The 234,207-nt window shown below is 45.6% G+C and overlaps 2 protein-coding genes across 2 annotated transcripts; both read right to left on the minus strand.

The window, feature by feature from the left end:
* Positions 1–32,502: 32,502 nt before the first annotated feature.
* LOC147096472 (cytochrome P450 2K4-like) lies at positions 32,503–159,701 on the minus strand. The gene is made up of 9 exons (XM_085975265.1): positions 159,448–159,701; positions 149,051–149,213; positions 146,711–146,860; positions 137,460–137,620; positions 67,529–67,702; positions 58,140–58,281; positions 55,759–55,943; positions 36,745–36,886; positions 32,503–33,292 (listed from the first exon to the last, which is right to left on the minus strand). The coding sequence occupies exons 1-9, from the start codon at positions 159,643–159,645 to the stop codon at positions 33,111–33,113; spliced, it is 1,497 nt and encodes a 498-aa protein (XP_085831391.1). The 5' UTR covers positions 159,646–159,701; the 3' UTR covers positions 32,503–33,110.
* A 7,412-nt stretch (positions 159,702–167,113) lies between these two features.
* On the minus strand, positions 167,114–218,121 carry LOC147096473 (tapasin-like). Its single transcript, XM_085975272.1, has 9 exons — positions 217,741–218,121; positions 209,549–209,773; positions 204,859–205,131; positions 200,556–200,897; positions 194,185–194,508; positions 187,202–187,303; positions 179,234–179,271; positions 171,448–171,502; positions 167,114–168,204 (listed from the first exon to the last, which is right to left on the minus strand). The coding sequence occupies exons 1-8, from the start codon at positions 217,799–217,801 to the stop codon at positions 171,488–171,490; spliced, it is 1,380 nt and encodes a 459-aa protein (XP_085831398.1). The 5' UTR covers positions 217,802–218,121; the 3' UTR covers positions 167,114–168,204; positions 171,448–171,487.
* Between the last annotated feature and the right edge of the window lie 16,086 nt (positions 218,122–234,207).

Consider the following 234,207-nt stretch of genomic DNA (forward strand, 5'->3'; position numbering starts at 1 on the left):
AGAAGAGGTCACGGGTTTGGGACGTGCTGCCGAAGAAGCCTTGGTGACTTGTTGCAGTGCATCTTGTAGATGGTACTGTGTGCTGGTGGTGGAGGGAGTGAACGTTTAAGCTGGTAGATGGTGTGCCAATTAAGCAGACTGCTTTGTCCTGGATGGTGTTGAGCTTCTTGAGTGTTGGAGCTGCACTCATCCAGGCAAGTGAAGAGTATTCCATCCCACGGCTGAATTGTGCCTTGTAGATGATGGTAAAGCTTAGGGGGTGACAGGAGGTGAGTCATTCACCACAGAATACTCAGCCCCTGACCTGCTCTTGTAGCCACAGAATTTATGTGGCTGGTCCAGTTAAGTTTCTGGTCAGTCGTGACTCCCAGGTGGGGGATTTGGCGATGGTAATGCCGTTGAATATCAAGGGGCGGTAGTTAGACTCTCTCTCATTGGAGATGGTCATTGTCTGGCACTGGTGTTACCTGCCACTTATCAGCCCAAGCCTGAATATTGTCCAGGTCTTGCTGCATGCAAGCACGGACTGCTTCATTATCTGAGGAGTTGCGAATGGAACTGAACACTGTGCAGTCAACTGCGAACGTCCCCACTTCTGACTTTATGATGGCAGGAAGGCCATTGATGAAGCAGCTGTAGGTGGTTGGGCCTAGGACACTGCCCTGAGGAACTCCTGTAGCGATGTCCTGGGGCTGAGATGATTGGCCTCCAACAACCACAACCATCTTCCTTTGTGCTAGGTATGACTCCAGATGGTGGAGAGCTTTTTGTTATTAGTGAGTAAGTGCCGCTCGATAGCATTGTCGACGACACCTGCCATCACTTTGCTGATGATTGAGAGTAAACTGATGGGGCGGTAATCGACCGGATTGGATTTGTCCTGCTTTTTGTGGATAGGACATACCTGGGTAATTTTTCACATTGTCAAGTAGGTCTTCTTAAGCAGTCCCTCGGAACCGAGGATGACTTGCTTCCACGTTAAAAATGAGTTCTCAGGTGACTGATGAGTCCAATGTGGGACCTACAGTCTCTGTCACAGGTGGGGCAGATGGTGGTTGAAAGGGCGGGTGTGTGGGGTGCTTGGGTTGATGTGCGCTCCTTGTGCTTGGCTTCCGCTTGCTCCCAGTGAAGAGACTCGAGGTAACAACAGAAAATGCTGGAAAAACTCAGCAGGCCAGGCAACATCCGTGGAAGAGACTCGAGCTGTTCGGCGCCTTCCCGGATGCTTCTCCTCCACTTTGTGCTGTTTTGGGCAAGGGATTCCCAGGTGTCGGTGGGGATGTTGCACTTTTTCAAGGAGGCTTTGAGGGTGTCCTTGAGGCGTTTCCTCTGCCCACCTGGGGCTCTCTTGCCGTGTCGGAGCTCCGATTAGAGCGCTTGTTTTGGGAGTCTCGTATCGGGCATGCGGACGATGTGACCTGTCCATCAGAGCTGATCGAGCGTGGTCTAAGCTTCGATGCTGGGGATGTTGGCCTGAGCAAGAACAATGATGTTGGTGCGCCTATCCTGCCAATGGATTTGCAGGATCTTGCGGAGGCAACGTTGGTGGTACCTCTCCAGTGCTTTGAGGTGCCTGCTGTACATGGTCCATATCTCTGAGGCATACAGCAGGGCGGTTATCACTGCTGCTCTGTAGACCATGAGCTTAGTGCCAGGTTTGAGGTCCTGCTCTTCTAACACTCTCTTCCTCAGACAACTGAAGGCTGCACTGGCACACTGAAGGCGGTGTTGGTCTTCGTCATCGACGTCTGCCCTTGTTGACAGTAGGCTCCCGAGGTATGGAAAGTGGTCCATGTTGTCCAAGGCCTTGTCGTGGATTTTGATAATTGGGGGGCAGTACTGTGTGGCAGGGGCAGGTTGGTAGAGGACCTTTGTCTTACGGATGTTTAGTGTAAGTCCCATGCTCTCGATACCAGTGTTGCAGCTGTACAGTAACATCTTAGCTAGAGGCACGGCTAGTTCTGGAGCACAAATCTTCAGCACAACAGCCGGGATGCTGTTGGGGGCCATAGCCTTTGTTATATCCAGTGCACTTAGCCGTTTCTTGGTATTACGTGGCGTGAATCGAATTGGTTGAAGACTGGCTTCCGTTGGTTGTGGGATCGCCTGGCCCTGTCTATAGCATGCCGCTTCCACTGTTTAGCATGTGTGTAGTCCTGTATTGTAGCTTCACTAAGTTGGCAGCTCATTTTTAGGTAGGCCTGGTGCTGCTCCTGGCATGCTCTTCTACGCTGCTCATTGAACCAGGGTTGGTCCCCTGGCTTGATGGTAATGGTAGAGTGAGGGATATGCTGGGTTACAGATTGTGGTGGAATACAATTCTGCTGCTGCTGATTTCCCACAGAGCCTCACGGATGCCCAGTTTTGAGCTGCTAGATCTGTTCTAAATCTGTCCCATTTAGCACGGGGATAGTGCCACACAGCACAATGGAGGGTGTTCTCAGTGTGAAGACGGGACTTCGTCTCCACAAGGACTGTGCGGTGGTCACTCCTACCAGTACTGTCATGGACGGATGCATCTGCGACAGGTAGATTGGTGAGGACGAGACCAAGTAGGTTTTTCCCTCATGTTGGTTCTCTCACATAGATACATAGATACATAGAAGATAGGAGCAGGAGTAGGCCATTCGGCCCTTCGAGCCTGCTCCGCCATTCAATGAGATCATGGCTGATCATCCAAATTCAGTACCCTGTCCCTGCTTTCTCCCCATATCCCTTGATCCCGTTAGCCTTAAGAAATATATCTAACTCCTTCTTGAATATACTTAATGAACTGGCCTCCACCACCCTCTGTGGCAGAGAATTCCACAGGTTCACCACTCTCTGGGTGAAGAAATTCCTCCTCATTTCAGTCCTAAATGGCTTACCCCTTATCCTTAGACTGTGAACCCTGGTTCTGGACTCCCCGGCCATCAGAAACATCCTTCCTGCATCTAGTCTGTCCAGGCCTGACAGAATTTTATAGGTTTCGATGAGATCCCCTCTCAATCTTCTAAACTCCAGTGAGTATAAGCCCAATCGACCCAATCTCTCCTCATACGTCATTCCTGCCATCCCAGGTATCAGCCTGGTGAATCTTCGCTGCACTCCCTCCATGGCAAGAACGTCCTTCCTCAGGTAAGGCGACCAAAACTGCACACAATACTCAAGGTATGGTCTCACCAAGGCCCTGTACAACTGTAGCAAGACATCCTTGTTCTTGTACTCGAACCCGCTGCATGCCCAGTCTGACAGCTATGCCCTTCAGGACTCGGCCAGCTCGGTCAGTAGTGACGCTACCGAGCCACTCTTGGTTATGTACATTGAAGTCCCCCACCCAGAGTACATTCTGTGCCCTTGCTACCCTCAGTGCTGCTTCCAAGTGATGTTCAACATGGAGAAGTACTGATTCATCAGCTGAGGGAGTGGTAGGTGGTCATCAGCAGGACATACCTGGACAAACCTCAGCAGGAGGTTTCCTTGCCCAGGTTTGACCTGATACCATGAGACTTAATGGGGACTGGAGTCAATGTTGCTGACTCCCAAGGCCACTGCCTCCCGACTGTATACCACTGTGCCACCAGGAGCTTGCATGGCTGCTGATGGATGGGGAACATTGAAGCTCATGGCACTTAATTGCAACATAAATGGCTGGGACAGGCTCGAGGGAAATTTTTCTGTCCATCTCTTTCATATGTTCATAAATTGAAGTCAGGCCTGAGCACTTGTCCACTGTCCAGCAATAGAATGGGGTTTGTGTGCACCAGTAGTAGGAACAGGCAATGGTTTCTGGGTTTGTTAAGGCATTATTATGGATGCAGCCACAAAATGGAGCTGTGCTTTCAGCTTTCAGCTGTCTAGGTGCTAAACTCTGGAATTCCCTCCCTAAACTTATCCCCAGTTCCTCCTTTAAGAAGCTGCTTAAACCCTATGGGGGAAAAATTCAGTTGCTTTGTGCCTCCTGTTAGCGCCCACTCATGAAATTGACCAGACATTTTGCAGCGGCGCTAAACACTACCGCCACGATCTCCTGCGCCCGCAGATCATGACGTCAGTCGAGCGTGCAATGCCCCGGCAGCGCCCTGGACCAGACACTGAGTGTTGCCCCCTGCCTTTCCGCCTGCCGCTCGCAAAGACAGGTAGAGGGGAACGTTTTGCAGTCAGGAAGGGACTGGGGGAGCGCTATTTAAAGGCGGCCGCTTCCTGCCTTTTTTTGTCGGCGACATTTTTTGCACCACGCATTCTGAGAGAGAGAGACCTCTGGAGAGAGTCAACGCTGTGTTGAGGAGTTTTGGGTACTGAGCAGCACTTTGCAGGTTCATTTTGATTTGACCTTCCTTGCATCGATTTAGAAGAGACTATGGGGGCTGCACTCTGAGCTCTTTCCCTGGGCCTCTCCATTGTTCTTTCCAGCAGATTTGATGTACAGGTCTCTCCAGGCCGAGATTAAAGGCTGCAATGAGCAAGGTGTGGATGGAGAGCAAGATCGACCCTCTCTTTTAAGAACTGGCCGGCACCAGTGTGTCTGTGTTCCATCGCTGACTGACATCACATGAGCTTCGCCAGCGCTCTGAGGTAGTGCCTCGCTCCTCGGCGTTAGCACCTTAGGAGAGGTGTGTCACGCCTGATTTAGTGCTCCAATCACCTCCAGGGATGATAGAAGCCATGTTTGCAGTCGAAGGCGATAATTAACGCCAGGCGCTAAACTTTGCACCCGGCCGATAATTGCACCCCAAATGGGGTGATACCGAATTTCTCCCCCATGTCTTCAGCCAAGCTTTTGGTCACCTGTCATAATGTCTCCTCTTTGGCTCTGTGTCACTTTTTCTCTGACGACGCACCTGTGAAGCACCTTGGGATGTTTCACTAGGTTAAAGACGCTAAATCAATGCAAGTTGTTGTTGTACTTTGACTTGATGTTTCCCAAAAATGGGGCTGTGTAGTGGGATATGAGGTAGGGGAACAGCTGAGGAATAGTGATCATGATGTCCTAGATAGGAGAGAAAGATATGGAAAGAAAGGAGTAGCAATGGGATAATATCATTAAACCTTGCAAAGGCAGTCTCACATTAGCAATCAATCGAGCTCCAGTTGGACTGCTTCTGGAGCATTGCATTCAGTCCTGGGCACCACACCTCAGGAAAGATATAGTGGCCTTGGATGGGGTGCAGCACAGATTCACCAGAATGATACCGAAGCTTAGATGGTTTAATTATGAGGCCAGGTTGCGTAGACTAGGTTAGTATTCCCTTGAGTATAGAATGGTAAAGCGTGATCTAATTGTGTTGTTTAATCTGATTAATTGATGTGATAAGGTAGATAGAAACTGTTATAAATCTCATCATCAAGAAACTACGTATGAAATAACGCTGGACGGCCAGCTGGTGGCGCCGTCCAAGGAGTATAAATACTCGGGCGTCGGCCCCAGCCTTCCAGGGACATTTTGTAAGACAAGGAACTAGTGAAGTACAACTAGACCTCCATGTTCTGAAACAAGTTGATTAAAGCCTTGCTTTATGCTCCAACCAAGTGCGTAGTGAGTTTTATTACGTCAGAAACTATTTGGTCTGATGGGAGAGTCCAGAACAAAAGGGCATAACATTAAAATTAGAGCTAGGCCGTTCAGGGTGATGTCAGGAAGCACTTCTTCACACAAAGTGTAGTGGAAATCTGGAACTCTCCGAAAAGCTGTTGAGGCTGGGTCAATTGAAAATTTAAAAACTGAGATTGATAGTTTTATTCGGTAAGGGTATTAAGGGCTATGGAACAAAGGTGGGTAAATGGAGTTAAAATACAAATCAGCCATGATCTAATTGAAAGGCAGAACAGGCTCGAGGGGTGGAATGGCCGACTCCCCTTCCTATGTTCCAATATTCCTATGATCAAAAGGGCAAGGTAGTGGAGTACTTAGAGAGATAATGGCCCAGAAATTCAGCCCGCCCCGGGTGAGTATGCACCCGTAGGCCGATGGAAGTGACGGTTTCCTGCGTGCACTGCGCATGTGCGGGAAACCGGCACTTCCGTTCCTCTGAACGAAGGGGCTCAGAGGTCGAAGGCGCATGCAGGGGAGTCTGCGCGTGCGCTTTGAACTTAGGTTTTTTTTACAGGTTTTCGCGCGAGGTTAAGTCTCCAGAAGTTACACATTTAAAAAGCAGGCGTAAGGCCTGCTTTTTGCAAGGTAAGTGGTCAATCAATTAAAATTAAAACATTTTTTCCACAGGTTTATTAGTTTTAAATACTTTAAAGCAAGGTAAGTTTATTTTTAGGCCCGTTATAATATAAAATTATTTTTTTCAAAAATTTAAATTATTGTTTAAAATAGTTATTTAATGTAATTTATAGTTTATTTAACAAGTGTGATGTTTTTAAAAAATGTATTTAAAGGTTTAATGCTATTCTGGGGCTGGTAGTATTCATAAGTGTGACAGGTCTTCCTGTCAGACTTATGAATGGAGCATTCCCTGCTCCGATTGGCTGCCCATGGCTCACGTGATCCCAGGGGACGCATCGCACTAACTACGCCCCTGGGACACGCAAGCACAGCGCGCCGGCACCTGGGCCAGGCCCTGGAGAGGAATTCCACAGGAGCCCAGAGCTCAACTGCCGGCGCGCAAGGTAAGTGTAGGTCGGGGGCTTGCACCCGCGGGAAGCCCCCGACCCCAATTTCTGGGCCATTACATGAATTAAAAATCTAAATCATGCCAGAACAATTTAATTAGAAATACCTGATAAAGCAACAAAAGATGTGGATAAGGGTGAGACTGTGGATGTGATATCGTTACATTTCACCAATCAAAGCATAATTCTGTTACACAAGCCACTTGTGAAGATATCTCTCAAGCACACAGTCAAGTCTTAGACTGTTGTAACTGTCAGGCGAGGGAGATTAAGCAAGATAGTACGTTACACTGATAACAGAGTGAAGAACTCTCATTACATAATTCCCTCAGCCCTACAACCTACTGGTCCCCAGTTCTTACCTAAGACTCAGTCATAAGACTTACCGGTACCTAATTCTTATCTAAACCTACAGCCATGTTGCTAATTCTTATCTAAGCCCTTAGTCATAAAACTTACTGCTTCCTTTTATCTTACCCAAACTTAAGGCTGCTTGACCCAAAGAACAAGTCTTTGGCCAACACCACCTGCTTCTACATGCAGTAAACAGCCACTTGATCCGAACGTTGAAATCACATACCTCTTTTATTGAGTCTGACGAGCTCATATCCAAGCACCACCACGCACCCACCTTCCCCCCACAGCTCACTCCAAAAAAAATCCTGCCTTGGACATTGTTCTTTTAAGAAAAGATATACTTGCTCTCGAGGCGGTTCAGAGAAGGTTCACTCAGTTGATTCCGGAGATGAGGGGGTTGACGTATGAGGAAAGGTTGAGTAGGTTGGGACTCTACTCATTGGAGTTCAGAAGAATGAGAGGCGATCTTATCGAAACATATAAGATTGTGAGGGGGCTTGACCGGGTGGATGCGGTGAGGATGTTTCCACTGATGGGTGAGACTAGAACTAGGGGGCATAATCTTAGAATAAGGGGCTGCCCTTTCAAAACTGAGATGAGGAGAAACTTCTTCACTCAGAGGGTAGTAAATCTATGGAATTTGCTACCCCAGAGAGCTGTGGAAGCTGCAACATTAAATAAATTTAAAACGGAGATAGACAGTTTCCTAGCAGATAAGGGAATTAGGGGTTACGGGGAGAGGGCAGGGAAGTGGACGTGAGTCTAGATTCGGATCAGCCATGATCCTATTGAATGGCGGAGCAGGCCCGAGGGGCCGTATGGCCTACTCCTGCTCCTACTTCTTATGTTCTTCTGTAATTCTTGGCAAGTAAAATCAAGGAAAACCCAAAGATGTTTTATAAATATATTAAGAGTAAGAGGATAACTAAAGAAAGGGTAGGGCCTATTAGAGATCACGAGGGTAATCTGTGTGTGGAGGCGGGAGATGTCGGTAGTGTTCTTAATGAATACTTTGCGTCTGTTTTCACAAAGGAGAGGGGCGAAGCAGACATTGCTATTGGGGAGGAGGAGTGTGAAATATTGGATGAAATAAACATAGTGAGAGAGGAAGTATTGAGGGGTTTAGCAGCTTTAGAAGTGGATAAATCCCTAGGCCTGGATGAAATGTACCCCAGGCTGTTAAGCGCAGCAAAAGAGGAAATAGCAGAGGCCCTGACGATCATTTTCCCATCCTCTCTGGCATCAGGTGTGGTGCCAGAGGACTGCTAATGTGGTACCCTTGTTTGGCTTTTATTACAAGGGGGCTGGAGTATAAAAGCAGGGAAGTCTTGCTGCAGTTATACAGGGTACTGGTGAGGCCACACCTGGAATATTGCGTACAGTTTTGGTTTCCATATTTGAGAAAAGATATACTTGCTCTCGAGGCAGTTCAGAGAAGGTTCACTCGGTTGATTGCGGAGATGAGGGGGTTGACTTATGAGGAAAGGTTGAGTAGGTTGGGACTCTACTCATTGGAATTCAGAAGAATGAGAGGCGATCTTATCGAAACATATAAGATTGTGAAGGGGCTTGATCGGGTGGATGCGGGGAGGATGTTTCCACTGATGGGTGAGACTAGAACTAGGGGGCATAATCTAAGAATAAGGGGCTGCCCTTTCAAAACTGAGATGAGGAGAAACTTCTTCACTCAGAGGGTAGTAAATCTATGGAATTTGCTACCTCAGAGAGCTGTGGAAGCTGCGACATTAAATAAATTTAAAACGGAGATAGACAGTTTCCTAGCTGATAAGGGAATTAGGGGTTACGGGGAGAGGGCAGGGAAGTGGACGTGAGTCTAGATTCGGATCAGCCATGATCCTATTGAATGGCGGAGCAGGCCCGAGGGGCGGTATGGCCAATCCTGCTCCTACTTCTTATGTTCTTATGTTCTTGCATCTGACCCGTTTGTTGCCTCCGTCACTTTCTTGCTATCTGATCTCTGCTGAGGGTGAGAATCCATCAAAGAGTCTTAGCAACTGGTTGCCTGCAGACTCTTCATCAGCACTGGAAGCTAGAAGATAATTAAGCCCCTTAATAAGACTGGGGAGAGGGAGGGGCACACACTGGAAAGAGTTACGTAAGCAAAAGGGTATACTAACTAAACATTTAATGGGTTTAGTGGCCGATGAAGAGACCTTTAAAAAAAGCTAGACTGAGACAACAAGTTGACGAACGGTTATGCAAAGACTGTTAGATCCGGGTATCTTAATGTTGTGTCCTTCAATAATCAGACAAAAGACTGCAGGGAACGATCAACAGGTGTTTACTGAATGAGGGTTCAAACTGCAACTGACTGTACAGAGCACTACTCAGGGTTTATATACAGGTGTGGTCACTGCCGGTACTACAGGATACAGGAGCTGTAAAAAGTAGTTCTCCCCCTTAAAGGTACATACATTACAATTCCTCCCCTTTTAGATTAACAGTACCATAACACTCATTTAACAATTAAATATCAAACTAATTACAATTAACACATTTAACATGCAACATTAACTGAAAATAGTCTATTTATAAATTCAGTCTTTGGGGAGGCTTCCTGATTCTTTCTGGATAACGCCTTTCCCGAGTGTCTCGCTCTTGGTGCGGAGGCGATTCTAACACCCTGTCGTCAGTTGATTCATCAGCTTCCAATGCTATTGTCTCTGAGGTAGATGCGACCTGTACGTCGGGTTCCTCACCAGGTACGTATGGCCGAGACATGGGGTTGACTCGTTCCTGTGATTCTAGGATCTAGTCAGCATGGCGTCTCACAATGTTCTCCCCAACATCCACTGTGTACATTATTGGCTCCTGCCGTGTGCATAGCGTTCCTGGTTGCCATTTCTCTGTTCGGTAGTCGCGGGCCAAGACTGGTTGCCCTACATTGAAGCTCCTTGTCGGCTTCTCATTGATGTGCTGGAATTGCTTATTCTCAACATCTCTTCGTACATTTGGTCTGAGCAAATCCAGACGAGATCTCAACCTTCGGTTAAAGAACATCATGGCCGGGGCCTGGTTGGTGACTGCATGTGTCGCATTTCTGTAGGTTAACAGGAAATTGTCCACCTTATGCTGCAGTGGAATGTCGTCATCGCACATGGCCTTTACTGCTTTTTTAAAGGTTTGTACGAACCTCTCAGCCAATCCATTTGTGGCTGGATGATACGGGGCGGATGTGTAATGCCTTACCCCATTCCTTTTCATAAATCTTCGAAACTCTTCGGACACAAACTATGGTCCGTTATCAGAGCAAATCTGCTCTGGCAAGCCGTTCCTGGCAAAAATGGTCCGTAGGACTGCAATAGTTTTCTCCATGGTGGTGGAGGACATTTTGATCACCTCAGGCCATTTCGAGTGCGCATCCACGGCTATTAAAAACATTGAGTCCATGAATGGACCAGCAAAATCAATATGCACCCGTTGCCATGGAGATGAGGGCCACTCCCATGGGTGTAGAGGGGCATGTGGTGGTGCATTTTGGACCTTCTGGCATCCTGAGCAGCTCTTTGTCAGGTCCTCGATTTGCTGATCGATCCCCGGCCACCACACATAAGCCCTAGCAAGGCTTTTCATTTTCACCCCTCCCAAATGACCTTCGTGAAGCTCATTGAGCACTCTCTCCCTTAACTTGGGTGGAATTACCACTCGGGATCCACACATCAAGGTCCCCTGGCATACTGACAACTGTTCTCTTCTGGATGAGAATGCTGGCAACAGTGAGTCGCCATGTGCTGGCCATCCCTTCACCGTCAAGTCATATACCCGAGACAGCGTCGGGTCATTTCGGGTCTCCTTCTCTATACCAGCGTTAGTTACTGGCAAGCATTCAATTAGAGTCGAATTAAATATTTCGACAGGATCCACTGCTGTTGCTTCCTCCGCAGTAGGCAGTGGCAGGCGTGATAGCCCATCAGCGTTTCCATGCTGTTTCGTGCCCTTATACTCGATTTCATATTGGTGCGCCCCTAGAAAAAGGGACCATCTCTGTAGCCGTTGCGCAGTCATCACCGGAACGCCCTTCTTTGGATTAAAGATGGAGACAAGTGGTTGGTGGTCAGTCAGCAAGGTGAACTTCTGCCCGTGCAGATAGTGATTGAACTTTTTCACTCCCCACACTAGGCTGAGGGCCTCCCTGTCAATCTGAGCGTAGTTATGCTCGGCTGAGGTTAGTGACCGAGACGCAAAGGCTATTGGCCTCTCCGAGCTGTCCGGGAATTTGTGCGACAGCACCGCACCAATGCCATAGGGTGATGCATCACACGCCAACCGAATTGGTAGTGCTGGGTTGAAATGAGCTAACACCTCTTTTGATGTGATCAATGCTTTGCTCTTCTGGAAAGCTCATTTACATTCGTCACTCCACTTCCATGGTACCCCCGTTTGCAGTAGGGTGTTCAGTGGGTGTAGTACGGGAGACAAATTCGGCAAGAACTTATGGTAGTAGTTCACCAGCCCGAGGAACGACCTCAGTTGTGACACATTTTCCGGTGCTGGAGCTTTTACTACTGCCTCAATCTTTTCAGGGGACTTATGTAACCCCTCTTTATCAATAACGTGGCCACAATACGAGATCTGCTTCTGGAAAAAATCGCATTTGTGGCGATTAGCTCGGAGCCCATATTCCTTCAATCTAGTGAGCACCTGCTCCAGGTTGGCGAGGTGATCACTGTCATTTTCGCCCGTGACCAGGATGTCGTCCAAATAACACTGGGTCCCTGGAATGCCTTGCAGGACTTGTTCCATTGCCCTTTGCCAAATAGCCGGAGCTGATGCTACCCCGAACACCAGCCGGTTGTATTGGTAGCGACCTTTATGAGTGTTGATCGTGAGGTACTGCTTTGAGGCTTCTTCTACCTCCATTTGCAGGTACGCCTGGGCCAGATCAATCTTAGTGAAGCATTTCCCTCCAGATAGCGAGGCAAAAATATTTTCAATCCGCGGAAGCGGATATAGTACAGTGTGAAGGACTGGGTTCACTGTCACCTTAAAGTCCCCACAGATGCGAACCTTCTTTGGTTCCCCAGGCGTATTACTCAACGACCTCTTCATTACAGGAACGATGGGTGTAGCCCACTCGCTCCAGTCCACTTTGGACAGTACTCCTGAATGTTCCAAACCTTCCAGCTCTGCTTCGACGGCTGGGCGGATCACATAAGGTACCGGTCTGGCCTTAAAAAGCTTTGGGCTTGCATTTTCCTCTATTTTGATCGTCGCTGTTATGCCTTTTAGTGTTCTGAGTCCCTGCTGGAACACTTCTTGTGCGTCAGTTAGCATTTTTGACAGTCGTCCAGGTGTGACGTCGTCATCCATTTTGGCATCTACAGTCAGTGCTTGTATGGAATGCCAATCTAGCTGTATCTTCCGGTTCCATTCACGTCCTAGTAGTGGTGGTCCTCCATCTGGCAATACATATAGGTCCATTTTTGGTGTTTCCTTGCCGTTATATATAACGTTCACCCTTATTTTTCCTTTGGGGTAGACTTTTTGCCCCGTGTACATCTTCAAGACAATCTTTGTATCTCTCAAGGGTATATGTGAGAATAGCCGCTTGTAGTCCCTTCGGTTTATGACTGTTAGTGCTGATCCTGTGTCCAATTCCATTTTCACTTGGACTCCGGCTATCTTGAGCGTGACCCAGATAGTTTGGTGATCCTCCGTTTTGATCACATTATGTAGTTTCAGACAACCCAGCTCCTTGCTTCCGGAGTCTGTATCACTCTTCTGTTCATCTGAACTACTCTCCATATATACCTTCTTGTACTTCTCCTGTGGAGATTTCTTGCTGCTGGTTTTCTTTCCCGACCTGCAGACTCTTGCTATGTGTCCTACTTTTCCACACTGTCTGCACACTTTGTCCTTGAACCAGCAATCATTATGGTCGTGTGTTGTTCTGCCGCAGCGATAGCACTTCACTGTTCCGTATGACATTTCATTTGTGCCATATTCTTGCAGTCTCCGTTGTATCTCTGCAGCGCCCTGTGCGGCTGCTTCGTGTGATACTGCAATGCTGAAAGCCTTGTCCAGCGTAAGATCCTTTTCTGATAGAAGCCGTTTCTGGGTTCCTTCACTTTGAAGCCCACACACAAACTTGTCCCTTAATGTATCTGCTAGTCCCGTTCCAAACTGGCAGTGTTTCGATAGCTTGCGCAGTTCCGTTAAATACTCAGCATTACTTTCATCTTTATGCTGGTTCCTTTTGTGAAACTTAAATCTTTCTGCTATCAGCAGCGGTGTGGGGTTTAAGTGGTCCTGTAGGATTGACACTATGTTTTCAAAATCCTTTTCTACTGGCTTCTCTGGGGTTACTAGGTTTCGTAGTAAGCCATACATTTTTGCACCCATTGAATTCAACAATACCAGCGCTTTCTTGTCATCTGGCACTTCATTCGCCTTGCAGTATACTTCTATGCGTTCGACATATGTCGTCCAATCTTCGACTTCATTGTCGAACGCTGTGATACTGCCACTCTTCGGCATTTTTAGGTGCGGTTAGACTGGCTTAAAATGGCGTCTCCTGCGCTTTCCTTTCTTCCCCGCTGCAGCTTAATATGGCGTCTCCCGCGCTTTCCTTTCTTCCCCGCTGCGGCTTAAAATGGCGTCTCCCGCGCTGCTGCCAACGCTGCTCTCGGCGGTCCTCGTGGCAAATGGCGACGCCCTGTGGGTTTCATGCGCTGCTCCTGTGCTGCTGCCAATGCCGCTCTCTGCGGTCCTCGTGGCAATGGCAGCGCCTCGCGTTTTCCTGCGCGCCTCTCTCCCCCGTTGATGCTGCTCGGCCCTTGAACACCGGCTGCGCTCTGCTCTCTCTCGCCTCTCTCCCCCATTGACGCTGCTCGGCCCTTGAACACCGGCTGTGCTCTGCTCTCTATCGCCTCTCTCCCCCGTTGACGCCGCTCGGTCCTGAACACCGGCTGCGCCCTGTGCGCTCTGCCCGCTCTCTCTCCCCCGTCGACGCTGCTCAGCCTTTTTCTGTGCCGCTCGGTCGGCTCTAGCCGCCGCTGTCCGGGAAGGGTCTGCGCAGTACCTGTTGCCAGCCCGTTTCGCTGGACCTCCGTGACTGTAAAGCCAAGCCTGGCTCTCGACAGCCTCCCCTGCGATGCTCAAATCTCCGCTTGATGACTGGGCGGTTGCCCATGGTCAACGCCCATGCTGCTGGACTCGACCTCCTTCCACTGTTCTCCAGGAGCGAATCCCTGGGAGGTGATGCAGAGTTGCAGGTAGGTTCGAATCTGCGTCGTCGCCAATGTTAGATCCGGGTATCTTAATGTTGTGTCCTTCAATAATCAGACAAAAGACTGCAGGGAACGATCAACAGGTGTTTACTGAATGAGGGTTCAAACTGCAACTGACTGTACAGAGCACCACTCAGGGTTTATATACAGGTGTGGTCACTGTGATGAAATATTCCATTCATCACTGCCTGTGACTGTGGTTGGTTTCAGGTTTCAGTTCCCTTACCTCAGTTCCGTCTCCTCACCATTGTATTGTATATTGTAATGTATTGTGTGTAGGGCTCCGCCCATACCTGGCCCCTATGTAAGCAAGCTCAGTCTGGCCTCATATCCAGTACTGCAGACCTCCAGATGGAAGATACCTCTCTCCACTGCGTGTTACCTTCTAAGTTAATAAAAGCCTTGTTTTGTTTCGCTAACATCGAGTCTCGGAATTATTGAGGCACATCAATTTTATTAACTTATTTTTCAACACAATGGATCAACTCCTAAAACCCGAACGTTTGGATTTGGACCAGCATGCTTCGGACGCATCGGCACGCTTCGGACACTGGTTTATGTGTATGGAATTCTTCCTGGACAATTCCGCAGCCGTCAAAGACGCTACGGACGCTGCAAGTATGAAACTCGGAATTCTGCGGAATTGGGTAAGCCACCGGGTTTACCCCCTCATCCAAGACGCCGACACGTACCTGGCCGCCTGCGACATCTTAAAGGCGCATTACCAGCAGCCTACGAATGAGGTGTATGCTAGGCATCTGCTCGCTACTTGCGCACAGCGACCCGGGGAATCGGTGGAGGAGTTCCTAGGCACCCTGAAAATGCTCGGCAAAGACTGCAAGTGCCAAGATGTAAAAGCCGCAGTGTACACTGACGAGCTTGTTCGCGATGCCTTTATCACAGGCCTCAGCTCCACTTACATCCGGCAGAGACTGCTGGAAAAAACGGGATTGGACCTGAAACAGGCTGCGGACACCGCGCGATCCCTGGATGTGGCCCAGAGAAACTCGGACGCCTACTCTTCAGCCCGCGCCGTCCACGCCGCCACGTGTGCACCAAGGGCGCTGCCATCTTGGAAGGCATCTTCCCCGCCTGGCAGCCCGACACCGTCGGGGCCCCGCTCTCCCCCCAGAAGCCCTACGACAGCCGCAACGCGTCGGAGACCCAACTGCTACTTCTGCGGGCAGCCAAAGCACACCAGAAACCTGTGCCCGGTGAAAGGCACCACCTGCTTTAAGTGCGGTAAGAAGGGGCACTTCGGGAAGGTGTGCAGAGGGAACCCCGCCGGAAAACCCGCCACCACCGCGTGTGCGCCGTGGGAGCGGCCATCTTGGATGCCATCTTGCCCGACCTCGTGGGGTCCGCCATCTCATGAGCAGACAGCGTGGACGCCATCCTGTCTCGATCAGGGCCCTACAGTGGCATCGGTCACAGTGGACCAGACCAGGCCGCACCCGCTATCCAAATCAATGGTGGACATCGAGGTAAACGGGTGCCGGGTTAAATGTTTAATTGACAGTGGAAGCACGGAGAGTTTTATCCACCCTGAACTGGCACAACAACTCTCCCTAAAGGTGGTCCCTACTCAGGGCACCATCTCTATGGCTGATAAAACCCAGACATCGACCATTCTGGGTTACTGCACGGTACAATTGTCCGTTAACGGAACTGTATACGATAATTTTAAAGTATTAATCATGAAGAATCTATGTGCGAGCGTGATCTTGGGCCTGGATTTCCAGTGCTACCACCAAAGCATCACGCTCAAGTACGGTGGGTCCCAGCCGCCCCTCACAGTGTGCGGCCTGGCTACCCTGAAGGTAAGGCCGCCTTCGCTATTCGCGAACCTTACCCCTAACTGCCGGCCAATAGCGACCAAAAGCAGGAGGTACAGCTGGGAGGACAGGCGGTTTATCGCGACCGAGGTAGACAGGCTCCTGAAAGAGCGCATTATTGAACGCAGCAACAGCCCGTGGCGCGCCCAAGTGGTAGTGGTAAGGGGTAGCGAGAAGAAACGGATGGTGATCGACTATAGCCAAACGATCAACAGGTACACCCAACTAGACGCCTACCCGCTACCCCGCATATCAGAAATGGTGAACCAAATCGCCCAATACCGGGTGTTCTCCACCATCGACCTCAAGTCAGCGTACCACCAGCTCCCTATCAGACCAGAGGACCGCCCATACACCGCCTTCGAGGCAAACGGACGCCTCTACCAATTCCTCAGAGTCCCCTTTGGGGTGACGAATGGGGTCTCGGTCTTCCAGAGGGAGATGGACCGCATGGTCGATGACCACCACTTGCAGGCAACCTTCCCCTACCTCGACAACGTCACCATCTATGGTCACAACCAGCAGGATCACGACTCGAACCTCGAGAGGTTCCTGAAAGCCGCACAAAAACTCAACCTCACCTACAACGAGGACAAGTGCGTTTTCAACACCACGCATCTCTGCATACTAGGCAGCGTGGTGGAGAATGGGGAAATCGGACCAGACCCCGACCGATTGCGCCCCCTACGGGAGCTGCCCCTGCCCAACACTCCCAAAGCCCTGAAAAGGTGCCTGGGGTTATTTTCTTATTATTCCCAATGGGTCCCCAACTACTCCGACAAAGCCCGCCCCCTCTTGAAAGCATCCTCTTTTCCGCTCTCTGCTGAGGCCCACGCCGCCTTCAAAAGCATTAAGCAGGATATTGAGCGGGCCACGCTACAGGCAGTGGACGAGAACACTCCCTTTCAAGTGGAAAGTGATGCGTCTGACTTTGCCTTGGCGGCCACCCTCAACCAGGCGGGGCGGCCCGTAGCTTTCTTCTCGAGGGCCCTCCAAGGGCCCGAGATCAGACACTCCTCCGTAGAAAAGGAGGCCCAAGCCATCGTGGAGGCAGTGCGCCACTGGCGCCACTACCTAGCCGGCAAACGCTTCACCCTACTTACCGACCAGCGGTCGGTAGCGTTTATGCTCAATAATAAACAGAGGGGGAAGATTAAAAATGATAAGATTCTTAGGTGGCGGATCGAGCTCTCCACCTTCGAGTATGACATCATTTACCGGCCAGGGGCCCTTAACGAATCCCCTGACACCCTCTCACGAGGGATGTGTGCCAGCGCCACCGGGGATCGGCTACAGACCCTCCACAACGACCTCTGCCACCCAGGGGTCACGCGGCTGTTCCACTTCATAAAGTCCCGTAACTTACCCTACTCGATTGAGGAAGTTCGGTCTCTGACCAGGAACTGCCGCACTTGCGCTGAGTGCAAGCCTCGGTTCTACCGCCCAGATAGAGCCCACTTAATCAAAGCTACACGGCCCTTTGAGCGGCTCAGCTTAGATTTCAAGGGCCCCCTCCCGTCAGCCGACCGCAATGTTTACTTCCTGAACATTGTGGACGAATACTCCCGTTTCCCATTCGCCTTCCCCTGCCCAGACATGACCAGCGCCACGGTCATTAAATGCCTCAACAGCCTGTTCTGCCTGTTCGGTATGCCGAGCTACATCCATACGGATAGGGGGGCGTCCTTCATGAGTGAAGAGCTACGCCAGTACATGCTGTCCAGGGGGATCGCCACGAGCCGTACCACCAGCTACAACCCCCAGGGTAACGGTCAAGTGGAGCGAGAGAACGAGACAGTATGGAAAGCAGTCACTCTAGCTCTAAGGACCAAGGGCCTCCCTATCTCCCGCTGGCAGGAAGTCCTCTCAGATGTGCTCCATTCGATACGGTCGCTATTGTGTACTGCCACTAATGCCACGCCTCATGAACGAATGTTTGTCTTTCCCCGGAAATCCACCTCAGGCGTATCCATGCCGTCATGGCTCTCCACCCCAGGTCCGGTATTCGTGCGAAGGCATGTGAGGGGCCACAAGACGGACCCTCTCGTGGAGCCAGTGCACCGACTCCACGCCAACCCCCAATACGCGTATGTCCGGCACGCCGACGGAAGGGAGCACACCGTGTCCATAAAAGACGTCGCCCCAGCCGGTAACGACAACAACCACGGCAATAGCAACAACAACGATCACAGCAACTCTTACCCACCCACTACTCTTTCATCACCCCCGGAAGAACATCGACCAATGGCACCCCCACCAACTACCCCTTCAACAACCCTGGCGGCACCCCCGGCAGAGACCCAGGAGGCCACCGGGGACACCCAGCCGACACCCGCGACACCACAGCAGCCACGTCGGTCGCAGAGGACTATCAAACCCCCGAGCAGACTAAATCTATAGAAGGGGTGAATGTGATGAAATATTCCATTCATCACTGCCTGTGACTGTGGTTGGTTTCAGGTTTCAGTTCCCTTACCTCAGTTCCGTCTCCTCACCATTGTATTGTATATTGTAATGTATTGTGTGTAGGGCTCCGCCCATACCTGGCCCCTATGTAAGCAAGCTCAGTCTGGCCTCATATCCAGTACTGCAGACCTCCAGATGGAAGATACCTCTCTCCACTGCGTGTTACCTTCTAAGTTAATAAAAGCCTTGTTTTGTTTCGCTAACATCGAGTCTCGGAATTATTGAGGCACATCAGTCACTGCCGGTACTACAGGATACAGGAGCTGTAAAAAGTAGTTCTCCCCTTAAAGGTACATACACTACAGACCACCTCAGCCAGGCTGTGGAAAGGTAAGAGAAAGACAGAAGAGGATTGAAATTAGCTCCAAAACAAAAGAAAATGAAATGGAAAGTCAATGGGAGAAAGAGGCAGGAATCTGAAGCAGATAGCTGAGATCTGAAGTGGCTGCTTTGAATGTTCAGCCCAGAGAGCTGCAGAGCCCTGAAGAAAGATGAGATATTGCTGGGGGGGCAATTTTAATCTAAGCCGCATATCGAGAAACATTGAGAGAGATAGAGAGTAATATTGGGCGGGGTGTAAAACTGGCATTCCACCCGACCCCATTGGTTTCCCACTTGCTGAGTTTGGTTAAAATGAAGTCACCAATGTCCCTGGACATTACGTTGAGAGTGGTTGGAACAGCATTGAAGGTCAGGAATAGGAAAGTCAGCAGATTAGTGAGTGACAGGCAACGCAGCATCATTCCAGCACACAGAACACACATGAGCAGCAATGCTGTCACTCATTCTATGCTTAGCCTCCCCTGTGCATTGTTACATTGTTAGTGTTAGGGGTCATTACGCTGTTACATTGCTAGTGAAGTGGCCGTTACACTGTTACATTGTTAGTGTAAGGGGCCGTTACACTGTTACACTGTTAGTGTATGGGGCCATTACACTGTTACATTGTTAGTGTAAGGAGCCGTTACACTGTCACATTGTTAGTGTAAGGGGCCGTTACACTGTTACACTGTTAGTGTATGGGGCCATTACACTGTTACATTGTTGGTGTAAGGAGCCGTTACACTGTCACATTGTTAGTGTAAGGGGCCGTTATACTGTTACATTGTTAGTGTAATGGGCGGTTACACTGTTACATTGTTAGTGTAATGGGCGGTTACACTGTTACATTGTTAGTGTAAGGAGCCGTTACACTGTTACATTGTTAGTGTAAGGAGCCGTTACACTGTCACATTGTTAGTGTAGTGGCCGTTACACTGTTACATTGTTAGTGTAATGGGCGGTTACACTGTTACATTGTTAGTGTAATGGGCCCTTTACACTGTCACATTGTTAGTGTAATGGCCCCTGTACACTGTTACATTGTTAGTGTAATGGCCCCTGTACACTGTTACATTGTTAGTGTAATGGGCCCTTTACACTGTCACATTGTTAGTGTAATGGCCCCTGTACACTGTTACATTGTTAGTGTAAGGGGCCGTTACACTGTTACATTGTTAGTGTAATGGGCCCTTTACACTGTCACATTGTTAGTGTAATGGCCCCTGTACACTGTTACATTGTTAGTGTAAGGGGCCGTTACACTGTCACATTGTTAGTGTAGTGGCCGTTACACTGTTACATTGTTAGTGTAAGGGGCCGTTACACTGATACATTGATAGTGTAAGGGGCCGTTACACTGATACATTGTTAGTGTAAGGGGCCGTTACACTGTTACATTGTTAGTGTAAGGGGCCGTTACACTGTTACATTGTTAGTGTAAGGGGCCGTTACACTGTTACATTGTTAGTGTAAGGGGCCGTTACACTGTTACATTGCTAGTGTAAGGGGCCGTTACACTGTTACATTGTTAGTGTAAGGGGCCGTTACACTGTTACATTGTTAGTGTAAGGGGCCGTTACACTGTTACATTGTTAGTGTAAGGGGCCGTTACACTGTTACATTGTTAGTGTAAGGGGCCGTTACACTGTTACACTGTTAGTGTAATGGGCCGTTACACTGTTACACTGTTAGTGTAAGGGGCCATTACACTGTTACATTGTTAGTGTAAGGGGCCGTTACACTGTTACAGTGTTAGTGTAATGGGCCGTTACACTGTTACAGTGTTAGTGTAATGGGGCCATTACAGTGTTGCACTGTTAGTGTAATGGGCCATTACACTGTTACACTGTTAGTGTAAGAGGCCGTTACACTGTTACATTGTTAGTGTAAGGGGTAGTTACACTGTTACATTGTTAGTGTAAGGGGCCGTTACACTGTTACATTGTTAGTGTAAGGGGTAGTTACACTGTTACATTGTTAGTGTAAGGGGCCATTACAATGTTACATTGTTTGTGTAAGGGGCCGTTACACTGTTACATTGTTAGTGTAAGGGGCCGTTACACTGTTACATTGTTAGTGTAAGGGGCCGTTACACTGTTACATTGTTAGTGTAAGGGGCCGTTACACTGTTACATTGTTAGTGTAAGGGGCCGTTACACTGTTACATTGTTAGTGTAAGGGGCCGTTACACTGTTACACTGTTAGTGTAATGGGCCGTTACACTGTTACACTGTTAGTGTAAGGGGCCATTACACTGTTACATTGTTAGTGTAAGGGGCCGTTACACTGTTACAGTGTTAGTGTAATGGGCCGTTACACTGTTACAGTGTTAGTGTAATGGGGCCATTGCAGTGTTGCACTGTTAGTGTAATGGGCCATTACACTGTTACACTGTTAGTGTAAGAGGCCGTTACACTGTTACATTGTTAGTGTAAGGGGTAGTTACACTGTTACATTGTTAGTGTAAGGGGCCGTTACACTGTTACATTGTTAGTGTAAGGGGTAGTTACACTGTTACATTGTTAGTGTAAGGGGCCATTACAATGTTACATTGTTTGTGTAAGGGGCCGTTACACTGTTACATTGTTAGTGTAAGGGGCCGTTACACTGTTACATTGTTTGTGTAAGGGGCCGTTACACTGTTACAGTGTTAGTGTAATGGGCCGTTACACTGTTACAGTGTTAGTGTAATGGGGCCATTACAGTGTTGCACTGTTAGTGTAATGGGCCATTACACTGTTACACTGTTAGTGTAAGAGGCCGTTACACTGTTACATTGTTAGTGTAAGGGGTAGTTACACTGTTACATTGTTAGTGTAAGGGGCCATTACAATGTTACATTGTTTGTGTAAGGGGCCGTTACACTGTTACATTGTTAGTGTAAGGGGCCGTTACACTGTTACATTGTTTGTGTAAGGGGCCGTTACACTGTTACATTGTTTGTGTAAGGGGCCGTTACACTGTTACACTGTTAGTGTAAGGGGCCATTACACTGTTACATTGTTAGTGTAAGGGGCCGTTACACTGTTACAGTGTTAGTGTAATGGGCCGTTACACTGTTACAGTGTTAGTGTAATGGGGCCATTACAGTGTTGCACTGTTAGTGTAATGGGCCATTACACTGTTACACTGTTAGTGTAAGAGGCCGTTACACTGTTACATTGTTAGTGTAAGGGGTAGTTACACTGTTACATTGTTAGTGTAAGGGGCCGTTACACTGTTACATTGTTAGTGTAAGGGGTAGTTACACTGTTACATTGTTAGTGTAAGGGGCCATTACAATGTTACATTGTTTGTGTAAGGGGCCGTTACACTGTTACATTGTTAGTGTAAGGGGCCGTTACACTGTTACATTGTTTGTGTAAGGGGCCGTTACACTGTTACATTGTTTGTGTAAGGGGCCGTTACACTGTTACATTGTTTGTGTAAGGGGCTGTTACACTGTTACATTGTTAGTGTAAGGGGCCGTTACACTGTTACACTGTTAGTGTAAGGGGCCGTTACACTGTTACATTGTTAGTGTAAGGGACCGTTACACTGTTACATTGTTAGTGTAAGGGGCCGTTACACTGTTACACTGTTAGTGTAATGGGCCGTTACACTGTTACACTGTTAGTGTAAGGGCCGTTACACTGTTACATTGTTAGTGCAGGGGCCGTTACATTGTTACACAGTTAGTGTAAGGGGCCGTTACACTGTTACATTGTTAGTGTAAGGGGCCGTTACACTGTTACACTGTTAGTGTAAGGGGCCGTTACACTGTTACATTGTTAGTGTAAGGGGCCGTTACACTGTTACATTGTTAGTGTAAGGGGCCGTTACACTGTTACATTGTTAGTGTAAGGGGCCGTTACACTGTTACATTGTTAGTGTAAGGGGCCGTTACACTGTTACATTGTTAGTGTAAGGGTCCGTTACACTGTTACACTGTTAGTGTAATGGGCCGTTACACTGTTACACTGTTAGTGTAAGGGCCATTACACTGTTACATTGTTAGTGTAAGGGGCCGTTACACTGTTACAGTGTTAGTGTAATGGGCCGTTACACTGTTACAGTGTTAGTGTAATGGGGCCATTACACTGTTACACTGTTAGTGTAATGGGCCATTACACTGTTACACTGTTAGTGTAAGAGGCCTTTACACTGTTACATTGTTAGTGTAATGGGCCATTACACTGTTACACTGTTAGTGTAAGAGGCCTTTACACTGTTACATTGTTAGTGTAAGGGGTAGTTACACTGTTACATTGTTAGTGTAAGGGGCCATTACAATGTTACATTGTTTGTGTAAGGGGCCGTTACACTGTTACATTGTTAGTGTAAGGGGCCGTTACACTGTTACATTGTTAGTGTAAGGGGCCATTACAACGTTACATTGTTTGTGTAAGGGGCCGTTACACTGTTACATTGTTAGTGTAAGGGGCCGTTACACTGTTACATTGTTAGTGTAAGGGGCCATTACACTGTTACATTGTTAGTGTAAGGGGCCATTACACTGTTACATTGTTAGTGTAAGGGGCCATTACACTGTTACATTGTTAGTGTAAGGGGCCATTACACTGTTACCTTGTTAGCGTAAGGGGCCATTACACTGTTACATTGTTAGTGTAAGGGGCCGTTACACTGTTACATTGTTCGTGTAATGGCCCATTACACTGTTACTGTGGTGTATGTGCCTTTAAGAGCCCCTGTGTACTGTAATGCCGGTAATGGCCACTTGGGCTATATAAACCTGTATAGTGTCTTGTATCTTTTAGTTCACCTCCAGACTTTGTTCAGTAAACACCTGTTAAACCAACTCCTGCATTCCGTGTCTCCATTAACACACGGATACAACAGTGGGGACGAATTGGAAATGGACTTACCTGCAATTCGGCAGCACCTCAAGGAGATCGATTCCTCAGGCGAAGGTCGAAGAAAAAAAAAGAAAAAACTGTGGTTTCACCAGCTAGCCGGGCTGGTGGCAGGTACTGCAATAATCCTTCCTGGGCGGCGGGCTGGGGCTCGATCGGCTGGCTCTGCAGCGGGGCCGAGCAGCGAAGGCGGAGACAAACAGAGACGGAGGGTGGAGCACTCGGGAGACGGCCAGCGCTGCAAAGCAGGTCGGCGTTCGGACCAAGCAGAGGGAGGGAAAAGTCCCAGAGAGTCCGGCGGGAACGAGTCTCCAACTATTAAAAATATCTGTATAAATAAAAACCGCGGAGAACAGCGTTGTCAGCAGCGGCAGCGGCGGGAAAGCGCGGGAGGTGCCATTTTTTCTCGGCAGGGAAGAAAGGAAAGCGCGGGAGGCGCCATTTTTTTTCAGGATGCCTGAGACTGGCAATATTACTGCTTTCGATAGTGATGTAGAGGATTGGACCACATATGTGGAAAGAGTGGAGGTATATTGCACAGCGAATGAAATAGAGGATGATAAAAAGGCATCGGTACTTCTAAATCTAATGGGCGCAAGGACATACGGGCTGTTACGAAACTTAATCACTCCAGCCAAACCGATGGACAAGAATTTTAAGGAGATTGTTGATACCCTACAGGAGCACTTAAACCCAACACCGCTGCTGATAGCGGAACGATTCAAATTCTTCAGGAGGAATCAGCACAAGAATGAAAGTAACGCTGATTACCTCACCGAATTACGAAAGCTGTCAAAGCACTGCCAATTCGGGGCAGGACTGGCAGATTCTCTTCGAGACAAATTCGTCTGCGGTCTCCTAAGTGAAGGAACACAGAAAAGGCTACTTTCTGAGAAAGATTTAACACTGGATGTTAAGTCTGTGTGTTCCAGTTGTATTAAGATTAATTACTGACACAGACTACAAGAATAAAGTTTCAACAGGTCTTTACTAGTTGGAGGTCAGGACTATACTAAATACAATATCACTACACAGTACTTATATACCGGTGGTCACCACCGGTATTACGTATACAGCAGCCAGAGAAAGTAGTACATCTCTTAAGGTGGAACAGGCTTAAGTTCTCTTAAGGTGGAACAGGTTACATACACCACACTGGACAAGGCTTTCAGCGTGGCTGTATCATACGAAGCAGCAGCAAGAGGAGCTGCAGAGATACAACAAAAGCCACAGGACTTCGGCACCCATGAAATGACACAGGGTTTCGAGAGATGTTATCGCTGCGGCAGATCCACCCATGACCAGAAGGACTGCTGGTTCAAGGACAAAGCATGCAGGCAATGCGGAAAGATGGGACACATTGCACGTGTTTGCCGATCTGGAAACAAAAAATCCACTGACAGAAAAAAAATCAATAAGGAAAAGTACAGAAAGGTACAAATGATGACGGACAGTGCTGAGGTGGTGCAGCCTACAGCCGGGCCTTCCAGGCCCAGAGCTGGTCGAGGGCCAACACTTCGTAGGAGCACTAGAGTAGGCAAAGGCACAGTAATGACAGGCACTAAGGGATTGCACAAGGGTGAACAGTTAATATTTTTGTTGTAAATATGTGTTCTCTGATTTTTGATAAAGTTAGTAATTCAGTTTGGATTCTTTTGTGATGTGTTTCATTTCAGATTTGCTCTGTGATATGGCCTGCGACAAGTATGGCGATGTGGCGAGCAACGGCGATCTAGGGCTTAATTCATTGGCACCACAGCTTGATGAGGCGGTCACAGACTGCCCTTCTGGAAGGCCGATTGAGAGGCTGCCTCCTCCCTGTTCCTCGTCCTTCTCATCTTCCTCTTCCCCCTTGTCCTTCTCTCCCTCTTCCTCCTCCTGAGGTGGTCCCGCAATCACTGGTGGCAAGGCTGGGCCCTCATGATGGCCAAGTTGTGGAGCATGCAGCAGACCATGACAAAACGGGACACCCACTCAGCCGAGTACTGGAGGGCTCCTCCCGAGTGGTCAAGGCAGTGGAACCATTGCTTCAGCAGGCCAATGGTCTGTTTGATGATGTTCTTATAAGAACATAAGAACATAAGAAGTAGGAGCAGGAGTAGGCCATACGGCCCCTCGGGCCTGCTCCGCCATTCAATAGGATCATGGCTGATCCGAACTTAGACTCACGTCCACTTCCCTGCCCGCTCCCCGTAACCCCTTATTCCCTTATCAGCTAGGAAACTGTCTATCTCCGTTTTAAATTTATTTTGTGTCGCAGCTTCCACAGCTCTCTGGGGTAGCAAATTCCATAGATTTACTACCCTCTGAATGAAGAAGTTTCTCCTCATCTCAGTTTTGAAAGGGCAGCCCCTTATTCTTAGATTATGCCCCCTAGTTCTAGTTTCACCCATCAGTGGAAACATCCTCCCCGCATCCACCCGATCAAGCCCCCTCACAATCTTATATGTTTCGATAAGATCGCCTCTCATTCTTCTGAATTCCAATGAGTAGAGGCCCAACCTACTCAACCTTTCCTCATAAGTCAACCCCCTCATCTCCGGAATCAACCGAGTGAACCTTCTCTGAACTGCCTCGAGAGCAAGTATATCTTTTCTTAAATATGGAAACCAAAACTGTACGCAGTATTCCAGATGTGGCCTCACCAGTACCCTGTATAACTGCAGCAAGACTTCCCTGTTTTTATACTCCATCCCCCTTGCAATAAAAGCCAAGATTCCATTGGCCTTCCTGATCACCTGCTGTACCTGCATACTAACCTTCTGTGCTTCATGCACCAGGACCCCCAGATCCCTTTGTCCTGTAGCACTTTGCAGTTTCTCTCCATTTAGATAATAACTTGCTCTTTGATTTTTTTTCTGCCAAAGTGCATAACCTCACACTTTCCAACATTATATTCCATCTGCCAAATTTCTGCCCACTCACTTAGCCTGCCTATGTCCTTTTGCAGGTTTTTTATGTCCTCCTCACTCACTGCTTTCCCTTCCATCTTTGTATCGTCAGCAAACTTAGATACGTTGCACTCGGTCCCTTCCTCCAAATCGTTAATATAGATTGTAAAGAGTTGGGGTCCCAGCACCGACCCCTGCGGAACACCACTAGTCACTGATTGCCAACCCAAGAATGAACCATTTATCCCAACTCTCTGTTTTCTGTTAGATAGCCAATCTTCCACCCTTGCCAGTATATTACCCCCAATCCCGTGATTTTTTATCTTGTGCAGTAACCTTTTGTGTGGCACCTTGTCAAATGCCTTTTGGAAGTCCAAATACACCACCTCCACTGGTTCCCCTTTATCCACCCTGTTTGTTACGTCCTCAAAGAATTCAAGCAAATTTGTCAAACATGACTTCCCCTTCATAAAACCATGTTGACTCCGTCCGATTAAATTATGTTTATCCAAATGTCCTGTTACTGCTTCCTTAATAATGGACTCCAACATTTTACCAACCACAGATGTTAGGCTAACTGGTCTATAGTTTCCAGCCTTTTGTCTACTTCCCTTTTTAAATAAGGGCGTTACATTAGCAGTTTTCCAATCTGCTGGGACCTTTCCTGAATCCAGGGAGTTTTGGAAAATTACCACTAATGCATCCACAATCCCTACCGCTACTTCTCTCAAGACCTTAGGATGTAAGCCATCAGGTCCAGGGGATTTATCCGCTTTTAGTCCCATTATCTTACCGAGTACCACCTCCTTAGTGATTTTAATCGTGTTTAACTCCTCCCCCCCTATAGCCCCCTGTTTGTCCAGTGTTGGGATATTTTTAGTGTCCTCTACTGTAAAGACTGATACAAAATATTTGTTCAGCGTTTTTGCCATCTCCATGTTCCCCACCACTAATTTCCCGGTCTCGTCCTCTAAGGGACCAACATTCACTTTAGCCACCCTTTTTCTTTTTATATAACTGTAGAAACTCTTGCGATCTGTTTTTATATTTTTTGCTAGTTTACTTTCATAATCTATCTTCCCTTTCTTAATTAATCTTTTAGTTATTCTTTGCTGGCTTTTAAATGCTTCCCAATCTTCTATCCTCCCACTAGATTTGTCTACTTTATATGCCCTTGTTTTCAGTCGGATACTATCCTTTATTACTTTACTTAGCCACGGATGGCTGTCTTTTCTTTTATGCCCCTTTTTCCTCAGTGGAATATATTTTTCTTGAAAGTTGTGAAATATCTCCTTGAATGTACACCGCTGTTCATGTACCATCTTACACTTTAATCTATTTTCCCAGTCCATTTTAGTCAAGTCTGCTCTCATACCTTCATAGTCTCCTTTATTTAAGCTTAGTACGCTGGTTTGAGATCCAACTCTCTCACCCTCCAACTGAATTTGGAATTCAACCATGTTATGGTCACTCATTCCAAGGGGATCCTTTACCAGGACACTTTTTATTAATCCTGTCTCATTACACAGGACCAGATCTAAGATTGCCTGCCCCCTGGTTGGTTCAGTAACATACTGCTCAAGGTGGCAGCATGGCTCTCATTATATGAGTGCTGGGCAGGAAAGGGGAGTCATGAGCCAGGTGGAGAGTAGATAGCCCTTGTCTCCAGCCAGCCGTGAGCTTGACGTGGTGGCTGGAAGAGTGCTGGCACATCAGTCTGGCACAGGACGAGGCATCGTGGCTGCTGCCAGGATAGCGGGCATTGACATTGAGGATTAACTGTCTGTGGTCGCACACCAACTGCACATTAAGTGAGTGGTAGCCTTTGCGGTTACGGAAGATTTCAGGATTGTTATGCGGTGCCCGCAAAGCCATGTGGGTGCAGTCAGTGGTGCGCTGCACCATGAGGAATTGCGCTATCCTGGCAAAGCCACATGCATGCTAGTCTTGCTTCTCTCTGGTGATGGGGAAGGAAATGTAGTCCCTTCTCCTACTGTAGAGAGCCTCTGTGACCTACCCGATGCAGTGATGGATGGCGAACTGCGAGATGTTAGCTATGTCTCCTGTTGCAGAATGGAAGGATCTGATGGCGAAGAAATTGAGGACAACGGTGACCTTGACTACCAGTGAGAGAGCCGTGGTCACCCTGATCTGAGGCCGGAGCTCTGGTTGCAGGAGGCGGCAGTGTTCTGTGACCACCTCCTTGGTGAAGCAAAGCCTTCTAATACACTGCTCCTTGCTTAATTGGAGGTAGGAGAAGTGCTCTTCGAATACCCTCAGAAGTTAAAGCCTCCTGTTGAGAGCCCTGATGGCCCTCCTCCTCCCTCTGGCCACATGTTCCAGTCTTTTTTGATGGCTCTGCTCCCTCGGCCATACATCATGTAGGGCGAGGTCAACTGTCAGTACAGCGCCCATTAACGTAACCAAGTGTAGCAGTTTGACTTTTATAAGAATAAATGTAGCTACATTTTAGTTGCCACAACACTCCTGATACTAAATAACGTTGAAATTACAGAATGAGACTGTTGCACTATGTGAAACTGACAAGAAAGCACTGAAACTCCACTAACCTACTCATCACACAGCAACTCATTACTGACGATCCCTTTAAATAACATCCCTGGAGCCAGCTTCCTGCTGCTTCATGCCAGCTCTCCCTGTCACTGTTTCCTCCAGGCGCTAAGGTTGGTGGCGACAATCAATTTTACATTTCGGGTGGTCAGCGAGCGTTGCACACTCACTGACATCATGATCCACCTGGCGTTGAGGCTCCCAGTGATAACTGTTAGTGGTGGCACTGCTGGGGGGGGGGCGGGAATTGGTGCGTGGTGTTGGATTCACCTCGCCCCAGCAATAATGCTCTAGCGCCCCATTAGCACCAATTGCTGGCACTACCAGGAGGCGCTCAGGTACTGAATTTTTCCACCCTTGTGTCTGAAAGGAGTTAATGATTTATTACTGTGTGTATCCGGTAAAATATAAATAAAGTGGAGCAGACAGATGAGTGTTTAATTAAAAACCTGTGGGAGAAATGGATCAGGGTTGATGCTTGTATCTGGAGGCTTGATGTGAGCCCTAATATTTGACTGTTTCATTGTCCTAGTCCTTGTTTAAGAAGTCTGTTAATCAGACTCCAGAAATAAACACACTCACAGCGAAGTTTAATTCAACAGAATTTATTTGGAACAGGTCAAGGTCGAGATAACCTGACCTGGAGAACATGTGATGCGTAGGGTCTTCCTCTTCCCTAGACCCTGTTCTAATACACAGTGCCCAGCTCAGGCCATTTAATACTCAACACTTGCCAATTTCATTACCGGTTATCTCTTTCTCAAGGATAAACCAGGAGCCATTCCTGCGTTCCTCTGCTATCACCAATCGGCTACAGTTCAGCTGCCCTTCAACCGAAAACAATCTTGTTTCCACACCCGGATTAACAAGCTGGTGTTTGCACATATCCTGAGTGAGCTACTTAGCTCACATAAAGCCGATCTAATTAAAGGATGCTGGTGTCTGCAGTCGGAGTAAAGTTCCGTAGTTCAATGATCTTTCGTCATGGACAGGCCTATATAACAGTCTCACACTTGATCAGGTATTATTAAACTCATACCTCACCTCAGATCTATCGAGGACTGACATAGTTTTACTACTTTATCTCACTAGTTCTTCAGAGGCAATAATAATATATTTGTAACATGATTATCAAAAACAGAACAGCTTGATTTCAGAACCAACATAGCACAGGCTTTGTGTCAAATTTCTATCTACATGAGAGTCTAAGAGTGGCTAACTAGTTTAATTAAACTAGTTGAAAAATACTTTTAAACAGAGCTGCTGGACAGTTATGCAAACTCATTAACTGGATTACTTAAAACAGCACAGAGAGAAAAGCAGAGCGTAAAATTTCTAGATAGCAGCGTTGTGAGGGTTCCCTTATCTGAGATTCCACCTCATATCGGCTCCATCATGAAGACCATCAGCTTCCCCACCCCCAGTTCATGCTGGCACTCTCCCCCCCAGTTCATGCTGACACTCTCCCCCCCAGTACATGCTGACACTCCCCCCCAGTTCATGCTGACACTCCCCCCCAATTCATGCTGACACACTCTCCCCCAGTTCATGCTGACACTCTCCCCCCAGTTCATGCTGACACTCTCCCCCAGTTCATGCTGACACTCTCCCCCCAGTTCATGCTGACACTCCCCCCCAGTTCATGCTGACACTCTCCCCCCAGTTCATGCTGACACTCTCTCCCCCAGTTCATGCTGACACTCTCCCCCAGTTCATGCTGACACTCCCCCCCAATTCATGCTGACACTCTCTCCCCAAGTTCATGCTGACACTCTCCCCCACAATTCATGCTGACACTCTCTCCCCCAGTTCATGCTGACTCTCCCCCAGTTCATGCTGACACTCCCCCCCCAATTCATGCTGACACTCTCTCCCCCAGTTCATGCTGACTCTCCCCCCAGTTCATGCTGACACTCTCCCCCCAGTTCATGCTGACACTCTCCCCCCAGTTCATGCTGACTCTCCCCCCAGTTCATGCTGACACTCTCTCCCCAAGTTCATGCTGACACTCTCTCCCCCAGTTCATGCTGACACTCTCTCCCCCAGTTCATGCTGACACTCTCCCCCCAGTTCATGCTGACTCTCCCCCCAGTTCATGCTGACACTCTCCCCCCAGTTCATGCTGACTCTCCCCCCAGTTCATGCTGACACTCCCCCCCCAGTTCATGCTGACACTCTCTCCCCCAGTTCATGCTGACACTCTCTCCCCCAGTTCATGCTGACACTCTCCCCCCCAGTTCATGCTGACACTCTCTCCCCCAGTTCATGCTGGCACTCTCCCCCCCAGTTCATGCTGACTCTCCCCCCAGTTCATGCTGACACTCTCTCCCCCAGTTCATGCTGACACTCTCTCCCCCAGTTCATGCTGACACTCTCCCCCAGTTCATGCTGACACTCCCCCAGTTCATGCTGACACTCTCTCCCCCAGTTCATGCTGACACTCCCCCCCCAGTTCATGCTGACACTCCCCCCCCAGTTCATGCTGACACTCTCTCCCCCAGTTCATGCTGACACTCTCTCCCCCAGTTCATGCTGACACTCCCCCCCAGTTCATGCTGACACTCTCTCCCCCAGTTCATGCTGACACTCTCTACCCCAGTTCATGCTGACACTCTCTACCCCAGTTCATGCTGACACTCTCTCCCCCCCAGTTCATGCTGACACTCTCTCCCCCAGCTCATGCTGACACTCTCTACCCCAGTTCATGCTGACACTCTCTACCCCAGTTCATGCTGACACTCTCCCCCAGTTCATGCTGACACTCCCCCCCAGTTCATGCTGACACTCTCTCCCCCAGTTCATGCTGACACTCTCTCCCCCCCAGTTCATGCTGACACTCCCCCCCAGTTCATGCTGACACTCCCCCCCAGTTCATGCTGACACTCTCTCCCCCCCAGTTCATGCTGACACTCCCCCCCAGTTCATGCTGACACTCCCCCCCAGTTCATGCTGACACTCCCCCCCAGTTCATGCTGACACTCTCTCCCCCCCAGTTCATGCTGACACTCTCTACCCCAGTTCATGCTGACACTCTCTCCCCCCCAGTTCATGCTGACACTCTCCCCCAGTTCATGCTGACACTCTCTCCCCCCCAGTTCATGCTGACACTCTCTCCCCCCCAGTTCATGCTGACACTCTCTCCCCCCCAGTTCATGCTGACACTCTCTCCCCCAGTTCATGCTGACACTCTCTCCCCCCCAGTTCATGCTGACACTCTCTCCCCCCCAGTTCATGCTGACACTCTCTCCCCCCCAGTTCATGCTGACACTCTCTCCCCCCCAGTTCATGCTGACACTCTCTACCCCAGTTCATGCTGACACTCTCTCCCCCCCAGTTCATGCTGACACTCCCCCCCAGTTCATGCTGACACTCTCTCCCCCAGTTCATGCTGACACTCTCTCCCCCCCAGTTCATGCTGACACTCTCTCCCCCCAGTTCATGCTGAGACAGACACGAGTGGTTAAATGGCCTACTCCTGTTCCCAAGGAGAAATTTTGTAAATTGGTTAATTAGTTCGACATTTCTAGTGAATGCGGAAGTAAGAACACGTTTACAATTTGGCTGCAGTCATTGACTCGGGGAAATCCCCTTGCTACATTTATAATGTGACTAGAGCAATTCTTCCCTCTTCTGAGCGAAAATCGCAATGTACAATTACAGTAACACACGTTCAGTTGGAATTCCTTGCTCAGCTGATCTAACCAAGGTATTTTCCCATTTATTTAAATGCACAGCATGACTGCTGCACGTTAGTTCAATGTGAATCTCCCTGACTGGCACGAGATCAGGATTCACAGTATCAGGAGGGACATGAGATGGGCATTTCCTCAACATTTATTTTTGCAAATGACTGAAGCGTTTACAAGCAGCTACTTCTCTTCGCACTAAATGAGCTGATATATCAAAGCAAGTGTCTTCAGTGGGTCTGGCCCCGAGCAGCAAAATATCGGGATTGTTCCACCAGGCTTCCTATCCCCGGGGTACAGCACACAGCTTATAGGGTTTGGGCATCAATAATCTTCCAGTGACAGGCGTGATGTCCGGATCAGTCACATTGGCTGGTGCCTGGAACTTAAACTTCTGCAGTAAAACTGTAAAAAACACGAAGAGCTCCATCTTGGCCAGATTCTCCCCAGCACAAACCCTACGACCTGGGAAATAAAAAAAAAAACAAAGCTTTTAAGTGATGGCGTAAATGTTCAGTATTACAAAACAAAATTAAAAAGAGAAAATGCTGGAAATACTCAGCAGGTCAGGCAGCATCTGTGGAGAGAGAAACAGAGTTAACGTTTCAGGTCGATGACCCTTTGTCAGAACTGGAAAAAGTTGGCGATGGAACAGGTTTTTTAGCAAGTGTAGAGGCAGGGAAAGGGGGGAGGGGAGGAAAGAACAAAAGGGAAGGTCTGTGATCATAATCATAATCAACTTTATTGTCATTGTTCGTGCACAAGTGCAGTACAACGAAATGTAGGCTTGCGGCTCCCGAGAGTGTACATTTAGATTAAGACATTTAAACATTCAACATACATTTGGCTTGTAATATATTAACATAAACATAACCATAATAAAGTGCATTGGCAGATGTGCAGGCTTTAGAGTTTATTTGTGGAGTTCAGTAGGATGACAGCCCTGGGAAAGAAGCTGTTCCTAAATCTGGTCGTACGGGTGCGAATGCATCTGTAGCGTCTCCCAGATGGCAGGAGGGCGAACAGACTGTGGCTGGGGTGGGTAGGGTCTTTGATGATGGACCGTGACCTCCGTAGACAGCGTTTCTGGTATATGTGCTCTATGGTCGGTAGCCGGGTGCCGGTAATGCGTTGGGCAGTTTTGACTACCCGCTGCAGGGCAGAAGGCAGGAGAGATTAAGAGACAAACAGGATGAAGGTGCGAGGCAAAAGGAGGTGGTAATGGGAGAAGTTTTAGAAAGCTGTGAATTGAGGACAGAATTCAGGGTGCCTGGAGTATGAAGCAGGATTCTTTGTGGCTTCGCTGAGTGTCTGAAACACATTGAAACCCATTATTCTGTTTCTCAGAGATCTTGTGTTACCTCTATTACCTCTGGAGTCCCCCTAAGATCTATGCTTGGCCCCTCCTATTTCTCATCTATATGCTGCTCCTCGGGGACATCATCCAAAAGCACGTCAGGTTCCACATGTATGACAACACCCAGCTCTACCTCACCACCACCTATCTTGACCCTTCCACTGCATCTGTTGTTGTCACGCTGCTTGTCCGACATCCAGTACTGAATCGAGCAGAAATTTGCTCCAGTTAATCATTGGGAAGACCGAAGCCATTGTCTTCGGTCCATGCCGCAAACTCCATTCCCTAGTCACCGACTCCATCCCTCTCCCTAGCCACTGTCTGAGGCTGAACCAGATTCTTCATCAGCTTGGCATCCTATTTGATTCTGAGTTACCAACTCCATGTCCTCTCCATCACCAAGGCTTCTTCAACAACACCTCCTAAACCCGCGACCTCCAGGTGCATGGGAACACCACCACCTCCAAATTCCCCTCCAAGTCACACACCATGCTGATTGGAAATATTTCGGCATTCCTTCATCGTCGCTGGGGCAAAATCCTGGAATTCCCTACCAAACAGCACTGTCGGAGTACCTTTATCAAACGGACATTATCTGAATGGCAATACATTGGGAGAAGGGGAAGTGCAACGAGACCTGGATGTCCTTGTGCACCAGTCGCTGAAGGTAAGCATGCAGGTGCAGCAAGCGGTTAAGAAGGCAAATGGTATGTTGGCCTTCGTAGCGAGAGGGTTTGAGTACAGGAACAAGGATGTCTTGTTGCAGTTGTACAGGGCCTTGGTGAGACCACATCTTGAGTATTGTGTGCAGTTTTGGTCACCTTATCTGAGGAAGGATGTTCTTGCCATGGAAGGAGTTCAGTGAAGATTCACCAGGCTGATACCTGGGATGGCAGGAATGACGTATGAGGAGAGATTGGGTCGACTGGGCTTGTACTCGCTGGAGTTTAGAAGAATGAGAGGGGATCTCATTGAAACTTATAAAATTCTGACTGGACTGGACAGACTAGATGCAGGAAGGATGTTCCCGATGGTCGGGGAGTCCAGAACCAGGGGTCACAGTCTAAGGATAAGGGGTAAGCCATTTAGGACAGAAATGAGGAGGAATTTCTTCACCCAGAGAGTGGTGAACGTGTGGAATTCTCTACCACAGAAGGCAGTAGAGGCCAATACATTAAATATATTCAAGAAGGAGTTGGATATATTTCTTAAGGCTAAAGGGATCAAGGGGTATGGGGAGAAAGCAGGGACAGGGTACTGATTTTGGATGATCAGCCATGATCACATTGAATGGCGGAGCAGGCTCGAGGGGCCGAATGGCCTACCCCTGCTCCTACCTTCTATGTTTCTATGTTTCTATGTAGCGGTTCAAAGAGAAGGCGGCTCACCACTACCACCTTCTTAAGGGCAATTAGAGAGGGGCAATAAATGCAGGCCTTGACAGTGACACCCATATCTCGTGAATTAATAAATAAAATGTTAAAAGTTGGCCCATTGTGCCTGCGCTGCCTCTTTGAAAGAGGTATCCAATTAATCCCACTGCCCGACTCTTTCCCCACGAGTGGGACATATCTCAGCTGCCAGTTACAGAATGACCTGTACCGACTGAGATTGGTTGGTCAATAACAAACAGTGACCTGGAGTATTTTTTAAAAATTCATTGATGGGATGTGGGCGTCGCTGGCTGGCTAGGCCTGCATTTAGTGCCCATCCCTAATTGCCCTTGAGAAGATGGTGGTGAGCCGCCTTCTTGAACCGCTGCAGTCCATATGGTGTAGGTACACCCACAATGCTGTTAGGAAGGGAGTTCCAGGATTTTGGCCCAGCGACAGTGAAGGAACGGCGATACAGGTCCAAGTCAGGATGGTGTGTGGCTTGGAGGGGAACTTGTAGGTGGTGATGTTCCCATGCGTCTGCTGCCCTTGTCCTTCTAAGTGGTAGAGGTCGCGGGTTTGGAAGGTGCTGTTGAAGGAGCTTTGGCGAGTTGCTGCAGTGCATCTTGTAGATGGTACACACTGCAGCCACAGTGCGCCGGTGGTGGAGGGAGTGAATGTTGAAGGTGGTGGATGGGGGTGCCAATCAAGCGGGTTGCTTTGTCTTGGCTGGTGTCGAGCTTCTTGAGTGTTGTTGGAGCTGCACTCATCCAGGCAAGTGGAGAGTATTCCATCACACTCCTGACTTGTGCCTTGTAGATGGTGGAAAGGCTTTGGGGAGTCAGGAGGTGAGACACTCGCCGCAGAATTCCCAGCCTCTGGCCTGCTCTTGTAGCCACAGTATTTATATGGCTGGTCCAGTTCAGTTTCTGATCAATGGTAACCCCCAGGATGTTGATAGTGGGGGATTCAGCGATGGTAATGCCATTGAGTATCACAGATCTCCTCAGCTCAGGTAATTGTGGAGGATTGACTCTGTTCCAATGTCCCATCACCAGGCATGGTTGGAGGAGAAGACTCTAACCCACGGCCACTACAAGTAACACTACAGAAGTGTTGGTCTGTCTAATCAACGATATCTCTCTACAGTAAGAACACAATAACACATTTCCAGGGCTGTTTAGTACCTGCACCGAACGGCAGGAAGGCCTCTTTCTTAACAAATCTCCCTTCAGAGTTCAGAAAGTTAGACGGGTCGAACTCATCCGGCTTCTTCCACTGAGTTTTATCCCGCAGCACCGACCAAAGTAGAGCTGCAACCTGTGTTCCCTGTAACAGAATGACAAACTGGATCAGCAACACTTCACATGTAGTTCAATTTTCCATCCAGTTGTGCCTGCTACCGAGCCAAGTCATTCAGTCTTGTCACCCTGGTGGATCAGAAACCTTTTAAATTCACTAATTTCGCAAAGTTCAGCTTTGTCCCAAAAGCTGGTGTTTTCTGTTGATGAAATTTGCTTATTATATCCTCATGTATGGGATTTCAACTTCATTTATCTTCAGAAACATTAGCATCATTCCACACCCACAAGAGTTCTGTGTCTTTTGTATCCATCTCTCTCTCTCTCTCTACTTCTCTTTCCCTGTCTCTACCTGTCTATCGCTCTGTCTGTCTCTTTCTCTGTCTCTCTGCCTCTATCTGTCTATGTCAGTCTCTCTCTGCCTGTCTTTCTCTCTATCTTTCTATGTCTCTATCTGTCTTTCTCTATTTCTCTCTCTGTTCCTCCTCTGTCTGTCGCTGTCTCTCTGTCTGTCTACCTTTATCTCTCCCTCTGTCTGTCTGTCCATCCCTTTCTCTGTCTCTCTGACTTTCTCTCTGTCGCTCTCTCCTTCTGTCTGTCTCGATCACTCTCACTCTGTGCCTCCATCTCTGTCTCTCTGTCTATTTCTGTCTTTCTATATCTCTATCTGTCTGTCTCTCTCTGTCTATCTATATCTCTGTCTCTCTGTCTATTTCTGTCTTTCTATATCTCTGTCTCTCTGTCTATTTCTGTCTTTCTATATCTCTATCTGTCTGTCTCTCTCTGTCTATCTATATCTCTGTCTCTCTGTCTATTTCTGTCTTTCTATATCTCTGTCTGTCTGTCTCTCTCTGTCTATCTATATCTCTGTCTCTCTGTCTATTTCTGTCTTTCTATATCTCTGTCTGTCTGTCTCTCTCTGTCTATCTTTCTCTGCCTTTCTCTCCGTCCCTCCTCTGTCTCTCTCTGTCCCTCCTCTGTCTCTCTCTGTCCCTCCACTGTCTGTCACCATCATTCTGCCTCTATCTCCTCTGTCTCTTTTTATCTCCCTCTCTGTCTCTCAATTTTCAATTCAATTCAATTCAAATTGCTTTATTGGCATGACAAGGTACATCTTATGTTGCCAAAGCACAGAAAAACATGTATGATTGAACACGTAAACGCAGATCTAGACATACAGTGTATAGACAGATATATCTCTGTTGGTCTGTCTAGATCTCTCCTGTCTCTCTCTCTCTCTCTCACACACTCTCTCTCACACTCTCTCGCTCTCTCTCACACTCTCTCTCCCTCTCACACACGCTCTCTGTCTCTCTCTCTCTCTGTCTCACTCTGTCTCTCTTTCTCTCTGTCTGTCTCTCTGTCTCTCTCACACTCTCTCACTTGCTCTCTCTCTCACACTCTCTCGCTCTCTCACACGCTCTCTCTATCACATGCTCTCTCTGCCTCTCTCTCTGTCATTCTCTCTCACTCTGTGTCTCTGTCCCTGTCCCTCTGTCTCTCTCTTTCTGTCTCTCTCTGTCTCTCTCTCTCTCTCTCTCTGTCATTCTCTCTCTGTGTCTCTCTCTCTGTCTCGCTCTCTGTCTCTCCCTCTCGCTCTGTCTCTCTCTCTCTGTCATTCTCTCTCTCTGTCTGTCTCTCTGTCTCTCTCTGTCTCTCTCTCTGTCTCTCCCTCGCTGTCTCTCTGTCTCTCTGTCTCTCTCTGTATCTGTATCTGTCTCTCTCTCTGAACTAGATAGGCTGGGGAAAACGAGCGGTCATGAGTATAAGCTGTGCAAGCACAGGGCTAGGATAGATGTTGGAGATTTGTCTTTATGACGAGGGGTTATGAGTAACCGGCTCATGCAGATTTGCAGCAACTGTTCAAAATAGGAGCTGGATGAGACCCTGTGTAGGCGGGGTGTTCCACACAGACACTGTCATCCCCAGAACTCAATTTGATCGACATAGGGGATCGGAGAGAGACTTCCCAGATTTTATTACCCCTGAATTGGCCTATTTTAAAATCTGTTTTTTGATGTCTCCCAGGAGACTCCGAGTGCTGGGGTACACCAGGAGCTTAGTAGTGACATGACTGTTTGGGACAGACTCAATGGACCAGCTGGTCATTTCTTGTCTGTAATTTTATATCTTCCATACACTTTAAATTACAAGCTGAAAACTTCCATTAATTGATACAAATTCTCACACAGACATAGAAATTCTCACAGACATACAAACACACAGACACACACACGCACACACACAAATACACTTACATACACACACACACACACACAAATACACTTACATACAGAGACACACTTACACAAACACACAAATACACTTACATACAGACACACACTTACACAAACACACAACTACACTTACATACAGACACACACTTACACAAACACACAAATACACTTACATACAGACACACACTTACACAAACACACAAATACACTTACATACAGACACACACTTACACACACACACAAATACACTTACATACAGACACACACTTACACAAACACACAACTACACTTACATACAGACACACACTTACACAAACACACAACTACACTTACATACAGACACACACTTACACAAACACACAAATACACTTACATACAGACGCACACTTACACAAACACACAACTACACTTACATACAGACGCACACTTACACAAACACACTACACTTACATACAGACACACACTTACACAAACACACAACTACACTTACATACAGACACACACTTACACAAACACACAAATACACTTACATACAGACGCACACTTACACAAACACACAACTACACTTACATACAGACGCACACTTACACAAACACACAACTACACTTACATACAGACACACACTTACACAAACACACAACTACACTTACATACAGACACACACTTACACAAACACACAACTACACTTACATACAGACACACACTTACACAAACACACAACTACACTTACATACAGACACACACTTACACAAACACACAAATACACTTACATACAGACACACACTTACACAAACACACAACTACACTTACATACAGACACACACTTACACAAGCACACAAATACACTTACATACAGACACACACTTACACAAACACACAACTACACTTACATACAGACGCACACTTACACAAACACACAACTACACTTACATACAGACACACACTTACACAAACACACAAATACACTTACATACAGACACACACTTACACAAACACACAACTACACTTACATACAGACGCACACTTACACAAACACACAACTACACTTACATACAGACACACACTTACACAAACACACAACTACACTTACATACAGACGCACACTTACACAAACACACAAATACACTTACATACAGACACACACTTACACAAACACACAAATACACTTACATACAGACGCACACTTACACAAACACACAAATACACTTACATACAGACGCACACTTACACAAACACACAACTACACTTACATACAGACACACACTTACACAAACACACAACTACACTTACATACAGACACACACACAAACACACAAATACACTTACATACAGACGCACACTTACACAAACACACAAATACACTTACATACAGACGCACACTTACACAAACACACAACTACACTTACATACAGACACACACTTACACAAACACACAAATACACTTACATAGAGACACACAAACACACAAATACACTTACATAGAGACACACAAACACACAACTACACTTACAGACACACACTTACACAAACACACAACTACACTTACATACAGACACACACTTACACAAACACACAACTACACTTACATACAGACACACAAACACACAACTACACTCACATACAGACACACAAACACACAACTACACTTACATACAGACACACAAACACACAACTACACTTACATACAGACACACAAACACACAACTACACTTACATACAGACACACAAACACACAACTACACTTACATACAGACACACAACTACACTTACATACAGACATACACTTACACAAACACACAAATACACTTACATACAGACATACAAACAGACACAAACAGACACACATACTTACACTGACACAAAAATGTGACAGGAAGTAAAGTTTTGTAGACAGAAAGTGCATGATGCTGGAAGAGCTTTAATATGTTATAGATAGATGAGTTAAGTGTCAGTCATTTGATAATTGTTACCAATTTTACCCTCATAAGTGTAATGTATCATCACATGGTTTGGTATGAGCATGCTCATTTCGCTCTGACCTAGCAAAGCAAGCACATTGGCTAGCAACTCGTCTCTCTGTCCTTCATTTGTTCTACCCACATATATTACGTTTTTGGTGACAAGAATGGGCTCCCAAAACCATTCTTAGGGATCATGGAAGGGCACAGTGTTCAACCTTCGAGTGGAAAAGTTGAAGGTGAATTTGTGACACCTAAATTGAATTTTTTGCGATGTTTTGCTGTTAATGCTGATGCAGAATTGTCTGTGCTTCACCTTCACGTGTATGTATACACAGCAACAGCGGCGTAGATTCTCACAGGGAGTGTGCTGAGTCACTGTTCAACGGGATCGGGACAATCATGGCTGCGCCTACAGGATACATCAGAAGCCTCGGCATGTATGACTGAGCTCGCGAACCATTCAGTTCTTACATTGAGTGGATAGAGATGTTGTTTAAGACATTATTGAGACTGAAGGTACAGATGAGAATGTTCAAGCTCAAAAGGAAGTAATTCGTGAATGTAAAAAAGCAATTTTTCTAACGGAGATTGGGCCAGATGTCTACGGAACGTTGACAAACCTACTCGCACCGGGGAAAGCGAAGGATGCGTCATTTGAAGACTTTGTTGAGAAACTCGAGGACCATTTAGGCCCAAAGCCATTAGAAATAGCAGAGAGCTATAAGTTTGGTACCAGAAACCAAAAACAAAGTGAAACCATCAGTGAGTACATTGTAGCTCTTAATAACCTGACTTTGCATTGTAACTTCGGCATATTTTTGGATCGTGTGTTGCGAGATAAGTTTGTATGTGGACTAGCGGATGAACTCGCACAGTCCAAGTTACTGAACACTCCGAACCTAATGTTTGACATTACGTGTAAAATTGCTCTATCTGTGGAGGTGGCATCTAAGAATGCTAGGGGGCTCTGTCCAACTCAAGTGACTAGTGCAGCTGAGGTCTACAGTCACAAAGCCACCGCCAAACCTAAAGTTGTCAGACCGAGTCAAAAGCATGTCGGTGAGAGCATTTCAGTGAATTGTTATCACTGCAATGGAAATCACTCACCACAGACCTGCCAATACAGTGATTTCACTGTCAGAAGCAGGCCATATTTCAACAGCTTGCAGAGCTAGATCTAAAGCAGGAAGTAAGAACTATTCTAGTGGCAATGCAAAGCAGTCACAACAAAAGGGAGGAGTTCACAATATTGAAGTGAACACACCTGATGTTGAAGAACTGGGCATCTACAGTATCTATGCCACTAGCGGCAACACCATCAGTCGTGAGAAAGACTTCCGTACAAAACTTTTGATCAATGAGCAATATGTGTATCGACACAGTTTAAGGTCTATCATGAGTAAGGACACCTGTGAGAGTAAGTTTAATCAAGTACCACTTACAAAGAGTACCGTAGAGTTAAAAACCTACTCCAGAGAAATCCTAGAGACATGTGGACAAATGGAATGTACAGTTCAGCACAATGGCCAGTCAGTAAAGCTGCCTATTATTATAGCGAGTTACAACAACAGGCCAACCCTCATGGGCAAAGACTGGTTGAGAAAGTTAAAACTAGACGGGAAAAACATCTTCGGTGTAGATGCTTCAAAGAAGCGACTTGACACAATGCTGAACAAGTATAAAAGCATGTTCTCAGACAGTTATGAAGGCATCACTGGGTATGACGCACATATCTGCATCAAGTCCAATGCGAAGCCTGTCTATTGTAAGGCAAGGCCAGTCCCCTATGCATTGAAAAGTCAGGTGGAGGAAGAGCTAGTGAAACTGAGAGAGAACGGAGTGCTAGTAAAAACTGACAAAAGTGAATGGGCTACCCTGATTGTGGTAGTGCCCAAAGCAGACAAAACTGTCCGCTTGTGCGGTGACTACAAAGTTACTATCAACCAAGCAGTTGACGATGAGCAGTACCCGTTACCTACATCACAAGATGTGTGTGCAGCACTCTCGGGGTCAAACATTTTCTCCAAGGTTGACCTGTCATATGCTCACGCTCAGCTGAATGTTGACAAAGAGAGTCAACAGTATCTCACTATCAACACACACAAGGGACTGTACTCCTACACCAAGCTGCCATATGGTGTAAAGTCCTCCCCCAAAATCTTCCAAGCTACGATGGATAAGATTTTGCAAGGAATTCCAAATTGCTTATGCAATCAAGATGATGTGCTGATCGCAACAAATGGCGAGGAAGAAAATCGAGAAGTGTTAAATTTAGTGCTTCAAAGCTTGAATTGTCACCATGTCAAATTGAAAAGGAGCAAATGTGCTTTTGTGCAGCCCGAGGTTGTGTACCTTGGTCTGAAAGTTGATGCAAATGGCTTGCAACCAGTTAAGGGGTTGGAATAAATGGGTCTTTTTCCGAGTGGCAGGCAGTGATTAGTGGGGTACCGCAGGGATCGGTCCTTGGACCCCAGCTATTCACAATATATATTAATGATCTAGACAAGGGAACTAGATGTAATATCTCCAAGTTTGCAGATGACACAAAGCTGGGTGGGCGTGTGTGCTGTGAGGAGGATGCCGAGAAACTCCAGGATGATTTGGACAGGTTGGGTGATTGGGCAGAAGCATGGCAGATGCAATATAACGTGGATAAATGCGAGGTTATCCACTTTGGTGTCAAAAACAGGAAGGCAGATTATTATCTGAATGGCAATAGATTGGGAGAAGGGGAAGTGCAACGAGACCTGGGTGTCCTTGTGCACCAGTCGCTGAAGGTAAGCATGCAGGTGCAGCAGGCGGTTAAGAAGGCAAATGCTATGTTGACCTTCGTAGCGAGAGGGTTTGAGTACAGGAACAAGGATGTCTTGCTGCAGTTGTACAGGGCCTTGGTGAGACCACATCTTGAGTATTGTGTGCAGTTTTGGTCCCCTTATCTGAGGAAGGACGTTCTTGCCATGGAGGGAGTTCAGCAAAGATTCACCAGGCTAATACCTGGGATGGCAGGAATGACGTATGAGGAGAGATTGGGTCGATTGGGCTTATACTTGCTAGAGGTTAGAAGAATGAGAGGGGATCTCATTGAAACTTACAAAATTCTGACAGGAGTGGACAGACTAGATGCAGGAAGGATGTTCCGGATGGTCGGGGAGTCCAGAACCAGGGGTCACAGTCTAAGGATAAGGGGTAAGCCATTTAGGACAGAGATGAGGAGGAATTTCTTCACCCAGAGAGTGGTGAACCTGTGGAATTCTCTACCACAGAAGGCAGTGGAGGCCAATTCATTAAATATATTCAAGAAGGAGTTGGATATATTTCTTAAGGCTAAAGGGATCAAGGGATATGGGGAGAAGGCAGGGACAGGGTACTGAATTTGGATGATCAGCCATGATCGCATTGAATGGCGGAGCAGGCTCGAGGGGCCGAATGGCCTAATCTTGCTCCTATCTTCTATCTATGAAAAGGTTGATGCCATCATCAATGCGCCAAAGCCACAGCACGTCTGAGTTAAGATGTTTCCTTGGAATGGTCCAGTACTACACACGTTTCTTACCGGAGTTAGCGACCATGTTAACTCCATTGCACGAGCTCCTCAAGAAGCAAGTCCAGTGGAAGTGGACAAAAACGCAACAAGAATCTTACGACGCTTGTAAGAGAATTCTCTCAAATCAAATCAAATCAAATCAACTTTTATTGTCATTGTTAGTGCACAAGTGCAGTACAACGAAATGTAGGCTTGCGGCTCCCGAGAGTGTACAATTTGGATTAGGACACTTAAACATTTCAACATACATTTGTACATATATATTAGCATAAATATAACCATAATAAAGTGCATTGGCAGATGTGCAGGCTTTAGTGTTTATTTGTGGAGTTCAGTAGGATGACAGCCCTGGGAAAGAAGCTGTTCCTAAATCTGGTCGTACGGGTGCGAATGCATCTGTAGCGTCTTCCAGATGGCAGGAGGGTGAACAGACTGTGGCTGGGGTGGGTAGGGTCTTTGATGATGGACCGTGCCCTCCGTAGGCAGTGTTTCTGGTATATGTGCTCTATGGTCAGTAGCCGGGTGCCGGTAATGCGTTGGGCAGTTTTGACTACCCGCTGCAGGGCTTTCCGGTCATAGTAGCTACAGCTGCCATACCATACTGTGATACAGTTTGTCAGGATGCTCTCTATAGTGCAGCGGTAGAAGTTAGAGAGGATCGGGGGTGACAGATTACATCCCTTCAGCCTCCTCAAGAAATATAGGCGCTGCTGGGCCTTCTTCACCAGAGAGGAGGTGTTGAGGGACCAGGAGAGGTCTTCCGTGATGTGGACTCCGAGGAACTTAAAGCTGGCCACCCTTTCCACCTCCGCCCCATTGATGTGGATGGGGGTGTGACTTCCGCCTTTGGACTTCCTGAAGTCCACGATTATTTCCTTTGTTTTCTTGGTGTTAAGGGCCAGGTTGTTGTCGGCGCACCACTTCACGAGATGCTGGACCTCCTCCCTATAGGCTGACTCATCGTTGTTGGTGATCTGGCCTACTACCGTGGTGTCATCTGCAAACTTGATGATGGTGTTGGAACCATTAACAGCCACACAGTCGTGGGTGAAGAGGGAGTAGAGGAGGGGGCTCAGCACACATCCTTGTGGGGCCCCCGTGTTCAGGGTCAGGGGGGGGAGGTGTGGTTGCCTAATTTGACAGACTGGGGTCTGTTTGTTAGGAAGTCCAGGGTCCAGTTGCAGAGGGAAGTGTTCAGGCCAAGAGTTTGGAGTTTGGTGGCCAGCTTGTTGGGGACGATAGTGTTGAATGCTGAGCTGTAGTCTATAAACAACATTCTGATGGCCTACTTGTGCACTACGACAGAGAGCATGAGCTGAAGTTAGCGTGTGATGCTTCTAGTTACGGTGTGGGAGCTGACATAAGCCATGTAATGGATGACGGCCAAGAGATACCAATTGCATTTGCATCGTGAACCCTCACAAAAAGCAAAAGAAACTACGTGAAAATTGAAAAGGAAGCACTCGCCATAGTCTTTGGAATCAAGAAATTCCAACAGTTCCTGATCGGCAAAAGGTTTACCCTGATAACTGATCACAAACCGCTCCTAGCAATATTGGGGCCCAAATCTGCCATCCCTGCAATGGCCGCATCAAGAATGCAACATTGGGCCGTGTTGTTGTCACAATATGACTACACAATTGAATATCGCACTTCAAAGCAAAACACAATCGTAGATGCCTTGTCCAGGTTGCCACATGAAGACTCGTGTTGGAAGTGAAGGTGAGATTTTCACGCTAGGTGCAGTTGACAAAGACTTTCCCGTGAATGCAACTGAGATTGCAGATGAGACTCAAAAGGACTCAGTACTGAAAAGAGTGCACGAAAACACCAAGAATGGTGGACTAATCAGTGTCTGGGCACAGAGTTGAAACCATTCCATAACCGTCGTACTGAATTGCCTTGTGAACAAGGTTGTATCAAATGGGGAAACAGAGTGGTGGTACCTACATCGTTGAGAGACAGAATTCTGTCCGAGCTTCATACTGAACATCCAGGAATCATCAGTAAGAAATCAATTGCAAGAACCTTTGTTTACTGGCCTGGATTGGACAGTGATCTTGAATCACCGGAGAAATGATGAAGGGAATGCAATGGATGTTGTCTACATGGATTTTAGGAAGGTGTTTGACAAAGTACGACATAGAAGGCTGGTTAACAAAATTGAGGCTCATGGAATAGGTGGATCAGTGGCAGCTTGGATAAGGAATTGGCTTAAGGACAGAAAATAGCGAGTTGTGGTAAATGGCTGTTTTTCAGACTGGAGGATGGTAAACAATGGTGTTCCCCAAGGGTCAGTGCTGGGGCCACTGTTTTTTTTGATATATATAAATAACCTGGATATTGGAATACAAAGTAGAATTTCTAAAATTGCCGATAATTCCAAACTTGGGGGTGTGGCAAACAGTGAGGATGATACCAAGTGACTACAACAGGACATAGAAAGGCTAGCAGAATGGGCAGGCAAGTGGCAGATGGAGTTTAATACAGAGAAGTGAGAGGTGGTGCATTTTGGCAAAAGGAACAGGGAGAGGCAATATACACTTAATGACACAGTTTTAAAGAGTGTACAGGGACAGAGGGACCTGGGAATTAATGTGCATAGGTCCCTGAAGGTGGCAGGACATATTGAGAGAGTGGTTAGCAAAGCATATGGGATCTTGGGTTTCATAAATAGAGGTATTGAGTACAAAAGTAGGGAAGTTCCACAGGGTAATATATTAGCATGGATAGAGAATTGGCTAACTAACAGAAAGCAGAGAGTCGGGATAAATGGATCATTTTCCGGTTGGCAAAAGGTAACTAGTGGGGTGCCACAGGGATCGGTGCTCGGGCCTCAACTATTTACAATCTACATTAATGACTTGGATGAAGGGACCGAGTGTAATGTAGCCAAGTTTACAGATGATACAAAGATGGGTGGGAAAGCATGTTGTGCAGAGGACTCCAAGAGCCTGAAATGGGATATAGACAGGCTAAATGAGTGGGCAAACATTTGGCTGATGGAGTATAATGTGGGAAAGTGCGAGGTTATACACTTTGGCAGGAAAAATAAAAAAGCAAATTATTATTTAAATGGAGAGAGATTACAAAATGCTACAGTTCAGAGGGGCCTGGGGGTCCTTGTGCATGAAACACAAAAAGTTAGCATGCAGGTACAGCAAGTAATCAAAAAGGCAAATGGAATGTTGGCCTTTATTCCAAAGGGGTTGGAGTATAAAAGCAGGGAAGTCCTGCTACAACTGTACAGGGTATTGGTGAGACCGCACCTGGAGTACTGTGTACAGTTTTGGTCTCCTTATTTAAGGAAGGATATACTTGCATTGGAGGCAGTTCAGAGACGATTCACTAGGTTAATTCCAGAGATGAGGGGGCTGACTTATGAGGAAAGATTGAGCAGGCTGGGCCTATACTCATTGGAATTTAGAAGAATGAGAGGTGATCTTATTGAAACATATAAGATTCTGAGGGGGCACGACAAGGTAAACATAGAAACATAGAAGATAGGAGCAGGAGTAGGCCATTCGGCCCCTCGAGCCTGCTCCGCCATTCAATGAGATCATGGCTGATCGTCCAAATTCAGTACCCTGTCCCTGCCTTCTCTCCATATCCCTTGATCCCTTTAGCCTTAAGAAATATATCCAACTCCTTCTTGAATATATTTAATGAATTGGCCTCTACTGCCTTCCTTGGTAGAGAATTCCACAGGTTCACCACTCTCTGGGTGAAGGAATTCCTCCTCATCTCTGTCCTAAATGGCTTACCCCTTATGTTTAGATTGTGACCCCTGGTTCTGGACTCCCCGACCATCGGGAACATCCTTCCAGCATCTAGTCTGTCTAGTCCTGTTAGAATTTTGTAAGTTTGAATGAGATCCCCTCTCATTCTTCTAAACTCCAGCGAGTACAAGCCCAGTCGACTCAATCTCTCCTCATACGTCATTCCTGCCATCCCAGGTATCAGCCTGGTGAATCTTCGCTGCACTCCTTCCATGGCAAGAACGTCCTTCCTCATATAAGGCGACCAAAACTACACACAATACTCAAGATGTGGTCTCACCAAGGCCCTGTACAACTGCAGCAAGACATCCTTGTTCCTGTACTCAAACCCTCTCGCTACGAAGGCCAACATACCATTTGCCTTCTTAACTGCCTGCTGCATCTGCATGCTTACTTTCAGCGACTGGTGCACAAGGATGCCCAGGACTCGTTGCACTTCCCCTTCTACCAATCTATTGCCATTCAAATAATAATCTGCCTTCCTGTTTTTGACACCAAAGTGGATAACCTCGTATTTATCCACGTTATATTGCATCTGCCATGCTTCTGCCCAATCACCCAACCTGTCCAAATCATACTGGAGTTTCTCAGTATCCTCCTCACAGCACACATGCCCACCCAGCTTTGTGTCGTCTGCAAATTTGGAGATATTACATCTAGTTCCCTCATCCAGATCATTAATATATATTGTGAATAGCTGGGGTCCAAGGACCGATCCCTGCAGTACCCCACTAGTCACTGCCTGCCACTCGGAAAAAGACCCGTTTATTCCAACTCTTTGCTTTCTGTCTGCCAACCAGTTCTCTGTCCAAGTCAATACCTTGCCCCCAATCCCATGTGCCTTAATTTTACACGCTAATCTCTTATGCGGGACCTTATCGAAAGCCTTTTGAAAATCCAAATATACCACATCCACTGGTTCCATCTTATCTATTTTACCAGTTACATCCTCAAAAAATTCCAGTAGATTAGTCAAGTACGATTTACCTTTTGTAAATCCATGTTGATTTTGTCCGATCCGGTCACTTTTTTCCAAGTGCTCTGTTATTACATCCTTTATAATGGACTCTAGCATTTTCCCCACTACCGATATCAGGCTTTCCGGTCTGTAATTCCCCGTTTTCTCTCTACCACCCTTTTTGAATAGTGGGGTAACATTAGCTACCCTCCAATCCATGGGTACTGTTCCAGAGTCTATCGAATTTTGGAAGATGACCAGCAATGCATCTACTATTTCTAGGGCCACTTCCTTAAGTACCCTAGGATGTAGATTATCAGGCCCTGGGGATTTATAGGCCTTCAATCCCATCAATTTCCCGAACACCATTTCCCTACAAATACTAATTTCTTTCAGTTCCTCCCTGTCATTAGACCCTATGTACCCCGACATCCTTGGGAGGTTATTTGTGTCCTCCTTTGTGAAGACAGAACCAAAGTATGTATTTAATTGGTCTGCCATTTCTTTGTTCCCCATTATAAATTCCCCTGATTCTGACTGCAAGGGACCTACGCTTGACTTCACCAATCTTTTTCTCTTCACATATCTATAAAAGCTTTTACAAGCAGTTTTTATGTTCCCTGCAAGCTTACTCTCGTACTCTATTTTCCCCCTCTTAATTAATCCCTTTGTCCTCCTTTGTTGAATCCTAAACTGCTCCCAATCCTCAGGTTTACTGCTTTTTCTGGCCAATTTATATGTCCTCTCCTTGGATCTTATGCTATCCCTAATTTCCCTTGTTAGCCACGGTTGAGTCACCTTTTTTGTTTTATTTTTATGCCAAACTGGGATGAACAAATTCTGTAGTTCATCCATGCGGTCTTTGAATGTTTGCCATTGCCCATCCACCGTCAACCCTTTGAGTAACATTCCCCAATCAATCCTACCCAATTCGCACCTCAAACCATCATAGTCCCCTTTATTTAAATTCAGGACCCTAGTCTCTGAGTCAACTATTTCACTCTCCATCTTAATGAAGAATTCTATCATATTATGATTGCTCTGATCCAAGGGGCCTCGCACAACAAGATTGCTAATTAATCCTTTCTGATTACATAATACCCAGTCTAAGATGGCCTGATCTCCAGTTGGTTCCTCGACATATTGGTCCAGGAAACCATCCCGTATACACTCCAGGAATTCCTCCTCCACAGTATTGTTACTAATTTGGTTAGCCCAATCTATATGTAGATTAAAGTCACCCATGATAACTGCTGTGCCCTTATTGCATGCTTCTCTAATTTCCCGTTTAATGCCATCCCCGACCTCCGCATTACTGTTTGGAGGTCTATATACCACTCCCACTAACGTTTTCTGCCCCTTGGTATTTTTCAGTTCTACCCATACAGATTCTACATCATCAGAGCTAATATCCTTCCTTTCAATTGTGTTAATCCCCTCTTTAACCAGCAATGCTACCCCACCTCCTTTTCCTTTTTGCCTATCTTTCCTGAATATTGAATACCCCTGGATGTTGAGTTCCCAGCCTTGGCCACCCTGGAGCCATGTTTCCATAATCCCAATCATATCATATTCGTTTACCTCTATTTGCGCAGCTAATTCATCCACCTTATTACGAATGCTTCTTGCATTAAGACACAAAGCCTTCAGGCTTGTTTTTTTAACACTCTTAGATCTTTTAGAATTATTATTTACTGTGGCCATGTTTGATTTAAACCCTTGGTTTCTCTGCCTGCCACTTTTGTTTTTCTCCTTCCTGTCTTTTGCTTTTATCCTTGTTTCCCTTTCCTCTGTCACTCTGCTCAGGTTCCCAACCCCCTGCCATTTTAGTTTAAACCCTCCTCCAGAGCATTAGCAACCACTCCCCCTAGGACATCGGTCCCGGCCCTGCCCAGTTGCAAACTGTCCATTTTGTACTGGTCCCATCTCCCCCAGAATCGGTTCCAATGTCCCAGGAATTTGAATCCCTCCCACTTGCACCATTCCTCTAGCCATGTATTCATCTGAAATATCTTTCTATTTCTAATCTGACTAGCACGTGGCACTGGTAGCAATCCTGAGATTACTACCTTTGAGGTCCTATTTTTTAATTTACCTCCTAACTCCCTATATTGAGCTTTTAGACCTCATCCCGGTTTTTACCTATATCGTTGGTACCGATATGCACCACGACAACTGGCTGTTCACCCTCCCCTTCCAAAATGTTCTGCAGCTGCTCTGAGACATCCTTGACCCTTGCACCAGGGAGGCAACACACCATCCTGGAGTCTTGTTTGCGGCCGCAGAAACGCCTATCTATTCCCCTTACAATAGAATCCCCTATCACTATAGCTCTCCCAATCTTTTTCCTCCCGTCCTGTGCAGCAGAACCACCCCTGGTGCCAGGAAGTTGGCTGCTGCTGCCTTCCCCTGGGAAGCCATCCCCCCCATCAGTATCCAAAGCGGTATATCTGTTTGAGAGGGGGATGGCCACAGGGGACCCCTGCACTACCTGCCTGCGCCTACTACTCTGCCTGTTGGTCACCCGTTCCCTTTCTGCCTGTCCAACCTTTACCTGCGGTGTGACCAACTGATTAAATGTGCTATTCACGACGTCCTCAGCATCGCGAATGGTCCAGTATGTATCCAATCACTGCTCCAGCACCGTAATGCGGTCTGCCAGTAGCTGCAGCTGGACACACTTCCTGCACACATGGTTGTCAGGGACACAGGAAGTGTCCCTGAGTTCCCACATAGCGCAGGAGGAGCATACCACGGCACCGGGCTGTCCTGCCATGACTTACCCTTTAATTAATTCAAATTAAATTAACAAATGAATCCCACCAATTTCACTACAGTTAAATGATATATTTAAGGGCCCTGGTTTACAAACTGTCCCCGCTACACCACAGAGACCCTAGAAACTATAAACCACAGAGTTAAAGTTTTAAAAGGAGAGAAATACTCACCAACCAATCACTTACCTGCTTTGTGGTGATGTCACACCTCAATTACTTTTTACTTCTTTCCCTCTGAGATTGGAGATTAGTATGCACTGAGGCCTACCCGCGCCTCAGGCTTACCTTTTATAGGTCGCTGCCGTTCAGATTCCCGCCGCTGCCGCACTGAGGCCTACCCGTGCCTCGGGCTTACCTTTTATAGGTCGCTGCCGTTCAGATTCCCGCCGCTGCCGCTCTGAGGCCTACCCGTGCCTCGGGCTTACCTTTTTATACTGCCGCCGCTCGGATTCCTGCCGCTGCCGCACTGAGGCCTACCCGTGCCTCGGGCTTACCTTTTTATACTGCCGCCGCTCGGATTCCCGCCGCTGCCGCACTGAGGCCTACCCGCACCTCGGGCTTACCTTTTTATACTGCCGCTGCTCGGATTCCCGCCGCTGCTGCAGTGAGGCCTACCCGCGCCTCGGGCTTACCTTTTTATACTGCTGCCGCTCGGATTCCCACCGCTGCCGCACTGAGGCCTACCCGCGCCTCGGGCTTACCTTTTTATACTGCCGCCACTCGGATTCCGGCCGCTGCCACACTGAGGCTTATCTGCGTAGGTAGATGCAGAGAGGATGTTTTCCCTCGTGGGGAAATCTAGAACGCGGGGGCACAGTTTTAGAATATGGGGTCACCCTTTTAGAACTGAGATGAGGAGGAATTTCTTCTCAGAGGGTTGTAAATCTGTGGAATTCTTTGCCCCAGAGAGCCGTGGAGGCTGGGTCATTAAATACATTTAAGGTGGAGATAGACAGATATTTGCAAGATAAGGGAGTGAAGGGTTATGGGGAGCGGACAGGGAAGTGGCTTTGAGCCCAAGATCTGCCATGATCTTATTGAATGGCGGAGCAGGCTCGAGGGGCCAAGTGGCCTATTCCTGCTCCTATTTCTTATGTTCTAACCTTTATAAAGCGCTGGTTAGGCTACAACTGGAGTATTGCATCCAGTTCTGGTCACCACACTTTAGGAAGGATGTGAAGGCCCTTGAGAGGGTGCAGAGGAGATTTACCAGAATGGTTCTGGGGATGGGGGGGATCTTAGCTACAAGGACAGGTTGGAGAAGCTGGATTTGTTTTCATTAGAGCAAAGGAGGTTGAGGGGTGATTTGATAGAGGTGTACAGGATTATGACGGGTTTGGACAGGCTAAACGGGGAAAGGCTGTTCCTACTAGTTGATGGGTACAAGGACCAGGGGACACAGATTTAAGGTTTTGGGCAAGAGATACAGGGGGGACGTGAGGAAAACATTTTTATGCAGCGAGTGGTGAGGACCTGGAACTCGCTGCCGACGGAAGTGGTGGAAGCGGAGACACTCAATGTTTTCAAGGGGAGACTGGATAGGCACTTGAGGGAAATAAATTTGCAGGGCTACGGGGATAGAGTGGGGAAATGAGACTGACTCGATTGCTCTGCAGAGAGCTGGCACGGACTCGATGGACTGAATGGTCTTTTTATGTGCCGTTATGACTCTATGGCCTAGAAATTGGGTTGGGGCGCCAAAGTGGCGCAAAAGTTGCCTGAGCGCAGGATTTAGCGCGGCGATCTGAGTGATACCGATCGCCAGAAATTCAGTTTCAGTGCCCCTCGAGGGAGACGGGGCGAGGCTCGAGGCGCTCCACGTCCCTCTTAGGGCGCTGAAACTGATTATCGCAGCGCAACGTGCCGCAGCGCCACACGCTGCGGCACGGCACGCTGCGGTACTGCAGGCCTTCCTCCCACAGTTAAGGGGGAGGTGCCTGCAACAGCGCGATCCCCGCTCGCGCGTGCCGGCAAATGAGCCCGGCACCAAGGAGAAGTGCCGGGCTCTCGGGAAACAGCCGGCAATGCCGCGGTGGGGGGGGTTGTAGGAGGCCGGGGACGGAGGTGCTGGCAGGCGGCCGCCGAAAAAGCGGCCGCCCCGCACCTCCACCTTAACTTGCGCCGCTGCCGGCACAGTAAGGCCCCGTGAACCGGGCGCGGGTAGCGTACGGCGCAACTGCGGCGTTCGCTACCAAATATCGCGAACGGGGCACGAATGGGGCGCTGCGCACACCGATGACGTCATCGGTGGCGGCGCAGCGCAAATGCCTAACGCCACCATTAGCGCCCCTACTGAATATCGCCGGAGACGCAGCCAGTGGCGCTACAGCCACTGACTGCCTCTTTAGGCGCTAACAGGTGGCGCTACTCACCCAATTTCTCCCCCTATGACTCAGCATGAAGCAACGTTTGGCAAATTTCTTGCTGAAGTACAGAACTACTCCGCACACTGCAACTAGATATACCCCAGCAAAATCCTTGATGAAGAGGAGATTGAGAACACGATTGAGTCTTGTTCAACCAAGTTTGGCCTCAAGAGTGGAACAGGAACAGTCGAGTCAGGAACATTAATCCCCCTGGCAAGTCGAGTTCACACAAGTGGGATATCGGAACCATAGTAGAGGTTGGTGGAACCAAGAGATATTTGGTTGAAATTGGTGACAACATCCTAAGTGTTCATGTAGATCAAATGATCTCTGCTAGAGATGAAATAAGATGTGATCTTGAACCACTTGATCATGAACACATACATGAGTTTGACTCCGTTCAGACTTCAGAAACTGAAGTACCAGCTTCAAACGAGTCTGAGATAGAAACAGGATCATCTTTGAGTTCGGAACCAGAACAAAACAGCCCGAAAATTGGTTCAACACCAAAACCTTTGGTAAGGAGATCAAGAAGGCTCCGCAATAGCTCATCTGTAGTTGATTTAAAAGGAATGTGATAGATGTAATGCTGGGAAAGGTGGGACCATAGCTTTGTTGTAGTCGAGAGGGGAATATTCCTGTTCCTGGGACTAGGGACAGGGTCACTGGCAAGGCTTGAAGAAGCTAAGCTAGAGCCAGGCCTGGTTAGTACCTGGAGGGGTGACCATCAGGGAAGACCAGGTGCAGAAGGTCACTGGAAGGAGCCCCGAGGAGGGGCGGTTGGTGAGCAGGCCCGGGCGTTGGGCTGAAGATTGTCGGAATGGTGGAAATGGAATGGCGGCGCGCACAGACGCAGCGGCTTTGCTTCTCCCAGGCTGGTGCTATTTACGTTTAATGTTAATGTTATTTGTACTGGACTCATGGGAGCTTGCAAGATCACATTTCGTTGTGCATTGTACAATGACAATAAAGTTGAATTATTATTAATTATATATACATTTTTTTAAGGGAAAGCAGTGTAATGTATTATCACATGGTTTATCACATGGTTTAGTATGAGCATGCTCAGTTTGCTCTGGCCTAGTAAAGCCAGCACATTGACTAACAACTCCTGTCTCTGTCCTTCATTTGTTCTAACCACATATATTACAATAACTAAGGGTTTATCACAGCGGGATAGAACGATAATTAAACTGAAAACCCCCTTAAGAGCAGAGAGTTACAAACTTTTAAAAAACATCCATCCCACCCTTTCACTCTCGCAACCTGCAATTTTACCTTGGGAATGAAATATCCTCTGAGGTGTGTTTCGGCACTATTTATACGGCTAACCGCTGGAACGACACAAGCAAACCTCATGATCTCATGTATAACAGCGTTGGTATAGGGCAGGTTCTGGCGATTTTCCATTCTCGGAGAGCGGTCAGATCCCAGCACCTGATCGATTTCTTCCTGAGCTCTCTCTAAAAGGCAAAACAGCAGCACTAAAGTGTCATATTACAACCAAAACAATAGCAAAAGAAATGCGGCTTTCACCCCAGGAGCCTGGTTCCTTCCCACTGCGACATAGGAATAGGAGGAGGACATTCAGCCCCTCTAGCCTGATCCTTCATTCAATTAGATCATGGCTAATCTGTACTCCAACTTAATTTACCCGCCTTTGTTCCATATCCCTTGATAGCCTTACCCAACAAAAATCTATCGCTCTCAGACTTGAACATTTCAACTGGCCCCCAGCATCCTCTGCATTTTGGGGGAGCTGGGCCAGCCTTCAGATAGGGTGGGGGAAAACACAACATCAGTGGGGCACGAATTGGGCATTACCAAGAGATGGGGGCAAAGGGAAGGGGGGGCGACCAGAAGAGAGAACGGACAAGAGGGGGATCAGAAGGTGGGGGGATCAGGCAATCCTGCATACTCGTAAAACCCGCTCCCTAGAAAATGACCTGAGTCATAGAATCATAGGCCTAGAAATTCAGTGGCCTGCGCCACCAGTTAGCGCCCAAAGAGGGCACTCAGTGGCTTTTGCGCCACTGGCCACACCTACCGCGATATTTAGCGGGGCGCTAATGGCGGCGTTAGCCTGTAGCGCTGCGCCGCCACCGATGACGTCATCGGTGTGCGCAGCGCCCCGCTATCGCCCCGATGGCCATATTTGGTCACGCCCGCCTCTTCAGCGCCGGCCGCAAATAGCGACCGGTACACAGGGGCCTACCTGTGGCGGTAGTGACGCCAGTTAAGGTGGAGGTGCGGGGCGGCCGCTTTTTCGGTGCTCGCCTGCCCGCACCTCCGTCCCCGGCCTCCTACAACCCCCCCCCCCCCCCCCCCGCGGCATTGCCGGCTGTTTCCCGAGAGCCCGGCACTTCTCCGTGGTGCCGGGCTCATTTGCCGGCACTCGCGAGCGGGGATCGCGCTGTTGCAGGCACCTCCCCCTTAACAGTGGGAGGAAGGCCTGCAGTACCGCAGCCTGCCGTGCCGCAGCGTGTGGCGCTGCGGCCTTTAGCGCGCCGATATTCAGTTTCAGTGCCCCAAGCAGGGCGCGGGAAGCCTCGTTTAGCGGCCCTCTTCCATTTGGGGCGCAGAAACTGAATATCCGGATGGCGCAAGTGGCTCCGCGCGCAGCGGTAATTCCGGCGCCCAGGCGAGCTTGGCGCCCCAAACTGAATTTTTAGCCCATAGAGTTATACAGCACAGAAAGAGGCCCTTCGGCCCATCGCGTCCGTGCCGGCCATCAAGCCCTGTCTAATCTAATCCCATTTTTCAGCACTTGGTCCGTAGCCTTGTATGCTATGGCATTTCAAGTGCTCATCTAAATGCTTCTTGAATGTTGTGAGGGTTCCTGCCTCTACCACCCTTTCAGGCAGTGAGTTCCAGATTCCAACCACCCTCTGGGTGAAAAAGTTTTTCCTCAAATCCCCTCTAAACCTCCTGCCCCTTACCTTGAAAGTATTCCCCCTGGTTATTGACCCCTCTACTAAGGGGAAAAGTTCCTTTCTATCTACCCTATCTATGCCCCGCATAATTTTATACACCTCAATCAGGTCCCCCCTCAGCCTTCTCTGCTCTAAGGAAAACAACCCCAGCCTGTCCAGTCGCTCTTCATAGCTGAAACGCTCCAGCCCAGGTAACATCCTGGTGAATCTCCTCTGCACCCTCTCCAATGCAATCACATCCTTCCTATATAGTGTGGCAACCAGAACTGCACACAGTATTCCAGCTGTGGCCTAACTAGCGTTTTGTACAGCTCCATCATAACCTCCCTGCTCTTATATTCTATGCCTCGGCTAATGAAGGCAAGTATCCCATATGCCTTTTTAACCACCTTATCTACCTGTCCTGCTGCCTTCAGGGATCTACGTACATGCACACCAGGGTTCCTCTGATCCTCTGTCCTTCCTAGGGTCCTACCATTCATTCGGTCCAGTCGGTTCTGGGCTGCCTCCAGACGCATGTTTCGGGAGGACTGCTGGCTGATTTGGTGCACCAAACACCCCCTCGTCCCACCCGCTCGTCCAAACACCTTGTCCCACCACACCACCCGCTCGGGTGTTAACATTCCCCCCCCCCCTAAGGAATTTGTTCAAATCAATAACTTTTCTCCTCGATTTTGAAGTGAGTGCTTGAATAATTAAATGAATAGAAATTTGTTGAATACTTACTCTGAACCTCTGGGTATTTCACCATGAGGAGGAGACCCCAGCAAAGGCTGGTAGAAGTGGTGTGTACTCCAGCACCAAACAGTTCTAATAGCGCCATTGACAAATTTTTGTCATGGAAATAAGATCCCGGATTTCCTGCTTCCTGCAGACGAGAATGGAAAGGCGAATAATTACATTTCAACAGAACTGTCCTTTTATGCAGCTGGGATCAGTTAAAGTGACACTGAAAATATTGGGTTGTCCTAAAAACCCAACTGGTTCACTAATGTCCTTTGGGGGAGGAAACCTGGTCTGGCCTACGTGCGACTCCAATGCCACATCAAAATGGTTGACCCTTAACTGCCCTCTGAAGCAGCCTAGCAGGGTAACTGGGGATGGGTAATAAATGCCGGCCTTGCCCGCAACGTCCACATCCTGGGAATCGATTTTTTTTTTAAACAACTAAGGAAGGAGAAGGTAGCATTAGTTAGGAAAGAAACTGCAAAGTGCTACAGTACAAAGGGATCTGGGGGTCCTGGTGCATGAAACACAGAAGGTTAGTATGCAGGTGCAGCAGGTGATCAGGAAGGCCAATGGAATCTTGGCTTTTATTGCAAGGGGGATGGAGTATAAAAGCAGGGAAGTCTTGCTGCAGTTATACAGGGTACTGGTGAGGCCACACCTGGAATACTACGTAGAGTTTTGGTTTCCATATTTAAGAAAAGATATACTTGCTCTCGAGGCAGTTCAGAGAAGGTTCACTCGGTTGATTCCGGAGATGAGGAGGTTGACTTATGAGGAAAGGTTGAGTAGGTTGGGCCTCTACTCATTGGAGTTCAGAAGAATGAGAGGCGATCTTATCAAAACATATAAGATTGTGAGGGGGCTTGATCGGGTGGATGCGGGGAGGATGTTTCCACTGATGGGTGAGACTAGAACTAGGGGGCATAATCTTAGAATAAGCGGCTGCCGTTTCAAAACTGAGATGAGGAGAAACTTCTTCACTCAGAAGGTAGTAAATCTATGGAATTTGCTACCTCAGAGAGCTGTGGAAGCTGCAACATTAAATAAATTTAAAACGGAGATAGACAGTTTCCTAGCTGATAAGGGAATTAGGGGTTACGGGGAGTGGGCAGGGAAGTGGACGTGAGTCTAGGTTCGGATCAGCCATGATCCTATTGAATGGCGGAGCAGGCCCGAGGGGCCGTATGGCCTACTCCTGCTTCTACTTCTTATGTTCTTATGTAGTTCACACGTCTTATGATGCACTTGCTTGTATTAATAGATATCTGTGGAATGGTGCCGAGCAGCGGACCTGCGAAAGGCACAGAGTCGGCAAGTGGAGGATAAAAAGAGCGCGGAGAGAAGGCCTGGGACTGGAGCTGAGCGGCCGTCCTGCGAGAGGCACAGAGTCGGTGAGAGGAACTCAACACAGGAGTGACGTCAGAATTCAGAAGTGACGTCGGCACAAGGGAGCTGATTGGTGAGTAGCTGGTGGGTATTTTTTTGTTAGGTTTTTAAGTTTATTTCTGTCAAGGTAGTTCATAGTATGGCGTGGCAGGACAGCTCAGTCCCGTGAATTGCACATCCTGTGCCATGTGGGAAATCCCGGACACTTCTTGTGGCCAGGACGACCACTTGTGCGGGAAGTGTCGCCAACTGCAGCAGCTCGAGCTCCGGGTTTCGGAGCTTCAGTGGCGGCTGGAGTCACTGCAGTGCATCCGCGAGGCTGAGAGTTACGTGGATAGCACGTTTCTGGAGGTGGTCACCCCACAGCTTAAGAGTGTGCAGGCAGAGAGGGAATGGGTGACTGCCAGACAGAAGAGGAGGACCAGCCAGGTAATGCAGGAGTCCCCTGAGTGCATCGGGCTCGCTAACCAGTACTCAGTTCTGGATACTGGTAAAGGTGAAGGTTCCTCTGGGGAGTGCAGCCAGAGCCATGTCCATGGCACCATGGGTGGCTCAGCCGCACAGGTGGGGAAGAAGAAGAGTGGAAGAGCAATAGTGGTAGGGAATTCGATAGTTAGGGGAATAGATAGGCGTTTCTGCGGCCGCAGACGTGACTCCAGAATCGGGGTTTCAGACCCCATTTCCATCCTGCCTCCAAGAGGTGGGATAGGCCTTTAAGGCCCTTAACAACCAGTTAATTGCCTCTATAACCCAATGTTGAGAGGCCTTTCTGATTTTAACACATTTCCCCCGTCCTGCACGTCTCCTCTGGAACACGCCAGTTAATCCTGGCGGCCTCACAAGTGGATTGCTTACTAACAGCTGCAGCTCCACCATTAAAAAGGAGTTTTCACCAATGATCATTTGCAGGTGGCAGAACTTTGTTGTCTCAGGTCTGGGGGAACTTTTAGCAGGCCTACTCATTGTTGTGGAAGTTTGGAGCCTGACACCCATCTCCAGTGCGACCTCCTGGGAAACCCCTCTCCCCACCTTGACTGAGCGCTTCCTCAACTGAGGCATATACCAGAAGCATGGGAACCATTTATTTCCTTTCCTCCTGGACATCAGATTCGGACGAAGACCAGCCGCGGCAGCAGCAGAACCATGAACAACAGCAGCAACAACAGCAGCCGCAACAACAGGAGCGCCAAACTGCTGCTCACCCACCTGAAGCTGCACAGGCCAGAAGGCACCAGCGCGCGACCACATTGCTGCCTGGGATGCAAGGGATGCATTCATGTTGCCCAGATTTGCTTAGCCTGCACAATCAAACACTTTTTCCTTACACCTTCTTACCAGAGCATCGACAATGGGCAAGAAGCTGCGGATTCCTAACACTCTGACCACCATACTGACAATTGCAAGTCACCCTAAGCCCTCAATGTGGAAGTCCCATTTGCGAGTTGACACAGGCCACAACTTCAACAGTTTGCCATCAAATCTGTTTATCATCACATTACAAGGATGGCTTGTCAAAAAACAATACAACAGAACACCCAAGTGACTACCCTTGTGACTACTTGTGCTTTATCTTCCTCTTAAGCGTGCTCCTACGTGGTGCTTCCCCTGTGGCTTCAGCAGATGTGGAGACCCCATGGTCATTTTCTTGCTGCTCCTGTCTCGACACCTTTGGCGGGCGTCCTCTGGGGTTGCGAGCCTGTGAGGGCTCGCCAACAGTCTGCTGCTCCTGCGGCTGTGCAGGGACTGAGACGCCCATCTCAGTTGGGTGAGGACTCTGGTGGGGCTCTGACCGAGGGCTTTGCGGTGGCATGGTTGTGTGAGCGCTTGGAGAGGAGCCCCCACTTCCTCCTTGTCTGCCACCAACATCCCTCTCATGGGTCAGCCCCACTTCAGATCTAGCAAGTGGCTTGACAGCACCTTGCTGCACTTCAGGGGGACCATGAGGACCCATTTCTGCAGTGGAAGTTCTACTCCAGAGGACTCCCATGAAGGTCTGGTTTCTATGCTCAATAGCTGACCATCGCTCCTCAAGAGATGTCAGTCTATTCTGAACAATGACCATGTTTTCAACACTCTGGCGACTTAGCTCCTCCATGGCCGTAGCCATCCTCCCCTCTACCGTAGCCATCCTATCCACGGAGGTTGCCATCCTTTCCGTGGTGATGCGTTCATGCGCCAATGCCTCCACAAAGGCTCTGCTCATGTTCGCGATGGGCTCCTCCGTTCGCGATGGACTCCTCCATTCGCTCCACACTTGCAGCGACCCTGGAGACAAACCTGCCAGATATTCCTGCACCTGCTCCTGGAGTTCCAGCACTGCTGTTCTTCTGGATGGACCCAGAGGCAGAGGGTCGACATGTAGCTGAGCCAAGCTAGAAGAGTCCTGCGCCCTCCGATGAGGACTCTCCACTGCTGTCCCTGTCTCCACCATCTGCTGATGCTCAATTGTGAGCTGTGATACACCAGGTGACAACACTACTCTATCTCGCGAAGGTCCCACCGAGGTGTGAGTGTCTGCGCTGGTGCTGGGTGCGCTTACTTCTGCTGATGCTGCGCCCTCAGAGGTTGCAGCTTCCTCTGAGGAGTCTTGAGGTTCAGCCTGTTCCTCCTGGCCAGTGGGGACGGGGGCTGTTGATGGTCCTGTGGGGGAGTAAAGGAAAGAGTTAGAGATGTGAGGTAAAGGTTGCATGCACATTGAATTGTGCAGATGATCATAAGTCAATCTGTAAGAGCATTATAATCATTATCAGTCAATGTCAATGAGATGCCAAACTATTCTGTCACCAGCTTGCTGTGGTGCGCCCATCTGTCTGTCCCCCACTTGCGAATCTTCCTCGACACCGGCGATTTCCAGGGCTGCCTCCTGGTGAGCTGGGCTACTGAGGGTGGCCCTCCTCCTGTCCTCGCTCTTTCCCTCTTATTGTGGGCTCTCTTTTCCTGCAATGAGGGACACAAGTGGAGCTTGAGTGAGAATGAAGGAGTGAGTGTAGAGAATCCACAGCATAGATGCTTAGAAGGAGACAAAAATGGAGTGAGTTGGCAAGACCAAGGGCCCTCCCTGTGTGTTGTAAGTTGTTGTAATTGCATCACAGTGATTGGGAGTGTGAAGGCTGCATGGTCGAATAGTTAAGTGAATGTGACCATAGAGAGAGAGGGAATGGGTAAGGGTGCAGGGATGTGGAGGAAGAGGTTGGCAAAGCAGAGTGCTGGTGAGGAGAGGCGATGGGGATCAGATTGAGGGTGATGGGAAAGTCATACTCACTTTTCCTGTGCGGAAAAGGTCATGAAACCTCTTCATGCACTGCAGCCAGATTCTGTGGCACATAGAGATTGAGTTCACCTCCTGGGCCACTTGCATCTACACAGCTTTAGTCTGCTGGGGAGGTGTTTTCCTCCCTGAGGAAGGGAAGAGCACCTCCTTATTTGATCTTGCTCCCACCACCAGAGCTTGGAGGGAGGTGTAAGATCCGCAAAATTAAACATTGTATTATAAGGGTCCTTTGGCAGAAGAGGCCCTGTGTTAAAGACTGTTTTAAAAGCCCAGGAAAAAGGGGCATATAAAATGGCCGCCAGACCCCGTGACTAGCTTTTTGGACACTTTAAAATGGTTCCTGCAGTCCCCAGACAGCCTTTGTGGATTCAACCCACAGTAAGTTCTGGAAGCCGTTTCGGAGAAAACGAAACCAGACACAAACACATACATATAGATTGGATGCAGATCCAGTCAGATCGGCCTGTAAATAAAGGCCATCCAAATATTTACCTAGACAAAGGGAAACAGTTTCATATTCATAAGGGGAGCATCAAAGACCCATTAAAGACACCAAGAAGACATTCGAAACAATGCAGGGTCATTTCCAGACCAGAGATGGCCACTACCGGCCATCCCGAAAGCAGTTTAAGTATAATAACTACCCCGCTGTGCAACAAGTCCGCCAAAAGTTAAACAAAGACTAACCTGATCTGGCGGGAGATAAAGGCCTCATCTGAGAAGTATAATTGGAGTCCCGGGGTAGCCATTAGAGGCAGCGATTAACCATTGAGAAAGAAGCGATCAGCCAGACACACTTTTGAGCTGGCCCTTGTGAGGGCCATGGAGAAACGTCAACCAAGAAGGTGATTTGAGTCTGCGTCCCGCCCCGGGGTAACCATCGGGAGATCATCGACAAACCCCGGGCCATTGACAAGACGAAAGGGCAGGAGCCCTGCAGAAGAAACCCATATGAAAATGATAACCAGCTAGAGACCCCTCTAACCGTGGTCTCCGTCCCCGCCGACGTCCAGGCCTGCCAGTGTCCAGCCTGCCCGTGACCTTCACCTCGAGAGAGAGAGAGAGAGAGAGAGAGAGAGAGAGAAGTGTGGCGCAGCTCGCTGTGGCTCCACTGACCACGCGGAAACAGGACGCCTGAGGGGATCAAAACGCAGACTTGTTTCAAAACTCTATACTTTTCCAACTGGATTGGTGAGCATGTTTCTGGCCCTTCATAATCGGATCTAGATAGGTTTAAGGGGGTGGGCATTTTGGGTATAATTAACATGAGTTGTCGTCCCTCGATGTTCCGTGTGTTTCCCCATTTCATGATGACTTTTGTAAAGTATAATATGCCTGTATCTATTTTAGTTAGTACTGTATTTTGATTTGTTTTTCCCTCCCATGTACCCTCTTATTTGCTTGCATTTGATTTGTTTTTCCTTATGCAATAAAATTTCTTTTCGTTTCATTAAACTTGGTCTATAAGAGTATTCTCTGCATTGTAGTTCCTGCATCTAAGTCCAGTGTCTAGAACCTAAGGGGTGAGTGGGTCGAACCACTCAAGGTTTCACTGTGCAAAAGAGAGAGAGAGGCCTCTGGCGAGAGAAACCTCTGCGACCTCGGAGAGAAAACTCCTTACAGAGGCCTCATCGAACCTTGGAGCACACTTTGGCCTACTGCTGGACATAGTTGCTGAATGAAGCGATCACAACAATGGGCATAAAGTTTAAAATCTCCAGAAGAAGCAAGGCTGCTTGCAGGCCTTAAATCCAGCAGCATTGATGATGTCATCGGAGGCGACTTTCTGTATGAAGAGACTCATTGGGCCAGGGGTTTCCACACGCTGGAAATCAAGTGCCCAATTAGGGCAAAATCGCACTTTTTTCCCCATTTCACATCGGAGTCGGGGTCCTGACACGAAAACGACCTGACACGCCCCAGCCCGCCCCCAATGGCAAAATCGAGCCCTTTGCAAAACAGAGGGATGATGCAGACATTGTACTCAGGGAGGAGGAGTGTGAAATATTAGATGAAATAAACATAGTGAAAGAGGAAGTATTAAGGGGTTTAGCATCTTTGAAAGTGGATAAATCCCCAGGCCCAGATGAAATGTATCCCAGACTGTTAAGAGAAGTAAGAGAGGAAATAGCAGAGGCTCTGACCATCATTTTAAATCCTCTCTGGCTACAGGTGTGGTGCCAGAGGACTGGAGGACTGCTAAGGTGGTACCATTGTTTAAAAAGAGAGAAAGGGATAGACCGAGTAATTACAGGCCAGTCAGCCTAACCTCAGTGGTGGGAAAATTATTGGAAAAAATTCTGAGGGACAGGAAAAAATCTTCATTTAGAAAGACACGGATTAATCAGGGACAGTCAGTATGGATTTGTTAAGGGAAGGTCATGTCTGACTAACTTGATTGAATTTTTTGAGAAGGTAACAAGAAGGGTCGATGAGAGCAGTGTATTTGATGTAGTGTATATGGATTTTAGCAAGGCTTTTTGATAAGGTTCCGCATGGCAGACTGGTCACAAAAGTAAAAGCCCATGGGATCCAAGGCAAAGTGGCAAGTTGGATCCAAAATTGGCTCAGAGGCAAGAAACAAAGGGTAATGGTCGAAGGGTGTTTTTGTGACTGGAAGGCTGTTTCCAGTGGGGTTCCGCTGGGCTCAGTACTGGGTCCTCTGCTTTTTGTGGTATACATCAATGATTTGGACTTGAATGTAGGAAGTATGATTAAGAAATTTGCAGATGACACATGTGGTTGATAATGAAGAAGAAAGCTGTAGACTGCAGGAAGATATCAATGGACTGGTCAGGTGGGCAGAACAGTGACAAATGGAATTCAATCTGGAGAAGTGTGAGGTAATACATTTGGGGAGGGCTAACAAGGCAAGGGAATATATTATAAATGGTAGGACACTGAGAAGTGCAGAGGATCAGAGGGACCTTGGAGTGCATGTCCACAGATCCCTGAAGGTAGCAGGACAGGTAGATAAGGTGGTTCAGAAGGCATACGGGATACTTGCCTTTATTAGCCGAGGTATACAATATAAGAGCAGGGAGGTTATGCTTGAACTGTATAGAACACTAGCTGGAATACTGCGTGCAGTTCTGGTCACCACATTACAGGAAGGTGTGATTGCACTAGAGGGGTTGCAGAGGAGATTTCCGAGGATGTTGCCTGGGCTGGGGAATTTTAGCTATGAGGAAAGATTGGATAGGCTGGGGTTGTTTTCTTTGGAACAGAGGAGGCTGAACGGAGACCAAATTGAGGTGTATAAAATTATGAGGGGCCCAGATAGAGTGGATAGGAAGGACCTATTTCCCTTGGCAGAAGGGTCAATAACCAGGGGGCATAGATTTAAAGTAATTGGTCGGAAATTTGGAGCGGATATGAGGAGACATTTTTTCACCCAGTGTGGTGGGGGTCTGGAACTCACTGCCTGAAAGGGTAGTAGTGGCAGAGACCCTCATCACATTTAAAAAGTACTTGGATATGCACTTGAAGTGCCGTAACCTACAAGGCTCCGGACCAAGAGCTGGAAAGTGGGATTAGGGTGGATAGCTCTTTGTCGGCTGGCATGGAAAAGATGGGCTGAATGGCCTCCTTCTGTGCTGTAAATTTCTATGATCCTATGACTAACCAATGTATATCAGCTTGAGAAAGATGTGGCTTTGACTAAATAGAGTGCACAGTCTGGCAGTTGGAGCAACATCAAAGCCCCGATTTTAACTCACGGCTGGAGAGATCTAAACTTTCTCCGTGGGGCGCAGCGAGGTTCTCCTGCTCCCAAAGGGAAAGTCAAAACACGTCATTTTGGGCCTTTTCTGGCCCTGATTCATCTTCCCGCGAGGTTGTTCTGGCAGGAAAACCACTTCCCCGCTCAGGCCACTGGTTACAGTAGCAATTAATATAGTAGTGTGGCGGTACTACCGGTTGTCCCTTACATTGAGATACATAATTCCCTTTAACTTACCTTACTGTATGTGTCTGTTACTATGCTCAGGCTTCCCTCCTGTACTCTGCGTCATGACGTCAGAGCTCGGAACCTTCCAACAGTAGAGCTCGGAACCTGCTAGCAGTTGAGCTCGGAACCTGCTAGCAGTTGAGCTCGGAAACTTCTAGTTAGTCCACGTGGCGTCCCCGCTGGGGAAAGACCTACACCACGGTGCTCCTACAGTCAGCCATCTTACCTGCTACCTTACCTGTTGTATTTAACCAGTTCCTGTAAATAAACAACTTATTTATAGTTCGTCGAAGTCGAACTCGATTATTTAGTGCCGATGCACACGAATCGCTACAGTATCCTGCAGGATTGGTGTCGGACATCGACAGGTGAATCTCACGGGCAATTTAAAACGTTTCCACTGAACGGGTGGAGTTAAAATCGCCCTTTACATGTTACCTAAAAATATTGGTAGATCATCCATGGTGTCTGCACAGGAGACAAAGTGAGATGATTGTATAGGATAGGAGCATTTTATGGTCTCCAGGTGGGTATATTATTGTAGTATAAGATCAATCCAAGTATTGGGAAAAATTTATTATTAACAGTTTTTATATAATGGGAGAGGTTTAGGAAATGGGTAAACAATTTGAGCAACGGTTTCACGTTTCTTAGGGAAGTGAGTGCACAAAGGGCTGCCGATTCCAGTTACAGACACTCACACATGTGCAATGTAAAGGGATCCCATAAATCATTCGGTACTGTTTTACGTACAAAGGAGGGTCTGAATAACTATGGTACCTCTTGCTGTTTGGCCAGATAAGCCTCAACATAGTTCCTCGTGTCACTTTCAGTCCTCTGTTCACGAATCTTTGCAACTACAGTCGTCAAAAATGACTTCAGTTCATTTGACTGTTCAACGACGTCCTTGTGGTATCCAGGTAGAAATTTCAGAAACGGAAGTGCATTAGTTATCTGCAAAATGCAACCAAGTATTTCAATTAGTAAACCAGCCGCACTATTTCACGGTCATTCACAATTCTATGTTTCGGTTGCTAAAGTCAAACTTGATGTTGCTTCTCAAAGGAATGAGTTGGTGCAGAGTTTCCCACAGCATTCAGAGAAACTCCAAATCAAACTCCAGAATTATTTAAAGGTAAAAATTAATGATCTCTTATAGACAAAAATTGTCGAAAATTCAACCATAATTTCTGTGCTCCCTCTACTGAACCCAAACAGTAACTGTTTCTTTTTTTCTGCTGTGCTTTTGTACTACATGAGGAAACTACGGAGTAAAAATTTGCCTTGGGCGATAGCGTAAAGCGGGTGGTATTGCACTTGTTATATGCCCCAACTTCAAGGAACTGAATATTGGGCAGTCTGGTGTGAAACTGCTTGCTTTGCTCTACCACCCGAGATGAATTTCTAGCCCATATCCCTTCAGATGGCTGAACTGCTGATAGAGGCTCTATTTTATCATATTGCTGTATTGAAATAAGTTGCTCATTTAGTACCTGAGCTATGCCCTCTGCTTCCACAAGAATATCACTATCCTTTTACTGTTTATCTCATTGCATTAGAATAAGGTCCTGAACCCCATTATATTATCCTCTTAGAATAAGGTCCTAATCTCCATCCTAGGGTACTTAAGGAAGTGGCCCTAGAAATAGTAGATGCATTGCTGATCATTTTCCAACATTCAATGGAATCTGGAACAGTACCCATGGATTGGAGGGTAGCTAATGTTACCCCACTATTCAAAAAAGGTGGTAGAGAGAAAACGGGGAATTACAGACCGGTAAGCCTGACATCGGTAGTGGGAAAAATGCTAGAGTCCATTATAAAAGATGTAATAGCAGAGCACTTGGAAAAAAGTGACCGGATCGGACAAAGTCAACATGGATTTACAAAAGGTAAATCGTGCTTGACTAATCTACTGGAATCTTTGAGGATGTAACTAGTAAAATAGATAAGGGAGAACCAGTGGATGTGGTGTATTTGGACTTTCAGAAGGCTTTCGATAAGGTCCCGCATAAGAGATTAGCGTGTAAAGTTAAGGCACATGGGATTGGGGGCAAGGTATTGACTTGGATAGAGAACTGGTTGGCAGACAGAAAGCAAAGAGTTGGAATAAACGGGTCTTTTTCTGAGTGGCAGGCAGTGACGAGTGGGGTACCGCAGGGATCGGTCCTTGGACCCCAGCTATTCACAATATATATTAATGATCTAGACAAGGGAACTAGATGTAATATCTCCAAATTTGCAGATGACACAAAGCTGGGTGGGCGTGTGTTCTGTGAGGAGGATGCCGAGAAACTCCAGGATGATTTGGACAGGTTGGGTGATTGGGCAGAAGCATGCCAGACACAATATAACATGGATAAATGTGAGGTTATCCACTTTGGTGGCAAAAACAGGAAGGCAGATTATTGTCTGAATGGCAATAGATTGGGAGAAGGGGAAGTACAACGAGACCTGGGCATCCTTGTGCACCAGTCCTTGAAGGTAAGCATGCAGGTGCAGCAGGCGGTTAAGAAGGCAAATGGTATGTTGGCCTTCGTAGCGAGAGGGTTTGAGTACAGGAACAAGGATGTCTTGCTGCAGTTGTACAGGGCCTTGGTGAGACCACATCTTGAGTATTGTGTGCAGTTTTGGTCGCCTTGTCTGAGGAAGGATGTTCTTGCCATGGAAGGAGTTCAGCGAAGATTCACCAGGCTGATACCTGGGATGGCAGGAATGACGTATGAGGAGAGATTGGGTCGATTGGGCTTGTACTCGCTGGAGTTTAGAAGAATGAGAGGGGATCTCATTGAAACTTATAAAATTCTGACAGGACTGGACAGACTAGATGCAGGAAGGATGTTCCCGATGGTTGGGGAGTCCAGAACCAGGGGTCACAGTCTAAGGATAAGGGGTAAGCCATTTAGGACAGAGATGAGGAGGAATTTCTTCACCCAGAGAGTGGTGAACCTGTGGAATTCTCTGCCACAGAAGGCAGTTGAGGCCAATTCATTAAATATATTCAAGAAGGAGTTGGGTATATTTCTTAAGGCTAAAGGGATCAAGGGATATGGGGAGAAGGCAGGGACAGGGTACTGAACTTGGATGATCAGCCATGATCGCATTGAATGGCGGAGCAGGCTCGAAGGGCCGAATGGCCTACTCCTGCTCCTATCTTCTATGTTTCTATGTAAGGTCCTGAACCCCATTGTATTATCCAATTTGAATAAGGTCCTGAACCCCATTCTATTATCCTATTAGAATATGTTCCTGAACCCCATTGTATTATCCTATTAGAATAAGGTCCTGAACCCCATTGTATTATCCGATTTGAATAAGGTCCTGAATTCCATTGTATTATCCAATTTGAATAAGGTCCTGAACCCCATTCTATTATCCTATTTGAATAGGGTCCTGAACCCCATTGTATTATCCGATTTGAATAAGGTCCTGAACCCCATTGTATTATCCAATTTGAATAAGGTCCTGATCTGAAGTAGGGAAAGAGTTAAAATAACACGGCAGCTCACAGAATGGTGTAACAGAGACAGGTGCTAACATGAAAGGCCACATCCATAAGGTGTGGTCAAGATAACTGACCTTTGAAGACTGAAATACAACTCAGTGGAGACCTGATGTCTAGCACTTCAGATGCCCTGAGGTTTTTATTATCTGGGTCACAATCTTTTAATCAGCGTTTAGCAGTTTGGGCTAATTATTGAGTGTGCAGCTTACACCTGTTTACCGTAGGACATGTAATCCAATCTGTGAAGATGCATGCGGGCCAAGATCCAATCAGGTTGCGGGAATGAATTGTGCATGAGGTTGCCATGCTTATTTGAAGGTATAGAAATGTAGTGCTTGCTTTAACAATTTGGAGAAGTCTGGTTAAGACAAAGCAGACTGTCTTCCCACTGATGTAATAAAAACAACTTGACTATCGATCTGAAAACCTTGTGTTGAGTGTTGGTTTAAAATTCTCCACAACATGAACCCCATTGTATGATCCTATTAGAATAAGGTCCTCAATCCCATTATATTATACGATTACAATATGGTCCTGAATCCTGACGTATTATCATATTTGAATAAGGTCCTAAATTCCACTCTATTATCCTATTAGAATACGGCCCTGAATCCAATTGTATTATCCTATTAGAATAGGGTCCTGAATCCCATTGTATTATCCTATTAGAATAAGGTCCTGAGCCCCATTGTATTATCCTATTAGAATAAGGTCCTGAATCCCATTGTATTATCCTACTAGAATAGTGTCCTGAACCCCATTGTATTATCCTATTAGAATAAGGTCCTGAATCCCATTGTATTATCCTATTAGAATAAGGTCCTGAACCCCATTGTATTATCCTATTAGAATAGTGTCCTGAACCCCATTGTATTATCCTATTAGAATAAGGTCCTGAATCCCATTGTATTATCCTATTAGAATAAGGTCCTGAATCCCATTGTAGGATAATGTCCTGAATCCCATTGTGTTATCCTATTAGGATAAGGTCCTGATCCGGATGTATTATCCTATTTAAATAAGGTCCTGAATCCCATTGTATTATCCTATTAGGATAAGGTTCTGAATCCTGATGCATTATCCTATTTAAATAAGGTCCTGAACCCCATTGTAGTGTCCTATTAGAATAAGTTCTTAATCCCATTGTATTATCATATTTAAATAAAGTCCTGAACCCCATTATATTATCATATTCGAATAAGGTCCTGAACCCCATTGTATTATCATATTTGAATAAGGTTCTGAATCCCACTGTATTGTCCTATTAGAATAAGGTCCTGAACCCCATTGTATTATCTTACTTGAATAAGGTGCTGAATCCCATTGTATTATCCTATTAGAATAAGGTCCTGAACCCCATTGTATTATCCTATTAGAATAAGGTCCTGAATACCATTGTATTATCCGATAAGAATAAGTTCCTGAATCCCATTGTATTATCCTATTAGAATAAGGTCCTGAATCCCATTGTATTATCCTATTAGAATAAGGTCCTGAACCCCATTGTATTATCCTATTGAATAAGGTCCTGAACCCCATTGAATTATTCTATTTGAATAAGGCCCTGAATCCCATTGTATTATCCTATTTGAATAAGGTCCTGAATCCCATTGTATTATCCTATTAGAATAAGGTCCTGAATCCCATTGTATTATCCTCTTAGAATAAGGTCCTGAATCCCATTGTATTATCCTATTAGAATAAGGTCCTGAATCCCATTGTATTATCCTATTAGAATAAGGTCCTGAATCCCATTGTATTATCCGATTAGAATAAGGTCCTGAATCCCATTGTATTATCCTATTAGAATAAGGTCCTGAATACCATTGTATTATCCTATAAGAATAAGGTCCTGAATCCCATTTTATTATCCTATTAGAATAAGGTCCTGAACCCCATTGTATTATCCTATTAGAATAAGGTGCTGAATCCCATTGTATTATCCGATTAGAATAAGGTCCTGAATCCCATTGTATTATCCGATTAGAATAAGGTCCTGAATCCCATTGTATTATCCTATAAGAATAAGGTCCTGAATCCCATTTTATTATCCTATTAGAATAAGGTCCTGAACCCCATTTTATTATCCTATTAGAATAAGGTCCTGAACCCCATTGTATTATCCTATTAGAATAAGGTCCTGAATCCCATTGTATTATCCGATTAGAATAAGGTCCTGAATCCCATTGTATTATCCTATAAGAATAAGGTCCTGAATCCCATTTTATTATCCTATTAGAATAAGGTCCTGAACCCCATTTTATTATCCTATTAGAATAAGGTCCTGAACCCCATTGTATTATCCTATTAGAATAAGGTCCTGAATCCCATTGTATTATCCGATTAGAATAAGGTCCTGAATCCCATTGTATTATCCTATTAGAATAAGGTCCTGAATACCATTGTATTATCCTATAAGAATAAGGTCCTGAATCCCATTTTATTATCCTATTAGAATAAGGTCCTGAACCCCATTTTATTATCCTATTAGAATAAGGTGCTGAATACCATTGTATTATCCGACTAGAATAAGGTCCTGAATCCCATTGTATTATCCTATTAGAATAAGGTCCTGGACCCCACTGTATTATCCTATTTGAATAGGGTCCTGAACCCCATTGTATGATCCTATTTGAATAAGGTCCTGAATCCCATTGTATTATCCTATTAGAATAAGGTCCTGAATCCCATTGTATTATCCTATTTGAATAGGGTCCTGAACCCCATTGGATTATCCTATTTGAATAGGGTCCTGAACCCCATTATATTATCCTACTTGAATAGGGTCCTGAACCCCATTATATTATCCTATTTGAATAGGGTCCTGAACCCCATTAAATTATCCTATTTGAATAGGATCCTGAACACCAATGTATTATCCTATTAGAATAAGGTCCTGAATCCCATTGTATTATCCTATTAGAATATGGTCCTGAACCCCATTGTATTATCCTATTAGAATAAGGTCCTGAATCCCATTGTATTATCCTATTAGAATAAGGTCCTGAACCGCATTGTATTATCCTATTACAATATGGTCCTGAACCGCATTGTATTATCCTATTACAATATGGTCCTGAATCCCATTTTATTATCCTATTAGAATAAGGTCCTGAATCCCATTGTTTTATCCTATTAGAATAAGGTCCTGAATCCCATTGTATTATCCTATTGAATAAGGTCCTGAACCCCATTCTATTATCCTACTTGAATAGGGTCCTGAATCCCATTGTATTATCCTATTTGAATAGGGTCCTGAACCCCATTATATTATCCTACTTGAATAGGGTCCTGAATCCCATTGTTTTATCCTATTAGAATAAGGTCCTGAATCCCATTGTATTATCCTATTGAATAAGGTCCTGAACCCCATTCTATTATCCTACTTGAATAGGGTCCTGAACCCCATTAAATTATCCTATTTGAATAGGATCCTGAACACCAATGTATTATCCTATTAGAATAAGGTCCTGAATCCCATTGTATTATCCTATTAGAATATGGTCCTGAACCCCATTGTATTATCCTATTAGAATAAGGTCCTGAATCCCATTGTATGATCCTATTAGAATAAGGTCCTCAATCCCATTCTTTCATCCTATTTGAATAGGGTCCTGAATCCCATTGTATTATCCGATTAGAATAAGGTCCTGAATACCATTGCATTATCCTATTAGAATAAGGTCCTCAATCCCATTGTATTATCCTATTAGAATAAGGTCCTGAACCCCATTGTATTATCCTATTAGAGTAAGGTCCTCAATCCCATTGTATTATCCTATTAGAATAAGGTCCTCAATCCCATTGTATTATCCTACTGGAGTAAGGTCCTCAATCCCATTGTATTATCCTATTAGAATAGGGTACTGAACCCCATTGTATTATCCTGTTTGAATAGGGTCCAAAACCCCACTGTATTATCCTATTAGAATAGGGTCCTGAATCCCATTGTATTATTCTATTTGACTAGGGACCTGAACCCCATTGTATTAGCCTATTAGAATAAGGTCCTGAATCCCAGTATATTATCCTATTAGAATAGGGTCCTCAATCCCATTGTATTATCCTATTTGAATAAGGTCCTGAACCCCATTGTATTATCCTATTAGAATTGGGTCCTGAATCCCCTGGTATTATCCGATTAGAATAGGGTCCTGAATCCCATGGTATTATCCAATTAGAATAAGGTCCTCAATCCCAATGTATTATCCTATTTGAATAAGGTCCTGAATCCCATTGTATTATCCTATTAGAATAAGGTCCTGAATCCCATTTCATTATCCTATTAGAATAAGGTCCTCAATCCCATTGTATTATCCTATTTGAATAGGATCCTGAATCCCATTGTATTATCCTATTAGAATAAGGTCCTGAATCCCATTTCATTATCCTATTAGAATAAGGTCCTGAATCCCATTGTATTATACTATTAGAATAAGGTCCTGAATCCCATTGTATTATCCTATTAGAATAAGGTCCTGAACCCCATTGTATTATCCTATTAGAATAAGGTCCTGAATCTCATTGTATTATCCTATTAGAATAAGGTCCTGAATCTCATTGTATTATCCTATTAGAATAAGGTCCTGAACCCCATTGTATTATCCTATTAGAATAAGGCCCTGAATCCCATTGTATTATCCTATTAGAATAAGGTCCTGAATCCCATTGTATTATCCTATTAGAATAAGGTCCTGAATCCCATTGTATTATCCTATTAGAATAAGGCCCTGAATCCCATTGTATTATCCTATTAGAATAAGGTCCTGAATCCCATTGTATTATCCTATTTGAATAAGGTCCTGAACCCCATTGTATTATCCTATTAGAATAAGGTCCTGAATCCCATTGTATTATCCTATTAGAATAAGGTCCTGAACCCCATTGTATTATCCTATTAGAATAAGGTCCTGAACCCCATTGTATTATCCTATTAGAATAAGGTCCTGAATCCCATTGTATTATCCTATTGGAATAAGGTCCTGAACCCCATTGTATTATCCTATTTGAATAGGGTCCTGAACCCCATTGTATTATCCTATTAGAATAAGGTCCTGAATCCCATTTTATTATCCGATTTGAATAAGGTCCTGAATCCCATTGTATTATCCTATTAGAATAAGGTCCTAAATCCCATTGTATTATCCTATTTGAATAGGGTCCTGAACCCCATTGTATTATCCTATTAGAATAGGGTCCTGAATCCCATTGTATTATCCTATTAGAATAGGGTCCTGAATCCCAGTATATTATCCTAATAGAATAAGGTCCTGAACCCCATTGTATTATCCTATTAGAATAGGGTCCTGAATCCCATTGTATTATCCTATTAGAATAAGGTCCTGAACCCCATTGTATTATCCTATTAGAATAGGGTCCTGAATCCCATTGTATTATCCTATTAGAATAGGGTCCTGAATCCCATTGTATTATCCTATTAGAATAAGGTCCTGAACCGCATTGTATTATCCTATTAGAATAAGGTCCTGAATCCCATTGTATTATCCTATTAGAATAAGGTCCTGAACCCCATTGTATTATCCTATTAGAATAGGGTCCTGAACCCCATTGTATTATCCTATTAGAATAAGGTCCTGAACCCCATTGTATTATCCTATTAGAATAGGGTCCTGAATCCCATTGTATTATCCTATTAGAATAGGGTCCTGAATCCCATTGTATTATCCTATTAGAATAGGGTCCTGAACCCCATTGTATTATCCTATTAGAATAAGGTCCTGAACCCCATTGTATTATCCTATTAGAATAAGGTCCTGAATCCCATTGTATTATCCTATTAGAATAAGGTCCTGAAACCTATTGTATTATCCAATTAGAATAGGGTCCTGAATCCCATTGTATTATCCTATTAGAATAAGGTCCTCAATCCCATTGTATTATCCTATTAGAATAAGGTCCTGAACCCCATTGTATTATCCTATTTGAATAAGGTCCTCAATCCTATTGTATTATCTTATTAGAATAAGGTCCTGAATCCCATTGTATTATCCTATTAGAATAGGGTCCTGAAACCTATTGTATTATCCAATTAGAATAAGATCCTGAACCCCATTGTATTATCCTATTAGAATAAGATCCTGAACCCCATTGTATTATCCTATTTGAATAGGGTCCTGAACCCCATTGTATTATCCTATTAGAATAAGATCCTGAATCCCATTGTATTATCCTATTAGAATAAGGTCCTGAACCCCATTGTATTATCCTATTAGAATAAGGTCCTGAACCCCATTGTATTATCCTATTTGAATAGGGTCCTGAACCCCATTGTATTATCCTATTTGAATAGGGTGCTGAACCCCATTGTATTATCCTATTAGAATAAGATCCTGAATCCCATTGTATTATCCTATTAGAATAAGGTCCTGAACCCCATTGTATTATCCTATTAGAATAAGGTCCTGAACCCCATTGTATTATCCTATTAGAATAAGGTCCTGAACCCCATTGTATTATCCTATTTGAATAGGGTCCTGAACCCCATTGTATTATCCTATTAGAATAAGATCCTGAACCCCATTGTATTATCCTATTAGAATAAGGTCCTGAATCCCATTGTATTATCCTATTAGAATAAGGTCCTGAACCCCATTGTATTATCCTATTAGAATAAGGTCCTGAACCCCATTGTATTATCCTATTAGAATAAGGTCCTGAATCCCATTGTATTATCCTATTTGAATAGGGTCCTGAACCCCATTGTATTATCCTATTAGAATAAGATCCTGAACCCCATTGTATTATCCTATTTGAATAGGGTCCTGAATCCCATTGTATTATCCTATTAGAATAAGGTCCTGAACCCCATTGTATTATCCTATTAGAATAAGGTCCTGAATCCCATTGTATTATCCTATTAGAATAAGGTCCTGAACCCCATTGTATTATCCTATTAGAATAAGGTCCTGAACCCCATTGTATGATCCTTTTAGAATAAGGTCCTGAACCCCATTGTATTATCCTATTAGAATAAGGTCCTGAACCCCATTGTATTATCCTATTAGAATAAGGTCCTGAATCCCATTGTATTATCCTATTAGAATAAGGTCCTGAACCCCATTGTATTATCCTATTAGAATAAGGTCCTGAACCCCATTGTATTATCCTATTAGAATAAGGTCCTGAACCCCATTGTATTATCCTATTAGAATAAGGTCCTGAACCCCATTGTATTATCCTATTAGAATAAGGTCCTGAATCCCATTGTATTATCCTATTAGAATAAGGTCCTGAACCCCATTGTATTATCCTATTAGAATAAGGTCCTGAACCCCATTGTATTATCCTATTAGAATAAGGTCCTGAACCCCATTGTATTATCCTATTAGAATAAGATCCTGAACCCCATTGTATTATCCTATTTGAATAGGGTCCTGAATCCCATTGTATTATCCTATTAGAATAAGGTCCTGAACCCCATTGTATTATCCTATTTGAATAGGGTCCTGAATCCCATTGTATTATCCTATTAGAATAAGGTCCTGAACCCCATTGTATTATCCTATTTGAATAGGGTCCTGAACCCCATTGTATTATCCTATTAGAATAAGATCCTGAACCCCATTGTATTATCCTATTTGAATAGGGTCCTGAATCCCATTGTATTATCCTATTAGAATAAGGTCCTGAACCCCATTGTATTATCCTATTAGAATAAGGTCCTGAACCCCATTGTATTATCCTATTAGAATAAGGTCCTGAACCCCATTGTATTATCCTATTAGAATAAGGTCCTGAATCCCATTGTATTATCCTATTAGAATAAGGTCCTGAACCCCATTGTATTATCCTATTAGAATAAGGTCCTGAACCCCATTGTATTATCCTATTAGAATAAGGTCCTGAACCCCATTGTATTATCCTATTAGAATAAGATCCTGAACCCCATTGTATTATCCTATTAGAATAAGGTCCTGAATCCCATTGTATTATCCTATTAGAATAAGGTCCTGAACCCCATTGTATTATCCTATTAGAATAAGGTCCTGAACCCCATTGTATTATCCTATTAGAATAAGGTCCTGAATCCCATTGTATTATCCTATTTGAATAGGGTCCTGAACCCCATTGTATTATCCTATTAGAATAAGATCCTGAACCCCATTGTATTATCCTATTTGAATAAGGTCCTGAATCCCATTGTATTATCCTATTAGAATAAGGTCCTGAATCCCATTTCATTATCCTATTAGAATAAGGTCCTCAATCCCATTGTATTATCCTATTTGAATAGGATCCTGAATCCCATTGTATTATCCTATTAGAATAAGGTCCTGAATCCCATTTCATTATCCTATTAGAATAAGGTCCTGAATCCCATTGTATTATACTATTAGAATAAGGTCCTGAATCCCATTGTATTATCCTATTAGAATAAGGTCCTGAACCCCATTGTATTATCCTATTAGAATAAGGTCCTGAATCTCATTGTATTATCCTATTAGAATAAGGTCCTGAATCTCATTGTATTATCCTATTAGAATAAGGTCCTGAACCCCATTGTATTATCCTATTAGAATAAGGCCCTGAATCCCATTGTATTATCCTATTAGAATAAGGTCCTGAATCCCATTGTATTATCCTATTAGAATAAGGTCCTGAATCCCATTGTATTATCCTATTAGAATAAGGCCCTGAATCCCATTGTATTATCCTATTAGAATAAGGTCCTGAATCCCATTGTATTATCCTATTTGAATAAGGTCCTGAACCCCATTGTATTATCCTATTAGAATAAGGTCCTGAATCCCATTGTATTATCCTATTAGAATAAGGTCCTGAACCCCATTGTATTATCCTATTAGAATAAGGTCCTGAACCCCATTGTATTATCCTATTAGAATAAGGTCCTGAATCCCATTGTATTATCCTATTGGAATAAGGTCCTGAACCCCATTGTATTATCCTATTTGAATAGGGTCCTGAACCCCATTGTATTATCCTATTAGAATAAGGTCCTGAATCCCATTTTATTATCCGATTTGAATAAGGTCCTGAATCCCATTGTATTATCCTATTAGAATAAGGTCCTAAATCCCATTGTATTATCCTATTTGAATAGGGTCCTGAACCCCATTGTATTATCCTATTAGAATAGGGTCCTGAATCCCATTGTATTATCCTATTAGAATAGGGTCCTGAATCCCAGTATATTATCCTAATAGAATAAGGTCCTGAACCCCATTGTATTATCCTATTAGAATAGGGTCCTGAATCCCATTGTATTATCCTATTAGAATAAGGTCCTGAACCCCATTGTATTATCCTATTAGAATAGGGTCCTGAATCCCATTGTATTATCCTATTAGAATAGGGTCCTGAATCCCATTGTATTATCCTATTAGAATAAGGTCCTGAACCGCATTGTATTATCCTATTAGAATAAGGTCCTGAATCCCATTGTATTATCCTATTAGAATAAGGTCCTGAACCCCATTGTATTATCCTATTAGAATAGGGTCCTGAACCCCATTGTATTATCCTATTAGAATAAGGTCCTGAACCCCATTGTATTATCCTATTAGAATAGGGTCCTGAATCCCATTGTATTATCCTATTAGAATAGGGTCCTGAATCCCATTGTATTATCCTATTAGAATAGGGTCCTGAACCCCATTGTATTATCCTATTAGAATAAGGTCCTGAACCCCATTGTATTATCCTATTAGAATAAGGTCCTGAATCCCATTGTATTATCCTATTAGAATAAGGTCCTGAAACCTATTGTATTATCCAATTAGAATAGGGTCCTGAATCCCATTGTATTATCCTATTAGAATAAGGTCCTCAATCCCATTGTATTATCCTATTAGAATAAGGTCCTGAACCCCATTGTATTATCCTATTTGAATAAGGTCCTCAATCCTATTGTATTATCTTATTAGAATAAGGTCCTGAATCCCATTGTATTATCCTATTAGAATAGGGTCCTGAAACCTATTGTATTATCCAATTAGAATAAGATCCTGAACCCCATTGTATTATCCTATTAGAATAAGATCCTGAACCCCATTGTATTATCCTATTTGAATAGGGTCCTGAACCCCATTGTATTATCCTATTAGAATAAGATCCTGAATCCCATTGTATTATCCTATTAGAATAAGGTCCTGAACCCCATTGTATTATCCTATTAGAATAAGGTCCTGAACCCCATTGTATTATCCTATTTGAATAGGGTCCTGAACCCCATTGTATTATCCTATTTGAATAGGGTGCTGAACCCCATTGTATTATCCTATTAGAATAAGATCCTGAATCCCATTGTATTATCCTATTAGAATAAGGTCCTGAACCCCATTGTATTATCCTATTAGAATAAGGTCCTGAACCCCATTGTATTATCCTATTAGAATAAGGTCCTGAACCCCATTGTATTATCCTATTTGAATAGGGTCCTGAACCCCATTGTATTATCCTATTAGAATAAGATCCTGAACCCCATTGTATTATCCTATTAGAATAAGGTCCTGAATCCCATTGTATTATCCTATTAGAATAAGGTCCTGAACCCCATTGTATTATCCTATTAGAATAAGGTCCTGAACCCCATTGTATTATCCTATTAGAATAAGGTCCTGAATCCCATTGTATTATCCTATTTGAATAGGGTCCTGAACCCCATTGTATTATCCTATTAGAATAAGATCCTGAACCCCATTGTATTATCCTATTTGAATAGGGTCCTGAATCCCATTGTATTATCCTATTAGAATAAGGTCCTGAACCCCATTGTATTATCCTATTAGAATAAGGTCCTGAATCCCATTGTATTATCCTATTAGAATAAGGTCCTGAACCCCATTGTATTATCCTATTAGAATAAGGTCCTGAACCCCATTGTATGATCCTTTTAGAATAAGGTCCTGAACCCCATTGTATTATCCTATTAGAATAAGGTCCTGAACCCCATTGTATTATCCTATTAGAATAAGGTCCTGAATCCCATTGTATTATCCTATTAGAATAAGGTCCTGAACCCCATTGTATTATCCTATTAGAATAAGGTCCTGAACCCCATTGTATTATCCTATTAGAATAAGGTCCTGAACCCCATTGTATTATCCTATTAGAATAAGGTCCTGAACCCCATTGTATTATCCTATTAGAATAAGGTCCTGAATCCCATTGTATTATCCTATTAGAATAAGGTCCTGAACCCCATTGTATTATCCTATTAGAATAAGGTCCTGAACCCCATTGTATTATCCTATTAGAATAAGGTCCTGAACCCCATTGTATTATCCTATTAGAATAAGATCCTGAACCCCATTGTATTATCCTATTTGAATAGGGTCCTGAATCCCATTGTATTATCCTATTAGAATAAGGTCCTGAACCCCATTGTATTATCCTATTTGAATAGGGTCCTGAATCCCATTGTATTATCCTATTAGAATAAGGTCCTGAACCCCATTGTATTATCCTATTTGAATAGGGTCCTGAACCCCATTGTATTATCCTATTAGAATAAGATCCTGAACCCCATTGTATTATCCTATTTGAATAGGGTCCTGAATCCCATTGTATTATCCTATTAGAATAAGGTCCTGAACCCCATTGTATTATCCTATTAGAATAAGGTCCTGAACCCCATTGTATTATCCTATTAGAATAAGGTCCTGAACCCCATTGTATTATCCTATTAGAATAAGGTCCTGAATCCCATTGTATTATCCTATTAGAATAAGGTCCTGAACCCCATTGTATTATCCTATTAGAATAAGGTCCTGAACCCCATTGTATTATCCTATTAGAATAAGGTCCTGAACCCCATTGTATTATCCTATTAGAATAAGATCCTGAACCCCATTGTATTATCCTATTAGAATAAGGTCCTGAATCCCATTGTATTATCCTATTAGAATAAGGTCCTGAACCCCATTGTATTATCCTATTAGAATAAGGTCCTGAACCCCATTGTATTATCCTATTAGAATAAGGTCCTGAATCCCATTGTATTATCCTATTTGAATAGGGTCCTGAACCCCATTGTATTATCCTATTAGAATAAGATCCTGAACCCCATTGTATTATCCTATTTGAATAGGGTCCTGAATCCCATTGTATTATCCTATTAGAATAAGGTCCTGAACCCCATTGTATTATCCTATTAGAATAGGGTCCTGAACCCCATTGTATTATCCTATTAGAATAAGATCCTGAACCCCATTGTATTATCCTATTAGAATAAGGTCCTGAATCCCATTGTATTATCCTATTAGAATAAGGTCCTGAACCCCATTGTATTATCCTATTAGAATAAGGTCCTGAACCCCATTGTATTATCCTATTAGAATAAGGTCCTGAATCCCATTGTATTATCCTATTTGAATAGGGTCCTGAACCCCATTGTATTATCCTATTAGAATAAGATCCTGAACCCCATTGTATTATCCTATTTGAATAGGGTCCTGAATCCCATTGTATTATCCTATTAGAATAAGGTCCTGAACCCCATTGTATTATCCTATTAGAATAAGGTCCTGAATCCCATTGTATTATCCTATTAGAATAAGGTCCTGAACCCCATTGTATTATCCTATTAGAATAAGGTCCTGAACCCCATTGTATGATCCTATTAGAATAAGGTCCTGAACCCCATTGTATTATCCTATTAGAATAAGGTCCTGAACCCCATTGTATTATCCTATTAGAATAAGGTCCTGAATCCCATTGTATTATCCTATTAGAATAAGGTCCTGAACCCCATTGTATTATCCTATTAGAATAAGGTCCTGAACCCCATTGTATTATCCTATTAGAATAAGGTCCTGAACCCCATTGTATTATCCTATTAGAATAAGGTCCTGAACCCCATTGTATTATCCTATTAGAATAAGGTCCTGAATCCCATTGTATTATCCTATTAGAATAGGGTCCTGAACCCCATTGTATTATCCTATTAGAATAAGATCCTGAACCCCATTGTATTATCCTATTAGAATAAGGTCCTGAATCCCATTGTATTATCCTATTAGAATAAGGTCCTGAACCCCATTGTATTATCCTATTAGAATAAGGTCCTGAACCCCATTGTATTATCCTATTTGAATAGGGTCCTGAATCCCATTGTATTATCCTATTAGAATAAGGTCCTGAACCCCATTGTATTATCCTATTAGAATAAGGTCCTGAATCCCATTGTATTATCCTATTAGAATAAGGTCCTGAACCCCATTGTATTATCCTATTAGAATAAGGTCCTGAACCCCATTGTATGATCCTATTAGAATAAGGTCCTGAACCCCATTGTATTATCCTATTAGAATAAGGTCCTGAACCCCATTGTATTATCCTATTAGAATAAGGTCCTGAATCCCATTGTATTATCCTATTAGAATAAGGTCCTGAACCCCATTGTATTATCCTATTAGAATAAGGTCCTGAACCCCATTGTATTATCCTATTAGAATAAGGTCCTGAACCCCATTGTATTATCCTATTAGAATAAGGTCCTGAACCCCATTGTATTATCCTATTAGAATAAGGTCCTGAATCCCATTGTATTATCCTATTAGAATAAGGTCCTGAACCCCATTGTATTATCCTATTAGAATAAGGTCCTGAACCCCATTGTATTATCCTATTAGAATAAGGTCCTGAACCCCATTGTATTATCCTATTAGAATAAGATCCTGAACCCCATTGTATTATCCTATTTGAATAGGGTCCTGAATCCCATTGTATTATCCTATTAGAATAAGGTCCTGAACCCCATTGTATTATCCTATTTGAATAGGGTCCTGAATCCCATTGTATTATCCTATTAGAATAAGGTCCTGAACCCCATTGTATTATCCTATTTGAATAGGGTCCTGAACCCCATTGTATTATCCTATTAGAATAAGATCCTGAACCCCATTGTATTATCCTATTTGAATAGGGTCCTGAATCCCATTGTATTATCCTATTAGAATAAGGTCCTGAACCCCATTGTATGATCCTATTAGAATAAGGTCCTGAACCCCATTGTATTATCCTATTAGAATAAGGTCCTGAACCCCATTGTATTATCCTATTAGAATAAGGTCCTGAATCCCATTGTATTATCCTATTAGAATAAGGTCCTGAACCCCATTGTATTATCCTATTAGAATAAGGTCCTGAACCCCATTGTATTATCCTATTAGAATAAGGTCCTGAACCCCATTGTATTATCCTATTAGAATAAGATCCTGAACCCCATTGTATTATCCTATTAGAATAAGGTCCTGAATCCCATTGTATTATCCTATTAGAATAAGGTCCTGAACCCCATTGTATTATCCTATTAGAATAAGGTCCTGAACCCCATTGTATTATCCTATTAGAATAAGGTCCTGAATCCCATTGTATTATCCTATTTGAATAGGGTCCTGAACCCCATTGTATTATCCTATTAGAATAAGATCCTGAACCCCATTGTATTATCCTATTTGAATAGGGTCCTGAATCCCATTGTATTATCCTATTAGAATAAGGTCCTGAACCCCATTGTATTATCCTATTAGAATAAGGTCCTGAATCCCATTGTATTATCCTATTAGAATAAGGTCCTGAACCCCATTGTATTATCCTATTAGAATAAGGTCCTGAACCCCATTGTATGATCCTATTAGAATAAGGTCCTGAACCCCATTGTATTATCCTATTAGAATAAGGTCCTGAACCCCATTGTATTATCCTATTAGAATAAGGTCCTGAATCCCATTGTATTATCCTATTAGAATAAGGTCCTGAACCCCATTGTATTATCCTATTAGAATAAGGTCCTGAACCCCATTGTATTATCCTATTAGAATAAGGTCCTGAACCCCATTGTATTATCCTATTAGAATAAGGTCCTGAACCCCATTGTATTATCCTATTAGAATAAGGTCCTGAATCCCATTGTATTATCCTATTAGAATAAGGTCCTGAACCCCATTGTATTATCCTATTAGAATAAGGTCCTGAACCCCATTGTATTATCCTATTAGAATAAGGTCCTGAACCCCATTGTATTATCCTATTAGAATAAGATCCTGAACCCCATTGTATTATCCTATTTGAATAGGGTCCTGAATCCCATTGTATTATCCTATTAGAATAAGGTCCTGAACCCCATTGTATTATCCTATTTGAATAGGGTCCTGAATCCCATTGTATTATCCTATTAGAATAAGGTCCTGAACCCCATTGTATTATCCTATTTGAATAGGGTCCTGAACCCCATTGTATTATCCTATTAGAATAAGATCCTGAACCCCATTGTATTATCCTATTTGAATAGGGTCCTGAATCCCATTGTATTATCCTATTAGAATAAGGTCCTGAACCCCATTGTATTATCCTATTAGAATAAGGTCCTGAACCCCATTGTATTATCCTATTAGAATAAGGTCCTGAACCCCATTGTATTATCCTATTAGAATAAGGTCCTGAATCCCATTGTATTATCCTATTAGAATAAGGTCCTGAACCCCATTGTATTATCCTATTAGAATAAGGTCCTGAACCCCATTGTATTATCCTATTAGAATAAGGTCCTGAACCCCATTGTATTATCCTATTAGAATAAGATCCTGAACCCCATTGTATTATCCTATTTGAATAGGGTCCTGAATCCCATTGTATTATCCTATTAGAATAAGGTCCTGAACCCCATTGTATTATCCTATTTGAATAGGGTCCTGAATCCCATTGTATTATCCTATTAGAATAAGGTCCTGAACCCCATTGTATTATCCTATTTGAATAGGGTCCTGAACCCCATTGTATTATCCTATTTGAATAGGGTCCTGAATCCCATTGTATTATCCTATTAGAATAAGGTCCTGAACCCCATTGTATTATCCTATTAGAATAAGGTCCTGAATCCCATTGTATTATCCTATTAGAATAAGGTCCTGAACCCCATTGTATTATCCTATTAGAATAAGGTCCTGAACCCCATTGTATGATCCTATTAGAATAAGGTCCTGAACCCCATTGTATTATCCTATTAGAATAAGGTCCTGAACCCCATTGTATTATCCTATTAGAATAAGGTCCTGAATCCCATTGTATTATCCTATTAGAATAAGGTCCTGAACCCCATTGTATGATCCTATTAGAATAAGGTCCTGAACCCCATTGTATTATCCTATTAGAATAAGGTCCTGAATCCCATTGTATTATCCTATTAGAATAAGGTCCTGAACCCCATTGTATTATCCTATTAGAATAGGGTCCTGAACCCCATTGTATTATCCTATTAGAATAGGGTCCTGAATCCCATTGTATTATCCTATTAGAATAGGGTCCTGAATCCCATTGTATTATCCTATTAGAATAAGGTCCTGAACCCCATTGTATTATCCTATTAGAATAAGGTCCTGAACCCCATTGTATTATCCTATTAGAATAAGGTCCTGAATCCCATTGTATTATCCAATTTGAATAAGGTCCTGAACCCCATTGTATTATCCTATTAGAATAAGGTCCTGAATCCCATTGTATTATCCAATTAGAATAAGGTCCTGAACCCCATTGTATTATCCTATTAGAATAAGGTCCTGAACCCCATTGTATTATCCTATTAGAATAAGGTCCTGAATCCCATTGTATTATCCTATTAGAATAAGGTCCTGAACCCCATTTCATTATCCTATTAGAATAAGGTCCTGAACCCCATTGTATTATCCTATTAGAATAAGGTCCTGAATCCCATTGTATTATCCAATTAGAATAAGGTCCTGAACCCCATTGTATTATCCAATTTGAATAAGGTCCTGAATCCCATTGTATTATCCAATTTGAATAAGGTCCTGAATCCCATTGTATTATCCTATTAGAATAAGGTCCTGAATCCCATTGTATTATCCTATTAGAATAGGGTCCTGAACCCCATTGTATTATCCTATTAGAATAAGGTCCTGAACCCCATTGTATTATCCTATTAGAATAAGGTCCTGAATCCCATTGTATTATCCAATTAGAATAAGGTCCTGAACCCCATTGTATTATCCAATTTGAATAAGGTCCTGAACCCCATTGTATTATCCTATTAGAATAAGGTCCTGAACCCCATTGTATTATCCAATTAGAATAGGGTCCTGAACCCCATTGTATTATCCTATTAGAATAAGGTCCTGAACCCCATTGTATTATCCTATTTGAATAAGGTCCTGAATCCCATTGTATTATCCAATTAGAATAAGGTCCTGAACCCCATTGTATTATCCTATTAGAATAAGGTCCTGAATCCCATTGTATTATCCAATTTGAATAAGGTCCTGAATCCCATTGTATTATCCTATTAGAATAAGGTCCTGAATCCCATTGTATTATCCTATTAGAATAAGGTCCTGAATCCCATTGTATTATCCTATTAGAATAAGGTCCTGAATCCCATTGTATTATCCTATTAGAATAAGGTCCTGAATCCCATTGTATTATCCTATTAGAATAGGGTCCTGAACCCCATTGTATTATCCTATTAGAATAGGGTCCTGAACCCCATTGTATTATCCTATTAGAATAAGGTCCTGAATCCCATTGTATTATCCTATTAGAATAAGGTCCTGAACCCCATTGTATTATCCTATTGAATAGGGTCCTGAACCCCATTGTATTATCTTATTAGAATAGGGTCCTGAATCCCATTGTATTATCCTATTAGAATAAGGTCCTGAACCCCATTGTATTATCCTATTAGAATAAGGTCCTGAATCCCATTGTATTATCCTATTAGAATAAGGTCCTGAATCCCATTGTATTATCCTATTAGAATAGGGTCCTGAACCCCATTGTATTATCCTATTAGAATAAGGTCCTGAATCCCATTGTATTATCCTATTAGAATAGGGTCCTGAACCCCATTGTATTATCCTATTAGAATAGGGTCCTGAATCCCATTGTATTATCCTATTAGAATAAGGTCCTGAACCCCATTGTATTATCCTATTAGAATAGGGTCCTGAACCCCATTATATTATCCTATTTGATTAGGGTCCTGAACCCCATTGTATTATCCTATTAGAATAAGGTCCTGAATCCCATTGTATTATCCTATTAGAATAGGGTCCTGAACCCCATTGTATTATCCTATTAGAATAAGGTCCTGAATCCCATTGTATTATCCTATTAGAATAGGGTCCTGAACCCCATTGTATTATCCTATTAGAATAGGGTCCTGAACCCCATTGTATTATCCTATTAGAATAAGGTCCTGAACCCCATTGTATTATCCTATTAGAATAAGGTCCTGAATCCCATTGTATTATCCTATTAGAATAGGGTCCTGAACCCCATTGTATTATCCTATTAGAATAAGGTCCTGAATCCCATTGTATTATCCTATTAGAATAGGGTCCTGAACCCCATTGTATTATCCTATTAGAATAGGGTCCTGAATCCCATTGTATTATCCTATTAGAATAAGGTCCTGAACCCCATTGTATTATCCTATTAGAATAGGGTCCTGAACCCCATTATATTATCCTATTTGATTAGGGTCCTGAACCCCATTGTATTATCCTATTAGAATAGGGTCCTGAATCCCATTGTATTATCCTATTAGAATAAGGTCCTGAATCCCATTATATTATCCTATTTGATTAGGGTCCTGAACCCCATTGTATTATCCTATTAGAATAGGGTCCTGAACCCCATTGTATTATCCTATTAGAATAAGGTCCTGAACCCCATTGTATTATCCTATTAGAATAAGGTCCTGAATCCCATTATATTATCCTATTTGATTAGGGTCCTGAACCCCATTGTATTATCCTATTAGAATAAGGTCCTGAATCCCATTGTATTATCCTATTAGAATAAGGTCCTCAATCCCATTTCATTATCCTATTAGAATAAGGTCCTCAATCCCATTGTATTATCCTTTTTGAATAGGATCCTGCATCCCATTGTATTATCCTATTAGAATAAGGTCCTGAATCCCATTGTATTATCCTATTTGAATAAGGTCCTCAATCCTATTGTATTATCCTATTAGAATAAGGTCCTGAATCCCATTGTATTATCCTATTAGAATAAGGTCCTGAACCCCATTGTATTATCCTATTAGAATAAGGTCCTGAATCCCATTGTATTATCCTATTAGAATAAGGTCCTGAACCCCATTGTATTATCCTATTAGAATACGGTCCTGAAACCCATTGTATTATCCAATTAGAATAAGGTCCTGAATCCCATTGTATTATCCTATTAGAATAAGGTCCTGAACCCCATTGTATTATCCTATTTGAATAAGGTCCTCAATCCTATTGTATTATCCTATTAGAATAAGATCCTGAATCCCATTGTATTATCCTATTTGAATAAGGTCCTGAATCCCATTGTATTATACTATTAGAATAGGGTCCTGAAACCCATTGTATTATCCAATTAGAATAAGGTCCTGAATCCCATTGTATTATCCTATTAGAATAAGGTCCTGAACCCCATTGTATTATCCTATTTGAATAGGGTCCTGAACCCCATTGTATTATCCTATTTGAATAAGGTCCTGAATCCCATTGTATTATCCTATTAGAATAAGGTCCTGAACCCCATTGTATTATCCTATTAGAATAAGGTCCTGAATCCCATTGTATTATCCTATTAGAATAAGGTCCTCAATCCTATTGTATTATCCTATTAGAATAAGGTCCTGAACCCCATTGTATTATCCTATTTGAATAGGGTCCTGAACCCCATTGTATTATCCTATTTGAATAAGGTCCTGAATCCCATTGTATTATCCTATTAGAATAAGATCCTGAACCCCATTGTATTATCCTATTTGAATAGGGTCCTGAATCCCATTTTATTATCCTATTACAAAAAGATCCTGAACCCCATTGTATTATCCTATTTGAATAGGGTCCTCAACCCCATTGTATTATCCTATTAGAATAAGATCCTGAACCCCATTGTATTATCCTATTAGAATATAGATCCTGAACCCCATTGTATTATCCTATTAGAATAGGGTCCTGAATCCCATTGTATTATCCTATTAGAATAAGGTCCTGAATCCCATTGTATTATCCTATTAGAATAAGGTCCTGAATCCCATTGTATTATCCTATTTGAATAGGGTCCTGAACCCCATTGTATTATCCTATTTGAATAAGGTCCTGAATCCCATTGTATTATCCTATTAGAATAAGGTCCTGAATCCCATTGTATTATCCTATTTGAATAAGGTCCTCAATCCTATTGTATTATCCTATTAGAATAAGATCCTGAACCCCATTGTATTATCCTATTTGAATAAGGTCCTCAATCCTATTGTATTATCCTATTAGAATAAGATCCTGAACCCCATTGTATTATCCTATTTGAATAAGGTCCTCAATCCCATTGTATTATCCTATTAGAATAAGGTCCTGAACCCCATTGTATTATCCTATTTGAATAAGGTCCTCAATCCTATTGTATTATCCTATTAGAATAAGATCCTGAACCCCATTGTATTATCCTATTTGAATAAGGTCCTGAACCCCATTGTATTATCCTATTTGAATAAGGTCCTCAATCCTATTGTATTATCCTATTAGAATAAGATCCTGAACCCCATTGTATTATCCTATTTGAATAAGGTCCTCAATCCCATTGTATTATCCTATTCGAAGAAGGTCCTGAACCCCATTGTATTATCCTATAAGAATAAGGTCCTAAACCCCATTGTATTATCCAATTAGAATAAGGTCCTCAATCCTATTGTATTATCCTATTAGAATAGGGTCCTGAACCCCATTGTATGATCCTATTAGAATAAGGTCCTGAACCCCATTGTATGATCCTATTAGAATAAGGTCCTGAATCCCATTGTATTATCCTATTGAATAAGGTCCTGAATCCCATTGTATTATCCTATTAGAATAAGGTCCTGAATCCCATTCTATTATCCTACTTGAATAGGGTCCTGAATCCCATTGTATTATCCTATTAGAATAAGATCCTGAACCCCATTGTATTATCCTATTTGAATAAGGTCCTCAATCCCATTGTATTATCCTATTCGAAGAAGGTCCTGAATCCCATTGTATGATTCTATTAGAATAAGGTCCTAAATCCCATTGTATTATCTTTTAGAATAAGGTCCTCAATCCCATTGTATTATCCTATTTGAATAAGGTCCTCAATCCCGTTGTATTATCCTATTTGAATAAGGTCCTGAATCCCATTGTATTATCCTATTAGAATAGGGTCCTGAACCCCATTGTATTATCCTATTAGAATAAGGTCCTGAATCCCATTGTATGATCCTATTGGAATAAGGTCCTGAATCCCATTGTATTATCTTTTAGAATAAGGTCCTCAATCCCATTGTATTATCCTATTTGAATAAGGTCCTGAATCCCATTGTATTATCCTATTAGAATAAGGTCCTGAATCCCATTGTATTATCCTATTAGAATAAGGTCCTCAATCCCATTGTATTATCCTCTTAGAATAAGGTCCTCAATCCCATTGTATTATCCTATTAGAATAGGGTCCTGAACCCCATTGTATTATCCAATTAGAATAGGGTCCTGAATCCCATTGTATTATCCTAATAGAATAAGGTCCTGAACCCCACTGTATTATCCTATTAGAATAAGGTCCTGAATCCTATTGTATTATCCAATTAGAATAAGGTCCTGAATCCCGTTGTATTATCCTAATAGAATAGGGTCCTGAACCCCATTGTATTATCCAATTAGAATAGGGTCCTGAATCCCATTGTATTATCCTAATAGAATAGGGTCCTGAACCCCATTGTATTATCCAATTAGAATAGGGTCCTGAATCCCATTGTATTATCCTAATAGAATAGGGTCCTGAACCCCATTGTATTATCCTATTAGAATAAGGTCCTGAATCCCATTGTATTATTCTATTGGAATAAGGTCCTGAATCCCATTGTATTATCCTATTAGAATAAGGTCCTGAATCCCATTATATTATCCTATTAGAATAAGGTCCTGAATCCCATTGTATTATCCTATTAGAATAGGATCCTGAATCCCATTGTATTATCTTATTAGAATAAGGTCCTGAACCCCATTGTATTATCCTATTAGAATAGGGTCCTCAATCCCAATGTATTATCCTATTTGAATAAGGTCCTGAATCCCATTGTATTATCCTATTAGAATAAGGTCCTGAATCCCATTTCATTATCCTATTAGAATAAGGTCCTCAATCCCATTGTATTATCCTTTTTGAATAGGATCCTGCATCCCATTGTATTATCCTATTAGAATAAGGTCCTGAACCCCATTGTATTATCCTATTTGAATAAGGTCCTCAATCCTATTGTATTATCCTATTAGAATAAGGTCCTGAATCCCATTGTATTATCCTATTAGAATAGGGTCCTGAAACCCATTGTATTATCCAATTAGAATAGGGTCCTGAACCCCATTTTATTATCCTATTAGAATAAGGTCCTGAATCCCATTGTATTATCCTAATAGAATAAGGTCCTGAATCCCATTGTATTATCCTATTGAATAAGGTCCTGAATCCCATTGTATTATCCAATTTGAATAGGGTCCTGAACCCCATTGTATTATCCTATTAGAATAAGGTCCTGAATCCCATTGTATTATCCTATTAGAATAAGGTCCTGAATCCCATTTTATTATCCTATTTGAATAAGGTCCTCAATCCTATTGTATTATCCTATTAGAATAAGGTCCTGAACCCCATTGTATTATCCTATTAGAATAAGGTCCTGAACCCCATTGTATTATCCTATTGGAATAAGGTCCTCAATCCCATTGTATTATCCTATTAGAATAAGGTCCTGAATCCCATTGTATTATCCTATTAGAATAAGGTCCTGAACCCCATTGTATTATCCAATTAGAATAAGGTCCTGAACCCCATTGTATTATCCTATTAGAATAAGGTCCTGAACCCCATTGTATTATCCAATTAGAATAGGGTCCTGAATCCCATTGTATTATCCTATTGGAATAAGATCCTGAATCCCATTGTATTATCCAATTAGAATAAGGTCCTGAACCCCATTGTATTATCCAATTAGAATAAGGTCCTGAACCCCATTGTATTATCCAATTAGAATAAGGTCCTAAACCCCATTGTATTATCCAATTAGAATATGGTCCTGAACCCCATTGTATTATCCAATTAGAATAGGGTCCTGAATCCCATTGTATTATCCAATTAGAATAGGGTCCTGAACCCCATTGTATTATCCTATTAGAATAGGGTCCTGAATCCCATTGTATTATCCTATTAGAATAAGGTCCTGAACCCCATTGTATTATCCTATTAGAATAAGGTCCTGAATCCCATTGTATTATCCTATTAGAATAAGGTCCTGAACCCCATTGTATTATCCTATTAGAATAGGGTCCTGAACCCCATTGTATTATCCTATTTGAATAAGGTCCTCAATCCCATTGTATTATCCTATTAGAATAGGGTCCTGAACCCCATTGTATTATCCTATTAGAATAAGTTCCTGAATCCCATTGTATTATCCTATTAGAATAAGGTCCTGAATCCCATTGTATTATCCTATTTGAATAGGGTCCTGAACCCCATTGTATTATCCTATTAGAATAAGTTCCTGAATCCCATTGTATTATCCTATTAGAATAAGGTCCTGAATCCCGATGTATTATCCTATTAGAATAAGGTCCTGAATCCCATTGTATTATCTTATTAGAATAAGGTCCTGAATTCCATTGAATTATCCTATTAGAATAAGGTCCTGAACCCCATTGTATTATCTTATTAGAATAAGGTCCTGAACCCCATTGTATTATCCTATTTGAATAGGGTCCTGAACCCCATTGTATTATCTTATTAGAATAAGGTCCTGAACCCCATTGTATTATCCTATTTGAATAAGGTCCTGAATCCCATTGTATTATCCTATTAGAATAAGGTCCTGAATCCCATTGTATTATCCTATTAGAATAAGGTCCTGAATCCCATTGTATTATCCTATTTGAATAGGGTCCTGAACCCCATTGTATTATCCTGTTAGAATAAGGTTCTGAACCCCATTGTATTATCCTGTTAGAATAAGGTCCTGAACCCCATTGTATTATCCTATTAGAATAAGGTCCTGAATCCCATTGTATTATCCTATTAGAATAAGGTCCTGAATCCCATTGTATTACCCTATTAGAATAAGATCCTGAATCCCATTGTATTATCCTATTAGAATAAGATCCTGAACCCCATTGTATTATCGTATTTGAATAGGGTCCTGAAACCTATTGTATTATCCTATTAGAATAAGGTCCTGAACCCCATTGTATTATCCTATTAGAATAAGGTCCTGAATCACATTGTATTATCCTATTAGAATAAGGTCCTGAATCCCATTGTATTACCCTATTAGAATAAGATCCTGAATCCCATTGTATTATCCTATTAGAATAAGATCCTGAACCCCATTGTATTATCGTATTTGAATAGGGTCCTGAAACCTATTGTATTATCCTATTAGAATAAGATCCTGAATCCCATTGTATTATCCTATTTGAATAAGGTCCTGAACCCCATTGTATTATCCTATTAGAATAAGGTCCTGAACCCCTTTGTATTATCCTATTAGAATAAGGTCCTGAATCCCATTGTATTATCCTATTAGAATAAGGTCCTGAATCCCATTGTATTACCCTATTAGAATAAGATCCTGAACCCCATTGTATTATCCTATTAGAATAAGGTCCTGAATCCCATTGTATTACCCTATTAGAATAAGATCCTGAACCCCACTGTATTATCCTATTAGAATAAGGTCCTGAATCCCATTGTATTGTTCTATTAGAATAAGATCCTGAACCCCATTGTATTATCCTATTTGAATAGGGTCCTGAACCCCATTGTATTATCCTATTAGAATAAGGTCCTGAATCCCATTGTATTATCCTATTAGAATAAGGTCCTGAATCCCATTGTATTATCCTATTAGAATAAGTTCCTGAACCCCATTGTATTATCCTATTAGAATAAGGTCCTAAACCCCATTGTATTATCCTATTAGAATAGGGTCCTGAACCCCATTGTATTATCCTATTAGAATAGGGTCCTGAACCCCATTGTATTATCCTATTAGAATAAGATCCTGAACCCCATTGTATTATCCTATTAGAATAAGGTCCTGAACCCCATTGTATTATCCTATTAGAATAGGGTCCTGAACCCCATTGTATTATCCTATTTGAATAAGGTCCTGAACCCATTGTATTATCCTATTAGAATAAGGTCCTGAACCCCATTGTATTATCCTGTTTGAATAGGGTCGTGAACCCCATTGTATTATCCAATTAGAATAAGGTCCTGAACCCCATTGTATTATCCTATTAGAATAGGGTCCTGAACCCCAATGTATTATCCTGTTTGAATAGGGTCCTGAACCCCATTGTATTATCCAATTAGAATAAGGTCCTGAACCCCATTATATTACCCTGTTTGAATAGGGTCCTGAACCCCATTATATTATCCTATTAGAATAGGGTCCTGAACCCCATTATATTACCCTGTTTGAATAGGGTCCTGAATCCCATTGTATTATCCTATTAGAATAGGGTCCTGAACCCCATTATATTATCCTGTTTCAATAGGGTCCTGAACCACATTGTATTATCCTATTAGAATATGTCCTGAACCCCATTGTATTATTCTATTTGAATAAGGTCCTCAATCCGATTGTATTATCCTATTTGAATAGGGTCCTGAACCACATTGTATTATCCTATTAGAATATGTCCTGAACCCCATTGTATTATTCTATTTGAATAAGGTCCTCAATCCGATTGTATTATCCTATTTGAATAAGGTCCTGAATCTCATTGTATTATCCTATTTGAATAGGGTCCTGAATCCCATTGTATTATCCTATGAGAATAAGGTCCTGAATCCCATTGTATTATCCTATTAGAATAAGGTCCTGAATCCCATTGTATTATCCTGTTAGAATAAGGTCCTGAATCCCATTGTATTATCCTATTAGAATAAGGTCCTGAACCCCATTGTATTATCCTATTAGAATAAGATCCTGAACACCATTGTATTATCCTATTTGAATAGGGTCCTGAATCCCATTGTATTATCCTATTAGAATAAGATCCCGAACCCCATTGTATTATCCTATTTGAATAGGGTCGTGAATCCCATTGTATTATCCTATGAGAATAAGGTCCTGAATCCCATTGTATTATCCTATTAGAATAAGGTCCTGAATCCCATTGTATTATCCTATTAGAATAAGGTCCTGAACCCCATTGTATTATCCTATTTGAATACGGTCCTGAATCCCATTGTATTATCCTATTAGAATACGGTCCTGAATCCCATTGTATTATCCTATTAGAATAAGGTCCTGAACCCCATTGTATTATCCTATTTGAATACGGTCCTGAATCCCATTGTATTATCCTATTAGAATAAGGTCCTGAACCCCATTGTATTATCCTATTAGAATAAGGTCCTGAACCCCATTGTATTATCCTATTTGAATAAGGTCCTCAATCCTATTGTATTATCCTATTAGAATAAGGTCCTGAACCCCATTGTATTATCCTATTTGAATAAGGTCCTCAATCCTATTGTATTATCCTATTAGAATAAGGTCCTGAATCCCATTGTATTATCCTATTAGAATAGGGTCCTAAACCCCATTGAATTATCCTATTTGAATAGGGTCCTGAACCCCATTGTATTATCCTATTAGAATAAGGTCCTGAATCCCATTGTATTATCCTATTAGAATAAGGTCCTGAACCCCATTGTATTATCCTATTAGAATAAGGTCCTGAACCCCATTGTATTATCCTATTAGAATAAGGTCCTGAACCCCATTGTATTATCCTATTAGAATAAGGTCCTGAATCCCATTGTATTATCCTATTTGAATAGGGTCCTGAACCCCATTGTATTATCCTATTAGAATAAGGTCCTGAATCCCATTGTATTATCCTATTAGAATAAGGTCCTGAATCCCATTGTATTATCCTATTAGAATAGGGTCCTAAACCCCATTGAATTATCCTATTTGAATAAGGTCCTGAACCCCATTGTATTATCCTATTAGAATAAGGTCCTGAACCCCATTGTATTATCCTATTAGAATAAGGTCCTGAACCCCATTGTATTATCCTATTAGAATAAGTTCCTGAACCCCATTGTATTATCCTATTAGAATAAGGTCCTGAACCCCATTGTATTATCCTATTAGAATAAGTTCCTGAACCCCATTGTATTATCCTATTTGAATAGTGTCCTGAATCCCATTGTATTATCCTGTTTGAATAAGGTCCTGAATCCCATTGTATTATCCTATTAGAATAAGGTCCTGAATCCCATTGTATTATCCTATTAGAATAAGGTCCTGAATCCCATTGTATTATCCTATTAGAATAAGGTCCTGAATCCCATTGTATTATCCTATTAGAATAAGGTCCTGAATCCCATTGTATTATCCTATTAGAATAAGGTCCTGAACCCCATTGTATTATCGTATTTGAATAGGGTCCTGAATCCCATTGTATTATCCTATTAGAATAGGGTCCTGAACCCCATTGTATTATCGTATTTGAATAGGGTCCTGAATCCCATTGTATTATCCTATTAGAATAGTGTCCTGAACCCCATTGTATTATCCTATTTGAATAGGGTCCTGAACCCCATTGTATTATCCTATTTGAATAGTGTCCTGAATCCCATTGTATTATCCTATTTGAATAGGGTCCTGAACCCCATTGTATTATCCTATTTGAATAGGGTCCTGAACCCCATTGTATTATCCTATTTGAATAGTGTCCTGAATCCCATTGTATTATCCTATTAGAATAGGGTCCTGAATCCCATTGTATTATCCTATTTGAATAGTGTCCTGAATCCCATTGTATTATCCTATTTGAATAGGGCCCTGAATCCCATTGTATTATCCTATTTGAATAGTGTCCTGAACCCCATTGTATTATCCTATTTGAATAGGGTCCTGAACCCCATTGTATTATCCTATTTTGAATAGTGTCCTGAATCCCATTGTATTATCCTATTAGAATAGGGTCCTGAACCCCATTGTATTATCCTATTTGAATAGTGTCCTGAATCCCATTGTATTATCCTATTAGAATAGGGTCCTGAACCCCATTGTATTATCCTATTTGAATAGGGTCCTGAACCCCATTGTATTATTCTATTAGAATAAGGTCCTGAACCCCATTGTATTATCCTATTTGAAGAGGGTCCTGAATCCCATTGTATTATCCTATTTGAAGAGGGTCCTGAATCCCATTGTATTATCCTATTAGAATAAGGTCCTGAACCCCATTGTATTATCCGATTAGAATAAGGTCCTGAATCCCATTGTATTATCCTGTTTGAATAGGGTCCTGAACCCCATTGTATTATCCTATTTGAATAAGGTCCTGAACCCCATTGTATTATCCTATTAGAATAAGGTCCTGAATCCCATTGTATTATCCTATTAGAATAAGGTCCTGAATCACATTGTATTATCCTATTAGAATAAGGTCCTGAATCCCATTGTATTATCCGATTAGAATAGGGTCCTGAATCCCATTGTATTATCCTATTAGAATAAGGTCCTGAATCCCATGGTATTATCCGATTAGAATAAGGTCCTGAATCCCATTGTATTATCCTATTTGAATAAGGTCCTGAACCCCATTGTATTATCCTATTAGAATAAGGTCCTGAATCCCATTGTATTATCCGATTAGAATAGGGTCCTGAATCCCATTGTATTATCCTATTAGAATAAGGTCCTGAATCCCATTGTATTATCCTATTAGAATAAGGTCCTGAATCCCATTGTATTATCCTATTTGAAGAGGGTCCTGAATCCCATTGTATTATCCTATTAGAATAAGGTCCTGAACCCCATTGTATTATCCGATTAGAATAAGGTCCTGAATCCCATTGTATTATCCTGTTTGAATAGGGTCCTGAACCCCATTGTATTATCCTATTTGAATAAGGTCCTGAACCCCATTGTATTATCCTATTAGAATAAGGTCCTGAACCCCATTGTATTATCCTATTAGAATAGGGTCCTGAACCCCATTGTATTATCCGATTAGAATAAGGTCCTGAATCCCATTGTATTATCCGATTAGAATAGGGTCCTGAATCCCATTGTATTATCCTATTAGAATAGGGTCCTGAACCCCATTGTATTATCCTATTAGAATAAGGTCCTGAATCCCATTGTATTATCCTATTAGAATAAGGTCCTGAATCCCATTGTATTATCCGATTAGAATAAGGTCCTGAATCCCATTGTATTATCCTATTAGAATAAGGTCCTGAATCCCATTGTATTATCCGATTAGAATAGGGTCCTGAATCCCATTGTATTATCCGATTAGAATAAGGTCCTGAATCCCATTGTATTATCCTATTAGTATAAGGTCCTGAATCCCATTGTATTATCCGATTAGAATAAGGTCCTGAATCCCATTCTATTATCCTATTAGAATATGGTCCTAAACCCCATTGTATTATCCTATTAGAATAAGGTCCTGAACCCCATTGTATTATCCTATTTGAATAAGGTCCTGAACCCCATTGTATTATCCTATTAGAATAAGGTCCTGAATCCCATTGTATTATCCTATTAGAATAAGGTCCTGAATCACATTGTATTATCCTATTAGAATAAGGTCCTGAATCCCATTGTATTATCCTATTTGAATAAGGTCCTGAACCCCATTGTATTATCCTATTAGAATAAGGTCCTGAATCCCATTGTATTATCCGATTAGAATAGGGTCCTGAATCCCATTGTATTATCCTATTAGAATAAGGTCCTGAATCCCATTGTATTATCCTATTAGAATAAGGTCCTGAATCCCATTGTATTATCCTATTTGAAGAGGGTCCTGAATCCCATTGTATTATCCTATTAGAATAAGGTCCTGAACCCCATTGTATTATCCGATTAGAATAAGGTCCTGAATCCCATTGTATTATCCTGTTTGAATAGGGTCTTGAACCCCATTGTATTATCCTATTTGAATAAGGTCCTGAACCCCATTGTATTATCCTATTAGAATAAGGTCCTGAACCCCATTGTATTATCCTATTAGAATAGGGTCCTGAACCCCATTGTATTATCCGATTAGAATAAGGTCCTGAATCCCATTGTATTATCCGATTAGAATAGGGTCCTGAATCCCATTGTATTATCCTATTAGAATAGGGTCCTGAACCCCATTGTATTATCCTATTAGAATAAGGTCCTGAATCCCATTGTATTATCCTATTAGAATAGGGTCCTGAATCCCATTGTATTATCCGATTAGAATAAGGTCCTGAATCCCATTGTATTATCCTATTAGAATAAGGTCCTGAATCCCATTGTATTATCCGATTAGAATAGGGTCCTGAATCCCATTGTATTATCCGATTAGAATAAGGTCCTGAATCCCATTGTATTATCCTATTAGAATAAGGTCCTGAATCCCATTGTATTATCCGATTAGAATAAGGTCCTGAATCCCATTCTATTATCCTATTAGAATATGGTCCTAAACCCCATTGTATTATCCTATTAGAATAAGGTCCTGAACCCCATTGTATTATCCTATTTGAATAGGGTCCTGAACCCCATTGTATTATCCTATTAGAATAAGGTCCTGAATCCCATTGTATTATCCTATTAGAATAAGGTCCTGAACCCCATTGTATTATCCTATTAGAATAGGGTCCTGAACCCCATTGTATTATCCTATTTGAATAGGGTCCTGAACCCCATTGTATTATCCTATTAGAATAGGGTCCTGAATCCCATTGTATTATCCTATTAGAATAGGGTCCTGAACCCCATTGTATTATCCTATTAGAATAAGGTCCTGAACCCCATTGTATTATCCGATTAGAATAAGGTCCTGAATCCCATTGTATTATCCTATTAGAATAAGGTCCTGAATCCCATTGTATTATCCTATTAGAATAAGGTCCTGATCCCACTCTAATATCTGATTTGAATAAGGTCCTGAATCCCGATGTATTATTCTATTAGAATAAGGTCCTGAATCCCATTGTATTATCCTATTAGAATAAGGTCCTGAACCCTATTTTATTATCCTGTTAGAATAAGGTCCTCAATCCCATTGTATTATCCTATTAGAATAGGGTCCTGAATCCCAGTGTATTATCCTATTAGAATAAGGTCCTGAACCCTATTGAATTATCCTATTAAAATAAGGTCATGAATCCCGATGTATTATCCTATTTGAATAGGGTCCTGAACCCCACTGTATTATCCTATTAGAATAAGGTCCTGAACCCCATTGTATTATCCTATTAGAATAAGGTCCTGAATCCCATTGTATTATCCTATTAGAATAAGGTCCTGAACCCCATTGTATTATCCTATTAGAATAAGGTCCTGAATCCCATTGTATTATCCTATTAGAATAGGGTCCTGAATCCCATTGTATTATCCTATTAGAATAAGGTCCTGAATCCCATTGTATTATCCTATTAGAATAAGGTCCTGAATCCCATTGTATTATCCTATTAGAATAAGGTCCTGAACCCCATTTTTATTATCCTATTAGAATAGGGTCCTGAATCCCATTGTAATTATCCTATTAGAATAAGGTCCTGAATCCCATTGTATTATCCTATTAGAATAAGGTCCTTAATCCCATTGTATTATCCAATTTGAATAGGGTCCTGAACCCCACTGTATTATCCTATTAGAATAAGGTCCTGAACCCCATTGTATTATCCTATTAGAATAAGGTCCTGAACCCCATTGTATTATCCTATTAGAATAAGGTCCTGAATCCCATTGTATTATCCTATTAGAATAGGGTCCTGAACCCCACTGTATTATCCTATTAGAATAAGGTCCTGAACCCCATTGTATTATCCTATTAGAATAAGGTGCTGAATCCCATTGTATTATCTTATTAGAATAAGGTCCTGAACCCCATTGTATTATCCTATTAGAATAAGGTCCTGAATCCCATTGTATTATCCTATTAGAATAAGGTCCTGAATCCCATTGTATTATCCTATTGAATAAGGCCCTGAATCCCATTGTATTATCCTATTAGAATAAGGTCCTGAACCCCATTGTATTATCCTATTAGAATAAGGTGCTGAATCCCATTGTATTATCTTATTAGAATAAGGTCCTGAACCCCATTGTATTATCCTATTAGAATAAGGTCCTGAACCCCATTGTATTATCCTATTAGAATAAGGTCCTGAACTCCATTGTATTATCCTATTAGAATAAGGTCCTGAATCCCATTGTATTATCCTATTAGAATAAGGTCCTGAATCCCATTGTATTATCCTATTTGAATAAGGTCCTGAATCCCATTGAATTATCCTATTAGAATAAGGTCCTGAATCCCATTGTATTATCCTATTAGAATAGGATCCTGAATCCCATTGAATTATCCTATTAGAATAAGGTCCTGAATCCCATTGTATTATCCTATTAGAATAAGGTCCTGAATCCCATTGTATTATCCTATTAGAATAAGGTCCTGAATCCCGATGTATTATCCTATTAGAATAAGGTCCTGAATCCCATTGTATTATCCTATTAGAATAAGGTCCTGAATCCCATTGTATTATCCTTTTTGAATAGGGTCCTGAACCCCATTGTATTATCCTATTAGAATAAGGTCCTGAACCCCATTGTATTATCCTATTAGAATAAGGTCCTGAATCCCATTGTATTATCCTATTAGAATAAGGTCCTGAATCCCATTGTATTATCCTGTTTGAATAGGGTCCTAAACCCCATTGTATTATCCTATTAGAATAAGGTCCTGAACCCCATTGTATTATCCTGTTTGAATAGGGTCCTAAACCCCATTGTATTATCCTATTAGAATAAGGTCCTGAACCCCATTGTATTATCCTATTAGAATAGGGTCCTGAACCCCATTGTATTATCCTATTAGAATAAGGTCCTGAACCCCATTGTATTATCCTGTTTGAATAGGGTCCTGAACCCCATTGTATTATCCTATTAGAATAAGGTCCTGAACCCCATTGTATTATCCTATTAGAATAGGGTCCTGAACCCCATTGTATTATCCTATTAGAATAAGGTCCTGAACCCCATTGTATTATCCTGTTTGAATAGGGTCCTGAACCCCATTGTATTATCCTGTTTGAATAGGGTCCTGAACCCCATTATATTATCCTATTAGAATAGGGTCCTGAATCCCATTGTAATATCCTATTAGAATAAGGTCCTGAATCCCATTGTATTATCCTATTAGAATAAGGTCCTCAATCCCATTGTATTATCCTATTAGAATAAGGTCCTGAATCCCATTGTATTATCCTATTAGAATAGGGTCCTGAACCCCATTGTATTATCCTATTAGAATAAGGTCCTGAACCCCATTGTATTATCCTATTAGAATAAGGTCCTGAACCCCATTGTATTATCCTATTTGAATAGGGTCCTGAATCCCATTGTATTATCCTATTTGAATAGGGTCCTGAATCCCATTGTATTATCCTATTTGAATAGGGTCCTGAACCCCATTGTATTATCCTATTTGAATAGGGTCCTGAATCCCATTGTATTATCCTATTAGAATAAGGTCCTGAACCCCATTGTATTATCCTATTAGAATAAGGTCCTGAACCCCATTGTATTATCCTATTTGAATAGGGTCCTGAATCCCATTGTATTATCCTATTTGAATAGGGTCCTGAATCCCATTGTATTATCCTATTAGAATAAGGTCCTGAACCCCATTGTATTATCCTATTTGAATAGGGTCCTGAATCCCATTGTATTATCCTATTTGAATAGGGTCCTGAACCCCATTGTATTATCCTATTAGAATAAGGTCCTGAACCCCATTGTATTATCCTATTAGAATAGGGTCCTGAACCCCATTGTATTATCCTATTAGAATAAGGTCCTGAATCCCATTGTATTATCCTATTAGAATAAGGTCCTGAATCCCATTGTATTATCCTGTTTGAATAGGGTCCTGAACCCCATTGTATTATCCTATTAGAATAAGGTCCTGAATCCTATTGTATTATCCTATTAGAATAAGGTCCTGAACCCCATTGTATTATCCTATTAGAATAAGGCCCTGAACCCCATTGTATTATCCTATTAGAATAAGGCCCTGAATCCCATTGTATTATCCTATTAGAATAGGGTCCTGAACCCCATTGTATTATCCTATTAGAATAAGGTCCTGAATCCCATTGTATTATCCTATTAGAATAAGGTCCTGCATCCCATTGTATTATCCTATTAGAATAAGGTCCTGAACCCCATTGTATTATCCTATTAGAATAAGGTCCTGAATCCCATTGTATTATCCTATTAGAATAAGGTCCTGAATCCCATTGTATTATCCTATTAGAATAAGGTCCTGAACCCCATTGTATTATCCTATTAGAATAAGGTCCTGAACCCCATTCTATTATCCTGTTTGAATAAGGTCCTGAACCCCATTGTATTATCCTATTTGAATAGGGTCCTGAACCCCATTGTATTATCCTATTAGAATAAGGTCCTGAACCCCATTGTATTATCCTGTTTGAATAGGGTCCTGAACCCCATTGTATTATCCTGTTTGAATAGGGTCCTGAACCCCATTATATTATCCTATTAGAATAGGGTCCTGAATCCCATTGTATTATCCTATTAGAATAAGGTCCTCAAACACCATTGTATTATCCTATTAGAATAAGGTCCTGAATCCCATTGTATTATCCTATTTGAATAGGGTCCTGAACCCCATTGTATTATCCTATTAGAATAAGGTCCTGAACCCCATTGTATTATCCTATTAGAATAGGGTCCTGAATCCCATTGTATTATCCTATTAGAATAGGGTCCTGAATCCCATTGTATTATCCTATTAGAATAGGGTCCTGAACCCCATTGTATTATCCTATTAGAATAAGGTCCTGAACCCCATTGTATTATCCTATTAGAATAAGGTCCTGAACCCCATTGTATTATCCTATTAGAATAGGGTCCTGAACCCCATTGTATTATCCTGTTTGAATAGGGTCCTGAACCCCATTGTATTATCCGATTAGAATAAGGTCCTGAACCCCATTGTATTATCCGATTAGAATAAGGTCCTGAATCCCATTGTATTATCCTATTAGAATAGGGTCCTGAACCCCATTGTATTATCCTGTTTGAATAGGGTCCTGAACCCCATTGTATTATCCTATTAGAATAAGGTCCTGAACCCCATTGTATTATCCGATTAGAATAAGGTCCTGAATCCCATTGTATTATCCTATTAGAATAGGGTCCTGAACCCCATTGTATTATCCGATTAGAATAAGGTCCTGAATCCCATTGTATTATCCTATTAGAATAAGGTCCTGAACCCCATTGTATTATCCTATTAGAATAAGGTCCTGAACCCCATTGTATTATCCTATTTGAATAGGGTCCTGAATCCCATTGTATTATCCGATTAGAATAAGGTCCTGAATCCCATTGTATTATCCTATTTGAATAGGATCCTGAACCCCATTGTATTATCCTATTAGAATAATGTCCTGAATCTCATTGTATTATCCTATTAGAATAATGTCCTGAATCCCATTGTATTATCCTGTTTGAATAGGGTCCTGAACCCCATTGTATTATCCTATTAGAATAGGGTCCTGAACCCCATTGTATTATCCTATTAGAATAAGGTCCTGAATCCCATTGTATTATCCTATTAGAATAAGGTCCTGAACCCCATTGTATTATCCGATTAGAATAAGGTCCTGAATCCCATTGTATTATCCTATTAGAATAAGGTCCTGAATCCCATTCTATTATCCTGTTTGAATAAGGTCCTGAACCCCATTGTATTATCCTATTAGAATAAGGTCCTGAACCCCATTGTATTATCCTATTAGAATAGGGTCCTGAACCCCATTGTATTATCCTATTTGAATAGGGTCCTGAACCCCATTGTATTATCCTATTTGAATAGGGTCCTGAACCCCATTGTATTATCCTATTAGAATAAGGTCCTGAATCCCATTGTATTATCCTATTAGAATAAGGTCCTGAACCCCATTGTATTATCCTATTTGAATAGGGTCCTGAACCCCATTGTATTATCCTATTAGAATAAGGTCCTGAATCCCATTGTATTATCCTATTAGAATAAGGTCCTGAATCCCATTGTATTATCCTATTTGAATAGGGTCCTGAACCCCATTGTATTATCCTGTTTGAATAAGGTCCTGAACCCCATTGTATTATCCTATTAGAATAAGGTCCTGATCCCACTCTAATATCTGATTTGAATAAGGTCCTGAATCCCGATGTATTATCCTATTAGAATAAGGTCCTGAATCCCATTGTATTATCCTATTAGAATAAGGTCCTGAACCCTATTTTATTATCCTGTTAGAATAAGGTCCTCAATCCCATTGTATTATCCTATTAGAATAAGGTCCTGAATCCCATTGTATTATCCTATTAGAATAAGGTCCTGAACCCTATTGAATTATCCTATTAAAATAAGGTCATGAATCCCGATGTATTATCCTATTTGAATAGGGTCCTGAACCCCATTGTATTATCCTATTAGAATAAGGTCCTGAACCCCATTGTATTATCCTATTAGAATAAGGTCCTGAATCCCATTGTATTATCCTATTAGAATAAGGTCCTGAATCCCATTGTATTATCCTATTAGAATAAGGTCCTGAATCCCATTGTATTATCCTATTAGAATAAGGTCCTGAATCCCATTGTATTATCCTATTAGAATAAGGTCCTGAATCCCATTGTATTATCCTATTAGAATAAGGTCCTGAATCCCATTGTATTATCCTATTAGAATAAGGTCCTGAACCCCATTGTATTATCCTATTAGAATAAGGTCCTGAATCCCATTGTATTATCCTATTAGAATAAGGTCCTGAATCCCATTGTATTATCCTATTAGAATAAGGTCCTGAATCCCATTGTATTATCCTATTAGAATAAGGTCCTGAATCCCATTGTATTATCCTATTAGAATAAGGTCCTGAACCCCATTGTATTATCCTATTTGAATAAGGTCCTGAATCCCATTGTATTATCCTATTAGAATAAGGTCCTGAACTCCATTGTATTATCCTATTAGAATAAGGTCCTGAACCCCGTTATATTATCCTGTTTGAATAGGGTCCTGAACCCCATTGTATTATCCTATTAGAATAAGGTCCTGAATCCCATTGTATTATCCTATTAGAATAAGGTCCTGAATCCCATTGTATTATCCTATTAGAATAAGGTCCTGAATCCCATTGTATTATCCTATTAGAATAAGGTCCTGAATCCCATTGTATTATCCTATTAGAATAAGGTCCTGAACCCCATTGTATTATCCTATTAGAATAAGGTCCTGAATCCCGATGTATTATCCTATTAGAATAAGGTCCTGAATCCCATTGTATTATCCTATTAGAATAGGGTCCTGAACCCCACTGTATTATCCTATTAGAATAAGGTCCTGAACCCCATTGTATTATCCAATTAGAATAAGGTCCTGAATCCCATTGTATTATCCTATTAGAATAAGGTGCTGAACCCCATTGTATTATCCTTTTTGAATAGGGTCCTGAACCCCATTGTATTATCCTATTAGAATAAGGTCCTGAACCCCATTGTATTATCCTATTAGAATAAGGTCCTGAACCCCATTGTATTATACTATTAGAATAAGGTCCTGAACCCCATTGTATTATCCTATTTGAATAGGGTCCTGAACCCCATTGTATTATCCTATTAGAATAAGGTCCTGAACCCCATTGTATTATCCTGTTTGAATAGGGTCCTGAATCCCATTGTATTATCCTATTAGAATAAGGTCCTGAACCCCATTGTATTATCCTGTTTGAATAGGGTCCTGAATCCCATTGTATTATCCTATTAGAATAAGGTCCTGAATCCCATTGTATTATCCTGTTTGAATAGGGTCCTGAATCCCATTGTATTATCCTATTAGAATAAGGTCCTGAATCCCATTGTATTATCCTATTAGAATAGGGTCCTGAACCCCATTGTATTATCCTATTAGAATAAGGTCCTGAACCCCATTGTATTATCCTATTAGAATAAGGTCCTGAATCCCATTGTATTATCCTATTAGAATAAGGTCCTCAATCCCATTGTATTATCCTATTAGAATAAGGTCCTGAACCCCATTGTATTATCCTATTAGAATAAGGTCCTGAATCCCATTGTATTATCCTATTAGAATAAGGTCCTGAATCCCATTGTATTATCCTATTTGAATAGGGTCCTGAACCCCATTGTATTATCCTATTAGAATAGGGTCCAGAACCCCATTGTATTATCCTATTAGAATAGGGTGCTGAACCCCATTGTATTATCCTATTAGAATAGGGTCCTGAACCTCATTTTATTATCCTATTAGAATAGGGTCCTGAACCCCATTGTATTATCCTATTAGAATAAGGTCCTGAATCCCATTGTATTATCCTATTAGAATAAGGTCCTGAATCCCATTGTATTATCCTATTAGAATAAGGTCCTGAACCCCATTGTATTATCCTATTAGAATAGGGTCCTGAACCCCATTGTATTATCCTGTTTGAATAGGGTCCTGAACCCCATTGTATTATCCTATTAGAATAGGGTCCTGAACCCCATTGTATTATCCTGTTTGAATAGGGTCCTGAACCCCATTGTATTATCCTATTAGAATAAGGTCATGAACCCCATTGTATTATCCTATTTGAATTGGGTCCTGAACCCCATTGTATTATCCGATTTGAATTGGGTCCTGAACCCCATTGTATTATCCTATTAGAATAGGGTCCTGAACCCCATTGTATTATCCTATAAGAATAAGGTCCTGAACCCCATTGTATTATCATATTTGAATTGGGTCCTGAATCCCATTGTATTATCCTATTAGAATAAGGTCCTGAACCCCATTGTATTATCCTATTAGAATAGGGTCCTGAACCCCATTGTATTATCCAATTAGAATAAGGTCATGAACCCCATTGTATTATCCTATTTGAATTGGGTCCTGAACCCCATTGTATTATCCTATTAGAATAGGGTCCTGAACCCCATTGTATTATCCTGTTTGAATAGGGTCCTGAACCCCATTGTATTATCCTGTTTGAATAGGGTCCTGAACCCCATTGTATTATCCTATAAGAATAAGGTCCTGAACCCCATTGTATTATCCTATTAGAATAAGGTCATGAACCCCATTGTATTATCCTATTAGAATAAGGTCCTGAACCCCATTGTATTATCCTATTAGAATAAGGTCCTGAACCCCATTGTATTATCCAATTAGAATAAGGTCCTGAATCCCATTGTATTATCCTATTAGAATAAGGTGCTGAACCCCATTGTATTATCCTTTTTGAATAGGGTCCTGAACCCCATTGTATTATCCTATTAGAATAAGGTCCTGAACCCCATTGTATTATCCTATTAGAATAAGGTCCTGAACCCCATTGTATTATACTATTAGAATAAGGTCCTGAACCCCATTGTATTATCCTATTTGAATAGGGTCCTGAACCCCATTGTATTATCCTATTAGAATAAGGTCCTGAACCCCATTGTATTATCCTGTTTGAATAGGGTCCTGAATCCCATTGTATTATCCTATTAGAATAAGGTCCTGAACCCCATTGTATTATCCTGTTTGAATAGGGTCCTGAATCCCATTGTATTATCCTATTAGAATAAGGTCCTGAATCCCATTGTATTATCCTGTTTGAATAGGGTCCTGAATCCCATTGTATTATCCTATTAGAATAAGGTCCTGAATCCCATTGTATTATCCTATTAGAATAGGGTCCTGAACCCCATTGTATTATCCTATTAGAATAAGGTCCTGAACCCCATTGTATTATCCTATTAGAATAAGGTCCTGAATCCCATTGTATTATCCTATTAGAATAAGGTCCTCAATCCCATTGTATTATCCTATTAGAATAAGGTCCTGAACCCCATTGTATTATCCTATTAGAATAAGGTCCTGAATCCCATTGTATTATCCTATTAGAATAAGGTCCTGAATCCCATTGTATTATCCTATTTGAATAGGGTCCTGAACCCCATTGTATTATCCTATTAGAATAGGGTCCAGAACCCCATTGTATTATCCTATTAGAATAGGGTGCTGAACCCCATTGTATTATCCTATTAGAATAGGGTCCTGAACCTCATTTTATTATCCTATTAGAATAGGGTCCTGAACCCCATTGTATTATCCTATTAGAATAAGGTCCTGAATCCCATTGTATTATCCTATTAGAATAAGGTCCTGAATCCCATTGTATTATCCTATTAGAATAAGGTCCTGAATCCCATTGTATTATCCTATTAGAATAAGGTCCTGAACCCCATTGTATTATCCTATTAGAATAGGGTCCTGAACCCCATTGTATTATCCTGTTTGAATAGGGTCCTGAACCCCATTGTATTATCCTATTAGAATAGGGTCCTGAACCCCATTGTATTATCCTGTTTGAATAGGGTCCTGAACCCCATTGTATTATCCTATTAGAATAAGGTCATGAACCCTATTGTATTATCCTATTTGAATTGGGTCCTGAACCCCATTGTATTATCCTATTTGAATTGGGTCCTGAACCCCATTGTATTATCCTATTAGAATAGGGTCCTGAACCCCATTGTATTATCCTATAAGAATAAGGTCCTGAATCCCATTGTATTATCCTATTTGAATTGGGTCCTGAACCCCATTGTATTATCCTATTTGAATTGGGTCCTGAACCCCATTGTATTATCCTATTAGAATAGGGTCCTGAACCCCATTGTATTATCCTATAAGAATAAGGTCCTGAACCCCATTGTATTATCCTATTAGAATAGGGTCCTGAACCCCATTGTATTATCCTATTTGAATTGGGTCCTGAATCCCATTGTATTATCCTATTAGAATAAGGTCCTGAACCCCATTGTATTATCCTATTAGAATAGGGTCCTGAACCCCATTGTATTATCCTATTAGAATAAGGTCATGAACCCCATTGTATTATCCTATTTGAATTGGGTCCTGAACCCCATTGTATTATCCTATTAGAATAGGGTCCTGAACCCCATTGTATTATCCTGTTTGAATAGGGTCCTGAACCCCATTGTATTATCCTGTTTGAATAGGGTCCTGAACCCCATTGTATTATCCTATAAGAATAAGGTCCTGAACCCCATTGTATTATCCTATTAGAATAAGGTCATGAACCCCATTGTATTATCCTATTAGAATAAGGTCCTGAACCCCATTGTATTATCCTATTAGAATAAGGTCCTGAATCCCATTGTATTATCCTATTAGAATAAGGTCCTGAACCCCATTGTATTATCCTATTAGAATAAGGTCCTGAACCCCATTGTATTATCCTATTAGAATAAGGTCATGAACCCCATTGTATTATCCTATTAGAATAAGGTCATGAACCCCATTGTATTATCCTATTAGAATAAGGTCATGAACCCCATTGTATTATCCTATAAGAATAAGGTCCTGAACCCCATTGTATTATCCTATTAGAATAAGGTCATGAACCCCATTGTATTATCCTATTAGAATAAGGTCATGAACCCCATTGTATTATCCTATAAGAATAAGGTCCTGAATCCCATTGTATTATCCTATTAGAATAGGGTCCTGAACCCCATTGTATTATCCTATTAGAATAAGGTCCTGAACCCCATTGTATTATCCTATTAGAATAAGGTCCTGAATCCCATTGTATTATCCTATTAGAATAAGGTCCTGAACTCCATTGTATTATCCTATTTGAATAGGGTCCTGAACCCCATTGTATTATCCTATTTGAATAGGGTCCTGAATCCCATTGTATTATCCTATAAGAATAAGGTCCTGAATCCCATTGTATTATCCTATTAGAATAGGGTCCTGAACCCCATTGTATTATCCTATTAGAATAAGGTCCTGAACCCCATTGTATTATCCTATTAGAATAAGGTCCTGAACCCCATTGTATTATCCTATTAGAATAAGGTCCTGAATCCCATTTTATTATCCTATTAGAATAAGGTCCTGAACCCCATTGTATTATCCTATTAGAATAAGGTCCTGAATCCCATTTTATTATCCTATTAGAATAAGGTCCTGAACTCCATTGTATTATCCTATTAGAATAGGGTCCTGAACCCCATTGTATTATCCTATTAGAATAAGGTCCTGAACCCCATTGTATTATCCTATTAGAATAGGGTCCTGAACCCCATTGTATTATCCTATTAGAATAAGGTCCTGAACCCCATTTTATTATCCTATTAGAATAAGGTCCTGAATCCCATTGTATTATCCTATTAGAATAAGGTCCTGAACCCCATTGTATTATCCTATTTGAATAGGGTCCTGAACCCCATTGTATTATCCTATTAGAATAAGGTCCTGAACCCCATTGTATTATCCTATTAGAATAAGGTCCTGAATCCCATTTTATTATCCTATTAGAATAAGGTCCTGAACTCCATTGTATTATCCTATTAGAATAAGGTCCTGAATCCCATTGTATTATCCTATTAGAATAAGGTCCTGAATCCCATTGTATTATCCAATTAGAATAAGGTCCTGAACCCCATTGTATTATACTATTAGAATAAGGTCCTGAACCCCATTGTATTATCCTATTAGAATAAGGTCCTGAACCCCATTGTATTATACTATTAGAATAAGGTCCTGAACCCCATTGTATTATCCTATTTGAATAGGGTCCTGAATCCCATTGTATTATCCTATTTGAATAGGGTCCTGAATCCCATTGTATTATCCTATTAGAATAGGGTCCTGAATCCCATTGTATTATCCTATTAGAATAAGGTCCTGAACCCCAGTGTATTATCCTATTAGAATAAGGTCCTGAACCCCATTGTATTATCCTGTTTGAATAGGGTCCTGAACCCCATTGTATTATCCTATTAGAATAAGGTCCTGAATCCCATTGTATTATCCTATTAGAATAAGGTCCTCAATCCCATTGTATTATCCTATTAGAATAAGGTCCTGAACCCCATTGTATTATCCTATTAGAATAAGGTCCTGAACCCCATTGTATTATCCTATTTGAATAAGGTCCTGAATCCCATTGTATTATCTTATTAGTATAAGGTCCTCAATCCCATTGTATTATCCTATTAGAATAAGGTCCTGAACCCCATTGTATTATCCTATTTGAATAAGGTCCTGAACCCCATTGTATTATCTTATTAGAATAAGGTCCTCAATCCCATTGTATTATCCTATTAGAATAAGGTCCTGAACCCCATTGTATTATCCTATTAGAATAAGGTCCTGAACCCCATTGTATTATCCTATTTGAATAAGGTCCTGAATCCCATTGTATTATCTTATTAGAATAAGGTCCTCAATCCCATTGTATTATCCAATTAGAATAAGGTCCTGAACCCCATTGTATTATCCTATTTGAATAAGGTCCTGAATCCCATTGTATTATCCTATTAGAATAAGGTCCTCAATCCCATTGTATTATCCTATTAGAATAAGGTCCTGAACCCCATTGTATTATCCTATTAGAATAGGGTCCTGAACCCCATTGTATTATCCTATTAGAATACGGTCCTGAACCCCATTGTATTATCCTATTAGAATAAGGTCCTGAACCCCATTGTATTATCCTATTTGAATAAGGTCCTGAATCCCATTGTATTATCCTATTAGAATAGGGTCCTGAACCCCATTTTATTATCCTATTAGAATACGGTCCTGAACCCCATTGTATTATCCTATTAGAATAAGGTCCTGAACCCCATTGTATTATCCTATTAGAATAGGGTCCTGAACCCCGTTATATTATCCTGTTTGAATAGGGTCCTGAACCCCATTGTATTATCCTATTAGAATAAGGTCCTGAACCCCATTGTATTATCCTGTTTGAATAGGGTCCTGAACCCCATTGTATTATCCTATTAGAATAAGGTCCTGAACCCCATTGTATTGTCCTATTAGAATAAGGTCCTGAACCCCATTGTATTATACTATTAGAATAAGGTCCTGAACCCCATTGTATTATCCTATTTGAATAGGGTCCTGAACCCCATTGTATTATCCTATTAGAATAAGGTCCTGAACCCCATTGTATTATCCTGTTTGAATAGGGTCCTGAACCCCATTGTATTATCCTATTAGAATAAGGTCCTGAATCCCATTGTATTATCCTATTAGAATAAGGTCCTGAATCCTATTGTATTATCCTATTAGAATAAGGTCCTCAATCCCATTGTATTATCCTATTAGAATAAGGTCCTGAACCCCATTGTATTATCCTATTAGAATAGGGTGCTGAACCCCATTGTATTATCCTATTAGAATAGGGTCCTGAACCCCGTTATATTATCCTGTTTGAATAGGGTCCTGAACCCCATTGTATTATCCTATTAGAATAGGGTCCTGAACCCCATTGTATTATCCTATTTGAATAGGGTCCTGAACCCCATTGTATTATCCTGTTTGAATAGGGTCCTGAACCCCATTGTATTATCCTATTAGAATAAGGTCCTGAACCCCATTGTATTATCCTATTAGAATAGGGTCCTGAACCCCATTGTATTATCCTATTAGAATAAGGTCCTGAATCCCATTGTATTATCCTATTAGAATAGGGTCCTGAATCCCATTGTATTATCCTATTAGAATAAGGTCCTGAACCGCATTGTATTATCCTATTTGAATAGGGTCCTGAACCCCATTGTATTATCCTATTAGAATAAGGTCCTGAATCCCATTGTATTATCCTATTAGAATAGGGTCCTGAACCCCATTGTATTATCCTATTAGAATAGGGTCCTGAACCCCATTGTATTATCCTGTTTGAATAGGGTCCTGAACCCCATTGTATTATCCTATTAGAATAGGGTCCTGAACCCCATTGTATTATCCTGTTTGAATAGGGTCCTGAACCCCATTGTATTATCCTATTAGAATAAGGTCATGAACCCCATTGTATTATCCTATTTGAATTGGGTCCTGAACCCCATTGTATTATCCTATTAGAATAGGGTCCTGAACCTCATTGTATTATCCTGTTTGAATAGGGTCCTGAACCCCATTGTATTATCCTATAAGAATAAGGTCCTGAACCCCATTGTATTATCCTATTTGAATTGGGTCCTGAATCCCATTGTATTATCCTATTAGAATAAGGTCCTGAATCCCATTGTATTATCCTATTTGAATTGGGTCCTGAATCCCATTGTATTATCCTATTAGAATAAGGTCCTGAACCCCATTGTATTATCCTATTAGAATAGGGTCCTGAATCCCATTGTATTATCCTATTAGAATAAGGTCCTGAACCCCATTGTATTATCCTATTAGAATAGGGTCCTGAATCCCATTGTATTATCCTATTAGAATAAGGTCCTGAACCCCATTGTATTATCCTATTTGAATTGGGTCCTGAATCCCATTGTATTATCCTATTAGAATAGGGTCCTGAACCCCATTGTATTATCCTATTAGAATAAGGTCATGAACCCCATTGTATTATCCTATTTGAATTGGGTCCTGAACCCCATTGTATTATCCTATTTGAATAGGGTCCTGAACCCCATTGTATTATCCTGTTTGAATAGGGTCCTGAACCCCATTGTATTATCCTGTTTGAATTGGGTCCTGAATCCCATTGTATTATCCTATTAGAATAAGGTCCTGAATCCCATTGTATTATCCTATTAGAATAAGGTCCTGAATCCCATTGTATTATCCTATTAGAATAAGGTCCTGAACCCCATTGTATTATCCTATTAGAATAAGGTCATGAACCCCATTGTATTATCCTATTAGAATAAGGTCATGAACCCCATTGTATTATCCTATAAGAATAAGGTCCTGAATCCCATTGTATTATCCTATTAGAATAGGGTCCTGAACCCCATTGTATTATCCTATTAGAATAAGGTCCTGAACCCCATTGTATTATCCTATTAGAATAGGGTCCTGAACCCCATTGTATTATCCTATTAGAATAAGGTCCTGAATCCCATTGTATTATCCTGTTTGAATTGGGTCCTGAACCCCATTGTATTATCCTATTAGAATAAGATCCTGAACCCCATTGTATTATCCTATTAGAATAGGGTCCTGAACCCCATTGTATTATCCTGTTTGAATAGGGTCCTGAACCCCATTGTATTATCCTATTAGAATAAGGTCCTGAATCCCATTGTATTATCCTATTAGAATAAGGTCCTGAACCCCATTGTATTATCCTGTTTGAATAGGGTCCTGAACCCCATTGTATTATCCTATAAGAATAAGGTCCTGAACCCCATTGTATTATCCTATTTGAATTGGGTCCTGAACCCCATTGTATTATCCTATTAGAATAAGGTCCTGAACCCCATTGTATTATCCTATTAGAATAAGGTCATGAACCCCATTGTATTATCCTATTAGAATAAGGTCATGAACCCCATTGTATTATCCTATAAGAATAAGGTCCTGAACCCCATTGTATTATCCTATTAGAATAAGGTCCTGAATCCCATTGTATTATCCGATTAGAATAAGGTCCTGAATCCCAGTATATTATCCTATTAGAATAAGGTCCTGAACCCCATTGTATTATCCTGTTTGAATAGGGTCCTGAACCCCATTGTATTGTCCTATTAGAATAAGGTCATGAACCCCATTGTATTATCCTATTAGAATAAGGTCATGAACCCCATTGTATTATCCTATTTGAATAGGGTCCTGAACCCCATTGTATTATCCTATTAGAATAAGGTCATGAACCCCATTGTATTATCCTATTAGAATAAGGTCATGAACCCCATTGTATTATCCTATAAGAATAAGGTCATGAACCCCATTGTATTATCCTATAAGAATAAGGTCCTGAACCCCATTGTATTATCCTATTTGAATTGGGTCCTGAATCCCATTGTATTATCCTATTAGAATAAGGCCCTGACCCCCATTGTATTATCCTATTAGAATAAGGTCCTGAACCCCATTGTATTATCCTATTAGAATAGGGTCCTGAACCCCATTGTATTATCCTATTAGAATAAGGTCCTGAACCCCATTGTTTTATCCTATTAGAATAAGGTCCTGAACCCCATTGTATTATCCTATTAGAATAAGGTCCTGAACCCCACTGTATTATCCTATTAGAATAAGGTCCTGAATCCCATTGTATTATCCTATCAGAATAAGGTCCTGAACCCCATTGTTTTATCCTATTAGAATAAGGTCCTGAACCCCATTGTATTATCCTATTAGAATAAGGTCCTGAATCCCATTGTATTATCCTATTAGAATAAGGTCATGAACCCCATTGTTTTATCCTATTAGAATAAGGTCCTGAACCCCATTGTATTATCCTATTAGAATAAGGTCCTGAACCCCATTGTATTATCCTATTTCATATGGTCCTGAACCCCATTGTATTATCCTATTAGAATAGGGTCCTGAACCCCATTGTATTATCCTAGTAGAATAATGTCCTGAACCCCATTGTATTATCCTATTAGAATAAGGTCCTGAACCCCATTGTATTATCCTATTTCATATGGTCCTGAACCCCATTGTATTATCCTGTTTGAATACGGTCCTGAACCCCATTGTTTTATCCTGTTTGAATAGGGTCCTGAATCCCAATGTATTATCCTATTAGAATAGGGTCCTGAATCCCATTGTATTATCCTATTAGGATAGGGTCCTGAACCCCATTATATTATCCTTTTTTGAATAGGGTCCTGAACCCCATTGTATTATCCTGTTTGAATAGGGTCCTGAATCCCATTGTATTATCCTATTAGAATTGTGTCCTGAACCCCATTTTATTATCCTATTTGAATATGGTCCTGAACCCCATTGTATTATCCTATTTGAATAGGGTCCTGAATCCCATTGTATTATCGTGTTTGAATAGGGTCCTGAACCCCATTGTATTATCCTATTTGAATAGGGTCCTGAACCCCATTGTATTATCCTGTTTGAATAGGGTCCTGAACCCCATTGTATTATCCTATTAGAATAAGGTCCTGAATCCCATTGTATTATCCTATTAGAATTGGGTCCTGAACCCCATTTTATTATCCTATTTGAATATGGTCCTGAACCCCATTGTATTATCCTATTTGAATAGGGTCCTGAATCCCATTGTATTATCGTGTTTGAATAGGGTCCTGAACCCCATTGTATTATCCTATTTGAATAGGGTCCTGAACCCCATTGTATTATCCTGTTTGAATAGGGTCCTGAACCCCATTGTATTATCCTATTTGAATAGGGTCCTGAACCCCATTGTATTATCCTATTTGAATAAGGTCCTGAACCCCATTGTATTATCGTGTTTGAATAGGGTACTGAATCCCATTGTATTATCCTATTAGAATAAGGTCCTGAATCCCATTGTATTATCCTATTAGAATAGGGTCCTGAATCCCATTGTATTATCCTATTAGAATAAGGTCCTGAATCCCATTGTATTATCCTAATAGAATAGGGTCCTGAATCCCAATGTATTATCCTATTAGAATAAGGTCCTGAATCCCATTGTATTATCCTATTAGAATAGGGTCCTGAATCCCATTGTGTTATCCTATTAGAATAAGGTCCTGAATCCCATTGTATTATCCTATTTGAATAAGGTCCTGAATCCCAGTGTATTATCCTATTAGAATAAGGTCCTGAATCCCATTGCATTATCCTATTAGAATAGGGTCCTGAATCCCATTGTATTATCCTATTAGAATAAGGTCCTGAACCCCATTGTATTATCCTATTAGAATAAGGTCCTGAATCTCATTGCATTATCCTATTAGAATAGGGTCCTGAATCCCATTGTATTATCCTATTAGAATAAGGTCCTGAACCCCATTGTATTATCCTATTTGAATAGGGTCCTGAACCCCATTGTATTATCCTATTAGAATAGGGTCCTGAACCCCATTGTATTATCCTATTAGAATAAGGTCCTGAATCCCATTGTATTATCCTATTAGAATAAGGTCCTGAACCCCATTGTATTATCCTATTAGAATAAGGTCCTGAACCCCATTGTATTATCCTGTTTGAATAGGATCCTGAACCCCATTGTATTATCCTATTAGAATAGGGTCCTGAACCCCATTGTATTATCCTATTAGAATAGGGTCCTGAACCCCATTGTATTATCCTATTAGAATAAGGTCCTGAACCCCATTGTATTATCCTATTAGAATAGGGTCCTGAACCCCATTGTATTATCCTATAAGAATAAGGTCCTGAATCCCATTGTATTATCCTATTTGAATAAGGTCCTGAATCCCATTGTATTATCCTATAAGAATAAGGTCCTGAATCCCATTGTATTATCCTATTAGAATAGGGTCCTGAACCCCATTGTATTATCCTATTAGAATAGGGTCCTGAACCCCATTGTATTATCCTATTAGAATAAGGTCCTGAAACCCATTGTATTATCCTATTAGAATAAGGTCCTGAATCCTATTGTATTATCCTATTAGAATAAGGTCCTGAACCCCATTGTATTATCCTATAAGAATAAGGTCCTGAACCCCATTGTATTATCCTATTAGAATAAGGTCCTGAATCCCATTGTATTATCCTATTTGAATAAGGTCCTGAATCCCAATGTAATATCCTATTAGAATAAGGTCCTGAACCCCATTGTATTATCCTATTAGAATAGGGTCCTGAACCCCATTGTATTATCCTATTAGAATAGGGTCCTGAACCCCATTGTATTATCCTATTAGAATAAGTTCCTGAACCCCATTATATTATCCTATTAGAATAAGGTCCTGAATCCCATTGTATTATCCTATTAGAATAAGTTCCTGAATCCCATTGTATTATCCTATTAGAATAAGGTCCTGAACCCCATTGTATTATCCTATTAGAATAGGGTCCTGAACCCCATTGTATTATCCTATTAGAATAAGTTCCTGAACCCCATTATATTATCCTATTAGAATAAGGTCCTGAATCCCATTGTATTATCCTATTAGAATAAGGTCCTGAACCCCATTGTATTATCCTATTAGAATAGGGTCCTGAACCCCATTGTATTATCCTATTAGAATAAGTTCCTGAACCCCATTATATTATCCTATTAGAATAAGGTCCTGAATCCCATTGTATTATCCTATTAGAATAAGGTCCTGAACCCCATTGTATTATCCTATTAGAATAAGGTCCTGAACCCCATTGTATTATCCTGTTTGAATAGGATCCTGAACCCCATTGTATTATCCTATTAGAATAAGGTCCTGAATCCCATTGTATTATCCTATTAGAATAGGGTCCTGAACCCCATTGTATTATCCTGTTTGAATAGGATCCTGAACCCCATTGTATTATCCTATTAGAATAAGGTCCTGAATCCCAATGTATTATCCTATTAGAATAGGGTCCTGAACCCCATTGTATTATCCTATTAGAATAAGGTCCTGAATCCCATTGTATTATCCTATTAGAATAAGGTCCTGAATCCCATTGTATTATCCTATTAGAATAGGGTCCTGAACCCCATTGTATTATCCTATTAGAATAAGGTCCTGAACCCCATTGTATTATCCTATTAGAATAAGGTCCTGAATCCCATTGTATTATCCTATTAGAATAGGGTCCTGAACCCCATTGTATTATCCTATTTGAATAAGGTCCTGAACCCCATTGTATTATCCTATTAGAATAGGGTCCTGAACCCCATTGAATTATCCTATTTGAATAAGGTCCTGAATCCCATTGTATTATCCTATTAGAATAAGGTCCTGAACCCCATTGTATTATCCTATTGAATAGGGTCCTGAACCCCATTGTATTATCCTATTAGAATAAGGTCCTGAATCCCATTGTATTATCCTATTAGAATAAGGTCCTGAATCCCATTCTATTATCCTATTAGAATAAGGTCCTGAACCCCATTGTATTATCCTATTAGAATAAGGTCCTGAACCCCATTGTATTATCCTATTAGAATAGGGTCCTGAACCCCATTGTATTATCCTATTTGAATAAGGTCCTGAACCCCATTGTATTATCCTATTAGAATAGGGTCCTGAACCCCATTGTATTATCCTATTAGAATAAGGTCCTGAATCCCATTGTATTATCCTATTAGAATAAGGTCCTGAATCCCATTGTATTATCCTATTAGAATAAGGTCCTGAACCCCATTGTATTATCCTATTAGAATAAGGTCCTGAACCCCATTGTATTATCCTATTAGAATAGGGTCCTGAACCCCATTGTATTATCCTATTTGAATAAGGTCCTGAATCCCATTGTATTATCCTATTAGAATAAGGTCCTGAACCCCATTGTATTATCCTATTTGAATAGGGTCCTGAACCCCATTGTATTATCCTATTAGAATAAGGTCCTGAACCCCATTGTATTATCCTATTAGAATAAGGTCCTGAACCCCATTGTATTATCCTGTTTGAATAAGGTCCTGAACCCCATTTTATTATCCTATTAGAATAAGGTCCTGAATCCCATTGTATTATCCTATTAGAATAAGGTCCTGAACCCCATTGTATTATCCTATTGAATAGGGTCCTGAACCCCATTGTATTATCCTATTAGAATAAGGTCCTGAACCCCATTGTATTATCCTGTTTGAATAGGATCCTGAATCCCATTGTATTATCCTATTAGAATAAGGTCCTGAACCCCATTGTATTATCCAATTGAATAGGGTCCTGAACCCCATTGTATTATCCTATTAGAATAAGGTCCTGAACCCCATTGTATTATCCTGTTTGAATAGGATCCTGAATCCCATTGTATTATCCTATTAGAATAAGGTCCTGAACCCCATTGTATTATCCTGTTTGAATAGGATCCTGAACCCCTTTGTATTATCCTATTAGAATAAGGTCCTGAACCCCATTGTATTATCCTATTAGAATAGGGTCCTGAACCCCATTGTATTATCCTATTAGAATAGGGTCCTGAACCCCATTGAATTATCCTATTTGAATAGGGTCCTGAATCCCATTGTATTATCCTATTTGAATAGGGTCCTGAACCCCATTGTATTATCCTATTGAATAAGGTCCTGAATCCCATTGTATTATCCTATTAGATTAAGGTCCTGAATCCCATTGTATTATCCTATTAGAATAAGGTCCTGAACCCCATTGTATTATCCTATTAGAATAAGGTCCTGAACCCCATTGTATTATCCTATTAGAATAGGGTCCTGAACCCCATTGTATTATCCTATTTGAATAAGGTCCTGAATCCCATTGTATTATCCTATTAGAATAAGGTCCTGAACCCCATTGTATTATCCTATTTGAATAGGGTCCTGAACCCCATTGTATTATCCTATTAGAATAAGGTCCTGAACCCCATTGTATTATCCTATTAGAATAAGGTCCTGAACCCCATTGTATTATCCTGTTTGAATAAGGTCCTGAACCCCATTGTATTATCCTATTAGAATAAGGTCCTGAATCCCATTGTATTATCCTATTAGAATAAGGTCCTGAACCCCATTGTATTATCCTATTGAATAGGGTCCTGAACCCCATTGTATTATCCTATTAGAATAAGGTCCTGAACCCCATTGTATTATCCTGTTTGAATAGGATCCTGAATCCCATTGTATTATCCTATTAGAATAAGGTCCTGAACCCCATTGTATTATCCAATTGAATAGGGTCCTGAACCCCATTGTATTATCCTATTAGAATAAGGTCCTGAACCCCATTGTATTATCCTGTTTGAATAGGATCCTGAATCCCATTGTATTATCCTATTAGAATAAGGTCCTGAACCCCATTGTATTATCCTGTTTGAATAGGATCCTGAACCCCTTTGTATTATCCTATTAGAATAAGGTCCTGAACCCCATTGTATTATCCTATTAGAATAGGGTCCTGAACCCCATTGTATTATCCTATTAGAATAGGGTCCTGAACCCCATTGAATTATCCTATTTGAATAGGGTCCTGAATGCCATTGTATTATCCTATTTGAATAGGGTCCTGAACCCCATTGTATTATCCTATTGAATAAGGTCCTGAATCCCATTGTATTATCCTATTAGATTAAGGTCCTGAATCCCATTGTATTATCCTATTTGAATAGGGTCCTGAATCCCATTGTATTATCCTATTAGAATAGGGTCCTGAATCCCATTGTATTATCCTATTGAATAAGGTCCTGAATCCCATTGTATTATCCTATTAGATTAAGGTCCTGAATCCCATTGTATTATCCTATTTGAATAGGGTCCTGAATCCCATTGTATTATCCTATTAGATTAAGGTCCTGAATCCCATTGTATTATCCTATTTGAATAGGGTCCTGAATCCCATTGTATTATCCTATTAGAATAGGGTCCTGAATCCCATTGTATTATCCTATTGAATAAGGTCCTGAATCCCATTGTATTATCCTATTAGATTAAGGTCCTGAACCCCATTGTATTATCCTATTAGAATAAGGTCCTGAACCCCATTGTATTATCCTATTTGAATAGGGTCCTGAATCCCATTGTATTATCTTATTAGATTAAGGTCCTGAATCCCATTGTATTATCCTTTTTGAATAGGGTCCTGAATCCCATTGTATTATCCTATTAGAATAGGGTCCTGAATCCCATTGTATTATCCTATTGAATAAGGTCCTGAATCCCATTGTATTATCCTATTAGATTAAGGTCCTGAATCCCATTGTATTATCCTATTAGAATAAGGTCCTGAACCCCATTGTATTATCCTATTAGAATAGGGTCCTGAATCCCATTGTATTATCCTATTTGAATAGGGTCCTGAACCCCATTGTATTATCCTATTAGAATAGGGTCCTGGATCCCATTGTATTATCCTATTTGAATAGGGTCCTGAATCCCATTGTATTATCCTATTGAATAGGGTCCTGAATCCCATTGTATTATCCTATTAGAATAAGGTCCTGAATCCCATTGTATTATCCTATTTGAATAGGGTCCTGAATCCCACTGTGTTATCCTATTAGAATAGGGTCCTGAATCCCATTGTATTATCCTATTAGAATAGGGTCCTGAATCCCATTGTATTATCCTATTTGAATAGGTCCTGAATCCCATTGTATTATCCTATTTGAATAGGGTCCTGAATCCCACGGTATTATCCTATTAGAATAGGGTCCTGAATCCCATTGTATTATCCTATTTGAATAGGGTCCTGAATCCCATTGTATTATCCTATTAGAATAAGGTCCTGAATCCCATTGTATTATCCTATTGAATAAGGTCCTGAATCCCATTGTATTATCCTATTAGATTAAGGTCCTGAATCCCATTGTATTATCCTATTGAATAAGGTCCTGAATCCCATTGTATTATCCTATTAGAATAGGGTCCTGAATCCCATTGTATTATCCTATTAGAATAGGGTCCTGAATCCCATTGTATTATCCTATTGAATAAGGTCCTGAATGCCATTGTATTATCCTATTAGATTAAGGTCCTGAATCCCATTGTATTATCCTATTTGAATAGGGTCCTGAATCCCATTGTATTATCCTATTAGAATAGGGTCCTGAATCCCATTGTATTATCCTATTGAATAAGGTCCTGAATCCCATTGTATTATCCTATTAGATTAAGGTCCTGAATCCCATTGTATTATCCTATTTGAATAGGGTCCTGAATCCCATTGTATTATCCTATTAGAATAGGGTCCTGAATCCCATTGTATTATCCTATTGAATAAGGTCCTGAATCCCATTGTATTATCCTATTAGATTAAGGTCCTGAACCCCATTGTATTATCCTATTGAATAAGGTCCTGAATCCCATTGTATTATCCTATTAGATTAAGGTCCTGAACCCCATTGTATTATCCTATTTGAATAGGGTCCTGAATCCCATTGTATTATCCTATTTGAATAGGGTCCTGAACCCCATTGTATTATCCTATTAGAATAAGGTCCTGAATCCCATTGTATTATCCTATTAGAATAGAGTCCTGAATCCCATTGTATTATCCTATTAGATTAAGGTCCTGAATCCCATTGTATTATCCTATTTGAATAGAGTCCTGAATCCCATTGTATTATCCTATTAGAATAAGGTCCTGAATCCCATTGTATTATCCTATTAGATTAAGGTCCTGAATCCCATTGTATTATCCTATTTGAATAGAGTCCTGAATCCCATTGTATTATCCTATTAGATTAAGGTCCTGAATCCCATTGTATTATCCTATTTGAATAGGGTCCTGAACCCCATTGTATTATCCTATTAGAATAAGGTCCTGAATCCCATTGTATTATCCTATTAGATTAAGGTCCTGAATCCCATTGTATTATCCTATTTGAATAGAGTCCTGAATCCCATTGTATTATCCTATTAGATTAAGGTCCTGAATCCCATTGTATTATCCTATTTGAATAGAGTCCTGAATCCCATTGTATTATCCTATTTGAATAAGGTCCTGAACCCCATTCTATTATCCTATTGAATAGGGTCCTGAATCCCATTGTATTATCCTATTAGATTAAGGTCCTGAATCCCATTGTATTATCCTATTAGAATAAGGTCCTGAATCCCATTGTATTATCCTGTTGAATAGGGTCCTGAATCCCAATGTATTATCCTATTTGAATAGGGTCCTGAATCCTATTGTATTATCCTATTAGAATAAGATCCTGAACCCCATTGTATTATCCTATTAGAATAAGGTCCTGAACCCCATTGTATTATCCTATTAGAATAGGGTCCTGAATCCCATTGTATTATCCTATTAGAATAAGGTCCTGAATCCCATTGTATTATCCTATTACAATAAGGTCCTGAATCCCATTGTATTATCCTATTAGAATAGGGTCCTGAATCCTATTGTATTATCCTATTAGAATAAGGTCCTGAATCCCATTGTATTATCCTATTAGAATAAGGTCCTGAACCCCAATGTATTATCCTATTAGAATAGGGTCCTGAATCCCATTGTATTATCCTATTAGAATAAGGTCCTGAATCCCAATGTATTATCCTATTAGAATAGGGTTCTGAATCCCATTGTATTATCCTATTAGAATAGGGTCCTGAATCCCATTGTATTATCCTATTAGAATAAGGTCCTGAACCCCATTCTATTATCCTATTGAATAGGGTCCTGAACCCCATTGTATTATCCTATTGAATAAGGTCCTGAATCCCATTCTATTATCCTATTGAATAGGGTCCTGAATCCCAATGTATTATCCTATTTGAATAGGGTCCTGAATCCCATTGTATTATCCTATTTGAATAGGGTCCTGAATCCTATTGTATTATCCTATTAGAATAAGGTCCTGAACCCCATTGTATTATCCTATTAGAATAAGGTCCTGAACCCCATTGTATTATCCTATTTGAATAGGGTCCTGAATCCTATTGTATTATCCTATTGAATAGGGTCCTGAACCCCATTGTATTATCCTATTAGAATAAGGTCCTGAACCCCATTGTATTATCCTATTAGAATAAGGTCCTGAACCCCATTGTATTATCCTATTTGAATAGGATCCTGAATCCCATTGTATTATCCTATTTGAATAGGGTCCTGAATCCCATTGTATCATCCTATTAGAATAGGGTCCTGAATCCCATTGTATTATCCTATTTGAATAGGGTCCTGAATCCCATTGTATCATCCTATTTGAATAAGGTCCTGAATCCCATTGTATTATCCTATTTGAATAAGGTCCTGAACCCCATTGTATTATCCTATTAGAATAGGGTCTTGAACCCCATTGTATTATCCTATTAGAATAAGGTCCTGAACCCCATTGTATCATCCTATTAGAATAGGGTCCTGAACCCCATTGTATTATCCTATTTGAATAGGGTCCTGAATCCCATTGTATTATCCTATTAGAATAGGGTCCTGAATCCCATTGTATTATCCTGTTTGAATAAGGTCCTGAATCCCATTGTATTATCCTATTAGAATAAGGTCCTGAACCCCATTGTATTATCCTATTAGAATAGGGTCTTGAACCCCATTGTATTATCCTATTAGAATAAGGTCCTGAACCCCATTGTATCATCCTATTAGAATAGGGTCCTGAATCCCATTGTATTATCCTATTAGAATAGGGTCTTGAACCCCATTGTATTATCCTATTAGAATAAGGTCCTGAACCCCATTGTATCATCCTATTAGAATAAGGTCCTGAACCCCATTGTATCATCCTATTAGAATAGGGTCCTGAATCCCATTGTATTATCCTATTAGAATAGGGTCCTGAACCCCATTGTATTATCCTATTAGAATAAGGTCCTGAACCCCATTGTATTATCCTATTAGAATAGGGTCCTGAACCCCATTGTATTATCCTATTAGAATAAGGTCCTGAATCCCATTGTATTATCCTATTAGAATAAGGTCCTGAATCCCATTGTATTATCCTATTAGAATAGGGTCCTGAATCCCATTGTATTATCCTATTAGAATAGGGTCCTGAATCCCATTGTATCATCCTATTAGAATAAGGTCCTGAATCCCATTGTATTATCCTATTAGAATAAGGTCCTGAATCCCATTGTATTATCCTATTAGAATAGGGTCCTGAATCCCATTGTATTATCCTATTAGAATAGGGTCCTGAATCCCATTGTATCATCCTATTAGAATAAGGTCCTGAACCCCATTGTATTATCCTATTAGAATAGGGTCCTGAACCCCATTGTATTATCCTATTAGAATAGGGTCCTGAACCCCATTGTATTATCCTATTAGAATAAGGTCCTGAATCCCATTGTATTATCCTATTAGAATAAGGTCCTGAACCCCATTGTATTATCCTATTAGAATAAGGTCCTGAACCCCATTGTATTATCCTATTAGAATAAGGTCCTGAACCCCATTGTATTATCCTATTAGAATAAGGTCCTGAACCCCATTGTATTATCCTATTAGAATAGGGTCCTGAACCCCATTGTATTATCCTATTAGAATAGGGTCCTGAACCCCATTGTATTATCCTATTAGAATAGGGTCCTGAACCCTATTGTATTATCCTATTAGAATAAGGTCCTGAACCCCATTGTATTATCCTATTTGAATAGGGTCCTGAACCCTATTGTATTATCCTATTAGAATAAGGTCCTGAACCCTATTGTATTATCCTATTAGAATAAGGTCCTGAACCCCATTGTATTATCCTATTTGAATAGGGTCCTGAATCCCATTGTATCATCCTATTAGAATAGGGTCCTGAATCCCATTGTATTATCCTATTTGAATAAGGTCCTGAATCCCATTGTATTATCCTATTAGAATAGGGTCCTGAACCCCATTGTATTATCCTCTGAGAATAAGATCCTGAACCCTTTTTTATGATCCTATTTAAATAAGGTCCTGAATCCCACTGTTTTATCCTATTTGAATAAGTTCCTGAACCCCATTGTATTATCCTATTAGAATAAGGTCCTGAACCCCATTGTATTATCCTATTAGAATAAGGTCCTGAACCCCATTGTATTATCCTATTAGAATAGGGTCCTGAACCCCATTGTATTATCCTATTAGAATAGGGTCCTGAACCCCATTGTATTATCCTATTAGAATAGGGTCCTGAACCCTATTGTATTATCCTATTAGAATAAGGTCCTGAACCCCATTGTATTATCCTATTTGAATAGGGTCCTGAACCCTATTGTATTATCCTATTAGAATAAGGTCCTGAACCCTATTGTATTATCCTATTAGAATAAGGTCCTGAACCCCATTGTATTATCCTATTTGAATAGGGTCCTGAATCCCATTGTATCATCCTATTAGAATAGGGTCCTGAATCCCATTGTATTATCCTATTTGAATAAGGTCCTGAATCCCATTGTATTATCCTATTAGAATAGGGTCCTGAACCCCATTGTATTATCCTCTGAGAATAAGATCCTGAACCCTTTTTTATGATCCTATTTAAATAAGGTCCTGAATCCCACTGTTTTATCCTATTTGAATAAGTTCCTGAACCCCATTGTATTGTCCTATGAAAATAAGGTCCTGAATCCCATTGTATTATCCTATTAAAATACAGTCCTGAATTCTATTATATTATGCTGTTAGAATAAGGTCCTGAACCCCGATGTAATATCATTTTAGAATAAGGTCCTGAAACCCATTGTATTATCCTAATTTAATAAGATCCTGAACCCCGTTTAATTATCCTATTTGAATAAGGTCCTGAATCCCACTGTATTATCGTATTTGAATAGGGTCCTGAGCGTATTGTATTATCCTATTAGAATAATGTCCTCAATCCCATTGTATTCTGTCTATCTCCACCTTAAATATATTCAATGACCCAGCCTCCACAGCTCTCTGTGGAAGAGAATTCCAAAGGTTCACGACCCTCTGAGGGAAGAAATTCCTCCTCATTTCCATCTTAAATGGGTGCCCCCTTATTCTGAAATTATGCCCCCCTAGTTCTAGATTCCCCCAGGAGGGGAAACATCCTCTCTGCATCTACTCTATCAAGCCCCTTCAAAATCTTATATGTTTCAATAAGATCCCCTCTCATTCTTCTAAACTCCAATGAGTATAGGCCCAACCTGCTCAACCTTTCCTCATAAGACAACCCCTTCATCTCAGGAATCAACCTCGTGAACCTTCTCTGAATTGCCTCCAATGCAAGTATATCCTTCCTTAAATAAGGAGACCAAAACTGTACGCAGTACTCCAGGTGTGGTCTCACCAACTGTACAGTTGTAACAGGACTTCCTTACTTTTATACTCCATTCCCTTTGCAATAAAGGCCAACATTCCAGTTGCCTTCCTAATTACTTGCTGTACCTGCATGCTAACTTTTTGTGATTCATGTACAAGGACCCCCAGATCCCTCTGTACCTCAGCATTTTGAAATCTCTCCCCATTTAAATAATAATTTGCTCTTTTATTTTTCCTACCAAAGTGAATAACCTCACATTTTCCCACATTATACTCCATCTGCCAGATTTTTGCCCACTCGCTTAGCCTATCTATATCGCTTTGGTGATTCTTTGCATCCTCCGCACAATTTGCTTTCCCACCTATCTTTGTATCATCAGCAAAGTTGGCTACATTACACTCGGTCCCTTATTTCATTAATTTAACAAGCTAAACAAGGTAAATAATTTGATTAACACTAAACTAATTTATTGCCCAGAAATTTGGGTCTCCACGGGTGTGTTCGCACGGGGTACTCACGCGTGGGCCCGATGGAAGTGCCGGTTTCTTGCATGCACTGCGCATGCACGGGGAACCGGCACTTCCGTTCCTCTGAACAAAGGGGTTCAGAGGTCGAACGCATGCACGCGGGAGTCTGCGCGTGCGCTTTGAACTTACGTTTTTTTTACAGGTTTTTCCGTGAGGGTAAGTCTTTAGATTTTAGAAATGTAAAAACCAGGCATAAGGCCTGCATTTTAAAAGGTAAGTGGGCAATTAATTAAAATTAAAACATTTTTTCCACAGGTTTATTATTTTTAAATACTTTAAAGCAAGGTAAGTTTAGTTTTAGCCCCGTTTGAATATAAAATTATTTTTTCAAAAATTTAAATTATTGTTTAAAATAGTTATTTAATGTAATTTATAGTTTGTCTAAAAAGTGTGATGATTTTAAAAAAATTATTTGAAGTTTTACTACTATTTTGGGGCCGTAGTATTTATAAGTTTTGACAGGTCTTCCTGTCACTACTTATGAATGGGCTTTTCCCTCCTCCGATTGGCTGCCCATGGCTCACGTGATCCATGGGGACGCATCGCACTAACTACGCCCCTGGGACACGCAAGCACAGCGCGCCGGCAGCTGGGCCAGGCCCCGGAGTGGAATTCCACGGGGCCCTACAGCTCAACTGCCAGCGCACAAGGTAAGTGCAGGTTGGGGGCTTACACTCGCGGGAAGCCCCCGACCCGAATTTCTGGGCCAATAAATAAATGAAATAATGGGAGAACAGGAGATTTGTTGCTGCTGCAATATGTGGGAGCTTGTGGACATTTTTGTCCAGGGTGACTACATCTGCGGTAAGTGTCTATGACTCGAAGAACTTCGGCTCCGAGTTGAGGAGCTGGAGTCTGAGACGCAGACATTGCGAGACATCAGGGAGGGAGAAAGTTACCTGGACCATTTGCTCCAGGAGGCAGCCACACCCCTTAGATGAAATACTTTAGAATTGACACGTGGTCAGGGACAGGAGGGTGTGACTGCGAGTGAGGCAGGTACTGGGATCCAGGAGGTAGTATTGCAGGAGCCTCAGTCCCTGCACTTGTCCAATAGATTCGAGGTTCTTGCAATCCTTGTGGACAAGTGCGGGGACTGTGGGGAGGACGCGCGAACTGACCACGGCACCGTGGTACAGGAAGCTGCTCAAGTCGGGGGAGTAAAAAGGAAAGTCATTGTAGTAGGTGACAGTATAGTTAGGGGGGTAGACACTGTTCCCTGCAGCCAGGAGCGTGAGTCCCGAAGGCTATGTTGCCTACCCGGTTAAAGGGCATCTCCTCCGGGCTGGAGAAGAACTTGGAGTGGGAGGGGAGGATCCAGTTGTTGTGGTACCTATAATTAATAATCTTGTTGTGCGGCGTCCTTTAGGGAAGAGTGACCATAACATGATAGAATTCTTCATTAAGATAGAAAGTGAAGTAGTCCAATCCGAAACTAGGGTCCTAAATCTAAACAAAGGAAACTATGAAGGTACAGTCAGAGCAGAAGAATTTATAATGGGGAACAAGGAAAAGGCAGAGCAATAAAACAAATACAGGAAACTCTCGTTTAAACGGCACCTAAATATCCGGAATTCTCTATTTACCGGCAAAATTCTCACTCCGAAAACAACACCTCAATAACCGGCAATGTTGTCGAGTCTGAGTCTCCCACGGTGGCCAAGTTAGTCAGTGGGGGTAGTTCTCCAAACTGCCACTACTCGGCTTTTTGGCGCTGTCGGAAGTCGGAACACCTCAATACCCCTGTAACAGGAGTCTGACTCTCCCGCACTGCCGGTAGTCTCTTCTGATCCATCATTTTACAGGGGTACTGTGTGTCTCCCACGCTGCTGGTAGTCTCTTCTGATCCACCATTTTACAGGGGTACTGTGTGTCTCCCACGCTGCTGGTAGTCATTGCATTGCATTACCCTCAACTGGCACTACTGTACTTAATCAAGCATCTTCCACCATCCATTTAACACAACATTCTGTAGGTGAGCACCCAATTACATTTCTTGATTTTTTAATTTTTCTTTGTTAAAAATAGCCTTGGTAAATAACCCTCTCCGTCATCCAGAATTTTTGATCAACCGGCAACACGCTGGTCCCGTCGGTGCCGGATACCAAAGAGTTTCCTGTACTTTGATTCTGTCTTCACGGAAGAGGACACAAATAACTTCCTAGAAATGCGAAGGAACCAAGGGTCTAGTGAGAAGGAGGAATTAAAGGAAGTTAGTATTAGTAAAAAAATAGTGCTGGAGAAATGAATGGGACTGAAAGCTGATAAATCCCCAGGGCCTGATAATCTGCATCCCAGAGTACTAAAAGAGGTAGCCATGGAAATAGTGGATGCATTGGTTGTCATCTTCCAAAATTCTATAGATTATGGAACAGTTCCAGCAGATTGGAGGGTGGCAAATGTAGCCCCACTATTTAAAAAAGGAGGGAAAGAGAAAACCGGGAACTACAGACCGGTTAGTCTAACATCAGTAATAGGGAAAATGCTACAGTCTATTATAAAGGATGTGATAACAGGACACTTAGAAAATATCAACGGGATTAGACAAAGTCAACATGGATTTATGAAAGGGAAATTGTGTTTGATAAACTTACTGGAGTTTTTTGAGGATGTAACTGATAGAATAGAACAGGGAGAAGCAGTGGATGTGGTGTATTTGGATTTTCAGAAGGCCTTTGATAAAGTCCCACTTTGATAAGAGGTTAGTGTGCAAAGTTAAAGCACATGGGATTGGAGGTAATATACTGGCATGGATTGAAAATTGGTTAACAGACAGGAAACAGAGAGTAGGAATAAATGGGTCTTTTTCGGGGTGGCAGGCAGTGACTAGTGGGGTATCGCAGGGATCAGTGCTTGGGCCCCAGCTATTCACAATATATATCAATGATTTGGATGAGGGAACCAAATGTAATATTTCCAAGTTTGCTGACGACACAAAACTATTGTGAGTTGTGAGGAGGATGCAAAGAGGTTTCAAGGCGATTTAGACAAGTTGAGTGAGTGGGCAAATACATGGCAGATGCAGCATAATGTGGATAAATGTGAAGTTATCCACTTCGGTAGGAAAAACAGAAAGGTAGAGTATTATTTAAATGGTGCTAGATTGGGAAATGCTGATGTGCAAAGGGACCTGGGTGTCCTTGTACACCAGTCACTGAAAGCAAGCATGCAGGTGCAGCAAGCAGTTAGGAAGGCAAATGCTATGTTGGCCTTCATTTGAAGAGGATTTGAGTACAGGAGCAAGGATGTCTTACTACAGTTATACAGGGCCTTGCTGAGACCACACCTGGAGTACTGTGTGCAGTTTTGGTCTCCTTACCAAAGGATATACTTACCATAGAGGGAGTGCAGCGAAGATTCACCAGATTGATTCCTGGGATGGCAGGACTGTCGTATGAGGAGAGATTGGGTCAACTCAGCCTTTATTCACTAGAGTTTTGAAGAATGAGAGGGGATCTCATTGAAACGTATAAAATTCTGACAGGGCTAGACAGACTGGATGCAGGGAGGATGTTTCCCCTGGCTGGGGGGGTCTAGAACGAGGGTCACAGGATACGGGGTAGGACATTTAGGACTGAGATGAGGAGAAATTTCTTCACTCGAAGGGTGGTGAACCCATGGAATTCTCTACCAAAGAAAGCTGTGGAGGCCAAGTCACTGAATATATTTAAGAAGGAGATAGATAGATTTCTAGACACAAAAGGCATCAAGGGGTGTGGGGAGAGAATGGGAATATGGCATTGAGATAGAGGATCAGCCATGATCATATTGAATGGCGGAGCAGGCTCGAAGGGCCGAATGGCCTACTCCTGCTCCTATTTTTCTATGTTTCTATTAATATAGATTGTAAATAGTTGAGGCCCCAGCACTAATCCCTGTGGCACCCCACTAGTTACAGTTTGCCAACCTGAAAATGACCCATTTATCCCGACTCTCTGTTTTCTGTTAGTTAGCCAATCCTCTATCCATGCTAATATATTACCCCCAACCCCATGAGCTCTTATCTTGTGCAGTAACCTTTTATGTGGCACCTTATCAAATGCCTTCTGGAAATCCAAATACACGACATCTGCTGGTTCCCCTTTATCCACCCTGCTCGTTACATCCTCAAAGAACTCCAGCAAATTTGTCAAACATGATTTCCCTTTCATAAAACCATGCTGACTCTGCTTGACTATATTATGGTTTTCTAAATGTCCTGCTACCACTTCCTTAATGATGGACTCCAGCATTTTCCCAATGACAGATGTTAGGCTAACTGGTCGATAGTTGCCTGCTTTCTGTCTCCCTCCTTTCTTAAATAGAGGCGTTACATTTGCGGTCTTCCAGTCCACTGGGACCTCTCTAGAATCCAGGGCATTTTGGTAGATTACAGCCAATGCATCCACTATCTCTGCAGCCACCTCTTTTAAGACCCTAGAATGCAGGCCATCGGGTCCAGGAGACTTGTCCACCTTTAGTCCCATTAGTTTGCCTCGTACTTTCTCTCTAGTGATAGTGATTGTTTTAAGCCCCACCCCACCCCACCCCAATAACCCCTTGATTGTCCATTATTGGGATGCTTTTAGTGTCTTCTACCATGAAGACCGATACAAAATATTTGTTCAAAGTCTCTGCTATTTCCCTGTTTCCCATGATTAATTCCACAGACTCATCCTCTAGGGGACCAACGTTTACTTTTGCTACTCTTTTCCTTTTTATTTACCTGTAGAAGCTCTTACTGTCTGTTTTTATATTTCTTGCTAGCTTACTCTCATAAACAATTTTCTCTCTCTTTATCACTTTTTTTAGTCGTCCTTTGCTGGTTTTTAAAAATTTCCCAATCCTCTGGCCTTACACTATTCTTCGCAACATAGTATGCCTTTGTTTTCGATTTGATACCATCCTTTACTTCCTCAGTTATCCACGGATGGTTCATCCTTCCCTTAGTCCTTCTTTCTCACTGGAATATATCTTTGCTGAGAGTTATGAAATATCTCCTTAAATGTTTGCCACTGCTTTTCTACAGTCTTACCCTGTAATATATTTTCCCAGTCAACTTTAACCAAGTCTGCTTTCATATCTTTGTAATTACCTTTGTTTAAGTTCAGGACACTAGTTTGAGACCTAGTTTTCTCACCCTCAAACTGAATTTGAAATTCTACCATGCTATGATCACTTTTCCCAAGAAGATCCTTCACTTCGAGATCATTAATTAATCCAGCCTCGTTACACATTACCAGATCTAAAATAGTCTGCTCCCTGGTTGGTTCCACAATGTATTGTTTCAAGAAACCATCCCGCATACACTCGAAGAACTCTTCCTCAAGTCTACCTTTGCCAATTTGCTTTGTCCAATCAATATGAAGATTAAAATCTCCCGTGATTATAGCCGTATCCTATTTGAATAAGGTACAGAATTCCATTGTATTATCCTGTTAGAACAAGGTCCTGAATCCCATTGTATTATCCTATTTGAATAAGGTGCTGAATCTCATTGTATTATCCTATTTGAATAAGGTCCTGAACTCCACTGAATTATCCTATTAGAATAAGGTCCTGAATCCCATTGTATTATCCTATTTGAATAAGGTGCTGAATCCCATTGCATTATCCTATTTGAATAAGGTCCTGAACCCCATTGAATTATCCTATTAGAATAAGGTCCTGAATCCCATTGAAGTGGGGTTTTCAAGCTCTACTATAATTAAAGGGTTAAGAATGGGAATCGAATGAGCTAAAAGGCCTTTGCAGTAGTAAGCTTTTTCTAAGTTGCTGAACTGGCAGTTGAGATAACCTAAGAATGACATGTTGATTTTGCAGTAGTGTTAGAATGATTAACGACTGCAAGCTGTGTCACTTGGAGACAATTGCAAATAGCCGGATGTTGAACCATAAGAGGCCTAAGAGGATGTAAGTTCTGTTCTGGCAGGAAAGTAAAACAATGAGTTGGAAGTAAAAAGGCTTAGAGGGGCAGGAAAGGAGGACAATGACTCAGAAGTACAATGTTGGTGGAACCCCATCTGGCATGAACAAAGGTCATAGGTGCAACAACAGCTTGCGGTGATAATGGACATATACTTTTCCGGTAATAAAGGCGGTACTTTAATGTAACGCGGCATAGGCAACCAATCAGTGAATGTGCACACGGGGCGAAACCCAATCAAATTGTTAAGATGGATTGTGCACGAGGCTAATTATGTACCTATATTTTGTATAAAAGACTTCATAACATTTTGTATCATTGGAGAGAAGTCTGGCTAGACAGATAGCAGGTTGTCTCCCCACCGGTGCGAATAAAGACTGCTTGAAGCTTCGAACGCAGACCTGGTGTCGAGTGTTTATTTTAAATACTCCACTTCACCATTGTATTATCCTATTTGAATAAGATGCTGAACCCCATTGTATTGTCTGATTTGAATAAGGTCCTGAATCCCATTGTATTATCCTCTTTAAATAAGGTTGTAGGAACGGAAGTTCCTATCCGAATAACGAAGTCCAACGCAAGGAAACGAAATAATTAAACTTTAATAAACAAAATACTTTAACTGATAACTACAAGAGCAGAGGTCAGCAGGTCTGTCCAGGTACTCAGCCTTTCTCAGACTGCCCTTAAATACTGGAAACCGACGTCATGACGTCATCACGTTTTCCGCGCCAACTGGGGGTCATGTGATCGGCGTCATGACGTCATCACGTGGAAATACAAGAACCTACACACAGCTTAAAGGTGCAGTCCACAACTGCACTACAGAGCGGTTAAAGGAATGATTATAGATTGTTCAGTGTCTCTTGGTGGCTCCGCCACAAGGTCCTGAATCCCATTGTATTATACTATTAGAATAAGGTCCTGAATCCCATGGTATTATTGTATTTGAATAAGATCCTGAACCCTATTTTATAAGAATATAAGACCCTGAATGCTGTGGGACCAGAGTTGGACTGAATTCCTTTGTCTTTTCTTTGACTGTGAAGTAAACATCATTGTTAAATTTCCAGAGTTTCAATTAGTTTCAGTTTGGAACAATTAGTTGTTCACGAGGGCACGCTTGTGACCTGGAAAATGATGACACAATCAGACATACCTGAACCATTTGGCTTCCACCAGCCTCGTTAACTTGATGCACGAGTTCTATAAATCTCTTGAATGATTCATCTTCAGAATCAAATCGTTTCTGAAACAGCATAATGGCTATGACATTACCAGCGGCCGTGTCCATGTGAAGTTTTGTGTCGAAAGGCTGACCTGGAAACAAGAGAAGCTATTGGAATAAATGATGCTGAGTTTCAATCAGCTCAGGGGCAGATAGATTATACAACCTGCTGCCATATGGAGATTTTAATGTTTTATGCCTCATGGATAGAAATGTTTCTCTGTAACTTGTACAATATATGCAGGGGTTAGTTGTTTGGCAAAAAGTTTTAAAGAAAAATTCTTTCATTTACCATTGGCAAACAGCCAATCTCAGGCAGTCCCTCGGAACCGAGGATGACTTGTTCCCACACTAAAAATGAGTTCGCAGGTGACTGATGAGTCCAATGCGGGACCTACAGGGCTGGATTTTGCCAGGCCCGAGGAGGCGGGAATGGAAGCGTGTGGGGTGTTAAAATTGCAAAAAGTGGCAAGCGGGCCCGACCCCGCCTCCAAACAATTTTCCCAAATGCGTGGTTTCTGATCCCGTCTCCATCCCGCCTCCAAGAGGCAGGATAAGCCCTTAAAGCCCTTAACAACCACTAAATTGCCTCTATAATCCCATTTTGAGAGGCCTTTCCGATTTTAACATGTTTCCCACGTGCTTCACGTCTCCTCTGAAACACGACGGTGAAACCTGATGGGAGCACAATTGGATTGCTGACTATCAGTTGCAGCTTCACCATTAAATAGGAGATTTGATCAGTCATCATGTGCAGGTGGCAGGACTTTGTTGTCTCAGGTCTGGGGGAATATTAGCAGGCATAACCACAGCTGTGGAAGTTTGGAGCCTGACACCCATCTCCAGTGTGGCCTCCTGGGAAACCCCTCTCACCACCTTGACTGAGCGCTTCCTCAACTGAGGCATCTACCAGAAGCATGGGGAACATTTATTTCGTTTCCTCCTGGACATCAGATTCGGACAAAGACCAGCTGCGGCAGCAGCAGAACCATGAACAACAGCAGCACCAACAGCAGCGGCAACAACAGGAGCGCCAAGCTGCTGCTCACCCACCTGAAGCTGCACAGGCCAGAAGGCGCCAGCCCATGGAAGCCCGTCGGCGCAGGAGATACCCCCCAAACAGGGTCTACAGACAGAGGATCAGCTACCTCAACATGAGTGAGCAGCAGTGCCAAAGGCGGCTCCGACTTTCGCGCGAGGTAGTGGGAGACATCTGTGCAATGGTGCAGCAAGGCCTGGAGCCCAGAGGAGTGGGTGGACACCCCTTACCAGTGGCCGTCAAAGTCACCACCGCACTCAACTTTTTTGCTTCAGGCTCATTCCAGGGATCAGCAGCAGACATCAGCGGCATCTCCCAGGCGGCCGCACACACTTGCATCATGCAGGTAACTGCTGCCCTCTTTGCCATCACGCACAATCACATCCATTTCTCCAAGGATCAAGCAAGTGTCACGGCGCGTGCGGTTGGATTAGCTAATCTGGCAGGCTTTCCAGGGGTGCAGGGCGTCGTTGACTGCCCACATGTGGCCCTTAAGGCACCCCATCGTAATCCAGGTATTTTTGTCAACTGTATGGGCTTCCACTCCCTCAACGTGCAGTTGGTGTGTGACCACAAGAAGGAAATTTTGCATGTTTGTGCCAAGTACCCTGGCAGTTGCCATGGCTCCTTCATACTGCACCAGTCTAGTGTCCCTCCGCTCTTCAGTCCACCAGGCCAACTTAACGGATGGCTACTTGGAGACAAGGTCTATCCCCTGAAGACGTGGCTAATGACACCGTTGAAGAGTCCATCCAACGAAGCTGAGGCGAGCTACAACTACAGCCATATTTCCACCGGATCCATAATCGAGCAAACCATCGGCATGCTGAAGATGCACTTCAGATGCCTGGATAGATCAGGTGGAGCCCTACAGTACTCAGCAGCCAGGGTCTCCAGAATCGTCGTGGTTTGCTGTGCACTTCACAACATGGCACAGCATCGTGCCTTGCAGATGCCTGAGGACCAAGTGGCTCCTCACATTTCCTCCTCAGATGATGAAGAGGAGGAGGAGGAGAGCGAAAACGAACATCTTGCAGAGGCCCATCAACCAGCGGCAGCAGTACACGAGAACATTGCTGCCCGGGATGCAAGGAACGCACTAATCTTGGCCAGATTTGCTTAGCCTAGCCAATCAAGCACTTTTGCCTCGCAGCTTCTTACCAGAGCATCGACAATGGCCAAGGACCAGCAGATTCCTAGCAATCTGACCACCAGACTGACAACTGCAAGTAATCCTAAGCCCTCAATGTGGAAGTCCCATTTGCGAAATGACACACGCCACAACTGCAACAGTTGCCATCAGAATTTTTATTTACAATAACCAACTGATGGCATTTTAAAAATAAACACAGTTCACCCAAGTGACTACCCTTGTGACTATTTGTGCAGTATCTTTCTCTTACGCATGCTCCTACGTTGTGCTTCCCCTGTGGCTTCAGCAGATGTGGAGGCCCCTTGCTCACTTTCTTGCTGCTCTTGTCTCGGCACCTTTGGCGGACATCCTCTGGGGTTGCGAACCTGTGAGGGCTCGGCAACAGTCTGCTGCTCCTGCAGCTGTGCAGGGATTGAGACGCTGATCTCAGTTGGGTAGGGACTCTGGTGGGGCTCTGACCGAGGACTTGGCAGTGGCATGGAAGTGTGAGCGCTTGGAGAGGAGCACCCACTTCCTTGTTCTCTGCCACCAACATCCCTCTCATGGGTCAGGTCCACCTCAGCGCTTGCAAGTGGCTTGAGAGCTCCTTGCTGCACATCAGGGGGGCCATGGGGACCCGTATCTGCACTGGCAGTCCTACTCAGAAGTACTTCCATGAAGGTCTCGTTTTTCTGTTCAATAGCTGACCATCGCTCCTCCAGAGGTGTCAGTCTATTCTGAACACTCACCATGTTTTCTACACTCTGGCGACTTAGCTCCTCCATGGCCATAGCCATCCTCTCGTCTACTGTAGCCATCCTTTCCACGGAGGTTGCCATCCTCTCCGTGGTGCTGCGTTCATGCGCCAATGACTCCACAAAGGCTCTGCTCATGTTCGCGATGGACTCCTCCATTCGCTCCACACTCACAGCGACCCTGGAGACAAAACCTGCCAGAGACTCCTGCACCTGTTCCTGGAGTTCCAGCACCGCTGTTCTTCTGGATGGACCCAGAGGCAGAGGGTCGACATGCAGATGAGCTGAGCTGGGAGAGTCCTGCGCCCTCCGACTAGGACTCTCCACTGCTGTCCCTGTCTCCACAATCTGCTGATGCTCACTTGTGAGCTGTGATGCACCCGGTGAAAACACTACTCTATCTCGCGAAGGTCCCACCGAGGTGTGAGTGTCTGCGCTGGTGCTGGGTGTGCTGAATTCTGCTGGCGCTGCGCCCTCAGAGGTTCCAGCTTCCTCTGAGGAGCCTGGATGCTCAGACTGTTCCTCCTGGATAGTGGGGATGGGTGCTTGCGATGGTCCTGTGGGGGAGTAAAGGAAAGAGTCAGAGATGTGAGACCAAGGTTACATGCACATTGCATGTTGCAGATGATCATAAGTCCATCTGTTAGAGCTTCAGAATCATTAACAGCGACTCATGCAATGTCAATGAGAGAGATGAAAAACTATCCTGTCACCAGCTTTCTCTGATGCACCCATCTGTCCGTCCCCCACTTGCGCATCGTCCTCGAGTCCCACGATCTCCAGGACCACCTCCTCCCAGGGGGTGAGCTGGGCTACTGAGGGTGGCCCTCCTCCTGTCCTCGCTCGTTCACTTTTATTGGGAGCTCTCTTTTCCTGCAATGAGGGAGACAAGTGGAGTTTAAGTGAGAATGAAGGAGTGAGTGTAGAGAATCCATAGCATAGATGCTTAGAAGGAGACAAAGATGGAGTGAGTTGGCAAGACCAAGGGCCCTCCCTGTGTTTTGTAAGTTGTTTTCATAGCATCACAGTGATAGGGAGTGTGAGGGCTGCATAGTCGAATAGTTAGGTGAATGTGACCATGGAGAGAGAGGGAATGGGTAAGGGTACAGGGATGTCAGTGTCAAGTGGTATGTGGAGGAAGAGGTTGCTAAAGCTGAGTGCTGGTGAGGAGAGGCAATGGGGATCAGATTGAGGGTGATGGCAAAGTCATACTCACTTTTCCAGTGCACAGAAGGTCATGAAACCTCTTCCTGCACTGAAGCCAGGTTCTGCAGATCATCGACAACGAGTTGACCTCCTGGGCCACCTGGATCCACACAGCCTTCGTCTGCTGGGGAGGCTTCTTCCTCCCTGAAGAAGGGAAGAGCACCTCCTTACTAGCTCTTGCTCCCTCCACCAAAGCTTGCAGTGCGACGTCATCAAATCTGGGAGCAGACTTAGGTCTCCCACTACTCATTCTGCCTCCAGGTCCCTCTCACTGCAAAGGCCAAAAGGTTGGCAGTCTGCAGAAGAAGCAAGGCTTCTTGCAGACCTTAAATGCAGCAGCAATGATGACATCATCGGAGGCGAGTTTCAGACTGAAAACACTAATTGGGCCATGGGTTCCCACACGCTGGAACTCAATTGCCCAATTAGGTGAAAATCGCATCAATCTCCCACATCGATTTGGAATCGGGTGGATAACATGACCCCAGCCCGCCCCAATGACAAAATCCAGCCCACAGTCTCTGTCACAGGTGGGGCAGGCGGTGGTTGAAGGGGTGGGTGGGTGAGGTGCTTGGGTTGACGTGCGCTCCTTCCGCAGCCAATGCGCCCACAATATTAATCAGAGAACGTGCTGGAACGGCCAGAAATTGCTGTCCCAAACTGTACTATTCGCCAGGTAATCTGTTGCTCAGATTCTCATACAGATACCACAGCCCAGTGCGCCAAGTGTCACCGTTATAAATACTCATACCGGAAAACGTACAGAGCGAGAATGAAACTCATACAAAATCGTTGGCGCCTGGTTTCGAGCGTGAAGGCGACGCGTGCCTGAACCGGGAGACCCGATATTGGGTCTCGGGAGTCTTCTATATAATGCGGGCGAGCTGTCGGCGCCTCTGTGGGATTGGCAGTTTTAAAGTGAGAGTTGAGAAGTTTGATTTTTTTTACACCACAGTTGAGCTGGTTAATAGGTGAGCAATAAAGGCCAATAGACCAATCAGGACAAAGGATTATGATAAAGTGCATGGTAATAGATAATGTCCACTATTCAGTGAGAAGGTAATGAGAGACATTAAGATAATCACAATAATAGAAGTTACAAAAGTTCTTTCCATCGAGGGTGCTTGGAATGTGAACTTTTCTGCTGCAAACGTTTGTTAAAGCAGAGTCCATAATTATTTTTTGAAGGAATTCGTTCCTTGAAAAGAGGAATTTAAAGAGTATAGAGAGCAAGGTGAGAGTGGTGTTTCATTCGTTGGGGGGTGAAATACAACTTCAGCAGGGCGCAAAACGGGTGTTAGCGGATCAGCTGCCCATTATACACCCATTGCCATCAATGCAAAGGTAAACCGGACCGTGTGTATAACCAGCAGCTGATCCGCTGACGCTCTTTTTGCGCCCCCGCTGATGTTGAGTTTCACCCCCACTGGCTCATGACGAGAATCACTGGCTACGCAACCTGATTCTGGACTGTAACGTTATGGGATCCTTTGGACGCAGCCCGTGTGCAGGGTCAGAGATTCTGGGAGCAGGTCTTGTGGCTACCCAGTCCCCGAGTTCGCCATGTGGTCACTCGGCTGCCATTCCAAGCTCTACGCGGAGGAGTTTTGCAATCTTATTGATGATCAGCCATTGAATGGTGTAGCAGGCTCGAGGGGCCGTATGGTCAACTCCTGCTCCAATTTCTTCTTATGTTCTTATTAGGAGCTCTGATATGCTTGTTATTTGAAACATATAAAATTCTGACAGGACTGGACAGGAAGGATGTTCCCGATGGCCGGGGAGTCGAGAACCAGGGGTCACAGTCTAAGGATAAGGGGTGGGCCATTTAGGACAGAAATGAGGAGGAATTTCTTCACCTAGAGAGTGGTGAACCTGTGGAATTCTCTACCACAGAAGGCAGTAGAGGCCAATTCATTAAATATATTCAAGAAGGAGTTGGATATATTTCTTAAGGCTAAAGGGATCAAGGGATATGGGGAGAATGCGGGGACAGGGTACTGAATTTGGATGATCAGCCATGATCGCATTGAATGGCGGAGCAGGCTCGAGGGGCCGAATGGCCTACTCCTGCTCCTATCTTCTATGTTTCTATGATGTAAGTGAGGGGCTGGGTTTCCCTTCTCCTCATTCTGTGCTACTTGCCCCAGAGAAGTGATGTCCTCCTTTTAAACAAGTTGAATGCCGTGCATTTCTGCACTTTCACTGCTAAGGTCATTTCCTACCTTCTGACCTGTTGGGAAATCCAACTGAGCAGTGGTTAGAATGTGAAATTCTCAACCGCAAACCCAAGCAGAATCCATCAATTAATTTCAAAAGAATTCAGAGTTTATGGCATTGGAGTTAATCTCCACTAACATTTGAGGAGATGGGTACGAGGCCCCTTGGGTCGGAGCGATCATAATATGATCGAATTCTTCATTAAGATGGAGAATGAAGTAGTTGGCTCAGAAACAAAGGTCCTCAATTTAAATAAAGGAAACTACGATGGTCTGAGGAGCGAGTTGGGTAGGATTGATTGGGGAATGGCACTCAAAGGGGTGACGGTGGATAGGCAATGGCAAACATTCAAAGACCGAATGGATGAACTACAGAAGTTGTTCATCCCAGTTTGGCATAAAAATAAAACAAAAAAGGTGACTCAACCGTGGGTAACAAGGGAAATTAGGGATAGCATAAGATCCAAGGAGAGGACATACAAATTGGCCAGAAAAAGCATTAATCCTGAGGATTGGGAGCAGTTCAGGATTCAACAAAGGAGGACAAAGGGATTAATTAAGAAAGGGAAAATAGAATATGAGAGTAAGCTTTCAGGGAACATAAAAACTGACTGTAAAAGCTTTTATAGATATGTGAAGAGAAAAAGATTGGTGAAGTCAATCGTAGGTCCCTTGCAGTCAGAATCAGGAGAATTTATAATGGGGAACAAAGAAATGGCAGACCAACTAAATACATGTTTTGGTTCTGTCTTCACAAAGGAGGACACAAATAACCTCCCGGAAATACCGGGGAACATAGGGTCTGATGAAAGGGTGGAACTGAAAGAAATCAGTATTTGTAGGGAAATGGTGTTAGGAAAATTGATGGGACTGAAGGCCGATAAATCCCCAGGGCCTGATAATCTACATCCCAGGGTACTTAAGGAAGTGGCCCTAGAAATAGTAGATGCATTGCTGGTCATCTTCCAGAACTCGATAGACTCTGGAACAGTACCCATGGATTGGAGGGTAGCTAATGTTACCCCACTGTTCAAAAAAGGTGGTAGAGAAAAAGCGGGGAATTATAGACCGGTAAGCCTGACATCGATAGTGGGGAAAATGCTAGAGTCTATTATAAAAGATGTAATAGCAGAGCACTTGGAAAGCAGTGAGTTCATCATTCATGAGTCATCCTACTCTGACCTCTAACATTTCCAGGTGGCAGGAATTGCACTCTGAATGGAAGTGAGCTCTGTGCTGGGGAAGCGCAGAGGGATTTGGGGTACCGTATCACGGGACTTTAAAGGCAGCACCTCCAGTTGGTAAGGCTGTAAAAAAAACGAATACAATTCTAGGCTTTATCTTGAGAGGTATAGATTTTTAGCAGCCCAGAGGTAATGATGAAACATAAAACTTTCATAAACGTCAGAATATTATTTTCAGTATTCGGCTCCACATTACAGGAAGGATAATGAGACTATAGTGAGGGTACAATGCAATTTCACGAGGATGCTTTATTCTTTTTTTCTCTCTCACAGGGCAGCTGTTGACGATTCTGCCATTGCCATTTACACCTCATCCAGAGTCATCTTTTGTTTCTTAACTTGTCCCATTACCATCTCCTTTTGCCTTGCACCATCATCACTTTTGTCTTTTAATCTCTCCTGCCTTCCACCCTGTCACAGACCTTCCCTTTTGTTGTTTCCTCCCCTCCCCGCTTTCCCTGCTCCTACACTTGCTTAAAAATCTGTTACACCTCTAACTTTTGCCAGTTCTGACGAAGGGTCATCGACCTGAAACGTTAACTCTGTTTCTCTCTCCACAGATGTGGCCTGACCTACTGAATATTTCCAGCATTTTCTGTTTTTATTTCAGATTTCCAGCATCCGCAGTACTTTGCTTTTGTTTCACTAGGATGCTGCTTGGTATGCGGGGAGGCGGTGGCGTAGTGGTTATGTCACTAGACTAGTAAGCCAGGGGCTTAGTCAAATGCTCTGAAGCATATGGGTTCAAATCCCACCACAGCAGCTGGTGGAATTTAAATTCAATTCAATTTAATTCTGGAATTAAATGTTAGTCTTAATAATGGTGACTATGATACCATTGCCAATTGTTGCAAAAACCCACCTGGTTCACTAATGTCCTTTAGAGTGAAGGAAATCTGCTGGCCTACATGTGACTCCAGACCCACAGCAATGTGGTTGACTCTTAATACCCTCTGAAATGGCCTAGCAAGCCACTCAGTTGTGAACAACTGCTACGAAAAACAATCCTGCAGCGGTTCAAGAAGGTGGCTCACCACCATCTTTTCAAGGGCAATTAGGGATGGGCACTAAATGCAGGCCTAGCCAGCCAGCGACGCCCACATCCCATCAAGGAATAAAAAAAAATGAGCAAATACAAAGAAAGATTTGGAAAAAATGGGTATTTTTAATTAGATTAACACATTTTATGGGGCAATATAATAAAAATGTTTACAGTTATGAAAAATTATGCCCTGTCTGATATTCAGTTCCTTTGATTTCAATAGAACAGAATATCGGGCGTGTGGTACAATGGGCGGCAAAAGCGATTCCACCTGATTTTCCTGTCCCTCCCATGTCCAATTTCATCTTTCCCAAGGGCCTTAAAACTTTGAATTCTTGGTCTTCTGTAGTCTTTTCCCCCTCCTGGTCTTTAAAGCCCAGTTTGCACCACCTAACCTCTACTTCGTGCTTCATCTCACCTTCTCTCCTGGCCCTTTGTAATATTCCTGGTAATGTAAATCAAACAAAGCACAACCCTGATGAGTGAGATTTGAAACATGTGGATGTGTAAATTGCGATGCAACCAATTAAAGAGATTAAACTCACAATTGTAAGATTTAAATGTATTGACCAGGAATCCTGCTTCCTCGATTATTTTCTCTTCAATTGATTTCTTGCCCATTCCGAAATCACGAAGAGTTGATAATGTGAATCTGCGCAGTTGTTTCCACATTTCACCCTCAGAGAAAGCCATACCTACAATTGTACCAAAAATAATGGTTAATCTGGTTGCTCTGGCAACAACCGACACGTTAGAGATCAAACAACAAACCTATTTGGTGATTATCAGAAACTAACATCTCAGTCCACCATATATTAAGGAATGTTATTCCAGTATGTTAAGGAATTTCATCCCAGTATATTAAGGAATGACATTCCTGCATCTACGGAACACTTTCATAGCTTGTTAAGGAATGCCATCCCGGCATACTATCCAAGCACATTAAGGAATGCTATATCAGCATATTAGGGAATTCTATCCCAGCATGTTAAGAAATGCTATCCTAGCAAATTCAGGAATGCTATCCCGGCATATTCGGGAATGACATTCCAGCATGTTTAGGAATGCTATCCTATCGCATTAAGGAATGCCATCATAGAACGTTATGAAATTCCGTGTTAGCATATTTGGGAATGTCATTCCAGCATGTTTAGGAATGCCATAGTGCTTCAAGGAATGCCATCCTAGCATATTAGCAAATGCCATCAGAACATTACAAATCATTACCTGAGCACATTAAGTACTGTCGTCTGTCGGCCATAAGAAATGTCATCCCTCAGTATTTAAGAATGTATTCTGAGTTTTAGTGAGTTATGCAAAATATATTAATAAACACCATGTGAGTGTGTTTAAGGAATGCCAGATGATCATGTTAAGGAATATCATTTAAAGAAAGCCTTGAAAGACTTGCATTTCTATAGCGCCTTTCACGACCACCGGACATCCCAAAGCGCTTTACAGCCAATGAAGTACTTTTGAAGTGTAGTCACTGTTGTAATGTAGGAAACGTGGCAGCCAATCTGTGCACAGCAAGCTCCCACAAACAGCAACATGATAATGACCAGATAATCTGTTTTTTGGTGATGTTGATTGAGGGATAAACATTGGCCAGGACACTGGGGATAACTCCCCTGCTCTTCTTCGAAATAGTGCCCTGGGATCTTTTACGTCCATCTGAGAGAGCACACATGGCTTCAGTTTAACGTCTCATCTGATAGACGGCACCTCCGACAGTGCAGCACTCCCTTAGTACTGCACTGCAGTGTCAGCCTAAGTGTCTCTGGAGTGGGACTTGAGCCCACAATCTTCTGACTCAGAGGCGAGAGAGAGCGCTACCTGTTGTGTATGTAATAGGTATGTTACTTTAAACCTATGGCCAGGGCAGCACTACTTTGTAGGGCGTAGTGATACCGTTGATGTGCCTCAATAAATCCGAGACTCAATGTTAACTGAACAAAGCAAGGCTTTTATTAACTTAGAAGGTAACACACAGTGGAGAAGTGTCTCCCATCCAGAGGTCGGCTGTACTGGATGTGAGACACGCTGGGCCTGCTTAAGTAGGGGCCAGGTATGGGCGGAGCCCTACACAATAAAATACAGGTGAGGAAATGGAACTGAGGTAAGGGAAATGAAACTGAAACTAAACCACAGTCACAGGCACAATCACACACAGAGAATACAGATGAGTGATGAATGGCATATTTCATCACAACCGTAGTACCACTCCTGGCCATAGGGGTATAAATAGTACTGTGGGTACTGATCTCCCCTCAGTTTCCCGCCTGTTGGTATTAAGTAAAGACTTACGTTGAATCTTCCAAGCTGTCTCGTCATTATTGCATTAAGTATAGACACATACTTTATACCACCCACTGAGCCAAAGCTGCCCATAACCTTATTATGGGATATCGTACAAGCACATGAAGGAATATCATCTGAATATGTTATGGAAAGTCAGTCCAGCATGTGTAAGTTATCAGAAACAATCACAAAAAGGCTACAAATGTTTGACTAATGTTATTCTGTGCAAATAGTGATTATAGACAAGGCCTTAATGCAATGGGCTCCTGGTTCAGTGGTGATACATTTACTGTTTAAAAATCATGAAATAAGAGCATTGGCCATGAAATTACTGTGGGATATTCGCATAGTATTGCTGAATGTGTTTCTCTGACATTATTCTGTCCCTTATTTTAGAGGACATGTTAATCAATATAAACTAAATGGACATTAAATGGCTGCATCAGAATGGAAGTTAGGATTACCACTGTGCAGAGTCCAGGGACAGGGAAATTGAAAATAAGCATGAGTAGAATGATGGCAAGTTAGGGTAAGACACAATAAAATACAAATAGAATAGTGAACCAAAAATATCATGAACCTACCCATTTTTTCACTGACTGTTGCATTGAGTTGTGTAGTGTATCTTGCATCAAATATATCACCCTTGTTAATCAATGCATCCTTCACCGTCTCATAATCCGCCAGTATCACGAGTTTGCGCGAACCGAAACGCGTCATAGATATGCTGCCATATTTGTCTGCTAGCTAAACACAAAGTGGAAAAATGGAATACATTTTTAATATTCTTTGTACATTGGGAGATTTCCTAGTTAATTTATATGGAGGATGCACATCAGGTGGGAATGCAAAATATTCTGTGTTAATTGTGCGGGCAACATAAAATGAAAGAACTGGCTTTCAGAACAAAATGAAACTGATGCTGTGCTGGTTCATTGTACCGACAGAGAGAAAACTAATCTTTGATCATTGCACTGTTGTTCGCTGAGCAATGCAACGGAGCCCATGTTCTCACCCGTGCTAAATCACGCCCCTCCCCATCTGCCCTTACCCTTACCAAGCTTCTACTGGTTCCCTCTACCCGAGAGAATCAGATTTAACATTCTTGTCCTGATCTTCATATCCCACCCTGGCCCTCAGATTCCCAGCAATCTTCAGTGAATATTATGGGTTATATATTTACACTGTTACTCAGACTCCCAGCAATCTTCAGTGAATATTATGGGTTATATATTTACTCTGTTACTCAGACTCACACCAATCTTCAGTGAATATTATGGGTTATATATTTACTCTGTTACTCAGACTCACACCAATCTTCAGTGAATATTATGGGTTATATATTTACTCTGTTACTCAGACTCCCAGCAATCTTCAGTGAATATTATGGGTTATATATTTACTCTGTTACTCAGACTCACACCAATCTTCAGTGAATATTATGGGTTATATATTTACACTGTTACTCAGACTCACACCAATCTTCAGTGAATATTATGGGTTATATATTTACACTGTTACTCAGACTCCCAGCAATCTTCAGTGAATATTATGGGTTATATATTTACACTGTTACTCAGACTCACACCAATCTTCAGTGAATATTATGGGTTATATATTTACTCTGTTACTCAGACTCCCAGCAATCTTCAGTGAATATTATGGGTTATATATTTACTCTGTTACTCAGACTCACACCAATCTTCAGTGAATATTATGGGTTATATATTTACTCTGTTACTCAGACTCACACCAATCTTCAGTGAATATTATGGGTTATATATTTACACTGTTACTCAGACTCACACCAATCTTCAGTGAATATTATGGGTTATATATTTACACTGTTACTCAGACTCACACCAATCTTCAGTGAATATTATGGGTTATATATTTACACTGTTACTCAGACTCCCAGCAATCTTCAGTGAATATTATGGGTTATATATTTACACTGTTACTCAGACTCCCAGCAATCTTCAGTGAATATTATGGGTTATATATTTACACTGTTACTCAGACTCACACCAATCTTCAGGGAATATTATGGGTTATATATTTACACTGTTACTCAGACTCACAGCAATCTTCAGTGAATATTATGGGTTATATATTTACACTGTTACTCAGACTCCCAGCAATCTTCAGTGAATATTATGGGTTATATATTTACACTGTTACTCAGACTCACACCAATCTTCAGTGAATATTATGGGTTATATATTTACACTGTTACTCAGACTCCCAGCAATCTTCAGTGAATATTATGGGTTATATATTTACACTGTTACTCAGACTCCCAGCAATCTTCAGTGAATATTATGGGTTATATATTTACACTGTTACTCAGACTCCCACCAATCTTCAGTGAATATTATGGGTTATATATTTACACTGTTACTCAGACTCCCACCAATCTTCAGTGAATATTATGGGTTATATATTTACACTGTTACTCAGACTCCCAGCAAGGCTTTGAAGTGCGATTTTGCACTGAGTGCAATTTCAACAGAGTGCTGAGAGTTGGGTGAGTCAGGGAGTCTTAACTGGTTGCTGAAATCAAACTTTTGTTTGTTTCACATTTACTGTGTACTGTTTACTGTTTAAAATCTAAATTTCCCAGCTTTAAGCAGGGTTAAAAAGGGATAAACAAGTCCTACAACTCAGAGCAGCTGAAGGCAGTTAACAAGGGAAACTGGAGTAATCTGGTTAACCTGGTTCTCCTGTAGCTGGGCTCAGCTCAGCAAGTCTTTGTTTCAGGGCCTATAAAAACGGGCTTTGAAGTGCGATTTTGCACTGAGTGCTGAGAGTTGGGTGAGTCAGGGAGTTGGTGAGGCAAGGCCTCAGAGCTTCGGCGGGTGCTTCAGCGGTAGAGCGGGCCTACAGAGGGCTCCAGAGACCAGGTAAGGCTTACTTTACTGGTGGTATTGAATTAATTTAATTTAAGTTGATTAAAGGAGTAGGTCATGCCAGGAGAGCCCAGCCCCGTGATATGCTCCTCTTGCTCTATGTGGGAATTCAGGGACGCTGCCAGTGTCCCTGACCAACACGTGTGCCAGAAATGCATCCAGCTGCAGCTACTAACGGGCCGTCTTGGGGCGCTGGAGCTGTGGGTGGATGGGTTGTGGATCATTCACGATGCTGAGAGGGTTGCGAATTACTCGTACAGTGAGTTGGTCACACCGCAGGGTAGGGCTGCACAGGCAGAAGGGAAATGGGTGACCACCAGGCGGAACAATAGAAGCAGGCAGGTAGTGCAGGGGACCCCTGTGGCCATCCCCCTTTCAACCAGGTATACCGCTTTGGATACTGTTGGGGGGGATGACTTACTAGGGGAAGGCAGCAGCAGCCAGCTTCCTGGCACTGGGGGTGCTCCTGCTGCCCAGGAAGGGAGGAAAAAGAGTGGGAGAGCATTAGTGGTAGGGGATTCTATAGTAAGGGGAACAGATAGGCGTTTCTGTGGCCGTAGACGTGAATCCAGGATGGTTTGTTGCCTCCCTGGTGCCAGGGTCAAGGATGTCACTGAGCGGCTGCAGGGCATTCTGGAGGGGGAGGGCGAACAGCCAGAGGTCGTGGTCCACATTGGTACCAACGACATAGGTAAAAAGAGGGATGCGGTCCTGCAGCAAGAATTTAGGGAGCTAGGTAGAAGATTAAAGAGCAGGACCTCAAAGGTTGTAATCTCTGGATTACTCCCGGTGCCACGTGCTAGTGAGTATAGGAATAAGAAGATAGAACAGATGAATGCGTGGCTAAAGGGATGGTGCAGGAGGGAGGGCTTTAGTTTCCTGGATCACTGGGTCTGCTTCTGGGAAAGGTGGGACTTGTACAAGTCGGACGGTTTACACCTGAACCAGAGGGGGACCAATATCCTTGCGGGGAGGTTTGCTAGCACTGTTGGGGGGGGGTTTAAACTAACTTGGCAGGGGGATGGGATACAGAGTGGAGCTATAGTAGGGGGTGATTTACAGCCAAATACGGAGGAAAAAACAAGTCAGCTGGGAAGGCAGAGCAAATATGTGAAGGCAAAAGGGAATATGGCAAGGCTGGAAGGCATTTATTTTAATGCAAGGAGTCTTGCAAATAAGGTGGATGAACTGAAGTTGTTGTTGAACACATGGGAGTACGATATTGTTGCTATCACGGAGACTTGGTTGAGGGAGGGTCAGGACTGGCAGCTCAATATTCTGGGGTATGGAGTCTTCAGGCGAGACAGAGGGGGGTGTAAAAGGGGAGGGGGTGTTGCAATATTAATTAAGGAGTCCATTACTGCTGTAAGGAGGGATGATATATTAGCGGGTTCCTCTAATGAGGCCATATGGGTAGAACTTAAAAACAAAAAGGGGGCAAGCACTTTGCTGGGAGTGTACTATAGGCCCCCAAACAGTCAGGGGGAGATAGAGGAACAGATATGTAGGCAAATCTCAGAGAAGTGTGAAAATAATAGGGTAATAATAGTGGGGGATTTCAACTTCCCCAATATTAATTGGGATAGTCAGAGTGTGAAAGGCTTAGAGGGTGCAGAATTCTTAAAGTGCATCCAGGAGAGCTTTTTGAGCCAACATGTAGAAAGTCCTACAAGAGAGGGGGCGGTACTGGACCTAATTCTAGGGAATGTAGCCGGGCAAGTGGTGGAAGTGTCAGTAGGAGAGCATTTTGGCGGCAGTGACCATAATTCGGTGAGATTTAAGGTGGTCATGGAAAAAGACAAAGACGGCCCGGAAATAAGGGTTCTAAATTGGGGGAAGGCCGATTTTAATATGATAAGGCAGGATCTGGCCAAAGTGGACTGGGAGCAGCTACTTATAGGAAAATCCACATCAAAGCAGTGGGAGACTTTCAGAAGGGAAATAGAGAGAGTACAACGCCAACATGTTCCCGTAAAGGTCAAGGGTGGGACCAACAAGCAAAGGGAACCTTGGATGACAAGGGATATACAAAAATGCATTAGGAAAAAAAGGGGGGCTTTTGGCAGTTACAAAAGACTAAAGACAGAGGAAGCCCTAGAGGAGTATAAAAAGTGCAGGGGCATACTTAAAAAAGAAATTAGGAGAGCGAGGAGGGGCCATGAAATAACACTGGCGAGCAAAATAAAGGAAAATCCTAAGATGTTTTATAAGTATATTAAGGGCAAGAGGATAACCAGGGAAAGGGTAGGGCCCATTAGGGACCAAAGTGGCAATCTGTGTGTAGAGCCAGATGATGTAGGCGGGGTTTTAAATGAATTTTTTGCATCTGTGTTCACTATGGAGAAAGACGATGTAGACATAGAAATCGAGCAAGGGGACTGTGATATACTTGAACATATTAGCATCGAGAGGGAGGAGGTGCTAGCGGTTTTAGCAGGCCAAAAAGTGGATAAATCCCCAGGCCCGGACGAGATATATCCCAGGCTGCTGTGTGAGGCAAAGGAGGAGATTGCAGGGGCTCTGACACAAATTTCAGCACCTCTCTGGCCACAGGGGATGTACCAGAGGACTGGAGAACAGCTAACGTAGTACCATTATTCAAGAAGGGTAGCAGAGATAAACCAGGGAATTACAGGCCAGTGAGCCTAACATCTGTGGTAGGGAAATTATTGGAAAAAATTCTGAGGGACAAAATTAGTCTCCACTTGGAGAGGCAAGGATTAATCGGGAATAGTCAGCATGGCTTTGTCAAGGGTAAATCATGTCTGACCAATCTGATTGAATTTTTCGAGGGGGTGACTAGGTGTGTGGATGAGGGAAATGCTGTGGATGTGGTATACATGGACTTCAGTAAGGCTTTTGACAAAGTCCCGCATAGGAGACTGGTCAAGAAGGTAAGAGCCCATGGGATCCAGGGTGCCTTGGCACGTTGGATCCTAAACTGGCTGAGTGGCAGGAGGCAGAGGGTGATGGTCGAAGGTTGCTTTTGTGACTGGAAGCCTGTGTCCAGTGGGGTACCTCAGGGATCGGTGCTGGGTCCCTTGCTGTTTGTGATCTACATAAATGATTTGGATGAGAATGTAAAAGGTATGATCAGTAAGTTCGCAGATGACACGAAAATTGGTGGGGTGGTAAATTGCGAGGAGGAAAGCCTCAGGCTACAGGACGATATAAACGGGTTGGTCAGATGGGCGGAAAAGTGGCAAATGGAATTTAACCCTGAAAAGTGTGAGGTGATGCATTTTGGACGGACAAATAAGGCAAGGGAATACACAATGAGTGGTAGGACCCTAGGAAGTACAGAGGGTCAGAGGGACCTTGGTGTACATGTACATAGATCCCTGAAGGCAGCGGAACAGGTATATAAGTTGGTTAAAAAGGCATATGGGATACTTGCCTTCATTAGCCGAGGCATAGAATATAAGAGCAGGGAGGTTATGATGGGGCTGTACAAAACGCTGGTGAGGCCACAGCTGGAGTACTGTGTGCAGTTCTGGTCGCCTCACTATAGGAAGGATGTGATTGCTTTGGAGAGGGTGCAGAGAAGATTCACCAGGATGTTACCTGGGATGGAACGCTTCAGCTATGAAGAAAGACTAAACAGGCTGGGGTTGTTTTCCTTGGAGCAAAGAAGGCTGAGGGGGGACCTGATTGAGGTGTACAAAATGATGAGGGGCATAGATAGGGTAGATAAAGAGGAACTTTTCCCCTTAGTAGGGGGTCAATAACAAGGGGGCATAGATTCAAGGTAAGGGGCAGGAGGTTTAGAGGGGATTTGAGGAGGAACTTTTTCACCCAGAGGGTGGTTGGAGTCTGGAACTCACTGCCTGAAAGGGTGGTAGAGGCAGGAACCCTCACAACATTCAAGAAGCATTTGGATGAGCACTTGAAATGCCATTGCATACAAGGCTATGGACCAAATGCTGGAAAATGGGATTAGATTGGACAGGGATGGATGGGCGGCGCAGACATGATGGGCCGAAGGGCCTCTTTCTGTGCTGTATAACTCTATGACTCTATGACTGTTACTCAGACTCCCAGCAATCTTCAGTGAATATTATGGGTTTTTTATTTACTCAATGTCAGTTCTCAACTCGGTGTCCGTGGCCCTTAGGGGTCCGCAAGAGCTTTTCGGGGGTCCATCATAAATAAACTCCGGGATTTAAAAAAAGAAAAATACACCGTCGCGTAAAGGTGGGATCAAGCTGAGCAAACTAGTGGCTCCGGCCCCGACACAGACCTCTGTTTTCCCCCCTCCCTGTGCACTGACAGCAGCAGCTGCCATTGAGCCCAGGCCCCCCGCTCACTGAGAAGGGAGAGAGACAGTGGTCGCTGGTCGCTGAGCGCAGATCCCCCAGCTCCTGCTCGCTATCCTCCGCACTCCTCTCGCCAGGTCCCGCCGTATATACGGGCAGACTGGCCTGCTGGCCAAACAAATCAAATCAAATCAAATCAACTTTTATTGTCATTGTTAGTGCACAAGTGCAGTACAACGAAATGTAGGCTTGCGGCTCCCGAGAGTGTACAATTTGGATTAGGACACTTAAACATTCAACATACATTTATACATTTGGCTTGCAGTATATTAGCATAAATATGACCATAATAAAGTGCATTGGCAGATGTGCAGGCTTTAGTGTTTATTTGTGGAGTTCAGTAGGATGACAGCCCTGGGAAAGAAGCTGTTCCTAAATCTGGTCGTACGGGTGCGAATGCATCTGTAGCGTCTTCCAGATGGTAGGAGGGCGAACAGACTGTGGCTGGGGTGGGTAGGGTCTTTGATGATGGACCGTGCCCTCCGTAGGCAGCGTTTCTGATATATATGCTCTATGGTCGGTAGCCGGGTGCCGGTAATGCGTTGGGCAGTTTTGACTACCCGCTGCAGGGCTTTCTGGTCATGGGAGCTACAGCTGCCATACCATACCGTGATACAGTTTGTCAGGATGCTCTCAAAAGTGCAGCGGTCGAAGTTAGAGAGGATCAGGGGTGACAGATTACATCCCTTCAGCCTCCTCAAGAAATATAGGCGCTGCTGGGCCTTCTTCACCAGTTGCAGTACAACTGGCAAAGTGCCTCCGGAACCACCTTCTTACCGATTCGACATCTAGATTCGCAAACAAAGGCACCCTACTGCACCCTTAACTTATTCTGCGCAATATTGCAAACTCCCGGTTAGCCGATAGATTTTAGCAAGAGTGTTGACTCACACTGTAGTATAGTTACAAGGGGACAATAACAAAATACTGCAGATGCTGGAAATCCGAAATAACAACAGAAAATGCTGGAAAAAGTCAGCAGGCCAGGCAACATCCGTGGAGAGAAAAAAGATTCAACGTTTCGGGTCAAACCCTTTGTCAAGCATAGTTACAAGGGTGCTGGTGGCCCCCTGGTGCCTAACCTCATTCATTCTTCACCTGCGAGCTTATTCCTTGAGTGTTAGCAGTCTTGCTCTACCAAGGAGGGTATCACAGGCAGACCTGATTGTTCTCACCCAGTGTTGGCCTCCAGCTAGGATTTTGACCTTCCAGGATTGTCCCGGAGTCGCCAGGAATAAAACATAAATCTGGACACTGCTGCGAGCAATTTGGGCAAAAATCATACGGGCCTTAAAAAAATTGTTTTTTTTTCATTTTCATTGCACACTTTTGTTTATTAGTTGTGAAAATATTAGACAGGGGGGGAAAAGGCCGTTTGACAGACAATCAAGCAGTGAACCGGGACCGGCTGATGTGCACCGATCGTGAGATCTTATGCAGGCCGCTCACCATTACTGTCACTGGAAGAGAAATGGCGCAGAAAGGGCCCGCGCAGGGAAACAAGTTAGAGGGAACATTGCGTGGGAGCCAGTATTCTCTGCAGTTCCAGAATGGCAGCAGCAGCAGTAACATAGTGAGTGGGAGCGGCGCCGAGAGAATCTTTATACAGAAAACATACTAGTGTAACAGAGGGTCCGTGGAATTTTTATAACATGGGAGGGGGGCCTCTGAAGTAAAAAGGTTGAGAACCCCTGCTCAATGGTACTCAGACTCTCACACCAATCTTCAGTGAATATTATGGGTTATATATTTATTCTGTGTTACTCAGACCAATCTTGAGTGAACATTATGGATTATATATTTATTCTGTGTTACTCAGACATAGAAACATAGAAGATAGGAGCAGGAGTCGGCCATTTGGCCCCTCGAGCCTGCTCCGCCATTCAATGCGATCATGGTTGATCATCCAAATTCAGTACCCTGTCCCTGCCTTCTCCCCATACCCCTTGATCCCTTTAGCCTTAAGAAATATATCCAACTCCTTCTTGAATATATTTAATGTATTGGCCTCTACTGCCTTCTGTGGTAGAGAATTCCACAGGTTCACCACTCTCTGGGTGAAGAAATTCCTTCTCATTTCTGTCCTAAATGGCTTACCCCTTATCCATAGACTGTGACAACAGAAAATGCTGGAAAAACTCAGCAGGTCAGGCAACATCCGTGGAGAGAAATTTGAGTTGACGTTTCGGGTCGAACCCTTCTTCAAAACTGGAAAGAAAAGAAAATAGATCGAAGGCAGGGCTGCGACCGGACAAAAGAAGTGAAAGAAACAAAAGAAGTAAAAAAGAGACAATAAAAGGTATTAGAAGCTAGACGAGATGGTAATAGGCTGAGATAGGGTGTAAAGTGTACTGGCAGGGCAAAAGATAGCTGCCAGGTGTGAGAGAGAAACAAAAGGAAAGGCGGGGGGGGGGGTGGAGAAAAGGAGTGGATAAATTACAAGAAAAAATGTAATAGGGGCCGAGGTTATGATCTGAAATTGTTGAACTCGATATTGAGTCTGGAAGGCTGTAAAGTGCCTAATCGGAAGATGAGGTGCTGTTCCTCGAGTTTACGTTGAGCTTCCGTGGAACAATGCAAGAGGCCAAGGACGGTGAGGTCCGAGTGGGAATGGAGCGGTGAATTAAAATGACAGGCGGCCGGAAGCTCGGGATCACCCTTATGGACTGAACAGAGGTGTTCCGCAAAGCGGTCACCCAAGCTGCGTTTGGTCTCCCCAATGTAGAGGAGACTGCATCGTGAGCAGCGAATACAGTATACTAGATTGCAAGAAGTACAAGTAAATCGCTGTTTCACCTGGAAGGGGTGTTTGGGGCCCTGGACTCTGGACTCCCCGACCATCGGGAACATCTTCCCTGCATCTAGTCTGTCCAGTCCTGTCAGAATTTTATGAGTTTCAATGAGATCCCCTCTCATTCTTCTGAACTCCAGCGAGTACAAGCCCAATCGACCCAATCTCTCCTCATACGTCATTCCTGCCATCCCAGGTATCAGCCTGGTGAATCTTCGCTGAACTCCTTCCATGGAAAGAACATCCTTCCTCAGATAAGGTGACCAAAACTGCACACAATACTCAAGATGTGGTCTCACCAAGGCCCTGTATAACTGCAGCAAGACATCCTTGTTCCTGTACTCAAACCCTCTCGCTACGAAGGCCAACATGCCATTTGCCTTCTTAACCGCCTGCTGCACCTGCATGCTTACCTTCAGCGACTGGTGCACAAGGACACCCAGGTCTCGTTGCACTTCCCCTTCTCCCAATCTATTGCCATTCAGATAATAATCTGCCTTCCTATTTTTGACACCAAAGTGGATAACCTCGCATTTATCCACGTTATATTGCATCTGCCATGCTTTTACCCAATCACCCAACCTGTCCAAATCATCCTGGAGTTTCTCGGCATCCTCCTCACAGCACACACGCCCACCCAGCTTTGAGTCGTCTGCAAATTTGGAGATATTACATCTAGTTCCCTCGTCCAGATCATTAATATGTATTGTGAATAGCTGGGGTCCAAGGACCGATCCCTGCGGTACCCCACTAGTCACTGCCTGCCACTCGGAAAAAGACCCGTTTATTCCAACTCTTTGCTTTCTGTCTGCCAACCAGTTCTCTATCCAAGTCAATACCTTGCCCCCAATCCCATGTGCCTTAACTTTACCAATCTTCAGTGAATATTATGGGTTATATATTTATTCTGTGTTACTCAGACACTTGCACCAATCTTCGGTGAATGATAATCCTTTCAATCTTACCTTCAACAGATATTTGTAAATATTCTTCAGGTCCATTTGGTGCAGGTTGCCGATCAACGGAAGAGGAGTTGGAGAAGGAGGCAAGTTCAATGAAGATTTTGTGTTCGACCCATTGATGAAGACAATCACAAGGAAAGCCAGAACGATTAGCAGTAGCAGTGAGGTGGAGCCCAAAGGGAATATGTTCAAAAGATTCATTGTGAACAGACTAACCTGCGACTTCAACAAACCCTGCAACTACCCTTTAGCTCTTTGCCAGCTCAGTTCAGTGGTCACAACTATTTGAAGAGCAGGATCCGCCTCCTTCTCCTGCACTGCTCACTTGTTAACTCTTTCACTCACACCTCGCTGTACAACTGACAACAAGACTGAACAATAATTATAGGGCCAATTCTACGAGTCCATGTGGCCGGTGGAAAGCTATTCCCACATGTCGGGAATTTGATTGCGCACTTGATGGTTGGAAAATCACAGGACGTATATGCCAAATTTTCTGAAATTCACAGCTGAGACTCTCAGTGGCAAAGTAGACTGTTGAAATGACCCCTTCTGTTTGCTGTTGACCAGCAGACGATTTCTGTAGACACATCACTAAATTCAGAAACAGGCAATGTTGTCATTGTTTGTATGTGTGTGTGCGTGTAGGATGGTCGGAAGATCCCGGGAGTGGGATTTGCACTTTTTCCTCATCATGATCACAGTATTTTTTACACAGTGAGATAGCACTGTTGCTGCTCCAGACTTCAATGGAACCTAAAATCGGAGTGTAAATCAGCGTCCCAACCGAACCTTCTGAATTAGGTTACAATCAGGGGTACGATCTTAAACAACAACAACAACAACTTGTATTTATATAGCACCGTTAATGTAGTAAAACATTCCAAGGCGCTTCACAGGGTTACTATCAGACATAACATTTGACACCGAGCCACATGAGGTATTCGGGCAGATGACCAAAAGCTTGGTCAAAGAGATAGGCTTTAAGGAGCATCTTAAAGGAGGATAGAGAGGCGGAGAGGTTTAGGCAGGGAATTCCAGAGCTTAGGGCCTAGGCAGCTGAAGGCACGGCCACCAGTGGTGGAGCGATTATAATCAGGGATGCTCAAAAGGGCAGAATTAGAGGAGCACAGATATCTCGGGGGTTGTGGGGCTGAAGGAGATTGTAGAGATAGGGAGGGGCGAGGCCATGGAGGGATTTGAAAACAAGGATGAGAATTTTGAAATCGAGGCGTTGCTTAACCGGGAGCCAGTGTAGGTCAGCGAGCACAGGAGTGATGGGCGAACAGGGCTTGGTGCGAGTCGGGACACGGGCAGCCGAGTTTTAGATGATCTTAAGTTTACGTAGGGTAGAATGTGAGAGGCCAGCCAGGAGTGCATTGGAATAGTCAAGTCTAGAGGTAACAAAGGCCCGGATGAGGGTTTCAGCAGCGGATGAGCTGAGGCAAGGGCGGAGACAGGTGACGTTACAGAGATGGAAATAGGCGGTCTTAGTTATGCTGAGGATATGTGCTCGGAAGCTTATTTCAGGGTCAAATATGACACCAAGGTTGTGAACAGTGTGGTTCAGCCTCAGATGTTAGGGAGAGGGACAGAGTCAGTGGCTAGAGAATGGAGTTTGTGGCGGGATCTGAAAACAATGGCTTTGATTTCCCAATATTTAATTGGAGAAAATTTTTGCTCATCCAGAACTGGATGTCGGAAAAGCAGTCTGACAATTTAGAGACTATGGAGGGGTCGAGAGAAGTGGTGGTGAGGTAGAGCTGGATGTTGTCAGCATACATGTGGAAACTGACACTGTGGCCGCGAATTTAATTCTGGAGGCGGGATAGGGGCGGGTCAGCTGGTTTCCGGGTTCCGGTCCCGCCCCCAGCTGCCTCCGCTCTGCAGATGTGATTTTCCCTTGTTAAACCCGCCCTGCGGGCTTACTGGCCAATTAACAGGAAGTGTGTCTGATGAGGCCATTTGATGACGCGTCATCTGCCGGTTCCTTAAAGGGGCCATGCACAATTTTATTTTGACAGTTGATCTGTCGGTGTTTGACAGCATTGAGGTGCTGCAGACAATCACTGCAGAAAGGTGAACACTTGCACCCAGGCTCTCCATTGACTCCCTCAATATGCTTATGGGGGGGGGGGGGGGGAGCCACAGCATGCAGAGAGGTTCTCTTCCCTTCCAAGGGTGGAAGAGACCTCCCCAGGACACCAACTTACCTTGAACCTCCACCCAACACTATCTACATTATCACTTCATCATCTCACTAGCCACCCCTCACACTCACCCTCAACCTACTGCAAGCCTACCAACTAACAACACACAAGGGTAGGCACTTGAGAGGTTTAGCCAATGTCCATGTGAAGTTTCTGGTAATGTGATGTCATACAGTGTAATATCTTTTTCCAAAAGTGCCCCTTATTGGACAGATCTGAGCGCACATTGAGAAGTGTCTTACTGAGTTCCAGTGATTGTTCAGTCATAACTCCACCCCCCACTATAGTGGTGTGTGTGCATGGAATGGCTTGGACATTAAAGGGATGCTTCACGGTGCTGGTGTGGGATGGTGTCAACCTGATGCATCATGTGGCAGCCAGGGTTTACAGCAGCCTGTGAAGAAAATCTGGCCATGGTGATGCTATCGCTAGCCTCCCGGCCAGCAATTTTGTCAGGGGCTGATGCCCTGTCTCCAGTACAGCTTCAGGTGGGTGAGGGGGAGGTTGGCGCTCCTGGTGCTGGTGCGGCTGTTGTGGCTGGTTGTGGTGCTGCAGCGGTTGCTCTTCCTCTGAATCTGATGACCAGGATGCGAGGCTGTAAATGGTTCCTATCCGGTTGCTTTTGATTTCAGTTGGAGGCAAGAAGCTTATAAGCGCACACTCAAAGTGGCCTGAAATTATTCCAATCAGGTAACACTGCAGATGGGTGTCAGTTTGAACAGTCACAAGGTCAGTAGATTTGCAAAATCTTATCCCAAACCTCCAACAACAAAGTTAGTTGCATTTGAATGTCAGCCATGTTACAGGAGCGCTTTTAAAGTGCTGCACCAATGACGACAAATCATGTCCGCGAGAAACTCGTCTCCTTGCAGCTGACGTGTTTCTGACAAGACGGGAAACAAGAGCCAGAAGCACGAAAATGGGAAACCACTATAAAAATAGGATTAGCAAGGCAGTTAACAGGCTCTTAACTGCCTTAACTACCCCGTCGGGTCAGTTTGGGAGCAGCTAACCCGACACTCACGAAAATCACGTGGGGGCGGGATGGAGGCGGGTTCGCTGTCTGAAGCCATTTTTCCCGATTTTCGCTGCTGACCCACCTCCTCAGTGCTATTAAAATCGAGCCCTGTGTTTTTGGATGATGTCACCAAGGGGCAGCATGTAGATGAGAAATAGGAGGGGGCCAAGGATAGATCCTTGGGGGACACCAGAGGTAACGATGTGGGAGCGGGAAGAGAAGCCATTGCAAGTGGTTCTCTGGCTACAATTTGATAGATAAGAATGGAACCAGGCGAATGTAGTCCCACCCAGCTGGACGATGGTGGAGAGGCGTTAGAGAAGGCTGCAGACAAGTCATAAAGGATGAGGACTAGACAGACTAGATGCAGGAAGGATGTTCCCGATGGCGGGGGAGTCCAGAACCAGGGGTCACAGTCTAAGGATAAGGGGTAAGCCATTTAGGACTGAGATGAGGAGGAATTTCTTCACCCAGAGAGTGGTGAACCTGTGAAATTCTCTACCACAGAAGACAGTTGAGGCCAATTCATTAAATGTATTCAAGAAGGAGTTGGATATATTTCTTAAGGCTAAAGGGATCAAGGGATATGGGGAGAAAGCAGGGACAGGGTACTGAGTTTGGATGATCAGCCATGATCTCATTGAATGGCGGAGCAGGCTCAAGGGGCTGAATGGCCTACTCCTGCTCCTATCTTCTATGTTAAAGATGAGGAGGGATAGTTTACCTTTGTCACAGTCACAAAGGATGTCATTTGTGACTTTGATGAGAGCCGTTTCGGTACTGTGGCAGGGGCGGAAACCTGATTGGAGGGATTCAAACATGGCGTTGCGGGAAAGATGGGCACGGATTTGGGAGGCGACAACACGTTTGAAGGACTTTGGCGAGGAAAGGGAGGATGGAGATGGGGCAAGGACGGAGGGGGGTCAAGGGTTGGTTTTTTGAAGAGAGGGGTACAGTTCATGAGAGAGAACCGCTAACAATGTCAGCTAACACGGGAGCCAGAAAAGGAAGTTGGGTGGTCAGCAGCTTGGTGGGACTAGGGTCAAGAGAGCAGGAAGTGGCTCTCATGGACAAAATGAGCGAGTAGAGGCCATGAGGGGAGATCAGTGAGAAACTAGAGAAAAATGTGAGTTGAGGGCTAGCACAGGAGAGAACCTTAGAGAAAGTTTAGCCCGATGGGCTAGGGGAAGGAAGGGAAGTGGCAGAGGCAGCTGGACGGATGGTCTCAATCTTAGAGACAAAGAAGTCCATGTGCTCCTCACACTTGTCAGAGGTGAGGGTGGAGGAGACGGGAGAGGGGTTTAAGAAGACAGTTAGCAGTGGAGAATAGAGCCGGGGCTTCTATGAAAAAAACCAAGGAGGCAGGAGCTTGCATGGGTGCTGGTGGGTGGGGAACATTGAAGCTTATGGCATTTAATTGCAACATAACTGAATAGAACAGACTCGAGGGACCCTTTTCTTTCCATCTCTTTCATATGTCCATAAATTGAAGTCAGTTCTGAGCACTTGTCCACTGTCCAGCGATAGAATGGGGTTTGTGTGCACCAGTAGTAGGAACAGGCAATGGTTTCTGGGTGTGTTAAGTCATTATTATGGATGCAGCCACAAAATGGAGCTGTACTCTCAGCTGTCTAGTCTCTGAACTCTGGAATTCCCTCCCTAAACTTATCCTCTCTCACCTCCTTCAAGAAGTTCCTTAAACTCTACCTCTTTGACCAAGCTTTTCATCATAACCCTATCTTTGGTTGGTGTCAATTTTTGTCCGCTAACGCTCCTGTGAAGCGCCTTGGGATGTTTTACTATGTTAAAGAGGCTATATCAATGCAAGTTGCTGTTGTTGTACTTTGACCTGATGGTACCCAACAATGGGGCTGTATAGTGGGATGTGAGGTGGGGGGAGAGCTGAGGAATAGTGATCATGGGTCATAGATTTGGAATAAAGATAGGGAAAGAAAGGACTTACAATAGGAGCGAGATTTCAGCAGAGTGTGACGTGGGCAGAGTGTGGAGGTCTTTATCTGGGAGTTGTGACTTAGGGAGTTAGGACTAGGGGGAGTAAATTGTATTCCTACTTGTTCTGTCTATGTCTTTTTTCCCCTTTCTTCTGAACAGATTTTCAGTACATAAGGATGGTGAACCCTTTGCCTCTCCCAGGAGATCCCCTGGTATCCACTTTGGTGTCAAAAACAGGAAGGCAGATTATTATCTGAATGGCAATAGATTGGGAAAAGGGGAAGTGCAACGAGACCTGGGTGTCCTTGTGCACCAGTCGCTGAAGGTCGGCATGCAGGTGAAGCAGGCGGTTAAGAAGGTAAATGGTATGTTGGCCTTCGTAGCGAGAGGATTCGAGTACAGGAACAAGGATGTCTTGCTGCAGTTGTACAGGGCCTTGGTGAGACCACATCTTGAGTATTGTGTGCAGTTTTGGTCACCTTATCTGAGGAAGGATGTTCTTGCCATGGAGGGAGTGCAGCGAAGATTCACCAGACTGGTACCTGGGATGGCAGGAATGACGTATGAGGAGAGATTGGGTCGATTGGGCTTGTACTTCGCTGGAGTTTAGAAGAATGAGAGGGGATCTCATTGAAACTTATAAAATTCTAACAGGACTGGACAGACTAGATGCAGGAAGGATGTTCCCGATGGTCGGGGAGTCCAGCACCAGGGGTCACAGTCTAAGGATAAGGGGTAAGCCATTTAGGACTGAGATGAGGAGGAATTTCTTCACCCAGAGAGTGGTGAACCTGTGGAATTCTCTACCACAGAGGGCAGTGCAGGCCAGTTCATTAAATATATTCAAGAAAGAGTTGGATATATTTCTTAAGGCTAAAGGGATATGGGGAGAAGGCAGGGACAGGGGACTGAATTTGGATGATCAGCCATGATCTCATTGAATGGCGGAGCAGGCTCGAGGGGCCGAATGGCCTACTCCTGCTCCAATCTTCTATGTTTCTATTGGGTTGGGTGGGGAGTGTACGTATTGTGATACACAAGGTATCAGTGTGGGACAGGCTCGATGGACCAGAGGGTCTTTACCTGTCCATCATTATTCTTATTTTCATAATAGAACATTAAACCTTGGGCAGGCAGTCTCACATGAGTAATCGATAGAGCTCTGGCTGGACCGCGTCTCTTGTGCTGTGTTCAGTTCTGGGACTGGCACCACTGGAACGGTATATTGGCCTTGAACGGGGCGCAATGCAGATTCACTAGAATGATCCCGAAGGTTAGAGGGTTGAATTATGAGGACAGGTTGCATAGACTAGGCTTGTATTCCCTTGAGTATAGAACATTAAGGGGTGATCTAATTGAGCTGTTTAATATGATGAAAGATGTTGATCGGGTAGTTAGAGAGAGAAACTATTTCCTCTGGTGGGGGGAGTCCAGAACAAGGGGCCATAACCTTAAAATTAGAGTTAGGCCGTTCAGAGTGATGTCAAGAAGCACTTCTTCACACAAAGGGTAGTGGAAATCTGGAAATTTCTCTCCCAGAAAGCTGGGGTCTCAATTGAAAATTTTAAAACTGAGATTGATAGTTTTATTAGGTAAGGGTATTAAGGGTTCCAGAACAAAGGCGGGTAAATGGAGTTAAGATACAGATTAGCTATGATCTAATTGCATGGCAGAACAGGCTCGAGGGGCGGAATGGCCTCCTCCCCTTCCTATGTTCCAATATTCCTATTATCAAAAGGGCAAGGTAGTGGAGTACTTAGAGATAGTACATGAATTAAAAATGAAAGTAATTCCAGAACAACTTAATTAGAAATACTTGATAAAGCACTAAAGATGTGGGTAAGGGCGAGACTGTGGATAAAAATCATTATACTGTATTTCACCAATCTAAAGAGAATTTTGTTACACAAGCTACTTGTGAAGATATCTCTCAAGCACACAGTCATGTCTTAGACTGTTGTAACTGTCAGGTGAGGGAGATTGAGCAAGATAGTATAACAGAGTGAAGAACTTTCATTACATAATTCCCTCAGCCCTACAACCTACTGGTCCCCAGTTCTTACCCAAGCTTCAGGCGTAAGACTTAACGATTCCTCGTTCTTATCTAAGCCCTCAGTCATAAGATAGTGGTTGCTCGTTCTTATCTAAGCCCTCATACTTCCTTTTAGCTTACTCAAGCCCGAGGTTGCTTGACCCAAAGAACAAGTCTTTCTTTGGCCAACATCACTGGCTTCTAGATACAGTGAACTGCCACCTGATCCGAACACTGAAATCACAAAGGGAATGAACTTCTCTTGTCTGGTGTGAAAAGGTCATATTCAAACACCCACCACCCCCCACCCAAAATAATCCTGCCTTGGACACTGTTCTTACAACTGAGCCGTTCACTGCCGTCATCATTTCTCCTTATCTAATCTTTGCGGATGGTGAGAATCCTTCAAAGTGTCTTAGCAACTGGTTGCCTGCAGATCATGAGCAGAAACAGGTGGAGGGAAAAGTAGACTTTTATTTTTTTTTTAAAGATTCTTGTTGCCTGATTTACTTGTTTGAAATTTCTCAACAGCTGACTTAAAAACCGCCAGAGGGACAGAACAAAAAATAATTGCAAAGGCTGGGCATCTGAAATAAAAAGAAAACGACGTCAACTTCGTTCTCCTGGACTCTCTCCGACCTCGGATCTGAGCATTGGCTTTAGTACCTTGAAACTTGACCTATTTCACCCTCCCCTGGCCTGCCGGCCTTCTCCACATAATGTGGGTAATCCGTATCCCTTGATATACATACCTAAAAAAAAATCCATCTATCTCAGTCTTCAAAGCTTCAACTGACCCCCAGCATTGACAGCCTCTTGGAGGAGAAAGCGCGTTGGAATGCAAGCTAGATCCATGTCGACTACTTGCTCGCCCACTCTCAGCTTCAGGGTGCTTCATCGGTGCTGGTGCAAGATCTGATGGGGGGTGGGGGAGGAGAGGATTGTCTCTGGTCACCATAGGTTACTGATGTTAAAGCCAGTAGCCAACAAGTATCTTGTGATTGGCACCTCCAGCAAAATCAGAATAGTGAAAGAGAGAGCCAGTACTTACATTATCATGGCCTCTGGACATCCCAACCAATGGATTACTAATAATGCAGTGCTCCAAATAAAACTATCCTTGATTGCACTCGAAAGAAAGACTTGACAAAATCTCCCTGCTGTGTTTACAGTGACACTAACGCACACACACAGACCAGAGGGAATCACCCCACTGTGTTTACAGTGACACTAACACACAGAGACTGGGGGAATTGCCTTCAGAACATTTTGAATTTTCAACAAAAAAGCCTAAAACAGTACAGAGCAATGAGGGCCAGAGCAGTTCGAGTCACAATTATTTTCAGTCTTTAACACAAACTTCAGAGAAGTATTTACATGATCCGATCAGAAGGCATTTGCATCAATGTACCTGTCCTATAAATGCAAGCCACACATAAGCAAGTGGAAAAAACAAAACAGAGATACACGAGTCTTCTTTCTGTACAGAAAATCATCTGGCCAGGACTGAGAGGATTTGAGTGGACCCATTGCTGCTCCAGGTAGACCTGTAACAGGAAAAAAGACTTCTTACCAGCGGTTCAAGAAGAAAGCCCATCATCACCTTCTCAAGGGCAAATAGACATTGCAATAAATGTGGCCTTCTGAGCGATGCCCTGATCTTCTTGCTGAATATATAACAGTGCCGGTGCATTTACATCACTGCTGTGACACTGACCACAGAGAACACTGCTTGGAGGCGAGAAGTACACAGACCTGCATTTCTCAGTCTACCTCGCAACGTCCTGCATGCCCACAGTCAGCCTGGTCTAGTATAGAGTTCACAGTAAGGCCGGGCTACTATAGTGTCCAGTCCACAGTGAGCCCGGTCTGGTATAGAGTCCAGTCCACAGTGAGCCCGGTCTAGTATAGAGTCCACAGTAAGGCCGGGCTACTATAGTGTCCAGTCCACAGTGAGCCCGGTCTGGTATAGAGTCCAGTCCACAGTCAGCCTGGTCTAGTATAGAGTCCACAGTAAGGCCGGGCTACTATAGTGTCCAGTCCACAGTGAGCCCGGTCTAGTATAGAGTCCAGTCCACAGTGAGCCCGGTCTAGTATAGAGTCCACAGTAAGGCCGGGCTACTATAGTGTCCAGCCCACAGTGAGCCCGGTCTAGTATAGAGTCCAGTCCACAGTGAGCCCAGTCTAGTATAGAGTCCACAGTAAGGCCGGGCTACTATAGTGTCCAGCCCACAGTGAGCCCGGTCTAGTATAGAGTCCACAGTAAGGCCGGGCTACTATAGTGTCCAGTCCACAGTGAGCCCGGGCTACTATAGTGTCCAGTCCACAGTGAGCCGGGTCTAGTATAGAGTCCAGTCCACAGTGAGCCCGGTCTAGTATAGAGTCCAGTCCACAGTGAGCCCGGTCTAGTATAGAGTCCAGTCCACAGTGAGCCCGGTCTAGTATAGAGTCCAGTCCACAGTGAGCCTGGTCTAGTATAGAGTCCAGTCCACAGTGAGCCCGGTCTAGTATAGAGTCCAGTCCACAGTCAGCCTGGTCTAGTATAGAGTCCACAGTAAGGCCGGGCTACTATAGTGTCCAGTCCACAGTGAGCCCGGTCTAGTATAGAGTCCAGTCCACAGTGAGCCCGGTCTAGTATAGAGTCCAGTCCACAGTGAGCCCGGTCTAGTATAGAGTCCAGTCCACAGTGAGCCCGGTCTAGTATAGAGTCCAGTCCACAGTGAGCCCGGTCTAGTATAGAGTCCAGTCCACAGTGAGCCCGGTCTAGTATAGAGTCCAGTCCACAGTGAGCCCGGTCTAGTATAGAGTCCACAGTAAGGCCGGGCTACTATAGTGTCCAGTCCACAGTGAGCCCGGTCTAGTATAGAGTCCAGTCCACAGTGAGCCCGGTCTAGTATAGAGTCCAGTCCACAGTGAGCCCGGTCTAGTGTAGAGTCCAGTCCACAGTGAGCCCGGTCTAGTATAGAGTCCAGTCCACAGTAAGGCCGGGCTACTATAGTGTCCAGTCCACAGTGAGCCCGGTCTAGTATAGAGTCCAGTCCACAGTGAGCCCGGTCTAGTATAGAGTCCAGTCCACAGTGAGCCCGGTCTAGTATAGAGTCCAGTCCACAGTGAGCCCGGTCTAGTATAGAGTCCAGTCCACAGTGAGCCCGGTCTAGTGTAGAGTCCAGTCCACAGTGAGCCCGGTCTAGTATAGAGTCCAGTCCACAGTAAGGCCGGGCTACTATAGTGTCCAGTCCACAGTGAGCCCGGTCTAGTATAGAGTCCAGTCCACAGTAAGGCCGGGCTACTATAGTGTCCAGTCCACAGTGAGCCCGGTCTAGTATAGAGTCCAGTCCACAGTGAGCCCGGTCTAGTATAGAGTCCAGTCCACAGTGAGCCCGGTCTAGTATAGAGTCCAGTCCACAGTGAGCCCGGTCTAGTATAGAGTCCAGTCCACAGTGAGCCCGGTCTAGTATAGAGTCCGGTCCACAGTGAGCCCGGTCTAGTCTAGAGTCCGGTCCACAGTGAGCCCGGTCTAGTATAGAGTCCGGTCCACAGTGAGCCCGGTCTAGTATAGAGTCCAGTCCACAGTGAGCCCGGTCTAGTATAGAGTCCAGTCCACAGTGAGCCCGGTCTAGTATAGAGTCCAGTCCACAGTGAGCCCGGTCTAGTATAGAGTCCAGTCCACAGTGAGCCCGGTCTAGTATAGAGACCGGTCCACAGTGAGCCCAATCTAGTATAGAGTCCAGTCCCCAGTGAGCCCGGTCTAGTATAGAGTCCAGTCCACAGTGAGCCCGGTCCAGTATAGAGTCCAGTCCACAGTGAGCCCGGTCCAGTATAGAGTCCAGTTCACAGTGAGCCCGGTCCAGTATAGAGTCCAGTCCACAGTGAGCCCGGTCCAGTATAGAGTCCAGTCCACAGTGAGCCCGGTCTAGTATAGAGTCCAGTCCACAGTGAGCCCGGTCTAGTATAGAGTCCAGTCCACAGTGAGACCGGTCTAGTATAGAGTCCAGTCCACAGTGAGCCCGGTCTAGGATAGAGTTCTGCTTGTGCGCTGCCTCTTTCTCTGCCTCGCTCTCTCTCTCTCTTACACTCTATGCTTCTGCCTCTCTCTCTGCGCCCTCTCTCTCTCTCTGTGCCCTCTCTCTCTGCGCCCTGGAGTGGGACTTGAGCACATAAAGCTAGGCTGACACTCCAGTGCAGTGCTGAGGGAGTGCTGCACTGTCAGAGGTGCCATCTTTTGGATGAGGCGTTAAACTCTCTCAGGTGGACATAAAAGTTTGCATGGCACTATTTCGAAGAAGAGCAGGGCGGGGGGGGGAGTTCTCCCCGGTGTCCCGGGGCCAATACTTATCCCTCAACCAACATAACAAAAACAGATGATCTGGTCATTATCACATTGCTGTTTGTGGGAGCTTGCTGTGCACAAATTGGCTGCTGCGTTTCCTACATTACAACAGTGACTACACTTCAAAAATACTTCATTGGGTGTAAAGCACTTTGGGACGTCTGATGGTCATGAAAGGTACTATATAAATGCAAGTCTTTCTTTCTTTCGGTCTCAGTCTCTCTCTCTGCCCCCCTCTCAGTCTCAGCCTCTTTCTCCAAAAATTGGATGTGGAAATCTAGGTAATGGCAGCGCAGTTTGTCGAGTGACGGTACTCCCACGGCGCTGGTGTCCTGGTGAAGACGGGTGGGCTCCTCAAGAGTAGTGCCTGCGGTTTGCTGAATGCGAAACGGAGCGGCGATTGGCAACAGGGGCTCGCGTCAGGCACTGGAGACGGGAAGGAGTCCCAGTTTATACGTACCACCAATGCTTCAGCTTCTGACTGACTGGAGTCCACAGGATTAATCACCTTTCTCCTGAAATAGAGAGGGACGAAAAGACCAGAATGTAACGACAAGTAACAGACAGTGTTTGGTCTCACTGCCACTAAGAATCCATTTCCATTTGTTGTACCTTGACCAGAGAGTAAAGCAGACCCACCAGTCTTTTGCTAACCCAATTTCTCCTGAAAGCGACGATTTCATTGTGGGCGCCACAGACACCCTCGACCCCTTACTCAAATGGGCACTATTTATGTGGGCGCCTTGACAGTGACTGGCTATCCAACCATTGGGGGGGGGGGGGGATCGTCACAAACGATTCTGGCCCAGTCCTCAGTCCAGATCCAGCGGAGGAGGGGCACTGCGTAATGATCAGGGGCAGGAACCTGATCTCCCTGCCCAAAACAGGCATTTAGACCAATCGTAGCACAGGTCAGAACAGGTACCAGGTACCTTCCCAGTCTGAGATGGTGTGGAGATGCCGGTGTTGGACTGGGGTGGACAAATGTAAGAAGTCACACAACACCAGGTTATAGTCCAACAGTTTTATTTGAAATCACAAGCTTTCGGAGCGCTGCTCCTTCGTCTGAGATGGGATTGGATGTGGTGGGAGAGAAAGGAGAGGGGAGGAGGAGAAGAAAGGGTAGAAGAAGGATGGATGGGGTAGGATGGGAGAGAAAAGGAAGAATCGGAAGGTACCGCAGGGATCGGTGCTCGGACCCCAGCTATTCACAATATATATTAATGATCTAGACGAGGGAACTGGATGCAATATCTCCAAGTTTGCAGACGACACAAAGCTGGGTAGGCGTGTGTGCTGTGAGGAGGATGCCGAGAAACTCCAGTGTGATTTGGACAGGTTGGGTGATTGGGCAGAAGCATGGCAGATGCAGTATAATGTGGATAATTGCGAGGTTACCCATTTTGGTGGCAAAAACAGGAAGGCAGATTATTATCTGAACGGCAATAGATTGGGAGAAGGGGAAGTGCAACGAGACCTGGGTGTCCTTGTGCACCAGTCGCTGAAGGTAAGCATGCAGGTGCAGCAGGCGGTTAAGAAGGCAAATGGTATGTTGGCCTTCGTAGCGAGAGGGTTTGAGTACAGGAACAAGGATGTCTTGCTACAGTTGTACAGGGCCTTGGTGAGACCACACCTTGAGTATTGTGTGCAGTTTTGGTCACCTTATCTGAGGAAGGACATTCTTGCCATGGAGGGAGTGCAGCGAAGATTCACCAGGCTGATACCTGGGATGGCAGGAATGACGTATGAGGAGAGTTTGGGTCGATTGGGCTTATACTCGCTGGAGTTTAGAAGAATGAGAGGGGATCTCATTGAAACTTATAAAATTCTAACAGGACTAGACAGGCTAGATGCAGGAAGGATGTCCCCGATGGCGGGGGAGTCCAGAACCAGGGGTCACAGTCTAAGGATAAGGGGTAAGCCATTTAGGACTGAGATGAGGAGGAATTTCTTCACCCAGAGAGTGGTGAACCTGTGGAATTCTCTACCACAGAAGGCAGTTGAGGCCAATTCATTAAATATATTCAAGAAAGAGTTAGATATATTTCTTAAGGCTAAAGGGATCAAGGGATATGGGGAGAAGACAGGGACAGGGTACTGAATTTGGATGATCAGCTATGATCTCATTGAATGGTGGAGCAGGCTCGAGGGGCCGAATGGCCTACTCCTGCTCCTATCTTCTATGTTTCTATGTAATCATAGAATCATAGAAATTTACTGCATAGAAGGAGGCCATTCGGCCCATCTTGTCCGTGCCGGCCGACCAAGAGCGATCCACCCGATTCCTACTTTTCGGCACTTGGTCCGTAGCCCTGCAGGTTACGGCACTTCAAGTGCATATCCAAGTACAGGAAACTTTGTGCTATCCGGAAGTTGAATGTCCGGCAACTTTGATCTAACGGCAGAAATCAGCAGCCGTTTTGGTTAGGTGTTTTTTTTTTCCTCCTAGCATGCTTTTCACAGGCAGGCTCTGGAAAGCGTCTTTGTCGCTTAGCAACAGCTTCAGAGACGCTTCCAAGCTACTGGGCCGAGTGTTTACAAGCTGTTGCTGAGCAACAGTGTTTGTGGTCAGATACTGCGATGAAAAGCTCCTATCTGATAACATTGACGCTGGTCTATCCGGAGCTTTTAAAAAAACGGCAGTAGCTCGGTCCCATGGGTGCCGGATAGCACAAAGTTTCCTGTACTTTTTAAAGGTGATGAGGGTCTCGGCCTCTCCCACCCTTTCAGGCAGAGAGTTCCAGACCCCCACCACCCTCTGGGTGAAAAAATTTCCCCTCTAATCCCCTTTAAACCTCCAACCAATTACTTGAAATCTATGCCCCCTGGTTATTGACCCCTCTGCTAAGGGAAATAGATCCATCCTAGCCACTCTATCGAGGCCCCTCATAATTTTATACACCTCAATAAGGTCTCCCCTCAGCCTCCTCTGTTCCAAAGAAAACAACCCCAGCCTATCCAATCTTGCCTCATATCTAAAATTCCCCAGCCCAGGCAACATCCTCGTAAATCTCCTCTGTACCCTCTCCAGTGCAATCACATCCTTCCTGTGATGTGGTGACGAGAACTGCACGCAGTATTCTAGCTGCGGCCTAACTAGTTGATATACCTATCAATTCCTCCAATAAAAGGCGAAGAGTTACGAAGGTGACTAAAGGTTTTTATTGACTAAATAACAGAGCCCACTCTCGTGGGTGATCCGATCCAAGCAGGAGGAATACCAGCCAGTCGCTCACCTTTATACCTGGCCTGGTGGGTGGAGCCAAGGCGGAGTCGGCAGTGGTCATCCCAGGTATAGCAGTGTGGCAAGAGGCGACCTCGTACCGTGATACAATAGTGGTCAGTGATACAGTTATAACGAACAGTGGTGAACAGTGCTAACTACTAACAGTGATACAATAGTGAACGTGGTTTACCACATTCACCCCTTGTTTAGAATTAAGTCCGGCGGGGTGAAGTGTACTACCAATTCTGGTAGGTCAGTCTGTCCGGAGGCTTCGTAAGCCTCTCCGATCGCCGCAGCGGTGGTGTTGCCTTATCCGGTGCTGGTGCCTTATCCGGTGTTGATGCTGGTGTTTGCGTGGTCGGCGAGGGCTCGTGGGGTTCCGGCATGCCGTCTACCTGGACTGAGGTTGGGGGGGGTGGTGGCGGTGTTTCCGGATCGGCTGAGGGTGCGAGGTCTCGTAGGGAGACAGTGTCCTCCCGCCCGTCTGGGTACGCCACGTAGGCGTACTGGGGGTTGGCGTGCAGGAGGTTCACCCTCTCGACCAGGGGGTCCGTTTTATGGGTCCTCACGTGTTTCCGCAGCCAGACCGGCCCCGGGGCGGTCAGCCAGGTTGGTAGAGTGGTTCCCGTAGTCGACTTCCTGGGGAAAACGAACATTCGTTCATGGGGGGTGGTGTTAGTGGCCGTGCAAAGTAATGACCGGATGGAGTGCAGCGCTGTCGGGAGGACTTCTTGCCAGCGGGAGGTTGGGAGGCCCTTAGACTTTAAGGCTAAGAGGACGGCCTTCCATACCGTCGCGTTCTCTCTTTCCACCTGACCGTTACCTCTGGGGTTGTAGCTGGTGGTCCTGCTTGCTGCAATACCTCTCTCTAGGAGGAATTGCCGGAGTTCCTCGCTCATGAAGGAGGAGCCCCGGTCGCTGTGTATATAGTTCGGGAACCCGAACAAGGCGAAGAGGGCATTCAGGCACTTAATGACCGTGCTACTGGTCATGTCGGGGCAGGGGAAGGCAAAGGGGAAACGGGAGTACTCATCAACGATGTTGAGGAAGTACACATTACGGTCAGAGGACGGGAGGGGCCCCTTAAAGTCGATGCTCAGGCGCTCGAAGGGGCGGGTGGCCTTGATCAGGCTTGCTCGGTCCGGCCTATAGAAGTGCGGTTTGCACTCCGCACAGGTCTGGCAGTTCCTGGTCATGGTCCTGACCTCCTCGATGGAGTAGGTCAGGTTGCGGGCCTTAATGAAATGGTAGAGTCTGGTGACTCCGGGGTGGCAGAGCTGGTCGTGGAGGGTCTGAAGCCTATCGATATGCGCGCTGGCGCATGTCATTCGTGAAAGGGCATCAGGGGATTCGTTCAGCTTGCCTGGCCGGTACAAGATCTCATAATCGTAGGTGGAGAGCTCGATTCTCCATCTCAAAATCTTGTCATTCTTGATTTTGCCCTTCAGCTTGTTATTAAACATGAAAGCCACCGAACGCTGGTCGGTGAGGAGGGTAAATCGTTTGCCTGCCAGGTAGTGCCTCCAGCGCCGTACTGCCTCCACGATCGCCTGGGCCTCTTTCTCGACCGACGAATGTCGGATCTCGGGGCCCTGTAGGGTCCTTGAGAAGAAGGCCACTGGCCTCCCCTCCTGGTTTAGGGTGGCGGCTAAGGCGAAGTCGGATGCGTCGCTCTCCACCTGAAAGGGGATGGACTCGTCCACTGCGTGCATCGTGGCCTTGGCTATGTCTCCCTTAATGAGGGAGAAGGCCGCGCACGCCTCCTCCGTGAGGGGGAAGGAAGTGGCTTTCAGGAGGGGTCTGGCTTTGTCCGCGTAATTGGGTACCCATTGGGCATAGTAGGCGAAAAGCCCCAGGGTTCTCCTAAGTGCTTTAGGGCAGTGGGGGAGGGGTAGCTCCATGAGGGGGCGCATTCTTTCTGGGTCGGGGCCGATGATTCCGTTCTCCACTACGCAGCCGAGGATGGCAAGGCGCGTGGTGTTAAACACGCATTTCTCCTTATTGTAGGTGAGGTTCAGCCGTTGGGCCGTACGGAGGAATTTCTCCAGATTCGCGTCATGTTCCTGCCGGTCGCGGCCGCAGATAGTGACGTTATCTAGGTAGGGGAATGTAGCCTGCAGTTCGTTCTGGTCAACCATCTGGTCCATCTCCCTTTGGAAGACCGAGACCCCATTAGTGACACCGAAGGGGACCCTAAGGAAGTGGTATAGGCGCCCATTCGCCTCGAAGGCGGTATACTGGCGGTCCTCAGGGTGGATAGGGAGTTGGTGGTAGGCCGACTTCAGGTCGATGGTCGAGAATACTTTATACTGTGCAATCTGATTGACCATGTCAGATATGCGGGGGAGGGGGTATGCGTCCAGCTGGGTATATCTGTTTATGGTCTGGCTGTAGTCGATGACCAGGCGGTTTTTATCGCCGGTCTTTACGACTACGACCTGGGCACGCCAGGGGCTGCTGCTCCCCTCGATAATGCCCTCTTTCAGGAGGCGCCGCACCTCAGAGCTAATGAAGGCTCTGTCCCCGGCGCTATACCGCCTGCTTTTGGTAGCGACGGGTTTGCAGTCAGGGGTAAGGTTAGCAAACAGAGAGGGTGGCGGGACCTTGAGGGTGGAGAGGCTGCAGGTGTTACGCGGTGGGCGGTTTAACGTTTGCTGGTTGTTGACTGTGAGTGGGGGGAGGGGTCCACCGTATGCTAGGGTTACGCTTTGGAGGTGGGATTGGAAGTCCAGCCCTAGTAGGACGGCAGCGCAGAGATGGGGGAGGACGAGGAGTTTAAAGTTTTTATACTCCGTGCCCTTAACCGACAGGGTCACGACACAGTAGCCGCTGATGTCCGTGGCGTGGGACCTCGATGCCATCGAGATTCGGCTGCGCGTTGGTAGGACAGAGAGGGAGTAGTGGCTCACCGTGTCTGGGTGGATGAAGCTCTCCGTGCTTCCGCTGTCGAACAGGCAGGTCGTGGCGTGGCCGTTCACTTTGATGTCCATCATTGACTTGGACAGATGGTGCGGGCGGGCTTGGTCCAGGGTGACGGAAGCTAGTGTGTAGCCGAGCGAGTCGTTGTCATCTGCGGGCGAGGCGGTCGGGCGTGGTGAGTAAAATGGCGTCTCCCACGAGGTAGGGCCCCATGAGGCACTATTGGGGTCGGTTGCCTTAATCAAAGATGGCCGCCCCCATGACTCATGTGTGGGGATGCTGGCCTCAGTTGCCCTAAACAAAGATGGCCGCCCCCATGACTCATGTGTGGGGATGCTGGCCTCAGTTGCCCTAAACGAAGATGGCCGCCCCCATAGTTCGCATGCGGCACTGCTGGCCTCTGAGGATCCGCTCCTGCAGGCCTTGGAGAAGTGGCCTTTCTTCAGGCAGGTTTTACATATGGAGTTCTTGGCTGGGCAGCGCGACCTCGGGTGCTTCTCCTGGCCACAAAAAAAACAGCCGGCGGCCCGATCGCGGATGCCCGATGTCGGGGCCGGTGCCGGGGGTGGCGGGGCCGGTCGGGTCCGGGACGCCGACGCAGAGGTAGGTCCCGGGGGCGGCGCTGGGAAGGGTGCTGTGGTAGGGGTCGGGCCCGAGTCCCAGGGTCGCGAGCAGTACCTGGTGAATGCTTCCTGATCTTGGTGGGCCACTTCCAGGGAGATAGCGAGGGCTTCAGCTTTTTCCATGCTGAGGTCTTTAGCTTCCAGCAGTCTTTGCCGTGAGTACTCGGACCGTAGGCCTTTCAGGAATGCGTCGCGGATATTATCTTCAGTATTTTCGGCTGCCGACACCGATTTAAACTCACAGTTCCTGGCGAGTGCATATAGCGCCTGTGAGAATTCGGCTACTGATTCTCCTGGCTGTTGCGGCCGTGATCTTAGGAGGTGCCTAGCGTACATGTAGTTTACCGGGGTCCGGTACTTCTGTTTCAGCAGGTTGATGGCGGTCTCGTAGGTAGTCATGTCCTCGATGAGAGTGTATACTCTCGGGCTCAGTTGTGCCTGCAGGACACTTAGTTTGGATGCCTGAGGGACGCTGGATTCTCTCAGGTATGATTCGAAGCAGACCAGCCAGTGTTTAAAGTCTGCGGCTGAGTTTGTTATTTAGTCAATAAAATTGATATACCTATCAATTCCTCCAATAAAAGGCGAAGAGTTACGAAGGTGACTAAAGGTTTTTATTGACTAAATAACAGAGCCCACTCTCGTGGGTGATCCGATCCAAGCAGGAGGAATACCAGCCAGTCGCTCACCTTTATACCTGGCCTGGTGGGTGGAGCCAAGGCGGAGTCGGCAGTGGTCATCCCAGGTATAGCAGTGTGGCAAGAGGCGACCTCGTACCGTGATACAATAGTGGTCAGTGATACAGTTATAACGAACAGTGGTGAACAGTGCTAACTACTAACAGTGATACAATAGTGAACGTGGTTTACCACACTAGTGTTTTATACAGTTCAAGCATAACCCCCCTGCTCTTATATTCTATGCCTCGGCTAATATGCCTTCTTGACCACCTTATCTACCTGTCCTGCTACCTTCAGGGATCTGTGGACATGCACTCCAAGGTCCCTCTGATCCTCTGCACTTCTCAGTGTCCTACCATTCATTGTGTAGGGAGAGGAGAGGATGGGCAGCGCTCCCTCATTACTGCACCGCACTGAAGTGTCAGCCTAGATATTGTGCTCAAGTCTCCAGAGTGGGACTTGAAGCCATGACCTACTGATGAAAGAAGCGAGAGTGCGACCCACTGTACAGGGCCGACACCACTGAACACCAGTGTGCTCCACTCTCCCCCCCTCGGGTCCTGGCTCTGGGGCTTGCCAGCATCAGGGCTGAGGGCTGGAAGCAGGCGTTTTAACCCGTGAGCCCTGCCGCGAAGGGGCCATCACCTTCAGGGCTGCCCCAGCCAGGAGAAACGCCCCATTAACAGCTCGGCCCACTTCCCTCCAAACGGCACGATGGAAGAAGCTACGATTAGCCGAGACACTGCGACTTGCGGCCTCTGTTAATGTAACTATTTGGAATTCATGTTGACCTTTTACCTTGGTTTCCTCCATTGAGCCGAACACAAGAGGATAAACTGAAAGAGAAAAAAAACAGACCCGTGATTTTCATATGTGATCGTTGCTCACTTCTTGCAACAACAACTTGTATTTATACAGATGTGAGAAGTCACACAACACCAGGTTATAGTCCAACAGCTTTATTTGAAATCACAAGCTTTTGGTGCACTGCTCCTTCGTCATGGTACATCGGCGAGACCATGCAGACACTGCGACAACGGATGAACGGACACCGTGCAACAATCGCCAGGCAGGAGTGTTCCCTCCCAGTCGGGGAACACTTCAGCAGTCAAGGACATTCAGCCTCCGATCTTCGGGTAAGCACTCTCCAAGGCGGCCTTCGAGACACACGACAACGCAAAATCGTCGAGCAGAAACTGATAGCAAAGTTCCGCACTCATGAGAACGGCCTCAACCGGGATCCTGGGTTCATGTCACGCTACATGTAACCCCACCTGACGTAGAGTCATCCAGACTCGAGTCGTCGTTGGCTTGTTCCCTCTATACAGATGCGGCCGGGCCTGCTGTGATTTCCAGCAAAAAAATTTTTTTTTTTTTTTATATTGTATTTTGCTTGTTCTGTTTTTCATACAGACCCCAGCATCTGCAACATTTGACCCCTTGTGACCCCACCTCATTGTTCTTTGATGAAATGTTTTCCTGACTGACCTGTTTGGACACCATTCACACCTTTGATTGCTGTGATTATCTCTCTGCCTAGGTGTGATAAAGGGCAGTTAGAAAGATTACCTGTAATCATCTGGCATTATTCTCTGACTATATATGCAGTGTCTATATGCATCTCTCCACTTCACCTGACGAAGGAGCAGCGCTCCGAAAGCTTGTGATTTCAAATAAAGCTGTTGGACTATAACCTGGTGTTGTGTGACTTCTCACATTTGTCCACCCCAGTCCAACACCGGCATCTCCACATCATGTATTTATACAGCGCCTTGAACCAAGTAAAACATCCCAAGGGGCTTCACAGGAGCATAACTCAGACAAACATTGACACTGAGCCACATAAGGAGATTTGGGGACAGGTAGCCAAAAGCTTGGTCAGAGAGGGAGGTTTCAAGGAGCATCTTCAAGGAGGAAAGAGAGGTAGAGCGGCTCGGAGGGAAATCCAGAGCTCATTGCATCGCCAGCTGAAGGCACAGCCGCCAATGGTGGAGCGATAAAAATCGGGGATGCTCAAGATGCCAGAATTGGAGGAGCGCAGAGATCTCGGAGGGTTGTAGGGCTGGAGGAGGTTACAGAGACAGGGAGGGTAGTAGGGCTGGAGGAGGTTACAGAGATAGGTAGGGTTGTGGGGCTGGAGGAGATTACAGAGATAGGGAGGGTTGTAGGGCTGGAGGAGGTTACAGAGATAGGGAGGGTTGTAGGGGCTGGGGGAGGTTACAGAGATAGGGAGGGTTGTAGGGGCTGGGGGAGGTTACAGAGATAGGGAGGGTTGTAGGGCTGGAGGAGGTTACAGAGATAGGGAGGGTTGTAGGGCTGGAGGAGGTTACAGAGATTGGGAGGGTTGTAGGGCTGGAGGAGATTACAGAGACAGGGAGGGTTGTAGAGCTGGAGGAGGTTACACAGATAGGGAGCATTGTGGGGCTGGAGGAGGTTACAGAGATAGGGAGGGTTGTAGGGCTGGAGGAGGTTACAGAGATAGGGAGGGTTGTAGGGCTGGAGGAGGTTACAGCGATAGGGAGGGTTGTAGGGCTGGAGATTACAGAGATAGGGAGGGTTGTAGGGCTGGAGGAGGTTACAGAGATAGGGAGGGTTGTAGGGCTGGAGGAGGTTACACAGATAGGGAGGGTTGTAGGGTTGGAGGAGGTTACAGAGATGGGGAGGGTTGTAGAGCTGGAGGAGGTTACAGAGATAACGAGGGTTGTAGGGCTGGAGGAGGTTACACAGATAGGGAGGGTTGTAGGAGATTACAGAGACAGGGAGGGTTGTAGAGCTGGAGGAGATTAGAGATAGGGAGGGTTGTAGGGCTGGAGGAGGTTACAGAGATAGGGAGGGTTGTAGGGCTGGAGGAGGTTACACAGATAGGGAGGGTTGTGGGGCTGGAGGAGGTTACAGAGATAGGGAGGGCTGTGGGGCTGGAGGAGGTGACAGAGATAGGGAGGGTTGTAGGGCTGGAGGAGGTTACACAGATAGGGAGGGTTGTAGGGCTGGAGGTGGTTACAGAGATAGGGAGGGTTGTAGGGCCGGAGGAGGTTACAGAGATAGGGAGGGTTGTGGGGCTGGAGGAGGTTACAGAGATAGGGAGGGTTGTAGAGCTGGAGGAGGTTACAGAGATAAGGAGGGTTGTAGGGCTGGAGGAGGTACAGAGATAGGGAGGGTTGTAGGGCTGGAGGAGTTACAGAGATAGGGAGGGTTGTGGGGCTGGAGGAGGTTACAGAGATAGTGAGGGTTGTAGGGCCGGAGGAGGTTATAGAGATAGGGAGGGTTGTAGGGCTGGAGGAAGTTACAGAGATAGGGAGGGTTGTAGGAGATTACAGAGACAGGGAGGGTTGTAGAGCTGGAGGAGATTAGAGATAGGGAGGGTTGTAGGGCTGGAGGAGGTTACAGAGATAGGGAGGGTTGTAGGGCTGGAGGAGGTTACACAGATAGGGAGGGTTGTGGGGTTGGAGGAGGTTACAGAGATAGGGAGGGTTGTGGGGCTGGAGGAGGTTACAGAGATGGGGAGGGTTGTAGGGCTGGAGGAGGTTACACAGATAGGGAGGGTTGTAGGGCTGGAGGAGGTTATAGAGATAGGGAGGGTTGTAGGGCTGGAGGAGGTTACAGAGATAGTGAGGGTTGTTGGGCTGGAGGAGGTTACAGAGATAGGGAGGGTTGTAGGGCTGGAGGAGGTTAAAGTGATAGGGAGGGTTGTAGGGCTGGAGGAGTTTATAGAAATAGGGAGGGTTGTAGGGCTGGAGGAGGGTACAGAGATAGGGAGGGTTGTAGGGCTGGAGGAGGTTACATAGATACATAGAGATAGGAACAGGAGTAGGCCATTCGGCCCTTCGAGCCTGCTCCGCCATTCAATGAGATCATAGCTGATCTTACCAGTTCAGTACCCCGTCCCCGCCTTTTCTCCGTAACCCTTAATCCCCTTAGCCTTCAGAAATATATCCAATTCTCTCTTGAAAATATTTATTGAATTAGCCTTCACAGCCCTCTGTGGCAGGGAATTCCACAGGCTCACCACTCTTTGAGTGAAGAAATTCTTCCTCATCTCTGTTTTAAATGATTTGCCCGCTATTTTTAGACTGTGGCCCCTGGTTCTGTGCTCCCCGGCCATTGGAAACATTCTCTCTGAATTCAGCCTGTCCAGGCCTGCCATAATTTTATATGTTTCGATGAGATCCCCTCTCAATCTTCTAAACTCCAGTGAGTACAAGCCCAAACTATTTAATCTCTCTTCGTAGGTCATTCCCGCCATTCCAGGTATCAGCCTGGTGAATCGCCGTTGCACTCTTTCCATGGCAAGAACATCCTTCCGCAGATGGGGCGACCAAAACTGTACACAATACTCCAGATGCGGTCTCACCAGCACCTTGTACAGCTGTAGTAAGGTATCCCTATTCCTATACTCAAACCCCCTTGATATGAAGGCCAACATACCATTTGCCTTCTTAATCGCCTGTTGCACCTGCATGCTCTCCTTCAGTGACTGGTGCACAAGAACACCCAGGTCCCTCTGCACTTCCCCATCTCCCAATCGATTGCCATTTAGATAATAATCTACCCTCCTGTTTTTACCCCCAAAGTGGATAACCTCGCATTTATCCACATTATAGTGCATCTGCCACGTATCCGCCCATTCCCCCAACCTGTCCAAATCGCACTGTAGCCTCCTGACATCCTCATCAGAGCCCACCCCTCCTCCTAGTTTAGTGTCGTCAGCGAATTTGGAAATATTGCATCCAATTCCCTGATCCAGATCATTTATATATATTGTGAACAGCTGGGGTCCCAGGACAGATCCTTGCGGCACCCCGCTGGTCACTGCCTGCCACTCCGAAAACGAGCCGTTTATTCCAACTCTCTGTTTTCTATCCGCCAGCCAGTTCTCTATCCACGTTAATACTTTGCCCCCAATCCCATGAGCCTTAATTTTGCATGATAATCTTTTGTGTGGAACCTTATCGAAGGCTTTCTGGAAGTCAAGGTACACCACATCCACTGGCTCTCCCCCATCTATTCTACCAGTTACCTCCTCAAAAAATTCCAGCAGATTGGTCAAACACGATTTACCCTTTGTAAATCCATGTTGACTCTGCCCGATCCTTTCCCCATTTGTCAAGTGCTCCGCTATTTTATCCTTAATAATGGACTCTAGCATTTTGCCCACAACCGATGTAAGGCTTACTGGTCTATAATTCCCTGCTTTCTCTCTACCCCCCTTTTTAAATATTGGGGTAACATTAGCTACCCTCCAATCCACGGGTACTGTTCCCGAGTCAATGGAGTTCCGGAAGATGATCCTTAGAGCATCTGCTATCTCCAGGGCCACCTCCTTAAGTACCCTAGGATGTAGTTTATCAGGCCCCGGGGATTTGTCGGCCTTCAGTCCCCTCAACTTACCCAACACCATATCCCTAGAGATACTAATTTCTGTCAGCTCCTCCCTCTCATTAGTCCCTATGTTTGCCGATATTCCTGGGAGGTTATTTGTGTCCTCCTTTGTGAATACAGAACCAAAGTATGAGTTTAATTGGTCTGCCATTTCCTTATTCTCCATTATATATTCTCCCGAATCGGACTGCAAGGGACCGACTTGGGATTTTACCAGTCTTTTCCTCCTGATATACCGATAAAAGCTTTTGCAGTCTGTCTTTATGTTTGCTGCAAGTTTACTTTCGTATTCTATTTTCCCCTTCCTGATTAATCCCTTTGTCCTCTTTTGCTGTATCCTGTACTGCCCCCAATCTTCCGGTCTGGTGCTTTTTTTTGCCAGTTGATATGCCCTTTTTTTTGATTTTATGCTGTCCCTAATTTCCCTCGTTATCCACGGTTGAGTCACCTTTTTAGGTTTACTTTTATGCCAAACCGGTATAAACATGTTCTGGAATTCTTCCATTCTATCTTTGAATGCTTGCCATTGTCTATCCACTGTCAATCCCCCCAGAAACACCACCCAATCAATCTTACCCAATTCCCGTCTCATACCCTCGTAATTCCCTTTATTTAAGTTCTGGACCTTAGTCTCTGATTCAATTTCCTCACTCTCCATCTCGACTGAGAGCTCGATCATATTATGATCGCTCTGACCCAAGGGGCCTCGTACAAGAAGATTGCTGATAAGTCCCTTCTCATTGCACAATACCCAGTCTAAAATGGCCTGATCTCGAGTCGGCTCCTCGACATATTGGTCCAGATAACCGTCCCGAAAACATTCCAGGAATTCCTCCTCCTCAGAATTTTTACTAATTTGGGTAGTCCAATCAATATGTAAATTAAAGTCACCCATGATGACAGCTGTGCTCTTATCGCACGCTTCTCTAATTTCCCTTTTTATGCCTTCCCTCACCTCCATATTACTATTTGGAGGCCTATATATCACACCCACTAACGTTTTCCTCCCCTTGCTATTTCTCATTTCTACCCATACAGATTCCGTTTCATCCGAGTTAATATCCTTCCTTTCCATTGCATTAATCCCCTCCTTTACCAGCAATGCTACCCCACCTCCCCTACCTTTTTGCCGATCCTTCCTAAATATTGTATATCCCTGGATGTTAAGTTCCCAGCCTTGCCCACCCTGCAGCCACGTTTCTGTAATCCCAATCAAATCATACTTGTTTACCTCTATTTCCACAACTAATTCATCCACCTTGTTCCTAATGCTTCTAGCATTAAGATACAAAGCCTTCAGGCTTGCTTTTTTCACACTCTCATTATGAATTAGTTTGGCCCTTTGTGTTTCTCTCCTTTGCTTATTGCTTCTCACCTTTCTACCATCTATTTCTGACTTCATATGACTTCCCTCTTTTCCACTACCTAGGTTCCCATCCCCCTGCCAAATTAGTTTAAATCCTCCCGAACCGCCCTAGAAAATATTACCCCGAGGACATCGGCTCCCTCACAGTTCAGGTGTAGACCGTCCCCTTGGTACAGGTCACTCCTCCCCAAGAACTGGTTCCAATGCCTCAGGAATTTAAATCCCTCTCCCTTGCACCACTGCTCAAGCCACGTATTTAGCTTATCTATCTTTCTCTAAACTTGTTAGCTCGTGGCACTGGTAGCAATCCAGAGATTACTACCTTTGAGGTCCTACTTTTCAATTTAGCTCCTAACTCCCTAAATTCAGCTTGTAGGACCTCCTCCCTCTTTTTACCTACATCGTTGGTACCTACATGTACCACGACAACTGGCTGATCCCCCTCCCCCTTCAGAATGCTCTGCACCCGCTCCGAGACATCCTTGACCCTTGCACCAGGGAGGCAACATACCATCTTGGAGTCTCGGTCTCGGCCACAGAAACTCCTATCTATCCCCCTTACAATTGAATCCCCTATCACTATAGCCCTATCCCTCTTTTTTCCGCCCTTCTGTGCAGCAGAGCCAGTCATGGTGCCCTGAACCTGGCTGCTGGTGCCTTCCCCTGATAAGGGATAGTGAGGGTTGTGGGGCTGGAGGAGGTTACAAAGATAGGGAGGGTTGTAGGTCTTGAGGAAGTTACACAGATAGGGAGGGTTGTAGGGCTGGAGGAGGTTATAGAGACGGAGAGGGTTGTAGGGCTGGAGGAGGTTACAGAGATAGGGAGGGTTGTAGGGGCTGGAGGAGGTTACAGAGATAGGGAGGGTTGTAGGGGTTGGAGGAGGTTACACAGATAGGGAGGGTTGTAGGACCAGAGGAGGTTACAGAGATAGGGAGGGTAGTGGGGCTGGAGGAGGTTACAGAGATAGGGAGGGTTGTAGGGCCGGAGGAGGTTACAGAGATGGGGAGGGTTGTGGGACTGGAGGAGGTTACAGAGATAGTGAGGGTAGTGGGGCTGGAGGAGGTTACAGAGATGGGGAGGGTTGTAGGGCTGGAGGAGGTTACAGAGATGGGGAGGGTTGTAGGGCTGGAAGGATTGACCAATCCCCAGCATGTTCTCTGCTCTCGGACGGGGGAGCAATGTAACCATCCGTGCAGCCATCGTCTCCCTGTCCATTCTGCGACCACCCAGTCAAAACGGGGGGGCTCGTGTGCTGCGGTGTCCCAATGAAAAAGCGTGCAGCAAAGCAGTGTGGAGCTGTGAGCCCACCCACCCCAGGCAGTGACAGTCCAGTTTCCACCAGGCCGTGTGGACAACGGGCTGATTGAAAACTCAGTCCCTTACCAGAGAGAAACGGAGGCGCTGTTGCGATTTTCTACCCGTCTCTCCGACTCCGCTCATTTCTGAGGTGTTGGGCTGAATGGCCTCTTTATATAATCTCAGTGTCAATGGAGACAGACTAGTAAAAGGAAAAAAGACCTGCACTTGTATAGCGCCTTTCACGACCTCAGGGCATCCCAAACAGCCAATGATGTACTTTTGGAGTGTAGTCACTGTTGTAATGTAGGAAACACGGCAGCCAATTTGCGCACAGCAAGCTCCCACACACAGCAATGTGATAATTACCAGATCATCTCTTTGTTCAGTGACGTTAATTGAGGGATAAACATTGGCCCAGGACGCCGGGGATAACTCCCCTGATCTTCTTCGAAATAGTGCCGTGGGATCTTTTACATCCACCCGAGAGGGCAGACCGGACCTCGGTTTAACGTCTTATCCGAAAGACGGCACCTCCGATAGGGCAGCACTGGAATGTCAGCCTAGATTTTTGTGCTCAAGTCTCTGGAGTGGGACTTGAACCCACGACCTTCTGACCCAGTGACCCAGAGGCCAGAGTGCTGCCCACTCAGCCACAGCAGAATAGATGGCACTTATGGTCTGATCAGCAAAGCAGGTTAAAGTGCGGGCATTGAGGCAATTACCTTTCGCGCTAAATAACCAGTAGAACAGTTTCAATGTTCCGTACAGGACAAAAGCACAAATGAACATCCCAATCGCATCTTCGATGGAAGGACCAGCAGCTCCTGCAAGGAGAACGAGAAACCCTGTTAATTACCTTTAGGTACCGTCGAATCCTCTTAAACGTCAGATCCTAATCTTGTACCTTTTCAGCATGAATCCTCCTGGGTCTAGAACACTACTTAGAGAGTCTCACCATCAGGATCAGGATCCCCTTTAAAGGTCAGTCACCGAGGACTTTTGTTCGGAAGCGCAACTCCTGATCTCCGCTGCGCGAGGGGATTGGCCTCAAAATCAGCAAGATGCCCATTTGTTGCAAAGCTGTATGCCCAGCCTGCGACTGTCTGCCTTTTAAAGCTAACGGACAGAGAAACTTAGGCTTGCAATCAAGTCGAATCAACATGGTTTTATGAAAGGGAAATCGTGTTTGACAAATTTGCTGGAGTTCTTTGAGGATGTAATGAGCAGGGCGGATAAAGGGGAACCAGTAGATGTGGTGTATTTGGATTTCCAGAAGGCATTCGATAAGGTGCCAGATAAATGGTTACTACACAAGATAAGAGCTCACGGGGTTGGGGGTAATATATTAGCATGGATAGAGGATTGGCTAACTAACAGAAAACAGAGAGTCAGGATAAATGGGACATTTTCAGGTTGGCAAACTGTAACTAGTGGGGTGCCGCAGGGATCAGTGCTGGGGCCTCAACTATTTACAATCTATATTAATGACTTGGATGAAGGGACCGAGTGTACTGTAGCCAAATTTGCTGATGACACAAAGGTAGGTGGGTTAGCAAGTTGTGAGGAGGACACAAGGAGTCTGCAAAGGGATATAGAGAGGTTAAGTGAGTGGGCAAAAATTTGGCAGATGGAGTATAATGTGGGAAAATGTGAGGTTATCCACTTTGGTAGGAAGAATGAAAAAGCAAATTATTATTTAAATGGAGAGAGATTACATAATGCTGCAGTACCGAGGGATCTGGGTGTCCTCGTACATGAAACACAAAAAGTTAGCATGCAGGTACAGCAAGTAATTAAGAAGGCAATTGGACTATTGGCATTTATTTCAAAGGGGTTGGAGTATAAAAGTAGGAAAGTCCTGCTACAACTGTACAGGGCGCTGGTGAGACCGCACCTGGAGTACTGCGTATAGTTTTGGTCTCCTTATTTAAGCAAGGATATACTGTTCCTAGGACTAGGGACAGGGTCACTGGCAAGGCTTGGAAGCTAAGCAGAGCCAGGCCTGGTTAGTACCTGGAGGAGTGACCATCAGGGAAGACCAGGTGCAGAAGGTCACGGAAGGAGCCCCGGGAGGGGTGGCTGGTGAGCAGGCCCGGGCGTTGGGCTGAAGATTGTCGGACAGGAGGAATGGTGGAAATGGAATGGCGGCGCGCACAGACGCAGCGGCTTTGCTTCTCCCAGGACGGTGCGATTTACGTTTAATGTTAATGTTATTTGTACTGGACTCATGGGAGCTTGCAAGATCACATTTCGTTGTTCATGTACTTGTACAATGACAATAAAGTTGAATTATTATTATTGCATTGGAGGCAGTTCAGAGAAGGTTCCCGAGTTGAAGGGGTTGTCTTATGAGTTTGAGCAAGTTTTTAAAAAAAAATTTATTCATTGATGGGATGTGGGCGTCGCTGGCTGGCTAGGCCTGCATTTAGTGCCCATCCCTAATTGCCCTTGAGAAGATGGTGGCGAGCCGCCGCCTTGAACCGCTGCAGTCCATATGGTGTAGGTACACCCACAATGCTGTTAGGAAGGGAGTTCCAGGATTTTGGCCCAGCGACAGTGAAGGAACGGCGATACAGGTCCAAGTCAGGATGGTGTGTGGCTTGGAGGGGAACTTGTAGGTGGTGATGTTCTCATGCGTCTGCTGCCCTTGTCCTTCTAAGTGGTAGAGGTCGCGGGTTTGGAAGGTGCTGTTGAAGGAGCTTTGGCGAGTTGCTGCAGTGCATCTTGTAGATGGTACACACTGCAGCCACAGTGCGCCGGTGGTGGAGGGAGTGAATGTTGAAGGTGGTGGATGGGGGTGCCAATCAAGCGGGCTGCTTTGTCTTGGCTGGTGTCGAGCTTCTTGAGTGTTGTTGGAGCTGCACTCATCCAGGCAAGTGGAGAGTATTCCATCACACTCCTGACTTGTGCCTTGTAGATGGTGGAAAGACTTTGGGGAGTCAGGAGGTGAGACACTCGCCGCAGAATTCCCAGCCTCTGGCCTGCTCTTGTAGCCACAGTATTTATGTGGCTGGTCCAGTTCAGTTTCTGATCAATGGTAACCCCCAGGATGTTGATAGTGGGGGATTCAGCGATGGTAATGCCATTGAATGTCAAGGGGAGATGGTTAGAGTCTCGCTTGTTGGAGATGGTCATTGCCTGGCACTTGTGTGGTGCGAATGTTACTTGGGGCCTATACACATTGGAGTTTCGAAGAATGAGAGGTGATCTTATTGAAACATAAAAGATTCTGAGGGGGCTTGACAGGGTAGATGCTGAGAGGATGTTTCCCCTCGAGGGGAAATCTAGAACGAGGGGGCATAGTCTCAGAATAAGGGGTCGCCCATTTAAAATGGAGAGGAGGAGGAATTTCTTCTCTCAGAGGATCGGGAATCTTTGGGATTCTCTACCCTAGAGAGCTGTGGAGACGGAGTCATTGAATATATTCAAGGCGGAGATGGACAGATTTCTAAAAACAGGGGAATCAAGGGTTATGTGGAGCGGGCAGGGAAGTGGAGTTGAGGCCAGGATCAGATCAGCCATGATCTTATTGAATGGCGGAGCAGGCTCGAGGGGCCGAATGGCCGACTCCTGCTATTTCTTATGTTCTTATGAGTGGGGAAATTGCCGATACCTGTGCTCATCAAGAGCACTGAGGTGGTCTTGGCACCCCGATAATTACAGCTGTTCAGCCATATATTCATAAAATAGATAAGGGAGAACCAGTGGATGTGGTGTATTTGGACTTTCCGAAGGCTTTCGATAAGGTCCCACACAAGAGATTAGCGTGCAAAGTTAAGGCACATGGGATTGAGGGCAAGGTACTGACTTGGATAGAGAACTGGTTGGCGGACAGAAAGCAAAGAGTTGGAATAAACGGGTCGTTTTCCGAGTGGCAGGCAGTGACTAGTGGGTTCCGCAAGGATCGGTCCTAGGACCCCAGCTGTTCACAATATACATTAATGATCTGGACGAGGGAATTGGATGTAATAATGGCCTAGAAATTCAGTGGGCCTTGCGCCCACTTAGCGCCTAAAGAGGTCTTTTGTGCCGGCGGGGGTGGTAGCGCGGAAATTGAGTGCAGCGGTATTGGCGGCGGTAGCCGTTAGCGCTGCGCCGGGACCGATGACGTCGTCGGTGTGTGCGGTGGCCCGTAACGCCCCGAAACCGCGCCGATCCCCATATTTATTTGCGGCCGCCTCCTCCGAAGCGGGCGCAAACAGAAAACGGGGCCGTCCTGCTGCCATAGTGGGGCGCTTTAAAGCGGAAGGTGCGGCCGGCCGCTTTTTCGGCAGCCGCCTGCCCGCACCTCCTTCCCCGGCCTCCTCCACCCCCCCCCGCGGCATTGCCGGCTGGTTTCCGTGGAGCCCGGCACTTCTCCGTTGTGCCGGGCTCTTTTGCCGGCACTCGCGATCGGGGCTCCGGCCGTTGCAGGCACCTCCCCCTTAAGAGAAGGAGGAGGCCTGCAGTACCGCAGCCTGCCGCACCGCATCGGGTGGCGCTGCGGCAACTAGCGCGCCGATATTCAGTTGCAGCGCCCCAAACGGAGGCGGGCACACCCTGGTATAGCGCCCGCTTCCGAATTGGGGCGCAGAAGACGAATATACGGCGTGCGCTAATGCCTCCCCGCCCAGCGCTAACTTTTGGGCGCGAGCGAGCTGCCCGCGCCCAAGTGAATTTCTAGGCCAATATCTCCAAATTTGCAGACGACACAAAGCTGGGTGGGAGGGTAAGCTGTGAGGAGGATGTCGTGAAACTCCAGTATGATTTGGACAGGTTGGGTGATTGGGCAGAAACATGGCAAATGCACTATAATGTGGATAAATGTGAGGTTATCCACTTTGGTGGCAAAAACAGGAAGGCGGATTATTATTTGAATGGCAATAGATTGGGAGAAGGGGAAGTGCAAAGAGACCTGGGTGTTCTTGTGCACCAGTCGCTGAAGGTAAGCATGCAGGTGCAGCAGGCGGTTAAGAAGGCAAATGGTATGTTGGCCTTCGTAGCGAGAGGGTTCGAGTACAGGAACAAGGATGTCTTGCTACAGTTGTACAGGGCCTTGGTGAGACCGCACCTTGAGTATTGTGTGCAGTTTTGGTCACCTTATCTGAGGAAGGACGTTCTTGCCATGGAGGGAGTGCAGCGAAGATTCACCAGGCTGATACCTGGGATGGCAGGAATGACGTATGAGGAGAGATTGTGTCGATTGGGCTTATACTCACTGGAGTTTAGAAGATTGAGAGGGGATCTCATCGAAAACTATAAAATTCTGTCAGGTCTGGACAGACTAGATGCAGGAAGGATGTTTCTGATGGCCAGGGAGTCCAGAACCAGGGGTCATAGTCTAAGGATAAGGGGTAAGCCATTTAGGACTGAAATGAGGAGGAATTTCTTCACCCAGAGAGTGGTGAACCTGTGGAATTCTCTGCCACAGAGGGCGGTGGAGGCCAGTTCATTAAATATATTCAAGAAAGAGCTGGATATATTTCTTGAGGCCAATCGTATCAAGGGGTATGGGGAGAAGGCAGGGACAGGGTACTGAGTTTGGATGATCAGCCATGATCACATTGAATGGCGGAGCGGGCTCGAGGGGCCGAATGGCCTACTCCTGCTCCTATCTTCTATGTTTCTATCCCGTGATGCCAGGTTTTGGGTCTTTCCCCACCTGGGAGCTAACCTGATGGTCATCTGCTCCTTACCTTAAGCAGCTGCTTCTCAAAGGACTGCAAATCGAGCAGCTCATCCACTCCATCAGATTACTGTCGAGCCCATAATCTGAGCTGCCAATCAGCTCCCACCGACTGTCCTGCGGACCGAGGCAGGAGCGAGCCATTGGGAACAGCTCAAGGTGCAGCAACCTGTCCCACACTAGACAAAAGGCAGCTTAAGGGAGCGTCCACAACTGAGCGTCAATATTAAACACCTTGCGAGTCTGCTTCTAACAGGACTATGATTCGAAGAAGGAAGCTCTCAGATTGACCAGTACATGGCCTTGATGCAGAATATTCCTTTCAAACCAAAGTGTTCAAAAATAACCACAAATTACACAACATGTAATTCTCCTGATGCTGAGATTCTCTCTTTAAAAGTGGTCTCTTTCCATTGGGGACTGCACAGCAGCAACACCTTGCATTTATACTGCACCATTAACGTAGCAGAACCTCCGAAGGCACCTTGCAAAAGTGTGACCAGACAAAAATTGACATTGAGCCAACGGAGGAGGTATTAGGAGGATGAACACAAGCTTGGTCAACGAGGTAGGTTTTGAAAAGGGTCTAGCGGGAGGAGAGAGGGGTTCAGGGAGAGAATTCCAGAGCTTAGGGCCTCGGCAGATGAAGGGACTGCCGCCCATGTGGGGTGAAGCGAGTGGAAGATGTACAAGAGGCCAGAATGGAGGAACACAGATAGGGAGGGTTGTAGGGCTGGAGGAGGTTGCAGAGATAGGGAGGGTTGCAGGGCTGGAGGAGGTTACAGAGATAGGGAGGGTTGTGGGGCTGGAGGAGATTACAGAGATAGGGAGGGTTGTAGGGCTGGAGGAGATTACAGAGATAGGGAGGGTTGTAGGGCTGGAGGAGGTTACAGAGATAGGGAGGGTTGTAGGGCTGGAGGAGGTTACAGAGATAGGGAGGGTTGTAGGGCTGGAGGAGGTTACAGAGATAGGGAGGGTTGTAGGGCTGGAGGAGGTTACAGAGATAGGGAGGGTTGTAGGGCTGGAGGAGGGTACAGAGATAGGGAGGGTTGTAGGGCTGGAGGAGGTTACAGAGATAGGGAGGGTTGTAGGGCTGGAGGAGGTTACAGAGATAGGGAGGGTTGTAGGGGCTGGAGGAGGTTACAGAGATCTCAGAGGGTTGTAGGGCTGGAGGAGGTTACAGAGATAGGGAGGGTTGTAGGGCTGGAGGAGGTTACAGAGATAGGGAGGGTTGTAGGGCTGGAGGAGGGTACAGAGATAGGGAGGGTTGTAGGGCTGGAGGAGGTTACAGAGATAGGGAGGGTTGTAGGGCTGGAGGAGGTTACAGAGATAGGGAGGGTTGTAGGGCTGGAGGAGGTTACAGAGATAGGGAGGGTTGTAGGGCTGGAGGAGGTTACAGAGATCTCGGAGGGTTGTAGGGCTGGAGGAGGTTACAGAGATAGGGAGGGTTGTAGGGGCTGGAGGAGGTTACAGAGATCTTGGAGGGTTGTAGGGCTGGAGGAGGTTACAGAGATCTCGGAGGGTTGTAGGGCTGGAGGAGGTTACAGAGATAGTGAGGAGGCAGTGCAATTGGAATACTCATATGCAGCCAGAATGCACACAGCCACAGCTGATAATATTGTAAACATGGCAAAGAGGTCCTGATCAAATCACAGAATCATAGAAGTTTACTGCACAGGAGGCCAGTCAGCCCATTGTATCGGTGCTGGATATTGCGACTCCCTTTAAAAGGGGCGTTGGGAGCAAGGCAAGGCTCCCTCTTTAAAGTGATGCAGGTGAAGAATGTTGGTCACTCGAGTGGGTCAACAAGCTGGAGAGATGGCAGGAGGATCACCCTACGAGCTTGCGTTCCCGGTGCAGAGACTCTCAGGCCAGGCGCACACTGCAATATCGAAGCGTGAAGGCCAGCGCTGATCTGCACACAAACTCCTAAGGTTGGTCCTCGTGCCTTGACCTCGGACTCTGGGGCTTGAATCGAGTCGAGGTCTGACACTCATTCAAGCACCAACTGCGTTACCTCCTGGTTTACGTTGTCTTTACCTGCCACCTTCAGCGCGATGCTCTTCCTGACCGCTGACTTCACAGACACGTGGTCAACATAACAGGTGTAGACCGTGTCGTGATCGCCCACGCTGGCTTTGATGGTGATGTAACTTGTCATGTTGTACGTGCCGTCAGGGTTTCTGCGGTGGCCACTCAGCCAGCTGTCGGTGATGAGGTCGGCGCTGCCGTTACCAGATTTCTTTCCCATCCACGTCACGCTCACATCCAAGGGGTAGTAGGAGCTGATCTCGCACAACACCTGCTGTTCCTGGCCAGGTATCAGGTACAAGGGATCTGGGCTCAGCGTCAATCTTGGGGGCTCTGTCAACGTAAATTCAAATAACTATTAACTAGCACTTTCTGTGCATGTAATGTGCACATGGATGTCTATCACCCAACAGCTGTCAGCCGTGGCTCATACAAACATAGAAACATAGGAGCAGGAGTAGGCCATTCGGCCCCTCGAGCCTGCTCCGCCATTCAATGCGATCATGGCTGATCATCCAAATTCAATACCCGGTCCCGGCTTAAGGAATATATCCAACTCCTTCTTGAATATATTTAATGAATTGGCCTCTACTGCCTTCTGTGGTAGAGAAGTCCACAGGTTCACCACTCTCTGGGTGAAGAAATTCCTCCTCATTTCTGTCCTAAATGGCTTACCCCTTATCCTTAGACTGTGACCCCTGGTTCTGGACTCCCCGGCCATCGGGAACATCCTTCCTGCATCTAGTCTGTCCAGTCCTGTCAGAATTTTATAAGTTTCAATGAGATCCCCTCTCATTCTTCTAAACTCCAGCGAGTATAAGCCCAATCGACCCAATCTCTCCTCATACGTCATTCCTGCCATCCCAGGCATCAGTCTGGTGAATCTTCGCCGAACTCCTTCCATGGCAAGAACATCCTTCCTCAGGTAAGGCGACCAAAACTGCACACAATACCCAAGATGTGGTCTCACCAAGGCCCTGTACAACTGCAGCAAGACATCCTTGCTCCTGTACTCAAACCCTCTCACTACGAAGGCCAACATACCATTTGCCTTCTTAACCGCCTGCTGCACCTGCATGCTTACCTTCAGCGACTGGTGCACAAGGACGCCCAGGTCTCGTTGCACTTCCCCTTCTCCCAATCTATTGCCATTCAGATAATAATCTGCCTTCCTGTTATTGACACCAAAGTGGATAACCTCACATTTATCCACATTATACTGCATCTGCCATGCATCTGCCCAATCACCCAACCTGTCCAAATCATCCTGGAGTTTCTCGGCATCCACCGAGTAGTACCCTCGTCTCGGAGTCTGAAAGTTGATGGTTCAAGCTCCTCTAGGGACTTGAGCACAATGGCCCAGAAATTCGGGTCCCCATGGGTGAGTACATGCTGTGTACTCACCTGTTGGGCCAACGGAAGTGCCGGTTTCGCGCATGCACTGAAAACCGGAACTTCCGTTCCCTTGAAGGAAGGGGTTCGAAGGTCAAACGCGTGCGCCGGAGAGGCAGCGCGTAGACCTGGAACTTCCGCTTTTTTCACAGGTTTCTCAGTGCGGGTAAGTCCCTAGCCGCTGCGTGTGGAAAAAGCAGGCGCAAGGCCTGCTTTTATCAAGGTAAGAGGTGAAGTAAAATTAAAACATTTTTTCCCCCACAGGTTTATCATTTTAAAATAATTTAAAGAAAGGTATGTTTATTTTTAGCCCCGTTAATTCATATTTTCAAAAATTTAAAAAATTTTTTAAATAGTTAATTTATAGTTATTTTAAAAATGTGATTTTTAAAAAAAAATTTATTTGAAGTTCTACTTAGGTTTTGGGGCCGATCTCTATTCATAGATTTGACAGGTCTTCCTGTCAAATCTATGAATGGAGATTCCCTGCTACCATTGGCTCCCCATGGGCCACGTGATACCAGGGATGCTGCGAACTAAATGCGCCCCTGGGATACGCAAGCACTGCGCGCCAGCAGTTGGAGCAGGCCCAGGCTCGGAATTCCATGCGGGCCCACAGCTCAACGGCCGGCGCGCTAGGTAAGTGCAGGTCGGGGGGCTTGCGCCTGCGGGAAGCCCCCCGACCCGAATTTCTGGGCCAATGTAACTGGACACCGCAGCGCATTGCTGAGCACACGAATGATCTGCACCCAGGGTTTTGAAGATATGCACATTGTGGAGCAGGGCATACCTCCGAGTCTGGGAACTGGCTGGCCCGTTCTCCACACCTCATCCAAAGGTTAGGGATAGACTGGCAATCATCGGAGCTAAATTTCATAGAATCAGAGAATAGTAAAGCACAGAAGGAGGCCATTCGGCCCATCGAGTCTGCGCTGGCTCTTTCGAAGAGCAATCTAGTTAGTCCCACTCCCCCGCTCTTTCCCCATATCCCTGCAATTGTTTCTCCTTCAACATAGAAACATAGAAGATAGGAGCAGGAGTAGGCCATTCGGCCCCTCGAGCCTGCTCCGCCATTCAATGCGATCATGGTTGATCATCCAAACTCAGTACCCCGTACCTGCCTTCTCCCCATACCCATTGATCCCTTTAGCCTTAAGAAATATATCCAACTCCTTCTTGAATATATTTAATGAATTGGTCTCTACCGCCTTCTGTGGTAGAGAATTCCACAGGTTCACCACTCTCTGGGTGAAGAAATTCCTCCTCATTTCTGTCCTAAATGGCTTACCCCTTATCCTTAGACTGTGACCCCTGGTTCTGGACTCCCCGACCATCGGGAACATCCTTCCTGTATCTAGTCTGTCCAGTCCTGTTAGAATTTTATAAGTTTCCATGAGATCCCCTCTCATTCTTCTAAACTCCAGCGAGTACAAGCCCAATCGACCCAATCTCTACTCATACGTCATTCCTGCCATCCCAGGTATCAGCCTGGTGAATCTTCGCTGCACTCCCTCCATGGCAAGAACATCCTTCCTCAGATAAGGCGACCAAAACTGCACATAATACTCAAGGTGTGGTCTCACCAAGGCCCTGTACAACTGCAGCAAGACATCCTTGCTCCTGTACTCAAACCCTCTCGCTACGAAGGCCAACATACCATTTGCCGCCTTAACCGCCTGCTGCACCTGCATGCTTACCTTCAGCGACTGGTGCACAAGGACACCCAGGTCTCGTTGCACTTCCCCTTCTCCCAATCTATTGCCATTCAGATAATAATCTGCCTTCCTGTTTTTGCCACCAAAGTGGATAACCTCGCATTTATCCACGTTATATTGCATCTGCCATGCTTCTGCCCAATCACCCAACCTATCCAAATCATACTGGAGTTTCTCGGCATCCTCCTCACAGCACACACGCCCACCCAGCTTTGTTTCATCTGCAAGATTGGAGATATTACATCTAGTTCCCTTGTCTAGATCATTAATACATATTCAAGTATTTATCCAAGTCCCTTTTGAAGGCTACTATTGAACCTGTATCCACCGCCTGATCAGACAGTGCATTCCAAATCCGAACCACTCGCTGCGTAAAAAAGATTTTCCTGTCAATTTCCTTAAATCTGTTCTCCCCCTGGTTAGCGACCCTTCAGCCAATGGAAATGGCTTTAGTTCTGAGGCGGGATCAGAGAAACTGGGACGCCTTGCACTGGAAGAGAGTACGTCAAGAGGAGGAGATCCGACTGGGGGGGCTTCAGAATTCTGAGGTTTCGGGAAAAACAAATTCACTGGCCTGCGAGTCGGTAACCACGAGGATAAATTTATCAGCACCAAAAACAGTGTGGACCCAGAATCCATAACATCTTTCAAAAGGGAAGTGGATAAACACCTGAAAAAGAAACGGTTAAAAGAGTATGGGGAATGGGGCTGAGGGGAGAGCTGTATCAGAGAGAGGGCACGGGGGGGGGCGATGGGGGAATGGGACTCAGGGGAGAGCTGTATCAGAGAGTCAGCACGGCGGGGTGATGGGACTGAGGGGAGAGCTGTATCAGAGAGAGGGCACGGGGGGGCGATGGGGGAACGGGACTCAGGGGAGAGCTGTATCAGAGAGTCGGCACGGCGGGGTGATGGGACTGAGGGAGAGCTGTATCAGAGAGTCGGCACGGCGGGGTGATGGGACTGAGGGAGAGCTGTATCAGAGAGTCGGCACGGGGGGGGGAATGGGACTGAGGGGAGAGCTGTATCAGAGAGTCGGCACGGGGGGGGGGCAATGGGGCTGAGGGGAGAGCTGTATCAGAGAGTGGACACGGGGGGGGGGGAATGGGACTGAGGGGAGAGCTGTATCAGAGAGTCGGCACGGCGGGGTGATGGGACTGAGGGAGAGCTGTATCAGAGAGTGGACACGGCGGGGTGATGGGACTGAGGGGAGAGCTGTATCAGAGAGTGGACACGGGGGGGGGGGAATGGGACTGAGGGGAGAGCTGTATCAGAGAGTGGACACGGGGGGCGACTGAGGGGAGAGCTGTATCAGAGAGTGGACACGGGGGGGGGGGGAATGGGACTGAGGGGAGAGCTGTATCAGAGAGTGGACACGGGGGGGGGGGGGAATGGGACTGGGGGAGAGCTGTATCAGAGAGTGGACACGGGGGGGGGGGAATGGGACTGAGGGGAGAGCTGTATCAGAGAGTCGGCACGGCGGGGTGATGGGACTGAGGGAGAGCTGTATCAGAGAGTGGACACGGGGGGGGGGGGGAGAGCTGTATCAGAGAGTGGACACGGGGGGGGGGAATGGGACTGAGGGGAGAGCTGTATCAGAGAGTGGACACGGGGGGGGGGTGGGGGGAATGGGACTGAGGGGAGAGCTGTATCAGAGAGTCGGCACGGCGGGGTGATGGGACTGAGGGAGAGCTGTATCAGAGAGTCGGCACGGCGGGGTGATGGGACTGAGGGAGAGCTGTATCAGAGAGTGGACACCGGGGGGGGGGGGGGCGGCGATGGGGGAATGGGACTGAGGTCAGAGCTGTATCAGAGAGCGGGGCAAATGGGGAAAGGGCCGGGGATTGGGTGTAGTTGGATACTCTTGCAGAGAGCCAGCGCGGACACAATGTGTCGAATGGTATCCTTTTGTGCTGCATGAATCTATGGACTGTGATGCCCTCACTGTGAAATAGCAAGTCAATGCCTTGTTCCTAGGCTGATGAATGAAGAATCACAACTAGGCTCAGGTACTGGAAGGTGTCCAGCACCTACGGCGCTGTACCCCAGCAGAGGGGAACATATTCAGGAGAGACTGGGGCCACCGGACAGAACAAAACATCAGAATTACTGCACCCATGATATCTAGAATATATTGAAACTCTTGCAAGAGTGTTGCAGAAATTTTGAACTGTCACGCTTATCTGTGACTAGCTTCTGTTTATCACACTTGGTTCCTGGCCCAAAAACAGGCAGCAACATTTCGTAAATGTCTGTTTCGATATTTCAGTTGCTCTTACACAGACATGATAGGCTGATAAATGAAGGCTGAATGGCCTCCTTCTGTGCTGCGCACATCTTTAGTTCTGCTCCCTGTGACGCATTCCCTGTCACACTTTGTTATCAAAGGCCTATCCTCACTAGGAGCAATGGCACGGGAGGTCTAGCAGTATCAAAAAGAACTCGCGGTTAATAAGAAGCAGGAGTAGGCCATACGGCCCCTCGGGCCCGCTCCGCCATTCAATAGGATCATGGCTGATCCGAATCTAGACTCACGTCCGCTTCCCTGCCCTCTCCCCGTAACCCCTAATTCCCTTATCTGCTAGGAAGCTGTCTATCTCCATTTTAAATTTATTTAATGTCGCAGCTTCCACAGCTCTCTGGGGTAGCAAATTCCATAGATTTTCTACCCTCCGAGTGAAGAAGTTTCTCCTCATCTCAGTTTTGAAAGGGCAGCCCCTTATTCTTAGATTATGCCCCCTAGTTCTAGTCTCACCCATCAGTGGAAACATCCTCCCCGCATCCACCCGATCAAGCCCCCTCACAATCTTATATGTTTCGATGAGATCGCCTCTCATTCTTCTGAACTGCAATGAGTAGAGTCCCAACCTACTCAACCTTTCCTCATACGTCAACCCCCTCATCTCCGGAATCAACCGCCTCGAGAGCAAGTATATCTTTTCTTAAATGTGGAAACCAAAACTGCACGCAGTATTCCAGATGTGGCCTCACCAATACCCTGTATAACTGGAGCAAGACTTCCCTGTTTTTATATTCCGTCCCCCTTGCAATAAAAGCCAAGATTCCATTGGCCTTCCTGATCACCTGCTGTACCTGCATACTAACTTTTTGTGTTTCATGCACCAGGACCCCCAGATCCCTTTGTACTGTAGCACTTTGCAGTTTCTCTCCATTTAGATAATAACTTGCTCTTTGATTTTTTCTGCCAAAGTGCATAACCTCACACTTTCCAACATTATATTCCATCTGCCTCTTCGCAATGGGAATGTTGATTACCTGAGACCTCAAGGTCAACAGACTGTTGGGCGTGCAGGTTGGGCATGTAGATGGTACAGATGTAGGTTCCTTCGTGCCTCATGCCAACGTTGCGAATCAGCAGCGAGGCGTTTCCCCGACTGTGGAGCTCGTAGAAGAACATCTCGGTCCCCTCCGCCGCCACCTCCACCCGGTCTAGCGCCCCGTTGTAGGCGTACACCAGGTGCCCGCTGCCCTTGAACTGGTAGCGCCACTCCACCGCGAAGCCGGTCTTCCTGTCCATGGCGAAGCCGCAGTCCAGCAGGATGTCCTGCTGCAGTTTCGACCGCAGAGACGGCGTACGGGTGAAAACGTTCAGGACAACTGCCAAAGAAATGATCAGACATAGAAGTGTAGAATTATAGAAAGACAGGTTTCCCATTTCTACAGCGCCCGTCACAACCTCACAACGTCCCAAGGCGCTTCACAGCCAATAAAGTACTTTTGAAGTGTGTTCACTGCTGTAATGTAGGAAACGCGGCTGCCAATTTGCAAACAGCAAGATCCCACAAACAGCAATGTGATAATGACCAGATAGTCTGCTATTAGTGGTGTTGGTTGAGGGACAAATATTATCCCGAACACCGGGGAGAACTCCTCTGCTCTTCTTCAAATAGTGTAATGGGATCTTTTACGTCCACCTGAGAGGGAAGACGGTTTAATGTCACATCCAAAGAACGACACCTCCGATAGTGCAGCACTCCCTCAGTACTGCCCCTCCGAAAATGCAGCACTCCCTCAGTATTGCCCCTCCGACAGTACAGCGCTCCCTCAGTACTGCCCCTCTGACAGTGCAGCGCTCCCTCAGTACTGTCCCTCCGACAGTGCAGCACTCCCTCAGTACTGCCCCTCCGACAGTGTGGCGCTCCTTCAGTACTGCCTCTCCGACAGTGCGGCGCTCCCTCAGTACTGTCCCTCCGACAGCGCGGCGCTCCCTCAGTACTGCCCCTCTGAAAGTGCAGTGCTCCCTCAGTACTGCCCCTCCAACAGTGCGGCGCTCCCTCAGTACTGCCTCTCCGACAGTGCATTGCTCCCTCAGTACTGCCTCTCCGACAGTGCATTGCTCCCTCAGTACTGCCCCTCCGACAGTGCAGCATTCCCTCAGTACTGTCCCTCCGACAGTGCAGTGCTCCCTCAGTACTGCCCCTCCGACAGTGCGGCGCTCCCTCAGTACTGCCCCTCCGACAGTCCAGTGCTCCCTCAGTACTGCCCCTCCGACAGTGCAGCACTCCCTCAGTACTGACCCTCCGACAGCGCAGCACTCCCTCAGTACTGCCCCTCTGACAGTGCAGCGCTTCCTCAGTACTGCCCCTCCAACAGTGCAGCGCTCCCTCAGTACTGCCCCTCCGACAGTGCGGCGCTCCCTCAGTACTGCCCCTCCGACAGTGTAGCGCTCCCTCAGTACTGCCCCTCCGACAGTGCAGCGCTCCCTCAGTACTGCCCCTCCGACAGTGCAGCGCTCCCTCAATACTGCCCCTCCGACAGTGCAGCGCTCCCTCAGTACTGGCCCTCCGACAGTGCAACGCTCCCTCAGTACTGCCTCTCCGACAGTGCAGCATTCCCTCAGTACTGCCCCTCCGACAGTGCAATACTGGAGTGTCAGTCTAGATTTTGTGCACAAGCCTGGAGTAGTATCACACTACATAAGGAGACCATGTGGCCCATCGAGCCTGTGCCAGTTCTTTGATCAAGCTATCCAATTAGTCCCGCTATCCCCACTCTTCCCCCAGAGCCCTGCAATTTTTTCGTCTTCAAGTTTTGTTCAATTCCCTTTTGAAAGTTACTATTGAATCTGCTTCCACCGCCCTTTCAGGCAGTGAGTTCCAGCCACCCACCATAACAACTCGCTTCGTAAAAAAGATTCTTCTCATCTCCACGCTGCTTCTTTTGGCAATTATCTTAAATTTGTGTCATAGAATCATAGAAATTTACAGCACAGGAGGAGGCCATTCGGCCCATCTTGTCCGTGCCGGCCCAATCCCACTTTCCAGCACTTGGTCTGTAGCCCTGTAGGTTACGGCACTTCAAGGGCACATCCAAGTACTTTTTAAAGGTGATGAGGGTCTGAGCCTCTACCACCCTTTCAGGCAATGAGTTCCACACCCCCACCACCCTCAGTGAAAACATTTCTCCTCAAATCCCCTGAAAACCTCCGACCAATTACTTTAAATCTGTGCCCCCTGGATATTGACCCCTCTGCTAAGGGAAATAGGTCCTTCCTATCCACTCTATCTGGGCCCCTCATAATTTTATACACCTCAATTAGGTCTCCTCTCAGCCTCCTCTGTTCCAAAGAAAACAACCCCAGCCTATCCAATCTTTCCTCATAGCTAAAATTCCCCAGCTCAGGCAACATCCTCGGAAATCTCCTCTGCAACCCCTCTAGTACAATCACACCTTCCTGTAATGTGGTGACCAGAACTGCACGCAGTATTCCAGCTAGTGTTCTATACAGTTCAAGCATAACCTCCCTGCTCTTATATTGTATACCTCGGCTAATAAAGGCAAGTATCCCGTATACCTTCTTAACCACCTTATCTACCTGTCCTGCTACCTTCAGGGATCTGTGGACATGCACTCCAAGGTCCCTCTGATCCTCTGCACTTCTCAGTGTCCTACCATTTATAGTGTATTCCCTTGCCTTGTTAGCCCTCCCCAAATGTATTACCTCACGCTTCTCCAGATTGAATTCCATTTGTCACTGCTCTGCCCACCTGACTAGTCCATTGATAACGTCCTGCAGTCTGCAGCTTTCTTTTTCATTATCAACCACACGGCCAATTTTTGTATCATCTGCAAACTTCTTAATTATACTTCCTACATTCAAGTCCAAATCATTGATATATATCACAAAAAGCAGAGGACCCAGTACTGAGCCCTGCGGAACCCCACTGGAAACAGCCTTTCAGTCACACAAACACCCTTCGACCATTACCCTTTGTTCCCTGCCTCTGAGTCAATTTTGGATCCAACTTGCCACTTTGCCTTGGATCCCATGGGCTTTTACTTTTGTGACCAGTCTGCCATGCGGGACCTTATCAAAAGCCTTGCTAAAATCCATATACAGGAAACTTTTTTTTTATCTGGCACCGACGGGACCGACGTGGCGCCGGTTCATCAAAAATTCCGGATAGCCGAAAGCTATAGTAAAAGATACGGAGCTGAGAGCTCCGTATAAAGCAACAAACCCTGTTGCTTAGCAACAGGTTCAGAACAATGGCCAAAACTTCCAAGCGTCTCTGTAGCTTAGCAACAGCTGCAGCCACACCCTTGCACAGCAACAGATGGGGGAAGGCAAGTAATAAAACTTACCTGAACCTACTCCTGAATTTTGCCGGTTAACCGAGATTTCCGGTTATTTAGGTGCCGGTAAATCGAAAGTTTCCTGTAGACTACATCAAACGCACTACCCTCATCAACCCTCCTTGTTACCTCCTCAAAAAATTCAAATCAAGTTGGTCAGACATGACCTCTGGTGCCCTCTGGTTACCGACCCTCTTGCCAGTGGAAACAGTTTCTCCCTCTTTATTGTATCAAAACCCTTCATAAGGCCTGTGTCTTAACAAATGGTGGGAGGGTATCGTATATCACAGAATCACAGAAACCCCACAGTGCAGATAGAGGCCATTTTGGCCCATCGAGCCTGCACCGACACATATCCCACCCGATCCCCGTAACCCCTACACCAACACATATCCCACCCTATCCCTGTAACCCCACGTATTTAATCCCCCTAACACTAAGGGTCAATTTATCATAGCCAATCAACCTAACCCGCACATCTTTGGACTGTGGGAGGAAACCGGAGCACCCGGAGAAAACCCACGCAAACACGGGGAGAATGTGCAAACTCCACACAGACAGTCGCCCGAGGCCGGATTCGAACCCGGGTCTCTGGCGCTGTGAGGCAACAGTGCTAACCACTATGCCACCGTGCTTTATTGGATTACGTCGGGATATAGCAATTGCTAGATGATTAAGACCAAGGCCCATCCAATTCTCCTTCTACCATCCTGGGAGTCCCACAATACAATGATAATGGAGTTGCTGACTAATCCTAGCACTCAATCTCCGTCAATGAGTCTACACCAGACCCAGACGCCAGGCGAGGAAAAACCCCCCACTGGTGGAGAGCTTTGGGAACCATAGGTCCAAAGTCAGCCGTTCCTCTCACTTACGATGTAAACTGAGTCAGAACAGGGCGTTACATGGAGTTAGAGAGCGCTAGACATTGGCGGGTCAGTCAGTACAAGCCCTTTAGCAAAGGGGAGCCTCTTGTTGGTACCTGATGTTTGACGTGGGGAGATGTCCTCTGCTCCGCCGGGGCCCGAGATGACCCGATGGACGCTGGCCACACTGAACGAATGATCAAATGTCTGGAGGTGGCTGGAAAACCAGGTGCTCGAGTGGTAGGCAGGGGTCCTTTCGTCCTCCGTCAGGTGCGTGGCCCAGTTTACATTAGCCTCTTGCGGAACGTACTTGTTGATCTCACAGTGAGGCTTTTCACTTGGATTTTGGGGCTTTTTGAAACCGGGGTGAGTAGTGACTCCAGAATAATCTGTTTAACAAAAGTGAAAAAGAGAAAACAAACTGGGTAATTCTTGTCAATCTTTTGTCTGTTACAGCTCGCACTAACATCAGACATTGTGGTCCATTAGAACACTGCCCTTCGACCTTGACTTGGATAGAGAACAGGTTGGCAGACCGAAAGCAAAGAGTTGGAATAAACGGGTCTTTTTCCGAGTGGCAGGCAGTGACTAGTGAGGTACCACAGGGATCAGTCCTTGGACCCCAGCTATTCACAATATATATTAATGATCTGGACGAGGGAACTAAATGTAATATCTCCAAGTTTGCAGACGACACAAAGCTGGGTGGGCGTGTGTGCTGTGAGGAGGATGCCGAGAAACTCCAGGATGATTTGGACAGGTTGGGTGATTGGGCAGAAGCATGGCAGATGCAATATAACGTGAATAAATGCGAGGTTATCCACTTTGGTGGCAAAAACAGGAAGGCAGATTATCATCTGAATGGCAATAGATTGGGAGAAGGGGAAGTGCAACGAGACCTGGGTGTCCTTGTGCACCAGTCGCTGAAGGTAAGCATGCAGGTGCAGCAGGCGGTTAAGAAGGCAAATGGTATGTTGGCCTTCGTAGCGAGAGGGTTTGAGTACAGGAACAAGGATGTCTTGCTGCAGTTGTACAGGGCCTTGGTGAGACCACACCTTGAGTATTGTGTGCAGTTTTGGTCGCCTTATCTGAGGAAGGATGTTCTTGCCATGGAGGGAGTTCAGCGAAGACTCACCAGGCTGATACCTAGGGTGGCAGGAATGACGTATGAGGAGAGTTTGGGTCGATTGGGCTTATACGCGCTGGGGTTTAGAAGAATGAGAGGGGATCTCATTGAAACTTATAAAATTCTAAAAGGACTAGACAGACTAGATGCGGGAAGGATGTTCCCGATGGCGGGGGAGTCCAGAACCAGGGGTCACAGTCTAAGGATAAGGGGTAAGCCATTTAGGACAGAAATGAGGAGGAATTTCTTCACCCAGAGAGTGGTGAACCTGTGGAATTCTCTACCACAGAAGGCCATAGAAGCCAATTCATTAGATATATTCAAGAAGGAGTTAGATATATTTCTTAAGGCTCAAGGGATATGGGGAGAAGGCTCCCTTCGACCTTGACTTGGATAGAGAACTGGTTGGCAGACAGAAAGCAAAGAGTTGGAATAAACGGGTCTTTTTCCGAGTGGCAGGCAGTGACTAGTGGGGTACTGAATTTGGATGATCAGCCATGATCTCATTGAATGGCGGAGCAGGCTCGAGGGGCCGAATGGCCTACTCCTGCTCCTATCTTCTATGTTTCTATGAGACGAATGTCTAAACCCTCGGCAGTTTAATTACCTTTTTGATATAACCAAGCCGCTGACAAATATACAAAGGCCCTGGGAATAGCCAAGATCCGAGCGAGTGAGTGTATGTGCAAGAGAGAGAGAAGGGGGCTCTGCAGAGCTGCAGGAGATGTGTGAAATCTTTACAATGTCAGCACAGGCTGGTGAAGCGACAAGCTGATCTTTACGCGGGAAGCGATGGCCCGGATATTCCGATCCCTGTGGGTGTGTACGCGCTGTGTACCCACCCGTAGAGACATCGGAAATGCCGGTTTCAGGCATGCACGGCGCATGCGCTGAAAACCGGCATTTCTGATCTGTCAAGAAAGCTCTTGACAGATCCTCCGGCTGCCCGGGAGAAGGGCCTCTGCGGGGGGGCGGAGAGTTCCGCTTTTTGGAGACCCTCCGCCCGCAAAAAACACTTACAATTTTTGCGCCTGATAAAAGCAGGCGTAAGGCCTGCTTTTACCAAGATAAGAGTTGAAAAAAGTTTTTAAAAATAATAATTTTTCCACGGATTTATCATTTAAAAATACTTTAAAAAAGGTAAGTTTATTTTTAGCCCCGTTAAAAACTTTAATTATTTTTTTCAAAAATTAGAATTTTTGTTTAAAATAGCTAATTTATGTAATTTCAAGTCATTTTAAAAATGTGATTTTTTTTTTTTTTTAATTTATTTAAAGTTTTACCATGTTTTGGGGGTGATTTCCATTCATATATTTGACAGGTCTTCCTGTCAAATCTATGAATGGAGATTCCCTTCTGTGATTGGCTCCCCATGGCCCACGTGATCCCAGGGACGCTGTGAACCGCCTGCACCTCTGGGATACGTGGGCCCTGCGCACCGGCAGTTTGGAGAGGCCCAGCCTCAGAACTGTGCGCGTCCCGGGAGCCCTCAGGTAAGGGCGCAGATTTTTCCAGTTCGCAGCCCTCCGCCCACGCCCGCGGGAGGCCTGCGATCGTCATATCTGGGCCATTGTTTCTGGAGATACATAAACATTGTTTTGCTGCCTAGTTAAGAAGCACGTCACATGATTTAACAATCAGTTTTTTAAAGTTTTATGGTCCCACTTGGTTCCTGTGGCACAACATATAATTGGGTGAAGAAAATAGAATCGGCCCAGAAATTCGGGTCTCCACGGGTGAGTCCGCACGGGGTACTCACCCGTAAGCCCAAAGGAAGTGCCGGTTTCCTGCATGCACTGCACATGCGCGGGAAACCGGCACTTCCGTTCCCCTGAAAGAAGGGGTTGAGAGGTGGAACGCGCGCGCGGGAGAGGCAGCGCGTGCGCATCGAACTTGTGGTTTTTTTTTTCCAGGTTTTCCCGGGAGGGTAAGTCTCCAGAAGTTAGACATGTAAAAAGCAGTCGCAAAGCCTGCTTTTAACAAGGTAAGTGGTGAATTAATTAAAATGAAAACATTTTTCCCACAGGTTTATTATTTTTAAATACTTTAAAGAAAGGTAAGTTTATTTTTAGCCCCGTTAGAAAATGTAATTAATTTTTTCAAAAATTTAAATTATTGTTTAAAATAGTTTATTTTAAAGATGTGTTTTTTAAAAATTTATTTGAAGATTTAGTGATGTTTTGGGGCTTATAGTATTTATAGGTTTGACAGCTCTTCCTGTCAAACTTATGAATGAAGCATTCCCTGCTCCGATTGGCTCCCCATGGCCCACGTGATCCCAGGGGACGCATCGAACTAACTGCGCCCCTGGGATACGCAAGCACTGCGCGCCGGCAGTTGGAGGAGGCCCAGGATCGCAATTCCACGGGGGCCCCCACAGCTCAACGGCCGGCGCCCAAGGTAAGTGCAGGTCGGGGGCTTGCACCCGCGGGAAGCCCCCGACCCGAATTTCTGGGCCATTATAGAACCAACACAATCCTAAATGGCCAGGTCTGTGAAAGGATTGCAGTTAGCTGACAAAGGAGCAACAATCCTTCAGTTGGACAGCGGGCCTTTGTCACTCCATTGATATTACCACTAGAGGCTGTTTGTTCTGGAACTTTCCTTTGGTGCAATGATTTAATTGGCAGTTGTCAGAAGAATCACATGATGGCTGTGGCTTCAGGCCTTAAACAGATGGGAGGGAGCAGCTGACTGCAGTCTGTGCCCTGGAACAAGAGGACTTAGAGCTACAGTCAGGGTCAGGCCTGGTCTACTGCACCCCAGGCTTGGTAAATTAGCAATAATAACAGAAAATAACGCCTGTTCTTCCTCAGGAGACTGAAGAAATTTGGAATGGCCCCCCAGATTCTCACCAACTTCTACTGGTGCACCATCGAGAGTATCCTGTCCGGCTGCATCACTACCTGGTATGGCAACTGCACCGCCACAGACCGCAAGGCTCTACAGATGGTGGTAAAAGCTGCACAACACACTATAGGAATTAAACTACCTGCTGTGCAGGATATCTACCCCGAGAGGTGCCAGAGGAAGGCCCTGAGAATCATTAAAGACGCGAGTCACCCCAGCCACAACCTCTCCGCCCTGCTCCCGTCCGTTAAGAGATACCGAAGCATACGGTCTCGTACCAGCAGGTTTCGAAACAGCTTCTACCCCCAGGCCATAAGACTCATGAACGTATAATTTATTTATTACTGTTGTTTTATTTATTAATACTGTATTTCTATTAGTGTTTTATCACTGTTATGCCATATTTATTCCAATGTTGAGGGGATTCGTAAAAATCAACATTTCATTGTGCAATACACACGTCTGCTGCATATATGACAAATAAAATTGAATTGAATTGAAAACGCTGGAAATACTCAGCAGGCCAGGCAGCATCGGTGGAGAGAGAAACAGAGTTAACGTTTCAGGTCGAAGACCTTTCGTTAGATGTTGCCTGGCCTGTGAGTTTTTCCAGCATTTTCTGTTGTTATTTCAGATTTCCAGCATCCGCAGTATTTTGCTATTGTATTAGTGTTTGGTAAATTAGCAACCTGTTCGGTTTGTGGATAGAATCTTTACTATACAACTGTAATATTGCACGAACGAGTATTTTGTTCAATCTCTTGTTTACAATAAATATTTTTGCACCCAGTGGCATACGAGTCATAATACCGTGAAACCTGCGGTCTTACCTAGAACATCAAAAAACATGCCAGGCTTCAGGTCCGTGGGCAGGTCCAGGTCCAGGTCCGAGGGTAATTCCGTCTCCTCCCCATTTTGATAGGAGACCTGGCGAAGCAGCATCACAGCTGGTTCCTGGACAATGGCGCTGGGGAAACTGCTCCTTCCACCGCCTTCCTCCACAAACCAGCAGTCCACCACCATGCCAATATCCGACAAACCATCCAGGCTAATAACTGTAAAGAGAAAGGGCCAAGTGCTTTAGCGTGACACTCGCGAACATAGCACAGGTGAACTGGGCGGCGGGCATCATTGCTCCAATTGTAATCCTGTTGGAGATTTCAAGGAAAGCTCGTTGTGTTATTTCCTCCCTTTTGCCAGTGACGGGAACCTGTGTGCTCCAGTTACAATCTATACAAATATATTAAACGCCATCAGTTTTATCCAGTATAAATTCCCGTGCCCACGTTTACAATGGGCTCTGCCTATGTAAATTTGTCACCCTCGCCCTGTGAAGGTGCTGCAGCGCCACCACTGGTGGGACGGTTTCATGACAGTGAGATAGGATTACACAGACCGCACTGTGTGCGACAGCACGGGAGGTCAACTAGTGGGGCATGTTTTCCACTTCAATGCTGCCAATGTAAGCCAAAAAGAGGTGTGTCAGTAATTACAGGGGATCCCTGAGAGTGTGTCAGTATTTACAGGGGGTCCCCGGGTGTGCGCCAGTATTTCCAGGAGGTCCCCGGGAGTGTGTCAGTATTTACACGGGGTCCCCGGGTGTGCGTCGGTATTTACCTGGGTCCCCGGGAGTGTGTCAGAATTTACAGGGGGGTCCCTGGGAGTGTGTCAGTATTTACAGGGGGGTCCCTGGGAGTGTGTCAGTATTTACAGGGGATCCCTGAGAGTGTGTCAGTATTTACAGGGGGTCCCCGGGTGTGCGTCACTATATACAGGGGGTCCCCGGGAGTGTGTCAGTATTTACAGGGGGTCCCCGGGAGTGTGTCAGTATTTACAGGGGGTCCCTGGGAGTGTGTCAGTATTTCCAAGGGGTCCCTGGGAATGTGGCAGTATTTACAGAGGGTCCCCGGGAGTGTGTCAGTATTTACAGGGAGTCCCCGGGAGTGTGTCAGTATTTACAGGGGGACCCCGGGAGTGTGTCAGTATTTACAGGGGGACCCCGGGAGTGTGTCAGTATTTACAGGGGGACCCCGGGAGTGTGTCAGTATTTACAGGGGGACCCCGGGAGTGTGTCAGTATTTCCAAGGGGTCCCTGGCTGTGTGTCAGTATTTACAGGGGGTCCCTGGGAGTGTGTCAGTATTTACACGGGGTCCCCGGGAGTGTGTTAGTATTTACAGGGGATCCCTGGGAGTGTGTCAGTATTTACAGGGAGTCCCCGGGAGTGTGTCAGTATTTACAGCGGGTCCCCGGGAGTGTGTCAGTATTTCCAAGGGGTCCCTGGCTGTGTGTCAGTATTTACAGGGGGTCCCTGGGAGTGTGTCAGTATTTACACGGGGTCCCCGGGAGTGTGTTAGTATTTACACGGGGTCCCCGGGAGTGTGTTAGTATTTACAGGGGATCCCTGGGAGTGTGTCAGTATTTACAGGGGGTCCCCGGAAGTGTGTCAGTATTTACAGAGGGTCCCCGGGAGTGTGTCAGTATTTACAGAGGGTCCCCGGGAGTGTGTCAGTATTTGCAGGGGGTCCCCGGGAGTGTGTTAGTATTTACAGGGGATCCCTGGGAGTGTGTCAGTATTTACAGGGGGTCCCTGGGAGTGTGTCAGTATTTACAGAGGGTCCCCGGGAGTGTGTCAGTATTTGCAGGGGGTCCCCGGGAGTGTGTTAGTATTTACAGGGGATCCCTGGGAGTGTGTCAGTATTTACAGAGGGACCCGGGAGTGTGTCAGTATTTACAGGGGGTCCCTGGCTGTGTGTCAGTATTTACAGGGGGTCCCCGGGAGTGTGTCAGTATTTACAGAGGGACCCGGGAGTGTGTCAGTATTTACAGGGGGTCCCCGGGAGTGTGTCAGTATTTACACGGGGTCCCTGGGAGTATGTCAGTATTTACAGGGGGTCCCTGGGGGTGTGTCAGTATTTACAGGGGGTCCCCGGGAGTGTGTCAGTATTTACAGGGGGTCCCTGGGAGTGTGTCAGTATTTACAGGGGGTCCCTGGGAGTGTGTCAGTATTTACATGGGGTCCCTGGGAGTGTGTCAGGATTTACAGGGGGTCCCTGGGGGTGTGTCAGTATTTACAGGGGGTCCCTGGGGGTGTGTCAGTATTTACAGGGGGTCCCTGGGGGTGTGTCAGTAATACAAGGGGTCCCTGAGAGTGTGTCAGTATTTACAGGGGGTCCCTGGGAGTGTGTCAGTATTTACAGTGGGTCCCTGGGAGTGTGTCAGTATTTACACGGGGTCCCTGGGAGCGTGTCAGTATTTACAGGGTGTCCCCGGGAGTGTGTCAGTATTTACAGGGGGTCCCGGGAGTCGTCAGTATTTACAGGGGGTCCCCGGGAGTGTGTCAGTATTTACAGGGGGGTCCCTGGGAGTGTGTCAGTATTTGCAGGGGGTCCCCGGGAGTGTGTCAGTATTTACAAGGGGTCCCCAGGAGTGTGTCAGTATTTACAGGGGGGTCCCTGGGAGTGTGTCAGTATTTACAGGGGGGTCCCTGGGAGTGTGTCAGTATTTACAGGGGGACCCTGGGAGTGTGTCAGTATTTACACGGGGTCCCGGGAGTCGTCAGTATTTACAGGGGGTCCCTGGGAGGGTGTCAGTATTTACAGGGGGGTCCCTGGGAGTGTGTCAGTATTTACAGGGGGTCCCTGGGAGTGTGTCAGTATTTACAGGGGGACCCTGGGAGTGTGTCAGTATTTACAGGGGGTCCCTGGGAGTGTGTCAGTATTTACAGGAGGTCCCTGGGAGTGTGTCAGTGTTTACAGGGGGTCCCGGGGAGTGTGTCAGTATTTACAGGGGGTCCCTGGGAGTGTGTCAGTATTTACAGGGGGTCCCTGGGAGTGTGTCAGTATTTACAGGAGGTCCCTGGGAGTGTGTCAGTGTTTACAGGGGGTCCCGGGGAGTGTGTCAGTATTTACAGGGGGACCCTGTGAGTGTGTCAGTATTTACAGGGGGTCCCTGGGAGTGTGTCAGTATTTACAGGGGGACCCTGGGAGTGTGTCAGTATTTACAGGGGGTCCCTGGGAGTGTGTCAGTATTTACAGGGGGACCCTGGGAGTGTGTCAGTATTTACAGGGGGACCCTGGGAGTGGGTCAGTATTTACAGGGGGACCCTGGGAGTGGGTCAGTATTTACAGGGGGTCCCCGGGAGTGTGTCACTATTTACAGGGGGTCCCCGGGAGTGTGTCAGTATTTACAGTGGGTCCCTGGGAGTGTGTCAGTATTTACAGGGGGTCCCCGGGAGTGTGTCAGTATTTACAGGGGGTCCCCGGGAGTGTGTCAGTATTTACAGGGGGTCCCCGGGAGTGTGTCAGTATTTACAGGGGGTCCCCGGGAGTGTGTCAGTATTCACAGGGGGTCCCTGGGAGTGTGTCAGTATTTACAGGGGGTCTCTGGGAGTGTGTCAGTATTTACAGGAGGTCCCTGGGAGTGTGTCAGTATTTACAGGGGGATCCTGGGAGTGTGTCAGTATTTACAGGGGGACCCTGGGAGTGTGTCAGTATTTACAGGGGGACCCTGTGAGTGTGTCTGTATTTACAAGGGGTCCCCAGGAGTGTGTCAGTATTTACAGGGGGTCCCTGGGAGTGTGTCAGTATTTACAGGGGGTCCCCGGGAGTGTGTCAGTATTTACAGGGGGACCCTGTGAGTGCGTCAGTATTTACAGGGGGTCTCGGGAGTGTGTCAGTATTTACAGGGGGTCCCTGGGAGTGTGACAGTATTTACAGGGGGTCCCCAGGAGTGTGTCAGTATTTACAGGGGGTCTCGGGAGTGTGTCAGTATTTACAGGGGGTCCCCAGGAGTGTGTCAGTATTTACAGGGGGACCCTGGGAGTGTGTCAGTATTTACAGGGGGACCCTGGGAGTGTGTCAGTATTTACAGGGGGACCCTGGGAGTGTGTCAGTATTTACAGGGGGTCCCTGGGAGTGTGTCAGTATTTACAGGGGGGTCCCTGGGAGTGTGTCAGTATTTACAGGGGGACCCTGGGAGTGTGTCAGTATTTACAGGGGGACCATGGGAGTGTGTCAGTATTTACAGGGGGACCCTGGGAGTGTGTCAGTATTTACAGGGGGTCCCTGGGAGTGTGTCAGTATTTACAGTGGGTCCCTGGGAGTGTGTCAGTATTTACAGGGGGACCCTGGGAGTGTGTCAGTATTTACAGGGGGACCCTGGGAGTGTGTCAGTATTTACAGGGGGACCCTGTGAGTGTGTCTGTATTTACAAGGGGTCCCCAGGAGTGTGTCAGTATTTACAGGAGGTCCCTGGGAGTGTGTCAGTATTTACAGGGGGTCCCTGGGAGTGTGTCAGTATTTACAAGGGGTCCCCGGGAGTGTGTCAGTAGTTACAGGGGAACCCTGTGAGTGTGTCAGTATTTACAGGGGGTCCCCGGGAGTGTGTCAGTATTTACAGGGGGTCCCTGGGAGTGTGACAGTATTTACAGGGGGTCCCCAGGAGTGTGTCAGTATTTACAGGGGGTCCCCAGGAGTGTGTCAGTATTTACAGGGGGTCCCCAGGAGTGTGTCAGTATTTACAGGGGGACCCTGTGAGTGTGTCAGTATTTACAGGGGGTCCCCAGGAGTGTGTCAGTATTTACAGGGGGACCCTGGGAGTGTGTCTGTATTTACAGGGGGTCCCCAGGAGTGTGTTAGTATTTACAGGGGGTCTCGGGAGTGTGTCAGTATTTACAGTGGACACCTAGGAGTCAACGTTCCCTTTAAGCTGCGTGGCCACACAGCATTCTGTAGCTCCCGCACAACCAGCTCACGGGCTATTAAATAGGAAAAACCACGCTTGCGCTGTATTTTTAATGGGCCGCGCACCCGCTCACCCCCAGACTGATACCTGGGATGGCAGGAATGACTTATGAGGAGAGATTGGGTCGATTGGGCTTGTACTCGCTGGAGTTTAGAAGAATGAGAGGGGATCTCATTGAAACTTATAAAATTCTAACAGGATTGGACAGATTGGATGCAGGAAGGATGTTCCCGATGGCCGGGGAGTCCAGAACCAGGGGTCACAGTCTAAGGATAAGGGGTAAGCCATTTAGGACAGAGATGAGGAGGAATTTCTTCACCCAGAGAGTGGTGAACCTGTGGAATTCTCTACCACAGAAGGCAGTGGAGGCCAATTCATTAAATATATTCAAGAAGGAGTTAGATATCTTTCTTAAGGCTAAAGGGATCAAGGGATATGGGGAGAAGGCAGGGACAGGGTACTGAATTTGGATGATCAGCCATGATCACATTGAATGGCGGAGCGGGCTCGAGGGGCCGAATGGCCTACTCCTGCTCCTAACTTCTATGAATCTCATTTTTTAAATAGGATTCCACATCTGTTATTTGCAGGAATTGCTAATAAGCTTAGTCTTCAGGTGGTAGCTCAAAGAACGAGGGGTTGGATCATCGGTCGACTGCAGGCGTTGTGGAATTGATTCTGGGAAAAGGCCTTGGGTCAGGCCTCAGTTGGAACAGTGTCCAGTTTTGGGCGCCTCGCCTGGTGGGTAATGTTGAGGCTTTGAAGAGGAGGAGCCACTGGACTAATTCCCAGGCTAAAGCATCTCACTTATCAAGAGCGGCTAAGACAGCTGGGATACTCCAGTGTAGAGAATCGCAGACTTAGGGCTGATAGGATCGAGCTTTATAAGATGCTGAAACTAAAAGATTGTGCTTGAGTTGACAGCTTTCTCCAATTAAAGAGGTTAAAGGTTCAAAATTTAAAGTTGGAAAAGGCAAAATCTAGGTTACCTCCCCTTTAACAGTCTCCTCTGTAGCGCTCCTGAAAACCCACTCTCCCTTTTAACAGTCTCCTCTGTAGCGCTCCTGTAAACCCACCTTCCCCTTTAACAGTCTCTCATGCAGCTCTCCTGTAAACCCACCCTCCCCTTTAAGTGTGCTGCTGCCAGTTCCGGCTCCCGTGAAGTTCGTATTCACGCTCTTTCTGTCCATGTTAGGAGCAGGCTGCGTTGGTGCGACGGGTACTTTCCATAACCTGTCTGCTGACTCATGGGGGGAGAAATTTGGTTGGTTAGTGCCTCCGGTTAGCGCCTGGCGGGGACTCTAGCGGCGGCGCTGAGGCAGTAGCGCCGGAATAGAGTCATACGGCTAAAAATTGAGTTGCGCCCCAATCTGGGCGCTAACTTCGCCGCCCCGGCAAAATTAGCGTCCCCGCGCCGTAAATTGAGTGGCTGCGCCCCAAGAGGGAAGTGGGGTGCTACTGGAGGCGCCCCGCATCCCTCTTGGGGCGCTGTGAGTCAATATTGCGGCGTTATGTGCCGCAGCGCCACACGGTATTGCAGGCCTTCCTCCTCTTCTGTTCCTGCACTATCCCCATATCCCTTGATTCCTTTAATATTCAAAAATCTATTGATCTCTGTCTTGAATAGACTCAACCACTGAGCCTCCACTGCCCTCTGGGGTCGAGGATTCCAAAGATTCACCACCCTCTGAGTGAAGAAATTTAAGGAGGGTTATTAGAAACATAGAAACATAGAAGATAGGAGCAGGAGTAGGCCATTTGGCCCCTCGAGCCTGCTCCGCCATTCCATGAGATCATGGCTGATCATCCAAACTCAGTACCCTGTCCCTGCCTTCTCCCCATATCCCTTGATCCCTTTAGCCTCAAGAAACATATCCAACTCTTTCTTGAATATATTTAATGAACTGGCCTCCACCGCCCTCTGTAGCAGAGAATTCCACAGGTTCACCACTCTCTGGGTGAAGAAATTCCTCCTCATTTCTGTCCTAAATGGCTTACCTCTTATCCTTTGACTATGACCCCTGGTTCTGGACTCCCCAGCCATCAGAAACATCCTTTCTGCATCTAGTCTGTCCAGACCTGACAGAATTTTTATAGGTTTCGATGAGATCCCCTCTCAATCTTCTAAACTCCAGCGAGTACAAGCCCAATCGTCCCAATCTCTCCTCATACGTCATTCCTGCCATCCCAGGTATCAGCCTGGTGAATCTTCGCTGCACTCCCTCCGTGGCAAGAACCTCCTTCCTCAGGTAAGGCGACCAAAACTGCACACAATACTCAAGGTGCGGTCTCACCAAGGCCCTGTATAACTGCAGCAAGACATCCTTGTTCCTGTACTCGAACCCTCTCGCTACGAAGGCCAACATATCATTTGCCTTCTTAACCGTCTGCTGCACCTGCATGCTTACCTTCAGCGACTGGTGCACAATAACACCCAGGTCTCTTTGCACTTCCCCTTCTCCCAATCTATCTCCGCTTTGTAGGATAACTTAACCCTTAAACCGCCCACACCTGCCCGTGAGGGATCTGCTCAGTCGGCGAGCGGCCAAGGGAGCAGCAGGTCGCACAAGGGATTCTGGTCAAATCGATCAATATGTTACAGGAGACAAATTAAACTTCAGGTTTTGATGTTAAAATGTGGTGGCGCAATGGCTGTGCAGAGGAACAGGGTACTGAACTTGGATGATCAGCCATGATCGCATTGAATGGCGGAGCAGGCTCGAGGAAATATGCTGCCCCAAAAAGCTGTAGAAGCTACATCATTACATAAATTTAAAACAGAAATAGACAGTTTCCTAGAAGTAAAGGGAATTAAGGGTTACGGGGAGCGGGCAGGAATTTGGACATGAGTCTAGGTTCGGATCGGTCATGGCCCTGTGGGTAGCGGAGCGGGCCCAGGGGCCGTGTAGCCTGATCCTGCTCCTATTTCGTGTGTCTAATTCTGTTAGATTCAGGAGATGGTTCTGTGATAGTGGATTGGCGGTTAGGATCAGATCAGCCATGATCTTATTGAATGGCGGAGCAGGCTCGAGGGGCCGATTGGCCTACTCCTGCTCCTATTTCTTATGTTCTTATGAGGGGCCAAATGGCCTACTCCTGCTCCTATCTTCTATGTATCTTTCTATGTAATTGATTTGTATCATACAATGAAATGATCACGGTGTTGTAAATGTTCGATAAAGTATATTAATAACAACAACACGAGATTCTGGCCACAGACACTCGCAGCAGTCGCGGCCTCGGCTCAAAGGTGGTGAGAAGCCGCTGAGAGATGCTTACCTGGGAGGGAGCAGAGGGCCAGGATGGTCGACAGCTTGTATATGGTGCTGATTTCCCCCATCTCCAGCAACGGCTGCGCTTGGCAGGGAAGACTGAGGTTCTGAAACCCCTCTCTCAGCTCAGGGCGGCAGAAAAAACCTTTTCACTTTTAGTTTCATTTCTGTTTCCTGGAAGAGTCTGTACCAAGTTGCAGGAGGAGAGAGGGGACAGTGTACAACAGACAGCAGGGCCAGGGGGGGGGGGAACCGGCACCTCAGACCCAGGAGAAGAAACCTTGCCTTTTTTTGCACTGTCTCTCAGCCCCGGGATCTGGCTGTGCTGAGAGCTGAGGGTGAAGAAGGCGTTCTGCTTCAGCCTGGAGCTTGAAACGCTCCTTCCTCTTGCTGCAGTGAGCCTGCCCCGCAGTGACACTGCCCAGTGTTTGCTGGGGACTTTACTGTGGAATTCCCTGCAGCTATACTTTCACACAAACACACACAGGGTCATTAGAACAAACACGCCTTTACCACACGGGGCTACTGAGGCAGAGACTGCAACATCATGTGAGAGGGAATTGGACAAGTGTTTGGAAAAATAAGAATATCAAAGCACAGTTTTCTGATCTTTTTGCAAATCAACATGGTTGGAATGCTTACATCTGTCTTTGCAATGTCATTGCACTGCATTAATTTATTTTTTACAAAACTGATTTGCCCAAACCCATTTTTATCTTGCCTGCAAAGATGGAATTCTAAACCTCAATCTAAAACCACTTTATTGTACTTTCACCAAACTTTAGTAGCTTCCTGTAACCTGACAAGTTCTTTTGGAAAATGGGCACACTGGGTGGGGCGGCAAGTGTGCATCCAATAACTATTTTTTCAGTCTTGTGGGTGAAAGAGCTTCAGGACAAATTTTGCCAAATCAATATGCTGGAAAAGCAAGATCCTGGATACAGTAATTGTGGGGATGTTTTAAGGTCATTAGAACAAACACGCCTTTACCACACGGGGCTATTGAGGCAGAGACTCATGTGAGAGGGAATTGGACAAGTGTTTGAAAAATAAGAATATCAAAGGATATGGGGAAGGGCAGGGAAATAGAATTCGGAGCAGATCTCACCCCTTTGATGGAATAAATGGGTCTTTTTCGGGGTGGCAGGCGGTGACTAGTGGGGTACCGCAGGGATCAGTGCTTGGGCCCCAGCTATTCACAATTTGGGCCGGTAATTCCTGTCCCAACGCGCGAGTACGGTCGGGGTACTCACGCGTCTGGCCGGAGGAAATGCCGGTTTTCAGCATGCACAGCGCACGCGGGGAAAAACCGGCATGTCCTCTCCTCTGACCCAAGGGGTTCAGAGGCAGAACGCGCGCGACTGCACTGGCAGCGCGTGCGCAGTAAAATTCCTTTTTTTTCCCCAAAGTTGCGCGCGTGTAAAGGCCTCCGCTCTTTACACGTGGAAAAACAAGACGTAAGTATTTCGTTTTTCAGGTAAGTGGGCTTTTAGTACAATGTAGACATTTTTTTCCACAGGTTTGTTATTTTTAAAGAATTTACAGGATGGTAAGTTTAGTTTTAGACCCTATTTTTTTTAAATTTATTTTTTTCAAAAAATTGATTAATTGTTTAAAACATTTTTTTAAACGTATTTATAGTTATTACAATCAGTGGAATGTTTTTTAAAATTTTATTTAAAGTTAAAGTAGTGTTTTGGCAGCCCGTACTTTTCATGAGTTTGACAGCTCTTACTGTCAAACTCATGAATGAGTTTCCCCTCCCCTGATTGGCTGCACAGTGCTCACCTGATCCCAGCCGGCACATCGCACTAACTACGCCGCTGGATCAGGTAAGCACAGCGCACCGACAGATGAACCGGGCCTGTGGCAGGAAATGCGAGCAGGCCCAGGCTTCAGATGTCGGTGCGCAGGGTGAGTGCAGATCGGGGGCTTGCACACGCGGCAAGCCCCCGATCTAATTTCAGGGCCCTTATATATCAATGATTTGGAGGAGGGAACCAAATGTATTGGCCCGGATATTCCGATCCCTACGGGTGTGTACGCACTGTGTACCCACCCGTAGGGACATCGGAAATAGTAACATAGAAGATAGGAGCAGGAGTAGGCCATTCGACCCCTCGAGCCTGCTCCGCCATTCAATGAGATCATGGCTGATCATCCAAATTCAGCACCCTGTCCTCCTGCCTTCTCTCCATATCCCTTGATCCCTTTAGCCTTAAGAAATATATCCAACTCCTTCTTGAATATATTTAATGAATTGGCCTCTACTGCCTTCTGTGGTAGAGAATTCCACAGGTTCACCACTCCCTGGGTGAAGAAATTCCTCCTCATCTCAGTCCTAAATGGCTTACCCCTTATCCTTAGACTGTGATCCTTAGACTGCACATGCGCTGGAAACCGGCATTTTTGATCTGTCAGGAATGCTCTTGACAGATCCTCCGGCTGCCCTGGAGAAGGGCCTCTGTGGGCGGAGTGTTCTGCTTTTTGGAGACCCTCCGTCCACAGAAAACACTTACAATTCTTAGGCCTGGTAAAAAGCAGGCGTACCAGTATTAGTTGAAAGAAGTAAAAAAAAACAATGGGCCAGTAATTCCGGTCCCTACGCGTGAGTACGGACGGTGCACTTACACGTGGGCCCGTTGGAAGTGCCGGATTCCAGCATGCACAGCGCATGCGCGGGAAACCGGCATTTCCTCTCCATCGAACTAAGGGGTTAAGAGGTCCAACGCGTGTGCGCAGGACTCTGCGCGCACGCGTTGAACTTCCTTTGTTTTGACAGGTTTGCGCGTGTGCAAGGGCCTGCACTTTTTAGAAATGAAAAAAGGAGGCGTAAGGAGTGGATTCTTGAAGGTAAGTGGTCTATTATTTAAAATTATTACATTTTTTCCACAGCTTCATTGTTTTTAAGGACTTTACAGTAAGGTAAGTTTATTTTTAGACCCGATTTCGTAAAAAATTATTTTTTTCAAAAATTGTATTAATTGTTTTAAATAGTTTTTTAAAGTTATTTATAGTTTATTTAATTATTGGGATGTTTTTTTAAATTTTAATTAAAGTTAAACTAGTCTTTTGGGCGCCCGTACTTTTCATGAGTTTGACAGTTCTTACTATCAAGCTCATGAATGAAGTTTCCCCTCCCCTGATTGGCTGCACAGTGCTCACCTGATCCCAGCCGGCACCTCGCACTAACTACGCCGCTGGATCAGGTAAGCACAGCGCGCCGACAGCTGAACCGGGCCTGTGACAGGAAATGCAAGCAGGCCCAGGCTTCAGATGTCGGCGCGCCGGGTGAGTGCACATCGGGGGCGTGCACGCACGGCAAGCACCCGATCCTAATTTCTGGCCCAATTTTTTTTCCACTGATTTATCATATAAAAATACTTTTAAAAAAGGTAAGTATATTTTTAGCCCCGTAAAATACTTTAATTATTTTTTTCAAAAAATTTAATTTTTGTTTAAAATACTTAATTTATTGTAATTTCAAGTCATTTTAAAAATGTGATTTTTTAAAAAAATTATTTGAAGTTTTACTGTGCTTTTTCATTGATCTCCATTCATATATTTGACAGGTCTTCCTGTCAAATGTATGAAGGGAGATTCCCTTCTGTGATTGGCTCCCCATGGCCCAAGTGATCCCAGGGACGTTGCGAACTACCTGCGCCCCTGGGATACGTGGGCTCTGCACACTTGCAGTTTGGTGAGGCTCAGGAGTGGAAGCGTGTGCATCCCGGGAGCCCTCAGGTAAGGGCGCAGATTTTTCCAGATGGCAGGCCTCCACCCGCGGGAGGCCTGCGATCGGAAAATACGGGCCAATATTTCCAAGCTTGCTGACGACACAAAACTAGGTGGGATTGTGAGTTGTGAGGAGGGTGCAAAGAGGCTTCAAGGCGATTTAGACAAGTTGTTTTTTATTCGTTTATGGGATCAGGGCGTCGCTGGCAATGCCAGCATTTATTGCCCATCCCTAGTTGCCCTTGAGAAGATGGTGGTAAGTCGCCTTCTTGAACCGCTGCAGTCCGTGTGGCGAAGGTACTCCCACAGTGCTGTTAGGGAGGGAGTTCCAGGATTTTGACCCAGCGACGATGAAGAACCGGCGATATACTTCTAAGTCAGGATGGTGTGTGACTTGGCGGGGAACTTGGAGGAGGTGGTGTTCCCATGCGCCTGCTGCCCTTGTCCTTCTAGGTGGAAGTGGTCGCGGGTTTGGGAGGTGCTGCCGAAAGAGCCTTGGTGAGTTGCTGCAGTGCATCTTGTAGATGGTCCACACTGCAGCCACGGTGCGCCGGTGGTGGAGGGAGTAAATGTTTAAGGTGGTGGATGGGGTGCCAATCAAGCGGGCTGCTTTGTCCTGGATAGTGTCGAGCTTCTTGAGTGTTGTTGGAGCTGCACTCATCCAGGCAAGTGGAGAGTATTCCATCACACTCCTGACTTGTGCCTTGTAGATGGTGGAAAGGCTTTGGGGAGTCAGGAGGTGAGACACTCGCCGCAGAATACCTAGCCGCTAACCTGCTCTTGTTGCCACAGTATTTATGTGGCTGGTCCAGTTAAGTTTCTGGTTAATGGTAACCCCCAGGATGTTGAGAGTGGGGGATTCGGCGATGGTAATGCCATTGAATGTCAAGGGGAGGTGGTTAGACTCTCGATTGTTGGAGATAATCATTGCCTGGCACTTGTGTGGCGCGAATGTTACCTGCCACTTATCAGCCCAAGCCTGAACGTTGTCCAGGTCTTGTTGCATGCGGGCATGGACTGCTTCATTATCTGTGAAGTTGCGAATGGCGCTGAACACCGTGCAGTCATCAGTGAACATCCCCATTTCTGACCTTATGTTGGAGGGAAGGTCATTGATGAAGCAGCAGAAGTGAGTGGACAAATACATGGCAGATGCAGTATAACGTGTATAAATGTGAAGTTATCCACTTCGGTAGGAAAAACAGAAAGGCAGAGTATTATTTAAATGGTGATAGATTGGGAAATGTTGATGTACAAAGGGACCTGGGTGTCCTTGTACACCAGTCACTGAAAGCAAACATACAGGTGCAGCAAGCAGTTAGGAAGGCAAATGGTATGTTGGCCTTCATTGCAAGAGGATTCGAGTACAGGAGCAAGGATGTCTTACTACAGTTGTACAGGGCCTTGGTGAGACCACACCTGGAGTACTGTGTGCAATTTTGGTCTCCTTAGCTAAGAAAGGATATACTTGCCATAGAGGGAGTGCAGCGAAGGTTCACCAGACTGATTCCTGGGATGGCAGGACTGTCGTATGAGGAGAGATTGGGTCGACTAGGCCTTTATTCACCAGAGTTTAGAAGAATGAGAGGGTATCTCATTGAAACGTATAAAATTCTGACAGGGCTAGACAGACTGGATGCAGGGAGGATGTTTCCCCTGGCTGGGGGGTCTAGAACGAGGGGTCACAGTCTCCGGATACGGGGTAGGACATTTAGGACTGAGATGAGGAGAAATTTCTTCACTCGGAGGGTGGTGAACCTGTGGAATTCTCCACCACAGAAGACTGTGGAGGCCAAGTAACCTGAATATATTTAAGATGGAGATAGATAGATTTCTAGACACAAAAGACATTAAGGGGAATGGGGAGAGAGCGGGAATATGGTATTGAGATAGAGGATCAGCCATGATCATATTGAATGGCGGAGCAGGTTCGAAGGGCCGAATGGCCTACTCCTGCTCCTATTTCTCTATGTTTCTATGTGCCAGCACATGTGTGGTGGGCCGAATGGCCTCCTTGAGTGCTGTAATTTCTATGGTTTGCTAATTAGAGAAATCAGACAGCAAAGAGTTTTTCTGGGTAATGTTTTTATTAAATTGCATAAAAATTGAAAGTGGGTGGTTATTAAACAGATGAAAAAAGTTGCAAATATCACTTTAAATCGACATGTATCTGAATCTATCTGTCCAACCACAACTACAACAAACAACTTGTATTTATATAGCGCCTTTAACATCGTAAAACGTCCCAAGGCACTTCACAGGAGTGTTAAAAGACAAAAAATTTGACGCCAAGCCACATAAGGAGAAATTAGGGCAGGTGACCAAAAGCTTGGTCGAAGAGGTAGGTTTTAAGGAGCGTCTTAAAGGAGGAAAGAGAGGTAGTGAGGCGGAGAGGTTCAGGCAGGGAATTCCAGAGCTTAGGGCCCAGGCAACAGAAGGCACGGCCGCCAATGGTGGAGCGATTATAATCAGGGATGCTCAAGAGGGCAGAATTAGAGGAGGGGGTTGTGGGGCTGGAGGAGATTACAGAGATAGGGAGGGGTGAGGCCATGGATGGAGGGATTTGAAAACAAGGATGAGAAGTTTGAAATCAAGGCGTTGCTTAACCGGGAGCCAATGTAGGTCAGCGAGCACAGGGGTGATAGGTGAATGGGACATGGAGCGAGTTAGGACACGGGCAGCAGAGTCACATCTTGAGTATTGTGTGCAGTTTTGTTCGCCTTATCTGAGGAAGGATGTTCTTGCCATGGAAGGAGTGCAGCGAAGATTTACCAGACTAATACCTGGGATGGCAGGAATGACGTATGAGGAGGGATTGGGTCGATTGGGCTTATACTCGCTGGAGTTTAGAAGAATGAGAGGGGATCTCGTCGAAACTTATTAAAAATTCTAACAGGACTAGACAGACTAGATGCTGGAAGGATGTTCCCGATGGTCGGGGAGTCCAGAACCAGGGGTCACAGTCTAAGGATAAGGGGTAAGCCATTTAGGACAGAGATGAGGAGGAATTTCTTCACCCAGAGAGTGGTGAACCTGTGGAATTCTTTACCACAGAAGGCAGTGGAGGCCAATTCATTAAATATATTCAAGAAGGAGTTGGATATATTTCTTAAGGCTAAAGGGATCAAGGGGTATGGGGAGAAGGCAGGGGCAGGGTACTGAATTTGGATGATCAGCCATGATCGCATTGAATGGCGGAGCAGGCTCGAGGGGCCGAATGGCCTTCTCCTGCTCCTATCTTCTATGTTTCTATGTCTACAAGCCTGGTCATGTAAACATCCCTGTAGTACTGGTGTCCATTGGCTGGTTTGTTTTGTACGTTTATTCAAGGAGGGAGACCATGTCCATGGTGCGCTGGAAGCTCCTTACACGAGGGTGACCATATCTTCTAAACCGAATCCGGGGACACAGGGCAGCTGCGCAGCAAAGGAACCAGGAGGGGAAATGTAGGTGGTGCAGCACAGCGAGGCAAAATGTTGTAGCAGCCTATCTTTTAACAATTGCACAAATACACTACAAACACAAAACTAATTACTGGGGATGTGCGACATCACAATAGTGAAGCGCTTTCAGACACCTGATCCCCCAGTGACTGAGGTCACACCTGACCCCTCCCCCCCAGTGACTGAGGTCACACCTGACCCCTCCCCCCCGTGACTGAGGTCACACCTGACCCCTCACCCCCAGTGACTGAGGTCACACCTGACCCCTCCCCCCCAGTGACTGAGGTCACACCTGACCCCTCCCCCCAGTGACTGAGGTCACACCTGACCCCTCAACCCCCCAGTGACTGAGGTCACACCTGACCCCTCACCGCCCAGTGACTGAGGTCACACCTGACCTCTCACCCCCAGTGACTGGGGTCACACCTGACCCCTCACCCCCAGTGACTGGGGTCACACCTGACGCCTCACAGTGTCTAGGATTAACCCGCTCCCCCTTCCCCCAGTGACTGAGATCACATCTGACCCCTCCCCCCCAGTGACTGAGATCACACCTGAACCTGACCCCCAGTGACTGGGGTCACACCTGACCCCTCCCCCCCAGTGACTGAGATCACACCTGAACCTGACCCCCAGTGACTGAGATCACACCTGACCCCTCCCCCCCAGGTGACTGGGGTCACACTTGACCCCTCACAGTGTCTAGGATTAACCCGCTCCCCCTTCCCCCAGTGACAGGGGTCAGGTGTGACCCTGACCCCCAGTGACTGAGATCACACCTGACCCCTCCCCCCCAGGTGACTGGGGTCACACCTGACCCCTCACAGTGTCTAGGATTAACCCGCTCCCCCTTCCCCCAGTGACTGAGATCACATCTGACCCCTCCCCCCCCAGTGACTGAGATCACACCTGACCCCTCCCCCCCGTGACTGGGGTCACACCTGACCCCTCAGTGTCTAGGATTAACCCGCTCCCCCTTCCCCCAGTGACTGGGGTCACACCTGACCCTTCCCCCCCAGTGACTGGGGTCACACCTGACCCCTCCCCCCCAGTGACTGAGGTCACACCTGACCCTGACCCCCAGTGACTGAGATCACACCTGACCCTGACCCCCAGTGACTGAGATCACACCTGACCCCTCCCCCCCAGTGACTGAGGTCACACCTGACCCTGACCCCCAGTGACTGAGATCACACCTGACCCCTCCCCCCAGTGACTGAGATCACACCTGACCCCTCCCCCCCAGGTGACTGGGGTCACACCTGACCCTGACGCTCCCCCCCCAGTGACTGAGATCACACCTGACCCTGACCCCCAGTGACTGAGATCACACCTGACCCCTCCCCCCCAGGTGACTGGGGTCACACTTGACCCCTCACAGTGTCTAGGATTAACCCGCTCCCCCTTCCCCCAGTGACAGGGGTCAGGTGTGACCCTGACCCCCAGTGACTGAGATCACACCTGACCCCTCCCCCCCAGGTGACTGGGGTCACACCTGACCCCTCACAGTGTCTAGGATTAACCCGCTCCCCCTTCCCCCAGTGACTGGGGTCACACCTGACCCTTCCCCCCCAGTGACTGGGGTCACACCTGACCCCTCCCCCCCAGTGACTGAGGTCACACCTGACCCTGACCCCCAGTGACTGAGATCACACCTGACCCTGACCCCCAGTGACTGAGATCACACCTGACCCTGACCCCCAGTGACTGAGATCACACCTGACCCTGACCCCCAGTGACTGAGATCACACCTGACCCCTCCCCCCCAGGTGACTGGGGTCACACCTGACCCTGACGCTCCCCCCCCCCCCAGTGACTGGGGTCACACCTGACCCTGACCCCGACCCCCCAGTGACTGGGGTCACACCTGACCCTGACCCCCCAGTGACTGGGGTCACACCTGACCCCTCACAGTGTCTAGGATTAACCCGCTCCCCCCCCCCAGTGACTGGGGTCACACCTGACCCTGACCCCTCCCCCCCAGTGACTGAGCTCACACCTGACCCTGACCCCCAGTGACTGAGATCACACCTGACCCCTCCCCCCCAGGTGACTGGGGTCACACCTGACCCCTCACCGTGTCTAGGATTAACCCGCTCCCCCTTCCCCCAGTGACTGAGCTCACACCTGACCCCTCACCCCCAGTGACTGAGATCGACCCTGACCCTCACCCCCAGTGACTGGGGTCACACCTGACCCTGACCCCCCCAAGAGACTGGGGTCACACCTGACCCCTCACCGTGTCTAGGATTAATCCGCTCCCCCTTCCCCCAGTGACTGAGCTCACACCTGACCCTGACCCCCAGTGACTGGGGTCACACCTGACCCCTCCCCCAGTGACTGAGATCACACCTGACCCTGACCCCCAGTGACTGGGGTCACACCTGACCCCTCCCCCAGTGACTGAGATCACACCTGACCCTGACCCCGTGACTGGGGTCACACCTGACCCCTCCCCCAGTGACTGAGATGACACCTGACCCTGACCCCCAGTGACTGGGGTCACACCTGACCCCGACCCCCCAGTGACTGGGGTCACACCTGACCCCACACAGTGTCCAGGATTAACCCGCTCCCCCTTCCCCCAGTGACTGTGACTGTGACCGGCCCCTGTTGCCTCTCCTTCACTCGCTCCGGTTGCTGGGATCCTCGGCACTTCCGACTCTGACAATCCAGCAGCACAAGCCCGACCGGAAACTCCGAAACAAGAAGCGGCACATGCGCAGAAAGACTGCCCTGTCGCGCATGCTCGGTGAGTCACTCTGGCCGTTGCACAAGTTATTGTTTATTTTAGCCTTAGGGCCGAAAACTGACAGCTTTGCGCGGGGTTGGGGGTACACTTACTGCCCTGGGGTACACTCACTGCCCAGGGGTACACTCACTGCTCGGGGGGTACACTCACTGCCCAGGGGGACACTCACTGCTCAGGGGGGGACACTCACTGCCCTGGGGGACACTCACTGCCCGGGGGGTACACTCACTGCCCAGGGGGGTACACTCACTGCCCAGGGGGTACACTCACTGCCCAGGGGTACACTCACTGCTCGGGGGGTACACTCACTGCCCAGGGGTACACTCACTGCCCCGGGGGGTACACTTACTGCCCTGGGGTACACTCACTGCTCGGGGGGTACACTCACTGCCCAGGGGGTACACTCACTGCCCAGGGGGTACACTCACTGCCAAGGGGGGTACACTCACTGCCCAGGGGGTACACTCACTGCCCAGGGGGTACACTCACTGCCCAGGGGGGTACACTCACTGCCAAGGGGGTACACTCACTGCCCAGGGGGTACACTCACTGCCCAGGGGGGTACACTCACTGCCCAGGGGGGTACACTCACTGCCCAGGGGGGTACACTCACTGCTCGGGGGGTACACTCACTGCCCGGGGGGTACACTCACTGCCCAGGGGGTACACTCACTGCCCAGGGGGTACACTCACTGCCCAGGGGGTACACTCACTGCCCAGGGGTACACTCACTGCCCTGGGGTACACTCACTGCCCTGGGGTACACTCACTGCCCAGGGGTACACTCACTGCCCAGGGGGTACACTCACTGCCCAGGGGGTACACTCACTGCCCAGGGGTACACTCACTGCCCTGGGGTACACTCACTGCCCAGGGGGTACACTCACTGCCCAGGGGGGTACACTCACTGCCCTGGGGTACACTCACTGCCCTGGGGTACACTCACTGCCCGGGGGGTACACTCACTGCCCGGGGGGTACACTCACTGCCCGGGGGGTACACTCACTGCCCGGGGGGGACACTCACTGCCCGGGGGGTACACTCACTGCCCGGGGGGTACACTCACTGCCCGGGGGGTACACTCACTGCCTGGGGGTTCACTCACTGCTCGGGGGGTACACTCACTGCCCCAGGGGGTACACTCACTGCCCAGGGGGGTACACTCACTGCCCCGGGGGTACACTTACTGCCCCGGGGGTACACTTACTGCCCTGGGGTACACTCACTGCCCGGGGGGTACACTCACTGCCCGGGGGGTACACTCACTGCCCGGGGGGTACACTCACTGCCCAAGGGGGACACTTACTGCCCTGGGGTACACTCACTGCCCGGGGGGTACACTCACTGCCCTGGGGTACACTCACTGCCCGGGGGGTACACTCACTGCTCAGGGGGGTACACTCACTGCCCGGGGGGTACACTCACTGCCCAGGGGGTACACTCACTGCTCGGGGGTACACTCACTGCCCGGGGGGGTACACTCACTGCCCAGGGGGGTACACTCACTGCCCAGGGGGGTACACTCAATGCCCAGGGGGGGTACACTCACTGCCCAGGGGGGTACACTCACTGCCCGGGGGGTCACTCACTGCTCGGGGGGGTACACTCACTGCCCTGGGGGTACACTCACTGCCCAGGGGGTACACTCACTGCCCAGGGGGTACACTCACTGCCCAGGGGGTACACTCACTGCCCAGGGGTACACTCACTGCCCAGGGGGGTACACTCACTGCCCAGGGGGTACACTCACTGCCCAGGGGGTACACTCACTGCCCAGGGGTACACTCACTGCCCAGGGGTACACTCACTGCCCAGGGGGTACACTCACTGCCCAGGGGGTACACTCACTGCCCAGGGGGTACACTCACTGCCCTGGGGTACACTCACTGCCCAGGGGGGTACACTCACTGCCCAGGGGGTACACTCACTGCTCAGGGGGTACACTCATTGCCCAGGGGGGTACACTCACTGCCCAGGGGGGTACACTCACTGCCCAGGGGGGTACACTCACTGCCCAGGGGGGTACACTCACTGCCCGGGGGGTACACTCACTGCCCGGGGGGGACACTCACTGCCCGGGGGGGTTCACTCACTGCCCAGGGGGGTACACTCACTGCCAAGGGGGTACACTCACTGCCCAGGGGGTACACTCACTGCCCAGGGGGTACACTCATTGCCCAGGGGGTACACTCACTGCCCTGGGGGTACACTCACTGCCCAGGGGGTACACTCATTGCATAGGGGGTACACTCACTGCCCAGGGGGGTACACTCACTGCCCAGGGGGTACACTCACTGCCCAGGGGGTACACTCACTGCCCAGGGGGTACACTCATTGCCCAGGGGTACACTCACTGCCCAGGGGGTACACTCACTGCCCAAGGGGGACACTCACTGCCCAGGGGGGTACACTCACTGCCCAGGGGGTACACTCACTGCCCAGGGGGTACACTCACTGCCCAGGGGGTACACTCACTGCCCAGGGGGGTACACTCATTGCCCAGGGGTACACTCACTGCCCAGGGGGTACACTCACTGCCCAGGGGGGGGTACACTCACTGCCCAGGGGGGTACACTCACTGCCCAGGGGGGTACACTCACTGCCCAGGGGGTACACTCACTGCCCAGGGGGGTACACTCACTGCCCAGGGGGTGCACTCACTGCCCAGGGGTACACTCATTGCCCAGGGGGACACTCACTGCCCAGGGGGGACACTCACTGCCCAGGGGGGACACTCACTGCCCAGGGGGTACACTCACTGCCCAGGGGGGTACACTCACTGCCCAGGGGGTACACTCATTGCCCAGGGGGTACACTCATTGCCCAGGGGGTACACTCATTGCCCAGGGGGTACACTCACTGCCCAGGGGGGTACACTCATTGCCCAGGGGGGTACACTCACTGCCCAGGGGGTACACTCATTGCCCAGGGGGTACACTCATTGCCCAGGGGGTACACTCATTGCCCAGGGGGTACACTCATTGCCCAGGGGGTACACTCACTGCCCAGGGGGGGTACACTCACTGCCCAGGGGGGTACACTCACTGCCCGGGGGGGACACTCACTGCTCGGGGGGGTACACTCACTGCCCTGGGGGTACACTCACTGCCCAGGGGGTACACTCACTGCCCAGGGGGTACACTCACTGCCCAGGGGGTACACTCACTGCCCAGGGGTACACTCACTGCCCAGGGGGGTACACTCACTGCCCAGGGGGTACACTCACTGCCCAGGGGGTACACTCACTGCCCAGGGGTACACTCACTGCCCAGGGGTACACTCACTGCCCAGGGGGTACACTCACTGCCCAGGGGGTACACTCACTGCCCAGGGGGTACACTCACTGCCCTGGGGTACACTCACTGCCCAGGGGGGTACACTCACTGCCCAGGGGGTACACTCACTGCTCAGGGGGTACACTCATTGCCCAGGGGGGTACACTCACTGCCCAGGGGGGTACACTCACTGCCCAGGGGGGTACACTCACTGCCCAGGGGGGTACACTCACTGCCCAGGGGGTACACTCACTGCCCGGGGGGGACACTCACTGCCCGGGGGGGTTCACTCACTGCCCAGGGGGGTACACTCACTGCCAAGGGGGTACACTCACTGCCCAGGGGGTACACTCACTGCCCAGGGGGTACACTCATTGCCCAGGGGGTACACTCACTGCCCTGGGGGTACACTCACTGCCCAGGGGGTACACTCATTGCATAGGGGGTACACTCACTGCCCAGGGGGGTACACTCACTGCCCAGGGGGTACACTCACTGCCCAGGGGGTACACTCACTGCCCAGGGGGTACACTCATTGCCCAGGGGTACACTCACTGCCCAGGGGGTACACTCACTGCCCAAGGGGGACACTCACTGCCCAGGGGGGTACACTCACTGCCCAGGGGGGTACACTCATTGCCCAGGGGTACACTCACTGCCCAGGGGGTACACTCACTGCCCAGGGGGGGGTACACTCACTGCCCAGGGGGGTACACTCACTGCCCAGGGGGGTACACTCACTGCCCAGGGGGTACACTCACTGCCCAGGGGGGTACACTCACTGCCCAGGGGGTGCACTCACTGCCCAGGGGTACACTCATTGCCCAGGGGGACACTCACTGCCCAGGGGGGACACTCACTGCCCAGGGGGGACACTCACTGCCCAGGGGGTACACTCACTGCCCAGGGGGGTACACTCACTGCCCAGGGGGTACACTCATTGCCCAGGGGGTACACTCATTGCCCAGGGGGTACACTCATTGCCCAGGGGGTACACTCACTGCCCAGGGGGGTACACTCATTGCCCAGGGGGGTACACTCACTGCCCAGGGGGTACACTCATTGCCCAGGGGGTACACTCATTGCCCAGGGGGTACACTCATTGCCCAGGGGGTACACTCATTGCCCAGGGGGTACACTCACTGCCCAGGGGGTACACTCATTGCCCAGGGGGGTACACTCATTGCCCAGGGGGGTACACTCATTGCCCAGGGGTACACTCACTGCCCAGGGGGTACACTCATTGCCCAGGGGTACACTCATTGCCCAGGGGGTACACTCATTGCCCAGGGGTACACTCACTGCCCAGGGGGGTACACTCACTGCCCAGGGGGGTACACTCATTGCCCAGGGGGTACACTCATTGCCCAGGGGTACACTCATTGCCCAGGGGGACACTCACTGCCCAGGGGGGACACTCACTGCCCAGGGGGGACACTCACTGCCCAGGGGGTACTCTCACTGCCCAGGGGGTACACTCACTGCCCAGGGGGGTACACTCACTGCCCAGGGGGTACACTCACTGCTCAGGGGGGTACACTCACTGCCCAGGGGGTACACTCATTGCCCAGGGGGTACACTCATTGCCCAGGGGGTACACTCATTGCCAAGGGGGTACACTCATTGCCCAGGGGGGACACTCACTGCCCAGGGGGTACACTCACTGCCCAGGGGGGACACTCACTGCCCAGGGGGTACTCTCACTGCCCAGGGGGTACACTCACTGCCCCGGGGGGTACACTCACTGCCCAGGGGGTACACTCACTGCCCAGGGGGTACACTCACTGCCCAGGGGGTTCACTCACTGCCCAGGGGGTACACTCACTGCCCAGGGGGGACACTCACTGCCCAGGGGGTACACTCACTGCCCAGGGGGGTACACTCACTACCCAGGTGTACACTCACTGCCCAGGGGGGACACTCACTGCCCAGGGGGTACACTCACTGTGCAGGGGGGTACACTCACTGCCCAGGGGGGTACACTCACTGCCCAGGGGGGTACACTCACTGCCCGGGGGTACACTCACTGCCCAGGGGGGTACACTCACTGCCCAGGGGGGTACACTCACTGCCCAGGGGGGTACACTCACTGCCCAGGGGGGACACTCACTGCCCAGGTGTACACTCACTGCCCAGGGGGTACACTCACTGCCCAGGGGGGACACTCACTGCCCAGGGGGTACACTCACTGCCCAGGGGGGTACACTCACTGCCCAGGGGGGGTACACTCACTGCCCAGGGGGGTACATTCACTGCCCAGGGGGGACACTCACTGCCCAGGGGGACACTCAGTGCCCAGGTGTACACTCACTGCCCAGGGGGGACACTCACTGCCCAGGGGGTACACTCACTGCCCAGGGGGGGTACACTCACTGCCCAGGGGGGTACACTCACTGCCCAGGGGGGTTCACTCACTGCCCAGGGGGGTACACTCACTGCCCTGGGGTACACTCACTGCCCAGGGGGGTTCACTCACTGCCCAGGGGGGTACACTCACTGCCCAGGGGGGTACACTCACTGCCCAGGGGGTACACTCACTGCCCAGGGGGGTACACTCACTGCCCAGGGGTACACTCACTGCCCAGGGGGGTACACTCACTGCCCAGGGGTACACTCACTGCCCAGGGGGTACACTCACTGCCCAGGGGGTACATTCACTGCCCAGGGGGTACACTCACTGCCCAGGGGTACACTCACTGCCCAGGGGGTACACTCACTGCCCAGGGGTACACTCATTGCCCAGGGGGACACTCACTGCCCCGGGGGGTACACTCACTGCCCAGGGGGGTACACTCACTGCCCAGGGGTACACTCATTGCCCAGGGGGGTACACTCACTGCCCAGGGGTACACTCACTGCCCAGGGGGGTACACTCACTGCCCAGGGGGGACACTCACTGCCCAGGGGGGTACACTCACTGCCCAGGGGGGACACTCACTGCCCAGGGGGGTACACTCACTGCCCAGGGGGGTACACTCACTGCCCAAGTATACACTCACTGCCCAGGGGTATACTCTGCGGAGGAGGTTTGTGAACCGGGGACTCTTCCGGGGACATTGTTTGCCCGGGGGCAAAGTTCCTCATCGTGGAACTGTCCCCGGAAAGCAGGGGCATGTGGTCAGCCTACCTTACACGTTATAAAGCAGGATACCTGTACACTTCCCGGGGTCCCTCAGTCAGGTCCAGCCACTGTGTACTTGGTTATAAAACCACTGGCGAGAGACTGATGGGCAGTGGACAATCTCTATATAAAATCTCCCCCTTCAGTG

The sequence above is a fragment of the Somniosus microcephalus genome, unplaced genomic scaffold, assembly GCF_052327205.1.
Source record: "Somniosus microcephalus isolate GS21.2 unplaced genomic scaffold, FLI_Smic_1.0 unresolved_chr1, whole genome shotgun sequence".
Taxonomy (NCBI): domain Eukaryota; kingdom Metazoa; phylum Chordata; class Chondrichthyes; order Squaliformes; family Somniosidae; genus Somniosus; species Somniosus microcephalus.

Excerpts from the sequence above, each read along its gene's own strand:
- LOC147096472 (XM_085975265.1), bottom strand. The coding sequence starts at position 159,645 with ATGAATCTTTTGAACATATTCCCTTTGGGCTCCACCTCACTGCTACTG. Across the intron at positions 137,621-146,710 it reads TACATTTAAATCTTACAATT|GTCAGCCTTTCGACACAAAA; the intron begins GTGAGTTTAATC and ends TCTTGTTTCCAG. Across the intron at positions 67,703-137,459 it reads GTGGAAGCCAAATGGTTCAG|ATAACTAATGCACTTCCGTT; the intron begins GTATGTCTGATT and ends TGCATTTTGCAG.
- LOC147096473 (XM_085975272.1), bottom strand. The coding sequence starts at position 217,801 with ATGGGGGAAATCAGCACCATATACAAGCTGTCGACCATCCTGGCCCTC. Across the intron at positions 200,898-204,858 it reads CTCCCCACGTCAAACATCAG|TTGTCCTGAACGTTTTCACC; the intron begins GTACCAACAAGA and ends TTTCTTTGGCAG. Across the intron at positions 187,304-194,184 it reads CATCGCGCTGAAGGTGGCAG|GAGCTGCTGGTCCTTCCATC; the intron begins GTAAAGACAACG and ends TTCTCCTTGCAG.